Source organism: Trachypithecus francoisi, unplaced genomic scaffold, assembly GCF_009764315.1.
Source record: "Trachypithecus francoisi isolate TF-2019V2 unplaced genomic scaffold, Tfra_2.0 Lachesis_group19, whole genome shotgun sequence".
In the NCBI taxonomy this organism is placed as follows: Eukaryota; Metazoa; Chordata; class Mammalia; order Primates; family Cercopithecidae; genus Trachypithecus; species Trachypithecus francoisi.
The window spans coordinates 34,061,119-34,273,605 of NW_022681464.1; the positions used below are offsets into that span (position 1 = coordinate 34,061,119).

Consider the following 212,487-nt stretch of genomic DNA (forward strand, 5'->3'; position numbering starts at 1 on the left):
GGAAATTTTTAGTTATGCTAGTATTAGTTATTAAATAAATCATCTTTGTTTCGTTTGTTTAAGGTCTCACTTTGTCACCTAGGCTGGAGTGCAGTGGCACAATCTTGGCTCACTGCAGCCTCAACCTCCCGGGGTAAAGCTATTCTCCTGCCTCAGCCCCGCAAGTAGCTGGGACTACAGGCATGCGCCACCATGCCCAGCTAATTTTTCGTATTTTTAGAGATGGGGTTTCACCATGTTGCCCAGGTTGGTCTCGAACTCTTGAGCTCAAAGGATCCTCTCACCTTGGCCTCCCAAAGTGCTAGGATTACAAGCATGAACCACCTCACTTGGCCTTTTCCCACTGAATTAAAATGTTATTTTTATGATGTATCAAGTTTCTGTATATTCTTTGAACTATTTCTGGACTCTATCCATTTCCACTGATCCGAGGATATTTGTCGCTTGTTCATTGTTATTTGTATTCACAAAAGTTGGAAAAAACTAGCATATCTATCAGTAGGAGAATAGATAAAGAGATTGTAGAATATCCATATCACAGAACGCTATTTTTAAGTATTATTTTTTTGAGACAGGGTCTCACTGTGTTGCCCAGGTTGGAGTGCAGTGGCTATTCACAGGTGCAATCATAGAACATTAGAGCTTCAAAGTCCTAGGCTGAAGGGATCCCCCAGCCTCAGCCTCCTGAGTAGCTGGGACTACAGGCCCACACCACTGCACCCAGCCAAAACTTTATTTTTCTAAGAAAATAATGAATTAAATCATAAATATTGGTCTGATGTGATAGCTATAAATACCATGCTTTCTTTTTATTTTTTTATTTATTTATTTTTTATTATTATACTTTAAGTTCTAGGGTACATGTGCATAACGTGCAGGTTTGTTACATATGTATACTTCTGCCTTGTTGGTGTGCTGCACCCATCAACTCGTCAGCACCCATTAATTCATCATTTATATCAGGTATAGCTCCCAATGCAATCCCTCCCCCCTCCCCCCTCCCCATGATAGGCCCCAGTGTGTGATGTTCCCCTTCCCGAGTCCAAGTGATCTCATTGTTCAGTTCCCATCTATGAGCGAGAACATGTGGTGTTTGGTTTTCTGTTCTTGTGATAGTTTGCTAAGAATGATGGTTTCCAGCTGCATCCATGTCCCTACAAAGGACGCAAACTCATCCTTTTTTATGGCTGCATAGTATTCCATGGTGTATATGGGCCACATTTTCTTAATCCAGTCTGTCACAGATGGACATTTGGGTTGATTCCAAGTCTTTGCTATTATGAATAGTGCCGCAATAAACATACGTGTGCATGTGTCTTTATAGCAGCATGATTTATAATCCTTTGGGTATATACCCAGTAATGGGATGGTGGGTCATATGGTACATCTAGTTCTAGATCCTTGAGGAATTGCCATACTGTTTTCCATAATGGTTAAACTAGTTTACAATCCCACCAACAGTGTAAAAGTGTTCCTATTTCTCCACATCCTCTCCAACACCTGTTGTTTCCTGACTTTTTAATGATTGCCATTCTAACTGGTGTGAGATGGTATCTCATTGTGGTTTTGATTTGCATTTCTCTGATGGCGAGTGATGATGAGCATTTTTTCATGTGTCTGTTGGCTGTATGAATGTCTTCTTTTGAGAAATGTCTGTTCATATCCTTTGCCCACTTTTTGATGGGGTTGTTTTTTTCTTGTATATTTGTTTGAGTTCTTTGTAGATTCTGGATATTAGCCCTTTGTCAGATGAGTAGATTGCAAAAATTTTTCTCCCATTCTGTAGGTTGCCTGTTCACTCTGATGGTAGTTTCTTTTGCTGTGCAGAAGCTCTTTAGTTTAATTAGATTCCATTTGTCAATTTTTGCTTTTGCTGCCATTGCTTTTGGTGTTTTAGACATGAAGTCCTTGCCCATGCCTATGTCCTGAATGGTACTACCTAGGTTTTCTTCTAGGGTTTTTATGGTATTAGGTCTAACATTTAAGTCTCTAATCCATCTTGAATTAATCTTTGTATAAGGAGTAAGGAAAGGATCCAGTTTCAGCTTTCTACTTATGGCTAGCCAATTTTCCCAGCACCATTTATTAAATAGGGAATCCTTTCCCCATTTCTTGTTTCTCTCAGGTTTGTCAAAGATCAGATGGCTGTAGATGTGTGGTATTATTTCTGAGGACTCTGTTCTGTTCCATTGGTCTATATCTCTGTTGTGGTACCAGTACCATGCTGTTTTGGTTACTGTAGCCTTGTAGTATAGTTTGAAGTCAGGTAGCGTGACACCTCCAGCTTTGTCCTTTTTACTTAGGATTGTCTTGGCAATGCGGGCTCTTTTTTGGTTCCATATGAACTTTAAAGCAGTTTTTTCCAATTCTGTGAAGAAACTCATTGGTAGCTTGATGGGGATGGCATTGAATCTATAAATAACCTTGGGCAGTATGGCCATTTTCACGATAATGATTCTTCCTATCCATGAGCATGGTATGTTCTTCCATTTGTTTTTGTCCTCTTTTATTTCACTGAGCAGTGGTTTGTAGTTCCCCTTGAAGAGGTCCTTTACATCCCTTGTAAGTTGGATTCCTAGGTATTTTATTCTCTTTGAAGCAATTGTGAATGGAAGTTCATTCCTGATTTGGCTCTCTGTTTGTCTGTTACTGGTGTATAAGAATGCTTGTGATTTTTGCACATTAATTTTGTATCCTGAGACTTTGCTGAAGTTGCTTATCAGCTTAAGGAGATTTTGGGCTGAGACGATGGGGTTTTCTAAATATACAATCATGTCATCTGCAAACAGGGACAATTTGACTTCTTCTTTTCCTAACTGAATACCCTTGATTTCTTTCTCTTGCCTGATTGCCCTAGCCAGAACTTCCAACACTATGTTGAATAGGAGTGTGAGAGAGGGCATCCCTGTCTTGTGCCAGTTTTCAAAGGGAATTTTTCCAGTTTTTGCCCATTCAGTATGATATTAGCTGTGGGTTTGTCATAAATAGCTCTTATTATTTTGAGGTACGTTCCATCAATACCAATTTATTGAGCGTTTTTAGCATGAAGGGCTGTTGAATTTTGTCAAAAGCCTTTTCTGCATCTACTGAGATAATCATGTGGTTCTTGTCTTTGGTTCTGTTTATATGCTGGATTACTTTTATTGATTTGCGAATGTTGAACCAGCCTTGCATCCCGGGGATGAAGCCCACTTGATCATGGTGGATAAGCTTTTTGATGTGCTGCTGAATCCGGTTTGCCAGTATTTTATTGAGGATTTTTGCATCGATGTTCATCAGGGATATTGGTCTAAAATTCTCTTTTTTTGTTGTGTCTCTGCCAGGCTTTGGTATCAGGATGATGTTGGCCTCATAAAATGAGTTAGGGAGGATTCCCTCTCTTTCTATTGATTGGAATAGTTTCAGAAGGAATGGTACCAGCTCCTCCTTGTACCTCTGGTATAATTCAGCTGTGAATCCATCTGGTCCTGGACTTTTTTTGGTTGGTAAGCTATTAATTATTGCCTCAATTTCAGAGCCTGCTATTGGTCTATTCAGGGATTCAACTTCTTCCTGGTTTAGTCTTGGAGAGTGTAAGTGTCCAGGAAATTATCCATTTCTTCTAGATTTTCTAGTTGATTTGCGTAGAGGTGTTTATAGTATTCTCTGATGGTAGTTTGTATTTCTGTGGGGTCGGTGGTGATATCCCCTTTATCATTTTTTATTGCGTCTATTTGATTCTTCTCTCTTTTCTTCTTTATTAGTCTTGCTAGCGGTCTGTCAATTTTGTTGATCTTTTCAAAAAACCAACTCCTGGATTCATTGATTTTTTGGAGGGTTTTTTGTGTCTCTATCTCCTTCAGTTCTGCTCTGATCTTAGTTATTTCTTGCCTTCTGCTAGCTTTTGAATGTATTTGCTCTTGCCTCTCTAGTTCTTTTAATTGTGATGTTAGAGTGTCAATTTTAGATCTTTCCTGCTTTCTCTTGTGGGCATTTAGTGCTATAAATTTCCCTCTACACACTGCTTTAAATGTGTCCCAGAGATTCTGGTATGTTGTATCTTTGTTCTCATTGGTTTCAAAGAACATCTTTATTTCTGCCTTCATTTCGTTATGTACCCAGTAGTCATTCAGGAGCAGGTTGTTCAGTTTCCATGTAGTTGAGCATGCTTTCTTTTTAAAAACAACTTGCAACGCCAGTTGCAGTGGCTCACGCCTGTAATCCCAACACTTTAGGAGGCCAAGGCGGGCAGATTGCTGGAGGTCAGGAGTTCGAGACCACCCTGGCCAACATAGTGAAACCCCATCTCTACTAAAAATACAAAAATTAGCTGGGCCTGGTGGCACAGGCCTGTAATCCCAGCTACTGAGGAGGCTGAGGCAGGAGAATCGCTTGAAACCGGAGGCAGAGGTTGCAGTGAGCTGAGATCAGGCCACTGCATTCCAGCCCGGGTGACAGAGCAAGACTCTTTCTTAGGGAAAAAAGAAAAAAAAAAAATTACAGAGTAATGACGTGAGAGATAGAAGCTTCTATAAGTGTATACATTTGTGAGAAAAGTGTTTACATTCATTATCTCAGAGATTGATCATGGGGGAGGGGAAGAATATTAACTTTATAGCCTTTCAAATTGCTTAATTTGTTTCTGTCAAGTGTGTACTTTTTAAATTTAAAAATCTAATAACAGCTAGGCATGGAGGCACACACCTACTTGGCTGAGACGAGAGGATTGCTTTGAGGTCAGGAGTTCAAGATCGCAGTGCACTGTGATCACCTGTGACTAGCCATTGAACTCCAGCCTGGGCAAAATAGCAAGATCCCATTTTTAAAAAAAGAACAGCAAGTTTTAAAAAGTAAAAACAAGTCAGGCACGGTGGTGCATGCCTGTTATCCCAGTACTGTGGGAGGCAGAGGCAGAAGGATTGCTTGAGGCCAGGAGTTCAAGACCAGCCTGGGCAATATAGGGAGACCCCCATCCCTAAAATAAATAAATAGTAAAAGTAAAATATAAATATCCAATGTTTAAAATCCTCATGTGTCTATGTGTCAGGGGTTTTATTTGCATCAATAAAATTAAGTAGAGGCATAAAACCCAGAGGTCATAAATGAAAAATAAAAGACATATTTAGCTATATAAAAGTTAAAAAGTCTGTTTGGCAAAGAAATATCACAAATAAAGTTGTAAAAGGCAACTCACTGACAGAGAATACGAAAGCTACATAAGAAAAACTATCACATACAAAGACATTTTATCAATCAATACAAATAAATAAATAAACAATAAAATGGGCAAAGTGAATTAACAATTCATAAAAGAAATCCTTGTTGTAAATTTTATATATACTGTGTGTGTGCATATATATATATGCACAAACATATATAACATATGTATGTATAGCTCAACCTCATTTGTTATCAAGGAATCCAAATTAAAACAAAAATATGTGTTTCACCCGTCTCCAGAGAAATTGACAGCAACAGCCCCCAGCCTGTCCCATGTCAGAATGGTAATATCAGGTCAGCACAAAAGTCCTGCTGGAGCAAGATATTAATAAAAACAGGCCTGGACTGATGGTCCCCCACACACCAGTTGTACATGGCTGGGGTACTACAAACTAGGAAAACTGGCTTCTACTGTTTATTTCAAAGAGTTTAAAGAAGCATTCCTGAAGCGGAGTTGACTGGTGGATATTACTCCTGCAAAAGAAATAATTAACAGTAGTTGAGGGAATCTCTCTGCACTGGGACGTCCGACTCCCCTCTCCCTAATACTCAGAGAGACTTGGCTCAGGGTCTGGCGTTCATACCTTTCCCCAAACACATTACCAGAAAGAGCAGCTGTTATTCCCAGGTGAACATGAGCTCACAGGCACACATAACTAGATACCTGAGAACGTCTCTAACAGACAAACAGTGAACTAAACACAGATACCAGCCAAAGCAAAATGGAAACAGATGGACCAAGAATTTTAAATAAACACTATATATATATATATGTGTGTGTGTATATATATAGTTTATATATATAAACAAGGGGTTATATATTTCAGGACCAAAAATTAAGAATTAAAAACTATAAGAAAAAGGTAGAAAAATTGACTATGAATACATAAAAGTTGATGTAAAGAACACAATAGATAGAAAAAAATAACAGAAAATTATAGAAGGCCGGGTGCCGTGGCTCATGCCTATAATCCCAGCACTTGAGGTCAGGAGTTCCAGACCAGCCTGGCCAATATGGTAAAACCCTGTCTACTAAAAATACAAAAATTAGCCGGGCATTGTGGCACGCACCTGTAATTCCAGCCACTTGGGAAGCTGAGGCAGGAGAATCACTTGATCCCGGGAGGTGGAGGTTACAGTGAGCTGAGTGTGCCACTGCACTCCAGCCTGGGTGACAAAAGCAAAGCTCCATCTCAAAAAAAAAGAAAAAAATAATAGAAGACAAAAGCAAAATTAGATGAACTCTCTAGCACGCAGCAGGAAAAGATAAGGACTCGTTAAACTGCTTTAAAAGTTAAAAGATTTGAAGGGCAGAAAACATATCAATATCTAATATGAGTCCCAGAAGGAGAGTTTTTAAAATAAAAGCAGGGAATATGTGAACAAATTATGAAGAAAAATATTTTAGAATTTTTTTCAAAGTAGCTCACCAATTAAAAGACAGACTGACTCTAAGATTAGATTTGAAAAATAACACAAAATATGTTGGACCAGGTGCAATGGCTCACACTTGTAATCCCAGCACTTTGGTAGGTCAAGCCAAAAGGATCGCTTAAGCCCAGGAGTTCAAGACCAGCCTGGGCAACATAGCAAGACCCTGCCTCTACAATTATATATATATATAGAGAGAGAGAGAGCCAGGCATGTTGGCACTTGCCTGTAGTATTAGTAACTCAGGAAGCTGAGGCTGGAAGATTATTTGATCCTAGGGGTTCAAGGTTACAGTGAGCTCTGATAATGCCACTGCACTCCAGTCTGGACAAGAGAGTGAGAACCTGTCTCTAAAAAAAAATTAATTAATTAAAAAAATTATAAATAATATGTTGGCCACAAAAGACATACTTGAAAACACAGCAACACTGAAAAATAAAGAATGGATAAACACATGCTAGGTAGCTATGGACCAATAGAAAACAGATATAGCTATCTTAATATTGAGAAAATCAATTTCTGAAAAATGTATCAAAAGAGAAAAGGAAACAACATATAAACTGAAAAGGAGGAAAATGAAAAGCAGATATAAAAGTCAGGCATGGTGGTGTGCACCTGTAATTGTAGCCACTCAGGAGGCTGAGGCAGGAGGATCACTTGAGTCCAAATCTGGGATCACTATGTTTCCCAGGCTGGTCAAGCGATCTTCCCACCTCGGCTTCTCAAAGTATTGGGAATACAGGTGTGAGCCCACCACGCCCAGTCAAAATAAAATCTAAAAAAAGGAAAGAAGACATAACCATCAAAACACATATACACTTAACAATACGATCTCAAGATATATAAAGCAATAAATAATTGACCTAACTCTAAGGAAAAACAGATTATAGTTGGAAATTTTAACAGACTACTTTCAGGAACTAATAGATTAATAAAAAAGAAATGAGAGGCATTCAATACAGTTAACAACCTCAAACTTTTAGAAATATATAAACTTGGCCAGGCGCAGTGGCTTAGGCCTGTAATCCCAGCATTTTGGGAGGCCGAGGCAGGCAGGTCATCTGAGGTCAGGAGTTCGAGACCAACCTGGCCAACATGGTGAAACCCCATCTCTACTGAAAATACAAAAATCAACCAGACATGGTGGTAGATGCCTAATCCCAGTTTACTTGGGAGGCTGAGGCAGGAGAATTGCTTGAACCCGTGAGGCAGAGGTTGCAGTGAGCCGAGATCACGCCACTGCACTCCAGCCTGGGCAACAGAGCGAGACTCCATCTCAAAAAAAAAAAAAAAAAAAAGGAAGAAGGGAAAAAAATAGATAAACTCTACATTCAACAAACATAGAAACACATTCTTGTCATGTGCATGTAGAACATTTACAAAACAAGTAGATTTATTAGACCATAAAGGTAACCTCAACAAATTCATAAAATAACAAATTAAAACTTAAAAACAAAATAGCTGCTTAAAAATACTATATGCATCAAAACTAAAAAGCATATTACAAAATAATACTGTTTTCCAACTAAATAACATTTTAAATAACTTGATTTTTAAAACTTAATATTGAGAATTAAATGTTAACAGGGATACATGTCAAAATTTGGAGGACACAGCTAAAGCAATGCTAAAGGAGAAGTTATATTTTTAAACAAGTCTTTTTTTTATTTTTTGAGATAGAATCTCGCTCTGTCACCCAGACTGGAGTGCAGTGGCATGATTCTGGCTCACTGCAACCTCTACCTCCTAGGTTCAAGCGATTCTCACGCCTCAGTCTCCCAAGTAGCTGGAATTACAGGCATGCACCACCACACCAAGCTAATTTTTGGATTTTTAGTACAGACAGGATTTCACCATGCTGGCGTCTGTTCTCAAACTCCTAACCTCAAGTTATCCACCTACCTTGGCCTCCCAAAGTGCTAGGATTACAGGTATGAGCCACCGCACCTGGCCACACAATTCTACCAAGAAGCAAGAAAGGTTATAAACCAGTGAGATTCAACTCAAAAAATTGAGTAAACTATAACAGGACAAATTTTTAAAAGCAAAAAGGAAGGAAATTATTACACAGAGAAGGGTAGAAATTAATGAAGTAAGGGGCAAAAATAAGAGAATCTTAACAAAACTAAAGGGCTATTTTCTTTTAAGACTAATAATGTAGGCCGGGCGCAGTGGCTCAAGCCTGTAATCCCAGCACTTTAGGAGGCCGAGACGGGCAGATCACAAGGTCAGGAGATCGAGACCATCCTGGCTAACACGGTGAAACCTCGTCTCTACTAAAAAAAATACAAAAAGCTAGCCGGGCGAGGTGGCTGGTGCCTGTAGTCCCAGCTACTCGGGAGGCTGAGGCAGGAGAATGGTGGTAAATCCAGGAGGCGGAGCTTGCAGTGAGCTGAGATCCGGCCACTGCATACCAGCCCGGGCGACAGAGCGAGACTCCATCTCAAAAAAAAAAAAAAAGACTAATAATGTAATAATGTAACAAACATCTTGCAAGATTGATGAAGAAAAAGAGAAAATATTTAAATGAATAAAATAAAGAATAGATATAATAGATTAGAAAATAATTATAGAAATATTATTAACAATTATACACTAATACATTTTATGACCAAAATGAAGTGAATAAATTCCTAGGGGAAAAAAATGACAAAATTGGTGCAAGAAAAAAATAGAAAATTTAAATAAGCCAATAAGCATGAAAGAAATTGAAAAGGTAATCAACAAAACCTCCCCTCACAAAAAGAAGACTTTACCTTAAATAATTTACAGAGGAAGTCTAGCAAACTTTAAAAGTACAGTTAATTCTTATATTATACAAGTTGTGCCAGAAAATAAAACACATTCACAGTTCATTTTATGAGACCCATGCAATCTTGATTTCAATGTCAGATAAGAACCTGATAAGAAACGAAAATTATAGGCCTCTTACTCTTAGAAATGTAGATATAAAATTCTTAAATAAAACAATAGCTAATTGAATCCTGATCAAATGAAGTTTATCTCAGATATGCAAGGATGGTTCAATCTGTGAAAATCTAGCAAATCAATTTACCTCGTTAGTAGGCTACAAGAGGTAAATTGCATTAGCTCAAATGATGAAAAAGTTTCAGATAAAAGTCACCATTTAATTATGATTTTTTAAAAAATCCCTAGAAAACTAGGAATAGAAGGAAACTTTCTTAACTTTGTAAAAGTAATACACCAAAGCCTTCAGTAAACATTATAGTTAAGAAAAAACTTTAGATGTATTCCTTTGAAGATAAGAACGAGATAAGACTGCCCATTGTCATTACGTCTGTTGAACATTACAAGCAATTCCAATTGGACTTTTGAAGAAATTCAATAAACACATTCTAAAATTTATATAGAAGAAGTGTCCACCAAAAATACCTAATTAACTTTGTTTGTTTGTTTGTTTGTTTAAGACAGGGTGTCACTCTGTCACCCATGCTGGAGTACAGTGGTGCAATCAAATCAATTCAGTGGCAGAAAAGCTGCCAATTAATGATACAACTGTTCACTGCAACAGTTCTCTGGATCCTCCTACCTCAGCCTGCCAAGTAGCTGGGACCACAGGCATGTGCCACCACGCCTGGCTAATTTTTTGTATTTTTGTTAGAGACAGGGTTTCACCATATTGTCCAAGCTGGTCTCAAACTCCTGGCCTCAAGTGATCTGCCTGCCTTGGCCTCCTAAAGTCCTAATTGACTTTATAAAAGATTGAAGAGGGGGACATACTCTAGCATATATTAAGATATATTTAAAAGCTATAATAATAAAAGCAGTGTGGTAACATACTCATGAACAGACAAACTGACTAATGGAACTGAAGGAGACTGCAGATATACTCTCATGCATATGCGGTAATTTAGCATATGATAAAGGTGGTACCATAAGTGAGTGGTGGAAAGTCTGTTTAGCAGAAGCCTGGGGGAAACTTTTTTACTATATGGAAAATAAAACTCAATCCCCACCTAACACCACAAACAAAGGTGGACTCAAGATGGACTAAAAATTTAGGAATGAAAGATAAAACTACAAAGTCAAAACAAGAAAATGTTGGAGAAAATCTTTGTGACCTAGAGGAAGAGGACTCCTTAAACAAAACTTCAAAAACATGAGCTCTCAGGCAACAATGTTAAAAAACTCAATTACATAAAAATTAGGAATTTTTGGTTAACACAATATGCTATAGATGAAGTTAAAAGATGAAATGGGAGAAAATATTTGCAATGTCTAAAACTAAGAAGGTTTTAGAATATCTCATCCTAATTTTCCTTCTTATCTCCATTTCTTACTTCTATTATCTATATGGCTGAGATAATATCACCCAATATTCGACGATAAAATCAGAGATAGGTCTAGCAAAAACCATTGGTGAAAATATGACCTGAAACCAAGAATTACGATTAACCTCACTCTCTGCCTCTGAGGTCCATGGGGGAATAAATCATATTTCACCAAATCTGAGACACTCTTGTTATGATGTCATTATCTTACGTCACTAAAGAAGAAAAGCTGCCAATTAATGATATAATGCTTCCTTGTCATGTCAAATTTTATTTCATACTTTTCCAACTACTTTTACTGCAAGAATTTTTTTTCAAGCTATTAACAGGGCTTTAAAGAATTTTTAAAAATATATTATTCATGTCATATGTATAAAGAAGGAAAATATAAGTAAAACAAACTGGTTTAAATATTCCTAAAACTTTTTATATTCAGAATGCAACCCTTCTAGATTATGTTTTAATTCCGACCTGTCAATGCTCTTATTTCTGCACACAGTTCCCATCAAGAGTGTTAGAGATGGAACTTTTCTTATAAGTGGGACCAAGTGAAATTGCTCATTCGACTGTTTTAGACCAAAGGACGGCAAAATTATGTGATTCAACCTAAAAAATGATTGCCTCTTATCTCTAGAATTTTCTTCCAAGCTGATTGATGCCTATTCTGCAAGTTTTGACACTAGTGCTCTCTTGTTCTCCCCAGAAGATATCAATGGAAAGTTGTTTTAAAGACAATGGCCAATGACCAAGATATTACTGCTCTTTTTCTTAAATACCTTTTTGACTGGAAACATCAAGAGGCTGCAGGTGTCCAGTCATGCCACCAAAAATAATATCCAAGGTCATTCATGCACAGGAAGGGAAAGCCGCCAGTTGGCCAGGAGCCATTGAAAGAAGTCCTGTGAATTATAAGAGTTGTTCTAATTTAAGAAGTGGTAAGCGGAGAGCCATCCTAGAATTAATGAATACAGTATGATATTCACAATAAATAAATCATATTAATAAGTGATGGCAAGGGTTTTCAAATGCATTCGGTAGAAGGTGACATGAGTGCTATGAATGCCGTCAGTGCCATGCCCACAGTCCCCTGTACTCCTCCTGCATCCCACAGGTAGCTGATGCTGCTCACAGGGCAAGTCAAAAATTCCAGAGAACTGCTACCCCTGGGAGTAGCTGTCAGTCAATGATGAGGACAAGTTAGAAGGAGTTAGAGATCAAATGCCTCAGGTTCCTCGCTTTTCAAGGAAGGGACTCTGAGGCTGGTCTCTTCATCAATTCTGAGAGCTCCCCAGGGGCCTTGAGGCCCAGCCACCCACAAGAGTAGCTGCTCAAGATCACATCCTCCACCGGCTTTCATCTCTCCTCTGCATCCCTTCTCTACTCTCTCATGATGCTTCTATTTTTTAATTTAATTTAATTTTTTTAATTTGTAGAAATGAGGTCTCACTCTGTTGCCCAGGCTGGTCCCGAACTCCTAGGCTCAAGCAATTCTCCTACCTTGGCCTCCCAAAGTGCTGGGATCAACCCTGATGCTTCTTGAAGTCTCCCCTCAAACGACTTGCACTGAAATCCTAGTTTCAGTGTCTTCTTCTGGGGAGATGCAACCCAAGAGAAGGAGCAGTTTCATCAAGGACCTTGCAGCATTTGGCCATCATCTGACACAAAAAAGTCATGAGCATCCCTCCCCTCAACATCAGGATTTTCCTGGGGTCTGAACCTGAATGTTGCCCCCTCCTAACTTCTCCCTGCAGTCCCAGTTCTCCCAGTCTTCCCTTTGACTTCTCAGCTTCTCTCAACCCCTCCCCATCCCACCACCTCTACCTTCCCATCATTCCTCATTATTCAGTCTACTTAACTCCTCTTCCCTCTGCTGCCCCCAAGAACTGCATTGTGGGATGGAACGAGCAGAAATTCCCCATACTGAGCCTGACCCCCAGTGGTGGAGATAAGGCATGTCCACAAGTTTCAAGAAAAAAAATAAATTTAATTTAAATAATATTAAACGAGCAAGTAATTTTATCCCCCAGGACACTTATATTTAATGGTCAACACACATCAGAGAAGGCCAGGTGCAATGGCTCAAGCCTGTAATCCCAGTACTTTGGGAGGCCAGGCAGGTGGATCACCTAAGCCTAGGAGTTGGACACCAGCCTGGGCAACATAGGGAGACCCTGCCTCTACAAAAACGACAAAAACATACATCAGAAGTAAAAAAGAAGCAACTCCAAAATTTAGAAGATGCTTGTGATGAACTCATGCTTGCAGATGATGACTGTTTAATGATACCTTATCAAATTGGTCATGTTTTCATTAGCCATTCTCAAGAAGAAACACAAGAAATGTTAGAAGAAGCAAAGAAACATACAAGAGTAAACTGACAGAGTGGAATCAATTCAGCAGGTGTCAGCAGATTTGAAAGTTCAGCTGCATGCAAAATTTGGAAGAAACATAACCTTGAAGCTGATGAAAGTTAAACATTTTAAGGGCCGGGTGCAGTGGCTCACACCTGTAACCCCAGGACTTTGGGAGGCTGAGACAGGTGGATCACCTGAGATCAGGAGTTCAAGATCAGCCTGGCCAACATGGGGAAAGCCCATCTCTACTAAAAATACAAAAATTAGCCAGTGTGGTGGCACACACCTGTAATTCCAGCTACTCAGGAGGCTGAGCCAGCAGAATCGCTTGAACCTGGAAGGCAGAGGTTGCAGTGAGCTGAGATCATGCCATGCCACTGCACACCAACCTGGGCAACAGAGTGAGACTCTGTCTCAAAAAAAAATTATAATACTTTAAAATATTTGTTTAGTAAACTTGAATATTGTTTTTTTAAAATGTTCAGAATGCAGGTAAAGTCTATTTACTTGCCTGCTAGCAAATCCCTATTTTTAACTGGTCAAGTAGCATTATTAGGTTTGGAGATAGAAGATGTCAACAAGCAATGGTACCTTTGGAACTGGAGGTGAGGGAAAAAAACCTGAAAAGTTAAAACATTGTTTATGCTCCATTCGGCAATTCTTCTTTAGTAACATTAAACAGAAAATACATTCAATGAGCCATTGAGAGACGCTGGGTCTCATTATAAAGCAGCAATTAGGCTCACAGAACACAAAGCCATTCAGAGCAGGGCCCATTTCTTGCCCTATGCTCCCTGCAGCTCTAGTTAGATGTACAAACTTATGGGTTTAGTAAAGAAAATATGGGCTATTTTGCTTTTTTTTCCTATCTAATAAAAGAGGAAGAGGGACTATGAAAAGGGGACTATGGCAAACACACTTAGTTAGAAACCTTTTATTAAATAAAACACTAAAGCAAATATCTTTTTGTTATAATGATCCAGTAATATAAAAAGACACAAAATTAAAAGCACACAATGGCTTATTGCTGCACCTAGGCCAACGGTGGTGCTGTTCACTGAATTCTTAAATAAGCAATTATGATAACCTATGGTATTAAAGACAGTGTTGTATTGCCGGGGAAGGTGGAGGTCGAATGCACTGTGCCCGGGAGGACTGTCCTGACTCCTTTGTGGGTTTGATCCACAGATGGGCTTGACCACAGCGCCATCTTTATCAAAAGAACAACATGTAGTTATTCCAAAATTTGTGTTTAAAAAATTTTACAACAACCCCCACCCCTGCATTTCTATCCCCACCAGGGAATAGAGTTTTAATGAACACATGAAGCAACTAGGTGACATCTTTATCAGGCCTCATAAACCTTGATTGAATACACAGTGATAAGCCCTGTTTAAACTGTCCTCCTCCTGATAACACACCTGGAGGCAGCACCAGCCTTAGTAACCGGCTGGAAACAAGGCCTCTCCAAAACCCAGAGTGCAGGCCCATCAGGCACAGAAGCTGCAAGCAATGCAGAGCTCTGGGTCCTGGTTTATTTGGGGTGATGGTGGGTAGGTTGGTGCAGGCTTTTCCCTGCTGGACACTTTTTTCAGAACCAGCTTGGGCCTCTAAGGGGCCAGGAAGTGGCTGGAGGTAAAAAGGTGCTTTAAACCCTACTGACCTTTAGCATTTACATCTGCAAACACAGAGAACCCGGGAGGAGCAGTTGTAAAGGATTTGAGAACGGCTAGCTCTGGTTTTCTTTTTACCGGCATCATAAATGAGTGAAAGGTGCAGACATCTAAAAGGAAAAGGGAGACATGGGATTTTCCCCATCAGCTTGAAGTCTGGATCCTCCTAGTCCTTTGCTTTTTTGGCCCTAGCACACCCTGGGCACTATCCACTTCCAATCACAACTTGCTTCTTCCAAATCCCATCCCCTCCAGCCTTCCCAACGCAGAGCGCACAGCGACCCCTACAGGCTGCAGCAGCCAGGGTCACTGGTGTGGGAGGCTGTGATTCTAGGAAACGAGCAAGACACACAGGCTTCTGTGGAGGCTGGCTAAAGACTCACTTCACCTGCTGCAGCAGAAACGGCTCTGATACGTCAATGGCAAAAATCACAATTACTTTTGCACCAACCTAATAATTGGTTTGACTGTTGGAACCATTTAACTATGTATATATATTTCAAAACATCATGCTGTACACCTTGAAAATATACAATTTTTGACAATTAAATTAGGCTGTGCATGGTGTCACAAGTCTGTAGTCCCAGATACTCTGGAGACTGAGGTGGGAGGATTGCTTGAGTCCAGGTGTTTGAGGCTGCAGTGAGCTATGATCATACCACTGCACTGCAGCCTCGGTGACAGAGGGAGATCCTGTCTCTAAAAAATAATTTTTTTGGAAAGTAAAAAATGAAATTAAGTGAAATGAGACCATTAAAAAGCATTTTTCATATTCTCTGCATTTTTAAAATAAAATTTAATTACCACAACAAGTTATCTTATATAGGTCAGGCCGAAGTACACAGTATTCATTTCCGACATCAATAAAATAAAGGTTTTTCACAATAGCCTCTAACACCTGGATGACAATAAAATCTCCCCTCTTCTGCCACCTTGGATGTGCCAATGAGGGTAAAGAGAGACCCCTAAGATGTCTTCCTGAAGGTCAGCAACCTTGTGCTGTGGTAGAACGGTAGTGGAAGGAAGTTTTGCAACTGGGGAATTCCACTGATCTGTGGAAAACACCTGGCCTCTGCGATGTTCGGGGACATATATCTTCAGATGAGTTTGCAAAAGAGCTCAAGCTCTTTCGACCCAGGAAGTAAATGGAAGCAAGGTCATGGTCATCTCTAGGGAAATTAGGCTTTAGGATAATAACCTGACTTTTGAGCTATACCTGGCACATGCTCCATGCCAGCAACTGCCCTTGAACCTTTACATGGAATATTATTTGTAAAGTGGTTTCCCATCATTTTACCATAAGTCAACATCCCTACAACATTACTATGGTTAATATTATTTGCAATTTTCTTATAAAGAAGGGGTTTTATGCACAGAGAGAGTGAGAGCAAGCAAAGTGACAAAACTAGTAAGTACTGAGGCAAGGATTCTGGTTTTCTGGGTGATAACCTTAAGCACATCAGTACACTGTGTGTATTTTCAGACCCAAAACCAGCAGGAGATGTGACGATGATCACCAGTGTGCTTCTGAGGGTGATGAGGCAGCATAACTGAAATCTCAGCTGCCTGGGGCAATCTCATGCAGTCACCAAACCTACCAGAGTTCCTGGGAACCTCACAGAAAACAAAGGATGCCTGGGATCCATTTCGCAGACCAGAGGCAAGAGACCATGTCTTCACACAGCACTGAACCATCCTAATACTCATGCATTAAAAAGGGAAGGAAGTTGACCTCAGGGAAGCACCAGTTAATCTACTACTACTTCCCTATGTTCCCCTTTGCACTTAGAGACCCTGCCTCTTTCCACACCATTTCTAGACTCAGAGTGACCATATAACTTATCATCCAAACACAGACTATGAAAACAGAACTCTTGTAATTCCAACAGGCATCAACGGGAACTGGCCCAGGCAAACGGGCCACCTGGTCACCCAATCCACACCCTAAGGAACCCCGTAACAGTCATTCCTATCCCTTAGAAGCCATGTTCCATGCAATGCAACCGAGATCATTTTTCCAGATGTGCTGCTTCTCTATGAAAATTCAGTATGTCCAGGTCTAGACTATTATCATTTTTATTTCTTCTTTCCTTCAACAAATATTAATGGAGTGCCTACTGTGTGGTATCTTCAGATCCCCTCAAAGAGCGTGCAGTAAGTTTAGTGATCCTTGAGAGGGACTGGACATCTGGCTTCACCTTGGGTGTAGCACTTAGCTTCCCTGAGGTTCAACTCTCCTAATCCATCAAATGGGGACATAAAGTAACGACAGCACAGGATTGTTGTGGGATTGAATGAGTCTGTGCTGTGTGTTACCGCAATCAACAACAGCCACCCGTTTCTTTTTCATTTTCTTTGAAACGGAGTTTCATTCTAGTCGCCCAGGCTGGAGTGCAGTGGCGCAATCTTGGCTCACTGCAACCTCCGCCTCCCGGGTTCAAGCAATTCTCCTGTCTCAGCCTCCCGAGTAGCTGGGATTACAGGCATGCGCCACCACGCCCGGCTAATTTTTGTATTTGTAGTACAGATGGGGTTTCCCCGTGTTGGTCAGGCTAGTCTCAAACTCCTGACGTCAGGTGATCCGCCCCCCTTGGCCTCCCAAAGTGCTGGGATTACAGGCGAGTCACAGCACCCGGTTCCCCGTTTCTGTCTTAACCATTTCATGGAGAGTGATTTTTTTTCCCTATAGATGTTGGTAACTCCACAGAACACTCACCTTGTCCTTTCAGCTTGACAGTGGCCTCCACACACAGGGCTTTGGGCAAGACACAGAGAAGTATAAACAATGTGCATCTCTGCCTTTGGGTATTTTACAATGAATGGAGGAGGGAAGACATTCACAATTGGAAGTGAGAAGAACCATATGAGTACTTTTAAAAATCAGTGCTGGCCGGGCGCCATGGCTCACGCCTATAATTCCAGCGCTTTGGGAGGCCGAGGTGGGCAGATCACTTGAGGTCAGGAGTTCGAGACCAGCCTGGCCAACATGGTGAAACCCTGTCTCTACTAAAAATACAAAAATTAGCCGGGCATGGTGGCACATGCCTGTAATCCCAACTATTCAGGAGGCTGAGGCAGGAGAATCGCTTGAACCCACAATGTGAGGTTGCAGTGAGATGAGATCATTCCACTGCACTCCAGCCTGTGCAACACAGTGAGACTCTGTTTCAAAAAAAAATCAGTGCTTAGTAAACCGGACTACACATGAGAATTGTATGGAGATTTTATTTTTTAAAGCAGGGACCCTACTACTTACCAACTCAGTGAGACTTTCTAGGGGGAAAGTAAATAACCAACATTAATAAAAGTGTTTCCTGTAACAGCTGAGCTTTCTGGAGTGTTTACCATGTGCCAGGTATTGTAACAAGAGCTCCATGAGTTGGTTGGGAGCAAGATGGCTTCATGGAGCTAGGACTGTGAAGGATAGAGGGACTGGGGTAGATAGAAAGAAGCTGGGCCTTCTATGATGCAAAGAAGGAAATGTCAGTGCATTTTTGGACAGGGGACAAATGGAAGAATGAACTAATAGACTTTTAAAAGTAAAGTAAATTGGTTTTATTTTACGTGTAGTTCACACGTCATCTGTAGCCTGGATGTATTACTGAAAGAGCACATTCATCCAAAAAAGGGGAGATTTTTATCTTAAAGTACAAAATGTATGGCTTTCTAGACATAAACAAGCAAGCCAACCTATATCCTCACTTCATGGGGCTTTGTGTAACTGACTGTATTCATAACACAAGCGGCAGTGAAACTCCATGGAAAATAAAACAAGAGTAGATCTGAGCAAATTCCTTCCACTTCACCCTTCCTATCTCCTGACCTCTGCTGTATTCCTTACAAAACCAGCAGTGAGTTCTCAGGGCCAGCCTAGAAGCAGCACTTTGGAATCTTAAATTTGACTTTTGGATAAACAAGAATAAAAGAACAACAATCAGAAAGACAGAGAAAGAGAGACAGAAACAAAGATTATTAGATTTTAAATTTAAAAAATAATAATAAAAGCATCGTCTCATGCAATGTGAGCTCTCTCTCTAAGAGAAGTTACATGAACTGGGGTGTTAGTTAGAAATAGAACAACTGTGAGAAGGCCAAGATTATACAGACAGGAAATAAATCCATCACATTGCACCACAGGATTTTCTTTCTTTTTTTCTTTAAGACAATTTTTTTTCTTTTTTCTGACAAGGCCTTGCTCTGTTGCCTAGGCTGGAGTGCAATGGCATGACCAGGGCACACTGCAGCCTCTACATCCCAGACTCAAGCGATCCTCCTGCCTCAGCCTCCCTAATAGCTGAGAATACAGGTGCATACCACACCTGGCTAATTTTTAAAATTTTTGTAGAGACAGTCTCCCTATGTTGCCAGGGTTGGTCTCAAACTCTCAGGCCCAAGCAGTCCTCCCACCTCAACCTCTCAAAGTGCTGAAATTATAGGTGTGAGCCACCGTGCCCAGCCAAGACAAAAATATACATACATATAGGAAGACCAGGGGTCAAAGGGTTTACGTGGTTTCTGAGGGCCACTGGTAAATTTGGCACACAGTTCCTATTCTAAATCCCATTTCTTTCCACTAACGTATTTTTTTCTGCCTCTTTGGTGGGCATTCCACGCTCTCATTCACTCTGGGGTGGGCAAGATAGAGAAAGAAGCCATATTTCAAAATGCTCTGTTTTATTCCCATGAGTTTGTTTGCATTGACATCTCTGACACCATCTTAACCATTTGAAGCATCTGCAGACACTATCTCTGCATGCCCACATTCATCCCCTCCCTTGCTAACCCAGAGGATTGCATTGGATCTGCTTGCTAAGCCCTAACACTCAAGCCGCCCGGGGTGGACTGTCCACAGAGGCCATCCTCACTCCCCCTATGCAATGATGAATTGTCCCCCAAGTGTGATGGACCAATTTCAGGAGCCAAAGAACCAAAACCCAAAGAACTTAGTAATCCTGCAACAACAACAACAACAAAAAGCGAACTCCAAGTATTATCCAGGATTAGGTCGAGGCATGGAGACACTCCAGGCTCGTGTGTGTGTGTTGGAATGCCCGCTGAGCCCTTCAGCCATCCTCGCTGAGTTTTCAGTCTGTAATGCCTTACAGATTTCGGGGCTGGCCTCTGACAGCTCTGACGTATCTGAACTAAGGCTAACCTCAGCTAGTTCCTTTAAAGCCTGATAAGTTATACTGTATCTGTCAAAGCCTCTCTGTTGAGATTTTTCTCCTCTTCTCCAATGGGGCAGCAATGACGACAACAACAAAAAGAATAAAGAAAGAAGGGGAAAACGTATCTTCATTTGACTGGCATAATCTCTTCTGCATATTATAATTACTGTCATATTATTCCAGATCCTAATTCGTATTGAAAAGAAAACAGAGGCTGCTTAGTTGAGAGGAAAACATATCAACTCAGTTTCCTCTCACTTTATGAGAGTCATTGTCCTTTCTCAGAATTTATGAAGTCTGAGCTGGGTAAGAGAGAGAAGCAACGTCCACATTGTCAAGAAATGAGCATATCAATTTGCCCCTCCAAAAATTCAACAGGTTCTAAGATCCTCCTTGGTGGAAGTCATTTTCCTGAATATTGTCACCCTCTGTCACCACGTCGCTCCATTCCAAGCATCATCCTAATGGTTGCACATGTAGCTAGGCCCTGAGTCAGTCTCTGGTGGAGGAACCCTGAGGAGCTCACGGGGAAACTTTCTCAAAAGAAACTGGAAGAAAGGAAGGACCCACTTCCCTAGTCATCGTCCCCAGTCCTGACTAGTGAAGCGGTATCACTTTAAAATTCCCAAACATTTAGGAAACAAACGACGCAGGGAGATCCAGTTGGACACTACTGCAATCAATGAGTCAGATCGGGAAGGAAAGCATTAGGAAAAAGGTAAAGGCATAAGCAATAATTTCTACTCTTTGCTAACTAATTGCAGTTATGTAAGACCTCGAAAAGATCTTTTTCATCTTTTTGTCGTAACTATCCATTAAAAAAAAAGAAAAGCCTATATACCTACCTTTCAAGACTAATGAAACAAAGTAAATTAAAAGCACTATCAGAAAATACAAATTCCGTAAATGTCAAATCACAAATGATACCGCAAATGATTTCTCAGCAAATGAAATTATCCCAGCTAGACAAGTATAATTGCAAAAAGAAACTTCTAAAGTGTGCTTTCAGATTGGGTCAGCGCATGTATATTGACGTGCCAGGGACTTGGGTATACAGGAAACATCCAGCCCTCTAGAAGTTTCCATTCAAGATACCTCGCTTTCATAACGAATTGTTTAAATCTTTCTTACATGAATACTTTCTTATTGAAAATGTAAACAAGCCAGGCACGGTGGCTCACATCTATAATCCCAACTTTGGGAGGCTGAGGTGGGAGAATCACCTGAGACGAGGAGTTCAAGACCAGCCTGGGCAGCATACTGAGACCCTATTTCTACAAAAACTAAAAACTTAAAAAAAAAACATTTGCCAGGTGTGGCAGTGCACACCTGTAGTCCCAGCTACTTAGGAGGCTAAGGCAACAGGAGCACTCGAGCCCAGGAGTTCAAGCCGGTAGTGAGCTATGATTGTGCCACTACACTCCAGCCTGGGTGACAGAGTGAGATCCTGTCTCTTTAAAAAATTATAATTTTTTAAAAAATTTTTGAAAGCATCCTCTTTTGCCCCCTCCCACCCCTACCCCTAACCAGCCTTACCTTTCTTCCCAGATGTAACCCCTATCAGCTATTTGGTGTTTGTCCCGCCAGGCCATGTTCTGGGCATTTACTTACACATATGTATATAGTATTTGCCTTTTAAATACGCAATTCCTTACTTAAGGATTAAGGTATCTAAGCTGAGGCACTTAGTTTTTGTTTTGTTTTGTTTTTTTGGTTTTTTGTTTCCTTTTTTTTTTGAAATGGAGTCTCACTTTGTAGCCCAGGCTGGAGAGCAGTGGTGCTATCTCAGTTCACTGCAACCTCCGCCTCCTGGGTTCAAGAAATTCTCCCTGCCTCAGCCTTCTGAGTAGCTGGGATTACAGGTACCCGCCCCCACGTCTGGCTAAATTTTGTATTTTTTAGTAGATACAGGGTTCCACCATGTTGGCCAGGCTGGTCTTGAACTCCTGACCTCAGGTGATCTGCCCGCCTTAGCCTCCTAAATTGCTGGGATTACTGGTGTGAGCCACTGCACCCGGCCTGAGACACTTAAATATTAACTTGAACCTCTGAATACGAATTTCATCTCTGCAGCTGGCTTACACCCTTTGCCCGGTAGAAGCTGACTTTGGAGTAATTATAAAAGAAACTAGTTCTATAGTTAACTCTCAATTATCATTTTCCTCGTCAGAGAACTCCTCAGTCCCTCTGCCTTTTCAGCTCTACTTGGGTACCCCTCTTTTGACCATTTCACTTCTCATTCATGAGTCCCTCACCCAGAAAATCAACTTTCAGTAAGACAGAAAAGTGTTGGTATGTATTAGCCCTTTGCATCAATGTGTTCAAAAGCAAAGAAGGTGGAAGTGATGTATTTTTTATTCGATCATGCAAAATATAAGATTTGAGTCTGTCTGCGAATTCCACCTATCCCTCCCCAGGGCACCTTCCTCCACTGCCCACAAACACAGAGAATCAAGGTTTGGCTTGGGTTGAGATTTATAGGGGAATGAAACTGGATTTCCCTCTCCGTCCTGGTCTGCTAATGTCCAGTTGGCTGATGTTCAGGGCAAGGTGCCAGGCCTTGATTTTGGAGAAGGATCATCCAGAGAGATAGAGGCAGATGTGATTTGGCGGCTGTGTGAGATCTGGCACAGGATTTTACGTGCTGTGGTGTTATGTTTCTTAAACTCAGTACAAGCACTTAGAAGGCTGTTCATCATCATCACAGAGTATCCAGGCTGCACCTACTTGGCACCAGAAGCATTCTGAATATCTTTTAAAAATAATATTTTTGTGAGAAACCCAGGATATGCCTGACGGAGTGGCACTGTGTGGTACCACCATGTTATGCTGACGCTAGCATTTCATGGGAAATTCAGATCTTTTCCTGCTTCTGACAGTCAGAATCCTGGAAAGACATAAGAGACATTTTATCATTGCTTTCATTTATTCAGCAAAAACAATAGCAGGCACACGTTTTGAAATGAAACAATATTTCTTGAGCTAATAAAAATGAGGAAGGAAAAAAGTAATTTGAGACCTTTCTCTCCACTCTTCCTCTTTGCTCTTCTTGCATATAATTCACAATGAGAAAGAAGAAAATGCTGTACTCCTCTCCTGAACAAAGCCATCTTACCTGCTGCTTACAAATCTTTTAAAAACTGGTTTCCACACCAGGCTGGGATTTCTGACTCGTGATAACAGATTCTGGCAGCAGGATTTTGGAAGAGGTGCCATTATACTGCACGGTGAAACTCCATCACCTCATTTAACCAAGAATGCTATGATTTTGCTGTCATTGGAACAGACACTCATGTATCACTCAAGAGAATAATAGGATATTTTTTAAAAGGATCCAAGTAAAACACCTGGATGAGCCCTGCAGAAAAAGAACAGCTAAACTAGAGGTAGCATGGCCCCTCATCCCTTACAGTCAGCTTACGAAGTTCAGCTTACACAGATGAAGAGATGAAGAGCATGGTTCATCTGATTTTGGACAAGGAGTTTGGTTAATTAAAGAAATACCGTCCCATCTGGAGACTGCCTTCCTGAGGGCTGAATTGCCTCCTATACCAAAGGCAGGAGGCAGGCCCCGTGATCTCAAAGGCCCCTTCAGATCAAGAATCCTCAGGCTACCAGTGGGGTTTTCCCTAGTTGGCCTTTTTCCCAGTAATAAAGTTATTAGAAGATTAGGAGGAGAGAGAGATGAGTGAACAAGAGGCCAGTGTATTTGCAAGGGGACCATTCGTGTTACACAACATCTTGTCCTCACGCCCAGCCCAGCCTCGTTCATAGAAGTAGGCTTGGGGAAACAGACACAATGCTGACACCGCAGTGCCATTTAAAAAATAATGACAAGTCACTCTTTCTTTCTCTCTCTTTCTCTTTCTTTCTTGACAGGATCTTGCTCTGTTGCCCAGGCTGGAGTGCAGTGTCATGATCATAGCTCACTGCAGCTTCAATCTCCCAGGCTCAAGTGATCCTCCCACCTTCACTTCCCAAAGCTCTGGGACTGCAGATGTGAGACACTGCACCTGGCCAAGGTTTGTAACATTTTAACCAGCTAATTCTACTTTCAGTCTTTCTCATGGGCACCTTAGTTACTATAAAAATAATTTCTTTTACTAAAAATAATAAGTACCAGCTGGCATGGTGGCTCACGCCTATAATCCCAGCATTTTGGGAGGCCAAGGTGGGAGGATTGCTTGAGCCCAGGACTTTTGAGACCAGTCTGGGCAACATAGTGAGACTCTACCTCTACAGAAAATAAAAAAATTAGCCGGGCATGGTGGTGCACGCCTGTGGTTCCAGCTACACGGGAGGCTGAGGCAGGAGGATCACTTGAGCCCAGGAGGTCAAGGCTGCAGTGAGCTATGATCATGCCACTGCATTCTAGCCTGTGTGACAGAGCAAGACCCTGTCTCAAAAATAAGAACAGAAATAGATAAATATCAATAGATAAAATAACAAATAACAATGGGTCTTTCTCTCATTGGTGTTACGAGGATTCAATGAGATAATAATGTATGGTAAACCCTTAATACAATAATAATTAGCTGTAGTAAATAATAATTGTTAACTATTGTTGCATGGCCCATTTATGATAGGAATTTCATAAATTTCATGTTATTTCACCTAGTCCAATGTTTAACACATATTTAATGAATGCCGACCACCATGTGCCAGACACCCTTCTGAGCACTGAAAATGCAAGAGTGTACAAAAGAGACAGAACCCCTAGCCTCACAGGATGTGTGTTCCAGTTGGGGGAGACTAATAATAAACAAGAAAATATGGCTGGACGTGGTGGCTCATGTGTGTAATCTCAACAGTTTGGGAGGGTGAGGTGGGAGGACTGCTTGAGCCCAGGAGTTCAAGACCAGCATAGACAACATAGTGAGATCCCATCTCTTAAAATTAGCCAGGTGTGCTGGCACATGCCTGTCATCCCAGTCACTTGGGAGGCTGAGGTGGGAGGATCATTTGAGCCCAGGGTTTGGAGGTTGCAGGGATCTGTGATCTGTGATCATTTAGGTGACAGCGAGAAGACCCTGCCTCAAAAAAGAAAGTTTAAGAGCTCTGAAGCTTAGGGTAGAAACAAATGCTTGTGTTTGCTTCAAGTGTTTGTTGAGATGAAATAAATCTACTGGCTTTGGGGGCCAGAGAAGAGAACCTGCACAAACGGGGAACAAACTCATCAGCCATACCCTCACTGTCCTCCTGAATCCTTACAAAATAAATCCCACAGCCACCCAGTGTGGCAGGTTCTGTGGCAACCCATTTCCAGCAGAGGAAAGCAAGGCTGGGAGGGTGACATGACTTAGCCAAGGTCTCACACAGCTTGTGAGAGCAGAGCCAGTATTGACTGAATCCAGGTCGAGGGAGACTCAAGCCTTATCTTTCCTCTTCTCTGCACTGCCCCCCAGGACAGCAGCAAGACAAGTGAAGGTAAAACCAGCCAGGAGGCCGCATGCCTGCTTGCATTATGGGATAGTCAGTTTGACCCATTCTCAAACCTTGCTACCTCACAAAGTAAGGAATTTGGGGTTGGGTTGAAGGGGGTCAGTAAATTAGATTTAGACTTCTACTGTGGTTAAAAATCCAACTTTCTAATCAGTTCACTGAAAAAGAAAAGTTGCTTCCACTACAGGCTGCAGAGTGTCCAAGAACCCATCAGCAAGATTTGGGGGAACTGCATTAGAATTTCTGCAGGAGATAACCCTACCTTCTCTACCCAGTTAGGGAGTCCCCAGCCTATTTAGGAGGAAGCTGCCAAGAGGTTTGGTCCTCAGAGAGGAGACAAAGCTATATCAATCAAGTCAGTATTTATTCAGTGCTGACAAGCCCAGAACTGGGATCGGCCAGCAAGATATTCTGGTCCCTGTCACCAATTTGTTTATAATCTGACTAAACAGAGATCTGCTTACGCAAAATGCTTTGTAAGCAATTCAGCAAGATTTAACTGCAGGCTAGCCCAGAATGGGTGCTTAACAAATATGTGTTTCAGAATTTCTTTCTTTCTTTCTTTCTTTCTTTTTTTTTTTTAAACTTGTAAGAGCTCAGATGCAGGAGAGATCCATGGGCCTCGGAGCTGCTGGGAAGGTTTCATGGCCGGGGGTCAGAATGGGGATGTGCACTGGATGGGGAAGATTTAGAAAGGGAAGAGCATGAGCAAAGCTTTCATCATCACTGAGCCCTGGTGTGTTAGTCCGTGCTCACACTGCTATAAAGAACTACCCGAGACTGGGTAATTTATGAAGAAAAGAGGTTTAATTGACTCACAGTTATCAGGAGAACATGCTCCCGATGGTTACGTGGGTTCTTTTCTATTTCCTAGGTGTCTCGGCTGGTTTGAGAAATAAAGGGAAAGAGTACGAGAGAGAAATTTAAAGCTGGGTGTCCGGGGGAGACATCACATGTCGGCAGGATCCGTGATGTTCTCCAAGCTGTAAAACCAGCAAGTTTTTATCAGCAATTTTCAAAAGGGGAGGGAGTGCACGAATAGGGTGTGGGTCACAGAGATCACATACTTCACAAGGTATAAAATATCACAAAGCAAGTGGAGGCAGGGCGAGATCACAGGACCACAGGATGGGGCAAAATTAAAATTGCTTATGAAATTTTGGGCACACATTGTCATTGATAACATCTTATCAGGAGACAGAGTTTGAGAGCAGACAACCAGTCTGACCAAAATTTATTAGGTGGGAATTTCCTCATCCTAATAAGACTGGGAGTGCTACAGGAGACCGGGGCTTATTTCATCCCTTCAGCTTTGACCATAAAAGACGGCACACTTCCAAGGCGGCCATTTATAGGCCTGCCCTCAGGGGCGCATTCTCTTTCTCAGAGATGTTCCTTGCTGAGAAAAAGAATTCAGCAATATTTCTCCTATTTGCTTTTGAAAGAGGAGAAATATGGCTCTGTCCTGTCCGGCTCACTGGCGGCCAGTTCAGTTACCTCCCTCCCTGAACATCACTGTTATCCTGTTCTTTTTTCAAGATGTCCAGATTTCATATTGTTCAAACACATGCGCTCTACAAACAATTTGTGCAGTTGACACAATCATCACAGGATCCTGAGGCAACATTTATCCTCCCCAGATTAGGAAGAAGATAACGGGATTAAGAGATTAAAGTAAAGACAGGCATAGGAAATCACAAGGGTACTGATTGGGGAAGTGATAAGTTCCATGAAATCTTCACAATTTATGTTCAAAGATTTCAGTAAAGACAGGCATAAGAGGTAGTACCATTCAGGACATAGGCATGGGCAAGGACTTCATGTCTAAAACACCAAAAGCAACGGCAGCAAAAGCAAAAATTGACACATGGGATCTAATTAAACTAAAGAGCTTTTGCACAGCTAAAGAAACTACCATCAGAGTGAACAGGCAACCTACAGAATGGGAAAAAATTTTTGCAACCTACTCATCTGACAAAGGGCTAATATCCAGAATCTACAAAGAACTCAAACAATATACAAGAAAAAAACAAACAACCCCATCAAAAAGTGGGGAAAGGATATGAACAGACATTTCTCAAAAGAAGACATCCATACAGCCAACAGACACATGAAAAAATGCTCATCATCACTCGCCATCAGAGAAATGCAAATCAAAACTACAATGAGATACCATCTCACACCAGTTAGAATGGCAATCATTAAGAAGTCAGGAAACAACAGGTGTTGGAGAGGATGTGGAGAAATAGGAACACTTTTACACTGTTGGTGGGATTGTAAACTAGTTCAACCATTATGGAAAACAGTATGGCGTTTCCTCAAGGATCTAGAACTAGATGTACCATATGACCCAGCCATCCCACTACTGGGTATATACCCAAAGGATTATAAATTACTCTACTACAAAGACACATGCACACGTATGTTTATTGCGGCACTATTCACAATAGCAAAGACTTGGAATCAACCCAAATGTCCATCTGTGACAGACTGGATTAAGAAAATGTGGCACATATACACCATGGAATACTATGCAGCCATAAAAAAGGATGAGTTGCATCCTTTGTAGGGACATGGATGCAGCTGGAAACCATCATTCTTAGCAAACTATCACAAGAAGAGAAAACCAAACACCGCATGTTCTCACTCATAGGTGGGAACTGAACAATGAGATCACTTGGACTCGGGAAGGGGAACATCACACACCGGGGCCTATCATGGGGAGGGGGGAGGAGGGAGGGATTGCATGGGGGAGTTATACATGATATAAACGTCATGCACATGTACCCTAGAACTTAAAGTATAATAAAAAAAAAAAAAAAAAAAAAAAAAAAAAAAGACAGGCATAAGAAATTATAAAAGTATAATTTGGGGAACTAATAAATGTCCGTGAAATCTTCACAATTTATGTTCTTCTGCCGTGGCTTCAGCCAGTCCCTCTGTTCGGGGTCCCTGACTTCCTGCAACAACATTTCCACAGGCTGCACAGGAAGCATGGCTGGAAGGCCTCAGGAAACCTACAATCATGGTGGAAGGTGAACAGGAAGCAAGCACGTCTTATGATGGCAGAGCATGGGAGAGAGTGCACGAAAAAGGAAGCACTACACACTTTTAAGCAACCAGATCTCATGAGAACTCACTCACTACCCCGAGAACAGCAAGGGAGAAACCCACTCCCATGATCCAATCACCTTCCACCAGGTCCCTCCCCCAACACTGGGAATTACAATTCGACATGAGATTTGGGTGGGGACACCGCCAAACCATATCACCTGGAGAAAGTGGAGAGTTGTGACCCAAGAAGGCTGTCTCTTCTCAAGTCCCAGTTGAGCACTTGCTCTTGTGCCATGAATGTCCCCTAACCTTTTTTACTGACACAGTGACTCATGGCAAAAGCAATGCACTTTGTCCCAAGCAGAGACTGCAACAGTAGGGAATATCAGGAAACCTTGGGATCTGCCCGCCTACAGGTGGTGAGGTCCTGTTGGTGGACAACGCGTCCTTGTTTGCCATAGGTGTAGGACCATTGCTCTGCTGTCTGCTGGCACTCCCCTGGAGCTGCCTCAGGCTGGTGGGTGAGTTAGGTCTCTAAGGATGTTGCATACAGGGACCGTCCCTAAAGCTAACGCAGCTTAGGCTGCAGGGCCCTCATTTGCACAGGCCCTTCAAGGCTTGGGAAGGGTCCAGCAGTGTTTTCACATTCGCGTAATTACATTGTTTTTTCTTTTTCTTTTCTTTTTTGAGACAGGGTCTTACTCTGTCACCCATACTGGAGTGCAGTGGCACGATCTCGACTCACTGCAGCCTCAACCTCCTGGGCTTGAGAAATCCTCCTGCCTCATCCTCCCAGGTAGCCGGAACTGGAGGCACACACCACAATGCCTGGTTAATTATTATTATTTTTTATATAGAGATGGGGTCTCACTATATTACCCAGGCTGGTCTCAAACTCCTAGGCTCAAGGGATCCTCCTGATTTGGCTGTATTCCCAAAGTGCTGGGAATACAGTTGTGAGCCACCACACCTGGCCAAAAATAATATATTTAACTGCCATCATTTATGACTATTTTCTGTTTCTACTCTCACTTTCCTTTCTCCACTTTTTCCCCGTGCCAGGTGGGATGGACCAGCCATGGGCATTTCTGAGGGTACATTGAGGCAGATAAGAGTGCACTGAGGGTACATTTATTTGGGGTTTTTTGGATACATTTATGTGGCTTGCAGTTACTTCTGTGGATTCTTCACTTATTAGTAAGCCATCTTAGGAGCACCCTCATCTCTCTCCCTGCCTAGTGTTATGACGGGAAGAACCAGGGCTATCCCTGTATACTGTGTCCTATGGCATCTGGCATGAGAAGCACATAGGTTGTGGAGGAAAAAGAAGGTTTGAAATGAATCAAGCCAGAAGGTGGTCTGTGAAAAATTCTTCCAACTGTCAGACATGGAAAAGGCTAAGCCAAAGGTTCCATTAACAACTACTCGTCAATGGCGGGGCATGTTGACTCATACCTGTAATCCCAGCACTTTGGGAGGCCGAGGCAGGTGGATCGCTTGAGCCCAGGAGTTTAAGACCACACTGGGCAGTATAGTGAGACCTCGTCTCTATTTAAAAAATAAATTAAAAGAAAAAACTAATCAAAATGGGATTTCTCTCCTGTCAAGAATATCCCTGATAATACAGCACATACAATTATGAACAAATTTTGCTTTTCTTCTTTTTGAAGGGGATCACACAAAATACAATTTTCAGAAATTCTCTATAGGTATGGGATAAAACTGCAGAAGCACTACAAACAGCAAGTGATAGTCACATGTGAAATCCCATGTGTTATGCATCCCAACCGTCAATAATAATTACCAAGCAACCACGCGAATAGGAACAGCTGAATTATGTTTCTATTTTCTCTATTAGCAGTGATTGTAGAGAATTGCAGACACATTGAAAGACCATCAAGGAGTATAAAGCTAAGGCCATGGGGGGAAGAAGCATGAGATATGTAAGGGGGCTCAGTAATAAAAATGTGCATTTTTTCTGGATTTAGAGACATTTGTAGTCTTTTTTTCTAATTGTGATCTGTTGTGATTTATTTTCTCATTCTAAATAAAAATTTATTTTCACATATACATTTGTATTTGTCATTTTCTATTATTTTCCTAAAGAGGACACCCAAATTATATACGCTCTGGGCCTCACAAAATTTTTATCCACCTCCTGAATGTCCATATTAGCTCATAGAACTGATAATCATCCTTGCCAGGACGATGGAAAGCACTGATTTTTGTTTCTCTGGTAGAGAGGTAGTATGTTACAATGCTTAGGGGCCAGGAACTCTGGGGCCAGAATGCCAGAGTTCAAATGCCACGTAAAGCATGACCCACAGTTTCCATCATTTATAAGACACTTAGAAAGTGTCACTTCATAACACTTCGTAAATATTCACTATATTATTATTAGACTTAGACATATCCTCTCTTGTTCTAAACCTTTATTCAGTTACAATAATGGCAAGATACAGAATTTTGAGAAATCATTTGTGATTATATTTTATGTACAGCAATTTTTAACTGAAACACCACTCTAAACTAAAAGTAAAGAATGAATTAGGGCCGGGCACGGTGGTTCGCACCTGTAATCCCAGCACTTTGGGAGGTGGTGGCAGGAGAATCGCTTGAGCCCAGAGGTTTGAGGCTGCAGTGAGCCATAATCATGCTACTGCATCCCAGCCTGGGCAAAAAAGCAAGACCTCAACCCTAAGGAAAAAAACAGAATGAATTGGAGCTCTCTGTCCCTTTGTTTCCCACTACATGGTAGCATGAGGATGGAGTGTAAGCGCTGGATGAATTCAGCTTGAGTAAAACCAGGTGATGGAGATGAGAATGTGCAAAGGTCAGAAGTCCATTCACCAATGCAATGATCCTCATTGCCCCAACGCTAAGCCAGGGAGGAGCAGGGCTTCATTCTACTGACTAAGGAGATTTTACTGACCCCTTGTGGGAAAAGAGGTTGGTGCATCCAATAAAGATTCCAGTTTGGGAAGTAAGTTTTCCTGTAGTCCTTCACTCGAAAAATTCAAGGAACAGAAAGGCGAGGTAGGTTACTAACTGCCCGAGTTCTTCCCATTCAACTCGAAACTCTTATTTACAGTTACTTCTCAGATCAACTTCTTTCCCGACACTCTTTAGAGTTCTCATCAGAGGCAGGAGGAGTTTGATGTCAGGAATATGGGCTTTGGGTGTTCAAAAACAAAAAGAAGGAAGGAAAGCAGGGAGGAGGGAAGCAGGCAGGGAGGGAGGAAAGATAAGAAAAAGAATTTGAGGATCTTAGCGCAGCTACTGGCAAATCAAAGACTGTAAGCAATTTGTTCAACTCGCTGGGCCGCCCTATCCCCACAGGTGAAACTCATAATGCTAACGATTGAATCAGGTGGTGAATATGAAGTGCCCGTGCGCAGTACACAGTGGATGCTAATTAAGTGTCTATGTTGTTATCGTTAAACATGATGCTGCCATATTTACTCAGTATCATGATACGCATTCGACAGTTACTTCACACTACTATATAGCACATCTTTTGAAAGAAAAAAAAAACAGAGGTTTCTTTTTAAAGAACAATTTCCTCAGCAGAGACCAGGCTTGACATAGTCTCTGACAATATACACAGATGGAAACCACTTCTTGTCCAGGCAGCCTGGCTTACCTCGTGCAGGCCATTCCGGGGAGGGGAGATTGGGAGGGGTCACGGAGAGCACCATCCCTTCTGCAGAGCGGGCGAGGCAGCCTGGCTCGGGCGTGTGTCTTCACTTCTCTTCCCATAGGAGATGCCTAGGGTCCTACGCAAGCCAATTATCTTTGCTGCGATTGGAAGGAGACGATTCCCATTTCCCCAGCCTCCTGACGTTCTGGCCTAAGAAGCCCTCGGCCCTCCAGGGGAGTGGGCTCCTGAGCAGGGCGGTTCCAAGGTTAAATGGAGAGGAGGGGCGCGGGAAGACCGCACAAGGCCTGCTTCGCTCCCTCCACGGCAGGTACCAGGGGCGTGGGCAATGCCTCCTCACTCTTTTCCCCTTCATCCCCAGGGAGGGGAGATGGGGCTGAAGGATCACAGACACAACTAAACTGGAGAGACTGGGTTAGAGAAAACGAACTGCCTGGCTTGGTACCACTTGGCCAGACACCTGGAGTGAATCCCACACCTTTCCAGGCTGCTTGACCTCCCTGCTCATGAAGCCAGTGCAGCCCAGAATCGTGACCTCCTTAGGCCTCCTTCCCCAGGTCCCCCTGCTCTGGAATGGCAGCATCTCCGACTTTTCCTTTTTGTCTCCCGCCACAGAGCAATAGAAAAAATAAGTTCTTCTCTGTATAGTAAGATATTAAAAGTCATTATTGACCATGGGCAATGGCTCACGCCTGTAACCCCAACACTTTGGGAGGCCAAAGCAGGAGATGGCTGGAGTCCAAGAGTTTGAGACCAGCCTGGCCAACATGGCGAAACCCCATTTCTACCAAATATATATATAATATATGTTTTATATATATAATATATATGTATGTATGTATGTGTACAAAAATTACCCGGGCTTGGTGGCACAAGCCTGTGGTCCCAGCTACTTGGGAGGCTGAGGTAGGAGGATTTCTTGAGCCAGGGAGGTTGAGGCTGCTGTGAGCTGAGATCCCGCCACTGCACTCCAGAGAATGCAACGGAGCAAAACCTGGGCATCGGAGTGAGACCCTGTCTCAAAAAAAAGTCCTTGTTATTAAAATGTGAAAAGTTAGATGAGGTCATCATGGATGCTATATTTATGTTTTTAAAAAGAAAGGAGTACGGTGGCTCACGCCTGTAATTCCAGCACTTTGGGAGGCCGAGGCAGGCGGATCACGAGGTCAGGAGATTGAAACCATCCTGGCTAACACAGTGAAACCCTATCTCTAGTAAAAATACAAAATATTAGCTGTGCATGGTGGCAGGCGCCTGTTGTCCCAGCTACACGGGAGGCTGAGGCAGGAGAATGGCGTGAACCTGGGAGGCGGAGCTTGCAGTGAGCCTAGATGGCGCCACTGCACTCCAGCCTGGGCGACAGAGCGAGACTCCGTCTCAAAAAAAAAAGACAGGAGATACCAATATATACATGTATGTATTTCATAATATTAAAATAAAAACAATGTATTTTTCTACTAAAAAGACATTAAACACTATCTCTACTAAAAACATTAATAAACTATACTGTTGTTTATAGGAGAATGAGAAGCTGAGTGGAAGGAACAGGGATAGGGGAGAGATTTCTTCCTTGCAGATGAGCAGTCTGGCTAATAATCATTATCATCATTTAAAAAAATAAGAAGATAGATTTCTTTGAATATACTGTTTTGGAGAACTGACTTTGGAACAGTGTACATATTTTTCATAATTTAAAATTAAATTAATAAATGAATTAATAAATAATATAAATTTATTAAATATAAAACAATTCTTAAAATTTATTAAATATAAAACAATTCTTAATATCCCAAAGTAAAATTAAACTTCTGCACCCAGTTGATAGCATAACTACATAGATACTATATACCAAGGGACTGTAAAACACGATAATTTCATGATCTGTCTCTAGTTAGATACACCCTAATGACAGAGCCAAACAAAAAATTTCAACTTTTCAGAAATCATATTGTTGATAACACTAATATTGTTATTGTACAATAAATCATGTAGGTATAAGATCAGTAAGGTTGCTGGGTGCAGTGGCTCACACCTGTAATCCCAGCACTTTGGGAGACCAAGGCAGGTGGATCACCTGAGGTCAGGAGTTCGAGACCAGCCTGGCCAAAATGGTGAAACCCTGTCTTTACTAAAAATACAAAAAATTAGCTGGGAGTGGTGGCTGGCACCTGTAATCCAAGCTACTCAGGAGGCTGCAGCAGGATAATCGCTTGAACCTGGGAGGCAGAGGTCGCAGTGAGCCAAGATGGCGCCACTGCACTCCAGCCTGGGCAACAAGAGCAAAACTCCGTATCAAAAAAAAAAAAAAAAAATCAGTAAGGTTGTAAGCAGTCCTGAATTTGAATTGCAAAGTTCAGTTTGAACTTACATATTTTTTTCTTAAAATGTTCTTAACCAGCTGGGTTTGGGGTTTATACCAACAATCCCAGTATTTTGGGAGGCCAAAGAAGGAGGAATGCTGAGGACAGGGGTTTGAGACCAGCCTTGGCAACATAGCAAGATCCCGACTCTACAAAAAATAAAAAATTAATCAGGCATGGTGGCACTCACCTGTAGTCCTAGCCACTTGGAAGGCTAAGGCAGAAGGATCCCTTGAGCCAAGCAGTTCAAGTCTACAGTCAGCTATGGTTGCATCACTGCACTCCAGCTTGGGCAACAGCGTAAGACTCTGTCTCTTTAAAACAAAAAAAATCAAACAAACAGAAAACATTCTTAGCTCTTTCCACTGAAAAGAAAAAGTCTAAGAAATAATGACCAGCCCAGTAGCACTGACACCCCTGACACCCACATTGTGGTCTCTAAATGTCATTTCCTTAAACAAAAATCAGGACTTCTTGGAGCAATGTTTTATTTCAGGTCAGGCATTTCAAAAACAAGAAAGCCATCGAAGATGAACAGATTTGTGTCAATAGAACCACTGAATAAGTGTCTGCTAGCCAAAGATGGGCAATGTGAGCATCAGTGAAGACAAGAACTGAAATACATTAAAGCATCTAAAACATGTTTAAATCCTTGGATTTGTACTGTTATTTTTAAAAAACATATTGGTCATCTTTTGAAGATGCTACAGACCAAGTCATTAATCAATAAAATAAGAAATGGCTGGGCATGGTGTAATCCCAGCATTTTTGGAGGCTGAGGTGGGCAGATCACTTGAGGTCAGGAGTTCAAGACCAGCCTGGCCAACATGGTGAAACACTGTCTCTACCAAAAATAAAAAAATTAGCCAGACGTGGTAGTGCACGCTTGTAATCCCAGCTACTCAGGAGGCTGAGGCAGGAGAATCACTTGAAGCTGGGAGGCAGAGGTTGCAGTGAGCCAGCATTGCAGCCACTGCACTCCAACCTGGGTGACAGAGCGAAACCCTGTCTCAAAAAAATAAATACATACATAAGAAATAACCAGTCGCTGCCTTCCTTTAGCAGGAGTAAGGAGGGAATATACCACACAGAAGCAAAGCTCTGTGTCCGCTGTGAAGGCTTTGGAGGAGACAGACCATGACCAGACACAGTCCCTGTTTCTGATGCTGAGAAGAGAGGAACTAAATAAATCCTGGTTAACAAGTGCATCAGGTGAAGATGGGACTTGGAGCCCCAAGCCAAACTTTCAATTTTCTAGATAGGAGCCTTGACAGAGACAAACTCAGCACCATACTTGTGAAGGTCATCAATATTCTTTTTCTTTTTTGAAGTTGAAATACCATTCACATATTATAAAATTCACACTCCAAAATGTGCACTCCAGCCTGGGCAACAAGAGCAAAACTCCGTCTCAAAAAAAAAAAATCAGTAAGGTTGTAAGCGGTCCTGAATTTGAATTGCAAAGTTCAGTTTGAACTTACATATTTTTTTCTTTAAAATGTTCTTAACCAGCTGTTTTCATTCAATTGTTAATTTATTAATTTCTCCTTAATTTTTAAAGGATAGTTTTGCCATATATAGAATTCTTGGCTGGGAGGTTTTTTCTTTCAGTACTTTGACTATGTCATTGTACTGCCTTACTCCATGGTTTCTGATGAAAAATTAGCTGTTAATCTTAGGAAGACTCCCTTGCAGACGATGAGTAGCTTCTCTGTTCCAGGTTTCAAGATTCTCTTTCTTTAGCTTTCGACAGTTTATGATGTGCCTAATTGTGCATCTCTACTGCTTGAATTTATCCTACTTGGGTTTATTCTACTTGAATCTCATCGAGTTTATTGCATGCGTAGATTAATTTTTTTATTAATTTTAGGAAGTATGGGGCATTATTTCTTCAAAATGTTTTTTCTTTTTTCTTCTTCTAGGACATTTTGCTGTAATTCATTCATTTAAATTGCTGCATAGTATTCCCTTGCATGAGTTTACCATCATTTAATGGTATTTAATTGCTGAGGGACATTTGAGTTGTTGAAAACTTTTGGGTGTAACAACACTGCTCTAACACTGTTGTACATGCATCCTGCTACACTTGTATACACATTTCTGTTAGATACTTATCTAAGAATGAAATTTCTGGATTTCAGAGTATTCATATCTTCAACTTTAACATATAATGCCAAATTCTTTCCCAAAATGTTTGTATTCAGAGGAAGATTTACAAAATTACCATGATGTTAATGAATATTAAGCTTGCATAGGCTTCTGTGAATAGTTAGAGGTGCTGGCACAATGTACTAGTGAGGGATGGGTAGCCAAGTAGCAATTAGAAAGCATTTCTGGCCAATTGCCTAAAGAGATTTCAGAAGAAAGAACCTGAATCTCTATGGCTTCTGTAATTATTTTGTGTTTACTATTCTCTTTTAGATATTCATTTTTATATTACATTTTATTCATCATTTACATTTTTTAAAGATGGCTCTCAAAATTGTATGTTTCAGATTCCTCAAAACTTGGACTACTCCTGTTTATACCATAGTGACTTCTAAATACATTTTTTCAATCCAGACATCTCCCTTGACATCAGGATCTTAAATACAACTTCTACTTAGATCATTTGCATATTAAGAAGAATCTCAAACCAAACGTAGCCAAAATGTAATTCATTATTTTTTCCTCTTAATCTTTTTTCAGTCACTCTCCAAACATATTCCTCTCCCACCACTCACCATTTTGGTTAAGTGACACCATTGTTTACTCAGTTACTCTAGTCATTGTTGATTCCTCCTTATACCCTCTACATCTAATTCAATGACAAGTCATATCTGCTCCACTTACTATACAAAACATATCCTAAATGCATTTACTTCTTTCCAACTCCACTGCTAGCACCATCATCCAAGCTGCTGTAATTTATTTCTTCTGAGATGCAGTCTTGCTCTTGTCACCCAGGCCGGAGTGCAATGGCGCGATCTCAGCTCACTGCAACCTCTGCCTCCAGGGTTCAAGCGATTCTTCTGCTTCAGCCTCCCAACTAGCTGGAATTACAGGCGCCCACCATCATGCCCGGCTAATTTTTGTATTTTTAGTAGAGACAAGGTTTCACCATGTTGGCCAGGCTGGTCTCAAACTCCTGATCTCAAATGATCCACCCACCTCGGCTTCCCAAAGTGCTGGGATTACAGGCATGAGCTACCGCGCCTGGCCAAGCCACTGTAATTTCTTACTTGGATTGATACAATAGTCTTCTATTTGATCTTCCAGTTTTCATTTTTCTCAAGTACAATTCATTCTCAACAGAGCAACCAACATGATTTCTTTTTAGTTTCTTTTTTTTTTTTTTTTTTTTTTTTTTTTTAAGAGATGAGGGCTTACTGTGTCACTCAGCTAGGGTACAGTGATGCAATTATTGCTCACTGCATCCTCCAACTCCTGAGTTCAAAGTATCCTCCTGCCTCAGCCTCCCAAGTAGCTAGAACCGCAGGCATATGCCACCATGCCCAGATAATGTTTTTAAATTTTTTTGTAGCAGCAAGGACTTGCCATGTTTCCCAGCTTTGTCTTGAACTCCTGGCCTCAGGCAATCCGTCTGCCTCAGCTTCTCAAAGTCCTGGGAGTACAGGCATGAGCCGTCACCACTGGCCCCAACATGATCTTTTAAAATATTAGATTATGTCAGTCCCTTGCTTAAAAGCTTCCAGCAGCTTTCTTTTGCATTTAAAATAAAATTGTAATCCCTTCTCCTTCCCAGAAGGAAAATGATCTCAGATGGAAACATGAAAATGCAAAAATCATGACAAACACAGAAAGGTAAATATGTGACTAAATGTAAATAAGTATTAACTGAACAAAACAATGAAAGTAATATCATATGGCATTTAAATTATATGTACAACTAAAATGTGTAACAATAACAATGTAAAAAGTTAGAGGAGGGTAAAGTGAAATTTTACATTTCTAAGTTTATAGCTATTTTAGAAAAGTAAAGTCATAATTCATATTACACTTTAAAAGTTCAAAAATACATATAATATTTAGGGTAACCATTAAAAATATAACTATAAAATAACTCATAACAAGTTAATCAAAGGGGGAAATGGAACTTAAAATATTGAATTAGCTCAAAAGAAGAAAAAGAAATATACAGAAGGACTAAATAGAAAACAGTAAGATTATAGATATAAATCCAACTATAACTATAATTACATTAAATATAAATGGATTAGGTGTTCCAACTAAAAGACTAATTTGTAGACTGGATTTTATAAAAGAACTACAGTTTGTTCTTTGCACAATTACTATAGGTACACATTTCAGCACAGTTTAAATACACCAATATCACAACATCACGGCTTAGATTTCTGTTACCATGGCATATTAACTGTAAGTGATTGCATAAAGTACAAACTTTGCAGCTATCTCTCCAGTCTACAAATCAGTACATAAATAACAGGCATATTATGATTACTGACAATCCACATACTTCTTTCCAAGGCTACTAGTGACTGGTCAAAGCAGATCTGTTACTCAGTTCACCTGCAGACAGCAAAGAATGTTGTTGTGTTGCCTCCTTGTCTCACAGTGGTAAACCCAAGTGATGCTTTACAAAAATGAATAATTGAAACAGGTAATTTAGCCTCGAAGATAAAAGTTTGCTAAAGCAATGAAAAGTGATAATGCTGGAAGTGAAAATCAAATAGAATAGAAATGGGGTTATAGAAGACATACGTGAGCATGGAGTTCCTATTTACCTTCTCCCCCACATGCATGACCATGGGAACATTGACAGTGCCACCGTAAGAGAAACTATAGACAGCCAGTGAAGGTGGCCTGACCAACATAAATGAGGAAAGTAGTGTGACAAAAAGGATGAAAGTGACCTGAAGAAAGCAATGAAGGCAAAAAATTTCACATTAAAGGGACTCTGGGAGATATTTTATGACATTGAAAGCACAAAGATGACATGTTGGAAGCTGATCAGACTTAGAAAGGAGTATGACAATTTGCCAAAGAACAGAAAAAAATGCTTGCTGTGTATGGTATATTATACAAAAAGCCAAACATGGTTCAAACTACACTTGGCTTTGTTTTTTTTAGAACAGCTTTAGGTTTACCAAAATATTGAGCAGATAGTACCAAGAGTTCCTGTTTATCCACTTCCCCACAGAGAGGTTTTTAAATTATTAATATCTTGCATGGGTGTGGTACATTTGTTACAATGGATGAACCAATATGAACACATTATTATTAAACAACATTCATAGTTTACATTAGGCTTCACTCTTTATGTTGTACAGTTCTATGGGTTTTAACAAATGCATAACGTCATGTATGATATGTATGATACCATTACAGTATCCTACGGAATTATTCCACTGCCCTAAGATTTCTCTGTGCTCAGCCTCTTCATCCCTTCCTACTTCTACCTGAACTTCTGGCAATCACTGGTCTCTTTACTGCCTCCATAGTTTTACCTCTTCCAGTATGTCATATAATCGGAATCAGAACCATATGCAGCCTGTTAGCCTAGTGCCCTTCACTTAAGGATATGTATTTAACAATCTTTCCTGTCTTTTTTTTTTTTTTTTTTTTTTTTTTTCAGTCTCGCTCTGTCACCAGGCTGCAGTACAGTGGTACGATCTTGGCTCACTGCAACCTCTGCGTCCCAGGTTCAAGCTGTTCTCCTGCCTCAGCCTCCCGAGTAGCTGAGATTACAAGCAATGCGCCCCATACCTGGCTAATTTTTGTATTTTTGGTAGAGATTGGGTTTCACCATGTTGGCCAGGCTGGTCTTGATCTCCCGCCCTCGTGACCCGCCTGCCTCAGCCTCCCAAAGTGCTGGGATTACAGGCCTGAGTCACCATACCTGGCCATTCCATATCTTTTTATGGCCTGATAACTCTTTTTTCAATTTGACATTTATTTTTAAATATTTATACATATTAGATATATGTATTTTCAAGGTGTATATGCTAACAGGATATATTTGTATAATTACATGGGAATATTCAACACCTGAAATATTTATCTTTTCTTTATGCTAGGAATGTTTGAGTTATTCTCTTCTAGCTATTTTTGTTGTTGTTGTTGTTGTTGTTATTTTCTTTTTTTAAGATGGAATCTTGCTCTGTTGCCCAGGCTGGAATGCAGTGGCACAGTCTTGGCTCACTACAATCTCCACCTCCTGGATTCAAGTGATTCTCCTTGCCTCAGCCTCCCAAGTAGCTGGGACCACAGGTGCCCACCACCACGCCTGGCAAATTTTTTTTACTTTTAGTAGAGATGGGATTTCGCCATGTTTGCCAGGCTGATCTGGAACTCCTGCCTTCAGGTGATCTGCCTGCCTTGGCCTCCCAAAGTGCTGGGATTATAGGCATGAGCCACGGCGACCAGCTTTCTTGTAGTTATTTTGAAATGTACAACCAATTAACCCCACTATCAGTATAGCCACCCTACTGGTCTGTTGAATACTTGGTCTTTTTTTTATTTTTATTTTTGGAGACAGAGTTTCACTCTTGTTGCCCAGGCTGGAGTGCAGTGGCGCAATCTCGGCTCACTGCAACCTCTGCCTCCTGGGTTCAAGCGTTTCTCCTGCCTCAGCCTCCTGAGTAACTGGGATTACAGGTGCACACCACCATGCCTGACTAATTTTGTGCTTTTAGTAGAGACGGGGTTTCACGATGTTGGCCAGGCTGGTCTCGAACTCCTCACCTCAGGTTACCCACCTGCCTTGGTCTCCCAAAGTGCTGGGATTACAGGCATGAGTAGTAGACTGGCCTTACCAGAAGTGTTAATAGAAGATCTTCATAGGAAAAAAAAAAAAATTTCATTTTTGTTTACTCATTTTATTTTAATGTAGCGCAGGGGCCTTTGCACAGGGGCCATGCTAATCTCTGTATCATTCCAATTTTAGTATATGTGCTGCCGAAGCGAGCACCTACAGCTTCTTTAACCATTCACCTATTGAAGAACATCATGGTTGCTTCTAGTTTTTGGCAATTATGCTTTGAGTTTTGGGGGCTACAAACATTCATGTGCAGGTTTTTGTGTGGATGTAAGTTTTTCAACTTATTTGGGTAAACATCCAGGAATATGATTGCTAGATTGTATGGTAATATTGTGATTAGTTTTATAAGAAACTGCCAAATTGTCTTCCACAGAGGCTGTACCATTCTGCACTCCCACCAGCAATGAATAAGAGTTTTTGTTGCTCCACTTCCTTGCCAGCATTTGGTGTTGTTCATTTTATGGATTTTAGAGCCATTCTAATAGGTTGGTGGTACTATCTCATGGTTTTAAATTGCAATTCCATAATGACATTGGTTCTGAGCATCTTTTCATATGCTTCTTTGTCATATATATAGATACACATACGTCTATATCTTCATTAGGGAGGTTGTCTATTCAAACCTTTTTGCCTCTTTTTTTTTTTTTGAAACAGAGTCTTGCTCTGTCACCCAGGCTGGAGTGCAGTGGTATGATCTCAGCTCACTGCAACCTCCACCTCCTGGGCTCAAGCGATACTCCTGCCTCAGCCTCCCGAGTAGCTGGGATTACAGGTGCCCACCACTGCATGCAGCTAAATTTTGTATTTTTAGTAGAGATGGGGTTTCACCATGTTGGCCAGGCTGGTCTCGAACTCCTGACCTCAAGTGATCCACCTGTCTGAGCCTCCCAAAGTGCTGGGATTAAAGGTGTGAGCCACTGCACCTGGCTGCCTATTTTTTAAATTGGGTTTTTCGTTTTGTTATTATTCAGATTTAAGACTTCTTTGTAATTTTGGAAAAAAGTCTTTATTAAGTGAATTTTGCTAATATTTTCTTCCAATCTGTGGCTATTTTTATTTCCTTTTTTCTTTTTAACCTTTAAAAAAAAAAAAAAAAAAGATTGGGCCTTGCTCTGTTGCCCAGGCTGGTCTTAAACTCCTGGTCTCAAGTGATCCTCAGCCTCTCAGAGTGCTAGGACTGGCATGAGCCACTGTGCCCAGACTCTTTTCATGGTCTTAACAATGCCTCTCACAGAGCAGAACTTTTAAATTTTGATGAAGTACAACTTATCAGGCTTTTCTTTCATAGATGATGCTTTTGGTGTTGTATCTGAAAACTCATAACCAAACCCAAAGTTACCTAGATTTTTCCCTGTGTTATCTTCTAGAAGATTTGTATCTTGGCACTTTACAGTTAGGTCTGTGACCCATTGTGAGTTAATTTTTGTGAATGGTGTAAGGCCTGTGTCTAAATTTTTTTTTTTTTTTGCAAATGGATGTCCAGTTGTTTCAGCACCGTTCTTGAAAAGACTATCCTTTCTCCATTTAATTGTCTTTGCTCCTTGTTAAAGACCTGTTGACTATACTTCTCTGTAGAGTTCATAGAAATAAAGATAAAAAGAAAAACAACAAGTCTGGGTGTGGTGGCTCACGCCTGTAATCCCAGCACTTTGAGAGGCCTAGGGGGGTAGATCACCTGAAGTCAGGAGTTTGAGTCCAGCCTGACCAATATGGCAAAACCCCATCTCTACTAAAAATGCAAAAATTAGCCAGGTGTGGTGGTGTGCACCTGTAGTCCCAGCTACTCGGGAGGCTGAGACAGAATTGCACCCAAGAGGCACAGGTTGCAGTGAGCCAAGATTGTGCCACTGCACTCCAGCCTGGGCAACAGAGCGAGAGTCTGTCTCAAAAAAAAAATTTTTTTCTATTGAGTTAAAATATACATATAAGATTTACTGTCTTTACCAATTTTACATATATAATTCAGTGGTAATAGTATATTTATATATTTTTCCCCATCATCGCCCTGCTTTCCACCTCCCCTTCCCCACCTCTGGCAACCACCAATCTAACTCCCGATGTCATGAGATTCACTTTTTTAGCTCCCACATATGAGTGAGAACATAGGGATACTGTCTTTCTGTACTTGGCTTATTTCACTTAACGGCCTCCAGTTCCATCCACGCTGCTGCAAATGACAAAATTCCATTGTTTTATGTTATGCTCATTGGGTATATATCCACCTTTTCTTTATTCATCTATTGGTGGGTACTTAGGTTGATTCCATATCTTGGCTATTGTGAATAGTGCTGCAATAAACATGGAAGTACAGATAAGTATTAATTTTCTTTCTTTTTAGCATATACCCAGTGGTGGAATTACTGAATCATATGGAAGTTTTGTGTTTAGTTTTTTGAGGAACCTCTATACTGTTCTCCATAATGGCTGCACTAATTTACATTCTTACAACAGTGTTTGAGGGTTCCCATTTCTCCCAGCATCTATTTTTTCTTTTCTTTTCTTTTTTTCTGACTGGATTTTATTTTTTTATTTTTATTTTTTTATTATACTTTAAGTTCTAGGATACATCTGCACAACGTGCAGGTTTGTTACATATGTATACATGTGCCATGTTGGTGTGCTGCACCCATTAACTCGTCATTTACATTAGGTATATTTCCTAATGCTATCCCTCCCCCCTCCCCCAACCCCACAATAGGCCCCAGTGTGTGATGTTCCCCTTCCTGTGTCCAAGTGATCTCATTGCTAAATTCCCACCTATGAGTGAAAACATGCGGTGTTTGGTTTTCTGTTCTTGCGATAGTTTGCTGAGAATGATGGTTTCCAGCAGCATCTATGTCCTTACAAAGGACACAAACTCATCTTTTTTAAGGCTGCATAGTATTCCATGGTGTATATGTGCCACATTTTCTTAATCCAGTCTGCCACTAATGGACATTTGGGTTGATTCCAAGTCTTTTTTTTTTTTTTTTTGAGACGGAGTCTCGCTCTGTCGCCCAGGCTGGAGTGCAGTGGCCGTATCTCAGCTCACTGCAAGCTCCGCCTCCCGGGTTTACCGCCATTCTCCTGCCTCAGCCTCCCGAGTAGCTGGGACTACAGGCGCCCGCCACCTCGCCCGGCTAGTTTTTTGTATTTTTTAGTAGAGACGGGGTTTCACAGTGTTAGCCAGGATGGTCTCGATCTCCTGACCTCGTGATCCGCCCGTCTCGGCCTCCCAAAGTGCTGGGATTACAGGCTTGAGCCACCACGCCCGGCGATTCCAAGTCTTTGCTATTGTGAATAGTGCCGCAATAAACATACGTGCGCATATGTCTTTATAGCAGCATGATTTAGAATCCTTTGGGTATATACCCAGTAATGGGATGGCTGGGTCAAATGGTATTTCTAGTTTTAGATCCTTGAGGAATCGCCACATTGTTTTCCACAATGGTTGAACTAGTTTACAGTCCCACCAACAGTGTAAAAGTGTTCCTATTTCTCCACATTCTCTCCAGCACCTGTTGTTTCCTGACTTCTTAATGATTGCCATTCTAACTGGTGTGCAATGGTATCTCATTGTGGTTTTGATTTGCATTTCTCTGATGGCCAGTGATGACAAGCATTTTTTCATGTGTCTGTTGGCTGTATAAATGTCTTCTTTTGAGAAGTGTCTGTTCATATCCTTTGCCCACTTTTGGATGGGGTTTTTTTTCTTGTAAATTTGTTTGAGTTCTTTGTAGGTTCTGGATATTAGCCCTTTGTCAGATGAGCAGGTTGCAAAATTTTTCTCCTATTCTGCAGGTTGCCTGTTCACTCTGATGGTAGTTTCTTTTGCTGTGCAGAGCTCTTTAGTTTACTTAGATCCCATTTGTCAATTTTGGCTTTTATTGCCGTTGCTTTTGGTGTTTTAGACATGAAGTCCTTGCCCATGCCTATGTCCTGAATGGTATTACCTAGGTTTTCTTCTAGGGTTTTTATGGTTTTAGGTCTAACATTTAAGTCTCTAATTCATCTGAATTAATGTCATATAAGGAGTAAGGAAAGGATCCAGTTTCAGCTTTCTACTTATGGTAGCCAATTTTCCCAGCACCATTTATTAAATAGGGAATCCTTCCCCATTTCTTGTTTTTGTCAGGTTTGTCAAAGATCAGATGGCTGTAGATGTGTGGTATTATTTCTGAGGGCTCTGTTCTGTTCCATTGGTCTATATCTCTGTTTTGGTACCAGTACCATGCTGTTTTGGTTACTGTAGCCTTGTAGTATAGTTTGAAGTCAGGTAGCATGATGCCTCCAGCTTTGTTCTTTTCACTTAGGATTGTCTTGGCAATGCGGGCTCTTTTTTGGTTCCATATGAACTTTAAGGCAGTGTTTTCCGATTCTGTGAAGAAACTCATTGGTAACTTAATGGGGATGGCATTGAAATCTATAAATTACCTTGGGCAGTATGGCCATTTTCACGATATTGATTCTTCCTATCCATGAGCATGGTATGTTCTTCCATTTGTTTGTGTCCTCTTATTTCACTGAGCAGTGGTTTGTAGTTCTCCTTGAAGAGGTCCTTCACATCCTTGTAAGTTGGATTCCTAGATATTTTATTCTCTTTGAAGCAATTGTGAATGGGAGTTCATTCATGATTTGGCTCTCTGTTTGTCTGTTACTGGTGCATAAGAATGATTGTGATTTTTGCACATTGATTTTGTATCCTGAGACTTTGCTGAAGTTGCTTATCAGCTTAAGGAGATTTTGGGCTGAGACGATGGGGTTTTCTAAATATACAATCATGTCATCTGCAAACAGGGACAATTTGACTTCTTCTTTTCCTAACTGAATACCCTTGATTTCTTTCTCTTGCCTGATTGCCCTAGCCAGAACTTCCAACACTATGTTGAATAGGAGTGGTGAGAGAGGGCATCCCTGTCTTGTGCCAGTTTTCAAAGGGAATGCTTCCAGTTTTTGCCCATTCAGTATGATATTGGCTGTGGGTTTGTCATAAATAGCTCATTATTTTGAGATATGTTCCATCAATACCGAATTTATTGAGTTTTTAGTATGAAGGGCTTGAATTTTGTCAAAGGCCTTTTCTGTATCTATTGAGATAATCATGTGGTTTTTATCTTTGGTTCTGTTTATATGATGGATTATGTTTATTGATTTGCTTATGTTGAACCAGCCTTGCATTCCAGGGATGAAGCCCACTTGATCGTGGTGGATAAGCTTTTTGATGTGCTGCTGGATTCAGTTTGCCAGTATTTTATTGAAGATTTTTGCATCAATGTTCATCAGGGATATTGGTCTAAAATTCTCTTTTTTTTTTTGGTTGTGTCTCTGCCAGGCTTTGGTATCAGAATGATGTTGGTCTCATAAAATGAGTTAGGGAGGATTTCCTCTTTTTCTATTGATTGGAATAGTTTCAGAGGGAATGGTACCAGCTCCTTTTTGTAACTCTGGTAGAATCTGGCTGTGAAGCTGTCTCGTCCTGGACTTTTTTTGGTTGGTAGGCTATTAATTATTGCCTCAATTTCAGAGCCTGCTATTGGTCTATTCAGGGATTCAACTTCTTCCTGGTTTAGTCTTGGGAGAGTGTATGTGTCCAGGAATTTATCCATTTCTTCTAGGTTTTCTAGTTTATTTGCATAGAGATGTTTATAGTATTCTCTGATGGTAGTTTGTATTTCTGTGGGGTCGGTGGTGATATCCCCTTTATCATTTTTTATTGCGTCTATTTGATTCTTCTCTCTTTTCTTCTTTATTAGTCTTGCTAGCGGTCTATCAATTTTGTTGATCTTTTTTTTTGTGAGGCAGAGTCTTGCTCTGTCGCCCAGGCTGGAGTGCAGTGGCCGGAACTCAGCTCACTGCAAGCTCCGCCTCCCGGGTTCCCGCCATTCTCCTGCCTCAGCCTCCGGAGTAGCTGGGACTACAGGCATCCGCCACCTCGCCCGGCTAGTTTTTTGTATTTTTTAGTAGAGACGGGGTTTCACCGTGTTAGCCACGATGGTCTTGATCTCCTGACCTCGTGATCCACCCGTCTCGGCCTCCCAAAGTGCTGGGATTACAGGCTTGAGCCACCGCGCCTGGCCGATCTTTTCAAAAAACCAGCTCCTGGATTCATTGATTTTTTGAAGGGTTTTTTGTGTCTCTATCTCCTTCAGTTCTGCTCTGATCTTAGTTATTTCTTGCCTTCTGCTAGCTTTTGAATGTGTTTGCTCTTGCTTTTCTAATTCTTTTAATTGTGATGTTAGGGTGTCAATTTTAGATCTTTCCTGCTTTCTCTTGTGGGCATTTAGTGCTATAAATTTCCCTCTACACACTGCTTTAAATGTGTCCCAGAGATTCTGGTATATTGTATCTTTGTTCTCATTGGTTTCAAAAAACATCTTTATTTCTGCCTTCATTTCGTTATGTACACAGTAGTCATTCAGGAGCAGGTTGTTCAGTTTCCATGTAGTTGAGTGCTTTTGAATGAGTTTCTTAGTCCTGAGTTCTAGTTTGATTGCACTATGGTCTGAGAGACAGTTTGTTATAATTTCTGTTCTTTTACATTTGCTGAGGAGTGTTTTACTTCCAACTATATGGTCCATTTTGGAATAAGTGCAATGTGGTGCTGAGAAGAATGTATATTCTGTTGATTTGGGGTGGAGAGTTCTGTAGATGTCTATTAGGTCCGCATGGTGCAGAGTTGAGTTCAATTCCTGGATATCCTTGTTAACTTTCTGTCTTGTTGATCTGTCTAATATTGACAGTGGGGTGTTAAAGTCTCCCATTATTATTGTATGGGAGTCTAAGTCTCTTTGTAAGTCTCTAAGGACTTGCTTTATGAATCTGGGTGCCCCTGTATTGGGTGCATATATATTTAGGATAGTTAGCTCTTCTTTTGAATTGATCCCTTTACCATTATGTAACGGCCTTCTTTGTCTCTTTTGATCTTTGTTGGTTTAAAGTCTGTTTTATCAGAGACTAGGATTGCAACCCCTGCTTTTTTTTGTTTTCCATTTGCTTAGTAGATCTTCCTCCATCCCTTTATTTTGAGCCTATGTGTGTCTCTGCATGTGAGATGGGTCTCCTGAATACAGCAAACTGATGGGTCCTGACTCTTTATCCAATTTGTCAGTCTGTGTCTTTTAATTGGACCATTTAGTCCATTTACATTTAAGGTTAATATTGTTATGTGTGAACTTGATCCTGTCATTATATTAGCTGGTTATTTTGCTCATTAGTTGATGCAGTTTCCTCCTAGCATCGATGGTCTTCACATTTGGCATGTTTTTGCAATGACTGGTACCAGTTGTTCCTTTCCATGTTTAGTGCTTCCTTCAGGATCTCTTGTAGGGCAGGCCTGGTGGTGACAAAGTCTCTAAGCATTTGCTTGTCTGTAAAGGATTTTATTTCTCCTTCACTTATGAAACTTAGTTTGGCTGGATATGAAATTCTGGGTTTAAAATTCTTTTCTTTAAGAATGTTGAATATTGGCCCCCACTCTCTTCTGGCTTGTAGAGTTTCTGCCGAGAGATCTGCTGTTAGTCTGATGGGCTTCCCTTTGTGGGTAACCTGAACTGTCTCTCTGGCTGCCCTTAACATTTTTTTCTTCATTTCAACTTTGGTGAATCCGACAATTATGTGTCTTGGAGTTGCTCTTCTCGAGGAGTATCTTTGTGGCATTCTCTGTATTTCCTGAATTTGAGTGTTGGCCTGCCTTGCTAGGTTGGGGAAGTTCTCCTGGATAATATCCTGCGGAGTGTTTTCCAATTTGGTTCCATTCTCCCCGTCACTTTCAGGCACACCAATCAGACGTAGATTTAGTCTTTTCACTTAATCCCATATTTCTTGGAGGCTTTGTTCATTTCTTTTTACTCTTTTTTCTCTAACCTTTGCTTGTCGCTTCATTTCATTGATTTGATTTTCAATCAGTGATACTCTTTCTTCCAGTTGATTGAGTCAGTTACTGAAGCTTGTGCATTTGTCACATAGTTCTTGTGTCATGGTTTTCATCTGTGTCAGTTCGTTTATGAACTTCTCTGCATTGGTTATTCTAGTTATCCATTCTTCCATTCTTTTTTCAAGGTTTTAGTTTCTTTGCACTGGGTATGTAGTTCCTCCTTTAGCTCTGAGAAGTTTGATCTACTGAAGCCTTCTTCTCTCAACTCGTCAAAGTCATTCTCCATCCAGCTGTGTTCCGTTGCTGCCAATGAGCTGCATTCCTTTGTAGGGGAGATGTGCTCTGATTTTTTTGAATTTCCAGCTTTTCTGCACTGCTTTTTCCCCATCTTTGTGGTTTTATCTGCCTTTGGTCTTTGATGATGGTGATGTACTAATGGGGTTTTGGTGTGGGTGTCCTTTCTGTTTGTTAGTTTTCCTTGTAACAGTCAGGACCCTCAGCTGCAGGTCTGCTGGAGTTTGCTTGGGGTCCACTCCAGACCCTGTTTGCCTGAGTATCAGCAGCAGAGGCTGCAGAAGATAGAATATTGCTGAACAGCAAGTGTTGCTGTCTGATTCTTGCTCTGGAAGCTTCGTCTCAGAGGTGTACCCAGTGTGTGAGGTGTGAGGTGTCAGTCCGCACCTAATGGGGGATGTCTCTCAGTTAGGCTACTTGGGGTCAGGGACTCACTTGAGCAGGCAGTCTGTCTGTTCTCAGATCTCAACCTTCTTGCTGGGAGAACCACTGCTCTTTTCAAAGCTGTCAGACAGGGACATTTACATCTGCAGAGGTTTCTGCTGCTTTTTGTTTAGCTATGCCCTGTCCCCAGAGGTGGAGTCTACAGAGGCAGGCAGGCCTCCTTGAGCTGCAGTGGGCTCCACCCAGTTCGAGCTTCCCAGTGGCTTTGTTTACCTACTTAAGCCTCAGTAATGGTGGGCGCACCACCCCCAGCCTCGCTGCCGCCTTGCAGTTAGATCTCAGACTGTTATGCTAGCAACGAGGGAGGCTCCGTGGGCGTGGGACCCTCCGAGCCAGGCATGGGATACAATCTCCTGGTGTGCCACTTGCCAAGAACCTTGGCAAAGCGCAATATTAGGGTGGGAGTCACCCGATCTTCCAGGTGTGTGTGTCTCAGTCTTCCTTGGCTAGGAAAAGGAATTCCCTTCCCCCTTGCACTTCCCAGGTGAGGCGATGCCTTGCCCTGCTTCAGCCCTCGCTGGTTGGGCTGCATCCACTGACCAGCACCGACTGTCTGACACACCCCAGTGAGATGAACCTGGTACCTCAGTTGAAAATGCAGAAATCACCCATCTTCTGTGTCACTCATGCTGGGAGCTGGAGGCTGGAGCTGTTCCTATTTGGCTATCTTGGGTGCCCCCTCCTTTTTTTTTTTTTTTTTTGAGACAGAGTCTCCCTCTGTCACCCAGGCTGGAGTGCAGTGGCATGATCTCAGTTCCCTACAACCTCCTCTGAGCTCAAGCAATCCTCCCACCTCAGCTGCCTGAGTAGCTGGGACACAGGTGCATGCCACAAAGTCTGGCTAATTTTTGTATTTTTAGTAGAGATGGGGTTTTACCATATTGCTCAGGCTGTTCTCAAACTCCTGGCCTCAAGTGATCTGCCCACCTCGGCCTCCCAAAATGCTAGGATTACAGCCCTCAGCCACTACACCCAGCCACCAGCATCTTTTATTTCCTGTATTTTTTATACAAGCCATTTTAACTGGGGTGAGATGATATCTCATTGTGGTTTTGATTTGCATTTCTTTGATAATTAGTGATATTGAGCATTTGTTCATATACCTGTTGGCCATTTGTATGTCTTATTTTGAGAAATGTCTGTTTAGATCTTTTGCCCATTTTTAAATGAAATTGTTTTTGATTTTTTACTATTGTTTGAGCTCTTTGTATATTCCAGTTATTAATCCCTTTTCAGATGGATAGTTTGTAAATGTTTTATTTTGTTGACTGTCTATTCACTTTGTGGACTCTTTCCTTTGCTCTGCAGAAGCTTTTTAGCTTGAAGTAATCCTAATAGTCTATTTTTGCTTTGGTTGCCTGTGTTTTTGAGGTGTTACACAGGAAATCTTTGCTCAGGCCAATGTCCTGGAGTATTTCCCCAATGCTTTCTTCTAGTAGTTTCATAATTTCAGGTCTGGAATTCAAGTGTTTAATTCATTTTTGCTTGATTTTTGTGTATGATAAGGGGTAGGGGTCTATTCTCATTCTTCTGCATATAGTTATCCAGTTTTCCCTGCACCATTTACTGAAAAAACTGTCCTTTCTACATTGTAATTTCTTGGCAACTTGATTGAATACGAGTTGGCTGTAAATGCATGGATTCATATCTGGGTTCTCTAGTTCTGTTCCATTGGTCTATGTGTCTGTTTTTATGCCAGTATCATGCTGTTAGGTTAGTATAGCTTTGTAATAAATTTTGAAGCCAGGTTGTGTGATGTCTCCAGCTTTGCTCTTTCTGTTCAGGATTGCTTTGGCTATTTGGTCTTTCATAGTTCCATATACCTTTTAGAATTGTTTTTCTATTTCTGTGAAGAATGTTATTCATGTTTTGATAGAAATGGCATTGGATCTGTACATTGCTTTGGGTACTATTGTCACTTTAAAAATATTAATTCTTGGCCAGGCGCAGTGGCTCATGCCTGTAATCCCAGCACTTTGGGAGGCCAAGGCGGGCGGATCACAAGGTCAGGAGATCGAGACCATGTGAAACCCCGTCTCTACTAAAAATACAAAAAAAAAATTAGCCGGGCGCGGTGGCGGGCGCCTGTAGTCCCAGCTACTCAGGAGGCTGAGGCAGGAGAATGGCGTGAACCCAGGAGGTGGAGCTTGCAGTGAGCCGAGATCGTGCCACTGCACTCCAGCCTGGGTGACAGAGCGAGACTCCACCTCAAAAAAAAAAAAAAAAAATTAATTCTTCCAACCCATGAGCACAGAATGTTTTCCCATTTGTGTGTGTATGTGTGTCCTCTTCTATTTCTTTCATCAGTTTTATAGTTTTCCTTGTATAGATCTTTCACTACTTTTGTTATATTGAGTCTTAGGTATTTTATATTTTTTGTAGCTGTTGTAAATAGTATTACTTTTTTGATTTTTCAGGTTGTTTGCTGTTGGCATATAGAAATGCTACTGATTTTTGTATGTAGATTTTGTATTCTGTAACTTTACTGAATTCATGTATCGGTTCTAACATATTTTGGTGAAGATATTAGGTTTTTCTAGGTATAAGATCATGTCGTCTGTGAACAAGGCTAATTTGATGTCTTCCGTTCCAATTTGGATGTCCTTTATTTATTTCTCTTGCCTAATTGCTTAGCCTTCAATTTTTCTCCATTCAGTACAATGTTTAGCCATGGGTTTGTCATATATGGCCTTTATTATTTTGAGGTATGTTCCTTCAACACCCATCATAAAGGGATGTTAAATTTTATCAAATGTTTTTTCAGCATCTATTAAAATAATTACATGGTTTTTATCTTTGATTCTGTTAATGTGATGTATCATGTTTATTGACTTGTGTATTGTACGGCAGATGTGCCTGACAGCAGTAACTTAAGCATATACCTTGAGAATGACCCTATGGTCTAAGAAGAATGTGTGCTCAGAGTTCCAAGCTAAGGAATCCAGTAGTGGCTAACCCAGAGATTCACTTCTTATGAAGGACATTGAACCCCTCTGCCTGTTCCTTGGAACATAGGATGTGCAAGGAAATGAGGCCCCTTTTCTGGGTTAAATGAAGTTTGCTAGGTTGGTGTTGCTACATGAAAATGCCATATAAACTGCATGCTTTTTACAAACAGTAGCAGTGCTCCTGTCCACCCTGTCACCTCTGGACCGCCTTGTATGTAAGTCCTCTATAAACCATGTCTGGTAGTAAATTACTGGCTCTAGGTCTCTTCTGGGCCTCTCAGACACAATGCCATCTCTTTTGGAGTCACTAGGGGTCTGGCATGACACATATGTTGAACCATCCTTGCATCCCTGGGATGAATCCCACTTGATCACGGTGAATGATCTTTTTAATGTGTTGTTTTATTTTGTAATATTTTATTGAGGATTTTTGCCTCTATGTTCATCAGGGATAATGGCCTACACTTTTCTTTTTTATTGTGTCCATATCTGGTTTGGGTATCAGGGTGATATTGTTTGGCTCTGTGACCCCACCCAAATCTCACCCTGACTTGTAATAATCCCCATGTGTCAAGGGCAGAACCAGGTGGAGATAATTGAGTCATGGAGGCAGTTTCTGCCATGCTGTTCTCATGATAGTGAGTTCTCATGAGATCTGATGGTTTTATAAGGGGCTTCCCCCTTTGCTCGGCATTCATTCTCTCTCCTGCCATCCTGTGAAGAGGTGCCTTCTGCCATGATTGTAAGTTTCCCGAGGCCTCCCCAGCCATATGGAACTGTGAGTCAATTAAACCTCTTTTCTTTATAAATTACGCAGTCTTGGGTATTTCTTCACAGCAGCGTGAGAACGAACTAATATACACGGTAATGTTAGCCTGATAGAACTTGTTTGGAAGTATTCCCTCCTTTTCAATATTTGGAAGAGTTTAACTGATATTAATTCTTCTTTTAAATGTTTGGTAGAATCCACCAGTGAAGCAATCAGGTCCTTGGGCTTTTCTTTGATGGGAGACCTTATTGGGGTTTCAATCCCATTACTTATTATTGGTCTGTTCAGGTTTTCTACTTCTTCATGGCTCAATCTTGGCAGGGTGTATACACCCAGGAATTTACGCATTTCTTCTAGGTTTTCCAACTTGTTGGCATATCGTTATTCATAAGATTCTCCAATGATTCTTTGTATTTATGTGGTACCAGATGTTATGTTACCTTTCTCATTTCTGATTTTATTTGGGTCTTCTCTCTTTTTTTTTTAGTCTAGTTAAAAGGCTGTCAATTTTATCTTTTCAAAAAAACAACTTTTCATTTTATTCAACTTTTGTTTTTTTCCTAGTCCCAATTTCATTTATTTCTGTGCTGATCTTTATTATTTCTTTCCTTCTACAAATTTTTTTTTTTTTTTTTTGAGACGGAGTCTCGCTCTGTCGCCCAGGCTGGAGTGCAGTGGCCGGATCTCAGCTCACTGCAAGCTCCGCCTCCCAGGTTCCCGCCATTCTCCTGTCTCAGCCTCCCGAGTAGCTGGGACTACAGGCGCCCGCCACCTCACCCAGCTAGTTTTTTTTGTATTTTTTAGTAGAGACGGGGTTTCACTGTGTTAGCCAGGATGGTCTCGATCTCCTGACCTTGTGATCCACCCATCCCGGCCTCCCAAAGTGCTGGGATTACAGGCTTGAGCCACCGCGTCCAGCCACCTTCTACAAATTTTGAGTTTGGTTTGTCTTTTCTTTGGAAAATGTAGTCCATTAACATTCCATGTTATTATTGATAAGAATTTACTACTGCCATTTTGTTCTTTGTTTTCGATTTTTTGTTGTTTTTTTTTTTTAAATAACTCCTCTCTTCTTTTCTTCCTGTCTTTCTTTGTGGTTAATTTTATCTCTGATAAAATGTTTGTTTGTTGTTTTGAGACGGAATTTCGCTCTTGTTGTCCAGGCTGGAGTGCAGTGGCGTAATCTCAGCTCATTGCAACCTCTGTCTTCCAGTTCCAAGCGATTCTCCTCAGTCTCCCGAGTAGCTGGGACTACAGGTGCCAGCCAACACACACAGCTAATTTTTGTATTTTTAGTAGAGACAGGGTTTCACCATGTTGGCCAAGCTGATCTCAAACTCCTGACCTCATGATCTGCCCACCTTGGCCTCCCAAAGTGCTGGGATTATAGGCATGAGCCACTGTACCTGGCCATATGTTTTAATTTATTGCTAAATCAAAATAAAAATGAATAAACAAAAATTAAAAATTTTTTTTTTCTATGAAGATCGTCTATTAACACTTCTGGTAAGGGCAGTCTACTAGCACCAAATCCCTTCAGTATTTGTTTCTCTTAGAAAGCCTTTACTTTTCCTTTACTTTTGAAGGATAATTTCACTAGATACAGAATTCTTATTTGGTACTTTTTTTCTTTCAACCTTTTAATTATTTCCTTTTACTCTTCTTGTTTGCACAATTTCTGGAGAAGTTCAATATAGTACTTATCCTTGCTCCTGTATCAACAAGGCCCCTCCCCAACACCCCAACCCCACCTGGAGTTCTTTCATGATTTTTTTCTGTCTCTGATTTTCTGTACTTTGAATATGAGATGGTAATGTTTTGATTTTTAATATTTATCCTGGCTGATATTCTCTAAGCTTCCTGGATCTGTGGTTTGGTGTCTATCATTATCTTTGGTATATTCAGTCACTACAGATTCAAATGTTTCTTCTATTCCTTTTAAAAAAAAATTAAAAATTTTTTCTGGCTGAGCATGGTAGCTCACGCCTGTAATCACAGCACTTTGGGAGGCCTAGGCAGGCAGATCACCTGAGGTCAGGAATTTGAGACCAGCCTGGCCAACATGCTGAAAACTTCATCTCTACTAAAAATACAAAAATTAGCTGGGCATGGTGGTGGGCGCCTGTAATCTCAGCTACTCGAGAGACCGAGGCAGGAGAATTGCTTAACCTGGGAGGTGGAGGTTGCAGTGAGTGGAGAGTGCACTATTACACTCCAGCCTGGGTGACAAGAGTGAAACTCCGTCTCCAAAAATAAATAAATAAAATATTTTAAAATCTTCCGATATTCCCATTTGTAACATTTTTTATTTCAAGAATCTTTTGATTCTTAGAGCTTCCATCTCTCTGGTTATATTACCCATGGTTTTTTTTTGTTTTTGTTTTTTGGGTTTTTTTTGAGACATTATCTTGCTCTGTTGCTCAGGCTGGAATGCAGCAGCACAATCAAAGCTCACTGCAGTCCCGAACTCCTGGGTTCAAGTGATCCTCCTGCCTCAGCCTCCTGAGTAGTTTGGACTAGAGGCACCTGCCACAATCCCTGGCTTTTTTTTTTTTTTTTTGTAGAGACAGGGTCTTGCTGTGTTGTTCAAGCTGGTCTTGAACTCCTGGCCTCAAGCAACCCCCTACTTGGGCCTCCCAAAGTGCTGGAATTACCTGAATTGTCCATTTTTTTTTCATCAGAGCTCACAGCCTATTAATTGTTGCTGTTTTAAATTCCTACTTTGATAATTCCAGAATCTCTGTCATGCTTGCTGGTTCTGGTTTCCCTATTAAATTAGGGTAACCTCACCTACAAAAGTATTTCCCTAACTGCCTGTCAGTGTCACATTCTTAATATTGATGTTTTGTGTCAAAGAAAGAACACAGAAGGGAAGGAAGACAATACTTTCAAATATATGAAAAATAATGAATATATTATCTTGGAAATCTGCCTTTCAGAAAGCTGCTCTAACTGTAAATGCAGAGCCCCAGCATGAAGTGTACGTACCTGCAGCCTGAATGCATCACATCTGATGAGTTATGGGCAAAGGCAGCACTGCCTGATGGCCTCCTTCACATGTCATCCCCTCATCGATGATCTGTTACAGGTCTGGTCTTCCATTTTCAAATAAGGTCTATCATTTTCTTGTCCTTAATAAGATAAAAATGAATTTATCAACTAGTTTTATTATAAGGGAAAAACTATTTGCCAAATGATTATTCTTCAACAAATAATTTATCTGAGAAATCATTCTTGGTGTTCTACTTTAATCTGTATACTCATTACATCTTATAAACGCCTATGCACCCATTAAAGGTTTTGGGTTTTTTGTTGTTGTTTTTAAAAGACAGGGTCCCACTCTGTCACTCAGGCTGAAGTGCAGTGGTGTAATCTTGGCTCACTGCAGCCTTGACTTCCCGGGCTCAAGCGATCCTCCCACTTCAGCCCCCCAAGTAGCTAGGACTATATGTGTGCGCCACCACGCCTGGCTAACTTTTGTATTTTTTGTAGAGACAGGGTTTTGCCATGTTGCCCAGGCTGGTCTTGGAACTCCTGAGCTCAGGCAATCCACCCACCTCAGCTTCCCAAAGTGCTGGGATTACAGGCGTGAGCCACCGTGTCTGGTCTGAATGTTTTCATTGTCAATACATTTGGGAAATGTTGTGCTAAAAGACTATCAAATAATTTTAACCTTTGTGAAGAATGAAAAACTATCAATGATAAAAAATATAAAGCAAGTTTTCTAAAACGTCTTTATTTTTAAAACCTATACAGTTTCAATTTAGTAAAAAATATTGCCATGAAATTTCTAATTATACAGCAACAGAAACAAAAAAATACAGTTAATTAGAGGTTACTCAAAATAAATTCACAATTTTAATGTTGGAATATATATGCTTTTATCAAATAAACAAAAGATCTTTTTTCAGATGTTTTTCCTCTTAAACATCAGATACACATAATCTTTTGAACTGGAGCTAGATGACCTCTCAATAACTTCAGAAATAAGTGCTTATATTAACATGGAAAATAAAATAACCCCAAAGCATACAATTAATGATTTACTCATAAAACTAAAAACCAAATAGATCACTGCTTCGAAATGTCTACCTCTTGAAAATGAAATCTACATCTGAGTTGTGAAGAGGAATAATCTTTTTATAGAAAAAGAGGAATCTTCCAGACTGGTTAATTTACTTCCTATCAAATTTATCCTATTCAGACTATTTTCATATGTCTTAATCCTGAAGAATGTGAGGTGTTAAAATATGAAAAGCTTCTTTGGCCCTTTAGATAGAGGTACCTTAATTGTAAACAATTGCAAGGAGAGCCTTCTAGATGTGGACACTTATGCTGAGTTGAAGATGTACATCCTTGTTTCTTAAAGGCATGGTAATTTCCTTTTTAACAGTAACAAGTTTTTTAATGTATTAAGATTTTTTAAATGCTTTAAAAATCAAAATTCATGTATACTACTATAAAAGAATAATTCTCAAAAGATCAAAGCATTACATGATATTATAACATAGGTTTTATTAATGACAAATGTTTGCATTACTTTTAAAAGCTTAGCTCTTACTAAGCATTCTTTAACAAAAGCTAATAAGCAGAATCATTTGCCATACAGAAACTATATTCACAAACAAGGCTTTAATCCAATATTGAAAGCTAAAGAATTGAAAAAAATACAAAACACTGCTATGAGTCAACTGAACTGCTATCATTGAATATACTGCATTTACAATGACACAAACATATTGAACATAAAAACAATTTTAGGGATTTAGTCTATAAGACTAGCATTAAGAATGACATGCAATTTGTGATTTCCTTTAAAAATAATTTTTTAAAACAGAATCCATTTGAACAAAAGGTCTTTCTGTTTTTCTCTCATTTGAGGGGAAGACAATCTATGTTTCCCAAACAGATCCTTTCATTCTAAAATAGCAAACTGTGACCTTGACTCCTCTTCCCAGACACTACTTATAGATGACTTTGCATAATAACTTAATTAGAATTACTTTTCTGGTAACAGTGTCATGGCCATAAATAATCAGTTTTTAAAAAACAAACATCAATTGCAAATCTAGAAAACTTCCTTTAAAGAATTACCCAAACCCAGCACACATGCAGAATCATTAACAAGCTAAGCAATATGACTTTAAAACGTGTATATAATGATACACATGCACTAAAGACCATCTTTTATAAAGTTTTAATAGTGTTGCCAAGTTAATAATTCTTTCAAGGCACTGAAGAATTACACAGATGGAGCTTCCAAAATATAACTGACAACTGCTTGAACTGTTAAAAAGCCCTGAGTCAGAACTTTCAATAACTTCCTGAAATTACAGATTACAGACAAAATGGCATGTTTATTTTATTTTAAAAATTACAGGACCATTTTGCTTTTTGGAGGAAATAAGCTGGGTTTATAAAACAAATCATGCAGACTATACAGGAAAAGTAAAATATTCAGCATATTACCTTTCTTAGACATTCTGTACTTGTCAATTATAACTTGCAGTTACGGATTTAGGCACCAAATTAATGTGACAAGTCAATTCTCCTGTACCTACTGCTTAAATTCTCAATGAAACAAAAACGTCAATTTTAACCTCAGGTTCCCATTTCCTCTTTCCTCACAAATAAGAATAAATGCTGGAAAAAGTAATACTCTGACAGAAAAGGAGGTAGAAAATGCCAGTGTAGCAACTTACAATTTTAATTCATCGGCTCTACTGTCTAGTTCACGTTTTTATACCAGAGTTTCACATACTACTAACCAGTAAATTGAGGCTCAATCTAAAGGATATTCCCCCTCACTGTAGTAAAGCAATGTACACGAGACAGCATTAAAGTTTCCTCAAATTTAATGTTTTAAAGAAGTACAACTATCATTATTAATACTGCTATAGTTATATATATGTTAAAGTTCCTAGGCTATATATGACTATCAAGTAATATCAGTAAGCATTCCTATCATAATCAAGCAAATGAAGTAACATTGCCTTTTTGAGGGAAAACGTATTTTGAAACTTTTACAAGCAGACATAAAGACAGCTGACATTTCCAACAAGGCACACATAATTTATGAAAATCTATTATGTTCCCAATTTAGTACAAACTCAAAGTTAATCTAATTCTGATATTTAAAATGTGCCTCTCCCCTCTGGCTCAAAATGAAATAACAACCCTTCCAATTAACAGACATTTAAAACCTACTCAATTTAATTGCTAACAATTCAGAGGAGAGGTACACTGGCCCTCCCAAAAATTTTCAGAACTTAGTGTTTACCATGATCTTAGATATTGCAAACACAAACAACTAAAGAATTTAGATGTTTCTTGATTTATATGGAGTCAAAATTCTATTCCACTGAGGAGAAGACAAAAAGAGGAGTTGTTTAATGGGTATGGAGTTTCAGTTTTGCAAAATGAAAAAGTTCTGGAGATGTTTCACAACAATGTAAATGTACTTAACATGGCTGAACTGTATACTTTACAAACAGTTAATATGGTAAATTTTATGTTTTGAGTTTTTCATCACAAAAAATACAAAAAAACTGTTCAAAAATTCAATTTTTTACACAAATTATTACTATAAAACATGGTAGACATTCTGATAAGTGCTTTTCCTTTTGGATTAAAAAAAAGCAAGCTATAGTATTAAAGCCTATACATGACATCTATATGATCCTCTTTCTCTACACTCAAATGCTTTTCCTATCTGTTGTAACCCCACTGTACTGATCCTACTCTACCCCATCTTTAATTCTCTTAGTTCATGAATTTAACTAATTCCTAGTCCAAAAACGGTCCAAAATTCAGAATAGACAAACAGCAATTGGGCAACACATAGTATGTTTCTGCTATGTAAAAATGACCCAGCAAGCTTTCATATTTGAACCAGACACATCTTAAGCAGCATGCATTTCAATATGCTAAAATGCTCTTACGGGGTCAAGCCATAAAAATATAAATTTAAGAAATGTATTTCCAACATGAATTATCAATTAATTTTATGCTTCCATAGCTAGCTGGTCAATTTGCAATGTTTAAAGTTACAAATATCTTATGCATAATTTGGCCAGCTAAACATTCATCTAATATATTCCTACACTAATACAAAATTATCTTTTCTTGAAAACCTTCTTGCTCCCAACAAAATTAAATATGTATCTAGTATAAGCAGTAAGAATGTTAGATTATGTGAACAAATACCATTAGAACAGCACCATCTGGTATGTTGTATGTGTATGTTTTGAGTGACAATGCTAACAATCTTAGAAGAATAAAGGAGAAAATGGCAGGGTGAGGGGTACAGAGAGGAAATCCAAACACTACTCAATGACAACTCTTCTGAAACATCAGGAAATGTTATCAGGACCTTTGGATCTCTTCCTTTTAACTACGGATTCCTTAAAATACACAACTGCTGCACAATAAATTCTGAGTGTGCTAAGATGCCATTTTTCGACTGTTATGTATCTAATCCCTGAAGCCCAATAAATACTTTTTTGCATGAATGCGTGTCAGTTTTTTTCTTTTTTTTAAAATGATTCTAAGAAAAGTAAAAGCTCTTTTGAGGCACAAGATAAAGAGGTTTAGCTAATGAGGAGGGTAACAAACCTAATTGGAGAAGTACTGCTAAGGGACATATAATAAGAGGTAGCAGATTCAGAGAGTTGGAGGAAAGTCACTGAAATGATGAAGTTCTTAATCTTATTATCTCTCACAAACCCAAAATAAATGTAAAATAATTTTTAGGTGATTGATAACATGAATAAAGTATTTTCTATTCACGCAACAAATTTCAAGGTGATACAAATACAGAAAATCCACAAGTACTACCATTAAAATTATAACGACATCATTTCTATAATAAAAATGTATGTCATATTCTTATAAAGAAATAATTCAACTAGTCTGGAAGATGCTATCACCTTTGAGGGATCTGTTTCAGCACTGCAGCCAGAAAACAGAAAGGATTTGTTTAAGGAAAGTAGAGCTAGGGACCACACAATTCTGACTGGCCAAACTCTGCAGGAGTCAGCCAGGTGCTCCCTCCTCACCAGGTGATCTAGTGGAGATGGGTAGCCCATGGCATGGAAGAAAAGGAAAAACCTAACATGCTGTTTTCATGTCTGCAAGAAGATTGTCTGTCTGTCTCTTTATGTGAACATCATCAGTCAGATGTTCTACCTTTTTATAACTTCAAAATAGTTTTAAAAACAGGCTCAGTGGCCCCTTATTAGATAACTGAGTCCATACAAATTTTCAAATTTGAAATCTATAAAAATTGCACTGTTCTAAATGATAGCAGTTACTCAGCTAAACATAGACATGGAATTGTTGAGACTACAAAAGCAGCAAGCAAAGCTCCCCATTGCTTTCACCAGGACTTGCAAAGGCAGCAATGATTAAACAGCCAGAAACAGTGTTATGAGGGCTAGAGACTTCATACTTTCAAATTTAGTTGGTATTCTACAAAAACTGAAGTAAGAAAAGCTAGCCAGATTTAAAGGAGGGAAAAAAACTACAAAAGAGGATAACTATTTTTAGGAAAAAGCTTATCAACAGCATACAGTAGACACTATGTAAACAGCTGATATAGTCTAGCAGCAATGAATGCCCAAACACTTATGTGTATATTTACTCAGGAGACAATAAGACTACAAAGAAGATCATTCAAAGGAGAAAAAAAAATGATTAAATGCTCTAAAGTTTGTTGTTGTTTTTAAAGTCTACAGGTAAGCAGACATTTCTATAAATGTCCTGGTCACTCTTCCTAAAGTACTTATAATTAGGTTATTGACCATGTCTTGGATATTGTTGGCAGTTTAAATAATATCCTCATCTGTAGGTATACATAGAAAGACTGTTTTCTTTACAGTAAAACTTACTATAAAGAAAGAGATAATGGAAATAAGGCCTATAATGAAGACAGAATCAGTAACACTGTCAGAATTAACTGATACAAAGAAGAAAAGACTGCTGCCTTTGGAAAAGGCATTATTTTTTGCAGATCACTGGGGTACTATTCAGTACATCAGCAAAGCTAAATAGAACCTCAGAGGTCCAAATAGGGCAATGTCATTTCACTGCTCAGATCAAGCTCAAGCCCAGATAAGTAATCACAGAAAACCTGAAGTACACTTTTCAGAGATTTTTTAAAAAAACACTGGCTGAGCAAAATAGTGTATAAATTAGCATAGGAAAGGCAACTGCTAGTGGCCAGTTAATAGATACTCCTGTTTTTTTTTCTTTTCAGTTGCCCACTATTATTGCTTATTTTTCCTTTTCTTGTCTATCAGTCATCTTGAAACTGGTAATCTGATTCAAGTTAATGTTCCTTTTGAATCTAGAAATTAAGATAAATGCAAAGTCATTATTCCCTCATTCTATGCTTCCATTTACTCTAAGAATTCAGAAAGAAATATGTGGATAACTTCCTGTTATCTTAAAAAGAGAATCATCCCTTCGGTATTCCCTTAACTATCTGGAACTTGTACTGTCATTTTGTAATTTACCATGTGACATAATGGTTTCACCCGCCCCTTTTAATTGATGCATGACTTTTCAGAGAACCTGTATCAACTCACTGTGTAAAACCATGATGAAATGAAGGATAACTGATCACAAAGAATTATGTCTTTTGAGATCTAACAGATTTATAAATTGTAAGAGAAAAATGCAATTTTTTAAAAAAGGATATCCTTAAAGGACTTTCCTCTTAGAAGCCAAAAGTAAATTACCTACGAGTTACATGAATTTGATTTTTCAAATTTAAAACAAAAACAAAAAACACAACTTCCAACACCGTTTTGTAGGGTTTTTTGTTCTGGTACATTTACAGCCTAATTATACTCTAATTAAACTTATAATCTAGTTTAATTACAGCCTAATTAAACTATGATATTAGAAATTAACTCATCAGAACTTCCAACTAGATCAAAAGCCTACTAAGATCTCATGACTAGATACATTAGCTAACAAAATACACCATGTGTCTTAGTTAATACAAAAGAATCCTTCGTTCAATAGCCTTGCGACAGATAGGACATTCACTCATGCGGTCTCCACAGAGCTGACAGGTTCCGTGACCACAGAGGAAAATCATATTCTTCAGACGATCCAGACACACAGGGCACATTGTCTGTAATGTGAGATAACCAAGTAATAAATTAGACACTTTATATTTGGAAAGTGACAGACTGTTATACATTCATTAATTTTCTTTAGTCGTTTTAGTCAAATAGTATTTTGGTAGTTTTTAAAATTTTTTAACATTTTTAAATAGTTAAAATGTCATCCCTACAAAATAGAAATACTGGTTGTACTATCAGGATAGTATAAAAGGTACTACATAAGACTAAAAACTATTAATACGCCTGTAATCCCAGCACTTTGGGAGGCCGAGACGGGTGGATCACGAGGTCAGGAGATCGAGACCATCCTGGCTAACACGGTGAAACCCCGTCTCTACTAAAAAAATACAAAAAATTAGCCGGGCGAGATGGCGGGCGCCTGTAGTCCCAGCTACTCGGGAGGCTGAGGCGAGAGAATGGCGTGAACCCGGGAGGCGGAGCTTGCAGTGAGCTGAGATCCGGCCACTGCACTCCAGCCTGGGCGACAGAGCGAGACTCCGTCTCAAAAAAAAAAAAAAAAAAACTATTAATACATAAAACATGGCCAGGCATGGTTGCTCACGCCTGTAATCCCAGCTACTCAAGAGGCTGACGCATGAGAATCGCTTGAATCCAGGCAGCAGAGATTGCAGTCAGTCAAGATTGCGCCGCTGTGATAGAGGGAGGAGGCAGAGAAATTCTAGGCAGACAGGGGCGGGTCCCCAGTGAAACCCAACCTTTGAACTGAAAAGCCTGAAACCCACAGGCCAAAGTGAGAACTTCTATTCCTGTTTGCCCACTGTCTCCCAATTGGTTCTTTCTTTCTTTCTTTCTTTTTCTTTTTTGAGACAGAATCTCACTCTGTTGTCAGGCTGGAGTGCAGTGGCACAATCTCAGCTCACTGAAACCTCTGCCTCCCGGGTTCAAGCGATTCTACTGCCTCAGCCTCCCGAGTAGCTGGGACTACAGGTGCGCACCACCACACTCAGTTAATTTTTTTTGTACTTTTAGTAGAGATGGCATTTCACCATGTTGGTCAGGATGGTCTTGATCTGACCTCGTGATCTGCCTGTCTCAGCCTCCCAAAGTGGTGGGATTACAGGCATAAGCCACCACGCCCAGCCCAATTAGTTCTTTCTAAATAATGTCTTTTTACCAATTAATTGTTGCCTTTTCCAAAACTACCCACAGCCCACCCTGCCCACTCCTCCCATGCTGTGTCTTTAAAGACTCCAGACTCAGGTGGTAGAGGGGAGAGAGGCAATTTGACTTCAAAGGGATGACTGGACTTCGGAGGAGAGATGGCTTAACTTCAAGGAAGAGACAGCCAGACTTCAGGGGAAGATTACCTGCCTGTCCCACCTCCACTCCAGTTCCCCTCTCTGCTGAAAGCCATTTGCATCACTTAATAAAACTCTCTGCCTTCACTATCCTTCAAGTGTCCAGGTAACCTCATTCTTCTTGAACACTGGACAAGACCTCAGGACACACCAAGTGTGGGTACCCAAAATAAGGCTGTTAACACTGGCCCTTTGCCCTCACTGGCGGAGGGCAGCTACCCCACACGATGAGGCAAGGGGCCAACTGAGCTGATAACACACCGCTGTCCGTGGAAGGCAGAACTCAGACAGCACTCTAACACACACCCTCAGGGACTTTGGAGTCACAGGCACCCCCACTTGGGTGCCACTGCATGGATCCTGCAATTGCTCGTTCATGTGCTCCCTCCCGCAAGCAGCTGAGCACAGTGGCTAAGTAAACAGGGCACCTCTGTCGCAAGTCCGACAAAGGGGTTGAGAAAAATCCTGCATCAACTGCTCTCCAGCCTGGGCGGCAGAGCAAGACTCTGTCTCAAAACAAACAAACAAAAAAAAACTAAATAAACCAAAACATAATAGGAAATGGATGAAAACAGCTCCATTCAGTCTAACTGAAATTCCCTGAATCTAGGTACTCAGCTGCTCTTACATAAAAAGAAGGCTGTATCATGCAATACATAGTGCAGGGTGGGGAGCAGTGCTGAGAAGTAGCTGAGAACACTTGTCAGGCACTATGCTTAGATAGGATACAATCTCAGTCCTGGTATCACTCCCACTTGGAAAATGAGGAAACTAGGCTCAGCAGGATTGAAAAACCTTCCTCAAAGCAAGCCCTAGTGTGAACCAACTCAGGGCCCCAGAGTTCTTGCTCTTAGACAATGTGCTGCACTGTATTACTATCAATGCAGATTCCCCTGAATTAAAACAAATTAGCCTTACATATTAATAAATGTAAATTTCATGAACTTACAAGAATGTAGAAGTATGTCAGCTATATATGAAATTCACAAAACACATTTTACATTTATAAAATCATATTTGCCTTAATGTATCATAATATTTTCTGATTTATAGCTTTCCCAAATAACATGGAAATGAAATAACTAAAATGAAATGTCTTCATTAAAAAACTAGGCCTAAAGCCTCTATGACATGTTGTTACCAACTGTTACCAACTTCGAGAATGCCAGAGATCATTGTAAAAGGAATTGTAGCCTAAATTGTTAGACCCACTCCTCCAAAGCAAACTATCTTAAAGTTTTGAGAAGCAAAGCTGTAGAAAATCCCATCTTTTTGGATTTTAAAAAGCCGGCCAGGCACGGCAGCTCACGCCTGTAATCCTAACACTTTGGGAGGCCAACGTAAGAGGATTGCTTGAGCCCAGGAATTCAAGACCAACCTGGGCAACATAGACATCATCTCTACAAAAAATAATAAATTAGCCAGGTGTGGCAGCACATGCCTGTAGTCCCAGCAACTTGGGAGGCTGAGGTAGGAGAACTGCTTGAGCCCAGGAGTTTCAGTATGCAGCGAGCCATGATTGTGCCATTGCACTCAAGCCTGGGTGACAGAATAAGATCCTGTCTCAAAAAAAAAAAAAAAAAAAGATTGATAATGTCATTAATAATTTCATGTCTATTAAATTTTCAAGAGGTATTTGTAATATTAGATAACTCTTATTTCCAAAAGTAGACACATCTGTGCAGCCTGTGTTAAATTTACTTTGAGATTAGTATATCCTTAATACCAAGTTAAATTAAATTTTATCTGTTAAAGAAACACTGTGGTAATAGACTAGAGACTTAAATGAAGAGAGTTATTTGAATGCTTTCTGGTTGTTTTTTTGTTTGTTTGTTTGTTTTTAATAACCTTGAAGGGAGTCCCTATAAGAAATCCCATCATTCCTCAATAAAACTGTTTAAATACTTCAGTGATAAAATATGGTGATGAGGATTATTTAAGGAAGAATAAAGTTGGGTAGAATGCTAACCTTTGGATGTAATAGAGCTGAATTATTCTTTTAGGATCCATATAGGGTTCAATAAATGTCACTATTCATGTTAACAATTTTAACTCACAATTAGAATACAAAATGCTTTTTATAGAAGACATGTTCAAAAATCAGCTTATTCTGTAGATGATTTATGGGAAAGTAATCAAGATGCTAGGAGCTTCAAATGTTTAAAAATGTTTTTATTTTATATTAGATGTATTAGATATATTAAATGTTTTATTTTATATTAGAACTAGCCATACACGTTCCAAATTACATTAAGAACCTTTAAATTCATATTGATCTTTACTTATTCATTCTATAACAAGTATTGCTAGATGCTGGATTTCAAAAGAAAAACTGGTCCAATCAGAGTTTTCATCTCTTCAGATGGGGGTTTAAATGCCTAATAAATTCAGACATTCAATTATTTCCCCCCAACCCCCACAAAGAGATGGTTTCTCACTCTGCCATCTGGACTGGAGTGTAGTGGCACTGTCATAGCTCATTTCAGCCTCAAACTCCTGGGCCCCAGTCATCCTCCTGCCTCAGTTTCCTGAGAAGCTGGGACTCCAGGCATGTGTCATCACAGCCCGCTGATTTATTTTAAAAATTTTTGTAGAGACAGGGTCTTGTTATGTTGCTCAGGCTGATCTCAAACTCCTGGGCTCGAGCAATCCTCCCACCTCAGCATGCTGAGCAGCTGGGATTACAGGCACACATCACTGCAACTGACCAATTCTTAATTAGTTATCACAAGGGTCATTAGTTATCCTGGGCCGCTAACTACTGACCATGTTATTTTCTTATAAATTCAGATAGAAAACACAGGAGTGACGATTCTAACAATTGAATGGCAATACTGATGTGATTGGCTAAATAAAGAACTGCTCAAGCCTGTGAATCAGATTTAGTAACTTGGTCAAATGGTAAGGTATGGCCAAAAAGAAAAAAGATTTGCTGTCTTACTTAACATAACAAACCTACAAGTTTTTGCTAATTTTTTATCTTATTGTTGCTTTTATTAAATATTAGGTAGATATAAAAGAGTACATTTGTTGATACATATAAGACGTAAAGAACAGCCAGGCACGGTGGCTCACGCCTGTAATCTCAGCACTTTGGGAGGGGAAGGTGGGTAGATCACTTGAGGCCAGGAGTTCAAGACCAGCCTTGACAACATGGCAAAACCCTATCTCTAATAAAAACACAAAAATTTGCTGAGGGTGGCGGTGTGCACCTGTAGTCCCAGCTACTTGGGAAGCTGAGGCATGAGAATCACTTGAATCTGAGAGGCAGAGGTTTCAGTGAGCCAAGATAGCACCACTGCACTCCAACCTGGGTGACAGAGTGAGACTCTAAGAAAAAAAAAGAAAAAAAGATATAAAGAATAACATAACAAACACCCAGTTTAAACTATGGAATGTTACTCTTATTTTTGAAGCCCCTCTATAAATCCTCCCCAATCCTTTCCATGTATCCCTCACTGATGACTACTATGGTGAATTTTGCATTATCTTTCTCCTGCTTTTCTTTATGGTATATGTGTGTACAGACACGTTTTTCCTTTCTTTTTTTTTTTTTTTTTTTTGAGACAGTCTCACTCTGTCACCCAGGCTGCAGTGCAGTGGCATGATCTTGGCTCACTGCAACCTCTACCTCCCAAGTTCAAGCAACTCTCCTGACTCAGCCACCAGAGTAGGCTGCGACTAGAGGCACGCACCACCGTGCCCAGCTAATTTTTGTATTTTTAGTAGAGACTGGGTTTTGACATACTGGCCAGGCTGGTCTTGAACTCCTGAACTCAGGTGATCTGCCTGCCTCAGCCTCCCAAAGTACTGGGATTACAGGCGTGAGCCATCGTGTCGGCCCCTTTCTATTAAAGTATCACACGTATATAGAAATGTTCATGACTTATAAGTGTACAGTTTAATACAAGTTCACAAACTGATCAAGCTCATGTATCTGGTACTCAGATCAAGAAACAAGAGCATTCAGACCTAGAAACTTCCCTTGTGCCCCTTCCCAGCCATCTCTTGCCAAGAAAACCACTATCTTTGATTTTTTTTTTTTTTTTTTTTTTTTTTTTTTTTGAGACGGGGTCTCACTCTGTCACCCAGGCTGGAGTGCAGTGGTGCGATCACAGCTCACCACAGCCTCGATCGTCCAGGTTCAAGTGATCCTTCCACCTCAGCCTCCAAGTAGGTGGGAGGTCACCACACCCAGCTAATGTTTTTTATTATTATTTGTAGAGTTGAGGTCTCACTGTGTTGCCTAGGCTGCTCTTGAACTCCTGGGCTCAAGAAATCCTCCTACCTTGGCCTCCCAAAGTGCTGAGACTGCAGGCATGAACCACTGCGCCTGGACTATCTTCGATTTCTAATACCATCTGTATGGGTTTTTTCCAAGTTTATATTCCTAAACAATAACCTGTTCCATTTTATTAGATAATGACAAACTGTCTTCCAAAGTGTTTCTACTAATACATATTCCCACCAGCAGTGTATGAGTTATGGCTGCTACATATTCTGCCTAACACTTGATACTGACAGTCTTTAACATTTTCCTCAATCTAATAGTTATGAAAAAGAACTTCCTTGTGGTTTTAGTTTTCATTTCCTGATCACTAATGTGATTGGATCATTTTTTCATGTTCATTGGCCATTTGTGTGTTACCTGTTTTGGAAAGTGCCAGTTAAACCCTCTAATCATTGCAAATATTCAAATAATACAAGTGATACACTAATATAAACCATACTTATTACAGAAACACTAGTAGTTTTACGGGAAAATCTTCAGTGCCATTCATAGCGTCACTGTTTACATGAAATCATTATTACCTGCTCTTTAATGTCTTGTAACTGTTGCTGCAACTTTTGCACATCTGCATTGACATTGGTATTATCCTTGTCCTTTTGTAACACTGGAATATTCCCACTTGCTATAATGTAGATTTTAAAAGATTTTCAGTTATTATTGCTTTGACAGAATGACATTGTATTTATAAAATTATTACTGTTTTGTTTATTAAAAACATAAAACTATTATTACAATCCTCTTTAAAAATTTTTCTCACTCTTGGACAACAGATACAGTAGTGACATTCTGTTATACTCTTCCATTTATGAACTCCAAAAAGAAATAGTTTGCACATTAATTTATAATTATATTTAATTCAGCCAGAGCACAATCCATACACAGACTTCTGGGTTTTCCAAGGCTCTACATGCTTCCTTTAGCAAGCTCACCAATACGTTCTATGCTTGTTTCCTCTGTTCCTGTACCATATGAACCAAGAAAGTAACCAGCAGAGTTTTGGCCAGCTTTGGCAGCAATAATTAAAATCTCTTAGATGATTTTTATGAGGACACACAAAAATCTAGTCTCCTTTCTTTATGACTAAACTTCCTTGTTATTACTGATTTGAGATGAGGAACTCAAGAAAGGCCATCATTCGTAGTATGCAAACATGAAGGGAAATCTTTGACTTCACTTTTCCTATTCTCTAGATTCTTGGGCTTTTATTCTAGCTAATCTGTCCCTGAGATTTTTATTCTGTTCTATTTGTGATAAGGACGAAAGTCTCATGCAGAAGTTGCTACACACTAATGCTCTTCCTCATCTGCTCATAAAACATGTTCAGAGAATATGAAATCAAAGAAACCATTCAGCTAATATCTAGTGCAAACAGAAAAAATACTTTGAAACAGCTGTACTGTTGAAAATGTTGAGGGTAAATCATTTATTTTTCATTTTTCCACCCTTTCACTGTTACATTTTTGTTTGCCTATAGTTACTCTGCCCCAAATAATTACCATTCCCTAAAAAATCTAAACGAAGTAAATAAACCTGTTGCATAATGGAAGCAGGTTAATACTTTCAGTAAACTGAAAAATAAATTGTAATATGGTGCCCCGCCCCTGGACAAAACACACTAAACTTCATCTTAAAATAGAGCACAAATTTTCTTTATGCAAGAACACAACAATATTCTTAATAGCATACATGTTTCTCAAAAGATTGATGTTACAGTTCTATAATCACAGAAAAATAGAATTTCAGGTTTCTTGTAATATAACAAGAGCACCAGAAAACAATACCTGCTCCACTGTGGATCCAAGTCAGACATCTTAGATTTTATAAGGCAGTAGTATATTACGAAAGAGAAGAGGTGTTCATGCAAGTCCCCCAAAAAAGCAAAATATGAAAATGCTTAAGACAATTGACTTACAGATATCATCAGTGGCATCTTCTGAACTTTTCCCTCCACAGCACATAATGAAAGGTACTCTTCGTTCAACTACTGCTCGACACTGCACACACTTTTTCATCAGGTTAGCACAGTCTGGAGAATGGTAACACAGACACTTCTTACAAGAGAGAACATTAATGAGAGTGTTGCCTTTCTCTGCTAATCTTTATGACTTAAACTTCACACTGAAATATATGTTATACAAGTTACATCAATATGCAATTCTACCTCCTTAAAATGTTATCAACCTAAGAATGAGTATTCTCCATCAGTAGCCTCCAGAATAGAGAGCTCACCATTATGAAAACAATGACATTTTCTAATACAGCTGAATAAACTGTGAAATTTGTTTTTTAAAGAAATAAGTGAAACAATAAATATTTCAAGATCTTAAGACTTGAGAATAAAGGAGAGAGATAATACTGACAAATGTCAACTAATACTAGAATTATAAGCTTGCTTACATGATAATTTTCTTTATATTTGTTTATTTTTATTTTACTTTAAGCTCTGGGATACACGTGCAGAGCGTGCAGGTTTGTTACACAGGTACACATGTGGCCATGGTGGTTTGCTGCACCTATCAATCCATAATTTAGGTTTTAGGTCCTGCAGGCATTAGCTATTTGTCCTAAATGCTCTCTCCCCCCCGCCCACCACCCCGCCAACATGATAATTTTCTAAAAATATTTTCTATTGTAAATGGCTTTTCTCTAAAAGTACTAAAATACACTGAACAATTCTTTCCTTCTCTTATCAAATTGATGCAATGTAACAAGGAAATTGCTTACTGATTGCTTTTTTAATATAGCAGTTCAGGAAAAAAATTTAATTCTCATAAAAGATTATCTTTCTAATATTTGATTTGCAAAGGCTATAAACAGTATTTCAGAAGAATGCGTTCCCATTCCAATAAGAAATATCTAGACACAACTGTATGTTGTGAATTGTTAATACTCCCTTACATCTAAACTTGTTAATTAATTATAAAATAACACACAGCAATTCAACATATTCTTTCTCGTTAACATTTATTATGAAAATGTATTCCATATCTTAGCCTACATAGCAAGTGTCTTGTCATTTCAAAAATGGGGAAATAATGAAAACCATGGCAGAATATCCAGGCTATGGCAAACCACTAGATTTGAACAAAGCACAAAACCACTGATGTGGACAGAGTAGGGCCTACATTCCTAATAGTTTACTACGCACACTGATGGATGGAGAACAGTTAGTTACCAAGGCTGACCTCATGCCAAAACCTAAACATAAATGGGTCTGACGCTTGGTTATACATGACACACTAGGTAGGAGCTAACGCTAAGTGGAAATCTGGTTTGGGATTTGTCTTCAATTTGAAGGCAGATTTTTTTCTTAAACATAAGGACTAACTGACTAAATATATAATATATAAACACAATTATCTAATATTAACTGTTAAGTTGAGTTATTGTATTGTTTCTATCTTTGCTTCTATCTTCTCTATTTGTATTGTTTCTATCTATATTGTTTCTAATCTTTTTCAGCACCTCCAAAAGGGATGTAATCTCTCCTTCCTTTGGCGTGCCAAGGCACTTTCACCGCCTAACCTGACTGTGACGGCAGTACTGCACTAACTACGTTACCGTATACTCCTCAGGAAAGGAATATATTCTACCTCAGTTTCATCTCCTTTAGCAAATAAATGTTTAACAGCATGTCTATAAAATAGAGAAAACCATCTACTTCTTAGTATTGTTCTGAAAATAAATGAGGAAATACTCAAAAACAGATTAAATGCCTGGTACAGAGTTAAGCGCTCAATAAAAGTTGGTTGTTACTCTTGTCATTAAATACATTTTAAAGCAAAGACTGTTTTTCCTCTTTCAGGGATGCTATCTAGAGGCACTCAAGCATGATCCAGTTTTGACGCACCATCATAGGCTTTCCTACAACACAGCATTTAACAAAACTAGGCTGTCCCAAACCCTGGTATTGTTAACTTTATATCAAGAAGGCAGGGAAAGCACCAATGTCTGCATGTGGCGTGTGCCCAGGCAGACTTCAAGGGATTCATGCTGTGAGACCTAAAGTTCTTGTAAGGTTGTCTAAAATTTTAAAAACTGTCAGCACAGCCGATAGTGTTTCCATGACTGCTAAATGTACCCATGACAGGATCAAGAATGCTTTCCTTTCAAAAGAGCAGAATGTCATCGTGAAAATGTTGAAGGCACAAGCCCAGAGTCAGAAAGCTAAATTTAAAGCTGAAGCTTTTTAAATAAAAAAAATTTTAATTTAATTTTAAAAAAATTTTAAAAAGGAGCAAAGACCATGGCAAAAATTCTGGAAGCTCCTGGGGGGAAATATTATATTAAGGCTCTAGAATCTGTGTTAACAACTAATAATTATAATCATCTTTCAGGTCTCATGTAGGTATCACTTTAGTGAATGACAGATGTCAGCAAACTACACCTGAGGACCAAATCTGACCTGTCATCTGCTTTTATAAAACCAGTTTCATTGAACACAGTCAGGCCCATTTATTTACATATTTTCCACGGTTGTTTTTGCACTACAGTGCAGAGTAGAGCAGTGGGAAAGAGTTGAGTGGTTACTACAGAAACCATGTGGCCTACAAAGCCAAAAATATTTACTATTTCACCCTTTACAAAAAATGTCTGCCAACCTCTGGCCTATGAAAACTTAAGTAACCTGAGTCGACAGAGAATTCTCTATGTGCCCTTTTGATAGTATTGGGTAATAGCCATTATACCACTCTTTTGTAAACAAAAACAGTCACTTTAGAAAAAATGTTACAAAAGAAAACCTTCACCCTTTCTTCAGTTGACCAGTTGCCTATTGCAATTTTTTTTTATTTTTATTTTTTATTTATTTTTTTTGAGACAGTCTCAGTCTGTTGCCCAGGCTGAGGACATGAGAATCGCTTGAATTGGGAAGGCAGAGGTTGCAGTGAGCTGAGATTGTGCCACTGCACTCCAGCCTGGGTGACAGAGCGAGACTCTGCCAAAAATAAAAAATAAAATAAAATAAAATCCTTCACTGACAAAATGAAGAAAAGCAAAGGGAAGAGAATATTTAACAGTGTATGAACTTGAAAAGAACAAGGGCAAAGGCCTTCAAGACAATATATTTAAAAGAAACTTTAAAACATCTTTTAAATTTTAATACTATCCTCACAAAGAAAAGATTTCTAAAAGCTCTCCTGGCATAAAAGTTTACAGAAGGCCAGAAATCACAGCCCCAGAAACGGCTGCTGTTGATTCTTCTGCAGTGAGGAAAGTACACAGGAGAGGCAATACTAAGGTGAAGACAAATGAAGACATGCTAATTTTATATGTGAACAAAGGCTAGAGTAAATGTTTTAATATTTATTTTTCAAAATAAATTTCTATTATGTGTGGAAAGAGACCCTTTTGTGCTAATACAACTGAAATAAAACACAGCATATTCAGTCTTCCCTAATGCTCAGACGCATGGAGGGAAACAGCTGACATTCTAGTATGGAGAAAGAAATAGGAGGTACTCGGGGCCCATCAACTTTTTTATGAGTTATCCAAAAGCAAAAGCAAAAAACCCCTCAAAACCATAATTTTGTTTCACTTTCTATTTTTATAATAATATTGAGGAACTCTGTATAGGCTACTTACTCTCACAAGCACACATGTGGCCGCAGGGTTGAAAAAGAACAGCTGCTTTCTTGTCAGAGCATACCACACATTCTTCAATCTACAGAAAAAGAGGTTACAGCACAGAGTGACCATCTATAGATAAATCTAGTAACGTTAACAAGTTCGATTACATCCGAATGTATTTCCTCCATAAGAAAACACTCTAGGCACAGAGAAACTTAACACACACTTTCCCCTCATCCTCAACTTTCCTGGTTATTCATTTTCACATCTTTATATACCCTAGCTTAACAGGCACTTATTTCTATTCTACCTTCATCTCCCTATCTGTCCTAAAATATAGAATAAAAAAACCTCCACTTCCTCTGAGAAAGCCTCTGGAGGCTTCAATATCTTTTCCCCCCAAAAACTACTTTTGAGGGGGAACTAAAAAAGACAATGAACAAATAAAGAAGTAAAATAAGAAATGACTAGGCCGGGTGCAGGGGTTCACACTTGTAATCCCAACACTTTGGGAGGCCGAGGCGGGCGGATCACAAGGTCAAGAGATTGAAACCATCCTGGCTAACACAGTGAAATCCCATCTCTACTAAAAATACAAAAAATTAGCCAGGCGTGGCAGCGTGCACCTGTAGTCCCAGCTACTCCAGAGGCTGAGGCAGGAGAATGGCGTGAGCCCAGAAGGCGGAGCTTGCAGTGAGCCAAGATCATGCCACTGCACTCCAGCCTGGGCGACAGAGCGAGACTCCATCTCAAAAAAAAAAAAAAAGAAATGACTGAAAGAAATGACTAAAAGAAGACAGATTTCTAATATTAATAAAAATCTAGCTAGACTAGCCAAATTGCTAAAATCCAAGAGGGATTTTTCTGTTTACCCACATTTAAGATACTCTACCTTAAAGTGCCCTTTTCCAGAACTTGGTCAGTTCCCATGCTGCCTGAAGCCCGCGGCTTTGGGCTGTTCTTTCTCCCTGATCTCTAGAAAGACTTCCACAGCCTATTCATAATCTCCCTCACTTTCACCTCCTCTTCATGTCCACTTAATCTGAGCTTGGACATTTAACTATTAATCACCTTGGCTCTGGCTTCCTGTATCCCCACCCCACAGCCCTTGGCCACTCATCTGTCTTTCACCTATTCTCCCTTCTAACACACAGTCACATTTAGCCATCTCTGGCGTCACTTAATATTACTGTTCAAAAATGGCAACTACTACTACTTACCTACAGCATCACCCAAACAACCAAATACATGCAGGCGTGCTCTCTCTCTTTCTCTCTATGGACTTTCCCAACTTACACCTCAGTATGTACACAGAATTTATGTAAGTATAGAAAAAGTCGAATGCAGTAAGACATGGTTGATCAAGACGCTGACATTCCTGGATTCAAAATCCACCTCCAACACCAACAAATTACCTAACATTGTTGGGCTACAACATTATTTATCTAAACAATAAAGAATAATCCTTCACAGGGTGATAAAGAGTAAATCAGATAGGTATAAAGTAGTTCAACATGTAATATATAAAATCAGTGCCTAATACATAATAATTATCTTCTCCTTTCTATATAACGTGTTAGTTTTTAAAATGGTTTCCATTGCATTTGTCTTTTTGTCTGAATTGTTTCTAAAGAGTTTAAAATAATATAGCAAACTGATCTAAAAACCATATCTGTACCTATCCCCCTATTATAAGAAAAAAAATTGTAGCCATACCTTTTCCTCCTGAATTATTTCCTCAGGTTATACTTCCAAGAGTGGAGTTACTAAACCAAAGCATATTGTGTAATGCTTGTACATACAGCCGGGTTGGCCTCCTAGACTCCAGTTTAGAGAGTGCCTGTTTGCCACTTTCCTTGCTAGCATTTTTTAAAACGTATTTTTGCTATTTCAACAGAAATAGTTCATGTTAATTCAATTAATTTCTTTCTTTGTATTTCTCTAACAGAAAAGGATCCCATGCTTATTTATACCACCCTCCAAATACTGTAATTTGTTTTTCTTCAATGAAGATGTTCATTATCCTTTAACCACTTGGGGTCACTATTTCTTCATAGTCAAAGGCTCTACAACCAACCTGGCAAATCTGTTGGGTGGGTATATCAATAGTTTTTCTACTTTTCTACAGATTTAAAACTTTTATATTTAAAAATCAAACGGCAAGCCCATTAATATTCGAAATAACTATATTCAAAAGGTCTGAAAAAGAATGAAAGCGTATTCTTTCCTCTTTCCTCTCTCCTTCTCTGTTCCATCAACTAGCCCTTGCGGACATCATTCTTAATTTTGTCTATGCACCTGAAAAGAACAGGAGCTTAAGAATCAAGAGACCTGCATTCAAGAACCAGCTGTCAGTATATTTCTTTGAGCCACAGCTTTTGTAAGAATAACTTCATAGCTAAGACTCTGCTTCTGACAACTTGAGGCTCTAAACTCCTACTCAGTTTATAACTCTCTTAAAGCACCTTTAACACCCAATATGACAGAGTAGCTTATATATAAGTCATAGTTTACCAATAGATTACAAATTTTTATCATGTAATTATTATATACATCTTTGTCTTGACTATAAAACAAGAGTTCAATACAGGTTTGTTGAAACAGGGCTTAATCTAACAAAAAGTTTCAAACACAATGGCAGAATATGCAGATCAATCTAAAAACAAAAGAATGGCTTAAATTTTTGTTCTTCTTTTATATTCTTTCCCAAACTATTACTTTGTAAGCAGGCACCTAAAGCAAACTATAAATGCCAAGTAGAATGATCCACATTAATTTATTAAGCAAGGTTAACACCTATTTAATACAAATGAAATGCCAACACAGTATTTGGCACACAGTAAGTGCTCTTAGTTCACCCTTCTCAGCTTTATGAATTGATCCAGCAGCTACATACATACAAGCATTCCAGTATCTCCTATCAAAAATAACTTCATTGTGCTTTTTCCTGTGCCAAAAATTCTATGAAAGACACATTAATTTGGATCATAAAAACCACCCAGGCTTAGAAGGTTGAAAATAGAAGAAGCACTGGCAAGGCAACACCTTTTAAGTCACTGCCAGCTAATTCATTATGAGAATTACTAACAGCTCCTTTCTTATTAATGATGGTTAATGAATAGCTTAAGAAAAAATAAATAGCAAGACAGAAATAAAGATTATAAAAAGAAGGGAATGGAAAAAGAAATACAAACTCCATGAGTTTTCACTTCAAAACCAACATACTCTTTGGTTTAAACTATTCACCTCAAGAGAAACATTTGTAAGAAACTCAAATTTCACTTCATATGCAACACACACACACACATTTGAGTATTGAAAAACTAAAAAATAAATTATTTCAGTAAAGCAAAATTAGTAATATGGTACAGTTATAATAAAGCACTAAGTTACATGGAAAACAATAAAACTCAGAAAAGAACTATACTTCCCAAAAAGCAAAAGGAGTCAAGAGAGAGAAAAAGTTCAGAGCAGATATAGATTTTGGCCATCACTAATTACAGGGAGACAAGACTTTTTTTGCCTTCAGATGGGACATAATGTAAAGTGTGTGGCATCAACTGTGAAGCTTTCTTGCCAAAAATGTTAAGCAGACCCCGATCAAACTATTACATCTAACTTCCAGCTTACAGGAAACACAGAAGACAGCAAGTTAAACAACAACTTGATAAAACAATCAAATCTAGAATGTGTGACATTCTAACAAATAAATGAATTAAGTATTTACAAACACGAATGCAAAACAGTTTGTGTACTTCAAAAAAAGTGCAACATACAAGTAACTACAATCCAAAGTAGAATTAAATCTATCCTTAGGTTACAGGGAGCTTTGAAAGCAAAACGGTAGATAATTTTAATTTTACCATACTTAGATATAATGAAGGAAACACTTTAACAGCTAAAAAAATCTGACAGTAAAAATGGTGTATCAATAAACTCAGATAATAATTAACTTAGCATATCAGTACATTAATAAGCAAGACTATAAACCAGCAATAAATTAAGAAATTCTGATCTCCTGATAAATACAGAAATTATGTATTCCTATATTTAAATCATTGTTTGGGCCGGGCACGGTGGCTCAAGCCTGTAATCCCAGCACTTTGGGAGGCCGAGACGGGCGGATCACGAGATCAGGAGATCGAGACCATCCTGGCTAACACTGTGAAACCCCGTCTCTACTAAAAAATACAAAAAACTAGCCGGGCGAGGTGGCGGACGCCTGTAGTCCCAGCTACTCGGGAGGCTGAGGCAGGAGAATGGCGTGAACCCAGGAGGCAGAGCTTGCAGTGAGCTGAGATCTGGCCACTGCGCTCCAGCCTGGGCGACAGAGTGAGACTCCGTCTCAAAAAAAAAAAAAAAATCATTGTTTGGAAGAGCAAAATTACACAGATGCGTGACATCATTTAATCTTATTATTAATTCTAGTCTCAAAGAACTGCATAAAATGACAAAATACTATATTAAATATATCTTACCTTTGTCCTGGATTGAACCTGTTCTTTACAGATGAGGCATTTCTTGACTCGTGGAGAACATAAAGAACAGGTAGCAATATGTCCACATGGGCCAAAAAGAGTATCTCTCTTCATATCTGAGCACACCATACACTCTTCTAAGGTTTCAGAATCATTACTAATCATAGAAGGACTCCGAGAACCCACTTGACCACTAATAAAAGAAAGTATTTCACATCACGACTATCTTATTACAAATTCACTAATTAAAATGTTTAAAAATATACCTGGAGCATCATTAGTATACATAAAAAGTCATATTAAAGAATTAAGCTTTAACATCTGTATGTGAAACACTAAATTTTTGTGTTTATATACATCTCTGCATCTTTAGGTACTTCTAACACAATTCAAACTTCAAACTGAACATTCACTCACCCAATGGAAAAGGATGAATCTTCTAACAATGAAATAAAAAACAGCAATAAAGGCCGGGCACGGTGGCTCAGGCCTGTAATCCCAGCACTTTGGGAGGCCGAGACGGGTGGATCACAAGGTCAGGAGATCGAGACCATCCTGGCTAACACGCTGAAACCCCGTCTCTACTAAAAAAAATACAAAAAACTAGCTGGGCGAGGTGGCGGGCGCCTGTAGTCCCAGCTACTCGGGAGGCTGCGGCAGGAGAATGGCGTAAACCCGGGAGGCGGAGCTTGCAGTGAGCTGAGATCCGGCCACTGCACTCCAGCCTGGGCGACAGAGCGAGACTCCGTCTCAAAAAAAAAAAAAAAAAACAGCAATAAAAAAAAAACTTAGCATAAACAAAATGTTGCTCAGAACCTCTTGTATCTATATAGAACCAGCAGAGGAAGGCATAGGAATAAAACAAAAATCCTCACTAGCCCCCATGTTATTTATCCTAACTAAAAATGGAACAAAGTGTCATCAGAGTCCACAACAGATAGGGCACTTTGGAAAATATAACACTTCAGCTGCTGTTTTGACATTTTAAGTGTATCCTTAAGGCATATAAAATTATATTACAGAAAAACAGAATGCATCTGTAAACACAGATACAAGGCACAGAAATACATATGACCACCTACAGCTACAGAAAAGGGATGTCCTGTTTCTACCACAATCTTCAGAAACTCATGAACACATACACACACGTACACAAAGAGGGTCCATCTTAGACCCCATTGTTTAAAAGTTAATACTGCAGTAATTATAGTGCCTTGTATCTTTATATTTATAGATACATTCTCTTTTTTTGTTTTGTTTTGTTTTGAGATGGAATTTTGCTCTTGTTGCCCAGGTTGGAGTGCAGTGGTGTGATCTTGTGTCACTGCAATCTCCGCCTCCCGGTTCAAGCAATTCTCCTGCCTCAGCATCCCAAGTAGCTGGGATTACAGGCGTGTGCCCAGCGAATTTTTGTATTTTTAGTAGAAACAGGGTTTCACACCATGTTAGCCAGGCTGGTCTCGAACTCCTGACCTCAATCCACCTGCCTCAGCCTCCCAAAGTGCTGAGATTACAAGTGTGAGCCTCCGCACCTGGCCAATGCATGCTCTTTTTGTAATAGAATTTAATGTTCCTTAAGAACACACTTCAAGAAATGTATATACCTCACTATATTAATTTCCTCTATAACACAGTTCTATGCACAGATTCCAAAGAGATAATATTTCATCACTACACATAAATTATAAGAGAGGCAAGGAACACTAAGGTTAAGGAACAGCTACTGAAATTTCAGTGACAAGAACCAGGTATAAAGGGCAACAACAGTTGCACAGCACTGTTCAGATTAAAAAAAGCAATGAGATGTGTACCTTTTTGTACAGCCATAACATCTCATAAGGAAATCAGTTATGTCATAAATAATAATTAAAATCACTGACATATCTTTCAGCAAAAGAGACAAATGTGAAATGATCATCTTTAGAGAAAACTCTACCAGGAATTGTTGCATTCATTTATTAATTCTGTCAATTCTCCATTGATACTCACTGAGTGCACCTGTCAGGCACTGAGCAGGGTGCTAAGATTTATTACAGAGTTTGTGTGAAATATATACCCTGTTCACGGAGTGTAAGTTGCCTCTCTTAGGAAGATTCTATTTAAATTATAAACACAAAGCCAGGCACAGTGGCACATGCACAAAGTCCCAGCTACTAAGGATGAAGCAAAAGGATCGCTTGAGCCCAGGAGTTTAAGTCCAACCTGGGCAACACAGCGAGACCTATTCTTAAGAAATAATAATATTAAAATAAAAAATAAATACAATTTAAAATACATATAACATTAATAACAGCAATTTTACTAGCAGACTTTTTCTTATAAATCCCTCTAACACATGGGAGTACTAGAAGATCAGACTAGTTTAGTTTCTCGGAACTTACTAAGCATAGAGCATTGCACTTAATAATGTGGGGAATATGGCATAAAATAAGAGATAAGCTGCCTGCAGAAAAATTTTCAATGAAGAAAAATTTCAGGGAAGAAAGGGTCAACAAAAAGACACAGGAAGAGCAAAGATAAAGACATTTTTAAGTAGCCACGTCCTCCATTATGAAACCACACGATATTTTCTGTACAGAATATTAAGTTTTACGATAATAAATTACACAAACCTGACTTTTTCCTTATGACACTTTGCCAGTGCTTTGCAGAGATTCGGATCAGGACAGAGATCAAGTGGCGACTGACCCTTCTTATTTCGAATGCTCAGGTCAGCGCCATTGGCTGCCAAGAAACAGGCAATAGATGCTGCACTCTTCTTCTCTGCCCCCTGGGTACCAAGTCCCATTATTAACTGCAATAAAATAAAAAGAGTCATGATTTTCCCTCTAGGAATCTGCCATCAATTCTTGCCATCATATATATGTATGTGTGTGTGTTGGACACTTACGATTTCCAGTCCTAATGTTCCCTCCCCACCGCTCTACCCCGGTTTTCTCAAGCATATACACAAGTATGCTTTCTCCAGTTGCAGAGGTGGACCTACATTCTCCAGCTGCAGGGGTGGACCAAAAATGGCCCAAACCAGTCAGATATCTCTACCTTACCTGTATGGCTAGTACAGGGATGGACAAATAACCCAAATCAAGTCAATTAAGCCCAACAGAAAGTGGGACTTCCTATTGAGATACTAATTAATTTGGCTCTGGAGCAGTTAGCAACCAACTTGAAACGACAGGAGAGAAAACTGAGAAAAGAACCAATGACCAGGAACTGAGCCAAGATATGGAGAATGAGACAAATTAGGTTCTGATCATATTATCTGAGATTCTTCTCATCATTTTATGTGAAAATAGTAGCAATAATTGTTAACATTTATTGAGTGTCTAAAATGGATCAAGTATTATTTTACACACTTTCCATGATCTTTACAACAACCTTATCGAGGTAAGTGCTCTCCTCTTCCCATTTTAAAATGAGAAAAAAAGAGGCACACAGAGCTAAGAGAATTTACCCATAGTCATAAATAAGGCAGAGGTCTCAAACACTTTGGTCTCAGAACCTTTTTACCCTCTTAAAAATGATTTTAAAATTCATATGGAAATGTGAAGGACTTAGAATAGTCAAATTAACTTCGAAAAAACAAGAAAACTGGAGGACTTACACTACCTGACTTCAACACGTATTATGTAGACAGTAATCAAGACTGGGGGTTGGCATCAAATAGCTAAAAACATAGACCAATAGAACAGAATACATGACCCAGAAAGAGACCCTCACATAAACAATTAACTGATTTTGGATAAAAGTATACTGGCAATTCAGTAGAAAAAGAAAGTCTTTTCGGCCAGGTGTGGTGGCTCATGCCTATAATCCCTGGACTTGGGGAGACTGTAGCAGGCAGATCACGAGGTCAGGAGTTCGAGACCAGTCTGGTCAACATAGTGAAACCCCGTCTCTACTAAAAATACAAAAAATCAGTGGGGTGTGGTGGTGTGCACCTGTAATGCCAGCTACTTGGGAGGCTGAGGCAGGAGAATCGCATGAACCCAGGAGGCGGAGGCTGCAGTGTCCCAAGATCACACCATTGCACTCCAGCCCGGGCAACAGTGCGAGACTCTGTCTCAAAAAAAAAAAAAAAGAAAAGAAAAGAAACAGAAAGTCTTTTCAACCAATGGTACTGAAACAACTGGATATCCACAAGTAAATGAAACTGGATCCATACGTCACACAATATATAAAAATTAACTCAAAAAGAATCATAGACCTAAACGTAACAGCTAAAACTTTATAAACTTCTAGTACAAAACATAAAACCTTAGTGATCTTGGGTTTGGCAAAGATGTCTCAGACAGAACACAAAAAAAAACATAAATGATGAAAGAAAAACTTGATAAATTAGGTTTCTTCAAAATTAAAAAATTTGACTCTTCCAAATCACTATTAGAAGAATGAAAAGGGCTGGGCACGGTGGCTCACGTTGGTAATCCCAGCACTTCGGGAGACAGAGGCGGGCGGATCACGAGGTCAGGAGATCGAGACCATCCTGTCTAACAAGGCAAAACTCCGTCTCTACTAAAAAGAATACAAAAAATTAGCCGGGCATGGTGGCAAGCGCCTGTTAGTCCCAGCTACTCGGGAGGCTGAGGCAGGAGAATCACCTGAACCCAGAAGGCGGAGGTTGCAGTGAACCGAGATCATGCCACTGCACTCTAGCCTGAGTGACACAGCGAGACTCCGTCTCAAAAAATAAAAAATAAGAATGAAAAGACAAACCTCCTACCAAGAGAAAATATGTGCACTCACATATAAATAATTTGTATTCCGATTACATAAAGAACTCTCAAACCTCAGTAATAAGAAAACAACCAGCACAACAAAATAATGAACAAAAGATTTGAGCAGATACTTTGTAAAATACATGTGGTGACAGGCAAATGAAAAGATGCTCAATATCAAGTCATTAGGGAAATGCAAATTAAACTACAGTAAGATACCACCACGTATCTATTTATGAATGGTTGATGTCATAAAGAACTGAATAGCCAGGTGCCGTGGCTCAGGCCTGTAATCCCAGCACGTTGGGAGACCAAGGCGGGTGGATCACCTGAGGTCAGGAGTTCAAGACCAGCCTGACCAACATGGTGAAACCCCGTCTCTACTAAAAATACAAAAATTAGCTGGACGTGGTGGCAGGCGCCTGTAATCCCAGCTACTTGAGAGGCTGAGGCAAGAGAATCGCTTAAACCCGGGAGGTTGCGGTGAGCAGAGATGAAGCCATTGCACTCCAGCCTGGGCGACATACTGAGAGTCCGTAACAACAACAACAACAACAGAACTGAACAACTTTTGGTAAAAATGTGGAGCAGTAAGTTAGTACTGACTAGTACTAAGTTCATAAACTAAGTTTCTAAGTACATAACTCTGATAAAATATTTTATCCAATACAGATTAGATTACCAGTAAATATAAGATCTTGCATAAAAAGGTTCTTCCACTGGTACTGAATGAAAGATGATCTTTACTCACTGTGTTTTTGGATGGCTCCCAGGCAGCATCCACCTTCCCCACATCTTGCATATCTTGGAGCTGACGTAGCTGAGACAAAGTGTGATGCCTTAGAGCTTCATGCAAAGGAGTATCCCCATCCTTATCCTGAATATCCAGCTTGGCACCTGCCCGGACCAAAAGCTAAAAGAGAAAGATGTTTCATATTGGTAACGTGTCCACATACATAAGAAACTTCAACATATCTAAAGTAACGATGAGAGTACCCTGGACCTACTGAAGAAGTTACCACTAAAGCTAATCATTTTTATGCTTTTGCCTTCTACTCTTCTCCAACCCTGTGGCTCCTTACAAAGACTGATGTGTTCTGGTTATTTAAATATATTGAATTAGAGAAAATAAAAATATATGAGAATCGGTATGTTGCTTAATTCACCTACTCTAAGATGATGATAATGGGGGGGATATTTAGGACTTTATTTCTCTTTTTAACTTTAGATGTATGACTTGAGACATGTTAAGCACTTCCACCAGGACCAAATCATAATGCTCAAAATTCTTTTATTATGTAAACAAACAAGCAACTGTTATTATTGATTCCATTTCTTTTGGTGAATTTTCTCCAAATGTATGGTCATGAGGAAAGCCATGGAGGATAGCAAGAGGGATTTCAAATAACAATAAATGTGATCAGTGTTTGCTAAACTACAACCCCTTAAATAAAAATGCATAGTTGACATTTCAATAGATTACTTTAGCAGTAAATATAAGTTTATTAAAACTTTGCTTACGGTGCTTTAGCAATTTCCCTAATCCTTTCTAGGATACTTATTGAAGAGCTTTAGAAAAGCACCATCTATATATAGAAACCAGTCTCAAGCATCTAGTCTTATGTGTCTTGGCAAATCACATTGTATTCAGATTTACTTACATCTAACTATGCCATTTTGAGACATGTAACACTGTATCATTTCAATTTTCAGGAAGTTCTAAGAATCTGTATGGTTAAAATGTAATTGTAAGCTAAAATGTATGTCAATACTTTACCCTAACAATTTGGGTATGCTGTCGTTCAACAGCAAGGTGCAGGGCAGTTTGTTGGTTCACATTCTGGATATCCAGGTTTGCATTACCCTGAACGAGAAGAACAAATTTTAAATGGTTAAAGTAAACATGAAAACAGTAAAGAACATGAAAACTAACTACTTATAAGGAATAAATAACACCGAACACTGCTGGCTACTTTCTCCTTCAGCTGCTGCAAGGTTATTCTCATATGGTAACAGTTGCTGTTAAAGTAGAAAAATGGATGGGGCAACTAACTTTCTGAAGTAAAACAGCAAGTTTTAAAAATCATCTTTATTATGCTAATTACATCTAAGAACAGTTAAAAAGGACAAAGCACAGTAGAGTTCAAAGACAGATCTCTTTCAATCTCCACTATAAAGCAATGGAAATAATCAACTCCTTAGAACTGTAAATATTTCCTGAAAAGTTGTATTAATGAGTCTGCATACTGGATTTAGATTTACTTTAATGACCTAATAAGTTCACTTCCCCTTGCTGCATATTTGAGCTCTTCCTCAATCTGTGAAAAGAAACTTTGCTTTAGTAAGAAGGCAATGCTTAATTTGTACATAAAATTATGCATTAAAGTAAGCAGAAAGTCCTACCCCAGATCCTAGGGCAGCCAAAGAATCATATGAGAAAAGCTGAACCCTGATGAAGAAAGAGACTGAGGCACAAAATAAGTGCACCTCGGAGTCAGGGGACCTAGGTCAAAGCTCCATCATCTATTTCCTCAGCTCCAAAATGGTGACAGTTAAAACCTATTTCACAGGGTTAATGTGAAGATTAAGAAAGATAACATATAAAAAATGCCTAGCAAATGTCTAGCATAATTTTAAATTTTTAAAAAATGAGATCAACAAAAGAGCTGAAGATTCAAAAATAAACTTTGATCATTTCATTTAGGTCTTAGAACCACACATACCCTCTGGTTACAACTCTGATACTAGGGAGGGGTATATGGAGCTGAAACTTTGGTAATGTTATATTATATTCTTCAAGATGGGAATTTCTCATTTGTTTTAACTATGTTTCTTTAATGTGTGGTCAGAGGGCACCTGATCTCAGCTTCTTTTCTTCTTTTTTGAGATAGGGTCTCACTCTGTCACCCAGGCCGCAGTGCAATGGCACATAGCTCACTGCAGCCTCAAACTCCAGAGCTTAAGGAATACTCCCGCCTTAGCCTCCTGAGTGTCAGCTTTATTTTTTATCATGTCTATTTCTCATATAAATGTAAACAATGGGGATTTTCTTTAAGTTTCCTGAGCTTTTCCAGCATTGACATTTCACTAAATAGTATTCATTGCATGGGTGCACCACAATTTGCACAATTTGTTTATCCAGGCACTAGCTTAATTAACATTTGGCTTTGCTTCGAGTATGGGGCTAATAATAGCTGCTGCAAACATTCAGTACAAGTATTTGCTTAGAAAGGTGTCCTACGTTCTCTTGGGTACATACCTAGAAGTGGGATAGCTAAGTCACATGGTAAATTTATGTCAAACTTTGTAAGAAACCACCAATTTGTTTTTCAAAGTGCCTGCTTTAAAAAAACAACAGCAATTAAGAATTCTAATTGTTCCACATCCTAACCAATACTTGGTTTTCTTGGTCTTTTAATTTTAGTCATTCTAGTAGGCAATTGGTAGTATCTGGTTGTGGTTATTTCTATTTTGTTAATCACTAATGACACTTTCACTTGCCTATTTGCTAACTGTATATTTCCTTTAGTAAAGTGGATGTTTAAATCTTTTGACCATTTTATAGAGTTATTTGTCCTTTTATTTATTTATTTTTTTGGAGACGGTGTCTCACTCCCTCTTCACCCAGGCTAGAATGCAGTGGCATGAAGCCTCAACCTCCCAGGCTCAAGTGATCCTTCCATCTCAGCCTCCCAAGTACCTGGGACACAGGCACATGCCACCACACCCAGCTAATTAAAAAAAAATATATATATATATAGTGTATATATATATATATATATATATAGTAGAGATGAGTTCTCACAATGTTGCCCAGGCAGGTCTCGAACTCCTACACTCAAGCAATTCTCCTGCCTCAGCCTCCTAAAGTGCTGGGATTACAGGCATGAGTCACCAGGCCTGGCTGGTTTTATGGTTTAAGTTTCTATGTTCAGGTCTATGACCCATTTAATTTTTGGATAAGTTGTGAAGTAAAGTCAAGGTTTTTTGTTTGGGTTTTTTTGTTTTTGGTATATGGATATCTACTTGGTTTAGCCCTATTTTTGGGAAATAATCCTTTCCCATATTACTTTGGCACTTCTATAAAAAAAAGGAATTGACTATATATGTATGGTTCTTTTTTTCTTAAGTAATTTGAGTTGCTGTTTATACATATGTGTGGTTCTACTTCTGCATTTTTTATTCTTTTGGTTTGTATGATTGCTATATAGAAAATACTAAGTAATCCACAGAGAAGATACTAGAATAAGTTTAAGCAAGGTCACAGGATATATGAAAAACATACAAAAATTGTGTTTGTATCTACTAGCAATATACAATTGGAAATTGAAATGTAAAAACAATTCTGTTGAGTGACTCATTGATTGACTGGGCCTCGCTCTGCTGCCCAGGCCAGAATGCAGTGGTGTAATCACAGTTCACTGTAACCTCCAACTGCTGGGCTCAAGCAATCCTCCTGCTTCAGCCTCCTGAGTAGCTGGCATTACAGGGGCGTGCTACCACATCAAGCTAAAATACAATTCATAATAGCATCCGCAAAAACCTACTGAAGAACAAACCTAACATATGCAAGAGCAATCAAACTCCCAAAAGACTTTTTAATAGAAACTAATAAGCTGATTCTAAAATTTATATGGACAAGGCATGGCGGCACTTTGGGAGGCTCAGGCAAGATGATCACTTGAGACCAGGAGTTTGAGACCAGCTTCGGCAACATAGAACTTGTCTCTACAGAAAAAATAAATAAATAAAAGCCAGGCATGGTGGCGCATGCCTACAGTCCCAGCTACTTGGGAGGCAGGAGGATTGCTTGAGCCTGGGAGGTTAAGGCTGCAGTGATCCATGATTGTGCCACTGTACTCCAGCCTGGGTGACAGAGTGAGATCCAGTCTCAAAAGCAAACAAAAAATTACACGCAAATGCAAAAGATCTAGAACATTAAAGGAATCCTGAAAAAGAAGAAGAAAGAGGATTTAATCTATCTGATTCCAAGACTTACTACAAGGCAACAATAACCAAGACATCAAGATAGTGTTACAAGTTCACTTAGATTTTTGAACAAAAAGGAATTATCATAATTAACAGAGAGCACTAATTTTAATAGTAAAGATTTAAAGTAGTGGGGGGGTAGCTTAACTTTTGATATATTTCTTTAAATTTCTATAGTTTTTGGAACGTATACTTTATAATTTGGCATTTAATTACATATATTATTTGCTAAATTTTTCTGTTTCATCTTCTTAACTAGACTATAAATTCCTTGAAGTCAGGAATCACAGATAATTCTTTGATAATTTCAGTGCATCTATATGGCATATGCTTTACTGAGGCATATGAAAAATTTGCTGAAATTACTAAAATATCCTAAAACTACAAAATAGGCTCCCCGCAAAATCCAATCTCATAAAAACATAGTGTCATCCTATTCTGAGACGAATGAAATGACTAAGGTGAGTCTGTACTGCTATCAAGTCATAAATTCCAAGGGTCAGCAGTAGTTATGAAATAAATCCCCTAATCTTAGCTGCAAACTGCAGTCTGCTGACAACTGGCCACACTGTTTAATTATCAACACAGATGGTTCTTGGTGCTGTGGTTGATGATACTTCCATAACAGTGGCAGCCATTCTGGGAAATCTCTGTTAGTTGATGCCCATTTCGTAGCACCAATCCAGGAAGACTGTGCAGAGGAAATCCTGGGAATTGAGGGACTCACTCTCACACACACATTACCATCCTGCATTTAAGACGTATTATTGGGCAGAAGACAGAATATGCATTATATCTGAATTTTCATCATCATGAGGTTTTACTGGAACCTACTAACAGGCAATTTATAAAGCAATAAATAAATGAATGGCAATGGTCCCAAATTGTTTAAAAAAAGAGAGAGAGAGCATTATTTAACTCTTTTCTTACCTGATGTACCAACAGTTCCGCCACTTCTACATGATTATTAAGGGCAGCCAGATGTAAGGCAGTATAACCATCATCTTTCTTCTCATCCACAATCCATGGTCTTGGTAATTTAGATAGTAAAACACGCATTGCACTGAAAGTTAAATTCACATTATTTCTATATTTGCATAATTTGATATATTTTCTTTAGAAAATACACTCAAAAGAAACTTTTGCAATCAAATGAAGATACTCCTCTTTAAAGAAAATCATGCTCTTAGAGACAAATAGAAATTCCACTTTTCTAAATCTCAAATGTGCAGCTTTAATTTTTTTTTTTTTTTTTTTTTAAGAGATGAGGTCTTGCTATGTTGCCCAGGCTGGCCTTGACAGAGACTACAGGTGCATGCCGCCATGCCCAGCTAGCTTTTTGGTATTTTGAGAGGTAGACACACTATTACTATCTGGGAATTAGAATCAAAACAGAATGGAAGTGCTACAAAGAGGAAACATAAGAGGAAAAAAACAAAGAGAAAAGAAATATACCCTAATGAGGGCACCACTTTGGCTTTGTGGAACCTCTCAGGTTCAGTATCAATAGTATTTATTAATGAAACAGTTAATGAAGAACAGCCAGATAATAATTTTTAGAAGTAGGAAAAACTTTGATAATTAAAACACTATATATGCTGAACTATCTTAGCTGACAGATTATTGTGTAGCTGGTTATCATGAATTGCAGAGTTAAAATTTGACATATGTCATTTAGAAGCGGTAAACCAAGTTTGGAGCAAAACACACAAAATGGCCATTATAATTTAATATTTAAAATTTAAAAATCAGTAATAAAATATTTCCAAAGCAAAAAATAGAAAGTTATACAAAAGAGAATTAAAGATGTAAACTCCAGGCACTGAAGAGCAGAACTAAGTTCAAGAAGTCTGAGAATGTGTTGTGGAGGATTGAAGAACCTCTAAAATTACACTTAATCATTTGGAAACTTTTATTAAACTTTTTTTTTTTTTTTTGAGATGGAGTCTCGCTCTGTCGCCCAGGCTGGAGTGCAGTGGCACCATCTCGGCTCACTGCAAGCTCTGCCTCCGGGTTCACGCCATTCTCCTGCCTCAGCCTCCCAAGTAGCTGGGACTACAGGCGCCCACCACCACACCCAGCTAATTTTTTGTATTTTTAGTAGAGACGGGGTTTCACCTTGTTAGCCAGGATGGTCTCGATCTCCTGACCTCATGATTCACCCGCCTTGGCCTCCCAAAGTGCTGGTATTGCAGGCGTGAGCCACTGCACCCAGCCTTTTATTAGACTTTTTAAACAGGTTTATGAACCCAAAGTATACTGAGAATCACAGCTTACAGAGCCCCTTCCATGGCTGTAACTGAGTTATAATCACTGTTTGGGGATAACAGACTTCTTTGGAAAGCTATGGGCTCTCCTCCAGAGAAATGCATGTCAAAATCTTTATCTATTAATACAATTTTGAATGAGTCTACAAACCCCTAAATCCCATTCATGGGCTTCATATAAGACTAAGGCTTTCTGCTTTTGTTTTCAGTCACTAGTAAGGATTTTAGTCCTCCTCATTCCATAAATTAAAATAAAATACTAGATATTGTATAGACTTTGAGATTCTCAATGGGAAAAAGTATTGGTACCACATTATACTACTGATGTTTGGATAGTCATGATGTGAATGCCATACATATCTCTTACCCTACACATTTGAGCACGTAAGAAACAGAACTTACAGGGGTAAACAGTTCTGGAAAATTTTAAAGATACAAGTATTAAATCACATGAAAAGTGAAAAAACATTTTATTAAAAACAAAATGTAAAAATAATAATGTAAATACTTGTCATTGACTTAAACAAAAATTGTGATATAATCATGTTGAGAGGAATGGTAGTAACAGAGGGTATTAGTTTTAAATCTTCATTTTCCATAACATTAAATCACTAGATGCCTATAATCGATAAATTAAGAAATTACAGGATAAATTACAAGTTGTTGGTGCGGACAAAAAAGGGGTAAGGAGGGATGAAGCAGAAGATATTTATCTTTCATTGTAAGTTTTGTAGTAACATTTGACTTAACTATGTACATATATTAGCTTGATTAAAAACTTTGTTTTTTTCTGAGACAAAGTTTCTCTTTGTTGCCCAGGCTAGAGTGCAGTTAGTGGCACAATCAGAGTTCACTGCAGTTTCAACCTCCCAGGCTCCAGTGATCCTCCTGCCTCAGCCTCCCAAGTGGCTGGGAGTATGGGTACATGCCACCATACCCAGCTAATTTTTGTGTATTTTTTGTAGAGACGGGATTTCACCATGTAACAGCCCAGGCTGGTCTTGAACTCCTGAGCTTAAGCCATCCACCCGCCTTAGCCTCCCAAAGTGCTGGGATTACAAGCATGACCCACCATGCCCAGTCTAAAAACATTTTTGAAATCAAAACACTAAGATAATATTTGGGCTTATTGCCTTGAAGTATTTTTAATATGCACCTGTATTCCTTTTAGCCTCTTAGATATATCACTGTTACAGAAAGTATTAAATTATAGTGTGGTTCACAGTAACTTCATCAAGTTTTTTTAAAGTCTTTTAGCGAACAGATATTTCTGAGAAGCTGGTTAACAGAATCATGTTTCCCACTGTCTTCCATTCTAGTTTCAGAAGTACATTCTCATATTATTAGGTTGGTGCAAAAGTAATTGCAGTTTTTGCCATTAAAAGTTAATACAATGCCAACAGCTCAAAGAAAGGAAACGGGTAGGAGAGCAATTCCTCCTCTGGGCACAAGCTGCTGGTGGAGATGAAGCCATCACGTACTTGTTCTTCTGGTCTTGCATGTCATAAGCAAACAAGCTAGGGGAAGTTGAAGTCCCTCAAAAGGGCCATGGCTCAGAAAGTTATTAAGACACTTACACAGAAACAGATATGTATTCTTAAAAGCCTGCTGGTTCTTTGCTGTCTCCTTACTTTGTGTCTTTTTGGGTTTTTCTCTCAGTAGGATATATACACATAACTGAACCGTTAGAACAAGGGAAAGACAGTAATTCCAGGCTATCACTGAAGTGACAAAAATTGTCCTACTCTCTTCCAGATCACCTTCTACAAAGTACTCAAATCCTAACATTAAAATGCAAAGGTAATGCATTTAATAAAATGTTTTTTCACTTTTCACATGATTTAATACTTGTATCTTTAAAATTTTCCAGAACTGTTTACCCCTGTAAATTCTGTTTCTTACATGTTCAAATGTGTAGGGTAAGAGATAATGCATGGCATTCACATCATGACTATCCACACATCAGGGAGGTAGTTTTCATCTCAGAACAAATCTACTCTGTTAATTAATCCCACCTACATAAATGTTGCAAATTACAATATTAAATAATCAGAATTAAAATACCATCTTTATTCCCCTTAAAATGCTGAGAAATACACCATAAAAATAAAAATTGAAAAAAATGTGACATTATTTAATAGAAATGCCTCATTTTAAACTGATTAAATGAACTGTTAAAACACTAGCAAGGTATTTTAAATAGAAATGGTGATTTGAGATCTCCCATAGAAACAATGTTCTATTGGCAAATGAATACATCAGATAAGTTAATTGAGTAAATAAAACATACAGATAACAACTAGAGCAAAAGATTTGTAGAAAAGGAAATCCAGAAGTCCAATTAAACTAAAAATTAAATCACGAGGATGGAATCACAATAAAAAAAGATAAAAGCTATGTGTCTTTATCTGGAAAATAATAACTGGTTTTAAAAGAGAGAGAGAGAAAATGGTTTGTGTGAAGACTGGAAAAATAAGGAGAAAAAAGATTTGTCTATGTATCTTCAAAATTATCCACAAAGAAAGTCTCCTGACAGGCAACCGTGGTATTCTTTTTTGCCCTGCAGTAAAATACTATATCATCACACGGAAAATTATCACAGGTTAATGACACTGTTAAGATCATCCAATCAATTGTCCTGCTCGCCAATTAATTTCCAATTTTAATTTAGCTTTTCAGACGAGATCTGTTTTCTCCCCTAGCAGAGAAAAAAAAAAAAATCTACTGATTAGCTATTTTGAGAACTGTACTTAGCAATAATATTTCTTTCTGTAAATAGTAATTTGACATTCTGACTTACATATCAATCTCTTACAAGCTTAAATAATGTTAGTCAGTCATCCCAAGTCCAATTACTTCTGGACCCATAAAGTTAATGCTCAAACCTGGACCCTGTGAAGCCTTCACTAAGCATTCTCACCTATAACATCTCTAGCTCATATCTCTAACTACAACAAATGGTCATGATTCATATCTAATACCAAAAGTGCTATAGAAATCTCTTACAAGGCCGGGCGCGGTGGCTCAAGCCTGTAATCCTAGCACTTTGGGAGGCCGAGACGGGTGGATCACGAGGTCAGGAGATCGAGACCATCCTGGTCTACACGGTGAAACCCAGTCTCTACTAAAAAATACAAAAAAAAAACTAGCCGGGCGAGATGGCGGGCACCTGTAGTCCCAGCTACTCGAGAGGCTGAGGCAGGAGAATGGCGTAAACCCGGGAGGCGGAGCTTGCAGCGAGCTGAGATCGCGCCACTGCACTCCAGCCTGGGCAACACAGCGAGACTCCGTCTCAAAAAAAAAAAAAAAAAAGAAATCTCTTACAAAATAAATATCTGTAAGGGTCAGGCGTGGTGGCTCATGCCTATAACCCGTAACATGAAACTTTGGGAGGCCAAGGCAGGTGGCACTTTGGGAGGCCGAGGCAGGTGGATCACTTGAGACCAGGAGTTCAAGACCAGCCTGGCCAACATGGTGAAACCCGTCTCCACAAAAAATCCAAAAATTAACCAGGCATGGTGGTGTATGCCTGTAATCCCAGCTACTTGGGAGGCTGAGGCAGGAGAATCACTTGAACCCTGGGAGGTGGAAGTTGGCAGTGAGTCAAGATCACACCACTACACTCCAGCCTGGGGGACAAAGCAAGACTTTGACTCAAAAAAAAAAAAAAAAAAAACTATAAGGCTATTGTAAACATTAAATGAGTTAATATATGTAAAAATATTTCAGTATACGGTCTCAAATTCTTCAATATAATAGTATTATGACAACTTTTAAGATTATCATATACTCAAACATAGTACAAATTCCTCTTTGCCCCCTCCTCTTTCCCAATACTCCTCTCATATACATACATATATGTACGAGATGGAGTCTCGCTCTGTCGCCCAGGCTGGAGTCCAGTGGCTCGATCTTGGCTCACTGCAACCTCCGCCTCCTGGGTTCAAGCAATTCTCTGCCTCAGCCTCCCGAGTAGCTGGGCTTACAGGCGCACACCACCATGCCTGGCTAATGTTTTTTTTTTTTTGTATTTTTAGTAGAGACGGGGTTTCACCATCTTGGCCAGGCCGGTCTTGCACTCCTGACCTCGTGATCCACCCACCTCGGCCTCCCAAAGTGCTGGGATTATAGGCATGAGCCACCGCACCCAGCTTCCTCCTATATTCTTGATCTTGATAACCCTTCTTACTATTTAATCAGCCATTCTACTCAGAAACCAGGGAATCATTCTAGACTCTTTCCCCCTCTTCTTATGTCCACATTCAATTTGTCCTGACATTTCTTCTTTTTAAAACTAAACTGTTCTTCCCAATGGCCCCCAGTCTCCCTTCCACTGTATTCTCTATACACCCCACACAAATCTGACCATTTCACAATTTTCACATATTCTTTTTAAAAAAATCTTTTAAAAATAAGACTAGTCTTGATAAAAAAAAAAAAAATTCTAAAATATACTTCCCTGCCTTTAATACACTTTTAAAAGAACATGAGACTAAACGTAATATTTCCTTGAAATCAATTACAGCAAAATCAACTTGATTTTTACTAAGCTGTGGAGAAACACTACAGATAGCCCCAAATAAAAACCAATGCAAGGGTCAACTAGCCAGGAGTGGGTGAATTAATTTTTGTTTTTGTTTTTAAATAATCTATTTTAGAGCAATGTTAGATTTATAGAACACTGCAAAGCTAGTACAGAGTTTCCATATACTCCTCATCCTTGTTATTAACATTTTACATAGTATGGTACATTTGTTACAATAAACCAATGTTGAAGCACTGTTATTAACCAAAGCCCACACTTGAGATTTCCTTAGTTTTATTCAATGTTCTTTCTCTGCTCCAGAATACCACATTACATTTAGTTGTCTTTTCTCCTTAGCTCCCTTTGGTTGTGACAGTTTCCCAGACTTTCCTTGTTTTTGATGAGTCTGACAGTTTTGAAGAGTACTAATGGGATATCTGTAGAATATTCCCAAGTTGGAATTCATCTGATGTTTTTCTCATGATTACACTGTGCTATTGGTTCTTAGTAAGAAGGCCACAGAGATAAAGTGCCATTTAATCACATCACACCAAGGATACATACTATCAGCATGCCATGTGACTCCAGAAGTTAACCTTGATCACCTGGCTGAAGTAGTGTTCGTCATGTTTTTCCAGTGTAAACATTTCCATATCCCTAAACTATGCTCTTAGGAAGGAGGTGACTATGTACAGCCCACATTTAAGGAGCGGAAAGTTATACTTCACCTCCTTGAGGGTGAAGTAGCTATGTAAGTTATTTGAACCAAGACCTATAGCCCGCTCATCTTAATCAAAAATTGCCAACCCCCTCAAAAAAAATAATAATAATACAGGGCCTCAAGAAAAGAGGTCATCTTTGGGCCCAGCCTGCAAGATATGCTAAGGGAAAGTTAAGCAAAACAGCTTCTGGTCCCCTCACTCTCATGTCAACAGTAGTAGTTCAGAGCAGCCTGTCTCCTCTCTTTCCATGGGACAGGCAATCTTAGGAAGACATACTATAACCACAAGGACAGTTGCAGGCTGTTTCCTGCAGCACTTTAGTTAATTAAGAGGAGACTGTTAAGCTGCAAGGGCTGAGGTCTGTAGAGTTACTGGGATAAAGGTGTTATCAACTTGAGAATTCAGTAATTTTGTTAAGCCAATAGACTGTCTCACCTGCGGAGTATAGTATATGTGATTTGGAGATATTTTTCCTAATGCTCAATTTGGTTGTTTTCCAAGAGGTTAAGGACATGGATGTTTTAAAGATAAGATCTTACTACCAGTTAAGCAGGCATTTGTGAATAGTGCCAAAGAAGCATTAAGTTCCGGAACAACTAATAGCAGTGCCTAGCATAATCCCTGGCACATGATAGTACTCAAACGTTTGCTGAATGATGAACAAATGAGTTCTAAGAAGTAGAGGGGACAAGCAGCTGTCTACATTGGTATGTAGTATTCAAGTGGCACTGGGTCAATTTTTACGGCCTGCCATGCTTTGCAATCTTTCTTCAGAGGCAGGCAACATTTTCCCAAACCCTACTAGCTAAACTGTGGAGGACTTACATATTAGCATTACTTAACGCAAAACAACATTAGAATAGTACTGTAGTACATATTAGGTGTTCAATAAACGCTTGCTAAATTAATGAACAACCTCTCAAATAGGTAAAGTAGATTAGTCGAGAATTCAAAAAGGAATTTATTAAGAAAACTGATCAACTGCCAGTAGTTCTTCCCGGCATGCTAAAAGCAGGTTACTATACAACTGAGCACATTTTGATCAAAAAGGTAGACTTCGTATACCTAGTATAGGGAACTCAAAGTTTTGCTGAATGGAAGAAATGAATAAACAAATAATAAAATAATCAATCATCTTTCTGAATATACTGAGGCAAAGATATTAGCAATACATATTTGGTGCATGGTTGGGTTCCCAAGAGGAATAATTTCCCAACTCATTTCATTATCACAAATCAGAGGAGCAGTGTGGCATAGTGGTGAAGAGATCCCAGTCTGAAACCAAATTATCTGAGTTCAAATTCTGGCTCTAGCCACAACGGCTAGTGACTTCAGTAGATTACTTAACTTCTGTGCCTCAGTTTCCTCATCTGTAAAATGTGAGAAGAATCACAAATCCTATTTTATAGGGCCATTACAAAAATTAAATGAGTTAATATTTATAAAGGGCTTAGAAAGAGAATCTGGCACCTAACACATTATATAAGTGTCTGCTTAAAAAACAAGTACTTTCACTGCCACAAATCGTTACCAAAATGGGGTACTTGAGAAAACTGAAAATTAACCTACTTTATACCCTGAGACATGTCATCGTCTCATAATATGAGTAAAATTATTTCAGTATCTAGGAAAGTTGTTTAAAATTACCCAATATCTAAAGTAGTAGTCCTTATGTCACTGTTTTAACATAGACATTCAAAATAATTAAACTGCTATGATATTAAATGCTAAAGACAAAAAGAATGTGAAGGACAAACTCCTGTAGGTGTGTAAGCTCAGAAAACTCATAGTTCTTATTGTTTCTTAAGAGGACGTATTTGGATTACAAACAAGGTACAGTTGGTTTCTCTTGTGCATTTTTATGTGAGATCTTAAACTATATCTCCACAGGTTTACTAGATTTCATGTTTTAATATTTTTTCTCTTTGATTAAAAAATTTTCAATATCAAAATCTATTGTGACTATGCGATTAAAATTCAAAACAAAAGTATTTTTACCTCTGAGTCACATACTATGCAACAGAGTTACAGACAGGTTAATAACTATCTCAATCTTTGTAAAGTATGCAATGATCATACCTAAAAGTTACTTCAGGCCGGGCACGGTGGCTCAAGCCTGTAATCCCAGCACTTTGGGAGACCGAGACGGGCGGATCATGAGGTCAGGAGATTGAGACCATCCTGGCTAACACGGTGAAACCCCGTCTCTACTAAAAAAAAAAAAACAAAAAACAAAAAACTAGCCGGGCGAGGTGGCGGGCGCCTGTAGTCCCAGCTACTCGGGAAGCTGAGGCAGGAGAATGGCGTAAACCCGGGAGGCGGGGCTTGCAGTGAGCTGAGATCCGGCCACTGCACTCCAGCCTGGGCGACAGAGCCAGACTCTGTTTCAAAAAAAAAAAAAAAAAAAAAAGTTACTTCAGAAAATTAGAGAAACATGACAATGTAGAAGGGACAGAAAAAACACTACACATTTGAATATAAAGTAGAATTCATAATCAAATACATTTGAATGCTTGTATAATTTCTCAAAAGCATACTGGACCCTGTTTTTACCAAAGCATTATTTTAAAAAATTAACTGAAATTTACAGTGGATTGTTTTAAGTAGCACTTCCAAGATATCATTTACATACTATTTTCTTCTCCCTTAATGGTGTCTCTCCACCACCAATATACAGGTCCTACCTACCATTTCTTTACATTTTCCATTCAAATACTATTCAATAAATTTTAAAAGCATGTATATGGCAACAACTAGCTCTAAAGACAACCCTACAAAATCCTTTCAGGCCGTTAGCTATGTAATATATCACCATCCATAACTTTTTATCAGTCAAAAAATCAGGTTATAAAATATATTTTGGCAGCAGAGGGACTTCACTTGTTCCATAACTGTCTAAAGATTGTCTTGCTACTGGCCAGGGTAATTTTTTTCTTCTTTCCTTTTTTCTCTGCAGTGCTTCTAAGTATAGTGACAGTGCATCAGGCTTTCCTAGTCTCAGCGCAAGCTCAGTGAAAATCTGGGAAATGTAAGTGGAAACATGAGAGACCGCTTTATTTGGCAGTGCTTACCCCCCCCCAAAAAAAAGTGGGGGGCAGGACAAATGGCAAAGCAGTGTTTGGACCGCAGGATGAACAATCAATAGGCAGAAAGCAAGATTAAGGCTTCCTCAGCTTTTGGATCGACAATCGACAGCTGAGAGGCTATTTTTTGCTATGGTTGACTAAATATGGTCAGGGAAGAGAGAGGCACAAGAGAGCCTGTTTGCCTGGGAGTGCATGTTTCAAATGCTTAGCTGCCTATAAAGCTGTAGCAGTTTAGCCTGTGGTCACTGAGGAAGAATATAAGTTAGCCTCGTAGTGACCATGTGGAAGTCCTGACCTCGCTTGCAGACTTGACCTCTGGATGTGACAAGGTAGCTTCACTACAGATCTACTATTTAATCCTGGAAACTAAAACCCCCCCAAAAAAAAAAAAAATCTAAAAGCAAGACAGATGCAGACTATTTCCTAAGAAGTCAGAAGAACCCAATGTATTCTGGAGGGCAAAGAAAAACAGGGTGAATGTTTACAGTTATTTGGGGGGAATAAGGTGTGTTTTGGGTTCTGGTTTTTTTTTTTTTTTTTTTTGGTCTTTTTTAGACTATAAAATTAACTTCTGCCAACTTTTTCCCCTCTTCTGAAGCATTTCATCTGACAAGCTAGGTTCATTTTCTTGGCCTTTGTAGCAACCTTTTTGATTGCTTAACTTTCCATACATAACTGTGCAAGAGTGTTATATGACATTCCAAATCAGGTGGCCAACACTGATTCAATTTTATTGTAGAGTTTTTTTGTTGGTGAGTTTTTTTTTTTTTTTTTTTGGTAAAGGGAAGAGGGGAGGAGAGGGAAAAGTAAGCTTGTTTTTTGTTTGCTCGTTTGTTTTTCAAATTTATCTTAAAAGGTGAGGTTCTGTGTTCACTGATACATCCCCTTCCTTCACCGGGCTCATGAAAAGAAATGCTGAATCAGCGAATAGAGTGAACGAACAATCAAGATGAGATGGCTGCTGCTGATGTGATTCTCTAGGTCATTACCTTTCTTCCTGCTGCAAATGCTGCATGACACTAAGCTTACAGGTAACAGAGCACCACAGGCCTGTACTTTTAAGGATGCTTATGACTTTCTGCATGCTTACCTATTATTGACTCGATATATGTTCTCATTGTTAAATTCTATCTAACCATAGCCTAATTTCACAATTCAAGTTGAGAGCTAACGTAGTGTAAAAAGGAATATTGTTCAAATACCATGGCAGTAACTTTTGATCTTAAAAATGTACAAATACATTACTGTCATTTACATTATTAAAGATTTAGTCATTATTGTTTCAGATTAAGTGATGATTTTGCATCTCTAATAAGTCATATCCTGCTTCCAAAGTATACTTATTTTCTAAAACTATTAGCTTCTATTTCAAGGTTTAGTCAACCAAGAAACTTGGCAGATCATAAAATACTTCTGAATGCTTACTATTAATTGGCCACAAAAATAAATCAGAACGTGCATGGTGTAATTCTAATGCTGCATTGCTGAAACTGCTGTAGTGCTGGGCTATCTACTGCCACATTCTGATTTGCTCTCTATAAGCTGCACTAGCTTTTTGTCACAAGCTGCAGAAATTCTACTATCCCTGCCCTTTTTTTTTCTCCTTTGCCAAATCTGAAAATTTCTTGAGGTTTTAAATTAACCTTCTAATACCATAATAACTGAAGGCTACTTACCAACTATAATTTCTTTTCATGCTAAATCATCAAGGTAAATAAAACCCAGGTGCTCATAGACTAAAACCTTTCATTTCTTTGAAGTGATACTTTGCATAAGTTGATGATTCTGACAGTTATCCTTTATACTAAAAAGATTAAAGAATCAAAACAACTTAAACTCACCAAAATTAGATACTTCTACATCTATTTGAATTTGTATTCAACCCATAATTGTATTTAACCCAAAGAGAAGCACCAAAGTGCAAAATTCAGGTAAGGAACTAATAAAGAAAAAAGAATGACAAATTTTCAAATGATCATGAGTCCTTATCTGTGACCTTATAAAACACTAACAAAAATTCATAATCTTTAAAAGTTCAATTCATCCACACTCATCCTGGTTTTTCTCCTTGTTGTTTCACCTTCCAGAGTCAATATCAGAAATAGTTACTGTTATTTTGTTAGGTTTTGAATAAGATATCTAGTTTGTAAAGAAAAAAAAAATTCAATTTAATTAATTACTATCTACCTGTAGGATCTAGAAGCAGACTACAAAAAAAGAAGAAATTCACCCTGAAGACTGAAGAAACACTAGGCTGATCTTAAGTTTCTGAAATACACTCTGTAACACTACACTGATTCTATGAATCTCTTGCAAAAAGAATCAAACCAGGACAAAGTTCAACAGATAACTGGTCAAATGTTTAGGAATGTCTATGTCCACCAAGAATATGGAACCGTTAATGCCATGCTTCAGGTAAACTTGTTACAAAACTTAGTCTTCGATAAATTAGTCTCTGCAAATGATTTACCATTGCTCTACATCAGTAAGCTGAATGTTTCACTAACAAATAAGAAAATAAAATATTTCATGTTTTTACAGCTAATAACTTAGTAATACCTACTCAGAGTACATACTTCTTTATGTACCCATATGAACATACAATGCTATGGAATGTAAAGAAGTATGTATTTTTGGTAGGCAATAGACCACCAAGAGAGAATTAAACTGAGCTAAAAGAAGTTCTTGCTTCTTTCTATGTGAATGACCTTCATATGGTAAATTAACCTACTCGTGAATAGACGACCTTTGGCAATACTAACACCAAAAAAAAAAAAGGTTATCTACTACTTAAAGATAGAAACTATCCCTAAAGTTTTTATTTCATGAAGGAAAAGAAGATCCAGTGAAGTAGATTTCAATTATCATGAAACTCCTTTTAAATCATCTAAGTTTAAAACATACATCTTACTTACATTTTTAAATTAAGTACTCTCATTATTAAAATTTGACTGCAAAAGGGAAAATAGTATTACTAGCACAAAAGAATGAGGAATACACATGACCTATTTTCTGTCTCCACAATTTAATCTTAATTTAAGTATATCTCATTAGTAGGGCTCACTGATTTGTATAGAAAAATAAGATATTAATAGCTGGTTTCATTCACATGATAAGCTATTTCTTCTCATTTTGATAAATGTATAATCTATTAATATTAGAGGAATTTCTGACCAAAAGTTTTGTTGTTATAAAAAGGCTTTCTTTTCTGACAGCTACAAATATAGTGGCCCTTGTCCTTCCTTCTCAAGTTTATCAGGGTCTTAATCCAATCTCTACTTCAAATGTGAAGTTAAAACTTAAAATTAATTAAAATGTAAGATTTAAGCATGAAAAATGACAAAATTCTGGTCCACAGCTGTAAGTCAGCAGGGTATATTGGTAATAGACTACCAAATATTTAAAATAAATTAATTTACTATCTGTATTCTCTTTGAATTTGCTTTCTCCAAAGAGGGCATGTAAAATGAAAGCACTGTAGTCAAGAACCAATTTATACAGATCAAATAACTGTTTTTATTGGTACTATGCAATTACAATTCAATTTCTCTAAACACGATCAATCCATGTTTAGAAATATCAAAATACTTTTATTTCATGCAGTTTGTAGATTTTTTTAAATTCCAAATGCTCTTAGCAAAATTTATAAGCAGTACCTGTTTTACGCTACTAATGACAAAGTCAGAAAAAAAGAAAGAGTAGTATTCACATATTCTAACCATTTCTTACCAAAAGTATTATTTCAACTGAAATATTTATACATGTATAAAAAGCATATTTTAAATTTTTTTGTATCAGAAATTAAATGGAACAACAAAAGAAAAAAAATAAGAGAAAAAACAGAAATTAAATGGAAATGACTAAGTTTAACTACAGTTCATTTTCTCTGTTTAATAAGACAACTAGTTAATACAAAGATGATTTTCATTTTATCAGCAGATTACAATGAAAATGACTATAACACATGGCATCATATATGTTACTGCATGTTTATTGGAAATTATAAAAGGCACATAATTTTAAAATTCTGTATTTTCAAAGAAATTAGTTCAAAGCTCAGCCCTTTTGATCATCCACAAAACAGAATGACAATGATTCACGTCTATCTGGTAAGTTTACCTGTACAGGTCCTAAATACCTAGAACTCAAAATATACACCTCAAAAGTAGAGGCTCTTCTATAAAAATACTCAAAAGAGTATTACTCGTGTTTTATAATAAACAATTATATTAGTCATTCTATAGGTATACAAGTTGTTTAATAATCCTCAAACATCCCAGCAACTAAAAATCTCTTTGCTATAATACTAAAACGATATAAATAATCCTTAGAAAATAAAATGACAGGCTATTCATTTTTAAAAGTAAAATTATATACTGATTCTGGTGCTTCCAAGTTTAACTTATCTAAGAGTATTTTCAATCACTCTAAAATGTCACATCTATCACTTAGATCAGCTGTTCATTTTTAACTGAGTACATATTAAACTCTGGGCATCTGCTGACACTGGTATAACTCAAACATTTCAACTGTCTCCCTGACAGGGATAACAGATGCTGACATTATCAAATGCTGTACTATTTTTTTCCCATGGCCTCTCCTTGCCCCGATATGGCCAGTATATGAAACTGAACTGCCATCCAAAAGCACACTTGAGCAACTGGATCTGCTAAACAGCTCCCATATAACTAGTAAAAATAGAAGCCGGTGTTATTGCTATCTTCAGCACTGAAGTTCAGGCAGTTTAACACCTGTTTCACTTCTACTAGAATAAATGATGAAAAAGAATCGTAGTTACATTAATTTCACCAGCAGTATGATACTTACCAACCGACAGACGAAGAATATACTTAGTACAAGAATCATTTGCATATTGCCAGAATTAGTGCTGACCTCCCAGTTTAGTTTAAAACAGTAACTGTAAGGAATATTTTTCTACTCCATATTTCTCTGAGAGAACTTAACTTTATAGGCAAATTATAACTTATCAAACTTTTATGCAAGAAGACACCCCTCCCAGGATATTGAAATCAACAGTAAAACCACATTATAACAAAATTTTACTCTGATTTTTCAAGTATTATTCACATGACAGATTTTAACACTTGTATTCACGGATTGTAACTAACCATCATGTATTACTAAGTCGATAATGAGAAGTAACTAGGCAATTTGTACCCAAAATGAGAGAGAACTTAGTCAAGGAAACAGACCTTTAAAAGGGTTAAATTACTAAGCTATGATTAGTAACACTACGTATGCAAAAACAAAGAAAAACTGGCATGTACGGTAGTTCCTTTCAACACAAGTCCAAGCAATACACTGAATACACATGTGATCTATTTATAACTCAAAGGGCAGAGGTACTTTCTTAAGGCCATTGATATTCCTACACCCATCAACAATTTGCATTAGCTGTCAACTATAATGCTAAAAGAAGCAGTGGCAGTAGAAGGGGGTGACTAACAGAACTCTTCCCCAACCTTTTAGCTTACCTACTTAAGTAATCTGGTTTACTGCCTAAAGATAAATGGAAAACATTACTCTAAAATACAGCAAGGTCTATTTGTTCCTTTAAATACTATTGGTTTTGAAACAGCTTATTGTCCACATGTAAGAATTAAGCAAAGACTTCAGCTATGGACAAGATTAGAAAAAGAAGCAAAGATGTTGAAAACAAAGATGTACATTGATCATTCCTTAATGCAGTAATGTGTTAAAAGGAAAAGACTTTTAAACCATTAAGCACAGGAAAACAGTAGGAAAGTGACTTCACAATGGAAAATTTGACATTCGGTGACTGAAGCATTGGTATGATAATTTCTAACACTTGTAGAAGGTCCATGACTGTAATTTTACCAACTGTTTTGGATTCCATACTAGCAGTACTACAATGCTTTGCTAGAGCTGGTAAAATGGAACCAAATCGCCTCTTCAATGGATTTGGTCCCCTTCAACCAGCTGTAGCTATGCATTGATTACCACAGGACTACGTTTTCATTTGTGAATATCAATTACTTGTCAACTAATTTCAACTTATTTACATTATTCAGACTGTGATTATAATCAAATAACTTGTTACTGTTAACTCTACCTGGAAAAGCTAGAATGGTTAAAGATGTTTATAAAAAGCTTATGAAAAATGTATGGATGACTTAAGGATTTCAAATAAAAATTTTACTTACTATGGTCTCTTGGGATTAAATTTCTTATCCTTCAGAAAAGAAAAGAACTGGCAATAAAATGTAGGCTACGCTTTATAATAACAACCAAAAAAAGAACTTCCTTCAAGGAAGAAAGTATCTGGAAAGGTCACCTAAAACCCACCTGAAAACACAATGGGATTGTACAGTGTGGTTTACATGGATGTATGCATATTTAAAATAAAGAAACATTATATAACACTCTAGAAATGTTCAGTCACTATCTTCCACAGTATTGGCCTTTAATTTTACCGCTATTTACCTGAATGTTAGCAGGTAAGGTGAAAAAGATGATACTGTAGGATATCTTGAGGAGAGGCTTAAAACAGTATCTAGTTCTTCTGACCCTGAATCAAAGTTTTTTAGTCCTCAAAAAAGAAAGAAAATGCTAAGCATCACTACTTTTACTCATGAAATATTTCACCTCTTCATATTTGTTTTCACAGCTGTAAAATGAAGAACTCTGCTAGTAATAAATACTATGACTCTCCTCACTGTCTTCCTTGTCCCTTATAAAAAATATACACACAATATTCTCCTTCAGTGGGGATAAACTGAAGGAAAGAAAAAAATGACAATTATTCAAACATCCATATAGTTTTCTTAATGATTGCAATAAGACTATATATAATTTAATATTATTTAATTAATAGAGACAAACATTTCAGCAATTAATGAAGATTACTGAAGACAAGAATAGTTTAAAAACCCAGATGTTCACACATTCTCAACTCCAGACTACCCCTCCATTTCAAAATGAACATCATTCTCTAAAAGACTGTGGGCAAAAGGAGACATATATAAATATATATCTTATCACTTCATTCAAGATCTTCTTCCTCCTATTAATTATATCTCAGTCACAGTAAGTACATTTGTGTATTACAAGGCATATGGTGTTTGACAGTAGATGCATGAGCATACATTAGAGAAAACACACTCTAAGTATCCTATTACTGAATAGACTCAGCTATATTTTGTAGATAGCACTCAGCATGTTCACAGTTGTAAGGAAAGCATTAAACACCAAAACAGTACAGCATATCAAATCTTCAAATAGTCAACAAAGTCTTGTTTACAGACCATATTTCAGAATTTAAAAAGCAAAAAAAGCATCACAACATTCTAGAGGGAAAAGTATGAGTTGCTCATATATTCAGTAAGATTTTTAGTATGTATCTTTGTGGGAATTAGTAAGTAAATAAGAAATGCCTGTGAAATTATCTTAGTACCAACCTAAAAACAACATATATCACATCAGGTGATTCACTCATATTTTACTTTTATTTTCACATTCAATTTCTATTCAAGAAAGATTTGTAAATACTATATAAACTTTATAATTATATTAATGTTATCTGTACTTCCAAAATACCTGATTGTTTTTGCCAGCTCTGCAGAGAATACTGCTGACTAATTTATTTTCATGCCTGTGAGGGAGCTCTAAAAACTTAGCTAAAAATGCAGCATCTTTACAGAAAGTACCTAAGTAGCATGCTGATTATGCTACTCCAAAGAAATTCAGTTTTCACTTTTATCAGCAGAAATAATTTCTGCTCTTACTTTAAATCAGAAACTTTACCTGGATACTAAGAGATGATAAAAATGGCTAAACTCTAGAGGAAAACATGCCTATAAATATTAACTACCAGAACAGACAAACAGCATTGTTCTTAGGTAAGATTTCTTAAAAAAACAAAACTACTATATTAAAACATGGTGTAATTTCTACTTAAAATGCTCCAAACTTTATAAAGCACAGCCAAAGTACTCAGGGTCTTATAGCGAAAATTTATATTCTCTTCCACAATTCTAAAAGACAACAATAAATGGCTTTATAACTCTTTTTCTCTTAATGTGTTTATTTCAGTTACTATCAAACTATGAGGAAACATCAAGATCAGCTTTGAAATCTAGACTCTATATTGATCTGCACCTTTGAAATAGAGACTTCAAAGGACAGTGTTCAAAAATATAGGGCATCTAGACACTTCATCAGGTTCTGGAAATAACAATGTGCTATATCTGGTTTTCTTTTCTTTCTTTTTTTTTTTTTTAAGGGACAGGGTCTTGCTATGTTGCTCAGGCTGTAGTGCAGTGGCACGATCATACCTCACCGCAGTCTCAAACTCCTGGGCTTGAGCAATATTCTCGCCTCACCCTCCCAAGTAGCTGAGACTAAAAGTCTGTGATGCCACACCCAGCTGATTCTCTTTTTTTTGATACAGAGTCTTGCTCTGGAACCCGGACTGGAGTGCAGTGGCACAATCTCAGCTCACTGCAACCTCTGCCTCCCGGGTTCAAGTGATTCTCACATCTCAGCCTCCTGAGTAGCTGGAACTACAGGTGCACACCACCACACCCAGCAAATTTTTGTTTTTTTAGTAGAGACAGTGTTTCACAATGTTGGCCAGGCTGGTCTCAAACTCCTAGCCTCAAGTGATCTGCCTCCCAAAGTGCTGGGATTATAGGCATGAGCCACCACACCCAGCCTAATTTTTTAATTTTTTAGAGACAGGGTCTTGCTACATTGCCCAGGTAGATCTCAAGCTCCTGGCTTCACGCAATCCTCCTGCCTCAGCCTCCTAAGTCGCTGGGATTACAGATGTAAATCACCACACCCAGCTGGTTTTCTATAGTATGAAGGCCAAAAAGATTGGTTGTTATTTTTAATTCCAAGTACAGTAAAAATGGTTCCTTCTGTCTTCTGACATCACTGGTCAGTATAGGAGGAAAAAAAACTTAAGAAAAAGAAATTTGATATGAAAAAAAGAACTCAAAACATCTCAATTTGCAATTACAACTGGTAATATAAGTTGTGTCATCTTCTGATACTCTTCAGTGTCCAATTAAAATCACACTCTATCTGGCAATCTATAGTCACAACTACCTAAAAATGTCTTAAGGAAGTAGGAATAAAGAAGTCATGTAGCTTTAACTGAAGCACTACTTTGTTGAAGAATAAAGCATCTTTTGTAAATGTCACCTGACACCAAATATCTGGTTGGCAGAGTTGCTGTTTTAAATTTTCAGGGGAACCCTCAAGATTTATGCAAGAATTGAAAAAAAAAAAAGTAAATTTTCTCTTTCTTGTATAGGCTTAGCATTATTGAATATACTATGCCTACTCTCGATAAAAATGAAACAACTCAAAATATTTAAAAGATACTTGTTTCCTAAACACTTCAATTCTCAGTTTATCCTAAACTTCGTGATTTCATATTCCCTCAATAAATCCTAAATTCCCTCAATAAAATCTTTTTGACCATTCTAATCTGAAGTAATTGCTGTTTGAATTCCTAACACAGTTTCTCTACAGAATTCATTCTGTAATTGATCATATAACGTCTTGTGATATTCAACAGTGTCCTCACTGTCAAAGTAAGGATAACATTTACTGAGTGCCTTGTATAGCCAGAGCCTATGTAGGATGAACAGATGAATATGAATGCCCCCAATTTTAAAAGAAAGACAGAAATGTACACAGTAATAAACAGCACTAAGCTGAGTACAGTAAGTACGATAAATAAGAACACAGAACAAGGAAGTACAGAGCAAACAAAATAATTCCAATGATGACACAGGAGGTAGCTCCGGAAGAAAGATGGTTAAGATAAAGAAGCGGGATAGGGCACCCCAATCAAAGAAAATGCTCCAAAAAATAGAAGAAGAAAGCAGACAGCATATTTTAGGAAAGGAGAATAGATGAAGGGCAAGGCGGGCTGAGGGATTGGATTAGCAGGAGATAAAGTTAGACAGACTCAGGACACACAGAATATGGGTCTGAATGCCAAGACAAAGTAGGTAAATTGTATTCTATGTTAATAGACAAAAACTGAAGTTGGGAAACAGGGGAAGAGAGCCATTTAGACCTACGCTTTCAGAATGGATAATCTGTAAATGTATAAAATTTAAATCAAGAATAAGACTGAAATCAAAGAAAAAAATTAGAAGAATAGTATAATAGTCTAGGTAAATGTAGTGAGTACTTAATTGGGTCAGCAACAGTGGGAACAGAATGGAATGGATGGGAAAGATTGGTAGAATGAATAAAATTTTAAAACTAGTTGGAAGTTGGTAATTGGTGAGAGAGCAAAGATAACTCGAAGCAATGAGGTAGCAAGAGGAAGGAGGTACTGATACATTCACTGCCCATGTGTTTTGGTTTTGCTTCACAAACAGACCATAATACAGAAAAGGTGATGTAAAGTGGTTTAACAGTTATGATTCTAAAGTCACCTAGACCTTGCTCAAGTTACAGCTGCTTCAGTAATCAGCTACGTGTTCTTGAATAATTAAATTCATCTCTATAAGCCTCATATTGTTCACATGTAAAATGAGGATATTAACACCTGCCTCAAAAAGCTGCTGAAAGGATTAAGTGAGATGATGCATGTGAAGCACTTTGCAGAGGCTGGCATGTGGTAAGTGCTATCATAATCTTCTGTTTGAAGGGCAGGGAAAATAATACTACTACTGTCTCCTTCACAATGCCAAAATCTGAAGTATTCAAATATTTGCAATTTGGAAAAAAAATCAAGATGTGATCTAAAATATGATCATTCATTTCATCCTATAATATATACCCACTGTTACAGTTACCAATAAGCAGTAGCAATAAAATCTTTTTGTTTTCTGTGGTCACCCTCTAGTGGTGATCCTAAGAAGCTTAAAAATCGCCACAAAAAAAAAAAACGGAAGCATGATATAAAAATACAATAAGAAACCAAAGAATAAATGTTCAGAATAGACAAAATTATCAAAATAAAAATCAAAGTGAACATTTTTCTTAGTCCAGGTATACAGGTTTGACTCAAACATAAACAGAAGACATCTAATGCAGAATTTCCTAAAATGCTTAGGGTAAAGTTGCTCCAAAAAGTGAGTTAATGGAAATCTCTAAATTAAGCCAAGCTAAGCATTTTCCCATTCTGTGGGACACTGCAGATCCTTCATAAAGAATGTGATTCTCCAAAAGCAGTCTTTCTCAAATGTCAACCAGCAAATACTTTTTTCAGTAGAATACTATTGCTGTAACAATGGATGAGGGGATAGCCACACTAGAAGTTTATATAACTAATTACATTATTAACAAGGAATTAGGTAACTTAATATTTATGTAGTCTTAATTTTTAAAAAATAATTATCATGCAAATGGTAACCTGAAATCAGAGGACACCCAGATAATTATTTTGAAGAAATATAAACCTCAAAATAAAATGCATTTTCATTAAATCTTTAGAAAGAAACCAGCATTCCTGATATTTTATATCCACATTTAATATAAACTTAAATAATCATTTCGTAATACTTGTATTAGATTAACAACCAAATAATCATCATATAAAACTAAAGGCATAATTTTCACAAAACTTTAAAATGATTTAAAATACTAAATTAACCAAAATTATTTCTTCATCAGTATCAGAAAAAGAGAATCAGCAGTACGAAAATATTTTTAAATTGCACCTAAAATAGTAAGGGGTGACATACCTGGGATTTCCCCTCAGTGCAGCATGATGCAGAGCATTAAATCCATTATTGTTTGTGATGGTAACATCTGCTCCAGCTTCCAAAAGAACTGCTAGGATATCATCACGTTTCTTACTTATTGCATCATGAAGAGGGGTATCACCTTCAGAATCCTTTAAGTTTAAAGAAACTTCCATTAGTTCTTCAACTAATCATCCCATCTAATAGTAATACTTTTACCAAATGCTAAGCAAACAGAAACAGAGACCACATCCAACAAATACCAATAAAAGAGCACTTTTTGTGGTAACTATAAAAATATAGGCAAAGGCCAAGCATGCTGGCTCATGTCCGTAACCCTAGCACTTTGGGAGGCTGAGGCGGGAGGATCACCTAAGGCCAGGAGTTCAATATACCTACAAAAAATTTTAAAAATTAGAGCCGGGCACAGTGGTATGCACCGATAGTCCTAGCTACTCAGGAGGCTGAGGCAGAAGAATGGCTTGACCCCAGGAGTTCAAGGCTCCAATGAGCTGTGATCACGCCACTGTACTCCAGCCAGGGTGACAGAGCGAGACTCTATCTCCAAAAAAATAAAAAACAAAAATACAGGCAAGAAACACTGGCCACATTATAGTAAGGAAAATCATACTCAAATCTAGTTGGAAAACACAATAAGCATGTTGGAGTTTTTGTTTTGTTTTGTTTTTTGAGATCAAGTTTCGCTCTTTGACTCAGGCTGGAGTACAGTGGTGTGATCTCAGCTCACTGCAACCTCCATCTTCTGGTTTCAAGTGATTCTCCTGCCTCAGCCTCCCAAGTAACTGGGATTACAGGCACCCACTACCACGCCCAGCTAATTTTTGTATTTTTAGTAGAGATGGGGTTTCACCATGTTGGTCAGGCTGGTCTCAATACTCCTGACCTCGTGATCTGCCCACCTCAGCCTCCCACATCGCTGGGATTGCAGGCATGAGCCACTTTGCCCGGCAAAGTTTTTTTTTTTTGTAGAGACGGGGATCTCACTATGTTGCTCATGCTGGTCTTGAACTCCCATGCTCAAGCAATCCTCCCACATGAATCTCTCAAAAGTGTTGGGATTACAGGCATGAGCCACTGTTCCTGGCACATGCTGAAGCTTTACCAAGAAAAAAGAAAAGAAAAGAAGTAGCCTCAAATATAACTAATGACAAAAACTAACGAAGTGAAAAAGCTGCCCCCCAATTAAATAAGTTTAAAATGGCCTTAACTGTCATACCCTGAAATTCCATACCAAACCTACACCATAACAATGAATTGAAAGTCGGTGGTTTTTGACCTTGGCTGCTCATTAGAACCTGCAGGGGAGATCTTTTAAAATCTGTTGTACAGAGGAAAAAGAAAAAAAAAAAGAGAGAGAAAAATCTGATGTCCAGGCTGTTCACCATACAAAATCTCTAGAGGTGAGAGTGAGGCATTAGTAATTTTTCAAAGCTCCACAGATGAACATATTGTGCAGTCACAGTTGAGAATCATTAATCTAAGCATTTTCAAAGGGCAGGAAAGTGGCTAGTTAGCCAAAGGTAAAACAATTGTAAATGAAAATTTAGCAATCTCAGTCTACCATTTTTTCAAGCTGACTACTTTTTACATTAATCAATTGACTTAGCAGTTAAGTTTTTATTCATTAGCAGTCATGTACATGCATGAATAATTTAGATTCCATTCATTTCGTAGTTTCACAGATGCTATTCTCAGTAAAGTCATACATAACCTAGCCTACAGCACATACTACAGTTGCCAAATCCAGCTTGCCACTTGTTTTTTCTTTGTTTAATTCTTTTTTACTAGACATATTTCCTGCATGGTTTGTCTCCCCAGTCATTGTCCACAGGATTCTGAGAAGTTACAGGAATATGAAAGTGCAAACACCAGACCCAGCTTCATCTTCAACACTGTGGAAACGGACTGTACATCATGGAGCAGAGCCCTATGCTTCCCTAGCCACGCCGACAGAGCCTAGAAAAAATGATCTCCCAGGATATTACACGTTGGAGCCAGCTGTTTTTGTAAATTAAGTTGTATTGGAACACGGCCACACCCATTCATTTATGTATTATCTATGGCTGCTTTCACTCTGCAATGAGAGTTAGATAGTTGTGGCTGAAGCCAAATGAAAGCCTAAACTATTATCTGTGCCCATTACAGAAAAGGTTTGCTAATCCCAGGAATATATTCGTCCACCTACATAAGGAATTCCTGGCCGGGCACAGTGGCTCACACCTGTAATCCCAGCACTTTGGGAGGCCAAGGCAGGCAGATCACAAGGTCAGCAGATCCAGACCATCCTGGTTACCATGGTGAAACCCCGTGTCTACTAAAAAGTACAAAAAACTAGCCGGGCGTGGCGGTGGACGCCTGTAGTCCCAGCTACTCAGGAGGCTGAGGCAGGAGAATGGTGTGAACCCAGGAGGCAGAACTTGCAGTGAGCCGAGATCACGCCATGGCACTCCAGCCGGGGTGACAGCGAGACTCCCTCTCAAAAAAAAAAAAAAAAGAATTCCTGCCAGGCAAGATGGCTCACACCTGTAATCCCAGGACTTTGGGAGGTGGGAGCAGGAAGACTGCTTGAGCCCAGACGTTTGAGACCAGCCTAGGCATTTCTACAAAAAAAATTAGCCAGGCATGGCAGCTCACACCTGTAGTCTCAGCTACTCGGGAGGCTGAGGTGGGCCCTGAAAGTCGAGACTGCAATGAGCCATGATCATGCCACTGAATTCTAGCCAAGAACCTGTCTCAAAAAAAAAAAAAAAATTCCTAACCCAAGTTCAATCCAACCGTCTACCTTCTACTCCTGTATCTCGTGGCATTAAAAGTCTGTAGTGTTCAACCTGAAATGGGCTTCTATCATGACTGGAACACCCTTCTCCAGGTCCCCAAGTCCTTATCACTTTTCTCAATTACTCTTTCTCTACCCGCCACCTCACACTCACACTCTCAACAGATGAACCTGTCTCCCGTTTCAGACAAAAAACGGTAGCAGGCATAAATCACCTCTCCTTACAGATTAACACTCCCCAATTCTCCCTCACCCTCCAATCCTGCCTCCCACTTACAAGGACATAGCCTAGATCCCAACAATTCCAAAACAGTTGTACTTCAAAAACCTTAGTTTCTAATAATTATCTAGCTGAACAAAATCTATTCTTTCAGTTCTTCTCAAGCCCTCATTCCCACTACTACTTTATTTCTTCTCTGAGATCTATCCAATCCAGCAACCAATTCCTGGATGCTGTAAATTAAATTATCTAAACTACAAGCAGCTTACAACTCTAACCACTGCCCTACCTTTTAAAAAATCATTATTGAGTTTCCAATGGAAACAAATTATGCTTTACATATTCAAACAGTGTTTCAGGGAACGTTTGTATTTAAAAATAATATGTTGTTTCAAGCCTATTTGGTGAAGGTACCTAAAAGTTGGCAAATTAGGGTCCGGTCCTATTTTACTTTGCTACAAAATTACTAAGTATAGAAACTTTAATTAAACAGGTATACAAAAGACAAGCTGCTTAGTAACCAAACTAAGTAGATAATGGACACAGACTACATTTTCCATATATTTGTGGTTTAATTTATCTGGTTATAGAACTGTAGCTGAGGATAATCATTTCTTAGGCAACCATTGCTTCAAAAATTAGATCCTACTGTATATCAACTCTAAAATCCTATGCATTTTCCAAAACAGAAAATCTCTGAAGATTACACTAATGACTATTCAAAGTCCCTAAGCTACAATAAAAAATACAATCCAAATAATTTAAATAGTTATGAAGTAACTACTATGAAATATAGCCTATTACACTTCTTTAAGCTGTTGAGGCTCACTGTCATGATCAATAAAGTTGAATCCATTCATAAGCTGATATTTTTACAAAGAAGTCCCCATTCTCCCTGCCCAATCTAAACCCAATCTATTGGCATTTTCCTTAAAAAAAAAACAAACAAACAAACAAAAAACTTTTTAAAAAAGAAATAGCTACCAAATTTGCAACATCTTATGCCTTTGGTATCATTTACTATGACCATGACCATATGAGAACAATAACAAAGGAATGCTTACCACAGAACTTAATGTTTCCCTTTAATAGGATCCAAGCAATACCTGCAGGATGTATTTCTTTAAAGGTTTTACCTGGAGACTGGGATGACAGCCAAAGTCCAATAAAGTCTTCACAACCTGAAGATGACCTTTATTGACAGCAATATGAAGTGGTGTCTGTCGGCGCTTGTTTCGAGCATTCAAATCAGCACTACCTCGATGTAGTACTTCTATAACAGCACCTTCATCTCCAAAAGCTGCATGGTGAACTGCTCTATCACCATCTTTATCCTAATCATTAGCATTGAAATCTGAATTAGTGAATATTTTAGAAAGAAAAAAAAAAACTTGAAGCTGTAATAATACACCAAGAAGATTAATTTGAGAAAAGGAAACACAGGATGGAGCCAACAAAATAACTAGAACTTGACTTCTATAACAGCACCTTCATCTCCAAAAGCTGCATGGTGAACTGCTCTATCACCATCTTTATCCTAATCATTAGCATTGAAATCTGAATTAGTGAATATTTTAGAAAGAAAAAAAAAAAACTTGAAGCTGTAATAATACACCAAGAAGCAGATTAATTTGAGAAAAGGAAACACAGGATGGTGCCAACAAAATAACTAGAACTTGACCAGGTGCAGTGGCTCATGCCTGTAATCCCAGCACTTTGGGAGGACAAGGCAGAAGGATCACTTGAGGTCAAGTAAATTGTAAATTTGAGTAAGATTTCCAACAATACCAATCTGGGCAACATAGCAAGATTCTGTTTTGTAGAGACAGCCAGGCATGGTGGCACCCACCTGTAGTCCTAGCTACTTGGGAGGCTGACACAGAAGGATTGCTTGAGCCAAGGAGTTTCAAGTTACAGTGAGCTATGATCGCACCACTGCACTCCGACCGGGGTAACAGAGTAAGACCCTGTCTCTATAAAAAAAATTTTTAAAACCTAGAAACTGACTTGAACAGTGATTAACTCCCAAAGATAAATGATAAACTTAGATCATTTTATATATATATATATATCAGACCAACAGTTATAGTATCACTCTTTCAGCACTCTTCATTTATCAGCTATGACAGTAAGCCAACTTTTTTTGCCATTTAAAACTTTTTACAAAGACAGTTTTGTTGTTGTTGTTTTAAAGAATCAGGGTCCTAGGCTGGGCATGGTGGCTCACACCTGTAATCCCAGCACTTTGGGAGGCCAAGGCGAGCGGATCACCTGAAGTCAGGAGTTCAAGACCAGCCTGGCCAACATGGAGAAACCCCGTCTCTACTAAAAATACAAAAATTAACCAGACATGGTAGCACATGCCTGTAATCCCTGCTACCTGGGAGGCTGAGGCAGGAGAACTGCTTGAATTCGGGAGGTAGGGGTTGCAGTGAGCCAAGATCGAGCCACTGCACTCCAGCCTGAGCGACAGAGCAAGACTCCCTCTCAAAAAAAAAAAAAAAAAAAAGAATCAGGGTCCTGTTCTGTCACCCAGGCTGGAATGCAGTGGCACAGTCATAGCTCACTGCAGCCTTGAACTCCTGGCCTTAATAAATTCTCCAACTTCAGCCTCACGAAGTGCTGGGATCACAGGTGTGAGCCACCGTGCATGTCCTACAAAGACTTTTTAATGACATAAAAAGTAAACCAAGATGAGTTGTGTGATTTAAAAAAAAAAAAAAGAATGCCAAACAATGTGATCTCAACTGGCTTTAATGGGGAGCAATTTACCAACACATTAAAACTGGTTAAGTGATGAGCATACACTTTTCTGTATATTCGAGAACAGAAAAAAAAATATTAAATACACCATTAAAAAATAAAAACAAAGCATAAACTCCCAAAATTCCATATATCAAAAGTTTCAAAACTATTTCAGAAGAATCAAATCAATTTGCCTCACCTCCTGTAACAGGCATATTTCTGAAGAAATGAGAAAGCAGGAAAGACCTAATTGCTTAAATTTTTTTTTAAAACTGAAAGAAAGTACTTTGGAAAGGGGAAAAACTGCCTGCACTATGCCATGAAGGTAGCATACATAGTTCATACCAAAAAGTACGAAAAGAAGTCTCACTGCCTTGCCAGAAGCAGATGGAAAAGGGTGTTAGGTATAAGGGTATTGCATTTATTCCAGCACTGCACTGCAAATTTTGACACCCACCAAGACCATCTGTCTGTCCCTGATACTGGTACTCTAAGACTTCCTCCATCCAGAGCAGTGGTTTCTGATTCCCAATACCACTGTGCCAGCCCCTGGTGGACTCCCTAGTTTTGCAAGGGGTTTGACAATCCATATGGCACCCAGGATTTTCTGAACTACTTTCAAAGATAACACAGATAAACACTGTTATGATTAAATGCACTTAAATAGTTCATTCAAAACAGTTACAGAACTCAAAGTAGATTTTGGTCTTTGCATATCTTCTCAAACAGGTATTAAAGGTAAAAAGCACTCATGTAGGAATCCACGACAGTTTGACAATCACTTCTGAAACGGTAGGGAACTCAGGGATATTTCTACCTTACTGACATTTCCAGCCGAATCAGTTTTTGTTACCTGTCAATTTTGAGAAAGCAATTGGCAAACAACCACATGCAAGATTTAAGATTTAACTCTTGTGCCTTTTCCCTGGCGGTCTTGTGGTTAGGATTTGGCACCTCTCTCAACTCTTGTGTCTCCGAGTAGCATTATATTTAAACATCCCAGAAAAACAAGTGTTTTAAAAAACAAAACAAAAATAAGATATATATGCATGTATATATAAATTAATCTCTCTAGTAACACATATAGTTCAGAATCCTAGAGTTAAGATCTTCCCAACTTCCAGTCTTTTTTTTTTTTTTTCTGTTACAGTTTTTAACCCTATTTTGTGATCTACCTTCCATTAAAAAGGGGAACATCAGGCCACTAACACTGTATGGTTGTTAGAAAATCACTACTGAAACACTTAATGCAGGTTGTCAATAATTCACATAAAAATCAACACCAAAGAATTATAAAACCCTGATATGTTTGTCACAATGAAATAAATAAGAACAATTTTTAAATTATGGAAAATACACATGCATACTAGAAAATTACAATTAAATATAATTAAATTTACTTCCAGGTTTCTCTTCTAAATTAGAAAACTACAGTTATAATAAAACCTGAACTTGTCAGTTTTGTTGCTTTCTTCTGAATCCATCGTAAATACTCCAAATAAACCTAAAACACAGCTCATGTGACTGTCCCTGTTACTAGTACCAAAAGAGAATTTTAAGGAACAAGGTTACAGCTAACCTCTATAAGATTATCTCAAAGAATTTCATAAAGGGGCCTCAAATTAAATCTAAAACTGATAAGTGTTTCTTTCTATCCTCCTGCCCTATTCTCTACCCATTTTCCAAAACCTGCTCTTGTTTAGTACTGCCTATCTTAGCCGACAGAACTACAGATCATATGGTCAACAAAATCAGTATCCGTAAGTCACAGTCAACTGCTTCCTCTCTGTGAGCCTCTATGTTCAGTCATCAAACCCTACAGCTTTTTCTCCTCAATCTATGCTCAAATCTATTCTCTTTTCTCCAACTCTACCACAAACTAATTCAGGCCTTCATTCTTACTCACCTGGATGATTCCCACAAATCAACCTCCCTTCACTTTCTTATCCCAATCTATTCTTCACACCAAAGTCATAATTCTCTCTGTAAAACACAAATTTTATGTTTAAACCTCTTCAATGTCTCTCTACTATGTACACAACAAATCTCTTTTGAGACCTACCTCTGTGAACCATTCCAGCCTCGCCTGCTGCCACAGTCCCCTCAGATCTCAGGCTCCAACTTATCAACTTACGGGATCCTATGTATTTTCATATGCTACTCCCTAGACTTGGAATGCTCTTTGTCGTCACCCTCTTGGACTGGAAACTAGATATCTTATAAAACTCAGTTCAGGCATCACTTCTGTGAAATTTCCCGATTCTCACAAAATTTATTATACCACTTCTCACACTATAGTATAATTATTTGTTTGAAGTCTTTTTTAGCTGCCTGTGGGCTTCTTGGGGGCTAAGACTGTGTCTTGGCCGTCTTTATTTCCAGGAGCTAGCACAGTGCCTACTAACTAGTAAGAATAAAAATGGGTGTTGAATATAATCCTTAAATGACCATCATGATTTTTTAAATATTTTTATTGCAGCAAAATATACATAAAATGTACCATCTTCACCATTTTTAAATGTACAATTCAGTGATACTAAGTACATTCCTATCATTGTGCAACTATCACCACCATGCATCTCTAGAACTTTTTTCATCTTGCAAAAGTGAAACTCTATACCCATTAAAAACTGAGAAAACTGAAACTCTACATCCTATTCCTCCTACCCCCTCATCTCTGGAAACCACCATACATTCTACTTTCTGTTCCCATGATTCTGACTACTATCTATACTTAGTGGAACCATACGGTATTTGTCTTTTTGTAACTGGCTCACTTCACTTAGAATAATGGCCTCAAGGATCTTATGTGTCAGAATTTCCTTTCTTTTTAAGTTTAATGATATACCATTATAAGCACATACCACATTTTGCTCATCCACTCTTCTGTCAATGGATACTTGGGCTGCTTTCATACTTTAGCTATTACGAATAATGCTGCTAAGAACACAGGTGAACAAATACCTCCTCAAGACTTCCTTTCCAATCTTTGGGATATATACTCAAAAGCAGAACTGTTGGATCATATTGTAATTCAATTTTTAATCTTTTGTGCAACTGTCATATTCTTTCCAGCAGTGGCTATACCATTTTATATTGCTATGAACAGTGCAAAGAGTTCTAATTCCTCCACATCCTCACTGACAGGTTTTTTCTGGTTGTTTTGATAACAGCCATTCTAATGGCTGTAAGGCAGTGTCTCACTGTAGTTTTGGTTTGCATTCCCCTAACAATTAGTGATGTTAAACATCTTTTCATGTGCTTATTGATTCACATATATTCTTTGCAGAAATGTCTATTCAACTCATTCAAGTCAAATGAAGTTTTTTAGGTTTTCTTGATGTAGAGTTTTAAGAGTCTATATATATTTTGGATTTTAATCTCTTATCAGACACAAGATTTGAAAATATTTTCTCCCATTTCATAGGCTGCCTTTCTCCCTGTTGACAGATGTCCTTTGATACACATTAAGTTTTTAATTTTCATGAAGTCTAATTTGTCTATTTTTCTTTTGTTAACTCTACTTTTGGTGTCATATTCAAGAAATCACTGCCAGATACTATGCTGTGAGGTTTCTGCCCTCTTTTCCTTTAAAAAGGTTTATAGTTTCATATCGCACATTTAGATTTTCAGGCATTTTGAATTAATTTTCTGAATACAGTGTTAGGTAAGGTTCCTACTTTATTCTTTTACATGTGACTATCTAGTTGCCCAAGCACCATTTGTTTAAAAGATTGCTCTTTTCCCATTAAATTGTCTTGGACCCCAAAAGTCAATTGACCTTAAATGCGAAGGTTTATTTCTGAATTATCAATTCTATTCTATTGGTCTTTATGTCCACCCTTATGTTAGTATTGAGTATATAATGCACTGTCTTGATTATTGTTGACTTGTGGTGAGTCTTGAAAGTAGGAAGTGTGAGTCCTTCAACTTCTGTTCTTTCTCAAGATTGCTTTGGCTGTTTGGGGCTGTCTTGAGATTCCTTATGAATTTCTGGATAGATTTTTTCTATTTCTGCAAGAAACATCTTTAGGATTTTGAAAGAATTTCATTGAGTATGTATTGACATCTTAACAATATTAAATTTTCTAATCCATGAACATGGGAAGTAGTTTCAATTGTCTTCTTTAATTTCTTTCAGCAACATTTTGTAGTTTTCAATGTATAAGTCTTACTTCCTTGTTTAAGTTCATGCCTAAGTATTTTATTCTTTTTGATGCTATTGTAAATGGAGTTGTTTTCTCAATTTCCTGAAAGATTCATTCTTAACAGATTGTTCAATTAACAGACTGTTCACTGTTAATGTATAGATATACAACTGATTTCTGTGTTTTAACTTTGTATTCTGCTAAACTGCTAAATTTGTTCTAAAAGTTTTTTTTGTCGTTGTTGAAATCTTTAGGTTTCCACATATAAGATCACTGCAAACAGAGATAATTTTTATTTCGAATGTCTTTTCTTTTTCTTGCCTAATTTCTCTGGTCAGCACTTCCAGTATTGTTCAATAGAAGTGGTAAAAGCAGGTATCCTTGCCCTGTTCTTAGAAGAAAAGTTTTCAGTCTTTCACCATTGAATATGATGTTCATTAGGGATTTTCCATATATGGCTTTTATTACAATGAGGTCATTCCCTACTATTCCAAGTTTACTGAGTGTTTTTATCATGAAAGGGTGTTAAATTATGTCAAATGCTTTTTCTGGTCAATTGGAATGATTATGCAGTTTCCCCCCATCATCATGTTAATATGGTGTATTACATTAATTAATTTTCCTATGTTGAATCATCTTTAACATTCCAGGAATAAATCCCATTTGATCATGGTGTATAATCCCTTTCTCATGCTGCTGAATGTGGCTCACTAATATTTGGTTAAGGATTTTTATATCAATGTTAATATGGTATATTGGTCTGTCGTTTTCTTGTAGTGTCTTTTTCTGGCTTTAAACTGGTTTTGTTGGCTTTTTAGAACGAGTCAGGAAGTCTTCGCTCCTCTCTAATTTGTTGGAAAAGTTTGAGAAAGAATGATATTAGTTCTTTTTTAAATGTTTGGCAGAAATCCCCACTGAGACCATAAGGTCCAAGGCTTTTCCTTGTTAGGAAAATTTCAACTATTGATTCAATCTCCTTACCAGTTACAGGTTTATTCAGGTTTCCTATATCTTCATGATTCTGTCTTAACAGGTTTTGTGTTCTAGAAATCCATTCATTTCATCTAAGTTATCCAATTTGTTGGCATAGTGTTCATAGTACTCTCTTATAATCCTTTTTATTTCTGTAGAATTAGTAGTAATGTACCCACTTTCATTTCTGATTTTGGTAATTTGAGTCTTCTTTTTTCTTAGTCCATCTAGCCAAAAAATTTGGGTTATCTGACAAAGTCTAGTATTGTTCCCTAATACTAATCTTCTCCATTTGAAGCAGTTTTTTTTTTAATTAAATGACGAAAACTACCCCAAACTACCCCAAATGTCCTTATAACTTAAGCAGATGTACTGTGTTTAGAAACTCATAATAAAGACATATTTTTAAAAACTCATCTCCCATCCAAATCTCCATACCTTTACTATTATACTTCATCAGTGGGGGAAAAAAATATAAAGTCCACGGCAGATCCAAAATTAGCTCACCTATATCAACATACCTAAGATAGCATAGTCCTTGATGCCTTTACCTATACATTAAGGAAGAAACAGAATGTAATCCTACTAAATTCAGTAGGTCAATATATGGAGACAATCAACTTTCCAAAACAGCTCTTTGAGGTTTCCCTAAGAAAAAGAAATAGGAAACAAAATACAATCTTATCACATGTTCCAAAGGTATGCCATGTACCAAATAATTGTTTGATAACAGCTTAAATAAATCAAAAATTCCGCAATAGTCATCTATGCTACCGGTCAGCAACTTTTCTGTGAAAGGCCAGAAAGTAAATATTTTACTTTTTACAGGCCATATAGTCTCTTATTGAAACTACACAGGTACTTTACTGTCACACTAAAGGAGCCACAGACAGTAAATAAATGAACGGCTATGCTGTGTTTCAACAATACTTTACAATACAGATGGAGGGCTGGATTTGGCCTGTGAGATGTAGTTTGCAGACCATGATCTATACCTCTCTTGAGCCTACTTCCTAATGCAGATGGAAAAAATGAAAGGTTACCAAATGAGATAATTGGAGAACAAAACATATTATTTCCTTCATTCTTCTGCTAACTCCAAAGCTTTTAATAAAATTAGATTTTAAAAAATCAATTATTACCATTTTTAAGTGTAATAAAGATTTTTAACATTTTTAGGTGTGATAAAGGTGAGAAACTTTTTAAAAGAGCCCTTACGTTTTAGAATACATATTAAATATCTACTGATGAAATAATATGGTATCTGTCTAGATCTGCTTCAAAATAATTCAGTAGAGGGAATGGGAGGAAAAGCGTATAGATAAAACTGGCCATGAGTATTAATTGAAGCGAGGCGATGGGTACATAAGATTTATTATACTATTATCTCTACCTTTGTATATGTTTAATGTTTCCAATGATAAAAAAGTTAATAAAAAACAAATCACTTTATAAACAATCTGGCAAATTATGTATGACAAATCTAAGTGCATCTGCAAAATTAACTCTTTTCTCCACTTTAGCACTACTGACATTTAAAGCCAGATCATTGTTGTGAGAGCTGTCCTGAGCACTGTAGGACATTCAGTAGCATCCTTAGCTTCTATCCTCGAGATGTCAGCTGTACCTCCTCCACCCACCCACTTACAAGAATTAAAAATGCCACTGGACATTTCCAAATGTCCCTTGTGGAACCTAAATGCCCCCAGCTAAGAACCAATGTATTAAACAAACCATACAGTTGTTTAACAGTCAATGTTAATTCTTATATCCTAGAAAAATGAAACTTTGATAAACTTTTGTTTCAGTCTTGGGCTGAAGTCTTGATTGAGACAGGGTCTCACTCCTGCCACCCAGGCTGGAGTGCAGTGGTGTGGTTTCAGCTCACCACAGCCTGGGCTTCCTGGGCTCAACCGATTCTCCCACCTCAGCCTTCCAAGTAGAAGAGACTATAGCAGTGCACCAGCACAGGTGGCTAATTTTTTATATTTTTAATAGAGACAGGGTTTTGTCATGTTGCCCAGGCTGGTCTTGAACTCCTGGAATCAAGTAATTCACCCACCTCAGCCTCCCAAAGTGCTTGGATTACAGACATGAACCACTGCACTCGGCCGATATTTATATTTTAACTCAATTTTTCAATATACTTTTTCCTTTACCAATTGGGAAACTGTGTTATTAATATCCCTTTTCACACTTCTACAAACTGCATTTTCTTACAATGAATTTTAAAATAAAAAATGCACAAAATGGAAATCCAAATGAGGAATACGGTAAAAGTCCCATATATCTATCTTACTGTTCTAGTTAGCAGTCAGTTTGCAAACTTAAAAATACATTATTTGGTCGGGCGCGGTGGCTCATGCCTGTAATCCCAGCACTTTGGGAGGCCGAGGCGGGTGGATCACTAGGTAAGGAGATGGAGACCACCATCCTGGCTAACACGGTGAAACCCCCTTTCTACCAAAAATACAAAAAATTCGCCGGGCGTGGCAGCATGCACCTGTTGTCCCAGCTACTCCGGAGGCTGAGGCAGGAGAATGGCGTGAACCCGGGAGGCAGAGCTTGCAGTGAGCTGAGATTGCGCTACTGCACTCCTGCCTGGGCGACAGAGCAAGACTCCGTCTCAAAAAAACAAACAAACAAACAAACAAAAAAAAAAAAACCCCATTATTTATAAATATCTAGACTACCGAGACTCACTTCAACTCCCATCGTTCCATGTTTATATTATAACTGTTTGTTTTATATTTGAGTACAGTTAAGAAAAAAAGAGGCTGGGTGCAATGGCTCACACTTGTAATTCCAACACTTTGGGAGGCCAAGGCAGGAGGATCACTTGAGTCTAGGAGTTTGACACCAAACCGGGCAACACAGTGAGACCTTGTCTTTACAAAAAACTTTTAAAAATTAGCCAAGCATGATGGCACACACCTGTAGTCCTAGCTGCTTGGTAGGCTGAAGTGGGAGAATTGTTTGAGCCTGGAAAGTCAAGGCTGCAGTGAACCATGATCATGCCACTGCACTCCAGTCAGGGCAACAGAGCAAGACCCTGTATCAAAAAACAAAAAAACAAAAAACAAAAAACATCTGGCCGGGCATGGGGCTCATGCCAGTAATCCCAGCATTTGGGAGGCTGAGGTGGGCGAATCACTCAAGGTCAGGAGTTTGAGACTGGCCTGGCCAACATGACGAAACCCCAACTCTACTAAAAATACAAAAATTAGAGTGGTGCAATGGTGCACTCCTGTAATCTCAGCTACTCGGACGGCGGAGGCACAAGAATTGCCTGAACTCGGGAGGCAGAGGTTGCAGTGAGCCAAGAACATGGCACTGCACTCCAGCCTGGGCAACAGAGGGAGACTCTGTCTCAAAAAAAAAAAAAAAAAAAAAAAAAAAAAAAGGAAAGAAAATCTACTCTCGAAAAACAATGCCAATTTCATTCCTAATTCCAAAGCTGCAAACCCATTCTGCAAAACCTCTCATGTGAACAAAAGTCTCTAGAAACACAAATATATGAATAATCCCATGCTGCCAGGTTGGTGATTAAATTCTGAATCAGAAAGCATACTTTAAAAAGAAACTTAGGCAAAAAGAAATGTAGTTTTTCAGCTTCTTGCCTTATTAGCTGTAATCAGAAGGACTTTGGTTTTTCAGTAGTTGTTGCGACTGGGGTTTCTGGATTCACTAAATTAAAAATCAGATATTCAGCTCAAGAAATTTCATACCATTCCACCAAATAAAACTAAAATAATAAGAAAGTAAAGTAATTACCTTCTATATACAAAATACTAAAATTAACTTTCATTACCAAAAAAAACCTTGTAACACACACTAGGTTCCTAAATTCACAACCAAGAAAGATGCAACTTAAAAATTACTAGTGTAAAAGTAAAATCAAATTATATAATCTCATTCATAAAGACATCATAATAATAAAACTATTGTATAGTTCATAGATATCTAATCTGCTAATTTAAAATTCAAGTTCTTAGGCGTGGTGGCTCACACCTGTAATCTCAGCACTTTGGGAAGCTGAGGCAGCCGTATCACTTGAGGTCAGGAGCTCAACACCACCCTGGCCAACATGGCAAAACCCTGTCTCTACTAAAAATACAAAAATTACCCAGGTGTGGTAGCAGGTGCCTGTAATCCCAGCTACTGGAAAGGCTGAGGCACGAGAATCACTTGAACCCAGGAGGCAGAAGTTGCAGTGAGCTGAGAACAGGCCACTGCACTCCAGCCTGGGCAACAGCGTGAGACTCTGCTTAAAAAATAAATTAATTTCAAGTTATTTCTAGGCAACAGAAAATTCCAACATTACAGATGACCTGTTTAACCTTAAAAACCACAGGCTCTTTAGTAGCTGTCCAACAATTCAAAATACATACAATTACAGAAAAAAGAAAAAGTAACATAAGACTAGAAAAGGCTTCTCTTTTCCAATATGCGTCTTTTTAAATTTTTTAATTAGTAAAATCAGGCTGATCCACCAATTTAGCCCTCAGCAATTCAAGTCCTCATTAAGCTCTCACAGATGAGAGTGTTTTTTAGATAAAACTGCAATTATCTGCCTAATTTAAATTTGCTACAATTTGATTTATTCTAAATAATCTTGCACTATACTAAAATAAGTGTGATTCAAATACATTTTTAGTAATGAGTAGCTAAGTAAGACAAAGCAAGCCATCCTTCACACTAGAGATATAGAGAGATCCCCAACCCAGGCTCCAATGATATTAAGAAGTGTTTCTCTTTTATAAGAATATATTCTAAATTAAATGAAGCATATATACACACATACAGTGATAAACATGCATTATGAACTCTTCAAATATTCACATTAAGGTCAAGAAACAATAAAACTTTAAAAATGCGAATTCAGTTACGACAAAACAACAACAAAAAATGTTTCCAAGTGTCATAGAGATCAGGAAAGATTCTGACCCAGTGGACTTATATTCCTCATCCTTCAATTTCCCTACTATGATTCCTGATACTTGGACGAGCCCACCTTTAGCTCCGTAAAACATGATGGTTACACCACAGTAGCATGAAACTCAACTCCTATCTTTACCTAGGACTATGGCTAAAATATAAAGGATCACAGAAAGACAAGAAATGTTTCAAGTCTGTCAGATTTTTATTTTTAATCAGAAAAGTCTTAGGCGGATATTAAATTTCAAAAATAAAACAATCCATCTCATGATATACAAGCATTATTTCTAGGAAATAAATGTTTACTTAAAATATTTTTCAAGTTTACTTACCTCTGCTTCGACATCCACGTTTTGCTTCAAAAGTAACTTCAAAATGTCAACATGTCCATTCTGACTAGCAGCCTGCATAGCTGTGTGGCCAGCACATTGCCCATTTACCTAAATTTTTTTAAAAAAAGAAAGAATGAATGAATGAATAATCAGAAACAGGCAATATATACATACAGTGTAGGTTTAAATCTAGTATACTGTATGATTCCATGAGAATAATTTAGGTTGGTGTTCCATATATCATAGTTCAAATAACTACAGACTTCTTAATTCAGAGAAGGGAAGCAAGTATTGTTTTAAAAAACAAAAGTTCTACTGTCCAAAGAGTTACAAAATAACTGTTAGGCAATCTGCAAAGTTGAAAGAAGGGAAAAAAGAAGGGAGGAAAGAAAGGAAGTAAGTTAAGTTAGTTTTGTATATGTACTTCTTTTTAGATTAATCTCTGAGTCCATGGTTCAATGAAAAAATGCACTGAAGTGAAAACAAAACTTTTAGAAAAGATATTAGCTGCTAGGGATAAATAAATTCAATTCAACAAAAATACCAAACATCAACTTGCAGGCAAACTGCAAGGATAATAAATAAGGATACATAAACAAGTTAGCAAGGTAGGTATACACAACTATTATAAAGCAGTCATTTCCAACCTTTCCTTCACTCCCGGTGTCATGTACATGTATAACTAATCCATGGACATACCCAAGGCCAAGTGCAATTCTTTAATTCTACCCCTTTTACTCCCATCCACAAAACCATTAAAGATGGTTAAAGATGGTAGCCTGGCCACATGTTTATATACTATCTTTCCTGAAATCACACTAAAATGACATTAAAATAATTTTATTTTAGTAAAAATCCATAAAGATAAAGGGAGAACATCAGAAAACAAGAAAAAGTAACACAATTGTGAAAGAGGGAAAACAGATGGAAAAGCGTTATCTCACTTTAGAGAGAACAGGAAGCCACAGTGTAAAGAGCACAGGGAATCCCAGACAAACTCAAAGCCTACAAACATAAGCACATCATAGGTAACAAGGGGGGCCTCAGGTGTAAGTCTGATGTGCAATGGTCACACTCCAAGCCCACTCCTCAAAGTCAAGGACAGAACACTAGCTGCCTGCATCTCATCCCCAGACAGGAAAACTTGAACAACTGTAGAGAATAGATTTCTATAGGGTGGTATTTAGAGATCCCCCAAAACTCTACACACCCAGTCACCATAATGCAAAGTTAGTCAACAAGTCCAGGTGAGGAGAGCTATCAATCAGCTTTGTAATGTCCTATTGAGATATGAATGGATAATCAAGGATTGGAGATTTGTCCCCTCTTATAGATGAACGAACAACCAAGGATTACCAGACATCTAAGGAATGGCTCTGATGTGAAAACAGTAACTCAGAAGAGACAAAAAATTTAAGCAGATACAAGAACTTGTTTTCTTATAAAGACCTATCATATACGCTCAGTAAGGAAAGAAATGACATTGTATCCTCTTTAAACACCAACATGATACTATCAAAAGGAATGTGAAAAGGGCAACCAAGAAAAGCTTGAAATTTAAAACTGATGGAATAAAAACCTTGGAAAAAGGGTGAGAAAATTAAACTAAGGAATCTCTCAGAAAGGAAGCGGGGGAAGAAAAAAACAGGAGAAAAAAAAGAAAAAGAAAATCCGAGGAAGAGTCCAAGAATAACCAATAAAATAACTAAAGAAAATTTGCAGATATGAAAGACATGATTTCCAGTTTTAAAAAGTCAAACACCTAAAGATGAAACACCTAAACACCTAAAGTTTTAAAAAGTCAAACACCTAAAGATGATGTGGATGAAAACAGATCCACATCAAGGTGCATCATTGTGCAAGTTCTTAATGCTGACCAAAACAAAATATCATCATGCTTGAGAGAAAAAACAGCATACATGTAAGTTCAGGAATCAGAATGGCTTATATCTTCTCAATAGTAATTCTGGAATTATTCTACAAGAAAATGACTTCTTTTTTTTTTTTTTTTTTTTTTTTTTGAGACGGAGTCTCACTCTGTCGCCGGGGCTGGAGTGCAGTGGCCGGATCTCAGCTCACTGCAAGCTCCGCCTCCCGGGTTCACGCCATTCTCCTGCCTCAGCCTCCCGAGTAGCTGGGACTACAGGCGCCCGCCACCTCGCCCGGCTAGTTTTTTTGTATTTTTTAGTAGAGACGGGGTTTCACAGTGTTCGCCAGGATGGTCTCGATCTCCTGACCTCGTGATCCGCCCGTCTCGGCCTCCCAAAGTGCTGGGATTACAGGCTTGAGCCACCGCGCCCGGCCGAAAATGACTTCTAACCTAGAACTCTATTCCAATCTAAAACTTAATTGTGGAGTTTTAAAAAAATTCAGATATTAAAGGTCTATTTCCCATGCATCCTTTCTCAGAAGCTAATAAAAGCCTTACCTCACCAAAAAGAGAGAAAATGTAGAAACAAAAAGACAGGGGATACAGAAAACAAGAAATTCAACATAAGAGAGAAGAGAAGGGAACCCTCAGGATGATGGGTGAGAAGACACTCCAAGTGGGCATCCAGTGCAGAGGAAACCCTGTTCAGATGGAGAATATCAGAAGGCATAAGAGAAATGTCTCCCAGAAGATGAAAATGAATACATTTCATCTGTTGTACCTAAATGTCTCGAGCAATTGAGGTATGTTACGATTAAAGAGGAATTTAGGAAGAAATTAAGTATAAGAATACAGATTACTAACAAATGAAAAAATATAAAAATCATGTATAAGCAGAGGGACTGCAAAAGACCACAAGTAACTTTTAAGAATGAAGGAAATATTCTACACCTTAATAGAGGTGTAGACTATGTGGGTGGTGTGCATTTGTCAAAACTGGCTGATCCACGTACTTCACTGTATGAAAATTACACTTCAATTTTTTAAAAATGACAATTATGAACTCCAATTACAAACAAAAAGGTAGGAAAACATAATCTAATATACTCCACAGCATGGCTATGAATGTCATTTACATAACATGCACAACTAATTTTAATCCAAACAAAATTACAATATACTATAACTACATGATGAAGCTGGAAACAGTATGTGTGTGTCTGGTGGGGATGGGATGGAAGTGGTGAAATAAAGCTAAATCCTCACCTTCCACAGTGAGGTATCAAAAGATCTAGGAAAGGAAAAGGGAAAGGAAAGGAAGAAAGAAAATTAAGACATTATAACAGGTATATTGGTATGTTACTGGAAAATGTAGAGGTAAATATGAAGGCTATTAGCCAGCTAAGAATAGTTGCCTCTGAAGAACAGAAAAATAGGGGTGAGAAAGAGGAGATGCTATTTTTCATAACAAACCTTATAGAACTGTATTTTCCTTTAAATCTTTAGTACTGTAATGCTCTTAGAAAATAATTTTAAAATAAATTAGTAAGTAAATGAAAAAAAATTATAGTAAAATCTAAATTTGCTTGACTGGAATACAAAGGAAATCCATCTTTCAAACACAAAAAATACTTGATACTTCAACATTTAAGACAAATTATTTTTACACAGCTCACAACCAATCAACAAATTGCTGTGCTATATTGCTACAACTGATCTTTATAATAAAGCTAACATGTCGAGCTTATAGGAGAAATAAGACACTAATACTTTACAATTATAGATCTGATCTTCAAACTGTCTAGCATACTTAAAAACAAACAAACATGCAAAGAATGGTATGGTAACAAAAGCCCTTACAGTACAGTGAGAATGATTCAAATTGTCACTCCAACTACAACCTCTTGGCTGGCACCGAATATAATACTGGTGCCAGTAAGGTGTCAATGTCAAAGCCAAAGCACAATGACTGGAATCAAAACTGCCCACTTAAAAGATAGCTTGTATGAATGGCAAAAATACAACATAACCTAGGAATAGTTATAAAATATATGGCCTTTAATTCATCTGCCTTCTAAATTGTGAAACAGTCAACTATCACTGAGGTGGAGAGGAGTTACATATAAATATTTTGAAAAGAGGGATTGAAAATTGCTTATATACACACCTGCTATGTACTCACAAAAATTAAAAATAAAAATAAAATTGCTTATAAAATTAACTAAAACATACATAGACGATGTCATAAAATGATGTTTACATGAGAAAAAAAAAAATCGCTGAATTTCCCAAAAGGATACTAGTCTTTAAAAACCAAAATTTAAGTTGTGTCAATCATAAAAAGGGTCATAATGTTAAATACAAAAATATCTATTTTTTTTTTAGAAATGCACACTGAAGAATGTCTGATGTCTGCTTTAAAATACTTCACAAAAACAAGAAAGAAGAAATAAATGAAGCACATCTGGCAAAATCTTAGTAATTGTTGAGGATAAGGTTCATTATACTATTCTACTTTTTGTATGCTTCAAAATAATTTTTAAAATGCTCACATCCACATCTGGTCTTTTAAGCAAATCTTCCACTTTAGCAACATCTCCATTGGCAGCAGCCTTAACTAATTCTTCATTGAGGTCACCAGATTCTTGGGTTTCAAATAATTTCTTCAGGAGTTGTGAGAGTCTTTCTGTAAAGCATCAAAGAAAGCTGCTAATATAGGAGGATCTCAAACCTTAACTACCAAGAAACAAATGTTACCCAATATTTCTATAATCTTTTCCTATTTTATTATTTCCATCACTGATGCTATTTTTCTACTATGCTACAGATAACTACCCATGCAAGTTATAATCCCTACTATAAAAAGCTGCATTAAATGCAAGACCTTAAGTATTCCAAGTTTTCTCCAATTCATGTATATCAAATTATAATTTTAGAAAAAGTAGTGCATTATATACTAATAATTCAAGATTTAAAAGTCATCGTAAAAAGTTTATGAATAAACACACTACTATGGGAGTACCACAATGATACAAACATCCTTTCAGGTTTCAAGGACACTACAGTGACTCTCAGAGCTCAATACTACAGACTTTAAAATAATTCAATCAATGATTATGATCAAAAGCAACAATCTGGCCGAGCGTGGGGGCTCACGCCTATAATCCCAGCACTTTGGGAGGCCAAGGCGGGCAGATCACGAGGTCAGGAGATCGAGACCATCCTGGCGAACACTGTGAAACCCCGTCTCTACTAAAAATACAAAAAAAAAAAAAAAAAATTAGCCAGGCATAGTGACAGGGGCCTGTAGTCCCAGCTTCTCGAGAGGCTGAGGCAGGAGAATGGCATGAATCCGGGAGGCGGCGGAGCTTGCAGTGAGCAGATATTGCGCCACTGCACTCCAGCCCGAGTGACATAGCGAGACTCTGTCTCAAAAAAAAAAAAAAGAAAAGCAAAAGCAACAATCTCTGTAATATCTGGGGACATATTTTAGGGACAAACCAATTTTCTTTAGGTTGAAACCGGACATTTAAGTGCTAATAACTTGCAATAAGTGCCAATTGATTGGTTTTGACAAAAACAACGATGAACCAGGGATGAATATACCTAAACCCTTTCATAAGGTATTTTTTTCTAAACCGTATCAATCAATACAGAAGCTACAAAGCTCTACTCCTGAATTCTTGGGGTACTCATTATGAAGCAGAGAAATCACAAAATAGGGCAAGGGACAAATGACAAAGTGGGCCAAGTCCACATAATTTGAGACTAGGCTATTAACTGTCCTTCACTCTTCTACTTTGTATGTAGTCAACCTACCATAATGTCATTTAACCTCAAGGTAAAAATAAACACCAGATTTAAATGTTAAGCATACTAGCAAACGACAGCAGGAAAGAATAAACAAAAAGGCAGAGGAAGCAGAAAGCAGAACAAAAATAAAATTGGAAGTTACTTTATGTTTTCCTTTTGTTTCTTACTATTTATAGTTACAGTTCTATCTCCTTTTCCAGATGATAACATGTACATACAGTAACTTGTAATATGTTGTAAAATGAACTGTGTCTGTGTATACAAAGCTGGAGCACAGGAAAGAAAGACTATGTGAATGAGTCTACTCAAGCATCCAGCAATTCACATTTTAACATAGTTTTCTACTCATGGTAGCATGTATAATAACTGATTAAATGGTAAGAGAAAAAATAACTGATATGTAAAAATATACAAGAAGAAAGCCATCTGCTACCAATAATGCTGGAAACACAGAAAAAATGAAGCAGTCTAAGAAAGTGATGGTTCTTTGGCAGAAAACAAAAGTTCTGACTAAAGAGTAGAATCTTGAATTTTAGGAATCTCAAATTTGATGTGGAAAATCCCCTAATATATCCAAGAAAAAGCACACATTTTAGGGAACTTCTCCAGGGAGTACTTCAGCCAGAATAAAGGTTGTTCAACACACTAAAAAAAAATAGTAATTTTTAGTGAAAGTTTAAAGGTGATCAATATTAAAATAAGGCTGTGTAATCTGGGACAAAGCTAAGCACACGTACAACATTATCTGTACATGAGAACTGGGGAATTAGCAAAGGTTTTAATGTAAACCATATTACTTTTAAAGAAACACAATATAAAACATACCACCAGATGCATTGCTAATGGCTGATCCTGCAGATGCCACCTTGGAAACTGCTGCTGGATTGTATGTCCAAGATGTTCCACAAACTTCCACCTTTAAATCGCTGTCTGAATAAATCTGTTGTACTCGGCCAACTTTACCTAAAGTCTTGGGGAAAAGAATAGATTCATATTTCCAAGTCTAAAGTACGTATCACAAAATCAATCACTAGTTTTTATATGCTTAAAGTAATAATTTTACTTATTACTAATGAAAAAACTTTCAAAGGATAACCATACTGAAATGGGTTATTTGAATAAGTACAAGTGTTAAAAAATATCCTTTTTTTTTTTTTTTTTTTTTTCCCGAGACAGAGTCTCGCTCTGTCCCCCAGGCTGGAGTGCAGTGGTGTGATCTCGGCTCACTGCAAGCTCCACCTCCCGGGTTCACGCCATTCTCCTGCCTCAGCCTCCTGAGTAGCTGGGACTACAGGCGCCCGCCACCTCGCCCGGCTAATTTTTTGTATTTTTAGTAGAGACGGGGTTTCACCGTGGTCTCGATCTCCTGACTTTGTGATCCACCCGCCTTGGCCTCCCAAAGTGCTGGGATTACAGGCGTGAGCCACCGTGCCCAGCCAAAAAATATCTTTTAATAATAATAAAACTACTTCTACAAGAATATGAGACAAATCATGATGAAGTCTATCCTATCCATATGAGTTTATAAAAATTTATTTTGATATTCAATCCTTCCTTTTTAAACCCATAAGGTACATTTTGAGAACTTGCAACTCCAGTAGTCTAAAATCTATCATCAATAAAGCCTAAAAAAATCAGATTTCTAAAAACAAAAAACTAATTTGGACAAGAAGGGCTCAAGCTACATCTATGTTTAAACCCTTTCTGGAATCATCTGATTTCTGCCAGTTCCTTCCCTTCCTCATATTCCTAAATCTGTGCATTTTCCCAAAATTTTATTCCATAGGTTTTTACTCTTCTTCATTGAAAATTCAACCCACTTTGACAACTATCACTTTTTTTTTTTTTTGAAAACACAAAATTACCCCTCACCCCCACATACACACAGTAATTCTAATTTTTTAACTGCCTATTAGACATTTTCACTTGGAATTTTCCATTATCATCTCAAACTCTATGAGGCTACATTCTTTTGTTTTTTTCTCAACTTTTTATTATGGAAAACTTCCAAGAGATACAAAAGTGGAAAATAGCATACTGAATCCTCATGTACCCATCAACCATTTGTAACAATTATCAGCTCATGGCTAATCTTGTTTCCTTTATTCCCTACCCATGCTGCCCTCCAGTATTATTTCAGTGTGTACCTCCAAACAGTAAGAACTCTTTTTTTAATAACATATTTTACAATGCTATTTATTATTAACTCAAAGTTACAATAGTTATATATCACAAAATTTCAGTGTTCAAACTTCCAATTACCTCATAAATTACCAGTTTTTTTTAGTTTGTTTAAATCAAGACCCACATAAAGTCCATACGTACATTTTTTTCTTTGCAAATTATTTGCTGAAAAACAGTTCTTTGTCTTACAAAGTTTCTTACCATTTGAATTTTACTAATTGGTGTAGTTTAGTAACTCGTTGACTCTCTGTACATAGTCAGCAAGAACCCCTTCAAGTTGGCTGCTAATGGCCCTAAGAAACCAGTGACAGCTTCCTTGTTACCCGGTATGAGGCTCATTTTGTTCACCTCTTGTCAAAGAGCTAGAATTAGCCATTTCTCCAAAAATCCTTGGCTGCTTACTAAGAGAAAGGCTGCTTGCAAACCATAACCTGGGCACTAAGTTTAGTTATTACTAAAATGGTCACTGTGGAGGCATTTTCATGAATACAGCTAGGAAATAGGAGTTTTTGTTTGGGGCATTTTTTGCTTGTTTGTTTTAATTTTACTTTAAGTTCAGGTTTGTTACGTAGCTATACATGTGCCATGGTGGTTTGCTGCACCTATCAACCCATCATCTAGGTTTTAGGCCTCGCATTGCATTATATTAGGTATTTGTCCTAATGCTCTCCCTCCCCTTGCCCCTCACCCCCTGACAGGCCCCAGTATGTGTTGTTCCCCTCCCTGTGTCCATGTGTTCTTATTGTTCAACTCCCACTTATGAGTCAGAACATGCGGTGTTTGGTTTTCTTTTCTGTATTTGTTTGCTAAGGATGATGGCTTCCAGCTTCTTCCATGTTCCTGCAAAGGACATGATCTCATTCTTTTTTTTATGGCTGGCAGAAAAATTTTGCAATCTACCCATCTGACAAAGGTCTAATATCCAGAATCTACAAGGAACTTAAACAAATTTACAAGAAAAAAACAAACGACTCCATCAAAAAGTGGGCAAAGGATATGAACATACACTTCTCAAAAGAAGACATTTGTTTTTAAAGAAGCATAAATCATGAATTCAAACACTCTTTTCATTCAAATTCAAGACTACAGGGTCTTTACTTTACCTCCTCTATATTATATCTGTATCTCCTTTTACAACTCTGATAATTCTGATTCTCAAAGTCAAAGGAGTAACAGAATTATCACACAAGTACTCATCTGTTTTTTGGTACATCTAACAATCTCGGAATAACAATATCAACGCTACTACATGCAATAAGATTTCTGAAAAGTGTTAAACATTTCATTTCTATGCAGTTCTTTAGGGTCTATTCTTCCTATGAAGATATAAAGAAAAATTAACCGTGTTTAAAAAATTACTTGGAATTTTCTCTCTACATGGTTATGCTAACAGAAACACATTTAGTTTCATTTGCTTCATTTTATTTTCCACTTTTAGGAATTTTGTTTTTAAATTTAATTTTGTTTTACAATTGTACTAAATATGTATGTGACTTCAAATCAAATCTATAAAACAAGACATATTCAAAGAGGTCTCCCTTCCTTCTTTGCCTCTTATATCCTATTCCCTTTTTATATAGGTGACACTTAGTTTTAACTTCATAGTTTATCATTGCACTATCTGCTTTAATACAGTTTGCATTGTCCTAATAGTTATTTTATATATATATAATATATATATATCGACTTGGTTCCCTAGTATGTGCAATACTGAAATTAGTCATTCATGTGTCCTTACCCTACCCTTTCTCTTTTCTAATATTTTGATCTAAAATAATATTTAGTCCCAGTTAATACAACTAAAAGGCAAACAGCATATTAAATTTTTCACGTGCTCAATTTCCACCCCGTTTTTTACAACTATACTTTACATTGTTAGAACACATAATCATTATATATTCTACCCTTTCCTTTACAACATTCATTTAATCTTAGTTCAACAAATCAATACATATTCCATGATCACTAGTCCTTCACTTATGTCTCTCCAGTTGTTTTGGTTGTCTGAAACTCATTCTCTAGCAAATTACTTAGAAAGGATTCATGGGAACAAGAATTCTCACATATTCATAGCACAGTTATACTTGAAAGTCAGTTTGGTTACATATAAAATCTTCAGCTTATATTCTTTCCTTGAGTATCTCAAATGCTATCTCACTGTTTTCTGGCATAAAACACTGAGACGAGATTTTTTTCTTAACAGCAAAATAATTTTCTTTCCTTTAGGACCAATAACCTGCCTGGTCTTTTTTCCTGGATACTTTCTCTCTTCTTGAAGATTCAGTTATTTTACCAGAATATAGCCCAGTGTTTGTTGTTCTGGGTCAGTTTTCCCAGGTATGCAATGTGCCCCTTCAACGTTTAGTTTCAAATTGTTTTCTTAATTCCAGGAAAATTTTTCTAAAATTACAAATTTTCATATTTGTTTCATTTATTTGGGTTTTGTTTCTCCTTTCTACAAGTATACCTTATATATATATATATATGTGTGTGTGTGTGTGTATGTGTGTGTGTATATATATATGCTATTTCATGTTTGTTGCTTTCTCTGAAATACCTTTTGCCTTTTTTATTTTTAAAATTTTCCTGCTTTTTCACCTTCTATTTCTCTTAGGCATTATCTGTTGCATTTATTTGCTCTGCTCTGTGTTCCTTCCAGCTTAGTCTTCACTTATGACTTTTTTACTTCTTTTTAATTATTTCCTAAGTTACATCACCTCATTTCTGATTTCCTTCTCTTACATTTTTTTCATTTTCTTAATTTCTTTTAGCTCATTTTTTATTTTTTGCATTTTTTTTAAGAGTCAGTCTCACATTAGCCCAGGCTAAAGTGCAGTGGCTATTCACAGGCATGATCCCACTACTGATCAGGGACTAGGCAGGATGGGAGGGGATGAGATGGGGCAGGAGTTGGGGCTGGATAGGAAGAGAAGGAGGTGCTGGCCAGGAGAAGAGACTGAACAATTACAGTAGAGTGGGGGTGACAGGATACTAAAAGGGATGTGAGATGAAGTACATGGGACAGGATGGAGGCACTGAATGGGACTGGAATGGAGGGACAGACAGGACAGGAGCTGAGAGGCTGGATGAGACAGGAGATGGGAGTAGGCAAGGTGGAGAACTATAGAGGAGGACACAGCAAGGAGGAGGAGGAAGGGAAACAGAACAAGGCAGCATAAGGGATAGCAGAGTGACACAGTAATACCAAAGGTGGGAACAGAAGGACACAAGCAAGGGATACAGACAGGGAAAGGGAAGGATGGTTGAAGAGAGGGCAGAACAAGCCAATTTGTTTCTTGCTGCTGAACATTTGATGAAAAAATGACTAAATAAAAAAACTGTAGCTCTTTGGAAACAAATTCACTCTATGAAAGCACACACGTTTTGAGCTGCTCTTTCATGCTCAAGTTTTAGAGGCAGGCTCCCAAATCAGGAAAGCTGCACTGGTCCAGCACTGCTAGAGACCAGATGGGCACAGACCTATATCATTCTGGGGTTAAGTATCAGGAAAACCACTGCTGACCTGCACCACATAACATTCTCCAATAACTACTCTAACAAAAAATATTAAATATTAACTGTAACCTTTTCTGGACCTTCCCAGGCTAATTTAACTGGGATAAATTAGAAAACTAAAAGCACGAGTATGTCTAGGTGCACATGGAGAATACAACTCTAGGAAGTTTTATGCCAATTTAATTTCTACATTAATTTACTTTTAAAAACGACATAAGTATATTGTAATTTCTAGCCCAGAATTATTGTATACATACTTACCGGAAGCATCGCTTCAGCCCATTCTCCATGTCCTCTTTGTAGAAGTTTAATTCGTTCCAGGTCGTAACAAACTTGTACAAGATCACCCACTTGAAACTGCGAGGTGCCTCCTTCCGCACCTTGAGCAGCTTCTCCACTTCGGACAATGTTCGCTTTAGTGAGAACAGCAGGATTGAAGGTCCACCTACAAGAGCAAAGCTAAACCTCAAAATGGATAGGTTTGCTTAATTTTAATACAAAATTCATAAACACTGAAGATCAAAAGAGTAAGACAATCCTTTGCAATTATATCCTGAATGACTTGTGTTTCCTTTATTTTTATATATATACATATACATATATATTTGTTTTGTTTTGTTTTGTTTTGTTTTGTTTTTTGAGACAGAGTCTTGCCCTGTCACCCAGACTAGAGTGCAGGGGCGCAATCTCGGCTCATTGCAACCTCCGCCTCCCAGGTTCAAGTGATTCTCCTGCCTCAGCCTCCCAAGTAGCTGGGATTACAGGCGCCTGCCACCGCGCCCAGCTAATTTTTGTATTTTTAGTAGAGACTGGATTTCACCATGTTAGCCCAGCTGGTCTCGAACTCCTGAGCTCAAGTGATCTGCCTGCCTCAGCCTCCCAAAGTGCTGGGATTATGGGCATGAACCACCGCCCCAGCACCTCCTTTTTATAATTTTAATATACAAATTTGGAAAAAGAGTCATCCATAATCTTACCACCTTAATACAAGTGTAAATATTTTGGTATACTTTTGTCTATTCTCCCCTGCATGTTTTTTAAAATTGTTATAAAAGTAATACATAATTACTGTTAAAAATTCAAAATTTCAGAAACACGTAAAGTAAAAGTTCTATTTCACACAAACACCCTGGATCACCATTCCCATCCCACTAGAAACCACTATTAATATTCTACTCTGTGTCCTTATAGACATTCTATCAATATGCTGAATGACATTCATAACATAGTTGTTTTCCATAAATGGGAATATTATATACATACATATGTATACATAGACATAAAGATACATACATACATATATTTTGTGACTTTTTTTCAGAGAATACATCTGGGAAGGTTTATTTTTTAGTGTCACAGATACAGACCTATCTTAAATAGGTCTAAGAATACAGACCTAAATTGAATAGACCTTAATTCAATTTAACTGCTACAGAGTATTCTATCACTTGGATACATACTAATGTACTTAACTACTGTCCTACTGACTATCATTTAAAGTGCTTCCAAACTGTCTCCTATATGTACAGTACTGTAAAGACCATCCCTGTGTATACATCTTTGTGCACATGAGGTCAGTATTTCAGTAGAGATTCTTTTTTTTTTTTTTTTTTTTTTCATTTTATTTATTTATTCATTTTATTATACTTTAAGTTCTAGGGTACATGTGCATGACGTTTATATCATGTATAACTCCCCAATGCAATCCCTCCCTCCTCCCCCCTCCCCATGATAGGCCCCAGTGTGTGATGTTCCCCTTCCCGAGTCCAAGTGATCTCATTGTTCAGTTCCCACCTATGAGTGAGAACATGCGGTGTTTGGTTTTCTGTTCTTGTGATAGTTTGCTAACAATGATGGTTTCCAGCTGCATCCATGTCCCTACAAAGGACGCAAACTCATCCTTTTTGATGGCTGCATAGTATTCCATGGTGTATATGTGCCACATTTTCTTAATCCAGTCTGTCACAGATGGACATTTGGGTTGATTCCAAGTCTTTGCTATTGTGAATAGTGCCGCAATAAACATACGTGTGCATGTGTCTTTGTAGTAGAGTAATTTATAATCCTTTGGGTATATACCCAGTAGTGGGATGGCTGGGTCATATGGTACATCTAGTTCTAGATCCTTGAGGAATCGCCATACTGTTTTCCATAATGGTTGAACTAGTTTACAATCCCACCAACAGTGTAAAAGTGTTCCTATTTCTCCACATCCTCTCCAACACCTGTTGTTTCCTGACTTCTTAATGATTGCCATTCTAACTGGTGTGAGATGGTATCTCATTGTGGTTTTGATTTGCATTTCTCTGATGGCGAGTGATGACGAGCATTTTTTCATGTGTCTGTTGGCTGTATGGATGTCTTCTTTTGAGAAATGTCTGTTCATATCCTTTCCCCACTTTTTGATGGGGTTGTTTGTTTTTTTCTTGTATATTTGTTTGAGTTCTTTGTAGATTCTGGATATTAGCCCTTTGTCAGATGAGTAGATTGCAAAAATTTTCTCCCATTCTGTAGGTTGCCTGTTCACTCTGATGGTAGTTTCTTTTGCTGTGCAAAAGCTCTTTAGTTTAATTAGATCCCATGTGTCAATTTTTGCTTTTGCTGCCGTTGCTTTTGGTGTTTTAGACATGAAGTCCTTGCCCATGCCTATGTCCTGAATGGTACTACCTAGATTTTCTTCTAGGGTTTTTATGGTATTAGGTCTAACATTTAAGTCTCTAATCCATCTTGAATTAATTTTCGTATAAGGGGTAAGGAAAGGATCCAGTTTCAGCTTTCTACTAGATTCTTAAAAGAACTGTCTGATCAAAGTATACATTTCTTTACAATTCCAGTAGAACCAAACTGCTCTACAAGGAGTGTATCATTTCCCCACACCACTGCCAACTTAATGGATAAACCTAGTATCTAGTTTTAATTTTCCATGCATGGATATTTACCATAATTGTAATCATTGTATCAAACTAATTTGGATGCTGATGTCTTCATACAGGCGTTTTCCATGCTGCTATCATCTTCAAAATAATCATTTTAATGACTACTTAATATTCCATCAAATAGATATACCACAACTGATAACAGAACACCTCCCCTAATTCCACACTGCATTCCAAGAGTAAAGGTTCCCTTGTCAAATAAGTTTCTACAATATTGGCATATTATATCCTCTTCTTAGTCCAAATGGTTATCAGCATATAAAAGACTGAGTGGTCACACCATATAAAAACCTGTTTACTAACTTTCTGTAACCACATAAGTAAACTTTGTTTGCTTTATTTTTTCTTTTTTTGATACAGAGTCTCACTCTGTTACCCAGGTTCAAGCAATTCTCCTGCCTCAGTCTCCCGAGTAGCTGGGATTACAGGCACGCACCACAACACCCAGCTAATTTTTGTATTTTTAGTAGAGGCGGGGTTTTGCTATGTTGGTCAGCCTGTTCTTGAACTCCTGACCTCGGGTGATCCACCCGCCTCGGTCTCCCAAAGTGCTGGGATTACAGGCGTGAGCCACGGCACCCGGCCAAGTAAACTGTTCTTTCTAAAGCAACCACAAAGAGAAAAAAGTGCCTCTGATCAGTTAAAAATAAAAATCATATACACGAAGTTTTCTCTTAGCCATATCAACAACAGTGCCTTTTATCTCACTCTCAATTACCCAGAATTTGCTAGACTTACTATCCTGCCCAAACAGAGCAGCCATCAAACAAGTGCTCCCTCTGCTGAGTGCTTTTCCCAGTGAAATCCAGTCTATCTTTTAAGCTTACTCCAAGTGTTAATTATCCCTCTGCAGTTTTCTCTAATTTGCCCAGTAATGACCACTCTTCTCTTGCACTCTCAAAAAATTCTGAATACTTACCAACCATATTATTTTTAACATGTTATCACAGTTATTTCCCATTCTATCTATCCAAGCTAAAAAGGAAACCCCTTCAAAGCAGAAGGTGGGCCGGGCGCGGTGGCTCAAGCCTGTAATCCCAGCACTTTGGGAGGCCGAGACGGGTGGATCACGAGGTCAGGAGATCGAGACCATCCTGGCTAACACGGTGAAACCCCATCTCTACTAAAAAATACCAAAAACTAGCCGGGCGAGGTGGCGGGCGCCTGTAGTCCCAGCTACTCGGGAGGCTGAGGCAGGAGAATGGCGTGAGAGGCGGAGCTTGCAGTGAGCTGAGATCCGGCCACTGCACTCCAGTCGGGGTGACAGAGCGAGACTCCGTCTCAAAAAAAAAAAAAAAAAAAAAAAAAGCAGAAGGTGATATCTCGTCTTTGTGATCCTAGTACTAATTACACGGCCTAATACAGAATAAGTACTTAGTAAGTTCTGTTGGATAAAGAACAAAAAGATCTTCTAGAACTCAAGTATCATATTACTGTTAGCATTCTACTGCCCAAGAAAAATTTCGAACAAGAAAGAATTCTGCAAATACTCCTTCTAATTAGTGCTAACCTAACATTCCCAAAGAGAATATTTAACACAAAATGTGTTAGTACATGCTAATCAGAACTTAAGTCATATCCTTAAGATTTTTTCCTTTTTATTTATTGACTGATATGCAATACTTGTACCTTTTTTTAACTTCTTTTATTAATGATAGCTTTATTAAGATGTATTTCATGCACCATAAAATTTACCCACTTAAAAGTATGTAATTCAGTAGTTTTTAGTATATTCATGGAGTCATATAACCATAACCACTATCTAATTTCATTTTTATTATGTCATAAAGATACCCCATAACTATTAGCAGTTACTCCATATTCACCCCTTTCCCCAGGCCCTAAATAACCAGTAATATACTTTCTTGTTTCTATGGATTTGCTTATTCTGGATATTTTATATGAATAAAATCACACAACGTGATCTTTTGTGACTGGCTTCTTTCACTTAGCATAATTCAAGATTCATCTATGTTGCAGTATGTGTCAGTACTCGATTCCTTTGTGGTATGTATGAATATATCACATTTTGTTTATCCATTTACCAGCTGATAGGCATTTGGGTTGTTTCTACTTTCCGGCGCTTAAGAATAATGCTTCCACAATATTCATATACAGTTTTTTCTATAGACATACATTATTAAATTCTTTTGGGTACACACCTAAGAGCGGAACTGCTGGGTCTATGATAACTCTACGTTTAACATTTTGAGAAACTACCAAACTGTTTACTAAAGCAACCCAATTGTTTTACAGCAATACATGATGGGTCTAATTGCTTTACATCTTCAACAAAACTTTTTTTTTTTATTCAAGCCATCTTAGTGTGTGAAGTGGTATGCCACTGTGGTTTTGCTTTGTAGTTCCCTAATAGTAATATCAAGCATCTTTTCATGAATGTTATGAACAGAACCACATCCCCTTAGAATTCATATGCTGAATCCCTAACCCCCAATGTAACTGTATTTACAGATAAGACCTTTACAGAAGTAATTAAGATTAAATTGGGTATTATAGGTGAGTCTCAAATACAATAGGGCTGGTACGCTTATAAAAGGAAGAGACATCAAAGATTTGCCTCTCCAACTGCACACAGGAAGAAAGGCCATAATGAGGAGAGAAGGTGGCCATCTATAGACCAGGAAGAAAAGCCTCAACAGAAACCAACACAGTCGGCACCTTGATCTTGAACTTCTAGCACCCAAAAGTGTGAGAAAATACTTTTTTTTCTTTTTTGACACAGGGTCTCACTCTGTCACCCATGGTGGACTGCAGTGGCGCAATCATGGCAAACTCCAGCCTTGACCTCCCTGGGCTCAAGCAATTTGCCCACCTCATCCTCCTAAGTAGCTGGGATGACAAGCACATGCCATCACAGCCGGCTAATTTTTTCTTTTTACGTATTTTTTGTAAAGACGGAGTTTCGTTATGTTACCCAAGCTGAGAAAATAAATTTCTATTGTTTAAAGCAATCTAGTCTGTGGTATTTTATTATGGCAACCCTAGCCAAATAATATAATGGCATTATTAATCATCTCTATAGCGTATTTTCTTTGGGAAACTGTCTATTCAAATCCTTTGCCCATTTTTCTATTAAGTTTTAACTGTTGAACTTTAAGAGTTCTTTATATATTCTACATAGAAGTCCATTATTAACCCATATAATTTGCAAACTTTCTGTCTCATTCCATGGGTTGCCCACTTTCTTGATAGTCTCCTTTAAAACACAAAAGTTTTTAATTTTGATGAAGTCCTATTTCTCCACTTTCTCTTTGGTTGCTTCTAATTTTGGGGTCATATCTAGTAAACCACTGTCTAATCCAAGGTCACAAAGATTTATGGCTATGATTTATTCTAAGAGTTTTCTAGTTTTACCTTTTACCTTCAGGTCTATGTTCAATTTTGATATAATATTGGTGTATGGTGTATAGTAGGGGTTCAACTTGTTTGTTGATATCCAATTATCCCAATACCATTTGTTGAAAAGACCATTCATCTCTCACTGAAGCATCTTGAACTCTTGTCAAAAACCAACTAACCAGCCAAGTGCAATGGCACATGCTTGTAGTCCCAGCTACTCAGGAGGCTGAGGCAGGAGGATCTCTTGAGCCCAGGTGTTCCATGCTATAGTGCGCCATGATTGTGCCTATGAACACCCCACTGAACTCCATCCAGCCTGAGCAATCTAGCAAAACTCCACCTCTTAAAAAAAAAATAAATAAATAAATAAATAGACAGACCTAAATGCAAGGGGCTTATTTCTGGACTCTCAATTATATTTCATTAATCATATGTCTAACATTACATCACTAATATACTATCTTTATAACTGTAGCTTTGTGGTTAAGTTTTGAAACCAGGAATTGTGAGATCTCCAACTGTTCTTCCTTTTCAAGACTATTTTGATAACTGTGGGTCCCTTGAATTTCCATATGAATTTTAGTATCAGTGTGTCAATTTCTGCAAAAGAAGTACCAGGATTTTGACAGGGATTACACTTAATCGGAAGATTAGTTTGGAAATACTGCCATCTATTGCGGGTTGAATTATGCTCCCTTCCAAAATATGCTGAAGTCCTAATCCAGGTATCTATTAACGTTACCTTATTTGTAAATAAGGACTTTACACATGTAATCAAGTTAAAATGAGGTCATACTGGATTAGAGTAGGCCCTAAATTCAATGCTTAGTGTCCTTATAAGAGAGTCATGCACAGATACCCACCAAGAAACACAGACTCACAGGGAAGAAGGTCATGTGAAGAGAGTGGCAGAGAATATAGAGTGATGCATCTACAAGCCAAGGAACAAAGATTGCTGGGAACCACCAGAAGCTGGGAGAAAGGCATACAGCAGATTCTCCCTGAAAGTCTCCAGAACAAACCAATCTTGCCAACACCCATAATGTGGACTTCTAGCCTCTGAAACTGTGAAAGAATAAATCTCTGTTAAGCCACCCAGTTTATGGTAATTTGTTATAGCAGCCCTAGGAAACTAATATACCATCTAAACAATATTAAACCTGATCTAAGAACATGGAATGTTTTGTCATTTATTTAGGTCTTCTTTAATTTCTTTCAACAATGTTCAGTAGTTTTCACTGTACAAGTCTCGCATCTCCTTGGTTAAATTTATTCTTAAGTATTTTATTCTTTTTGATGCCATTATAAATGAAATTGTTTTAATTTCATTTTCATACTGTTCACTGTTAGTGTACAGAAATACAACTGATGTTCCTGTACCAATCTTGGTTCCTGCAATCTTGCTGAACTCATTTATTAGCTACAATGGCTTTTGTGGATTCTTTGGGTTTTTCTATACATGATATCAGGTCATCTGTAAACAGAGTTAGTTTTACATCTTCTTTTTCTTTTACTTCTTCCTTTTATTTCTTTTTCCTACCTAGTTGCTATGACTAGAACCTCTGGTACAATGCTGAACAGAAGTAGTAAAGTGGACACTCTTGTCTTGTTTCTGATATTAGGGGGTAAGTATTCAGTCTTTCATCATTAAAGATGATGTTAGCTGTGGGTTTTTCATAGATGTCCTTTATCAAGCCAAAGAAGTTCCCTTCTGGTCCCAGTATTTTTAGCATTTTTATCACGAAAGGGTGTTGGATTTTGTCAAGTACTTTTTATGCATCTACTGATATGATCATGTATGTTCGTAAGATTTGAATACAATCAGACCTAATGCTATACCTAGGTAAGCAACTTAATGTTAACTTTCCTTATTCTGTATAACATCCCTTCCCCCAAAGAACTTCAGGGAGTTAGCTTCTTTATGTACATGTCAGTAAGACAATTATTCAATTTATTGATTTTTCTTTAAAATACTATAAACATACTAGAGTGAATTAGATATATTTTGGCCCAAATAAAATTAAAAAGACATCCCTAGCCTCCAAGAAACTTGCAATCTAGAAATCAAATGAATTTTAATAGGTAAAAGTAAACCTAAATAGATGAAGAGTATAAGCATATATAACACTATGGAGAGTAAAAGGAGAGAGGAAGTTCCCAAATCATATAAACTCAGTATTTATAGGATGTAGAGGAATTAATCCAGGTAACGAGGGAGAAAAAGAGGAGTGGGCATTTTACCTAAAGGGAGTAGTATGTTAAAAGGTACAGAAGTGAGGAAATGCACACAATTTTATATTGCTGATAAGGATTAGTGTGTGTGTACATATCTGTGGCAACACCAAAATTGCAAAATAGAAACAATCTGGCTTCACCCTCCCCAATAGAAAACCAAAAATATATCTATATATAGATCTAGCACCAGGATTATCACCAGCAATATCCCAGAACTCAAGTCTGAAGCTGAAATGATCCCTGGGGCCAGAGACATGAAAAGCTCCAAGCAGATAATAAAAGAAACAAATTTCTGAATCTGCAACATCCTCCCCCCCATCTACCAGGCACAAAGCACAGAAAATTCCCCCAGGAATCACAGTTTCTACCCTGGAAAAACTGAGATCAAGGCAGAGAGCCAGCTTTCCCATCATCTTGGGTTCCCTTGCAGGAAAATTATTCCTGCCTCAATCCACAGGAAGCCTTTTGAGTACCTGCAGGAAGAAAAATCCCTAAGGGTAGCTACAGTCAAGAGAAGATACAGGACTAGCACACCTGGCCCTTGAAACTCTGCTCTTTGTCTCAGCCAAAAGAGACATCAAATCAGAGTGGCTGTTCAGCAGCACTATACTGTAGGAGGCACACATTCCATGGGTCTTCTGGCCATAAATCCCTAACCTGACTTCCCACACAGCCAAGGTACCACTTTTGGGATCCTCCCCCACTCCTTTCCGCCCAATTCAGGATGAACAGAGTTCCAAACATTTGTGACACCCAAGGCAAACTTGGGCTTAAGGCACCAGTTAGTTCTGAAAAGGAGGCAGCAATCTAGAATTGAGGGGATTCAACAGGCAATTGCAAAGAACCTGTAAGCAAGCATGCCCTAGAAAGACCAAAACAAGCAGACAGCAAAAACTAGAAAAAAAAAAAATCCTTCAATACGAAGCCATAAAAGGCAGATAAGAAACAAAATAAACAGGAAGCCAATGGACAAAGCAAAGTGCCAATGACCAACCCTAGTAAGGCAGCAACGTGTAAGCTCTCAGTTAAAGAATTCAAAATAGCAGTTCTAAAGAAACTCAGTGAACTCTAAGATAACACAGAAAACCAACTCAGAAATTTATCAGAGAAATTTAATAGAGGTGGAAATACGTTTTCAAAATCAAACAAAAATCCTAGAACTGAGAAATATATTTGTTGAAATGAAAAATGCATCAGAGGCTCTCAACAGCAGAATTAATTAAGCAGTGGAAAAAAATAAAAACAGTGAGACTGGATATGGGCTATTTGAAAATACACAGAAGAGGAAAAAAGAATGAAAAGGAATGGAGAAGGCCTACAGGATACAGAGACTAACCTCAAAAAAGCAAAATTGAGTCAATGGCATTCAAGAGAGAGTTGAGAAAAAACAAGGGGTAAGAAGTTTATTCAAATTATAACAGAAAACTTTCCAAATCTAGAGAAAGATAAAAGCAAAAACTATATAAAAAAAAAAATCAATGTACAGCAAGGCCAGAAATCATCAAACAAATAAAAACCAAATAATAACCAAATAGACTACCCCAAGACATATACTAACCAAACTCTCAAAGGTCAAAGACAAAGAAAGGATCCAAAAATAAGCAACAGAAGAGAAGGAAATAACACATAAAAGAGCATCAGTTCATCTAGCAACAGACTTTTCAACAGAAACCATACAGGACAGGAGAAAGCAAGATGACATATTCAAAATGCTAAAAGAAAAAAACTGGTAATTAAGAATACTGTACCAACCAAAGCTTTCCTTCAAACATGGAGGGGAGATAAAACCTTTCCCAGATGAAAAAAAGCTGAGGAAATTCATCACCATCATTTCTTACAAGAAATGGTAAAGAGAGTTCATCAATCTAAAAGAAAAGGATAGTAATAGCAAAAAGAAAACGTGAAGATATAAAATTCCCTGGTAAAAGTAATTACACAGATTCAGAATACTCTAATACTATAATTATGTGTAATCCCCTCATAACTCTAGTATAAGACTAAAAGACAAATCTATCAAAAAAAAAAAACTATAGCAAGCAGTTAAATGATGGGGAATATCAAAAGATGTAGAAAGAGACAACAAGAAGTCACAATGTGAGGAGTTAAAAAGTGTAGAGTCTTTTAGTTTTCCTCTGTTTGATTTTCTTTGTAATCAAAGTTAAGACGTCAACTGTTTAAAATAACTTGTTATATCTATAATATAGGGTCAAGCCCTATTGGGCCTATGGGTTTTTTTCTTCGTGTGCAGAGATGAGAGAGAAATCCTCATTGGGTGCCAGATATAGGGTGCGGCCCTACTGGGCCTGTGAGTTTTCTTCTTCCTGTGCAGAGACGAGAGATCGTAGAAATAAAGACACAAGACAGAGATAGAAGAAAAGACAGCTAGGCCCGGGGGACCACTACCACCAAGACACAGAGACCGGTAGTTGCCCAAGTGCCTGGCCACGCTGTTATTTACTGTATACAAGGCAAGGGGGCAGGGTAAGGAGTGTGAGTCATCTTCAATGATAGGTAAGGTCACACAAGTCACGTGTCCACCGGACAGGGGGCCCTTCCCTATTTGGTAGCTGAGGCGGAAAGAGAGAGGGGACAGCTTACGTCATTATTTCTTCTATGCACTTTTCGGAGAGATCAACAGCTTTAATACTTCCACTAATTCTGCTACTTCTATCTAGAAGGCAGAACCAGGTGTACAGGGCGAAACATGAAAATGGACCAGGAGTGTGACCGCTGAAGCACAGCATCACAAGGAGACATTTAGGCCTCCGGATGGCTGTAGGCGGGCCTGACTGATGTCTGGCCTTCCACAAGAGGTGGCAGAGCAGTCTTCTCTAACTCCCCTTGCTAAGTAATGGGTGCCTTCCCAGGCACTGGCACTACCGCTAGACCAAGGTCTGCTAAGTAATGGGTGCCTTCCCAGGCACCAGTGTTACCGCTAGACCAAGGAGCCCTCTAGTGGCCCTGTCTGGGCGTAACAGAGGGCTCACACTCTTGTCTTCTGGTCACTTCTCACCATGTCCCTTTAGCTCCTATCTCTGTATGGCCTGATTTTTCCTAGGTTATAACTATAGAACAAAGATTATTATAATATTGGAATAAAGAGTAATGCTACAAACTAATGATTAATAATATTCATATATAATCAAATCTATAATCTATTTCTAGTATAACTATTATAACTATTCTTATTCTATATATTTTCTTTATTATACTGGAATAGCTTGTGCCCTTGGTCTCTTGCCTCGGCACCTGGGTGGCTTGCTACCCACATATAAGATGCTTTTTGTAAGCTTCATGGTAACCAGGAAGAAAAAACATATAGTAGCTATACTAAAAATGAGCAACACAGGGCTGGGCGCGGTGGCTCACGCCTGTAATCCCAGCACTTTGGGAGGCCAAGGAGGGCGGATCACTAGGTTAGGAGATCGAGACCAGCCTGGCTAACATGGTGAAACCCTGACTCTATTAAAAATACAAAAATTAGCTGGGCGTGGTGGCATGCACCTGTAGTCCCAGCTACTTGAGAGGCTGAGGCAGGAGAATTACTTGAACCTGGGAGGGAGAGGTTGCAGTGAGCCAAGATCACACCACTGCACTCCAGCCTGGCAACACAGCAAGACTCCATATCAAAAAAATAAAACAACACAGGGGGGCGTAGTGACTCACACCTGTAATCCCAACATTGTGGGTGGCTGAGGCAGGAGGAATGCCTGAGACAAGGAGTTCAAGACCAGCCTGGACAACATCATAAGACCCCATCTCTATAAAAAAAAATTTTTTAATGACCATGGTGGTGTGCACCTGTAGTTTCAGCTACTTGGAAGGCTAAAGTGGGAGGACTGCTTGAACCCAGGAGTTCAAGGCTTCAGTGAGCTATGATCATGTCACTGCACTCCAGCCTGAATGACAGAGTGAGACCCTGTCTCAAAAACAAAAAGTGACAAAATTTGTTTAAAAAACACATTAAAACATACTACCAAAGAAAATCACCTAACCACAAAGGAAGAGGGCAAGAAAAAAAAAAAAGGAAAAAAAGAGTTACAAAACAACCAAATAACAAATAACAAAAATAGCAGTAGTATGTCTTTACCGATCAAAAACAACAATGAATGTAAATGAACTAATTCTCCAACTAAAAGACATAGAGTGAGGCCAGGCACAGTGGCTCATGCACGTAATCCCAGCACTTTGGGAAGCTGAGGCGGGCGGACCACCTGAGGTCAGGAGTTTGAGACCAGCCTGACCAATATGGTGAAACCCCATCTCTACTAAAAATACAAAAATTAGCCGGGCTTGGTGGAAGGCACCTGTAGTCCCAGCTACTCGGGAGGCTGAGACAGGAGAACTGCATGAACCCGGGAGGCAGAGGTTGCAGTGAGCCAATATCGTGCCACTGCACTCCAGCCTGGGCGACAGAGTAAGACTCCATCTCAAAAAAAAAAAAAAAAAAAAAAAAAAAAAGAGTGGCTGAATGTGTAAAAGAAAACAGCTTTAATGACCCAACTCTGTATTCCCTACAAGAAATTCATTTCACCTATAAAGACACATGCAGACTGAAAATGAAGGGATGGAAAAAGATATTGCACACAAATGGAAACCAAAAAAGAACAGGAATAGTTACACTTTTATATCAGATAAAATAGACTTTAAGTCAAAAACTGTAAAAACAGACAAAAGTCACTATATAATTATAAAGTGGTCAATTCAGCAAGAGGATATAACAATTACATACACACTCAACACTGAAGCAACCAAATATAAAACACAAATATCAACAGATCTAAAGGGAAAGATACACTGCAATATCTTTAATAGTAGGGGACATTTCAACATCTAACTTTCAGTAATGAAAAGATCATCATCCAGACAGAAAATCGACAAAGAAACATCAAAGTTAAACTACAATCCAAACCAAATATACTTAACTGACACACAGAATACTTCATCCAGCTTCTGTAGAATACACACTGTTCTCATCAGCACAAGGAACATTCTCCAAAAGAGACCACATATTGAGTTACAAAACAAGTCTCACTAAATTCAAAAAAGTTGAAATGGTATGAAGTATCTTTTCTGACCACAATAGAACAACACTAGAAAGAAATTAGACATTATCCTGAACAATGAAAAGGTCAATAAAGAAATTAACAAGCCTGTAATCCCAGCACTTTGGGAGGCTGAGACGGGCGGATCATGAGGTCAGGAGATCGAGACCATCCTGGCTAACACGGTGAAACCCCGTCTCTACTAAAAAATACAAAAAACTAGCCGGGCGTGGTGGCGGGCGCCTGTAGTCCCAGCTACTCGGGAGGCTGAGGCAGGAGAATGGCGTGAACCCGGGAGGCAGAGCTTGCAGTGAGCTGAGATCCAGCCACTGCACTCCAGCCTAGGCGACAGAGCAAGACTCCGTCTCAAAAAAAAGAAAAGAAAAGAAAAAGAAATTAAGAAGGAAATTTTAAAATTTCTTAAAACAAATGAAAATGTAAACACAACATATCAAAATCTATGAAATATGGAAAAAGCAGTAGCAAGAGGGATATCTATAGCAATAAACACCTAATCAATCATTTAAAGCCGGGTGCAGTGGTTCATGCCTATAATCCCAGTACTTTGGGAGGCCGAAGTGGGTGGACCACGTGAGGATGGGAGTTCAAGACCAGCCTGACCAACATGGAGAAACCCCACCTCTACTGAAAATACAAAATTAGCCGGGCGTGGTGGCACATGCCTTTAATCCCGGGTACTCGGGAAGGCTGAGGCAGGAGAACCGCTGGAACCCAGGAGGCTGAGGTTGCAATGAGCTGAGATCGCGCCACTGCACTCCAGCCTGGGCAACAAGAGCGAAACTCCATCTCAAAAAAAAATAATAATTTTAAAAGTAGGAAGATTTCAAATAACCTAACGATACAGCTCAAGGAACTAGAAAAGCAAAAACAAAGCAAATACAACAGTAGAAGGAAGAAGTAATAAAGATCAGCAGAAATAAATGAAATTGAGACAATAAAAAGAAAATATCAACAAAATAAAAAGCTGGATTTTTCAAAAGATAAACAAAATCAACAAATCTTTAGGTAGACCAATTAAGATAAAACCAGAAGACCCAAATAAAATCAGAAACAAAAATGGGGACATAACTGATACCACAGAAATGCAAAGAGTCATGACACAATATCATGAACATCTATATACCAACAAACTGAAAAATCTAGAAGAAATAGATATTCTTGTACATAAACAACCTACCAAGATTGAGATATGAAGAAATATCAAACCTGGCCAGGCAAGGTGGCTCACCTGTAATCTCAGCACTTTGGGAGGCCGAGGTGGGCGGATCACTTGAGGTCAAGAGTTCAAGACCAGCATGACCAACGTGGTGAAACTCCACCTCTATTAAAAAATACAACATTAGCTGGGTGTGGTGGCACATGCCCGTAATCCCAGCTACTTGGGAGGCTGAGGCAAGAGAATCATTTGAACCTGGGAGGCGGAGGTTGCAGTGAGCTGAGATGGTGCCACTCCAGCCTGGGTGACAGAGGGAGACCCTGTTTCAAAAAAAAACAAAAACAAAAACAAAAAACAAAAATAAATAAATATATATATATATATGTAAATATACAACCTGAACAGACCAATAATGAGTAACAAGATCAAAGAAGTAATAAAAATGTCTCCCATCAGAGAAAAGCCCCAGGGCCTGATGGTTTCAATGCTAGATTCTACCAAACATTTAAATAAGAACAAATATCAGTCCTCTCAAACTACTGTTGCTTTTATCGGTCAGGCGAGGTGGCTCAAGCCCCCAGCACTTTGGGAGGTCAAGGTGGGAGGATCACTTGAGGCTAAGGGTTCAGCGCCAGACTGGGCAATATGGCAAGACCCTGTCTCTACTCCAAAAAAAGTTTTGAATTTAAATTTTTAAAAAGAGAAAAAAAGAAAATGGCTTTTCGGATGCTGGCAAGAACACACAAAAAGGGGAACACACATAGACTGTTGGTGGTACTGTAAATTAGTACAGCCACTACAAAAAACAGTATGGAGGTTCCTCAAAAAACTAAAAACAGAACTACCATATGATCCAGTAATCCCACTGTTGGGTATATATACCCAGAAGAAAGAATATCAGTATGTCAAAGGGAGATTGGTACTCCCATGTTTACTGCAGCACTATCCACAACAGCTAAGACATGAAATCAACCTAAGTGTTCATAAATAGACTGAAAAGATAAAGAAAATGTGGGCCAGGTATGGCTCATTCCTGTAATCTCAACACTTTTGGAGGCCAAGGGAGAAAGATCACTTGAGACCAGGAGTTCAGGACTTGCATGGGCAATACAATGAGATCTCTTCTCTAAATATAGAATAGAATAGAATAGAACAGAATAGAACAGAACAGTGGTACATATACCCAATGGAATATTACTCAGCTATAAAAAGAATGAAATCCTGTCATCTGCAGCAACATGAATGGAACTGGAGGTCATTATGTTAAGTGAAATAAGACAGACAAAGAAAGACAAATACCACATGTTCTCACTCATATGAGGAGATGTAAAACGTGGAACTCATGGAGATAGAAAGTTGATTGGTGGTTACCAGAGGCTGGAAACAGTAGGAGAAAGGTGGGGATGAGAGAGATGGTAAATGCGTACAAGACTACAGTTAGATACAGGGAAAAAGATCTAATGTTTGATAGTACAGTTAGGCCACTATAGTTAACAACTTGTATAGTTCAGAACAGCTGGGGAAAGGAACTGGAATGTTCCCAATGTAAAGAAGGGGTGATGTTAATACTGATGGTTGTCCCAATTGCCTGTTTGATCATTACACATTGTATGCATGGATGAAAACATCACATGTATCCCAAAACATGTACACCTCTTGTGTATCAATAAAAACAAAAAATAAGAGATGACCCTGGAGATATGCACCAAAGGAGTTTTAATGTAAAACCCTTCCCATTCAGGGTAGACTGATATAGTCCATTACCAACACAGAACTTTTAGGCTGTAGTCAGACCTAATAGTGATATAATGTGTTCTCCTCTTGAAGGAAAAATAGTGTACAGAACACTGTATCATAAACATCCTCATATAAATTCACATATACACACAAGAGACACACACACACATACACACACACACATAATTCTTACCATTTGTTTCTCTCCACCTTACCAATATATACTCTGGATTTTTACTTACCATCTAAAAGCTAGCTTTAATGAGTATTTGGTTGTATCACATTATTTGCTTTCTCTAAGACTCTTTTCTCTATATTAGCTTTATTTGTCATCATCAAAAATTGATAAATATCACCAACCTATTGCCACTTGGATACTGTACTACAATGTCATGATCTTCATCGATGCCACAAACAGTTCCAGTTGTAGTTAAAGTCTCAAACATTCCATCAGTCCATCCTCCATGACCATGCTGCAAAGACTGTACAATTTCTAGGTCGAGATCTATATTTACCAGGTCACCAATCTGCAATCCACCAGGATTCCTGTTGCCATTCTGCTCACCTGAAGAATGGCAGGTGAATTTCAGAGGCAATTGAATAAAGGAGGGAAAAAAACTCACAACAACATGCAGCTGCGTTATCTTTAAATAACATGTAGATATTTTAGTTTCAGGTACCATCTAGTTTTAAAAGGTCTTGAGAACTCACTATAAGTATAAAATTTTAGAACTAGAAAGCTTTTTTTAAAAAAAGAAAAAAGCCAAACAGACTCAAAAACTGAAATAATATGATGAGTTACAACAAAGACTGAGTAAGAGTAGAGTCTATAAAAGACAATTCAACCTTACATCAGAACACAAAGTTCCAGGTGTTGAAAATGCTCACTTTTTATGCCTGGATAACTTACTACCACTGCATCAGATCCACAATAACTAACTAAAGAATATGAATGAAAGCCTGGAATTATTTTTTTCCCTTAAGTGCTTAGTACTATTTTATTTTAACAAATGGTTCCTGTGATTCTTGCGCTAAAGAGCATTTTAAAATATGTCAAAGCCATTCCCCAGATTATTTTCAAAAGCTAGTTCTGAGATGAATTCAAGATCATGAAACACTAGGCTGAGATCCAAAATATGCATGTTGATTTTGCATTTTTCTTATGAAAACAAGACACAAAACAAGAAAGCTTGTTTTGTGAAAGCAAGATAAATAGATGAGCTCATTAAAAAACATAAAATTTTTATGCCTTCTCCTTTTAAAAAAAAAATTAAAGTATACTGCAAAAAAACAGCACTTTTTGCTACAAAGGCAAGTCAAATGATTTGAAGGAGAAACACAGTTCACATGAGAAAGAAAACCAGAGAATACAGATCAGTAGAGTGTGGTAAAAGTTCATCCAGGCAACAATAAATCTATAAAATGAAGGTAGTTTTGGTTTTCTTGTTCCCTTTTTTTTCATTTTAATGATACATGAAATTATACATATTATCTTAACCTTGGAGCTGTTCTTAGGAAGACAATTTGACAAAAATTCTAAGGAATTTTTAAGCACAAAAGTGTCAAATCCTATTCTCAATAGTCTATGACATACAACTGTTTTAATCTAATGCAAAATTTTTCAACAATATAATTTACAGTTAAAACACAGAAGTTTCAAATATATTATGACATAAATGGCTAATCAATTCTCAAGACATGACAACTCTGAGTCCAAATAAAGCATAATAAAAGGAAAAATACTTTAAGACCAAAGTAAAGCCAAAAAAAAATTTCTCTAAGTAACTTTAGTGGTACTTAACTTTTCTGAAGTCCAATTTAAACATTTTACTGATTCCACGAACTCTGACCCATTATTTAGTAATACTCTCTAATCTTCTCACTCACCTAGCACAGGGCAGTGATCTCTGTAGAAAGAACCTCCCTTGGCATCCTGGACACATTTCAGATCAGACTAAGAAGAAAAGAAACCAGAAAAATCACCCATGAAACTTCAAATATGGCTCAATATCTGAAATAGGCAAAAATATTCATTCAGAACATACCCAAAACAGAAGTCAAGAATAGTCCAGGTCAACAATCACACTAAATACTGCTTTCAAAAGTACTTGTAAAAACTAGAAACCTGATCTTCAGATAGGTCATATTTTATTTACTTTTAGCCTTCTTTTAAAGTTCAAAATTAAAATGTCTGAATCTGGCCAGGCACAGTGGCTCACGCCTGTAATCCTAGGACTTTGGGAGGAAGAGACGGGTGGATCACTTGAGGTCAGGAGTTCAAAACTAGGCTGGCCAACATGGTGAAACCCCTTCTCTATTAAAAATACAAAAAAATTAGCCGTGTGTGCTGCTGGGCACCTATAATCCCAGATGCTCAAGAGACTGAGGCAGGAGAATTGCTTGAACCCGGGAGGCAGAGGTTGCAGTGAGCTGAGGTCACACCACTGCACTCCAACCCGGGAAACACAGCAAGAGACTCTGTCTCAAAAAATAAACAAACAAAATAAAATGTCTGAATCTTATTACATTAAACTAAAATACTTACAATTAATAAATATTAATTATAATATTTTGAAAACCACATGCTAAAAAAGAACAACAAATATCTATTATTGGAAATGTGCACAGCACATTCTTTTTTGTGTGTGTGTGACAGAGTCTTGATCTGTTGCCCAGGCTGGAGTACAGTGACTCACTGCAACCTCTGCCTCCTGGGTTCAAGCGATTCTCATGCCTCAGTCACCTGAGCAGCTGGGGATTACAGGCATGTACCACCGGGTCTGGCTAATTTTTGCATTTTTAGTAGAGACAGGGTTTCACCACGTTGGCCAGGCTGGTCTCAAACTCCTGGCTTCAACTAATCCACCCACCTCAGCCTCCCAAGTGCTGGGATTACTGGCATGAGCCACCATGCCAGGCCAGCACATTCCATTTTAAAGACACTTTTACCAAAAACAAACCAAAACCTGGAAATTATTCAAAACTAAATAGCCAATACAAAGTAGAAAATAACGAAACCAAATACGGTATTTTGATTCCTTGTCCAGTTGATTTTCCTACTGACATCAATTTTTTCTTTTTTTTTTTTTGAGATGGAGTCTCACTCTGTCACCCAGGCTGGAGTGCAGTGGCGCAATCTCGGCTCACTGCAACCTCTACCTCCTGGTTTCAAGCAATTCTCCTGCGTTGGCCTCCCCAGTAGCTGGAATTACAGGCATGTGCCACCACGTCCGGTTAATTTTTTCATTTTCAGTAGAGATGGGATTTCACCATGTTGGCCAGGTTGGTCTCAAACTCCTGACCTCAAGTGACCTGCCCGCCTCCGCCTCCCCAAGTGCTGGGATTACAAGTGTGAGCCACCGTGCCCGGCCTTACATCAACTTTAGTCCTTACCTCGCCATAACCTGGTTAACTAAAGTTCCTTCCCATTTATCTTTTACAAGAAAACCAATTACTATCTGAATGGGGGAGGTAGCTGCGGTATAATTAAAAGTACGGAAAATGTGGGCTTAGAGGAAGAACCTTGTGTATACTGTGAAAATTTGGATTTGGATTTACTTAAAAGTACCTAATAGTACAGGTGTATATAGTAAATGATTAGAATATCTTACCCTATATCAAGGAAAGGAGTTCCTCTAATACATATGCACGTGCGCGCCTGCACGCATGCACACGCATGTGCACACACACGCATGCACACACACACACACACACACAGGACCCAACTCTTTTATAGCATCTTTTACTGTCACTGAATCCTGGGCAAAGAGACATAGGAGTCAACTGGTTTTCTGGGATTTTTTTTTTTTTTTTTTTTTTTTTGAGACAGGGTCTCTCTCTGTTGCCCAGGCTGGGGTGCAGTGGCATGATCACGGCTCACTGCAGCCTCCACCTCCCAGGGCTCAAGTGATCCTTCCACTTCCATTCCACCTCAGCCTCTCAAGTAGCTGGGACTACAGGTGCACACCACCATACCCAGCTAATTTTTTTATTGTTTGTAGAAACACGGTTTTGACACATTGTCCAGGTTGGTCTCAAACTCCTGGACTCAAGTGATCTACCGGCTTTAGCCTCCCATGGTGCTGGGATTACAGGTGTGGGCCACCACTCCCAGCTGTCAAATTGTTTTAATATAATACTTTACCCCAGCAATTTTACTTCTTGGAATCTATCCTAAGGAAATATACCATAAGGTACAAAGGCATATACACAAGGATGCTTACTGACACACTGCTTGAAGCAGCAGGGGAAACAAAATCCAACTGAGGTCCCCATCAAGAGAAATCTCATTAAATAAATAATGGCACAACCACATACTCGGCCATCAGTCTACATAAATACCATTCATTTAACTACCTGAGCACATATAGCACATAGGCTTCATTTGAAGAAAATTAATAATCAATTGGAATTCTAAAAAACTGACAATTTAAAAACAGGCAGAGGCATGAAGAAAATGAAAAGCTGATAACCACTGCTATATACAATAATAAAAACTGGCAACTAAAGTATTTGTTTAAATTCACATGGCTGGCTTTTAATATATAAGTGGAATGAATTGGTCAGGTGTAGTGGCTCATGCTAGTAGTCTCAGCATTTTGGAAAGCCAAGGTGGAGGATCACTTGGAACTCAGGAGTTCAAAACCAGCGTGGACAATATATATAGCAAGACCCTATTTCTACTAAAATTTTTTTTAATATTAGTTGGGCATGTCGGCACACGCCTACAGTCCTAGCTACTCCAGAGGCTGAGGTGGGAGGCTTGTTTGAGCCCAGGAGTTCAAGACTTCAATGAACTATGATTGCACCACTACACTCCCGCCTGAGTGACAGAGCAAGACCCTGTCTCTAAAAGTAAATAAATAAGGCCGAGCCTGGTGGCTCACACCTGTAATCTCAGCACTATGGGAGGCTGAAGGGGGCGGATCATGAGGTCAGGAGATTGAGACCATCCTGGCTAATACAGTGAAACCCCATCTCTACTAAAAATGCAAAAAATTAGCAGGGCATGGTTGTGGGCGCCTGTAGTCCCAGCTACTTGGGAGGCTGAGGCAGAAGAATGGTGTGAACCCAGAAGGCAGAGCTTGCAGTGAGCCAAGATCATGCCACTGCACTCCAGCCTGGGCAACAGAGTGAGACTCTGTCTCAAAAAATAAATAAATAAATGGAAATAAATTAAGGGGACACTGGGATACTTTCTCCATTCCTAACAAGAACATAGACGGCTGATTTTTAAAAAGGAAATTCAAAGAATTCTTTGAATACGGAATGTATTCAAGATGAAAAGGATGTGAAAGGCATTAATATTTTGGCATTTATTTATTACACTCTATAAACTGAATAGCAAGATCAACTTTTTTTGAGATACAGTCTCACTCCGTCACCTAGGCTGGAGTACAATGGCGTGATCTCGGCTCACTGCAAGCTCTGCACCCCTACCCTCACAGTTCAGGCGATTCTCGTGCCTCAGCCTCCCGAGTAGCTGGAATTACAGGCACATGGCATCAAACCCAGCTCATTTTTGTATTTCAGTAAAGATAGTGTTTCACCATGTTGACAAGTGTGATCTCAAACTCCTGACCTCAACTGATCCACCTGCCTGGGCTTCCCAAAGTGCTGGGATTACAGGCATGAGCCACAGCGTCCAGCCAAGATCAGCGCTTGAACAATGGTCCATGAAAAGTACAAAAACACAGGCCGGGCGCGGTGGCTCAATCCTGTAATCCCAGCACTTTGGGAGGCCGAGACGGGCGGATCACGAGGTCAGGAGATCAAGACCATCCTGGCTAACACGGTGAAACCCCGTCTCTACTAAAAAATACAAAAAACTAGCCGGGCGAGGTGGCGGGCGCCTGTAGTCCCAGCTACTTGGGAGGCTGAGGCAGGAGAATGGCGTGAACCCGGGAGGCGGAGCTTGCAGTGAGCTGAGATCCGGCCACTGCACTCCAGCCTGGGCAACAGAGCAAGACTCCGTCTCAAAGAAAAAAAAAAAAAGTACAAAAACACAGGACAACTCATTGAATAAACTTCCATTATTTTTCTAACCACTTAAGTAATTCAAGGTGTTTCTAAGTCAATCATTTTCAATTATCAACACTATACTTTAAAAAATACCAAGGGGTGGGGAGGAATCTCCTAAAAAATAATTTTTTTTTTTTTTTTTTTTTTTTTGAGATGGAGTCTTGCTCTGTCGCCCGGGCTGGAGTGCAGTGGCCGGATCTCAGCTCACTGCAAGCTCCGCCTCCCGGGTTTACGCCATTCTCCTGCCTCAGCCTCCCGAGTAGCTGGGACTACAGGCGCCCACCACCTCGCCCGGCTAGTTTTTTGTATTTTTTAGTAGAGACGGGGTTTCACCGTGTTAGCCAGGATGGTCTCGATCTCCTGACCTCGTGATCCGCCCGTCTCAGCCTCCCAAAGTGCTGGGATTACAGGCTTGAGCCACCGTGCCCGGCTTAAAAAATAATTTTAATATCTGTTGTAATTTGTATTTTTATAAGCTACCAGAGCACAGAATACAAATATATCACAAAATCTCATAATACTGTCTTCCAGGTCCATCCATGCCAAGAGTGGTCTTAACAGATGATTTCCAATCTTTTTGATAGATTTTCATAAATAAACCCCCTGGACTTACACTGAAAATGGGTCAGCTCTACACAACCAATATACAGTAAGGTACCCAAACATTAACTAAAGGCAAATCATATTGACTATTACATAGTTTAGAGAAACATAGTAAAAACGCAAAGGTTCTGACAAAGGGAGATGACAAAGGAAAAATAATAAAAGAGCAGTAAGAGCTTTTCACCCATCCAACATTCTCTTTCACCTGCTATGGCTCTTCACTACTTACCATGCCCTCAAAGCCAACTCTGTAAAGGTTCTTAGCACCATTATCCCAGAGGACATATGCTGCACTATGTGGGCTTGATGCACTCCAGTCCTGGATTTCTGTTACCTAACAGACGTTTTTTGAGAAAAGAAGTTTTTTAAAGGGGAGGGAAGAGCTTAGTTCTTTTAATTATTACATTTAAATCTTAAAAATCATTTCATCTAGCAACCTATGGAACAGGATCATGAAAAATACTTATTTGCCAAATATGTCATTCCTAACATATAGTTAAATTATCATTAGAGCCATATTTTTCCAGAATTATAAGGTAATTTCTAAAACCACTGTAGAAATTTTAAATCAAGAGGCTTGGGGATTACAGTGATAGATTATCAGAAAATAGAATGTGATACAAAATTTAAAATATTTTTAATCTGAAACGGATTCCTTTAAGAACAGTTTTGTTTTCTGTTTGTTTGTTTGTTTTTGAGATGGAATCTCGCTCTTGTCGCCCGGGCTGGAGTGCAGTGGTGTGATCTCGGCTCACTGCAACCTCTGCCTCCCGGGTTCAAGCTTCTCCTGCCTCAGCCTCCTGAGTAGCTGAGATTATAGGTGACCGCCACCACGCCTGGCTAATTTTTGTACTTTTAGTAGAGATGGAGTTTCACCATGTTAGCCAGGCTGGTCTCAAACTCCTGACCTCAGGTGATCTGCCCGCTTCGGCCTCCCAAAGTGCTGGGATTACAGGTGTGAGCCACCACGCCCGGCCAAAACAGTATATTCTTTTAAGCCCATTACTCAATATGAAATTTAAAATCCCCAAAATGATTCAAGATAAACCTTTTTGGTCAGTTAAAAATTAACAAGCACAAAGCTCTCGAAGAGCCTTGGTGGCAATGTTTAAGTAGGTCTTGAGTTGCTTTTGCTCCTCCAGCAGTATCCCACAGTTGCAGGCCACCTAAAATGGCACGCCTACCTAAAATGGCACGCCTACCATGGAAACTCAGTCACTATCTCCAAGCCCCACACCCAACTAGTCTGATTCTTGAATTCACCGGATTAAAATTAAAAAAAAAAAAAATACTGGGGTTGCCATTGCTTTAAGGCCTAGAATCACATGCAGATTGAGTGTACTTATCTGAAATGCTTAGGACAAGAAATGTTTTAGATTTCAAATTTTTTCACATTTTGAAATATCTGCACGGTACTTAGAGTAGAATTTCAAATCCAAAAATTTGAAATTCTAAATGGTCCAATGAGCATTTCCTTTGAACATCATGTCAGTGCTCAAAAAGTTTCAGATTTTGGAGTATTTCAGGTTTCAGATTTTTTTATTTGGAATGTTCAACCTGTACACAAAAATGACAAACAGCATTAAACTTGGACCTTCTCAAGTAAACCTGACTACAGCAAAGAGTGGGAAGCTGTACACATGCAATTCATATTACTCTTCTACATCTTGATACTTACAATCACAGCCATCCTTCATAGTTACTTAGAACGACAGGCTGAAGTATAACTTTTAAGGTATATACTTAAAAACTATTACTTGAAATAAGATATATAATGACCATTCTTCTTCATCCTGTACTAAAGAAACAGTTTTGGGCCGGGCGCGGTGGCTCAAGCCTGTAATCCCAGCACTTTGGGAGGCCGAGGCGGGCGGATCACGAGGTCAGGAGATCGAGACCATCCTGGCTAACACGGTGAAACCCCGTCTCTACTAAAAAAATACAAAAAACTAGCCGGGCGAGGTGGCGGGCGCCTGTAGTCCCAGCTACTCGGGAGGCTGAGGCAGGAGAATGGCGTGAACCCGGGAGGCGGAGCTTGCAGTGAGCTGAGATCCGGCCACTGCACTCCAGCCTGGGCGACAGAACGAGACTCCGTCTCAAAAAAAAAAAAAAAAAAAAAAAAAAAAGAAACAGTTTTGTAAGCCAGGTATTTCATGATGTATTTGTGGAAATAAAAAGGTTTTATGTTTAAGATCTGATGAATCACTTGAAACGTATTTTAAATTGTTAGTAAATCAGTCCATTTGTTCTTTTAAATTTTGACATATATTACACATTATAAAATATAGCATACGTAAATTTGGTTTTTTTTTTGGTTTTTTTTTGTTCGTCACTCAGGCTGGAGTGCAATGGCATGATCTCAGCTCACTGCAACCTCCGCCTCCGAGGTTCAAGTGATTCTCCTGCCTCAGCCTCCCAAGTAGCTGGGATTACAGGTGCCCACCACCACGCCCAGCTAATTTTTGTATTTTTTTTAAGTAGAGACGGGGTTTCGCCATGTTGGCCAGGCTGGTCTCGTGATCATGGCCTCGTGATCCGTCTGCCTTAGCCGCCCAAAGCATATATAAACTTTAAAGAAAAAAATAAACGGAATACCCATGTAATTATTACCCAACCTAAGAAAAAAAATATAACCAATACTTTTCAAGTCCCCTATGTCCATCTCATCAATCCCATACTCTTGCCTCCCATTAGCGGTAACTACCATCCTGAAGTTAGAGTCCACCATTTACCTTAATTTGCTTTATGATTTCTGCTCTACTAACCCCTATATAACCTTCCAAAGTAACAGTTTCTAGCACTCAAAGGTAAAACATGCAATCTGTAGCAAAAAGTTCCTTCTGTTTCTAATATATTCAGATTTAACTTCATTTGTTTTCAAAAATGTGATGCTATATTAAGTCTGTATTGCATAGGATGAGTAAAAAGCATTTAACTACCTAAAAAACAAAGACAAATTTTGTTTAAATCAAATTTACTTTAAATTTCAAATTACTTGAAATAGAAGTAAGTTCATTAGTCAAGGTCCAAATAATTAAACGAAATTCCTTCATTTTTAATATGACTTGATTTATTACTGAGGGGGAAACAAAGTGGAAGGCATAAGAAAATAACTATAGTAATTTCACATGCAAGGAACAGCTGCTAAAACCATTAGACAGAATGTTGCCAAGAAACTCTGTAAAGGATACATCTGACAAAATTTGCATCTGTTCATCAATCTTAACATCACTAATAGCAAGATAATCAGACTTCATGTGCCCCTTTTATGTGATACAGTAGAAAATATACAGCATCACATGAGGTATGTTTGCCAAAATAAAATTGAACCTGAATCTAATCAAGCCTCTAGCTCTAACAACTAGTTTATAGGAAATACAAAGATTAAAAGAACAAGAGAAAGAAGTTAAAGAATACTATAAAGAATCAATTGGCCAAATAGAATCTAGTTTCTTCAACAAATAAATGGTATTTTTTTTAGTTAATAATTGTTGAAGTTGGGTATGAGTGCATGGGAATTTATTATACTATACTTTCTACTCAAGTGTATGTCTGAAATACTCCACAATAAAGAGTAAAAAAAAAATTATGATCTAGTATACTTAATCATTTTTGTATAAAAAACAGCTTTAAAAGACTAACATGTATAGCAAGACTTAACAAACCCTTTAAGAAAAGGCTGGGCACAGTGGTTCATGCCTGTAATCCCAGCACTTTGGGAAGTGGAGGCAGGAGGATCGCTTGAACCCAGGAGTTCGAGACCAGCCTGGGTAACACAGCAAGACTCCATCTCTAACATATATTTAAAAAAACAAAAAGGAAGAATACACTATATACAATGAACGTGGGTTACATCAGGGGAGTGGGATAAAGTATCCAGCACTGAAGGGGAAAAAGGGATGTTAACTTTCTTCATTCACATACATAGGCCAAAAAAAAAAAGTCAGACAATAGAAGTCACATTTGGTCTTAAAAATGTGCTTAACAATGTTACTCTAAAGATTTATTTTATGAAGTTCTCTCACTTGGAGTCACATGTACAAGACAGTTTCATTTCTTTTTCTTCATTTTGTTCTTTTCATTTGTTTGTTTTGAGATGGAGTCTTACTCTGTCACCCAGGCTGGAGTGCAGTGGCACAATCTTGGCTCATTGCTACCTCTGCCTCCCGGGTTCAAGTGATTCTCCTGCCTCAGCTTCCCTAGTAGCTGGGACTACAGGTGTGTACCAGCATGCGTGGTTAATTTTTGTATTTTTAGTGGAGACAGGGTCTCACCATGTTGGCCAGGCTAGTCTCAAACTCCTGACCTCAAGTGATCCACCTGCCTCAGCCTCCCACAAGTGCTGGGATTACAGACATGAGCCACCATGCCTGGCCCTCATTTTATTCTCAAAACACAACATGTGTTCAATCAAAGCAAAGCAAAAATGTAATACGAATGACTCAAAGCCTCAAGAATGCCTACTTTTATCCCAAAAAAGTGCCAATATAGCAAAAAACAGAAAGTTCCATTTATGTGGCTTCGAACAGCAAATGCCTTCAAAAGCTGATGAGGAAAGATGACTTCCAACCCCCTCTGACCATATAATTAACTATGGGGAAGACTATAAAGTCAATTTTTCAAAATAAAAGTATTAAAATTTTACTTCTCACATACTCTTTCAAAACAAGTTACCAGAATGTGTGTTCTACCAAAAGAGATGGTAAGCTAAGTAAGATGATATAATGGGATACAGAAAACATGAGATCCAGTCAGGAAGAGAGGCAAAGGCATCTTTGTTCATCACAGGGCTTCAAAGGGAGCTTCCAGGATGATTGCTGGGCACCAGGTATGGAAAGTGACCCGTCCAGATTGCAGCCGTGTAATACGTGGGGGCCAAACAAGTTGAAGGCTCTTATCCCTACTGCCACTGTACCGTTTTTATTCAACTGTGGACACACTGCCCAAGTGAGCCTGACTCACAGTCTCGCGTGTACTTGGCTTATTTGGACTATGTAATGATGACATTCCCACTCTCCTCTTCACCCCCATTCCCTGCCACCTAGATCAGCTGAGGTCTCTCATTTCACCACACAGAATATTCTGCTTTGACCTACTCCTAAAATTCTGAGCCCACTACACTATCTGCAAAGGGTAACAGAGGTAGGTAGGCTAGATAACAGCGTAATTGCCCACTGCCCCTCAGAAACAGATCTCTGAGGGAAGATAATATAAAACAAGTCAATTTAAATGAAATTTGAATAGCAGGAAAGTCGAGGACATGAGACACTGCTTAGGGAGGACTGGTCCAAATGCATTCAGAAAAGCATGCTAGGTAACAAAATGACAATATGAAACCTGAAGGTGGGAAGGTAAAACCTACCTAATGACCCTCTAAGAAACATCAATGCTTATAAAAAGCAAGAACAATCTTTTTACTTCCAGAGAAAAAAGAAATCAAGATTTTAAAAATTTATACTGGCATAGAAAACAATGGACCAAGAAATTCATTTACAGTAGTGATAAAAAGCTTCTGAACACATAATACTCTAGAATACATGATGAATTAAGAAAAATACTGTACCTTTCCCCTACGTCCATTTCCTCCATCTTGATCTTCCCACTGCCAGTCCACTCCTCGTACCACTCTGGCACCTGCAAAGATTCCTCTGGCTGTAATCTTCTTAGATTTCCTACGAGACTCTAACAGAACCCTAAAAATAAAGTTATTTATTTTCAAGTGTATGTAAAAATAGGTAATAATAATTTACTTTTTAAAACAAAATTATAAAAATGTTATTTTGAAAGTAAAAAGATTCTTAATTGTTCTGGTTACTTTCATAACAGCATGACACAGGAATACCTTTTATATTCCACAGGTGACGATGATGATGGCAGTAGTAGTTGTAATAATAATCACAGCTAACTTTTACTGAGCTTTTATTATATAATATGTAAAAGCACTTGCATAGGAGTAAAGTGTGTTACACTCCTTAAGAGAAAGTTACCACCATATTACCCACTTTATAAATGAGGAAACTCAGTCTCAAAGAAGTAATGTGCCCAAGGCCACAAAAGTTAAAATGTAATGGACTCCACATATGATCCTAGTCTAAGCAATTCAGGGTATCAGTATACTCTTCACTACTGTAGAGGTGGCAAACTCAAATTCTCTATAGCTTCCAGGTGAGTAATATAAATGACAGCCTAAGAAAAACAGCACTACAGTGGCAAATGGCACTTGACCTCAGACTTAGGAAGGTAACAGGGAATGGCAAGGACTTTGGTTGACTCAAAAGCATCATCAGTCTAAAGGATCCAGTATAAAGTGCTCCACTGCTTCAACAAACTGTTGCCAGGAACAAACGTAAGCCCAGTATTGACAGTCTTCTGTATGGGGAGGAGGGGAGCAGGGTGTTCTATGAATCCATCAACAGATTTTTGCGTGAAATCATCTGTTTTTTAAAACTAGCCATTATTCTGGCCAGGCGTGCTGGTTCACGCCTGTTATCCCAACACTTTGGGAGGCCGAGGCGGGTGGATCACGAGGTCAGGAAATCAAGACCATCCTGGCTAACACAGTGAAACCCCATCTCTACTAAAAATACAAAAAATTAGCTGGGCATGGTGGCAGGCGCCTGTAGTACCAGCTACTTGAAAGGCTGAGGCAGAAGAATGAAGTGAACCTGGGAGGCGGAGCTTGCAGTGAGCTGAGATCGCACCACTGCACTCCAGCCTAGGCGACAGAGCAAGACTCCATCTCAAAAAATAAAAAAAAAAAAAACTAGCCATTATTCAAAAATTTAGAGTACTGTATTGATATGAGTTGGCTGTGTCCCCACCCAATCTCATCTTGAACTGTAGTTCCCATAATTCCCACATGTCGTGGGAGGAACCCAGTGGGAGGTAACTTAATTATGGGGGCAGTTACCTCCATGCTGTTCTGATAGTGAGTTCTCACGAGATCTGATGATTTTAATAAGGGGCTTTCCCCCTCTTTTGCTCAGCACTTCTCCTTGCTGCCGCCATATGAAGAAGGGCATGTCTGTTTCCACTTCCACCATGATTATAAGTTTCCTGAGGCCTCCCCAGCCATGCTGAACTGTGAGTCAATTAAACCTCTTTCCTTTATAAATTACCCAGTCTCAGATATTTCTTCACAGCAGTATGAAAATGGATTAACATACGTATATATCAGTAAAATACATCTGTGCTCTGGATTTTACCTATACTAACCTGTTCTCACAGTACTACATACTTACAGAAGATTATGAATCTTGATAAAGACTCTACACTCAAGTATCTGGGCCAGCTTGGTTCTCCAAGGCCATGTATCCCTATTGTTCTACATCCTTCTCATTCACATAATCAGAAAGGTTTGGAGATTTTTGCTTTGTTTTTCTAATTTTATTTCACTGTTCTATTCTTTTCACTTACTTATTTTAATAGAGATGAGGTCTTACTATGCTGTCCAGGGTGGTCTTGAATGCCTGGCCTCAAGTAATCCTCCCACCTCAGACCTCCCAAAGTGTTGGAATTTTGGGAGCCACCACGAGCCAGACATGAGCCAAATGACATGAGCCACCATGCCCAGTCCTATTCATTTTTACAATGTCTTTATTATTCCTTAATTTTAATTGCAAACAAAAGACAAAAATAATCAACTCGTTCAAAATTACTCAGTTAATAAGTGGCACGATTATGATCTACACCAAGAGAGTCTGACTCCAAAATCTATGTATCTACTCCTACTCCTAGCTGCCTCCCTATGACTGTCTGGATTCTTGCTCCTTTGCATTATCTGTATCTACATGAGAAGATCCCATCGCCTAAAACTCTGCGCCCGTTAACAATGAATACTCCTCTCTCATTGCTCCTAAGACACTTAATACATATCTCTAACACAGTCTAAAACATCACATGACAATCACTGATTCACTATTTCCTTTAATTTGTAAACTTGTAAACTCCTTAAGACTACTAGGTGTCTTATTTATCTTCTAGTGTCCATAAACATAGTAGCTCTCGTGTAGTCCTAATAAACAAACGCCTATTGACTCAATCAATGGGCCCTACCATTCATCTGATATCAATTAACAGACTAGAAGGCATAGTGAAAAGAAAATAATTGCTATCTCTTTGGATGCCCTTGTATTTCCAAATGTACAGTAGTGCTAACCCTCTAAGCCAGAGAAATAATAGTCCAGATTACCTTGGAAAAGTACAGACAGCTCCATCTTCACAGAGCTCTTCACTTGTTATATGGCAGATTGGTCCACTTCTATCCTACTATTTGGTACCTCCTGTTACTAAACCAACTGTCAGAAGCTATTTGCTAATCCTATTTTTAAGGCCCAGAAGTACATAACTTGAATACAAACAAAAACCCTCGGTTGAAGAAAAAAAGGGTTCTCCCTACCTCTCACTTCCTGGTGTAGTAATTCGGTAAAAGCGATGTCTTAAATGATGTTTATCTCCATGATAACACACTGTGCACAAATCATAATTTGTACACTCTGCACATTTCCATCGAATGCCAATGATCGGTTGCTGGCGGCAGGTATCACACATGGTTCCATCATGCTTGATGCCTATTAAAACAAGGATACATGCTCTGATTAACCTCAAATTTTATTTATCTGAATATTATTCCTTGGGGGAAAAAAATAAGATCAGAACATCTACAAGATACTCTAATAAAATGGGATATAACACTTCAAATTTAACACATATAGCTTCAAGATAATGGATCTCAACTATTTTAATCAATGCAAGTTATATTTTCCCTTTGCTCCTTTTTCTTTTTTTTTTTTTTTTTTTTTTGAGACGGAGTCTTGCTCTGTCGCCCAGGCTGGAGTGCAGTGGCCAGATCTCAGCTCACTGCAAGCTCCGCCTCCCGGGTTCACGCCATTCTCCTGCCTCAGCCTCCCGAGTAGCTGGGACTACAGGCCCCCGCCACCTCGCCCGGCTAGTTTTTTGTATTTTTTAGTAGAGACGGGGTTTCACCGTGTTAGCCAGGATGGTCTCGATCTCCTGACCTCGTGATTCGCCCGTCTCGGCCTCCCAAAGTGCTGGGATTACAGGCTTGAGCCACCGCGCCCGGCTGCTCCCTTTTTCATTAGTAAGAACACACCTCAGTAACTCTTTCTTCGTTCTCATCCACAAACTAGAACTTATGTTCGACACACAGAAAGAAAGAATCCTTTATCACTAAGGAGATGTTTCAGACTACAAAACCTCAGAAATCTTTGAAAGAATTTTCAACTATTTTCTAGATAAACAATTACTCCAAAAGAAAAGATCATTTTGCCCTTATGATATCATGGAAACAAACTATCAATTAACTTAAGCATTTACTACCCTTAGATATTGACAAGTTTTTCCCATAGTCAAGAAAATTCAGAAAATGACTAGGAAGCAAGTTTCCCTATTTTAAAGGAAACAATACACTATAGTGGGATTTTATCCCCTTAGGGAACAAGAAATAATAAGCTCTAGAAAAAATAAACACTTGGTAAAATGACCTCCACTAAAATTAATCACATGGATGAATGAGACAGACATTAGAACTATAAAAGGTACCAATATAAGTAATGAAAACAACCTTCATTTTCAGGTGAAATAATTGGGGGTAATACTCTTTACTATTCTATTGTTATATTAATATCACTTGTTCAATAAATAAAAACTAGGATTATTTTTTTCAACAATATGTGGCTTGTCAACATCAGTATCACTACTTTATAAACACATCCTGGATGGTGAAGCTAAATGCTGAACAAACAAGTGCTGTATTATCTGTGCAAAAGTGACATTCTCCTGGATTCAAGTTCTGATTCTGTCTGTATTTACTTTTACGCCCTTGAAAAGGTCGTTTTATCGAAGTATTTACGTATAAAATAATGTGTGTGGTTTTTTGTGTGTGTTTTTGTTTTTGTTTTTCAAAATTTCCAGGGAGGCAGAGGGGGAGTAAAGTAGGATTCAGGTAAAACAAGATTAGCCGTGTTGAAGCTGGGTAATGGGTACATGGGAGTTCATTACATCATCTTCCTCTTTGTATCCATTTAGAACATTTCCATAATTAAATAGAAGAAAGGAGCCCTTTCATTCTCACAGCCTCAGTCCCCTTTGGAGAATGTAATCTATTCTTTAAAGGTGAGACAACATGTTCTAAAAATCAAATAACATGCTACATATGTAAAAACTAGAGTACAAAAGTGGTCATATTACTAATATAATACACTATTGCTACTTCCTGATAAGAAGGAAAAAAAAAACCCTATGTTATTCATTTTCTATATTCAGATAACCAGATTCTAAACAAAGGGCCAAACTTGAGTGTATGCCTGTTTTGAGGGAAAGGGAGGGGAGGGGCAAGGATTAGGAAGGAAGAGGGAGGGAAGGCAGGAAGGAGGGAAGCAGGGAAGGAAGGAGGAAGGAACGAACACCTGAAAGAATTGGGATACTAATGGACTACAAAAAGCCTGATACCCCCAACACCAAATATGTTTTATGTGCAATCCTTCTGCAGTCTCCTGCCACATAAATGCTTGACTTTAGGGACAGAAGACAGTGGACATGAGTGTCTACTGATTCATTCAGAACTATTTCTTTACTCCTACTGCAGGCATGCCCTCTGCTGCTTTCAAGTATCACTCTTAGAGCCATGTTCACGCCACTGCACTCCAGCCTGGGCAACTAAGAAAGACTCTAACTCAAAAAAAACTTAAAAATTACAAATCACGCCTGCTGTAGTGTGGAGAAAAAAGATATGAAAAAAGTAAAAATGGCTACAGAAAGGGAGTCAGGTTAAAAGAAGTTAGTTAGCAGCCCAGCTAAAATAATGGCAGCTTAAATTAAGGTGATGATAGTAGAAATTGAGAGAAATGGGTTCCAGAGATATTTAGGGCTTGGTAGCTACGGGTCAGGAGACAAAAGATATAGAGGATATAAATGAGAAAGTCTAAACAAGATCATTCAAGAGAAAACAGGTTAAGTATTAGAGATATTTAGCAATTAAACAGTACAATAAACTGAAATCTAGAACTGCTCTGCTTAAAAACTAGAATGGAGTCACCAACAAAAAATAAGAATATCTAATCAAAAAATACAAGCCCAGGTCTCCATTGATAGAAACTTGCCTGAGAAACTAAATAGGAAAAAGAATCAGGAAAAGTTCCACAGAAATGATGGATGAGTGGATCTTTCAAAGAAAGAAAGAAATCACAGAAAAGCAGAGTATGTTCAATGAACCAGGAACGACTTTGCTTAGCAGAAACATGCAATACAGCCAGAGACTTGGAGATAAACTATAGAGTCAGGCTAGAAATTAACAAGATCAGACATGATTTCTAACCTGTATACAACACGGTATTTAAATTGCTACCTCAAATGGTAAAAACAAGCGTACGTGATTTAAGAATTTACTTGTAAAACTTACTATCCACTTGATATTCAAAATCAGCTTAAATACTCTGGGACCAATATTCTCATCTATAAATTAAGAAAACACTTCCTTTCACACAGAAGAGACATTGTGAGGCTAAATTGTTAGAAACTCCTAGAAACACAAACTTCACTTAGAAAAAGAAAAAAAATTAAAGTGATAGGTAAACACACTTTGAAAAACTTTAAAGCAAAATATACATATAAAGAATTATACTGCACTTAACTTCATCTTAATATAGATTTAGTAAATGCACTAGTCATCTATATAAATAATATAATCAGAATAATCAACTATCCCAGACAAATTTTGCAATACTTATACAGAAATCAAAGAGCTTAATAAAAGTTTAGATTTTTCAGAGACTGTATATGGGGAACATTTAATTATTCATCTGTGAATTAAAAGATTAAAATAAATAAAAACTTCTAAATAGCAATTATATACCGTATTACTAAAGTAACTAAAGTAATTTGAAAGTTGGTTTGTGTAAAGATTTGCTTAGGTTCCTTCATGTTTTTGTTTGTTTTTAGTTTAAAGTGACACACACGGCATCTCTGATGCTTATACTTCATGTTAAATGCTCCTGCTCACCCAGCTGCTTCCTAGAATTAATATACACTCAGTGTAGAAAACCTGGAAAACCACAAAGGCTAATCCCATCAGCACATCCGGGGAATTATCTTTCTAGTTTTTATACTACATGTATCATACAATTTAGACGCAAAAATGTCACACTGTAGTTTCTTGCAAACTACTTTATAAAATGATATTTTACCATGTCAGTAATAATTCTTCTACAACATGGTTTAATAACTGTATAGAATTTCCCTCTATGGATTAACATAATTTACATATAATAGTCCCATATTTTCAACACTGGTTATGTTAACTTTTTGTCTTTATCTGCCACAAACAAGTATTTTTGAATGTGTCTTTTTTAAACATTGAAGGCGGGGTCAAAGTCTTGGATGACATTTGAAACACTCTGTAAGTGCCTTCTATAGCGATTGTATCCATTTATATTTCCCTTTCAGCCGTATCTGACTGGCTTTCTTGACACATCTTTAGCATGCACTGAAGTAGTATTTTTAATCTGTGCCAATTTGAGAGGAAAAAATTGGTATTTCTTGTTTATTTTCTTTTTTAAATTCTAAAATTAATAACACACTTATAATAAAACTTTAAACAACCCAAAAGCATACAGAACAAAATGTGAAAGTCCCCCCTCATCGTGCACTCCCACCCATTGTTAGCAGTTTGGTGGGGGTTTCCAGATTGTTTTCTGGGTACACATTTTCTATGTGTGCTCTCATCAGCGTGTGTGTGACTTCTGAGGCTTCATGCTTAGAAAGACTTTCCTTAAAATGGTAAAATATACTATTCAACTCTTAACCTAGCACTTTTATGGTTTTCTCAGAACTGGCTCAGAGCTCCCTGTGAGGCAGGTTGTGAATCCTGAGGGGAGAGAGAGTGACAGACAGACACAGACAGACAAGCGACATCTGCCTTGCCTTTTGTGACCAAACCTCAGAATTCACAGTGTTATTTCCTCTTTACTCTATTAATTGAGGCAGTTACAAATGTCTACCCAGGTCCACTGAGGGAGGGAAGCAGCCTCTTCAGGTGGAGTATCATTGTCTCCTAAGAAGAGCACGTGGGATGGGATGTAGATTGGTGCAGCCATCTTTGAAAACTACCATCTGACATGCCTCTCCTCCATTTTAAATATAACTTGGTTTTCCAGGAATAGAACTGTGTATAATGCCTATATAAAACAGGGGCATGCCTGTATTTCAGTATTAAAATGTGAATTTAAAAAAATTAATTAAATGGATTGTTATAGTTGGCATTTCTCTTTAAAAATGGCAGTTCCATGAAAATTTAATATTCAGTTTAATAGCCCTGCACCAGACAACTATGACAGTTCTTCAAAATCTTTTTCTGTTTATGGGTTTCACAATTTACCTTTAAAAAAAATAAAAACTGTGTGACCTAGAATAGTTCTGTACCTAATTTTGTAAACTTTTGATATTTGTGTTAGAAGCAACAATAGAGAAATAATTATAGAATTATTTTTCCAAAATGGACATTATATGGAATTGATTACATACTGATTTAAAGCAACCTCACTGCCACACGCCTGAAGTTAGATTCTAATAACCGTATCTGTTTTAGCACAGGAAAGCTGACGAAAAATACCACAATTAATATCAAATACCAATGATAGTAAATGTCCACAAAATGGCTAAGTTTCTGAACAAGGTCTAAAATAAATCTGATTTAGTTCCATCATCACAAAAAAGCAAAATGCACTAAACAAATCAGTATTCACTACACACTTAAGAGGTTTATCCTGAATTTATCCTGAATTAACTGTGCAGCTCTTCAAATGTGACTTGGTTGATGAAAGACGTAGGGAAAATGTATCCCCAACTACCCCTCTCAACAACAACAGAAAAAAACTGTCCAGTTTGCAACCACTGCCTCATTTACATATTTTTCATTTCTAAATTCATTTTCCACAACATACAATGATAACAGTCATGAGCTCATAATCTATGTACAGGCTTTCTTTAAAAGGAACCATTTAAACACACAATGACAACCGGTTAAAAAAATTCTATAATTCATGGTTTTAAAGAATACCTCAGGAAAACCATTAATGCACACAAAAGGACGTCCAATTGCTTTCTTGGTTCCCACAGTTCAAATGCCAACAAAGCTACTGAACAGCTGTGAAACAGACTAACACTAAGAATTGAAAAATGCAAACAAAGCAACCCATTCCTCTACCAAAATGAGCACTACAGAATTTTTAATGAGAATACAATTAATTGACTTTGAAACAAAAGTTGATATTTAAAGAAAACATAAAACAGAAGAAAGGGCATTAAACAAGACCAACATTGTACTAATCTTTTACTGTACCATGGTAGCTTTTTTGTTTCCCTCACTACATCCACCCAATTCATTTTCATCTAAAACCATTAGCCCTGGCAAGAGTTTTTCCTTAAAAATTTTTATTTCATAAAATGTAACTCCTTAACTGAACCTTTTTTTTTCCTTTCTACAGAATACCATATTACCCTAAGGAGTTAATGCCCTTTTCCTTTGCTAAGCTTTATGAAGACATCTGCCACCGTTAAATGAACCACCTGATAGCTTTTGACTCATTCTACTAATACTCAAATGACCATCTGCTCTAAGTTTTAATGGTATCTTGCCTGAGTTCAATAATTTAGAGAATTTGTATAACTGAAGTATTTTTGTTGGAAAATTTTATGAATATAGTAAAACACGTTGCTTAAGATCAACAACTACATTCTTGAGACGGATCTCGCAGTATAACCATGGAGTGCAGTATCTCAGCTCACTGCAAGCTCCGCCTCCCGGGTTTACGCCATTCTCCTGCCTCAGCCTAGTAGCTACTAAAGCAACTAGCTATTTAGAGATAAATGTTACAATCGATTGACCTCGGATAAGTCTCGCCTAAAGTGCTGGGATTACAGGCTTGAGCCAAGCCAACAACTACATTCTTAACAGACCTAATGAAAATAGCTCACACTCACAAAGCACTGATTTAAGTAAAATGTTAAATTTCTGGGTAGAAATGATGGCTGAAAGAGAAAAGTCGAGTTTTCACTACAAGCAGTTAAATACACATGAAGTGCTTCAACAACAGAACAAAAATCTCTAAATTATCACTTCATAAAACAGCAAAAGTAAAAAGTAAACAACATAACTGTTCATTAACAACAGAATGGATATATATATTAGGGATACAATGGAATATCAAAAATGAATGTTCAACAGCCACACAATTCAATATGGACATACCCTTCACCATAATGCTGAATTTTTAAAAATATAGAATACAAAGGCCAGACACGGTGGCTCACACTTGTAATCCCAGCACTTCGGGAGGCCAAGGCAGACGGATAAAGAGGTCAGGAGTTCAAGACCAACCTGGCCAATATGGTGAAACCCCATCTCTACTAAAAATACAAAAATTAGCTGGGCCCAGTGGCATGCACCTGTAGTCCCAGGTACTCGGGAGGCTGAGGCAGGAGAATCGCTTGAACCCGGGAGGAGGAGGCTGTAGTAAGTCGAGATCGCCACTGCACTCCAGCCTGGGCAACAGAGCCAGACTCCTTCTCAAAAAAAAAAAAAAAACCAAAAACAAAAATATATATATATATAGTAGAGAGAGAGAGAGAGAAAGAATACAAAGTATTGAATGTAAATACATATTATTTACAGATATAGAAAAATGTGTAACATAAAGAAACTCATGGGAATGATAAAAACTAATTTGTGACAGTTGGTTACCTTAGGAGAAGAGGGGAAGGAATGCAAGTGAAAAATACTACACAGGGTGTTCAAATGTGTTAGTAATGCTTTCTTTCTAGATGGATTCTAGTTATTGGTTATATTACTTGTTTATTCACTTGTATATGTTAAATATTATGCAATAAATTTTAAAACTTTTCTTAAAAAGAAACATTCCTTCTAGACTAGTATGGTGCCTAGCTATACCCTAAACTTTGCCCAAATTCAAAGATTTCACCTAACATCAAAAAAAAATGTACAAGTCAGCCAGGCGCGGTGGCTCATGCCTGTAATCCCAACACTTTGAGAGGCCAAGGCAGGTGGATCACGAGGTCAAGCGTTCAAGACCAGCCTGGCCAACATAGTGAAACCCCATCTCTACTAACAACACAAAAATTAGCCAGGTGTGGTGGCATATGCCTGTAGTCCCAGCTACTTGGGAAGCTGAGGCGGGAGAATTGCTTGAACCAAGGAGGCGGAGGTTGCAGTGAGCTGAGACCATGCTATTGCACTCCAGCCTAGGCGACAGAGTGAGACTCTGTCTCAAAAGAAAAGAAAAAAAAAAAAAATTTACAAGTCAACCATTATTCAAATGTAACTACTTATTGTGGTATATTCAACAAACCAAGAGATTCTAATTTATGAATTCATTCAACTTTAACCCCAAAGCAAATGTAACAAAAAGTATTACAGAGACTAAGGAGGGTTAACCAACAAGAATATCCATCTTATTTTCCCTGAACCGTCAAAATATTTAACTGGTTTAGAAATTGCCTCAACTCTAATTAAAATTCCTAATGAGGGCAAGGCCTCTGTGACCTGTCAGCTGGTTGGTAAAGTCCACATTCCTTACTCTTGAGAAATACTAAATTAATGAAAATAGGATTGTTGCTATTAATAATACCAGCCACTATCTATTAGTACCAAGCTTGGTTCTTTACACGCATTTTATTTAACTTTCCCAACAATTCTAAAAAGCAAGCAATTGTTATCCCCATTTTATGGATGACGAAACGGAGTCTCAGAGAGATAACTTGCCTGAAGTCACACAACATTAGTAAGTGGCAGGCTCAAATTCAAACCCAGCTGGGTCTGATCACAAAGCATGGTCTCTGTCTTTTTGTTTGTTTGTTTGTTTGTTTTTAGACACAGTCTCACTCTGTGGCCCAGGGTAGAGAGCAGTGGCACAATCTCCACCTCCCTGGTTCAAGAGATTCTCCTGCCTCAGCCTCCCAAGTAGCTGGGATTACAGGCACGTGCCACCACAACTGGCTAATTTTTGTATTTTTAGTAGAGACAGGGTTTCACCATGTTGGCCAGGCTGGTCTCAAACTCCTGACTTCAAGTGATCCACCTGCCTTGGCCTCCCAAAGTGCTGGGATTACAGGTGTGAGCCACTGCACAGCCTAAAAGAGTGTCTTTCTTAAGTTAATTTAAACAGTGTAGTTGAACACCACACCATCTACTTCCAACCAACTCTTACTATGCATTAAGAAAATGTCTTGAGCTGCTAAAGGATTACGTACAAAAAAAAGAAAATGTCTGTGAAGGTGTCACCCAAAGTTCACAACTCCTTCACGCCTTTTCTGTTAGACAAATTATTCTATTTTAGAAGACTCTGACAATCTATTACAAGTATGCATAATGTCACACATATTCCAAAAGAAGTTCTCAAAACTAGACATAAAACTGGCAATTTTAATAATGGCTTTGTTTATATTTTTGGCATTTTTTTACCTAGGAATAGAAAATTAATAAGGTGAAACATAAAATTAAGAAAATATATTTTGAAGCCAGGTGCAGCAGCTCAGGCCTGTAATCCCAGCACTTTGGGAGGCCCAGGTGGGCAGATCACCTAAGGTCAGTTATTCGAGACCAGCCTAGCCAACATGGCAAAACCCCATCTTTACTAAAAATACAAAACTTGCCAGCCGCGGTGGCGTATGCCTGTGATCCCAGCTACTTGGGAGGCTGAGACAGGTGGATCACTTGAACCTGGGAGGCGAAGGTTGCAGTGAGCCAGGATTGCGCCACTGCACTCCAGCCTGGGTGACAGAGCAAGATTTCATCTCAAAAAAAAAAAAAAAAAAGATTTTTATACCTTTTAAAATAACTGCACTAACTGGTAAAAACTCATTATTTGATTTTAGAAGCACAACACCTGTGTACTTTGAACTACTGTGATTTCATTTTACTGATGATGAATAAAGGCTCGAAATGGGGGGAAAAAAATGACTGACAGACCAAGATTCGAATCTCCACCATCAACTTACTACTTGCAGAGTCTTGGGCAAATTAGTTTATTTCTCATGGCCTATTTTATCATCAATAAAATGAAGCCTAACAAACAACAATGAGATAAAGTATACAATGCCTGACACATGACTGGAGCTCAGTAAATGTTAATTCATCCCACTAGTTAATAGGCTCACTTGATAAAATCCTTGATTTCCCGGCTCCTAAGCTACTGCATTTTCTACTATCCCCTGCAAAGAAACTGAGGGGTAAGGGACGGTAAGGCACCATGATGTAAAATATTATGATTCAAAGCTCTCTGGATTTATTATCACTAGCCCTGCAAACTGCCACAAATCAAACAATAATTTATTTTGATATTACAAAGTCTCTGCTCCATTTCTTGTTGGTTTAGGAACAAAATTATCATCAAGACAATAAATCCACTCCTGGAGGAAACCAAATACTCTTATCATAAGTGTGCTCTGAGAATATAAATGAATTCTAACCCAAGCAAATATCCATGAAAGTAAATTTGCTTTTAAAAAGTAGTAAATATATAAATAAGTAAGTATTCCAAAGCCAAAAATGAATGTCTGGACTATCTGCTGTTTTCCATTTCTTATGACATTATCTCCTCCACTAATTTAAATGCTACCTTATCTTAGTCATGTTCCACAAGTCCATTTTATAAAAAGTCAGTTGTTGGCCGGGTGCGTTGGCTCATGCCTGTAATCCCAGCACTTTGGGAGGCTGAGGCAGGCAGATCACGAGGTAAGGAGCTCGAGACCAGCCTGACCAACACGGTGAAATCCTGTCTCTACTGAAAATACAAAACTTAGCTGGGCGTGGTGGTGTGTGCCTGTAATCCCAGCTACTCAGGAGGCTGAGGCAGGAGAATGGCAAGAACCCGGGAGGCGGAGCTTGCAGTGAGCCGAGATCACGCCACTGCACTCCAGCCTGGGTGACAAAGCGAGACTCCGTCTCAAAAAAAAAAAAAAAAAAAAGCCAGTTGTTTAGAATTCAGAACCCATTTTCCCTCAGAAACAAAAGTTTAAAGGTAACTTACGTACCAGACTAGTTCACAAGAACCTGTTTACACTACATAGCGCTCTCCGCTAATCTGCAGGCTTACAAAGATAAAACATGTTGTGTTCCTAGTTCCATCTGAGGAAATGGTTAAACTGCTCTAACTATATTCCCAGACATGATAAGACAAGCTAAATGGTGTGCAGCCGTATGAATGTATGTGAGTAAAGAAATGGGTTTAAAAGAATGAGGAGGAATGTTCTTAAAGAGCTATTTTCCTACAGGTACTTAAAATGCACAAGCTCCTATTTGATAACTTAAAGCAATGGTTTCCAAAAGTAAGTTAAATGACCCAGGAGATATAGAAGATAACCTTTGAAATGCAAGAGAAAATCCTTTATCTGTCCACAATGCCTTATCTGTAATTCCAAAATCCAAAAAAACTCCAAACTCCAGAACAGTTTTTTTAGTAAGTTAGCAGCAAACTCATTTAATGGCAAACTCTCATCTGAACAAACAAAAGGCTACATACAGAATATAGTCTTTATTTATCCCCTCAGAATTATTCCTGTGCTTTGGTGCAGAAGTATTAATGTATTTATTTATAGGCTGTAGCTCTAGATCTCAAAGTGCATGTTATGTGTTACATGGCAAACACACCATACAATGCTAAAATCCAAAAGTTCATAAACTCAGTGCCAAGCATTCTCAAAAAGGTGTTGTGAATTTCCCTTAAAACTTCAACTTTTATATTTACTTTTTTCCCTAAAAACAGAAGAATAAAATTAAGTTTCACTCATTGTAAATCAGTCTATTGACATCCTAGTGGGTCCCTGAAAAAAACCCACATGAAACACCTGGAACACAAAAGGTATATTGAGGGTGAGTGGGAGTTTGAGAACATGAGGGAGTTAACAAAGGTCCTCTGTGTTGTGTGCTTCTGGCACATTAACACATGCTGCAGCTTTTGTGTACCTACTTCGGCATTTTTGTGGCGTATACCCTAATGATACAAAATAAAATGTCACTGATTACCTTGAAACAGAGTACTTAGAAGAGTCAAAATTAAGAATGAGTTTCATATTTTTCTTTTACAAAATAATAGTGTTGCAAAACTGTACACTTATTCTGCGATGAAAAATAATTATTGGTGGTGTACCCCTTAGAAACGTTTTTTTCTAATTACATCTATTGAATCTGTCCCTTCCAAGGAAAGGTGGTATCTGACAATAAATGTCAGATGCTTTCCCAAAGAAACTAGCATGAACAATGTGAAACTGATTTTGGATGTTGGAGCTGTTTCCATCATTACATAGTTCTTAATGCTGAAATGATGTGTAGTACCAACAAACTCATCTGCATCCTTAAAAGACGGTAATATTTACTTAATTTTAAATTCAATGGATGTTTAATTCATTTGTTCAAAATATAAAAGTCAATGCCTTCCAATGTAGTCTGCAAGAAATGATTAGCATCAGAAAAGATGGGCAATTAACAGCTAAATTTCAATGGAAATTTTTACTTAACTGGTAAATGAGATAGAAAAATAAGAATCAAGATTTAGTAAACACATTGTATTAGGATCCAATCAGGAAATAGAAATCATTATAACACACCACCCTTAGAAGTGGGGAAACAACGGGAAAAGAAAGGACTTGAAGAAGAGGCTCCAAGGAACTGGGATACAGACCTTTAAAAAGGTGCTATGCCTGGTTGATACAGGTGTCCTGGAGGAGGGTACAGAGTCCAGTTTTGCTGTTGTCGGAAATACAGTAGACCCTCCTTATCCAAAGGGAATACTTTCCAATACTCCCCAATGGATGCCTTAAAGTGCAGATAACACTGAACCCAACTGCCGCCAATTGGAACACATTTCTGTTCATGTCTTCCAAGCACAAATTTAGTGCTGTTTCCATCTTAACCAAGCACTTATGCACTGTGGGCCCTAATTTTTGTAGTTTAAGATGTGACAGCAAAACTAACATGAAATTTCTTTTTCTTTCTTCACAATTTCAAGGATAGACAGTTCATTACTGTAGATCTCAGAATCCTCAGCACAGGATCTTTTCTATTTCCCTGAGAACTTTCACCTTTTTACTTAAAGGATGCACTTGATGGCTTCTCTTTGACCTGTCTGAATTGCCAACATCACTACTCCTCAGCTTTGAGGCCATTATAAAGTCAAATAAGGGTTACGTGAACACGAGCCCCACAATACCATGACAGTTGATCTGATAACAGGCAGCTACTAAGTGACTAAATAGGTGGGCAGCATAGGCAGTGTGGGGAAGCTGGACACGGTGACAGATTTGGTCCCAGGCAGGAGAGTTCATCACACTATTCAGAATACTGTGCAATTTAAAACGTATGAATTGTTTATTTCTGGAATTTCTGATTTTATATTTTCAGATCATGGTTGACCTCAGGTAACTGAAAATGAGGAAAGCAAGACCATGGATAAAGGGGGACTACTGTATGCAAACTAGAATCAAATACTGATACGGAAATCAACATCCCATCCTAGCCTGCTGGGTGGAACGACACCAAACAGGAAAGAGACAGTCAGATTCCCAATCCAGCCTTCCAGTCTCCCTTTAGTGCCTCCTACTGGCACAGCCAACAGGGATCCAACCGGCAAAGGAGAAATACAGTGTGCAGAACCAGTCCAGCCTCACAGGGCAGAGATAGGGGTTAGGAGGTGAGGTTAATAACCAGCATACATCCATCAGAAATGCACTTTTTGGCCAGGCGCTGTGGTTCACACCTATAATCCCAGCACTTTGGGAGGCTGAGGCGGGTGGATCACCTGAGGTCAGGAGTTCGGCACCAGCCTGGTCAACATGGTGGAACCCCATCTCTAATAAAAAAACAAAAAATTAACTGGGCGTGGTGGCAGGCGCCTATAATCCCAGCTACTTGGGAGAGAGGCAGGGGAATCACTTGAACCTGGGAGGCAGAGGTTGCAGTGGGCCAACATCGCGCCACTGCACTCCAGCCTGGGCAACAAGAGTGAAACTCTATCTTAAAAAAAAAAAAAAGAAAGAAAGAAAGAAAAAGAAATGCACTTCTTTTATTAGGCTCTATGATCTGTCACTGCGAGGTCTCTGTTTTAGCTACAGCATCCAGTAAAACCAAGAATTGAAACAAACAAAACTCAGACTTGACTTACTATTAAATTGAAATTTTCAAAAATAAAATCAAATTGGTCTCATCTCATTAAAAAAAAAAAAAAAAAACACGATTTTGAGCCTGGGCATGATGGCTCATGCCTGTAATTGCAACACTCTGGGAGGTCGAGGTGGGTGGATCACTTGTGGTCAGGAGTTCAAGACCAGCCTGGCCAACATGGTGAAACCCCGTCTCTACTAAAAATACAAAATAAGCCAGGTGTGGTGGCAGGCACCTGTAATCCTAGCTACTTAGGAGGCTGAGGCAGGAGAATCGCTTTAACTTGTGAAGCAAAGGTTGCAGTGAGCCGAGATCGTGCCACTGCACTACAGACTGGGCAACAAGAGCAAAACTCCATCTCAAAAATAAACAAATAAAAATAAAGAATATTTTGAGAAACAAAATACCAAAATATCATTCTGAAGGTTTAATCCTTTCAGTCTATTCATCCTTTTTCTACATATATTTTTCCATAAGTAATTTTTTAGCCTTTCAAAAATTTACATTAAAAGCACAGTATTGGGGTAGGGAGGGGGCAGAAAAAAAAAGCAGCAGCACAGTATCTATGTTAGTCCTTTGAAACTTGCTTTATCACTCAACATATATTTGGCAAACATACATCCAATTCTTCCATTTTAACTGCTAATATTTTACTTATTTATGTTTTCATTAGTCTGTATATAAACTTTTAATAATTCCCCAATTATTATTTTTAATAAACAATATTGCAATGAATTTCTTCATACATATTTTTATAAATATGTGCCTGAGAATCTCATGAATATATACCTGGAAGATGTTTTCAGCTGCAGAACATGTGTTTTTTGTTGTTGTTTTTTGTTTTTTAATTTACAATATGTTGCCACCTTGCTTCTCAAAGTGGTTGTACGGATTTACTCTACCACAAGGCCTGGAGAGTTGTTTCCCTATATTCTTCATTAATACATACTATAATTTGACTCTCAATTTTTGTCAATCTAACTGAAGTGAAAGATATCTTTTGTTTCATTTGTATTTCCCAGTTTACCTATGAGTTCATTGTGTGAATAGTTATAGTTATTAGCTTTTTCAAAGCCAGAGAAATATTTATATTTGAATTTATCTAATCCATTTATTTCCTAAAGGAAAAAGACAGCTGGTTGGCCCAATTCTAACTGCTACCTGAACATTTTCTCCCTTACCAGGTAATGTAATTATCCATGACCACATACAAACATAAATATTAATTGGTCAATTTTCGTCATTAAATAAAAAAAAAACTTTACAAAAAACCTAACATTTCAGTAACTTGAATACTAACTATGATATGATAGTTGAGTAGATATGACAATGTCACATCTTCTGCCAAGGGCAGACCTTGTCCTCAAGAGCAGAGCTGGGACTTTGGGCCAATGTGTTTGGAATAAAGAATAAAAGATAAAGGACCCCAGTACTACCGTAACAGTAAAGTCTGACCAGCTCAAACTGGAGGATCTGACAGCCTTATAGGAAACTCAATTACTTGCTTTAACAACAAAAACTCTTTCATGGGACTAAAATGTTTTCTTTTTTTTTTTTTTTGAGACGGAGTCTCGCTCTATCGCCCAGGCTGGAGTGCAGTGGCCGGATCTCAGCTCACTGCAAGCTCCGCCTCCCGGGTTTACACCATTCTCCTGCCTCAGCCTCCCGAGTAGCTGGGACTACAGGCGCCCGCCACCTCGCCCGGCTAGTTTTTTGTATTTTTTTAGTAGAGACGGGGTTTCACCGTGTTAGCCAGGATGGTCTCGATCTCCTGACCTCGTGATCCGCCCGTCTCGGCCTCCCAAAGTGCTGGGATTACAGGCTTGAGCCACCGCGCCCGGCAAGAAGCTAAATATAATTACATGTAACAAACTACCTGTGACATATTGTGTAGACACACACACACTTCCAAAAACCTAATAATGTCCAACAATGGTATTACATTAAATTAATCAAATAACCACAGCATGGACTAGCATAGGACTTCTCATATCCAACATTAAATGCTAGAACAGGGAGGCAGTTCTGACAGAAAAAGATTTTGAATAGAATTATATATTCAACCAAATTATCAGTCAGTTTTGGGGGTGAGAGAGACAGTGTAGCAAAATAAAGCAATTTTCAGGTCTGCAAGCACTCAAATTCCTATAAAGAAAGAAAAGAAGGGGGAAAAAAAGGAAGAAAGAAAGGAAGGGAAAAGGATTTTTCCCCCAAGAAAATAAGAAGGGAATGACATGAGATATAGTATAAGAAGCAGTAATAAGAGAGAACTACAATTTTAAATCCAATTAATTATTAATAACATACCTGTGAGCCAGGTGTGGTAATCCTGTAATCTCAGCACTTTGGGAGGCAGAGATGGATGGATCACTTGAGGTCAGGAGCTTGAGAAACCAGCATAGCCAACATGGTGAAACCCCATCTCTACTAAAAATACAAAACTTTGCTGGGTATGGTGGTGCGTGCCTGTAGTCCCAGTTATTTGCGGGGCTGAGGCAAGAGAATCACTAGAACCCGGGAGTCAGAGGCTGCAGTGAGCCGAGATCGCACCACTGCACCCCAGCCTGGGCGACAGAGACTCTGTCTCAAAATAAATAAATAAATAAATAATAACTGTGACGTTTAATGCAATTTTATGAGCAAATCTTTTTTTTTTTCTTTTTCTCCTCTGTTTGAGACTGGGTCTCATTCTGTCACCCAGGCTGAAGTGCAGTAGCATGATCTCAGCTCACTGCAACCTCTGCCTTCCAGGATCAACTGATCCTCCTGCCTCAGCCTCACCACCAAATAGCTCGGACTACAGGCACAGACCACCATGGTGGGCTAATTTTTATATTGTTTTGTAGAGACGGGGTTTTGCCATGTTGCCCAGGCTGGTCTCAAACTCCTGGGCTCAAGTAATCTGCCCGCCTCAGCCTCCCAAAGTGCTACGATTACAGGCGTGAGCCACTGTGCCCAGCTGAGCAAATCTTACAACATAAAAAGAAGCAAGTATTTACAGGAGTATGGCGGCGGAGACAGGACAATGCAAACAAAAATTGGGGACTAATTTTCCTGAAAATTTACATAAAGCCAATACAATGAAAAAGGTAAGAGGTATGGGGCAGGAGACGGCCAGGCGCAGTGGCTCACATCTGTAATCGCAGCACTTTGGGAGGGTGAGGCGGGTGGATCACCTGAGGTCAGGAGTTCCAGACCAGCCTGGCCAACATAGTGAAACCCCATCTCCACCAAAAATACAAAAATTAGACCGGGCGCAGTGGCTCACACCTGTAATCCCAGCACTTTGGGAGGCCGGCGGATCACGAGGTCAGGAGATCAAGACCATCCTGGCTAACACAGTGAAACCCCGTCTCTACTAAAAATACAAAAAATTAGCCAGGCATGGTGGCATGTGCCTGTAGCCCCAGCTACTCGGGAGGCTTAGGCAGGAGAATGGCGTGAACCTGGGAGGTGGAGTTTGTAGTGAGCAGAGATCTTGCCACTGTACTCCAGCCTGGACGATAGAGCAAGACTCCGTCTCAAAAAAAAAAAAAATACAAAAATTAGCCAGACATGGTGGCACCCGCCTGTAATCCCAGCTACTTGGGAGGCTGAGGTAGGAGAATCGCTTGCACCCAGTAGGAGAATCGCTTGCACCCAGGAGGTGAAGGCTGCAGTGAGCTGAGATCATGCCATTGCACTCCAGCCTGGGCGACAGAGTGAAACTCCATCTCAAAAAAATAAAGAAAGAAAGAAGTATGGGCAGGAGTAATTAAGAGACTGACTAGTTTTCTACATGCAAAAAAAACCACTAATTTTTCAATCTGTTTGTTACATATTAAAAGGTAGTAATTAGCAGAGCAGGAAAAAAAAGGTAATAAAATTTCTAACTCACTGGCTAAAAAAAAAAAAATACAAGAAAACTGGAAAGTTAAAAAGTAAGGTAGCAGCCAGCTGCGATGGCTCATGCCTGTAATCCCAGGAATTTGGGAGGCCGAGGCAGGCGGATCACCTGAGGTCGGGAGTTCGAGACCAGCCTGATCAACATGGAGAAACCCCGTCTCTACTAAAAGTATAAAAAATTAGCCGGGAGTGGTGGGGCATGCCTGTAATCCCAGCTACTCGGGAGGCTGGAGCAGGAGAATCACTTGAACCCGGGAGGCAGAGGTTGCAGTGAGCCGAGATCGCGCCATCGTACTCCAGCCTGGGCGATAAGAGGAAAACTTTGTCTCAAAAAAAAAAAAAAAAGTCAGGTAGCAGTCATCAGAAAAAATGTATCAGTTGCCACGATACATACCAACAAGTTAAATTCCTCTATTAAAAGACAAAGGTTCTCAAAGTCAGTGAGGACAATATTTAACCATGTCATTTACAACAGAAATTGCTATAACAAATCAATTTAAAAGCTAAAAATTAGTAAACAAAGGTATGCATACACAAATACACTTGTTGCAGTGTTGTTTAAAATGACAAAAAGGTAACACTATAAATGTCTATCAAAATAGTTAAGTAAAATATTTTTTAACTGTTAAATACTATGTACCTAATAAAAAGAATAAGACAGATTCTTACATGCTAACACTGCAAGATGTCCAAGACGATATATATTTAAAAAGAAAACTGAAGAACAGTACGTATGGCACACCTATATGGGAATACATATATATTTCTCTATAAATAGTTAAGTTTAAGACATAAAAATAACTGTCACCTTATTTTACCACATAGGAAGTACATATTAGATTACTTATAAGGAAAACAGAAAACATATATGTCAAGTAGAAAGGAAAAAGGAATGAAACAAAACTATGTACACCATAAAACCTTAGCTGTGCAAAAAGAACACACTAGAAAGAAACAAGCAGGGCTCAGTGGCTCATGCCTATAATCCAGGCAATCTGGGATGCTGAGGTTGAAGGATCACCTGAGGCCAGGAGTTTGAGACCAGCCTAGGTGATACAGCAAGACCCCAACTCTAAGAAAAATAAAAAATAAAAAAAATTAGCCAGGCTCAGTGGAGTGCACCTATAGTCCTAGTTACTCGGGAGACTGAGGTGGGAGGATCACCTGAGTCTAGGAATTCGAGGTTGCAATGAGCTACAATCACACCACTGCACTCCAGCCTGGGCAACAGAGTGAAACTTTTTTTTTTTTTTTTTTAAAGGCGGGGCACGATGGCTCACAACTGTAATCCCAGCTCTTTGGAAGGCCAAGGCAGGTGGATCACTTGACCTCACAAGTTCAAGACCAACCAGGGCAACATGGCAGGACCCTGTCTCTACAAAAAAATACACAAATTAGCTGTGCATAGTGGTGCGCACCTCTAGTTCCAGCTACTCAAAGGCTGAAGTGGGAATGAGGTGGGAAGATGGCTTGAGCCCAGGAGGTGGAGGCTACAGTGAGCTGAGACTGTGCCACTGCACTCCAGCCTGGGGGACAAGAGTGAAACTCTAGAAAGAAAGAAGAGAAAGGGAGAAGGGGGAGAGGGAGAAGGGGGAGAGAGGGAAAGGAGGAGAGGAGGAGAGAGTGAGAGAGATGGGTAGGGAGGGAGACGGGGAGGGAGAGGGGAAGAAAAGAAAAATTAAAAAAGAATGGTTTTGAAAAGAGCACTAAACAATTTACAACAGTATATATCACAAAGTTTCATTTCTAAATTGGTTTACATTTCATTATCAATTTTCCAACAAGCAAAGTATTAGAGGTGGTCATGTTTCTGAATGACCATACTGTAAAAGAAAAAGAGAATGATACAGAGGAAAAGCAATGAACTGGCATTCATCCCTACTATCTGCCACTCACCAGCTTTGTGACTAAACAAATTTCTTAAACTCTCTGAACCTCAGTTTCCTTTTATCTTGTTTTAGGATAATATCTAATCTCGGGTCCAATGAGTCAAAAGCTCTTTGAAAAGTGTGTTTGATTCAGAAAATACTCATCCAGAGACATGGCTCTGCTAGAAAATGGAGATACAAGAATAACACAGATCCTTTCCCTTAAACTAATAATCCAGTGCAAAAGACAATTACAACACAGCATACCCTGCTATAACAGATGAAAGCACACGTGTGATGAGATCACACTAGCTAGCAATTAAAGAGGGTGGAGGAGAGACCCTGGTGGATGGCTACCTGAGAACACATTCAAAAAGAAACATCTAATCTAATCAGAGGGACAGGCTGGAAAGTATAGGATCGAAAATATACATTAAGATAGCATTACACTTACAAAAAGTACATATATTAGAAAGGTGTTACATGTTCCTTTATTTCAGTTGTACACAATTCTCTTCTCCCCAACGAATAATGCCAATCTAGTTGTAAAGACATGTATTACCAACAAAAACTCAAGGCTTGAAATCTGTTGAAAGGAAAAGGAGAAAACGTAAACGCAGGGCATCTCAAGTAGACAAATAGTCACTTAGTACTCTGCTGTTCAAAGTGTGTCCCTGAGCCAGCAGTATCTGCATCACCTATGAGCTTATCAGAAATATTCTCGCAGCATCCCAGACTTACTGAATCAGAATCTGCATTTTAAAAGGTCCCCAAGTGATCTGTGTGCTTTAAGTTTGAGAAGTACTAACACAGGGGTCTACTAGTTGATTTCTTGAAGTCCTCAGCTCAGCCAAGCTGCAATCTACAGGGACTATTAAGAACTAGATAGACTTCCATAATTTACAACATTGTGTTAGTGGAGGAAATAAAGACATTTTACAGAAGTCTTTAAAATAGGTAGGATATATGAGGAAATAAAGTTTTCCTTGCAGATGTCATTAGTAAAAAACATTTTGTGATATTTCATCCTTTCCAGGTGTGGCATCCTGCTGCCCAAACATTGTTCCCTCAAGTCCTGTTTTTTCCTACGGCTTTGTGTCCTGACAAATACCCTTTTCTACTGTAGTTCTAGAAACAGATCAGAATAGGGGACTCAGAAAAGGAAAAGCTGAGGATTATTAATTCATTTCATTTTTTTTAATCCAGGGTCAGCCCTTTTAAACCTTCAATTGAATATAAAACATCTGAGAAGTTTTTCCACGTATGACCAGAGAGGCATTCTTTGCTAGTGGTCAAAGAAAAGGACAAAGAACTAATTCCAAAACAGTTTGAATGAACAATGACCCGAAGCTGGTTTTGAATAAAGCTGATTTTCTATACCTTTAACTTTGTATTATCTATACCAAGAATGACAGAACCTTAACAGGAAAGCTACATTCATTTTCTCCATTACCTCTGGTAACACCACAACAGTGCAGTCAAGTGAACACAAAGCAAGCATGAATAAAAACACATTTCTCCCCAACTCCTATAAAATCAGTGCCTAGATGATAAAATGTCAACTATACCTACTTGACTACAGACTTCACAAAATTAAATCCAAACTAATTAAATAACATCCCATATAGTCCCAAAATCTTCTTGCTCACTACAAATGAGCCAAATGAATCTGGAAACAAGATAGAAGTTATAACACTCAAACAGATACTCAATGCTCCTCTCTGCAAAGTTTAACTATCCTAGACCATAAATTCAAACATATCATGCGTGTCCTGAAAGAAAAAATAAAGCTGATATGCCAAAATATTACAGACCCGCATACAACTCCCAGACAAAATCTTCAAAATGTAGTGAAAAAAATAGTATCAGAAAGATTCACAATGATCCAACCACTCCAGAATCCTTAGCTCCCAGAAAAGTTGCAAAGAATCTTATGCTGAAGGTTACCCATTTCTTAATTCTCAATCATACTGCAATCAATTTTCTATTCATATAATGTAGAATATAAGTGGAACTAGGGAACAAAGGATGAATAATCAAAGGCAACCTCAGTTCTCCCTCTGATAAATATAATAAATTTTTTTTTAATTAAGCACAAAAATATGTCACACACAAAAATATAGAACGGGCTGAGCGCGGTGGCTGACACCTATAATCCCAGCACCTTGGGAGGCTGAAGCTATGGATCACTTGAGGTCAAATGTTCGAGACCAGCCTGGCCAACATGGTGAAACCCCGTCTCTACTAAAACTACAAAAGTCAGGTGTGGTGGTGCATGCCTGTAATTTCAGCTACTCAGGAGGATGAGATAGGAGAATCGCTTGAATCTGGGGGACGGAGGTTGCAGTGAGCCGAGGTCACACCACTACATTCCAGCCTGGACCACAGAGGGAGACTGTCTCAAAAAAAAATAAAACTCTGTGTGTGAGCGTATAACACCTATGCACTCACCACGGGGTAGGTTTAATCCCAGAACATTACCAAAATACTTAAAAGCCCCTGGTGTACTTCTACCAATTGTGCTCTCCACTCCCTTCACCATAAGGAGGTCCACTCCCTTGAATTTAGTATTTATCATTAACTTTATCTGGCACACTTTTACCACACATGTACATATCCCTAAACCAATGAGTCTCAATTGGGAGCAATGTGCTCCCACTAGGTGACATCTGGCAACGTCTGGAGATATTGTGGGTTGCCACAAGGAGGTGGGGTGCTACTGCATCTAATGGGTAGAGGCCAGGGATGCCTGCCTACAATGCACAGGACATTCCTATAACAAAAAATTATCCTATCCAATTCAAAATGTCAATAGTGCCAAGGTTGCAAAACCCTACCCTAAAATAGTTTTGTTCCGCACTTTAACATACCATAGGTTTTCTTTTGCAACTTACTTTATTTGCTTAACATTCTCTTCTATACAGTACTGTACTATATAAATTCATACAATTTATCCATTCTCCTGTTAATGTACATTTAAGTTGTTTCCAATTTTCTGTTTTTACACGCAACACTGCTGTGAACATTCTTTTTTAAATTTTACTTTATTTATCTCAAAACCACAGTAACTGCTGTGAACATTCTTATACAAGCCTCTATGTGCTCAAACAGAGATTCTCTCCAGGACAGTGACTTTCAGAGTGTTGTTCTTCAACCACTAGGGAAATCCTCAAGACCCTTTGAAGGGCTTCATGAGGTCAAAAGTATTTTCACAATAATACCTAAGATACAAGTTATCTTTTTCATATTGGCATCACATTGCTGTTACAAAAGCAACAGCTGGTAAAATTTCTGGTGACTTAGCCGAGTTAACACTGTCATTAATGAGACATATGGATACCATGTACCTCCTGGTATCATGCACTAATGAGGGTAAAACATCATTTCTACGATACTCTTGCCGAAAATACATAATCTGAATTTAATCATGGAAAAGCAGCAGAAATACCCAATTTGAGAGATAACAAGATTGTTTTTCATTACCTTGACACTGACTAAAGACTGAAGAACTCGCCCAGATTGGAAGAGACCACTAAATGCAACGTGTGATCTTGGATCAGAAAAAGAATATTAGTAGGACACTAATAATAACCACTACATAAATTTGAATAAATGAAATTTGAATAAGGTGTATAGATTAGTTAATACAGTATTACCGTATTAGTGTTAATTTTCCAGTTTTGATCATTGTACTTGCTAAGATATTAACAGCTGAAGAAGGTGGGTAAGGGGCAAAAGGGAACTCTTACTAGTTTTGTAATTTTTCTGGAAGACTACAATTGTTTCAAAAACAAAAGTTGATTTTTAAAATGTTAATTTTATGCAAACAAATATCAAGTACTTAATAAATATTGAGTAAATCTTATAGAATGTAACAAAATGTCAATGAACACTGATTATTAAATATTTTGAAGAAAAAAAAGCACTGAAAGTAGTATTACAGTACTGGGGCAAAATAAGAGCCAGGAGCTTACAATTTTGTTCAATTCTTTTTTTTTTTTTTTTTTTTTTTGAGACGGAGTCTTGCTCTGCCGCCCAGGCTGGAGTGCAGTGGCCGGCTCTCAGCTCACTGCAAGCTCCGCCTCCCGGGTTCACGCCATTCTCCTGCCTCAGCCTCCCGAGTAGCTGGGACTACAGGCGCCCGCCTCGTCGCCCGGCTAGTTTTTGTATTTTTTAGTAGAGACGGGGTTTCGCCGTATTAGCCAGGATGGTCTTGATCTCCTGACCTCGTGATCCGCCCGTCTCGGCCTCCCAAAGTGCTGGGATTACAGGCTTGAGCCACCGCGCCCGGCCTTGTTCAATTCTTAAAAAAAAAAAAAACTTGAAGAATTTAAACCGTAGAAATTAAAATATATTTCAACAAGTATTTCATATGAAGGTTGGCTGTCCTGTGTCCATACTGCTCTTAAATCGTTTATTAAAAGATTAGATGAACAGGATAAACCACTACATATAACAAATTAATATATAAAATTATCTTATTAAACTAAGATTCTAAAAGTTATTTCTGAAAAAAATCTACTTTTTTTTTTTTTTTTTTATACTTTAAGTTCTAGGGTACATGTGCATGACGTTTATATCATGTATAACTCCCCAATGCAATCCCTCCCTCCTCCCCCCTCCCCATGATAGGCCCCAGTGTGTGATGTTCCCCTTCCCAAGTCCAAGTGATCTCATTGTTCAGTTCCCACCTATGAGTGAGAACATGCGGTGTTTAGTTTTCTCTTCTTGTGACTTTCTTCACAGAATTGGAAAAAACGGCTTTAAAGTTCATATGGAACCAAAAAAGAGCCCGCGTTGCCAAGACAATCCTAAGTCAAAAGGACAAAGCTGGAGGCGTCACACTACCTGACTTCAAACTATACTACAAGGCTACAGTAACCAAAACAGCATGGTACTGGTACCACAACAGAGATATAGACCAATGGAACAGAACAGAGTCCTCAGAAATAATATCACACATCTACAGCCATCTGATCTTTGACAAACCTGAGACAAACAAGAAATGGGGAAAGGATTCCCTATTTAATAAATGGTGCTGGGAAAATTGGCTAGCCATAAGTAGAAAGCTGAAACTGGATCCTTTCCTTACCCCTTATACGAAAATTAATTCAAGATGGATTAGAGACTTAAATGTTAGACCTAATACCATAAAAACCCTAGAAGAAAATCTAGGTAGTACCATTCAGGACATAGGCATGGGCAAGGACTTCATGTCTAAAACACCAAAAGCAATGGCAGCAAAAGCAAAAATTGACACATGGGATCTAATTAAACTAAAGAGCTTTTGCACAGCTAAAGAAACTACCATCAGAGTGAACAGGCAATCTACAGAATGGGAGAAAATTTTTGCAACCTACTCATCTGACAAAGGGCTAATATCCAGAATCTACAAAGAACTCAAACAAATACACAAGAAAAAAACAAACAACCCCATCAAAAAGTGGGGAAAGGATATGAACAGACATTTCTCAAAAGAAGACATCCATACCGCCAACAGACACATGAAAAAATGCTCATCATCACTGGCCATCAGAGAAATGCAAATCAAAACCACAATGAGATACCATCTCACACCAGTTAGAATGGCAATCATTAAGAAGTCAGGAAACAACAGGTGTTGGAGAGGATGTGGAGAAATAGGAACACTTTTACACTGTTGGTGGGATTGTAAACTAGTTCAACCATTATGGAAAACAGTATGGCGATTCCTCAAGGATCTAGAACTAGATGTACCATATGACCCAGCCATCCCACTACTGGGTATATACCCAAAGGATTATAAATTACTCTACTACAAAGACACATGCACACGTATGTTTATTGCAGCACTATTCACAATAGCAAAGACTTGGAATCAACCCAAATGTCCATCTGTGACAGACTGGATTAAGAAAATGTGGCACATATACACCATGGAATACTATGCAGCCATAAAAAAGGATGAGTTTGCGTCCTTTGTAGGGACATGGATGCAGCTGGAAACCATCATTCTTAGCAAAAAATCTTTTATACTAAGATAATAAAACTATTAATATGATAGATACATCCCATACTACAAACATATAGATAACATTACTATCCCTTCAAAAATTACCATAGTAAAGAATATGTTACACTTTACCCTAGATATTTAAATTTCCTCATAAAGCTACAATTACCGATACCAAGAATTCCTCCAAATACGGGTTGTGGTCAGACTCTAGTTTGAGCTAGCATGACAACAAAACTTCAAGGCTGCAGGTGGCAAAACAAAACCCTGTCTCAAAAAAAAAAAAAAGAGTAGGCAGAAATTAGGCCTCAAACACTGTTGCTGGCAATGTCAACTCATAAAACGTCTTCAAAAAGCAATTAGTCAATATCTACCAAAATGTTAAATATATGCAATGTTTTGATGCAGCAATTCCACTTCTTCAGAAATACTCAGCACATATGCATAAGGATATATGTGCAAGGACTTATTCACTGCATCATTGTAAAGAAAACATGAAATAATAAAACGCCCATCAATAAACTTCTGGTTAGATAAATCACCGTATCCAATCACTGGAATACTATGCAGCCATGAAACAATGGAACAATCACCAATATAATTTAGTGAAAGAAACAAAAGTGCAGAGGAGTGAATACAGTTATCATTTGTACTTAAAAGGGGATTAGATTTATAGTATAGTCACACACATGCTTGCCATGCAATAGAGTATTCTGTAAGACTACACAAAAAACTGGTAACAATGGCTGCCCCTTTTTGGGCTGCTGAATCTTTTCATTTTCTTCTAGTCATGTACATATACTCTTTTTAATATTCAGAAAGCTATCTAAAGCCTGACCTTATGGCTGACTCCTGTAATGCCAGCACTTTGGGAGGCTGAGATGGGAGGGCTGCTTGAGGTCAGGAGTTCAAGACTAGCCCAAGAAATAAAGCGAGACAACTGTCGCTTTAAAAAAATTTTTTTTTAATAACTGTTTTTAAAAAACTAGCTAAGGAACACAATTTGTTGAATTAGCTGTTCAAAAATTGAGTTGGCTTGTGTTAAGTTCTTCATTGCTACTAATAACTATGAGCCCATTCCAAGATTTGTAAGGCCTTGCCAAACTCAATCAATGTCTTAGAAGCAGCTCATTTAGGAATACTGAAAAGTACCCAATTTTAAATGTGAACTATTTTCTACAGAATCAAGGATAAATAATACCAAAGATGAACCTATATGAAAATGAATTTGAAATTTATTTTGTGAAAGCAAGCCTTTGGTTTAATCACTTAGAAACTCTAGCGTCAATAACAGACACCTAAAAGTCACTAATCAAGATTCACTAATCAAGGATCCTGACTCACTGCTAGGTGAATGGGTAAGATTCTGACATCACCTTACTGAGACGAATGTTAGTGTAACAAAAAATAGAATCAGGTGTCCCCTATGCCGATCTGCCACTTGGAAAAAGTATTTAACACAAAGAAATGGTTCAAGAGCTCAGGCTGTTTTTCCCTCTATTGATATAAAGATATAAAATAGAACAATATGGATGAAAAATCATTCCACAGAGTCTCAAGTAACATTTGGCTACTGAACTCCAAGTCATTCTGTGTCACAGACGGTAAGAAAAAAGGCATCTCCACAAATCCGAGGTATCAACGGCCCCTCGGCAATTGTCAACGGTCAACTGAGCACCATATGGCAAGGCAAGCCTCCCTTCAGACAGTTATCACTTGGTGGCTGATTAATTTCAATGGCTTATTAGATAGGCCTCTCCAGACTCCTTCCCAAGAGGAGGAGTCGGTTGGGGGAGCTGTGTCTGTTCTCTTCCCAGTGCTTTGTGTTTTCCAGGCTTGAAAGCATCCCGGTGTTGGTGCTGCCATCATTTCCCTTGGGGGTAGGGGGTCTTTTCTGTAAGTTTTTGTTCACCCGTTCTGAACCTAGAATTCCCCTGGCGCTTTCCCTTTCCGCTCACTCCAGCCGGGCGCTGCCCACCAGATGTCCCACCGCAGACCTCTCCCCGCGCCACCGACGTCCACCGCAGCTCGCCCCTTCCCCCCGCGCGCGCAGGCCCGGGCCAGGTGGCCGCGGCTTACCGGTGGGCGCGCTGTCCAGGATGCGGAGGTCGTAAGCCCCGGAGCAGCGGTAGTTGGCAGCGGTGCCGTTGTCCCACACTACCACCACCTCCTCGGGGCTCTCGAAGCTCCGGACGGTGCCCACATGGCCCTCGCCGCCGTCCTGCTTCCCCCACTTCCAGTCCGGGCCGCGCACTACCCGAGCGCCAACCCCTTCCACCATCACCCGGTTATTCCGGGAGTTACTCATCGGGGCCCGGGCGGTGGGCTCCGCCGCTGCCGCCGCCGCCGCCGCCGCCGCTGCCGCCGGGGGGCCCGTGAGGGAGTTGGGCCCGGGCCGGACTCTCGGCGCCGGCGGGGGCGGCAGCGAGCCCCGGGGGACGTGGGAATAACTCACGGAGGCGGCGGCGCGGTCCCCGCGGAGCCCAAAGCCGCTGCCCAGCCGTCGCCGCCGCGCCCCCCGCTCGGACTGGAGGGCGGCCCGCGGCTGCTCGGAGGCGGCGGCGGCTAGCGGGCGGAGGGGAGGGGGCGGTGGGCGGGGACTCTCCCGCTTCCTCCGGGCTCCCTGGCCAGGCTACAGCGACGGCCGCCAGGAAACCACGCTCTCCCCCGGCCGGGAGCGCGAGGAGCGCAGGAGGCCGGGGGAGGCTAGCCCGCGGGGGCCGGCGAAGGCGGCGGGGAGCAAGCTTAACTGCCGGCCTTTCTGCGACCCCGGGCCCTCGCTCCGGGACGGGAGCCCGAGCGCCGGCCCCGCCTCCTCCCCCGTGGGCAGCGGTGGTACCTCCCGGCGTCCGGCGAGGGCCCGGGCCCTCCGGCCCCCTTCTCTCTGCCCCCGCGCCAACCGCCGCGCTCCGCCCCGCCACAGAGTCCCAGCCCGGCGAGAGCGGCTCCACATCCGGGTACCGCCGTACCCACGGCCGGAGCGGCACCTTCTCAGAGCGTCTAGGAGGGGGATCCTTGGCAATAATAGAGTGGGAAGGGTTTCGGGGAGCCGCGCGATCGCGGGAAGAAAGGAGGAGAAAACCGATCCCTAAGCGGCTGTCCAGGGTCCAATGAGAATGCGCATGCGCGCGGTCTAGAAAACGGGCGTATGGAAGCCCAACCCCAGCCCCGGGCGATGGAGGGGCGGATCCCTGGAGTTGCCGCCCGATGGTGCCGCGCGCCCTATGAGCTGTGAGGAAAGCGGTTGGGCCGTCCTGGAGGCGGGGCTGGAGAAAGTGAGGGTCGGGAGGCTACCCGGGCTGCGGAAATTGGGCGGCTGTGATGTGGCCAGTTTTTCACTGACTGCTAGTTTTCCTAGGCGAACTAAGTGTGAATAGGGGATTCCATATTCTTTTAGTCTTCTTTTTCAACGAAGGCAGAAATACATCCACCGATTCAGGGCGACCTGTATTTGTGTGGGTGTAAATTGAAAACATTTCAAACCAGACAGAGCAGGTGGTTAGTAGTGTGTTTTTAAGCTGAACAGCATGGTATGGAATGTTGTGAGCAACGGTAAAACCTTTTAGAAGATGTGTCTTGCCTTTATGCACAAGTAGAGGGGTAGGTAGACTCCAAACTTCTCTCATTAATAATTGCCTCCGCTCGCGAAAAAATTCAGTCCCTAATTACAAAATGCAACCTTCAAAGGAAGATTCGAGGATTATAAACGAAGTTTCTGGTTGCCATTATTCAAATGGCATTATGCTGCATAGGGTTTAAAACCATTGTTTCCACAGGCTAGCACTGTTGGCACTGTCAACATGCATTGTTAGCATAAACTGTTGCTTTTCCTGATAGTCAAAGGAGGGAAACTCTAACAGAATGGATAATCAAGGGAAAAGACAAGCGAAGGGATGTAAAATGTACCCAAGGAATTATCATGTACTGAAATAAAATTTTGTTTGTTTGTTTGTTTTGTTTTTTGCTTTGTTTTTGAGGCAGAGTCTCACTCTGTCATCCAGGCTGGACTGCAGTCGTGCCATCTCGGTTCACTGCAACCTCCTCCTCCTGCTTTCAAGGGATCCTCCCACCTCAGCCTCCTGAGTGGCTGGGACCTCAGGAACGCTCAACCACGCCCAGCTAATTTTTTGTATTTTTGGCAGAGGCGAGCAGGAGGCATGGGGGGAGCTTTTTGGGGGGTGGATCTCACTATTTTCCCTGGCCGGACTGACTGGTCTCGAACTCCTGAGCTCAAGTAATCCTCCCACCTCAGTCTCCCAAAGTGTTTATCCCAGGGATAAAGCAGACTTGATCGTGGTGGATGAGCTTTTTGATGTGCTGCTGGCTTCTGTTTGTTAGTATTTTATAGAGGGTTTTCGCATCGATGTTCATCAGGAATACTGGCCTGACATTTTCTTTTTTTGTTGTGTCTCTGCCAGGTTTTGGTATTAGGATGATGCTGGCCTCGTAAAATGAGTTTTACGAAGGAGGGAGGATTCCCTCTTCTTCTATTGTTTGAAATAGTTTCAGAAAGAACAATACCAGCTCCTCTTTGTACCTCTGGTACAATTTGGCTGTGAATCCGTCTGGTCCTGGACTTTTTTTGGTTGTTAGGCTATTAATTATTGCCTCAATTTCAGAACTTGTTATTGGTCTGTTTAGGGATTCCACTTCTTCCTGGTTTAGTGTTGGGAGGGTGTATGTGTCCAGGAATTTATCCATTTCTTCTAGATTTTCTAGTTTATTTGCGTAGAGGTGTTTATAGTATTCTATGATGGTAGTTTGTATTTCTGTGGGATTGGTGGTGATATCCCCTTTATCATTTTTTATTGTGTCTATTTGATTCTTCTCTCTTTTCTTCTTTATTAGCCTGGCTAGTGGTCTATCTACGCAGCTGATCTTTTCAAACAACCAGCTCCTGGCTTCATTAATTTTTTTGAAGCGTTTTTCGTGTCTCTACCTCCTTCAGTTCTGTGCTGATCTTAGTTATTTCTTGTCTTCTGCTACCTTTTGAATTTGTTTGCTCTTGCTTCTCTAGGTTTTTGTTTTATTTTGTTTTGAGACGTAGTATCGCTCTGTCGCCCAGGCTGGAGTGCAGTGGCGCTATCTCGGCTCACTGCAAGCTCCGCCTCCCGGGTTCACGCCATTGTCCTGCCTCAGCCTCCCAAGTAGCTGGAACCACAGGCGCCCGCCACCACGCCTGGCTAATTTTTTGTATTTTTAGTAGAGACAGGGTTTCACCGTGCTAGCCAGGATGGTCTCGACCTCCTGACCTTGTGATCCGCCCACCTCAGCCTCCCAAAGTGCTGGGATTACAGGCGTGAGCCACTGCAGCCTGCCTCTCTAGTTATTTTAATTGTGATATTAGAATGTCGATTTTAGATCTTTCCTGCTTTCTCTTTTTTTTTTTTTTTTTTTTTTTGAGACGGAGTCTCGCTCTGCCGCCCAGGCTGGAGTGCAGTGGCCGGATCTCAGCTCACTGCAAGCTCCGCCTCCTGGGTTTACGCCATTCTCCTGCCTCAGCCTCCCGAGTAGCTGGGACTACAGGCGCCCGCCACCTCACCCGGCTAGTTTTTTTTTTTTTTTTGTATTTTTTAGTAGAGACGGGGTTTCACCATGTTAGCCAGGATGGTCTCGATCTCCTGACCTCGTGATCCGCCCGTCTCGGCCTCCCAAAGTGCTGGGATTACAGGCTTGAGCCACCGCGCCCGGCCCTTTCCTGCTTTCTCTATGGGCATTTAATGCTATAAATTTCCCTCTACACACTGCTTTAAATGAGTCCCAGAGATTCTGGTACATTGTGCCTTTCTTCTCATTGGTTTCAACGAACATCTTTATTTCTGCCTTAATTTCCTTTTTTACCCAGTAGTCATTCAGGAACAGGTTATTCAGTTTCCATGTGGCTGTGCGGTTTTGAGTGAATTTCTTAATCCTGAGTTCTAATTTGATTGCACTGTGGTCTGACAGACTGTTTATTATGATTTCCATTCTTTTGCTTTGCTAAGGAGTGTTTTACTTCCAATTATGTGGAATAACCAGCTAGCCTCATAATGACAGGATCAAATTCACACATAACAATATTAGAATTTTAGAATAAATGCAATGTGGTGCTGAGAAGAATGTGTATTCTATTGATTTCGGGTGAAGAGTTCTGTAAATGTCTATTAGGTCTGCTTGGTCTAGAGCTGAGTTCCAGTCCTGGATATCCTTGTTAATTTTGTCTTGTTGATCTAATGGTGACATTGGGGTGTTAAAGTCTCCCACTATTATTGTGGGGAGTCTAAGTCTCTTTGTAGGTCTGTAAGAACTTGCTTTATGAATCTGGGTGCTCCTGTATTGGGTGCATATATATTTAGGATAGTTAGCTCTTCTTGTTGAATTGATCCCTTTGCCATTATGTAATGCCCTTCTTTGTCTTTTTGATCTTTGTTGGTTTAAAGTCTATTTGATCAAAGACTAGGATTGCAACCCCTGATTTTTTTGCTTTCCATTTGCTTGGTAAATATTCCTCCATCCCTTTATTTTGAGCCTATGTGTATCTTTGCACATGAAATGGGTCTCCTGAATACAGCACACCAATGGGTCTTGACTCTTTATCCAATTTGCCAGTCTGTGTCTTTTAATTGGGGCACTTAACCTGTTTACATTTCAGTTTAATATTGGTATGTGTGAATTTGATCCTGTCGTTATGATGCTAGCTGGTTATTTTGCCCCTTAGTTGATACAGTTTCTTCATAGTGTCGATGGTCTTTACATTTTGGTATGTTTTTGCAATGGCTGGTACCAGTTGTTCCTTTCCACGTTTAGCGCTTCCTTCAGGAGCTCTTGTAAGGGCCTGGTGGTGACAAAATCTCTTGGCATTTGCTTGTCTGAAAATGATTTTATTTCTCCTTCGCTTATGAAGCTTAGTTTGGCTGGATATGAAATTTTGGGTTGAAAATTATTTTCTTTAAGAATGTTGAATATTGGCCCCCACTCTCTTCTGGCTTGTAGGGTTTTTGCCGAGAGATCATGCAAAATGACCTACCCAGTTTTTGAGCCAGAGGGCTGCCCTTAACATTTTTTCTTTCATTTCAACCTTGCTGAATCTGATGATTATGTGTCTTGGGATTGCTCTTCTCAAGGAGTATCTTTGTGGTGGTCTCTGCATTTCCTGAATTTGAATGTTGGCCTGCCTTGCTAGGTTGGGGAAATTCTCCTGGATAACATCCTGAAGAGTGTTTTCCAACTTGCTTCCATTATCCCCGTCACTTTCAGATGCACCAATCAAATGTATATTTGGTCTTTTCACATAGTCCCATATTTCTTGGAGGTTTTATTCTTTTCCTTTCACTCTTTTTTCTCTAATCTTGTCTTATCACTTTATTTCATTGAGTTGATCTTCAATCTCTAGTATCCTTTCTTCCACTTGATCGATTTGGCTATTGATATTGGTGTATGCTTCACAAAGTTCTTGTGCTATGTTTTTCAGCTCCATCAGATCATTTACGTTCTTCTCTAAGTTGGTTTTTCTAGTTAGCAATTCATCTAACATTTTTTCAAGGTTCTTAGCTTCCTTGCATTGGGTTAGAACATGCTCCTTTAGCTCAAAGGAGTTTGTTATTACTGACCTTCTGAAGCCTACTTCTGTCAATTCGTTAAACTCATTCTCCATCCAGTTTTGTTCCCTTGCTGGCAAGGAGTTGTGATCCTTTGAAGGAGAAGAGGCATTCTGGTTTGTGGAATTTTCAGCCTTTTTGTGCTGATTTCTCCCCATCTTCGTGGATTTATCTACCTTTTGTCTTTGATTTGGGTGACCTTTGGATGGGGTCTCTGAGTGGACGTCCTTTTTGTTGATGTTGATAGTATTCCTTTCTGTTTGTTAATTTTCCTTCTAACACTCAGGCTGCAAGTCTGCTGGCATTTGCTGGAGGTCCACTTCATACCCTGTTTGCCTGGGTATCACCAGCAGAGGCTGCAGAACAGCAAAGATTGCTGTCTGTTCCTTCCTCTGGAAGCTTCTTCCCAGAGGGGCACCTGCCAGGTGCCAGCTGGTGCTCTCCTGTATGAGAAGTCTGTCGGCCCTGACTGGGAGGTGTCGCCCTGTCAGGATACCTGGAGGTCAGGGACCCACTTGAGGAGGCCATCTGTCCCTTATCAGAGCTCAAACGCTGTGCTGGGAGATCCGCTGCTCTCTTCAGACCTGTCAGACAGGGACATTTAAGTCAGCTGAATCTGTGTCCATAGCTGCCCCTTCCCCCGGGTACTCTGTACCAGGGAGATGGGGGTTTTATCTATAAGTCCCTGACTGGGGCTGCTGCCTTTTTTTCAGAGATGCCCTGCCCAGAGAGGAGGAATCTAGAGAGGCAGTCTGGCTGCAGCATCCTTGCTGAGTTGCAGAGGGCCTCCACCCAGTTCAAACTTCCAGGCAGCTTTGCTTACACTGTGAGGGTAAAACCGCCTACACAAGCCTCAGCAATGGCGGATGCCCCTCCCCGCAACAAGCTTGAGCATCCCAGGTCGACCTCAGACTGCTGTGCTAGCAGCGAAAATTTCAAGCCAGTGGATCTTAGCTTGCTGGGTTCTGTGGGGATGGAACCTGCTGAGCCAGACCACTTGGCTCACTGGCTTCAGCCCCCCCGTCTCGCTGGTGTTCCAGATGCCACTGAGATATGAAAAAAAAACTCTTGCAGGTAGCTCGGTGTCTGCCCTAATGACCACCTAGTTTTGTGCTTGAAATCCAGGGCCCTGGTGGCGTAGGCACCGGAGGGCATTTCCTGGTCTGCTGGTTGTGAAGACTGTGGGAAAAGCACAGTATCTGGTCCAGAGTGCACTGTTCCTCCCAGTACAGTCTCTCATGGCTTCCCTTGGCTTGGGGAGGGATTTCCCCCAACCCCTTGTGCTCCCTGGGTGAGGCAATGCCCTACTCTGCTTCAGCTTGCCCTCCGTGGCCTGCACCCATTGTCCAACCAACCCCACTGAGATGAACCGGTTACCTCAGTTGGAAATGCAGAAACCGCCTTCTACATCGATCTCGCTGGGAGCTGCAGACGAGAGCTGTTTCTTTTGGCCATCATGCCTGCCAGCAGGTTCTTAAAGTCAACACTTAATCATATATTGCCATATGATCCAGCCATTCCACTCTTCAGTACTTACCCAAAAGGAAGGAAGATACACAAGGAGACTTGAAAATATTCACGGAAAATGTGTATTGTGAAAAAACTGCATAAAGTTCCATTTTTTTGGTGCCAAAATTAACTCCTACTGACTTGTTATAACATGTCTGAACAGGATCTAGTTTGAAGCACTAAGAAGGATAAGACATTAGTTTGAAAAGAGTCCCTGACTGGGCGCGGTGGCTCATGCTTGTAATGCCACCACTTTGGGAGGCTGAGGCTGACAGATCATTTGAGGTCAGGAGTTCGAGGACAGCCTGGCCAACATGGTGTTTCTATTAAAAATACAAAACTTACTTGGGTGTGGTGGCATGCGCCTGTAGTCCCAGCTATTCAGGAGGCTGAGGCAAAAGAATCGCTTGAACCCAGGAGGTAAAGGTTGCAGTGAGCTGAGATCGTGCCACCGCACTCCAACCTGGGTGACAGAGCAAAACTGTGGCTCAAAAAAAAAAAAAAAGAAAGTAAAGAAGGGAAGGGAAGGGAAGGGAAGGGTCCCTATTAGAGCAACACGAATTCTGCTAAAATCAAACCAAAAACAAATATCATATTTATGGTGAGGCTTAGATGGAAGAATGGCGAAATCACTGACGCTTAATGAGGCGTTTATGGAGACAATGCCACAAAGTTATCAGCAGCTTGCAAATGGATAACTCATTTTAAGAAAGGACGAGATGGGCCCAGCGCAGTGGCTTATGCTTATAGTCCCAGCACTTTGGGAGACCGAGGCAGGCGGATCACCTGAGGTCAGCAGTTCGAGACAAGCCTGACCAACATGGAGAAACCCTGTCTCTACTAAAAATACAAAATTAGGTGGGCACAGTGGCGCATACCTGTAATCCCAGCTACTCGGGAGGCTGAGGCAGGAGAATTTCTTGAACCCAGGAGGTAGAGGTTGCAGTGAGCCAATATTACACCATTGCACTCCAGCCTTGGCAACAAGAGCTAAACCCCATCTCAAAATAAAAAAAGAAAAAAAAAAGGGAAAAGAAAGGAGGAGATGATGTAGAAAAGCCTACAGCAGCAGACCCTCCACCTCAATTTGTAAAGACAAAAATTAATCTTGTTCATGCCCTAATTGAAGAGGACCAACTATTAACAGCACAAAAATAGGCAATACCAGCCAGGTGGTGTGGCTCACACCTTTATTCCCTCAGGAGGCTTACGTGGGCGGCTGAGGTGGGAGAACGGCTTGGGGCCAAAAGTTCAAGACCAGCCTGGGTAACATAGTAAGACCCAGTCTCTTTTAAAAACTAAAAATAAAAATTAGCCAAGTGTGGATGCACACACGTGTAGCCAGCTCCCACCTATTTCGGAGGATGAGGTGAGATAATCACTTGAGCCTAGGAGTTCAAGTCTATAGGAAAGTATGATCTCAGAAAAAAAAATTATAAACATCTCAGTTGGTTCAGCTTACACAATTCTCACTGAAAAATTAAAATCAAGCAATCTTGAGCCTAGGAGTTCATGACTGTAGGAAACTGTGATCTCAAAAACAACAACAACAACAACAGCAAAACCAATATTATAGACATCTCAGTTGGTTCAGCTTACACAATTCTCACTGAAAAATCAAAATCAAGCAAACTGTCCACTGAATGGGTGCCAAAACTATTTCACTCACCTCAGCTGCAGACAAGAGCAGAGCTTTCAAAGGAAATTTTAAACAAATGGAATCAAGACCCTGAAGCATTTTCTCAAAGAATTGCAACAAGAGATGGAACACCACTTTAGCAGTATGATCTTGAAAACAAAGTACAAGCAAAGCAATGGCTACCAAGAGGTAGAAGTGGTCCAGTCAAAGCAAAAGTGAACCAGTCAAAAGTAAAGGTCATGGCAACAGTTTTTTGAGACACTGGAGACATTTTGCTTGTTGACTTTCTGGAATACCAAAAATCAATAACATCTGCTTATTACAAGAGTGTTTTGAGAATAATGTCCAGAAAACCTTCACCAGAGAGTTCTTCTCCACCACAACAGTGTTTCTACTCATTCCTCTCCTCAAGGGATATTTTGTGAGAGTTTTGAAGGAAAATCATGAGGCATCTGACTGACAGTCCTGCTTTGGCTTTTTTTGTTTGTTTGTTTCCTAATTTCTATTTGTTTACTAACCTTAAAAATCATTTGTTTCTTAACCTTAAAAAATCTTTAAGGCCTGTAATCCCAGCACTTTGGGAGGCCAAGGTAGGACGATCACTTGATCCCAGGAATTCATGACCAGACTAGTCATGAATAGCAAGATCCTATCTCTACAGAAAAATCAAAAAGCTAGGCAGGCATGGTATCACATGCCTGTGGTCCCAGCTACTCAGGAGGCTGAGGTGGAAGGATCATTTAAGCCCAGGAGGTGGAGGTTGCAGTGAGCCTAGATCAAGCTACTGCACTCCGGACTGGGCAACAGAGCAAGGACAATCCTGTTTCTCCGACTCTCACTCTCTCTGTCTTTCTTGTTCTGTGTGTGTGTGTGCACACATATTATATATGTGTAATTATATATATATGTATATCATTTTCTTTTTAGATGGAGGCTTATGCTGTTGCCCAGGCTAGAGTGCAGCGACATGATCTCGGCTCACTGCAATCTCTGCCTCCTGAGTTCAAGTAATTCTCCTGCCTCAGCCTCCCTAGTAGCTGGGATTACAGGCACATACCACCACGCCCAGCTAATTTTTGTATTTTTAGTAGAGACAGAGTTTTGCCATGTTCGTTGGCCAGGCAGCTGTTAAACTGCTGACCTCAAGTGATCTGCCTACCTCAGCCTCCCAAAGTGCTGTGATTAGAGGCATGAGCCACCACGCCTGGCCATCAAAATATATATATATATATACATACATATATAATGAGTCTTGTTCTGCCACCCAGGCTGGAATGCAGTGCCATGATCACAGCTCACTGTAACAAATTCCCTGGCTCAAGCTATCGCCTCACCTCAGCCTCCCAAGTACTTAGAACTACAGGCATGTGTCACCATGCCCGGCTAAATTTTTATTGTTTTTGCTTGTTTGTTTGTTTGTTTTTTGCAGAGTAGGGAGTCTTGTTATGTTGCCCAGGCTGGTCTCAAACTACTAGTTTCAAGCAATCCTCCCACCTTGGCCTACCAAAGTATTGGGATTACAGGTGTAAGCCACCACACCCAGCCACTGTTAGTTATTACAAATTAAATTATGGACTAGGCGCAGTGGCTCACGCCTATAATCCCAGCACTTTGGGAGACCAAGGTGGGCAGATCACTTGAGGTAAGTAATTCAAGACCAGCCTGGCCAACATGGTAAAACTCCTGTCTCTACTAAAAACACAAAAATTAGCCAGGCATGGTGGTCAGCCCCTCTAATCACAGCTACTCAGGAGGCTGAGGCAGGAGAATCACTTGAACCTGGGAGGTAGAAGTTGCAGTGAGCTGAGATCACACCACTGCACTCCAACCTGGGCAACAGAGCAACACTCTGTCTCAAAAGAAAGAAATTAAACTGTGAAGCCTCCTAGGAGGGTTTACTTTCCAGTGCCCCCTTAACATGTGGCTGTGGAGAATAATAAACAAGGAAGAATCTTCCAGAGTGTGGAGCCAAGTGCAACAGAAATAAGTGCAAAACAGTGTTCATCCTTGAGAGCAGAACCAGGATGTAATCCCCCAGAACTTCCTCCACTGCCAAAGTGAATGATCTTCAGAATAACCACCTAGTAGGATTCTGCTTCTCCCATTTACATGGACTTTGCTGTGGGTTTCATATTTTTCACTGAACTTAGGGTTTTAATGCAGTGTATCTATGTAGAAGCATTTGGGAATCATTGTTCATATGAGTGAAGGGATGTACAGGCAATGATCTCAGTCAACTAATGCATCATCTCAATCCACATAGCCACTCCCTGAAGTCTATACTGTTATGATGGAGTCAAGTAGCTTGGTCAAGGTTACATAATAGCCAAGTATTAGAGCCGGGATTCAAAATCATGGGGCCTACTGAGAGGCGAAGCCGGCTGGGCTTTTGGGTCCTGTGGGGACTTGGAGAACTTTTCTGTCTAGCTAAAGGGTTGTAAACACACCAATAAGCGCTCTGTGTCTAGCTAAATGTTTGTAAACGCACCAATCTGCACCCTATAAAAACGCACCAATCAGCACTCTGTGTCTAGCTAAACGTTTGTAAACGTACCAATGAGCACTCTGTAAAAACTGACCAATCAGCATGCTGTAGAATGGACCAATCAGAGCTCTGTAAAACTGACCAATCAGCAGGACATGGGTGGGGCCAAATAAGGGAATAAAAGCTGGCCACTGCCAGCCGGCCTTGGCAACCTGCTGCGGTTCCCTTCCATGCTGTGGAAGCTTTGTTCTTTCACTCTTCACAATAAATCTTGCTGCGGCTCACCTTTTGGGTCTGCAGTACCTTTATGAGGTGCAACATTAAGTGCAAAGATTTGCAACTTCACTCCTGAAGTCTAGAAGACCACGAACCCACCGGGAGGAACAAACAACTACGGACGCCGCCCCCTTTAAGAGCTGTAACTCACTGCAAAGGTCTGTGGCTTCACTCTTGAAGTCGAGCAAGACCACAAACCCACTGGAAGGAAGAAACTACAGACACATCTGAACATCTGAAGGAACAAATGATGGTGACACCATTTTTAAGAACTGTAACACTTACCGCAAGGGTCCACGGCCTCTTTCTTGAAGTCAATGAGACCAAGAACCCACCAGATGGAACCAATTCCGGACACAGCTTCAGTGTTCACTCTGAACCCTAGCGTCTTTTATGATTGTGGAAGTTTTGGGGCATGATGAGGGACATAAAAATCCCAAAAGGGAGACAAGGGAGATACACGAATTCAGGACAAGATAGTGTTATATCTAATGCAGATGACATTGAACTGTTTTCAGTCAATCAGAATGTAGACAGATTACTCTCATTAACCGTTTTTTTTTTCAATAGAGATGGGGTCTTGCTATGTTTCCCAGGCTGATTTCAAACTCCTGGGCTCCAGCAATCCTCCCACCTCAGCGTCCCAAAGCGTTGAGATTACAGGCGTGAGCCAACACGCCCCGCCAATCTCTCTCTCTCTCTCTCTCTCTCTCTCTTTTTTTTTTTTAATGGACAGGGTGTTGCTCTGTCAAACAGGCTGGAATGCAGTGGTGCCATCATAGCTCACTGCAGCCTCAAACTCCTGGGCTCAGTGACCTTCCCACCTCAGCTTCCCAAAGCACTGGAAATATAGCTGTGAGACCCCATAGCCAGCCTCTTTTCCATTCTTTTTCAACTTAAATGAGTTGCCTTGCTTCAAAACTGACTTTAGCACATCTCTGAAGTGTTTCGTACAGCCACTCCACACTTGTAAACAAGCTGTTTGAGAGTTAACAGAGTGTTTTCACAAATGCCGAGGTGGCCAAAAATATTTCTCTTTTAGCAACTTATGATCAGAAAGTTACATGTTTGCATGAAGAGGAAATAAAGAGAAGATTTATATTGAGGTTTTGTTAAAATAATTGTATCTCAATCATTGCAGTTAGAACGTATCTGATAGTTTTCTTTCCCTCCCTTCTTTCCTTCCTTCCCTCCCTCCCTCCTTCCTTCCTTCGTTCCTTACTTCGTTCCTTCCTTCCTTCCTTCCTTCCCTCCTTCCTTCCTGTTCGACTGTCTTTCAATCTTACACAAAATGTGTCTTTGACTTTCTCCTAGGGAAGGAGGAAGAGGAAGCATTTATTTACTTTACGTTCGTCCAGTTAGGTTATAGTCTGTAAATTAATCCCCTTCAGAGGAAGATACTCTCAAATGACTCCAGTTACCTTGGAGGAAGGTAACTTATCTCCCTATTATGGATACGACTTGGCTGTCAAACCCTGAATTTAATAAACACAAATTGATGCTGATGGAAGCTTTAAGCAGATTTCGACTGCAGGCTTCAGTGCTAAGTCTAAACAGTACAGTTCGGGAGTGGGGACTAGGGACCATAACCTCATCTGCCCCTTTAACCACTTCTTTTTTTGTTTTTGTTTTTGTTTTTGTTTGTTTTTGAGACAGAGTCTCGCTGTGTCGCCCAGGCTGGAGTGCAGTGGCGCAATCTCGGCTCACTATAAGCTCCGCCTCCCGGGTTCATGCCATTCTCTCCCCTCAGCCTCCGAGTAGCTGGGACTACAGGCGCCCGCCACCACGCCCGGCTAATTTTTTGTATTTTTAGTAGAGACGAGGTTTCACCATGTTAGCCAGGATGGTTTCGATCTCCTGACCTCGTGATCCGCCCGTCTCGGCCTCCCAAAGTGCTGGGATTACAGGCTTGAGCCACCGCGCCCGGCCTTAACCACTTCTTAATCCTTCAAATAATTCAACTTGCTTCTTCATTGGACTCCACAGGGGGCCCCACATATACATTCCTCCTTTCCAACATGAGCTTTTTCCCTCCCACATTTTAAATTTTTTCTTTTTTTTTTGAGGCAGAGTCTCGCTCTGTCGCCCAGGCTGGAGTGCAGTGGCCAGATCTCAGCTCACTGCAAGCTCCGCCTCCCGGGTTTACGCCATTCTCCTGCCTCAGCCTCCCGAGTAGCTGGGACTACAGGCGCCCGCCACCTCGCCCGGCTAGTTTTTGTATTTTTTAGTAGAGACGGGGTTTCACCGTGTTAGCCAGGATGGTCTCGATCTCCTGACCTCGTGATCCGCCCGTCTCGGCCTCCCAAAGTGCTGGGATTACAGGCTTGAGCCACCGCGCCCGGCCTAAATTTTTTCATCTTGAACTCTCCAGCCTCAGTTCCTAACACAGAATTGTGCTCCAAAAGAAATGAATCAATTGAAAATCAAATTGTTAGTGTTAAAATTAGGGCCACAAATAGTGCAATAACTATTAGAACTGAGGTTGGGGTCACAGTGGTTTATTAATAAATAATTTATGACATTCGTCTTTTTTTTTTTTTTGGGGGGGGGTATGAGTCTTGCTCTGTTGCCCAGGCTGGAGTGCAGTGGCCGGATCTCAGCTCACTGCAAGCTCTGCCTCCCAGGTTTATGCCATTCTCCCACCTCAGCCTCCGAGTAGCTGGGACTACAGGCGCCCGCAACCTCGCCTGGCTAGTTGGTTTTTTTTTTTTTTTTTTTAGTAGAGACGGGGTTTCACCCTGTTAGCCAAGATGGTCTCGATCTCCTGACCTCGTGATCCACCCGTCTCGGCCTCCCAAAGTGCTGGGATTACAGGCTTGAGCCACCGCGCCCGGCCTTTTTTTTTTTTTTTTTTTTTTTTTTTTTTTTGAGAAGTCTTGCTTTGTCGCCCATGCTGGAGTGCAGTGG

General features: G+C 39.0%; 1 protein-coding gene, 2 long non-coding RNA genes, 1 other non-coding gene and 2 pseudogenes across 6 annotated transcripts; 2 read left to right on the top strand and 4 right to left on the bottom strand.

The window, feature by feature from the left end:
* Positions 1–14,943: 14,943 nt before the first annotated feature.
* On the bottom strand, positions 14,944–34,938 carry LOC117064073. The gene is made up of 3 exons (XR_004429248.1): positions 34,822–34,938; positions 32,257–32,389; positions 14,944–15,059 (listed from the first exon to the last, which is right to left on the bottom strand). It is a non-coding gene; the product is annotated as an uncharacterized LOC117064073 (long non-coding RNA).
* Positions 34,939–41,444: 6,506 nt separating this feature from the next.
* Positions 41,445–41,562, bottom strand: LOC117064331 (annotated as a pseudogene).
* Positions 41,563–57,428: 15,866 nt separating this feature from the next.
* On the bottom strand, positions 57,429–198,631 carry MIB1 (mindbomb E3 ubiquitin protein ligase 1). 2 transcript variants are annotated; one of them, XM_033178159.1, is made up of 21 exons: positions 198,174–198,631; positions 170,559–170,730; positions 167,724–167,853; positions 162,390–162,494; positions 157,424–157,490; positions 155,897–156,101; positions 139,308–139,491; positions 134,172–134,316; positions 132,086–132,219; positions 127,664–127,771; positions 115,665–115,862; positions 111,512–111,663; positions 90,146–90,278; positions 86,004–86,090; positions 84,978–85,139; positions 82,121–82,302; positions 79,509–79,701; positions 75,046–75,124; positions 71,375–71,488; positions 69,984–70,084; positions 57,429–63,860 (listed from the first exon to the last, which is right to left on the bottom strand). In XM_033178159.1, the coding sequence occupies exons 1-21, from the start codon at positions 198,400–198,402 to the stop codon at positions 63,720–63,722; spliced, it is 3,021 nt and encodes a 1,006-aa protein (XP_033034050.1). In that variant the 5' UTR covers positions 198,403–198,631; the 3' UTR covers positions 57,429–63,719. The 2 variants fall into 2 exon arrangements, with proteins under 2 accessions (XP_033034050.1, XP_033034051.1); XM_033178160.1 differs by lacking the exon at positions 162,390–162,494.
* LOC117063875 lies at positions 72,292–73,655 on the top strand (annotated as a pseudogene).
* On the top strand, positions 99,798–108,118 carry LOC117064075. Of its 2 annotated transcripts, none has more exons than XR_004429250.1 (5): positions 99,798–100,288; positions 100,672–100,846; positions 102,009–102,230; positions 106,672–106,883; positions 107,889–108,118. It is a non-coding gene; the product is annotated as an uncharacterized LOC117064075 (long non-coding RNA). The 2 variants fall into 2 exon arrangements; XR_004429249.1 differs by having other exon boundaries at positions 100,060–100,144.
* On the bottom strand, positions 113,321–113,524 carry LOC117064335. The gene has a single exon (XR_004429392.1). It is a non-coding gene; the product is annotated as a small nucleolar RNA SNORA73 family (small nucleolar RNA).
* Positions 198,632–212,487: the final 13,856 nt, after the last annotated feature.

What these genes read in the sequence shown, in the direction of transcription:
- MIB1 (XM_033178159.1), bottom strand. Translation starts at nt 198,402, where the DNA reads ATGAGTAACTCCCGGAATAACCGGGTGATGGTGGAAGGGGTTGGCGCT. An exon ending in ACTACACCAGGAAGTGAGAG is followed by an intron (nt 167,854 to 170,558) that starts GTAGGGAGAACC and finishes CTTTATTTTTAG; the next exon opens with GGTTCTGTTAGAGTCTCGTA. An exon ending in GGGAGCCATCCAAAAACACA is followed by an intron (nt 82,303 to 84,977) that starts GTGAGTAAAGAT and finishes ATTTTATTGCAG; the next exon opens with TTAATAATGGGACTTGGTAC.